The sequence below is a fragment of the Panthera pardus genome, unplaced genomic scaffold (assembly GCF_024362965.1).
Source record: "Panthera pardus isolate Hobbes unplaced genomic scaffold, ASM2436296v1 HiC_scaffold_24, whole genome shotgun sequence".
NCBI classification, from domain to species: Eukaryota; Metazoa; Chordata; class Mammalia; order Carnivora; family Felidae; genus Panthera; species Panthera pardus.
The window spans coordinates 56,685,327-56,973,684 of NW_026526810.1; the positions used below are offsets into that span (position 1 = coordinate 56,685,327).

At 41.6% G+C, this 288,358-nt stretch overlaps 2 protein-coding genes across 3 annotated transcripts; one reads left to right on the forward strand and one right to left on the reverse strand.

The window, feature by feature from the left end:
• Positions 1-103,877: 103,877 nt before the first annotated feature.
• RASGRP1 (RAS guanyl releasing protein 1) lies at positions 103,878-183,861 on the forward strand. 2 transcript variants are annotated; one of them, XM_053889205.1, is made up of 17 exons: positions 103,878-104,107; positions 108,802-108,986; positions 147,888-147,993; positions 153,641-153,703; positions 154,669-154,800; positions 156,908-157,061; positions 161,127-161,300; positions 162,277-162,393; positions 164,573-164,848; positions 166,172-166,252; positions 167,518-167,622; positions 168,339-168,448; positions 169,226-169,370; positions 170,329-170,365; positions 171,112-171,264; positions 172,425-172,810; positions 181,353-183,861. In XM_053889205.1, exons 1-17 carry the CDS (start codon positions 103,893-103,895, stop codon positions 181,485-181,487), a joined length of 2,574 nt encoding a protein of 857 aa, XP_053745180.1. In that variant the 5' UTR covers positions 103,878-103,892; the 3' UTR covers positions 181,488-183,861. The 2 variants fall into 2 exon arrangements, with proteins under 2 accessions (XP_053745180.1, XP_019298154.2); XM_019442609.2 differs by lacking the exon at positions 103,878-104,107 and adding an exon at positions 104,130-104,367.
• Positions 183,862-186,966: 3,105 nt separating this feature from the next.
• On the reverse strand, positions 186,967-223,471 carry FAM98B (family with sequence similarity 98 member B). Its single transcript, XM_019442611.2, has 8 exons — positions 223,341-223,471; positions 214,939-215,084; positions 213,698-213,832; positions 206,632-206,810; positions 203,734-203,814; positions 203,054-203,170; positions 190,081-190,248; positions 186,967-187,789 (listed from the first exon to the last, which is right to left on the reverse strand). Exons 1-8 carry the CDS (start codon positions 223,409-223,411, stop codon positions 187,382-187,384), a joined length of 1,305 nt encoding a protein of 434 aa, XP_019298156.2. The 5' UTR covers positions 223,412-223,471; the 3' UTR covers positions 186,967-187,381.
• Positions 223,472-288,358: the final 64,887 nt, after the last annotated feature.

Below are 288,358 nucleotides of genomic sequence, written 5' to 3' on the forward strand. Positions count from 1 at the left end.
TGTAGTTTCACAAAGCTCCCCAGTGGCTCTGATATGCATGTAGGGCTAGGACCCACCCACCTAAACCACGAATTCTAATTTCTATTCTCACCAGCATGGAGGGAAAAGTGTCTTGGGGCTTCTAAGGAAGCAGGATTCTCTTTGAAAAATGCATGTATTGTGTTGATAAACTGTACTGCCCATGGAGGTGTGCCTGGGAATGTGGACACCATCTTCAGCACAAAAGCCAGTATACTGAAGTTGGCAGAGAAAAGAAAAAAGGAGAAAGCCTGGATACTTGGGCTGTTGTTGAGCAAATGGACTACCCAACCCTGGAACTTTCCTCTCTCTAGACTTTCTGTTTAAGTGAGTTCTTAAAGTTGACTTGGCCAGATTCAGTCGGATTTTTTCATTGCTTGCAGCCAAGAGCATCCTAAACGATAAGGTCATACAGGAAGTGGCAGAGCTGAGACTCAAAGCAAGTCCAAGCCTAAGGCAGCCAATAGAAGCTGAGAGCAAGGCGAGGCCATGTGACCATGGGGAGGCAATTTGGATCAGGTCGTGGATTTCTAAACCATCTTTTTTCGCGTTTTCACTACCAAAAAGGTGGTTTGTTACAGTTAGGTTTTTTTTTTTTATTTCTTTCTTTTTTCTTTTTTTCATATTCATCAGAATCCCTATCTGAAAATGAAGTCAAATGTTATCTAGAGAGTTAATTGCCAGCTTCCGGTTAAAAACAAACAAATTAATTTGGAGACAAAGTCCAGGTTTAGGAGTTTAGAAAGTTACCGAAATTGTAGCTAAAATAAGGAATCTGGATTGTCTTGGATTTTAGTTAAATATCTAATAAATCTACCCACCTAGCCAATCAGCTCAGTGGCTAATTGGTCTAACCAGTTTCTCAGCTGAATTGAGTTTTCAGTCCAGAAATTTTCCATTTGGGGCCACCAAATGGCACTAGAAAGGCCCCTTTTACTATTTGGTCATAATAAAATAATCAAATCTCCAGGGCAAAGCATCACCAGAAACACAAGTGTTTCTCGGAAGGTTCTTGTACCATATCGCCAAGGCAGCTCAAGGAGAGGTGGTTGTACATTTCCACTCACATGCAAAGTCCAGATGGCCCCAAATTTCTGCAACCATACTGAGAAACTACCCGAAGGTGGCGCTTGTGGCTGGTATAGACACAGCATCTGATCAAGCAATTTCTGCAACTGGAAAGAAAAAAGTCAAGGCTAGTCTTTCTTTTCTTCCTGATGAAGTTAACTGCCTTAACACACAGCCTAAGACTTTGTGGCACAAAAAAGGCTAACAGAATTATGAAAGGTATAATTTGGAGGCTCTGTCACGAGCTGTGATGATCACACCCTAATAGATATAAACGCTCTGAAGCACTAATGCTCGGTGACAGGGGTGCCTGAAGGAAGAACAATGCCTGCATTAGTGTTCAGCCTCCAGAGAGGAAAAGCTTTGCGGTCTGCAATTACTAATCTGCTATTCTTTGCTTTAGAACACATCTACTTGATGCTTGCTATTTTTTCAGGCGTACTTTTCCCCCAGACAGATTCACATGTACGTTCACATGAGTAACATATGCTTTTCACACTTTGATGGGTGTTGAAGTCACTGCCTGATGGAAAGACTCAAATCCTCACCTTGCAGGGGCTCTTCCTGGCACTGGATTTGTGAGGCTTCAACGTTCAAAACACAGTCATCTAGACAATACCATAAGGCCACTAAGTTTGCATTTTCTGCCCTATTTCCCAAGCCTGAATCCTCACGTGTATCCCCCTCATGTTCTTCCTGCTGAAGCTCTATAAAAGTGTGTCCTTGCTTCCCTGGAGAGTAAGCTGCTTCTAGAATAGGAACTGCTAACCCTTTCTCTTGTATTACTTTGGTGGTAACAGACCTCCTGCCTCCCTTCTTGGTCCCGCATCACCACCACCCTACACCTGAGTACTTTTCCACCTTGGCTAAGGCTAGCCTGGAGTGGATCTTCCATGGCACATTCCCCTGATTTTAGAAGGTCCCAGACTCTGACCTGGGGCTGTTCTGGTTCTGGGCTTATTCCCTTGAAGACAAAGCCAAATCCTACCCAGGAGAGCTTTTGTGGAGAAGAAGTTGAGTGTATCTTCCTGCTTAGAAAATTCTTTCTGATTCCTTTTATCTTTAGGGACCCTGGACTGGGCTGAAGTATGAATGCAGAAAGGTGGCCAAGATGGAGACCAATAGAAAGGGACTGCAGTTGGTATTGCTCTAGCCTCATCCTTTCCATAACTCCTCAAGCCACAAGCTTCCTATGAAAAGGAAGATTTTCCCTTTGTCTTCTCTCCAACTCCACTGCCTGGTGGCCTGGCCTGACTATCTGCCACCTGCCCCCTTGGTTTCTTTCTTTCAAGGTTAGTCATCTTCCCAGGCTTGCCTCTAGAGGGAAGTACTTCAAAATGAGGGAAATAGAAAGGCAGACTTGTGGAATGGTGGTGAGCCACCAGGGGTGTGAGAAACCGTGTGGCCTCGGTTGAGGAATGCATTTTCCCCCTCAGGTCTCAGTGCCTTCCATTAATCCACAGGCATGCTTTGAGTAGAGAACTGTCAACATATCCCCCAGTATCTCTTCTTTGTGACCAATACTTGTCTCCCAGACTAACTACAGGTCTTTGAAGGGGCTCAATGAATACAACCATCCATACCTTTATTCTTACTTTGCATGCGCTTTGGAAAAGGCATCTTTCCAAAGTCTCCCATCTGTGAGCAGTTTGGGGGCAGGAGGCAAGCCTGGCCCAACCTCTCACCTGCACGACAGGATATGACATTTAACATATTTCATTATCTTCACATTTGACATCTCCCTGTTTCTCCACAAATCTAGTCAAACCCAGGAAGTAAGCCAATGCCCTAAATCAGCACCCCATGGATGCCCAGAAATCACTGCCTACGGTTCTCTAGATCCTCGCTAGAGGAAGTCGTAACCTGTTTGTTCTTCCCAAATGTACTTGCATTGACCGAATGTTCATCAGGCCCAGCCACTCCTACCATGTTGCTGGACTCCCTCACTGCAAGTGGCTGCAACAGCCCTGCATTCAGGGTGCTGAGTGCTCGGAGGCCTTTTACATGGTACCTCAGGTGGTCTTCACGACAGCACACACATCAGCACTGTTATGATCCTTCCTGTCCTACAGCTGAGGGCACTGAGGTGCAGAGAAAGCAAGCAACTTCCCAAAAGTAAGTGACGCAGCAAGCTGTGCATAACGTACCATGGGAACATCGATAGCATCCATGAAAGAACAGTTAACAACAAAATAAGTCACAGCTAATGTTTATGGAGCTCCGGGTATCAAGTCCTGTGCCACGTGCCACAGAAACATTCTCTCCTTTAACCTCCCATCAGCTAGTCTGGAAATGACATCAGAAGCACGGGCAGGTTCTCCCATCAAGGAGAGTGAACACATTTTTTAACAAGCCCTATCTTTTGGCCATCCTCCCTGTTGTCTCTTGTTCTGACCACTAAAGTTTCAGATGCGCTTGGAACAGACCCAGCTCCCCCCCCACGGCTTCCTCTCATGCCCCCCTGTCCGGGTCGCGATAGTAGTCCCGCCTGGGATAACAGCTGTGCTGTCACACTACCCCAGAACCTCTAGCTGTGTCCCTGGGAATTGTTGTTACTCCCAATTTAGAGATGAGAAACCCACAGCTCAGACTAGCTAAATAGCTTGTACAGATTCAGCTTATAAAGAAGGGATTTGGGGGCAGGGGAAGGAAGTAGATAAGCCCTCGTCCAGCTCCAGGGCAAACAAGGAAAGTGAGGGCATCACAGGTGTTGGAAACAGCTTGGACAGGAGCGTGAGGAAGTGTGTTTGGTAATGACCTGCAGGTAGATGGATGTGGTGGGCATATAGGACAGTGGAAAGGGTGAAGGAATATGACCTTGCAATTAGCTGGTAAAGAAACTTGTATGCTGCGCTGAACGATGGCTCTATTCTGTGAGCCAAAGATTTTAAGTTTATTTATTTATTTTGAGAGAGAGAGACAGAGACAGAGTGGGACAGGGTCAGAGAGAGAGAGGGAAAGAGAGAATCTCAAGCTGGCTCCACACTGTCAGCTCAGAGGCCAATGAGGGCCTCAAACCCATGCACTGCGAGATCATGACCAGATCTGAAGTTGGGCGCTCAACTGACTGAGCCACCCAGGAGCCCCTGTGAGCCAAGGATTTTTAAAGAGTTTTAATGTCATCAGATCTACTAATTAAAATCTTTGACCAGAATATTTCAAAATGATTTGCTACTCTTGATTGATTCCATGAATGAACCCATGAGACAGAATAACAGCACTATCACCCCCATTGTACAGATAGGGAAACTAAGGCAGAGAAGTCATGCTTAGGATCATGGACTGTGACTGACAAAGCAAAACTTTATGCCCTGATCTTCCAGTTGCTGGCCCTAGAAACCCTGTCCCTGACAGTGGCCTAATGTTGGACTCCAAGAAAACTGCCAGGCCCCAGGCACACTTACCCTGTGCTAAAAAAATACAAAAACCTCTGGGCCCCACCCACCACCCCCATTGCCTCATTCAGGACCTATTTATGCTGCATTGCTCCTGTGCACGCTCTCTCCCAGCTCTGCAGACAGGTTCCTGCCACCCTCAGTCTTTTTGTCTTTGGTGGTGCAAGCATTTACTCACATAGCAAGAAAGAAAATTCAGAGGCCAGGTGACCTTTATCAGCTGAATTGCCTTTTGCACTTTCCCTGTTCTGGTCAGAGCAAAAAATTATTAACCCTCAGAAAACTAAGCTTCAACAAGTTTAAAGCACTTCATTGAAGAAGATAGATACACTTGAATTTGGTGTTTGAACAATACCCTGCAACCCTATAACACTGGGTTTATCCTTTGAAGATTCTAAGAACCTTCTCACAGGAAAGGGTGGATCTGGGGCCTCTGGTGGTTCTCTCTGGGTTCCTTTGAGCTCGGAGTTTTGAAGTGTGAGTGAGGCCAAGAAAAGATGGTTGGGGGGAGGGGGCAGGGTGGGAAGACTGGCAATCAATGGACAGAAGAACCAGCCGTGCAAAACCTTGGTTGGTGAAATAGATCACTTCTGGGAACAGTGGGCCCCTCCTTCATAGATGGCTGTGTCCCCAGCCACCAGCACTGCAAAATAGATTTTGATGATACTGACTGTGGCTCTATATCATTAACTAGAGAAGGAAGAATGGAGGGGTGCAGGAAAGGTGGCATTTAGAGACAAAACGAGTCACTAGGAACTCTAATGATGCCAAAATCTAAGAGCTAGGATTCGGGCATAGGAAAGGACAGCCTGGAAACCATATGAACCCGTTGTGAAGGCCAGGGCTCTGGAGACAGCAGGCCTGGAGCAGAGTCCTGGTCCCACCCCACCTAGCTGCATGACTTTGGGCAAGTTATAGAACCCACTTCTCACCTCTGAAATGGGGGGTCAGAGCAAAATCTACTTCCCAGGGTACCTGGGAGATTTGCAATATAAACCATCTCTAAGCACTTAGTTTACTACCTGGCCCTACCAAGCACCCACTAAATGTGAATTTTTATTAATTAAAAATTCAAGATTGTCCTCCCCATTTCTGAAACGTTTGCCGCTTCAGTGCGTTCCTCTCATAGTTTTTTCTGTATTGTTTTCAGAAATGGTATTTGCAGAGTATATGCATTTGTAATTCTCTGTTTGCCAGCTTATCCACATTCAGTTAATCAGTTCCTCTTAAACAAAGCGAACTTCTCAGCCTCTGAACAAAGGGCTCAGCTGCCCTCTCTTGCTTTCCTCATTGTTTAACCAAGTTTTGTTTTGTTTCTTATTTTCTGGGAAATGGTGTTTGCCTAAGGTTCCTCCTCCCCAGGGCCAGTACCAGGGCACCACGGTTTCCATCTCACTGAGCACATAACAGGGCGTCCTGGGGAGATAATGGATTCAAGAGAGCAAGGGGCCACTTACACAGAAGAGCCCAGAGTCTCGGGCTAAAAGATGACAGCGCAGAAACCTCACTAATGCACTCCTTCCATTACTGTTCTCCAATTTTTCCTGTCTCCCACTATTACCTTCAATTAAGCTTTGCTCTTTAAAACCCTTTGTCTGCCCCCAGGGTCATTAGCTTTCATCCGGCACAGCGGTCTGCCGCCACAGCTAACCCTGGGACTTCTTCGAAATCTCAAAGTTTGGAGCCAGATAATTTTTCAGAAACCTCCTTAACACGGTTCTTTACCTTGACTGTTTTCGGCTTCGACAAAAGGGGTGGTGTATTAGAGGGAAAAGGTGGCTAGCTTTATCTGTTTTCTGTCACTGGTGCTGAGGGTGGGCAGGCCAGAGTTCAGGTAGACCAATAAGCGAGTTTATTTTGCAACTGACTTATCAGCTAGAGGTATATTTTTAAATTTTATTTGGCATAACATTTAATGTTGTTTTGTCTCCCAACAATTGAAGCTCTTACACCAAACTGGGGAAAGGGAGAGACTGGTCAGCAGGCGGGGGGGGGGGGGGGGGGGGGGGGGGGATGGGAAGGCGCCAGAATGATAGAGCAACTACCCTATGACATGCAGACATTGTCATTCTAGAGTATTGGTCTGCTGAAATCTTGGAACATCTCATTTTCTAACACTCTGTTCCACTTCTCCACATGCCCACTGGAACCCCCTGAAAAGGAATTGAAGTCCGAGGGCTCGGTCTCTATGTCATTTAAAAGAAACTTCCCTGTAATACATGGATATTACCACCAGATGGCATCAAAGGTCACAGTTCTGTTGGTGTGCTTCTTGCTGCATACCTTGCTAGGCTTTTTTAAAAAAAAAAAATTTTTAACGTTTATTTATTTTTGAGACAGAGAGAGACAAAGCATGAACGGGGGAGGGTCAGAGAGAGAGGGAGACACAGAATCTGAAACAGGCTCCAGGCTCTGAGCTGTCAGCACAGAGCCCGATGCGGGGCTCGAAATCACGGACCGTGAGATCATGACCTGAGCTGAAGTTGTCTGCTTAACCGACTGAGCCACCCAGGCACCCCGTAAGAATTAGGTGGTAAACAAAGAAGACAGAGTCCCAACCCTTCAAAAGATCCAAGTCTAGCAAGAAGACAGACATTAACCAAAATATTATAAATAATTAGATCACAATACCAGGAGGTGCGTCCAGACTTGGGCTGAGAGCCGGCAGAGACAGCAAAGCTCAGCACATGTTCTCTGGACTTCTCCACCTTCCCCAGCCACCTTACAGTTGGGTGGGACCTTGTGACTGGTGCAGGGCAATGGGATGTGAATGGGGATCACACGCAATACTCAAGAGCCAAAGTAGAGAAAAGTGAGTATAATTTCTCTATGCTTCTCTCTTTCTTTACTGTATTAGCTGGTGATGTGACAGAAGGCAGGGCTTCTGTGAGCCTGTATCCCTGAGTGACTACCTAGAGCAGAGCCATCACTAATCCCCATGCTTGGTGACCCCAAACCTCCACTGCTCATGTAGAGTAGGTAGCATAAATCTTTATTCAAGTAAGCCACAGAGATTTTGGCCTTAATTTGTTTCTGCAGCATAATCTAGGAGGTATGTTAGTCTGACGAAGGACTAACTTTCTAGTTGCAGAGTTAGGTCAAAGAATGAGTCTTTTAGGTCTAAATGAGTGGGCCTTTGTGCAAGAAGCACAGACTTGTGGGAATGGAGAAAATGAAAGTGAGCTACTTTGCCACCTCTAACCCTCCCAAGACCAAGGAGAGGAAGGGGGAGGCTCCATAACCAAAGAGGCTAGCCAAGGCCACCGTTTCGTACCATTTCAGGCAGGCTATTAAGCACCTGATAACAGACCAGAGTGGTATAGTTGTGCCAGCAGGCCCAGGTTCAGGCCAGGGATGTGCAGAGCTCTAAGCAGCTAGTCTGGGCAGGACTGGCTCATAGACGTGTCTCAGGCTGGCCACAGAGATGGCCATCAGGTCTCTACAGTAGCCACAAACGAAACAGAACAGAGTAGTCAGGTATTCAGTGGTTGGGCTGGGCAGGCACCAGTCACCCACAAGTTGGCTTTCTTTTCAGTGATGTATTTTTTTGGCACTTCTCATTTTGATATAATTTCACACTAACACACACACACACAAATGGAAGAGTAGAAAGAACACCAACTCACCCTTTACCTAGATTCACTCGTTCACTTAAAAAGTGTTTCTAAAACCAATTGTCTCTTTCACCGCAAACATTGTTTTACTGCCTCGCTCAAACTTCAGTGGGAAATGTAAGTTTCATAAGCTAGTTTTATATTTAAGACTTGTAAAATATAGAGTATCCTTGATAAATAAAGAGTTGTTTCAAATCCATAGAGAAAGAGTTTCCCCTCCTGGAAGAATGGGCAAAGGCCATAAGTAGCCAGTTGGTCAAAAGAAGTAGAAGCGACAAATGAAGCTATGAAAAATATTCAACACTCTCATTCTTAAATAAATATAAGTCAAAAACCTTATTTTCCACCTAGCAGACTGACAGAGATTTTCGTGAATGATAATACTTGTGTTAGAGGCACGGTACTTGGGTTGGAGGTTTAACACGGCAATTTTAATCCTAGGAATTTATCTGAGGGAAACAGGTAAATAAATATCCCTGATTGTCCCCCAAGCAGGAGGGTATTCATCACATTATTTATTAGAGGAAATGTCGAAACATAGGGACTTAGGCTAAGTACATAACAGTGCTCCTTACAAAGCACTGGCACCATCTGCATAGCACTTCCTGAACACCAGGCTCTTATCTTAACACTTTACGTGTGTTAGTTCATCCAACCCTCCCAAAAGATATGTCCTACAATTGCCATCAGCCTTTGACTGAAGTACAGCGAGCCTCCCTCACCCATCCTCTGTCTTCCAGCCGTACCTGTGGCGCTCACACACACCCAGGCAGTCTGGCTCCAGACTCTGACTCTTAGACCCACCCTACCCAGCCTCTCATATGATGTGTCAGCCTTTCTCTGCAGCCGCCTAAATGACAAAATAGCTTTATATTCACTGTCGTGGGAAAATGTGTCGTAAGATATGAAAGAGAAAAGTCAATTACGAAACACGATGTACAGTGTGAAACCATGTTTTAAAAAGGAATTACATATACACTTATATAAGAGTACATAACCTCCATCAAAAGATTAGCAGTGTTAGGACTGGGGAGGGTGTTGCTTCTTTTTGCTTCTCTTTATGTCCTAAGTTTACTACAGTGATGGTGTGTTTCTTGTAGGATAACATTTTACATGACTTCCCCCACTGCCCAATCCTGCTTTCTTCTCCCCCTTTCTCTGGATATTGGTCCCGTGGCCACTCCCTATTAAACATGCTAAAGTCCATCTCAGGCTCAGCTTCCCAGAGAACCCGGCCTTTGGGGGTTGGTTCCAGGAGTGGTCTGAGAAGGCAGAGGGAAAAATGATGTTTGGAAGCTGGGTCACTCCCCCCTCTGCTGACAGTGAGGACCCATCATGGAGGTCACAGGAGCACAGATGCTCCCTGATCAACTGTTACGACTTCCCCTGTGCTGAATTAGGATCATGCCTAGGCGGAAGGGGGTGCAATAGCTAGTGCTCTGTATCTGGTGTCAGCAAAGTAGCAAGAAAGAGAAAGCTTGAGGACAGGGAGAGGGAGTGCCCGACACTATACTCTGTTGGAGTTGTACAAAAAGAACACAGCTGAACAAAAAGCTGAGAGCCAGGACCAGCCCATTGAAAGTCAAGTGACAAAGCCAGAGGCTCTCCGTGAAGGCAAATGAAGAGGTTTTGCTCACCTGCAGAAGGAGGACAGGGAACGTGGAGACCCAGGCCCTCACAATAAGTGTAGCCCCAAACTCCAGTGGAAGTTAAAACCCCAATCAAGTCAGAGTTGTGAGGCCCAAGTCCAAAATCTCGTTGGGGAAAATGAACGATGACATGGAATGTCTGGGCTGATTTCTTCCAAGCTCTCAAATTAATTTCCAGATTCCTCTAAACCCTCTGAGCCTGAAGAAATGAACCACCTCTCTCATTAAGAGCTAGGACCACTCCCTTGTTTAGAGACATTTTGGCCAAGATGTGGAGCATTTGATTTGGGGATCAGAACTCAGTCTCATAATCTTTGGATGGTAGACCCAGCGTTAGTCAAAGCACATGATCATAGGCTAACCCTGCGCACCTCCCTCCCCAGACCCAAAGTGTACAAAGGGTTCAGGTTGTGGGTACTTTCTTCCATGCCTTTTTTCCCCCATTTATTTAAAAAGTCTTTAATCCCATCACTAAGATATATAACCTCTGAAAACATTTTTTCTCTTTCAGAAAACAATTTGGTATGTAACCTTCTGGACTTTTTTCCATGCTATGCAAGCCATTTAGTAACCTATATTTTTTTAGACCTAATTTTAGATTTACAGAAAACTTGAGAAAATAGCACAGAGGGTTCCCATATACTCTTACCTAGTTTTCCCTATTATTAACATCTTATAGTTGTATGGCACACTTATTATAATTAATGAACCAATATCTGTACATTATTATTAACTAAAGTTCATGTTTTATTCAGGTCTCCTTAGTTTTTCCCTAATGCCTTTTCTCAATTCCAGAGTCCCATCCAGCACACCACATTAAATTCAGGTGCCAGTCTCCTTAGACTTTGCTTGACGGTGTCTTAGACTTTCCTTGTTTTTGATGACCTTGACAGTATTGAGGAGTACTGAGCAGGTATATTATAGGACGCTTCTCTATCAAAATTTGTCTGATGTTTTTTTCAGAAGACTGGGGTTATGGGGCTTCCTTGGCTCTTTTTTTTTTTTTTTATCCTATTTTGGGTAACTTTGAAAATGGTCCCAATTACTGACTGAAGAGAGAGTTCTCTCTGATCTCTGGAAAATCTCAGTTTCTTGCTGCTTTGGTGAGTTTAGCTAATGTTCAACTTCTAAGAGTCAGAAATAATAGAAGGAAAAGTCTCAGAATATTTGCTTTAAAAAAAAAGACCTACTCTTAGGGCACCTGGGTGGCTCAGTCAGTTAAGCTTCTGACTTCAGCTCAGGTCATGATCTCATGGTTCGTGAGTTTGAGCCCACATCAGGGTCTGTGCTCAGAGCCTGGAGCCTACTTCTGATTCTGTGTCTCCCTCTCTCTCTCTGCCCCTCCCCAACTTGCTCTCGCTCACGCTCTCTCTCACACACAAACAAACATTAAAAAAAATTTTTTTTAAATAAAAAAAGACCTATTCTTGGCAGTGAGGAACCTATAAAGAAACTTTGCAGGGGAGCCTGGGTGGCTCAGTCAGTTGGGCGTCTGACTTCAGCTCAGGTCATGATCTCACACTTCGTGAGTTCGAGCCCCACGTTGGGCTCTGTGCTGACAGCTCAGAGCCTGGAGCCTGCTTTGGATTCTGTGTCTCCCTCTGTCTCTGCCCCTCCCCTGCTCACGCTCTGTCGTGCTCTCTCTCTCTCTCTCTCTCTCTCAAAAATACATAATCATTAAAAAAATATTTAAAAAAAAATAAACTTTGCAATGAGCATTACCTTTTTTTTTTTTTTTTTTTTTTTTTATTCAGTCAGCATTTGTTGGAGAGGTACCACTTGCCCCATTGCAAGGGCACATATATCTTATTTCAGCTCAGTCAAGATATTTTGCTAATCACTTTATAATCCTCACACTTTAATAAAGTACCAAGGAGCAATTAGTTTTTGTGAAGGTAATTGGCACTAAAATATTACTTGTGCTTGAGGTGTTTTTCTTTTTTCTTTCCATATACAAAAGCAGAATCATATGACGGAGAAGGCAAATTTGTGCATGCTTAATTGACTAACAATAGAAAAGCTGGCAGCTGCTCTTGATACACATTTGTGGCACTTTTGCTGTCTTATAAATACCTCAAGCTGAACAAGTGACAAGCAAATCTGAAGGGAAAGAATGGTGGTTCGCTATATGAAAAATAGGAGTTTTCTTTATACTGAGGTATAACTCACTGTAACATACACAGATCAGTGATCAATTTGAGCAGTTTTGACTATACACCCCCTAGCCACTACCCTAAACAAAACAAGGAACCTTTCCATCACCCCAGAAAGCTCCTTTGTGCTCCTTTCCAGTGAATTCCCCCTTCCCCCTCTGGTCAGAGGAACTGCCTTCTGATTTTCATCACAGATTTGTTTTGCTTATTCTTAGACTTCACGTAAATGGAATCCCACTGTCTGTAACCATGTGTGTCCAGCTTCTTTCATTTAACATCCTGTTTTGAGGTTGACTAAGCCATAATGGCAGTTCAGTGCCCAGCTCAAGGGAGAACACAGCCCCTAGGACTGGGTTAGGCAAGCCCATCAGTAATAGTTATTCCTCCAGGACAAGGGGCACTTCTCCAGGAGAAGGGTCTGGAGTCAGTGAGGAACAGCTGAGAGAATTCCTGAGAAAGAATAGAGAAGAAAATGAGGGTCAAGAAAATGGTCACACAACACTAGAGGGCTGTCACCTGAAAGAGGAAATAGATTTTATGCGTGTGGTTCCAGAATCAGAATCTGTGGGTGGAAATTACTGGGAGGCACTCTTGAGCTCTGTGTAAAAAGGAACATCTTTCAACAACAGGTCATTGGGGCACCTTGAATAGTCATTGAATGTCTCATCACAGCGGCTGCTCAAAAAGAAGCTAATAGCCAGTAGCCATATATCATGGATGCTATTAAAGGAAATCCCCCATGAGGTGGGAGAGGACATCTTCCTATGACTTGTGGTTTCCCATTTAGACAAAGCTGGGCTTTACCTCTACTTCATTCTAGTTGGTCCCTGTGGTTTGTTACAGTGTGTATTGCACACTGGCAACAAGGTCACGTGGTTTTCACTCCAAATATCTCAGAACTGGCTGTTACCATGAAGACTCAGCCAAAGTATTCAGGATCAAGGGTGTATTGTGCTCTTATTTTCAAAGCATTCTCCACAACAGAGTCCTTCCCTGCCTTGGTCCCCAAGGACCCTGCTGGATAGCCACAGGCAGTATGAGGTCTTTATCCTAACAAACATGCACACATCATCCACAAGGGCCAATGACACTAAAGAGTTTGCCTTGTTCTCCTTCAAGGTCCCACGTGCAACTAAAATTAAAAACCAGAGAGCTCTGCAAATCTTCCATGAGCTGCCCTCCGTGAGTTAGATAAATACAGAAGAGGAAGTAACGAGAAGAGAGACATCGTTTATAAGAGAAGGTGGCTGTCCTTCAGGTAGCTGGAAGGTCTCCTTAACCTGTCTACAATATCTGCACACACCATCCTCCCCCACCTCCCAGCCTGAAGTTACCCAAAGTCCAGCCACCTGCCTTAGATCCTCGGATGCAGGCTCAGTCCCAAACAACTGTCCTCAGAAGAAAAAAGCAAGCAGAGGAAATAAGGGGTCATCACCCATCCTGCATACCCTGAGCTGACCTCTTATCACTGTCTACAAATCTGCTCTTACAAGCACCTTCATTGTCCTCATAGCTTGTTCTTCACATTTTCCCTCTCCCACCTACTTTTAAGCTCCATTCCCTCAGTATCTATGCCATGCCTGGAACTGCCTTCCTTGTTTCCAAAACCACCGTATCAGAGAAGCCATCCAGGGAATCTCACCCCTTCCCTCCCTGACCCCACCTCCTGCAGTTTGTGAACAGCTCGGGTGTGCCCTTGTGACCTCATTTAACATATTGCCTCGCAAGCACAGCAAAGTCACATCTAGAGAGCCGTAATACTGATTCAGCAAAAAACTCATTTATTTTTCAAGCTAGACAGTTGACCATATGATCTTTGAGGTTACAGTGGGAAGGCCCCCCATGCTGAAGCCCCAACAGGCACTTCCAGTGCCTTGCTCCAAGGAGGCTTGGTCAAAGGTGGCTCTCTCTGCCAAGAAAGATTCGATTCTTATAATGGCTCCTTCCTCCCATGACATTTGCATGAGGCTCTGCCCCAGCCACACCCCTCAGGAGAGCTAATAGGCAGGAAAGGGCTAACTAAGCATTCAGATGGGCATGCAAAATAGCTAAAGCAACCTGGGCTTTCAGGAGCCCGATTCTGCTCTCAGAGACCATTAGAGCTGTCCGGGAAAGGGGCCTCTCCAGTGCCTCCCTGTTAACAAAGAGCAGAGCTAGAGCAGGAGCCCACATTTCCCCAATTTTTGCATAACTAACCTTAGGCAAGGGGTTAAAAGTGGATAAAGAAAGGGAATTGTATCAGCAGAAAGCTGGTGTAACTCACAAAGAGCTGGAATCGACCTGGTCTGTGGCTACATGTATGACCTTGACTCGCAGAAGCCATTTTCTCATCTGTGAAATGGGCTATGAGTCCCTCTTATAGCCCTTGTGAAGGACAGAAGGGACACATTGCATGCAGATGCCTTGCTGCTTACTGACATCCACTATGTGATTATTTCTGTCTTCTGTTACAATTTAGCCAGCCTCTGGCATTCACTTCAGGGTTAATGCCACCCCAAAACATAACAAAAGTTGTCCCAAACATTGGAAATCTGAAACGGCATGCAACACTAAAATCTACTCCTTAAAGTGAATGTTTATCTTATGTTATTTTGCTAGATTGTCTGAGCTAGAATCAAACAAAGTTAGAGGAGGTTTTTCAAAGCATTTTGTGGCTCTTAACTGCTGTTGGAAACATCTGGGGCTTGTTTTTCACCTTTGAAGATGATCTTGCCTCGTAATTTTACATCTTACAAGGCATCAGATACATTGACAGGTTGCCTAGAGATAACAAGCATGAAAAAAAAAATCCCGATTGAACAATACCTGGATGGAAACTTCTCCTCCCTGAGAATTTCTTACTTTAATTTTGAAATACATTTTAGAGCATAAAGGCCCTGTCAGCAATGCGAGGGGCTGGCCAAGAGAGAGGGAAACAACAACTGAACTTTGTTTGGTAGAAGGTGGGAACTAGTGAGAGTCAGAGGGGTCTATGGTCAGTCACCCTTCAGGTGGAGTGAGTTGGCCCAAAGCCTGGCCTGGGGCGTGGGGCGTCCCCACTATTTCCGTGGCTGAGCCATGAACCAGCAGGGAGGCATGAAGGAGGTGAGGCCATCGGCTAATGACCTAACATGCTGTCAGTGAAGGCCGAGTAGGTGGGCCTGCTCTCCCATAACCCCTTCCCCGATAAGCACACAGTATACCCTCATGTCCCCAAGCCGTAGCCTGTCCTTCTATGGCTTTCCCTTTAAAGCTGCCTTGGTGCTCTTTATAACCTGATTGCACTTCTAAAAAACATGCTGCGGGGGATGAAACACCCGGAGGAATCTGCCCCAGCTCTGTGCCACGCCACCATCCCTCCCCACTCCAGATAGTACTAGTTGCAAAAGTTTACATTCTGGGCTCTCAGATATGTTGATATTCTGCCTTGAAAAGCTGCTGTGCTCCATGTCCCCTCCACCCTTAGTCCTTCAGGAGTCCCCGCTCTCCCCCCAGAGGGACCCTCTGTGTGTGCGCTCTCTAGCAGAGGGCTATTTACTTTGTCTCTTGGCATCCTGCATACCTTCCCACTTTTTAATCCCAACCCTGAGAAGCATGTACTGTTTTCTTAATGTAATGTTTTCTTAATGTTAGACTTATTCTACAATAATTTCTTCCTAAACTGAAGCCACAATTTAAAAAAACTTATTTTCGGGGTGCCCGGGTGGCTCATTCGCTTAGGCATCCGACTTTGGCTCATGTCGTGATCTCGCGGTTTGTGAGTTCAAGCCCTGCGTCGGGCTCTGTGCTGACAGCTCAGAGCCTAGAGCCTGCTTTGGATTCTTTGTCTCCCTCTCTCTCTGCCCTCCCCCGTTCACACTCTGTTCTTTCTCTCTCTCTCTTTCAAAAATAAATAAAACATTAAAAGTTTTTAAAATTATTCTCTTTCGTAAGAAAATAAATAGAGGCCATGGATTTGTTTTTAAAGCAATGCAATGGCATTCTTAGCTGCCTATTCAAAAATCTACTGACATCTTCCTTCTTCCTAATAAAACCCCAGCTTCATTTTCTATTCCACATAGCTCATGTCTCTGGGGGAAGCTGCTCCCACCCTCTTGTCCACGATGGGACAGACTGGTAGGAATACTCCAGTTCCTCTTGTTAGTGACTGCTTCGGAAGTGGGCAGGTGATCCCACTCTGGCCAATAAGACTTGAGAAGAGATGTGACAGGGCTCTTCTGAAAACTTCCTTGCTCTTAAGAACCACAGGGACTCCTGGGTGGCTCAGTCAGTTAAACGTCCTACTTTGGCTCAGGTCATGATCTCACGGTTCATGGGTTCGAGCCCCACGTCGGGCTCTGTGCTGACAACTCAGAGCCTGGAGCCTGCTTCAGATTCTGTGTCTCCCTCTCTCTCTCTGCCCTTCCCCAGCTCATGCTCTGTCTCTGAAAAATAAATAAACTTTTAAAACAAAGAAAAGAAAGAACCACAAATAGTGACTCTCTCACCCAGTGAATGTGAATAAGGAAGCAAATAGCCACAATGACAGCCATGCTGCCATAAGAAGAGGAGTTAGAACAAAGCCAAGACTACAAATGTCACAGAAGAGAGATGAGAATAATGAACATCACTAAGGTATTGGATCAACCAACCCTGAAGGCATCCCCCCCACCCTTGGACTTCCTGCCTAATAAGCAAATAAATTTTCATATGACATTGACAGGCTTAAGTTTTCTGTTTTTCACAGCTAAAGGCATATTTTTTTTCTTCCAAGATTTCATTGAAATTCAAGTTAACATATAGTGTAGTATTGGTTTAAGAGTAGAATTCAGTGATTCATCACTTACATATAATACTCAGTGCTCATCACAAGTGCCCTCCTTAATGTCCTTCACCCATTTAGTCTACCCTCACCCACTCCCCTCCAGCAACCCTCAGTTTGTTCTCTGTAGTTAAGAGTCTCTTATGGTTTGCCTCCCTCTCTGTTTGTATCTTCTTTTATTTCTCCTTCCCTTCCCCTATGTTCCTCTGTTTTGTTTCTTAAATCCCACATATGAGTGAAATCATATATGCGTCTTTCTCTGACTTATCTCGCTTAGCATAACACAGTATAACTCTCTAGCTCCATCCACGTCATTGCAAATACAGCTGAAAGCATCTGTAACTGATACTGGTATCTGTCACATCTCCTGCCTCCATGTAACTAGGCACTCACCATTCACATCTTGAATGGTGGTCAGGAGACATCACATAATCTTCAATCAACAAACAAAAGTCAGGTTTTGAACGTGGCAAGTTTATGGGGCGCCTGGGAGGCTCAGTTGGTTAGCATCCAATTTTGGCTCAAGTTATGATCTCCTGGTTCATGAGTTCGAACCCCGTGTCAGGCTCTCTGCTGACAGCTCAGAGCCTAGAGCCTGCTTCTGTGTCTCCCTCTCTCTCTGCCCCTCCCCTGTTCATGCTCTCTCTCTCTCTCTTTCAAAAGTAAATAAACATTAAAAAATTTTTGAATGTGGCAAGTTTCATATGATGCATTTAGATGGCTACACATTCTTTGTCTTTGGGAGGCTGTTGAGAGACTGAATCAGTTTCCCCTTCTCTTGAGTCTCGGTTGGCCATGTGACCTATTTTGACCAACAAAATGCAGTAGAGTGTTACTGGGTAACTTTCAAGCCTGGGCCTTGAGAGATTGGCAGCTGCCATCATACCATTTGGAACACTCTCTCTCAGGGCCTTGCCATACTCTGATGCCCATGCCATCCAGAAGCCTAAGCCAACCTTAATGAGAGACAGAGAGTGAGACACACAGACAGACCCTGTGGAGCAGCACTGAGGTGCCAGACATGTGGTAAAGCCTTTTCAAATATAGCCAAGTGAACTCCATCAGACACCATATAGATCTAAAGAAACACCCAGCTGAGCCGTACCAAATTCATGACTCACAAATAAAACAGTTGTTGTTTGAAGCCACTGAGTTTTGTGGTGGTTTGTTATACAGGAATAGATCATTGAAACAAGAGGAAAATAGAGAAACTCGTGTTTCACAAGCTTCAGTAATGGAAACAAAACACTTTCTGCTGAACCCTCGTGTAACTAGAAACTTCATTAGTGGGGACACTATTCCCCAAGTACCTCAGCCAATGCTGGTTCTCAGAATGCTTGACTTTATAATAAGATACGTACACGCAGCATGTGAATGTCTGTGAGTAAGGACGGTGTGGCTCTACCCCGTGCCTCTTGTCAAAAGTTTTCAACACACTAAAGAAAACATATGGGAGAGTGTTATACAACCAAGGGGAGCCCACTTTCTTGGCCTCACAGAGCACTCTCCATCTATGTACATACACGCATATGTCCCCTCAGCGTGAGTCCTGACAGATTCGTAGTCACCGTGTGCGGCCTCGCAGGACAGCAATTGTTCAAGCATTTGTCCCATAAAAAGTCAGTAGAATTTGAATTAGCCACCAATTTCTTTTTAAGCTGAGCTGACATTTTGAGCTAAATTTATTTTAACTAGGGATTTATGACAGGAAAGGAATAGTTCTAATTAAATAAGTATTAGCCTCAAACAGTGTGAATAATGACCCATTGGAAGTTTCCCAGTCCCCTAATAGCTAATTAACAGCTCATAACTGGGTTCCCTTTGTGTCCCAAAGCAAGTGTGAAAAGGAGGCCTTGACTGATTAATGAGATCGGCTCAAACCGGATTAAAAATGAAAATTGGCTTTAAGGACTCCAGACCTGCAAATCCACTCCATGTGAAAAGAAGGCATCCTGTGGGAAAAGAGAGCGCTCAGCCAAAGGCATTGATCTGTTAACACTCTCCCTGTGACCCCTTTCACAGCAGCCTGGACAGAGGACAGACAGCCTGCTGTGAGGAAAATGGCCTCATCGCTGTCATAAGGTCTACCTACCGGGTTTGAGCTGGAAAGCCAAATAGCCCTTGTAAAGACTCCCTCTTCCTTTGCCGTGTTTGTGTTTCAGATAAATACAAGGCAGACAGACCACAAATGAGAAGCCAATAAGTACCAATTTCCATCTCTGTGATTCCATATTACAATGTGTTAGAAACTCTTCTCCCTCAGTCATAGCTGAAGACAGACTCTTCCTTATCAAGGGAGATCGTGCTTGGCTTTCCTGAGGCAATAGTAAGCCTGTACCACGTCTCCTCCCACATAACACTTTCTCTGGCACTTACCAGAAAATGTTTGTGAACAGGCGGGCGTGGACTCTGGAAAAATACTGCATGCATTTTCAGAAGCCCTTCTCTGCTGGAGGGAAACGCATCCCTGGCTAAGTCCTAGATCGGCACCTGCTTTTACCATCACCCTTTAGAAACTTGAAAATAGTACAGAGAGCCCATATGTATTTCCCAATAAAATTCCATTCATGCATGAGAACTGCTTTCAGTCAAGGTGGGGGAGGGGGAAAGAGCTCCTGTGTCAACATGAAATGTAAACTCTTCTCAGAGCAGCCTGCTGACCCCACAGCCCCCCATCCTGCCCCACATTTAAACTGAGAACATGATCTGAGGGTAAGCCGGAGAAAGCCCACAGTTGTAAGTGTGCTGATTTGGGGTCACCATAGAGCAGATGTAGCTCTTCATCACATGCCTAACCTGCATGAACAGATGACACATATAAGACGGAGGAGAAACACCTTTCAGAGTTGATAAGTAAAATGTACGATCTACCATAGTCAGGAAATGGGATGCTTTCTGTTAACCATGTAGATTGCCATTGTTCAAAAACTTGGGATTATATTGAATTGAATTGAATCTTGATTTGATAATTTTAAAAAGGCATTGGAGACTCCACAGAGCCCTCAATTCTTTATAACAAACCTTGTCAAAAGGTAAGATCTACTTAAGAGAGAGATTAAAAGCTTTTGGGGCACCTGGGTGGCTCAGTTGGTTGAGCGTCCAACTCTTGATTTCAGCTCAGGTCATGATCCCAGGGTTATGGGATCCAGCCCCATGTTGGGCTCCACATTGAGCATGCAGCCTGCTTGAGATTCATTCTTTCTCTCTCTCTCTCTCACTCTCCCTCTGCCTCTTCCCCCACTCTCTCTCACTCTCTCTCTCTCTCTCCTCTCTTTCTCAAATTAAAAAAAAAACAAAAAACAAAAAAACAAGCCTTAGTATGCCTACCTTCCATCCCAGAAGATTCCTAACCTTCCAGTATTTCAGTATCCTCCTCTCCATCTTACCATGACAAGGAGAGAACCACAGCAGGATTAGAATCGTTTTCCCTCGCCTCCAGGAATATCCCCTCCAATCTATGTGCCTCATTTTCTTCTACCCAGATCCAAAGATGGATCAGCAATCAAGGACCACCAGAACTTGTACTGGACAGACAGCACAAAAAACAAATCCATACCCCAAAAACAAGGTGTGGAAAATACCTGGCTTTTATCTAGCCCTTGCAAGGCTTGATGCCAACCTATTTGGTTGACTGCCAAGAAAGGTGTTAACTCTCAAGGGATGGTGGAGATGCTACAAATCAGTTAATTAGCACTCCCTCAAGGTGAACAGAAGTGCTCTCCTAGGCTGGAAAGAATCTCATTTTCTTCTAAAACTGTGACTTAGGACTGACACTTCGAATTGTCAACAGTAATTTGGGGGGTGGGAATGTGTCTCTTTAGTTATTTTAATCAGCAGCGTGTACTGAGCACACTTTGGTGCTCTGTCTGCGTGAGTTTCTGTGGGAAGATAAGAATGATGATCATGTCTGCCTTCAGTTAACTGATCAGGTTAGGCAGGAAGTTAGGACCCACAGAGACTACATCATAAAGGACACAGGCAAGTCCATATGTAGAAAATAATATTAGTGTGGTGCATGAATGGGATGACAACAATTAAAGAATGGCCATCTCTTACATTTTAGTTAAGGTCTTCAATGCTGAGGACATTTTACAATAGTGTATTGGAGGAAGTAGAGGGTGAGGATCAACAGCAGAAAGGAGCAAGCCAGTAAGTTCTACCCAAGGATTGGCCAGAAAATTTGATAGCGTGAGAACATTTAAGAAGCCCGTGGCTTTATAGAACAAGAAACAAAGAGAAAATCGTAGTATTTAAAGTTCCAAAAGTGATGAAGAACAAAAATCAATAGCATTAGTATCCAAAATTGGGAAAAGGCAGTGCTCGCTTCAGCAGCATGTATACAAAATTGGAAAAGGCAGAGGGTGTGGGGAAAGAGGGGGAATGATCTAATCCTTACCTTCCATAGAAAGAAGACAATAAATATTGTCCAAAGTGAATAAATCAAGAAACAAAACCATTAGGAATTAAATAAAAATTGGTGGTGGTCATTTTGAATTTCGCCATTCTGATCAATGTTTCACTGCATGTAGGTATTATTGCCTTGATGACTTAAAAGGGGCAGTGGGGGCCCTGATGTTCCAAGTACTCTTAACGCTTTTACCATCTCTATGATGACCTTCTCAGCATGCTAGGTATGGCTTGGGAGGGGAAAACAGTGACTGCTTCAAAATTCAGTACATAGTAAGAAAAAGAGAATCTACAGGTGTTCTTTTCATATCATTCATGCTAGACAAGTCCCGATATATGGTGCCTTATGACTGATAGTATATTTTGAAGCCTTTGCTCTTATTTCCCTGTTAAGAGCTAATGGTTGTGGCAATAGCAAAATCGGACGCTTGCATTTAGAAGAAAATCAGCAGCGTTTCTGGGGCCACTTAGATATATTACCATTCTAGAATCCTTTGTCCTGTTCACATAGGAAATCCAAAGTGAACCAGAATTTTCCATTTTCTCAAGGTACACAAAAAGTTGATCTGATATTTGGTTTCTGATCATTTTATTAGTTTCCTCCAATATTATGTTCCCAGAATACAGAATAGAATTAAATAAATAGAATTGCAGAATAAAATAGAATAAGTAGAATTCTGGTACTGAAGAGTTAATTTCAAGGGTTATCTAGTCTATTTCCCTCATTTAAAAAAGTTTTTTAAACATTTATTTACTTTTGAGAGACAGAGCATGAGCAGGGGATGGGCAGAGAGCGAGGGAGACACAGAATCCAAAGAAGGCTCCAGGCTCTGAGCTGTCAGCACAGAACTCGATGTGGGGCTCAAACTCACAAACTGCGAGATCATAACCGGAGCTGAAGTCTGATGCTTAACCGACTGAGCCACCCAGGTGCCCCTACTTCCCTCATTTTAAAGATGAGCAAACTGAGGCCTCTGTGACTCACTTGTGACCACAAACAAATTAGTAAACTGACCTCTTTCGGGGGCTTTTGATGCCTACAATTCTTTTCCACAGGTCCATTTCCCCCTACCCCAATGAAATCCTAGAAGAAAAAGTTTTTAAGATCAGTCAAAACTTACCTTCGCAAGAAAGAGGTGAGTCACATACCAAAATTTCTCTCCCACCCATCACTTCTTATGTGCTTCATCTTAAAGCGTCACTTTTATTCTGTGAAGGAAAAACAGCCTTTAAGGGTCGGATATTCTTAATTCAGTCAATGTGGAAGGGGGAGGTGAAAAAAGAGCTCTCTGAAGATAATCACAATGAGAACAAAAGCTTTTCCAAATTATGCAATACATTATAATTATGCCATAAAATTGCTCTTCAGCTGGAGGTGTCAATGGAGAGCATTACAGTTTTTAAATAGTTCTGTTCTTGATGGGAATTCACGAATATTTGAAATGTTCATGTGTGTGCACACAAATTTTGGCAAACCATGGGGCTATAAGTATTCATCCAGAGCTCTGGTATCCTTCCCATCCCCACTCCCCAATTAAAAACAAAGGAGAAAAAGCAAAAAAAGAAAAAAAAAGAAAGAAACTATCTAGATGTACAGGCAGGCATTGCCCTTATGGTGGGTTCCTTGAAGGAAAAGAATGTAACTCTCAATTCAACACATCTGAAGATCTCCAGGGCTTCCCAAAGCTATTTGGTTTGAATTTATTTGCCCTAAGCTGTCTGTCCACCTGCAGACAAAGCCAACTGAAGAACAGCAGTTGAGTATGTTCTGTAAGTGAATGGAAAAGAGTTCTAGCAGCAAAGGGATCGATGTATGAGAAAGTACAAAGTATTGATGTCCGTTCGTTCGCTAACTAGCTCTCTGAGCTCAGCTCCATGCTGGACACTTTGGTCAGTACAACAAAGTAAAGACTTCTTGCGTGCCTATAACAAGAGAGTCATGATTTACAAAGACACTATTTTGAAGGGCTTCTCTGAGTTTCAAATTCTTACTTTAAGATCTCCCACTTTTTCTCTTCCTTGCCTACGGCTTAACTGAATCAACTATTTTTTGTTGTTCATATTTTTGTTCTTATATATCAATGGTACCCAACCTGGCCTCACATTAGAGTCTCCTGGGGAATTTTAACTCCCTCCCCCAACTAATACCAATTGAATCAGGATCTCTAAGTCTGGACATCCATATTTAGAAAAGCTCCCTCCATGTGTGTAATGTGCAGCCATGAGTGAGAACCCCTCTTGTTATAAATAGTACATAACAAGATCATTCTGTAGAAACTTTAGTTAAAATCAGTTTTGCCTATTAATTTAGTCAAAAGTTCTGGATATGATGTGTGAACAGGACTTGTATGGGACATGAAACTAATGGTGCCTATTCCAAGACCTATAAATGTCAGTGGATGAATCTAGGGCCCATAGAGAATCCCAGAATTTAGTTACTTCAAGTCTGAGGCCATTTTCTGTTATGGACAGTGCAATTTGACTTGTCTGTAGCCAGTCCTACATTTCTACTTCATTATGTGGTTTTCTAATACAGTCTTTTGTCAAAGTCTTTTTCTAGACTGACTATAAGCTCTTTCCTTTCACAATGGTCCTGGAACTCTTTTTGCAAAATAGGCATGCTCTAGCCAGATATATCTGCTAATAGATAGAATGGATCTCTTCCTAGTATCTTGGTTTTAGAACTAGATTGGCAATGTTTTGCTTCCAGAAGAGGAGTATAGCTCATGTGCTATCATTCGCTGCTGTCAGTAGTATTTCTCTCTCCACCTTGACCCTGCAGATGAGTCTGCACTGAGTGTGGAGTGTAAGACTCTGAGATCAGGTGGGGACAGAGAACAAGGAAGCCAGTGATGAGGGACCAGGGGCAGCAGCATGGAATGATGACCCATGGATAGCATTTTGTGTGTGAGTGGCCACGGAAATCTGGATTTTAAATACTTAAACTAGAATCTTTCTTTGGAATATAATATTTTTACATATATATTTCTACATACACATACACACAAATATGTGTGTGTTATATATAATTAGATTATAAATTTCTTGGAAAAATACATCAGGGTTCTTGATCACACTCAACAAAAACTAATGCTAACTTAAAAAAATAACAAATTTTTGGAAAGATACTGGGCACATCAGAGAAATGACAGAAAGGATGGGAGCCAGGCTCAGAAAATACAAGCAAGGCATGCTATCTATGCTGCTTTGCTGATGCCATCACGTTTAGACCCTTGCTATCACCACTGCTGGCACCATTGCCATGGGACACTCACCATTATGTTTCCTGCTGAGCTTTGGGTAATCCAACACGTGACTATCCCCAGTTGTGCCATCAGGAGTAGGAGCCTTTGCGGATGTCACATCAGAATCGGGAGCATCAGGAGAAACAGACAACAGACTGCAAGTTCTTTGAACAGGAGGGACATGCCACGTCCACCTCTCCACTACAACACTGCCTGGCATAAGATGGTGCTCTGTAAATACTGGTGAATTTCAAAAATGAAACAAAATGAAGTAGCGTGACACGTCATGACAAGATGACATTGATGACAGAGCATACCATACAGGCAACAAATGATGAGCAGACTGTTATCACAGAATAATTTCTATGGAAGAATTTGAGTCCTAACTCTACAACTTAGGAGTTTCAGACAATGGGTAATCATTTACTTCATCTAGGCCTCCATTTCTCCTCAGTAAAAGAAGCATAATAACTACCTTGCCCCTGTCGTAGGGTTGTTTCAGTACTAGATAAGTGCTTTGAAAGTACACATGCCATACTTTATGACTCTGTGGAGTATAAATAATTTCCTACTAAAAGTACAAATTAAAGATACTCAACCCCCCCCCCCCCCCACACACACACACATACTTCATAGTCTCAACCTAGGAAGACATTGCCTGTCTTAGGTTAGTCTACATGCCGATTAAGTTCTAACTTAGTGATGCAATGGGGATTTCTTGGGGAAGGTGCTTAGGTTGAAGTGGGCACCATGAAAGGAGAAGAGTGAGTAAAAACTGGGGAGATTTACAAGAAGCTTTATTTCCCAGGGCATCTGGATAAATTTAATTCTTTCATACATGCTACAACCCAGGCCTCAACTAAGACATTCAACCTGATTGCTTGACTTCAGCAGAAATCTGGCACTTAGGGGAAAATAATTTTGTGCGTGTATTATATTTGAGAGGCGATAAAAGTCCTGTACTGGGACTCATTGAAGACACAGAATATTTCTTGTACATGGGTATTTTCCTATCCAGCACCTTAAATAATTTCTAGCACATAATAAGCATGTAGTAAATGCTGCTGAACTAACCAATTTAATGAGTGGGTTAATTCATTAATATGAATAAAGAATCGTGTACATATAATACATATAGTATAGTATAGTATCATTTCCTTAGCCGAAACTACCAGTGTGTTGTGTAAGTAAACACATGGAAACTGTAAAAGAATGAACTAATACATGAAGGATAAATAAGAAAACAAAGATCAAAGGAGCTCCTATCCCACCTCTACCCCTACCCTCTTCAATCCAGTCTAAAATGCCTCTCTGAGCTACCACTTACATTCCTGTGCATTAAATCATCTCTAAACACTGACTTAAAAAGAAAAAATATTCTCCTCATCTCACCTCTTCATGAGAAGAAACTTAAGCACTGCCCATTTTGCCTAGGGTTATAAGAGCAGAAGAATGAAGAATATTTGCAAAAGATAGGAAATTCGTTATGACATCCTGCATTTGTATTATACCTTATACCTTTTTTGAATAGACTTTCTTTTTTAGAACAGTTTTAGATTCACTGCAAGAGTCAGGGGAAAGTACAGAGATTTCCCATATATCCCTCCCCTGACACATGCATAGTCTCACCATGTTCAGCATCCCCCACCTGACTGGTGCATTTGTTACAATTGATGAACCTACACTGACACATGATTATCACCCAAAGGCCATGGTTTCCATTAGGATTCACTCTCGGTGTTATACATTTTTTGGTTTGGGACAAAAGTATATTTGTACAGAAATGGATACCTTATACTTTTTCAAAGTATGTTTACTACACCATCTCTCAACAATTCTCAAAACAAGCTTATAAAGTGAGTAGGAATTTTTGTCTTCATTGAAATATACAGACCAGTGAATTGACCTATCCATCATTATGCATGGAAAGAGCCAAGACAGGACTCTGTGTCACCATGGTGAGGGGTCTTTTAATCCCCGTCAGTCATTGTCTATAGTTTTGTTGTATACACAAAGTGTCCAGGTGAGTCTGCCTTCAATCACCACACCAGATATGAAAGTGCTCAGTTAGACACCAATGCTGAGACTCAGGCCAAGAAGAGCTACGTATAAATAGACCACATAGAAAGTGCTATTTCTGAATTGCTATTCTGGGGAGAGAAGTTAAACACAATGTAATTTCCCCGGTTGTTTTGCTTTTTTTTTTTTTTTTTTTGTAAACTTCATCAGGTAAGATATTCCATACCACAGAAAGAGCTGGGAGTACAGGGGAGAAAGAAAGAGGGGAGATTGACAGAGTATAAGAATAGAACATTCTAATTAAAAGCTATAAAGCGAGGATCTTGCAAGGCTTTTAAGGGGGAGTACGCTTCCTTGAAAAGAGATCTAAATTGAAAAATTCAGAGGGAAACAATAGATGTTGGCGTAGGGACTTGACTTGTTTCTTGTGCTTTGCTTACATACATCATACTAGAAATGCAGCCACTCAGATAATCTTAGGACCCTAGCTTCCCCTTGACTCAAGCCTCATGAAAAAGGTGACACAAATAAAGAAGGAAAGAGCTAATGCATGTCACCAATCCATCATCAGAGACTGACAGCATCTTGACCTCCAAGGGGTTACCAACAATTTGAGAAGTTAGAGAGAGCCACACATGAAACAGAACAATTAAAGCCAATCAGTAGTCAAGTGCCTTGAAATATAGAGAGGGCCAAAGTTCTCTGATAGGGGGTACATACACTTGAAGGCAGGGGTGACACCGGGGTCTTCACCCTGACCGTATGTCAGATAGTCATGGTCCTGAAGGAAGAATGGAATTCTCCCAGGGAGGGAGAGTTGACTGTGGCTGCCTCGCTTTCCAATAACTGTGACAAATGGACTTCTGTGTCCCTACTTGAACGGATGTATCAACTATTTAGTAAAGACTAGATAATATAGCTCCTACAAAGTGGGCAAATGCCATGAAATATTCTTTTTGTAAACTATCCATGGGTTGAAAATACTATCAGTAACGTTAGTACAAATTAAGTCCAGGAAGATGGCAGGGCTGCTATTTCCACCTCTCCTGGTACAAAGCTCTTCATCAGCTTCAATGTGAGATAAGCTTCACAATGATCTTTTCAGATCTGGCAACAAATTGTTGAAATTATCAACACATAAAAAGTATTTGAAATCTCAGTTTACATCCACTACTATTAACAATTAACCCTATCCCTACGTAAATATTTATCCCGGAGATATAAGCTGATGAGAACCTGAAGACATCACAATTAGCATGATATTTGTAAACATTGTTTACTTCATTTTTATCTCCTCTCTTGAAATTTCTCTCGTTTGTGGGGGTGTCTCGTTGGCTCAGTTGGTTAAGCATCTGACTCTTGATTTCGGTTCAGGTCATGGGATTGAGCCCTGCTTCAGGCTGCATGCTGACAGCACAGAGCCTGCTTAAGACTTTCTCTACCCCTCTCTCTCTGCCCCTGCCCTGCTCACACTTGCTCACTCTCACTCTCTCTCTCTCAAAAATAAAATAAAATGTCTCATTTCTATAAAATGTTTTAGAGCATTTACATGTATATAGTGTCAAGAATCAGTAAATGGATGTATCAGGAGCTACACTCAGAAACACTCTGTTAGTAGGGATATGCAGTCAGAAAAGCAGAGATCGCTGGTATAATAGTGAAGCTGCAGAAACTCAGAGAAGATAAATCAATAGAAGCCAAGGTCATAGAGAGTTTCACAGAATTGGTATTTGAAGGATGGGGACGCATAAAGAAGGTAAGTCCAGATAAGGAAAAAATGTCAACAGGGACATAAGAAAAGAATGTGAGCTAGAAGATGAGACTGATTTGAGGCTGACACTGAAGAGGAACCAAAGCACGATAGTTTGGTTTGGGATATACCTGCCTCCTAGTAACAGGAAGTCAGAAAATCTAGATCTTTTTTAAATTTTTTTATGTTTATTTATTTTTGACAGAGAGAGAGAGAGAGAGAAAGCATGAGCGGGGGAGGAGCAGAGAGAGAGGGAGACACAGAATCTGAAACAGGCTCCAGGCTCTGAGCTGTCAGCACAGAGCCCAACGTGGGGCTCGAACTCGCAAACCGCAAGATCATGAGCCGAAGTCGGACGCTCAACCGACTGAGCTACCCAGGTGCCCCGAAAATCTAGATTTTTAATTCCAGCTTCACCCCACATTCTCTCCCTCATCTCTGTCTGTCGTTCCACAACCTCAGCTGCCTCCTATAAAGATCACCCCCTCAGACATGTCTTGATCTCTAGGCTGGTTTTGCCAGGTGCCTTTTGGTTATCTCCTTGAATCACTGTCACTCCCCAAATTCCAGAAGTTCAAAAACTTTCATCAGCTTGAAAGTACCTCTTCACCAACCTCAATCTTCAAAGATCCTTCCTCTTTGCATTGCAGTCAAGTAAGGGATCAGGCGAACTAATAACTATTTATTGTTCCAAAAGCTACACTTTACATCTTTTTTAAGGAACTAAAAGCAATTATTATTCAACAAGTATTAAGTACCATGTGCCAGGCACTAATAAAGGTACTCAGGATACATCAGTGAAAAAAACACACAATGCTCTCTGACATACAGGAGCAAAACATCTGCTTTTAAGAAGGTAAATAAATACACCTATAGGTAAGGTAAAATTTCAAGTCCACCAATTAACCGATCTTTGAGACGTACTTAGGTGACATTTAGCAGGAACATCTTTTACCTTACAGCGGCAATATGCTGGGTTTTCTGGCATCAAACCGATCTGGGTTCAAATCTTAGCTCTATCAACTAACAAGCTTATCCTCTTTAGACAAGTCACCTCCAGTCTGTTTTCTCATCTGCAAAGTGGACATAAAAATACAAAATTGTGTTATTGGAGGTTTCTATGAAATAAAATCTGTAAGTCCTTTACACACAGTTGGTGCTCAATAAATGCTAGTTTCTTTTTCTTTAGTAAGTATGCTCCTATTGGTTTCATGCGGAAATGGTATGTATGTGTGGATGCCATACAAACAAATCAAATTTAAAGGACAACTTGGGATGCGGGCACTGAGGGAAGAAGCCCTACCCAACCACTGCTGCCTCTTCTAACGAAGCTTCTCAACTTCCCAATCAGAATTCATTTTCCTGGACCCACGGTATTGTTTCTAGACCACAGGAATTTTTACTGTGGTGATCTCTGTATCTCCCCCTCTACAATTCTTAAAGACGCTGTCTTGTGCTTCATGTCCCCTTCACCCAATACGGTGCCAAGCACAAACATAGGCCTGGTTGAATTCAGATAGCAACTCAACACATTAGTGAAATATCCTGTTCACTGTACCCCAGTAAGACATTGTATATGACTAGAGGAAAGAATCGTGGGATGGGTTCTGTATTAGTCAGCGTGGGTTGTCATAACAAAATACCTGAGACTTAAACATGGCTGTTCCTCTGCATGCAGAGTTCTTCCTTTTAAAAGGACACCGGTCCTACAGGATTAGGGTCTCACCCTTATGACCTCATTTGACCTTATTTACCTCCTTAAAGGCCCCATCTCCAGTTACAGCCACGTTGAGAGTCAATACTTTAACATATGAATGGGCAGGGGGTGTGTGGAAAGATACCATACAATTAGGTCCATAACAGGTCCCTAGCTTTATTTTTTGTCTACAAAGAGAAAGATTAATTAAAGAAAATAGGTGTTTTTAGTCCTTGATCTTATGAAGCTCACATCTGTCTCCATCTCTCAAGACTTGAAGGCAGAGCTAGAAATGAAGAGAAAGGAAATAGTGGGGACCCCCTGATTCCACCAACATGTAAATTATGTCACCAAGATGGAAAAACACATTAATCAGGGAATTAGAAATTCAGCATTAAACGCCAACCAGGCCAGTGACTTACAATGCACTAATCTCATGCAATGCATCTAACCTCTTTTACCTAATTTTCTAATCTATAAAATGAGGTTAAGACTTCCTGCTGCAAAAAATGATGATTCTGTGATTCAAAAATAAACAAGGCAATATTTTCCATTTTAAATAATCTCCTTTCCCCTAATTAATGTCAGCACCCTACCTTTGAAAACATATCTGATCTTGGTTATTTTTTTATTGTTTAATGCTTGGGATGCATTTGCTCCCCAAACACAGGCAATCCCTTTGTGTTTACTTTTGCCTCTTGGCCATATCTGGTATCTGGGTAGAGATTGCTGCTCTTGTCCCAGAGCAATTAAGAAGCTGCATCTCTGATTTCTTGTCAGAGGAAAAAAAAAATACAGCTCCCCTGTGTCTCCTATTTGAACCTCACCTACCTGAAAATGTGTCTTTCTGGGCCCTCCCTGCCTCAAAGCTCAATGTCAAGCTCCTTTCTGTCCCTGGATATAATTTGAATCTACTTTGCAACAACAAGCCAACGTCAAAAAGATAGTCACGAGTCCTGTTCACCAAGCTTTCCACCTCTCTACTTGACTTTCGGGTACGTTGCAGAATTGCACTTTCTGGTCACTTTGAGATTGGGTAGGGCCATGAAACTGGTTCTAGCCAATGAGGCAAAGTGACGCGTGTCACATCTAGGATCATCATTTAGTTGTAAGCCTGTTCACAGCACTCTTCCTCTACCTTGGTGGCTAGCAGTGTTTCAGACCGCAACTTCTCTGTCAGACTGGATCAGGAGCCAGGGTGCAGAGCAGTCTTCCCAGACCCTCAAAATCCCCCTTCACCAACCCAGGTTGGATGTGTAGTAAGAGTGAGAAATAAACTTCTGTTGGGTAAAGCCACCAACATTTAGTCTATCCTAACCGATAAAGACAGCTACATTTCTGCCCCTTCCCAACATTCTTAGAGTCTCCTGAAGGATAGTCTCTCCACCTTAGACACCACAGTCCCAAACGTGGTTGTTCAAGCATACACAACTACATTTTACCAGAGAAAATAGGCTCCGAAGTTCAAGAAAAACATAGATATTCATATACTTCAGTTTTCTGGATCCAAATTTAAAGTGGTAAATTGTTCCATAATTTGAGGGCCCTTGTTCTAAACCTGTGTTGTCCAACATGGTAGCTACTAGTCACGTGTGCTATTGAGTGTTTGAAACGTAAGCAGTTAATGCAACTGAGGAATTTTCTATTTAATCTAATTTTAATTAATTCAACATTAAAATTAGTAAAATATCTCAAATACTACTTACATTGATTATGTGTTAGTAATTATTTTGTATATTTTGAGCTAACTAAAATATGTTACTAAAATTAATTTTACCTACTTCAAACGTTTTTAAACATGGCCACTAGACAATTTAAACTTCTATACGTAGCTCACATTGTATTTCTTTTGAATGGAGCTGGTCTGGAACCTTATCCTCAGGGTTGCAATTCTTTATTCAAATCCTGCTTGGTCTTCCAGTGCCATGCAGAACTATGCTGTCAACTTCTTTTAGTTTCTAGAGGAGCAAGTTTTCCCCTTGTGGCCCCAGAAATCCCTATTTGGCTAGGGATTAAAAGGAGTGTTTCCCCTGCTTTACCAAGTCCTGAAGAACTCCTCTCTAAGAATTCTCTGTGGTTCTCCTCTCAGAGGCCCACCCTCCAGTCCTGCTAATGAGTCCTTCCCCAGCTCTTTTTTGGAGGGCTGCACTATGGTTTCCTGTTTTCCTGTGTGTCCTTTTCTCAGAACCACCACCCAGATTATCCTGCTCAGACATTATCTGACTCTATCGCTTTGAGACATTGCCATAATCTTCTCCTTAAACAAGGAAGTTACAGACCCCTGTATTTATGTATGTTTTAATACTGGGCTTCTTGTGTAGTGTGGGTAGGGGAGAGTGCCTGTCAGCTCACCATCAGGTTTTAGGAAGGAGGAGCATTTATTCTCAGCTTCTTATGAAGAGATTTGACTTAATCTACTGTTTTCCTTAGATGAGTCTCAGAAAATAGGTTTTTCTGTTGGATCACCTTGACATTCAATGACATCATTTCTGTATCTATCCACAGATTTCTCCTGAAGCTCTTACGGTCTCCTGCTCTTCATAGTGAGAATTTAAAGGATCTTGGATGGTTTGAAGTCAGGTCGTTACAGCAAGCTTACAGAATCTGTCAGAGCCTAGGGAGAAGCTAGCATGTAGAGACCTGGACCCGTTCTATTACGCTCCTTTGCATCAGATATTTATCTGGCCTTTTGTGCTTGGTTCCCTTTCAGAGCTGTCCCTCTGAATGTCAAATAACTGACCCAGTCTCACATTCTTCAACACTACGTAGAAAGGTACCCCCACCATGGCCTATCACCTACCAAAGGCCCACTGGAGGTGGTTATCATTTTTTGGAGCCTGCAAAGATCAAACAGTTCTTCTACAGTTGCTCAGACAGCCACAGAAAAACTCCACCCCCCTCCCCAACCTAACTTCCTGACCCCAAAACCCAGAGTCTAATCACTGAACCAATAGGTTTAAAGTTGGGGTTTTGACAGCTACAGAAAGCCAAGTTGCAAGAAAGTGGCTCCCAGATGGGGACAGAGGAGAATGCACAAGAGGGCCTGTAGATTTACTTACTTACTTTCAATCTGCCAGTTCTTCTCATCAGCATGTTGCTTTGCATACATTTTCAGTTTGAGTACCTTCTCATTCGAACCCTTGAAGCTAATTAGTTTCAGGGATTAAAGCCAATGAGTTGTGGATTTTGTGAATTAATCAGCAAGGCAAGTCCTGAGTGCACCTTGCGTGGTCTCTGTTTCAAACTGAGGGGCCCAGAATACAGAGGCTGATGGAGGGCAGAGATTCAGATCCAAATACATTGCACTGAGTTTAGGGCCAAATAAAATGTTGAATGTGAAAAGTAAGCAAATGAAATGGATGAATGTCTTTATGTGAAGAGGTATCGCCAGGCTTCTGACCTGAGCTCAGTGATGGAACTTCATACTATGTAAACCTCAAGGCTTAAAGGCTAAAGCTACCCAGCGTGCCATGGATAGAGGGGTTTGATGGCATAGGCCCTGGTCCTTGCCATCTAAGTGAAAGTTTTGCTGTTTTATGCATGTTTTAAATGTGTTTAGGGCTGTAGACTGCTGTGTTTTTGCATGCGTGTGTGGCCATTCATAGGATTTTAGAATCCACAGCACTCTCTACCCGTACTGTCTCCTATTCGTGAATTACTGATGCCTGAAATGCCCCCACTAAGTAATTTGTCTTAAGGTTAAGAGTATCCATAGAAGGAATGATACATTAGAGCTCATTCATCATCCCTAGAACAGATGACCCTATATCTTTCTATGCCATGATGCAAATGCATTTTATCAAGCCCTTTCTAGGAGCTACTTTGAGAGAAGAAAGAACAGAGGTTTGAGGTACCTGGGGAAGTATTTAGAGAGAGAAAATGGTGCTGCAAGTTCCCCTGCCATCTCTTCACAGAGACAGCTCCGGGTGGAGTTGAGAACTAGAGGGGCAGGAAGACAGGGTAGAAAGGGAATTGGGCATGTGGGGAGGACCCCCAGTTCTGCTTTCTCTTTCCTGGCCTTCACTTCAGCTTGCTTATTGCTGAAGCGTTGAGGCCAGGCTAGGGAAGGTTATCTTTGTCACCTGAAGGGGAAGGAGGTGTGGTTTTATTTTAACTTCAGCTTCCTTTGTTATCTGAGTGCAGCTCTCATGAGTGTGTTCACTTGCTTTGCCCATTGGAGCTGAGTAGTTACTACCTGAACCCATAGATTTCAGCAGAGAGAGGAAAAAACTATCCCTTTGAAGAGAACGTGGGTGAAAGAGAAAGCCACATTAAACAACCAGCAAGTGTTAAATTTGGGCTTGCTCCTATTTGTAAGAGGTTTAAAAATACCCTGGGCCATTTTCTGCTTTTGCACTTTTTTACCTAGCTACTTGCCCCATTTTCCAAGCAGCCCCATGTAAAGGCGCTTCCTTTGACTCTCTTACACCCGCCAAGAGCTTTGATATCATTCTCTGAAGGTTCAGGGGCTCTAGAAACTCCTGTTAGAAGCGTGAAGACTCTTCACAGCTAGTGAAGAAGATCTGAATTCAAACATGACAAACAACATTGAGAACTATTCATCCTGCCCCACCCACCTGGCACACACACCCCAATCAAGCCAAACTAAACCCACACTCGAGGGGTGTGTCCCCCGAGGTGCTTACTCAAAAATAAGATCATTTAATTGTTGTTGTGGGAGAGTCGTGGAGTCCACTCATTTGATGGTGTGGTGGGGGGTTACAACTCTCAGGAGAGCGTCTTGATTTGTCTCTGACAGCTGAGCAAGTTATGGAGCCATGGAGCTCTTTGGGGGAAATAAAACCCCTTCCTGTGTCCTATCAGAAGGAGTTCCTAAATACTACACTCAAAATGAAAAAAAAAAAGTGAGAACAGACATCAGTAAAGAGCGGGTTAAATATAATACAGTATAACCATAAGTGGAAAACAGAGCAGTTGCAAACACATACACACACACACACACACACACACACACACACACACACACCAGAATGAGGAAGCTCTCTGGGCACTGATACGGAACAATTACCAAAAGATATTATTAAGTGATAAAAAAGAAAAGTACAGAACAATGTGGATAGTCTGCGACTATGATAAAAAAAAAAGTTTCTTCCCATTTTTATACACAGATTACCTAGGATGCACAAGGAAGATATTCTATATATTGTCTCCCAGAGCTCCAGAATGTCCAAGCCCCAGATCTCCTCAGGGACCTATCCACTGAGTGCTTACTATTTGCCAGGCACTATCATGAACAAATAAAATCCAGAAATACTCAACATGACACACAACACAAACATTCAGCTACGACAGTATTACCTCACTATCCCTGTTATTTCATCTGTAACTTCCTCCACTGCCAAATTTCTCCCTACCCCTCCAACATACACAGATTTAGGATTATTCTAAAAGAATAATCACAGACATCTTGTCATTTCATCCATAAAGATTTCAATATAAACTTACAAAATACCAGCACTAAGGTTTTAAACCTATACCTCCAAGGGGTGCCTGGGTGGCTCAGTCGGTTAGGCGTCCGACTTCGACTCAGGTCATGATCTTGCAGTCTGTGAGTTTGAGCCTCACGTTGGGCTCTGTACTGACAGCTTGGAGCCTGAAGCCTGCCAGCTTCACATTCTGTCTCCCTATCTTTCTGACCCTCCCCTGCTTGTGCTCTGTCTCTCTTGCTCTTAAAAACAAATAAAACATAAAAAAGAGTTTAAAAAAAATAAACCTATACCTCCAAAAATGAACAATTCTTTCAAATCACCAAATACGTAGACCACGTTGACTTTTATAAAATGACTGGGAAAATTTGAACACTAACTAGATTTGCACATAATTTTTAATTTTAGAGTTATTTTGTTTGAATTAAGATTGAAACAGGGTACAGGGACATCTGTTTGATATTGAACTGAAAGCTATTCTAATCTAGATATGGGGTTTATTTTGGAAATTTATTTGTTGAATAAACTTGTTTGTTGGACCTTGGAGTCTCACCTTCTGGATTTGGCTGATTGCATTCTCACGGTTTTGTTTCAGTTTTGTCTATTCAACTTCCTATGTAAATGGATGTTCGATCTAGAAGCTGAGTTTGATTCATATTTCATCTTTTTACAAGAATACTTCATAGGTGGTGTTGTATGCATCCATCAGGAGGCATATGATGCCTGGTTGTCTCTCTTAGTGATATTAGCAGCTATCGACGGTTATTACCTAGATCCATTATTTCAATCAGGAGTTGTAAAATAGTGCTCTCCCAATTCTGTTGGTCTTCCTTATTAGCTGGAATACTCCTGTAAAGAGAAAATTCTTCTTACTGGCTGCTTGCTTACCCTGAGATAGAGTGTCACATGAAAGGAAAGATCAATGCTTAACTTCTTCCCTCTACTTGTGGATAATTCAGGACACTGACTTGGTCCTTCATAATCCTCCAAAGATGACCAGTTAGCTTTAGTTGGCTCTTAAGAAATGTTGACACTAGCCCACTGGTCTTTGATAATTCCCTGCCATCTAGTATGACAATATATCCAGGCTCTTCTTTTCCATTTTATGCCTTTAGACCTGGAACATCCACTTCTCCAAAAAACCCTAGTTCCTTTTACTGGAAAATATTGTTTAGATGCTGTAGGCTGGACACAAGGGGTACTTCCTGGTATTGAGTTGACCTTTTTATGGACAGAACCAGGCAAGAAATATTTTTTTAATACACTGTAAACTCATACTGTTATTTTTCATTCAACTTTAGGATTACAAAGCTTTGCTTCTGTGATTTTATATCCTTTTTCCTCTTACAAGGAAAATCTTAGTGTTCTAATCTCTTTAACACAATCATTTATTTGCTTTATACTATAGCATATATAACCATTTCAGGGACACTACAGAGAGTGCCATCATTAAGTTGTTTGTTTGTTTGTTTGTTGTTATTGGGTTTTTTTGCAACTCAATTTCTCTTCATTCTACTGCACTAGGGTTGTGTCGTCCTATGACCATTTTAAATAACTAGTTTTTTTATTTTAAGGAATTTCTCTTTTAATTTTGATTTGATTTTTTTAATTATATAAGACATTTACATCGTACCACTATTATATCTACAAAACAAAGTACATTCGGAAAAGTCTAACTTTCACCTCTATCCTCTTCACCCTCCTCCTTCTCATTCCTTTAAGTAATTATTTTATTTATGGTTCCTCAAATATCACCAAGTATACACACATGCACTTATGTCACCCTTCCTCAGATAAATGTCAGAATACTCTTACACTTTGCTATCTTAATTTTTTTAACTAAACATCTTATTAAGCTGATAACTCCATGGCATTATACTGAGATAACCTTCCTGTTTATAACTGCATAGTATTCCACTGAATAGTATTCCATACTATTCCATAGTATTCCTCCACTAATATGGAGGGTATTCTATAGTTTAGTCAATTACTTTTCAATCTTTTGCTGTTGTAAAAAATTCTACAATGCAGTGTCATGTATAAAAGTCTTTTTGTACTTTTCCAACATATTATTGGGATAAATTCCCACAGACTGGATTACCAGATCAAAGGACAAATGCATATGTACTTTCACTAAAGATGTCAAATTCCCATCCATGGGATTTGTATCATTTTGCATTCACCCTAGCAACGTATAAGATTGCCTATTTTGCCACAGCTCTACCAACAAAATATGTTGTCAATCTTTTAGATTTTTGTTAGTCTGATAAGTAAGAAAATCGTATGTTGGTGAAGTTTCTGTGTGTATCTCTATTATTAAAATTAAGGTCTTATGCACTTTCAGATGTTTAAGGGCCATTTTTGGGGCACCTGGGTGACTCAGTCGATTGAGCGTCTGCCTTCGGCCAAGGTCATCATCTCACATTCATGAGTTCGAGCCCCACGTCGGGCTCTCTGCTGTCAGCACAGAGCCTGCTTCAGATCCTCTGTCCGCATCTCTCTTTGACCCTGCCCCACTCACACACTCTCTCTCTACTCTCTCTTAAAAATAAATTAATTTTTTAAAAAGGTGGGGGGGGGGTGCATTTTCCTTTCCTTTCCTGTGAACTGTATGAGATTTGGAGCACCGTTCTGGTTCTCCTGGGACCACGCAGCCCCTCTTCCTGGAGGAGATAAGCAGTGTGAGTGTTACCAGTTAACATACACAAGCACTTTACTTTGCACAGAAGGAAAATACATGCTCACACCTGCTAACGCATGCACCTGGTCTTTGTCCGGCACAGATCAATAAGGATCCCTTATACATTTGCAAGTGGCTTCTTGTGCAAAGTTTACCTAGGAACTTTATAAATTTCTTGTGGGATTTTTATTTATCTTTTACACTCTGTAAATTCTTAGAACATTATCACATACTTTGTAAACATTGGTGGCTGCTTATTTATTGATTAACCTTACCTGTTCAGCTATTAGAAGTCTTATTTCAGCTGCCATGCTGCTGTTACAGGCATTAACAATGAAAGAAGCCAAGAAAACTATTCAAAATAAGCATTTCCCGTGCTTTACCACCCATCAGTCCCTTTTCCCTCTAGTCCCCCTGATAATAAATAAGTATTTTCCTTTCTGAAACAGGGCAGTGAAGAGCCAAATGAATAATTATAGAACAAATTATACAGCCTGCCAGGAGGACATGAGACCTAGGACAGGATTTCGAGGCTGACTTTTTTTTAATAGGATGCTTCTTTAATTTGGGATATAAAATATTTTACTTGAGAAATGTGTTCCCTAAGCACTTTTTATCTTTGGCTATAAATGATAGTCCTTTTCTTCCTGATGACTATTTCTAACTTAGTAACTAATTTTCATTCCACTAGACACTTATTCTCACACACAATTGAAGTAACTATTTAAAAAGAAACCTAAGATATAGATGTTTTCCTTAGGTCCTGTTAATATTTAGTAAGTGCCTACTAGATGCCTGGTACTTCCACAAGCACTATTTGATTTAATTTTCTCCTAGAGTAGTTGCGAGTTCTTTTCAGTAAACATTTATTAAGCACCTACAGGTGCCAGCACCATGCCAAATGCTGGGGATATTTATCAGTCAGGAGGGATTTGCTCATATTGTGGTATCACACAAGCCCACATCATAGTGATTTAAAACAGTGAAAGTTTATATTATACTCATGCTAAATGTGCACCATGGGTTGTCTGGAGCTCTGTTCACCATCTTCATCATCCTCACTCTGGGTCTAAGTTGACAGAGCAGTCCCTACTACTATATTGCCAGTCAGCTAAGAGAACAGCCAGAGTATTCTAGAAGGTCTCCCAGTGGTAATTCACTTTTCTGGCCCAGGATTTAAACAAATCACTTTCACACATAAGTCTTTGGCCAGAAATAGTCACATGGCTTCAGAGGGATAGGGAAGTACAATCCCACCATGAAGCAGAGAGCTAGAAATAGTGAGCGGCCAGCATTAAGGACACTACCGGATAGACAATTAAAATGACATGGTTCTTGTCTTTGCTGGAGCCATCAGTCCAGTCAGGGAGACAGACATAAACAGAAATGTTCAATCACTGTGTGCTCAGTGCCAAAACTGAAGTCTGCAAAGGTGGCTACAGGGTCACAGAGGGAGAAATCAAGGTTGGAGGGCTGAAGGGAACACCTGAGGGAATAGTGAAGGACAGGTGGCATCTAGCAAGTGAAGAGGGCAGGGAATGGGTCAGACCTCTAGGCAGCTGGAGCCATGGCAGAGGGGAGAGACAGCTCAGTGTGTGTGAAACAAGAAGCAGGGCATTTGTGCAACATTGCCGAGTGTCAAGGGCTAGACCAGAAAGGACAGAAGAGAAGACTGTAGCTATAGGTGGGAGCCAGGTCTTGTCATTGTAGGGAGCTTGAACCTTAATGCAGAAAAGAGGGAACTACCTAAGTGTTTTAAGCAGGAAAGTACTATGGTCAATGTGTCATCTCTTGGGGCATACAGTCCAGCATTATCCCTTAAGTTCTTTGGAAATAAAAGAACAGAATGATACTTAGAGCAAAATTATGAAACCAACCCAAATTTGATCAAAAGCTAAGAAGTGGAAAGTTACCCTAAGGCGACAGAATGTCTCAAAACTATGTAGATTAGAACCTCTATTAATCAACTGAAAGACACTTGGGAGTGGAAGGAATGGAGAGGTGTTGTTCAGCCTTGAAAACCTAAAAAATGACATTCATAAAGTCAAATGTAGACCATGCTCATTCCAGCTCTGTAATGGACTTGGAGAATTCCGACTCACATTGCCAAGGTCAATCCGATCATGAGACAGCTGCCTCAGGTGTTATCAGAACCTGATGCTGTTAAACAAAATCATTGTTTCAATAATTCCACTTAGTCTAATTTGGTATGCTATGCACTACACAAACTTCCCCTTAGGACTTTTCTCCAAACGTTACAGAGGCCTGAGAAGGTGTCCATCAAGCAGGAATATTTAGGTTTCTGAACGCTTTTCTCACTGTGAACTAATTTGTAACAAATCAAAATTTTGAGCCTTAAAGATCTATGTCCATGGTAACATCACCAAGATAATGTTATTCTATAAAATCCTATAATAAAAGCCTTCTATACCTTCTTCCCTGGTCAACACACAGACTCTGAATTACCCAGTGGACATGAAGCTAATGCATTTATAAATTTATTTTTCGTTCCATTTTTAAAATATGAAATATTTCAAATATACAAAAGTACATACAACAGCTATCCACACACCTATCACCAGATTTAAACATTTTTATACTTTGCTATGTTTGTTCTATGTATTTTTTAGAAATAACAGAATCATCGTTCTGTGTTTTCAAATGACATAAATAGAGTATATGCTCCTTTTGTAACTAGTTTTTTTTTTTACCTTAACATTAGCTTCGAGAGATGTATCCATATCAATATGAAGATACAGTGCATTCATTTTTTCAAAATTTTTATTTATTTTTTAAATTCTGGTATAATTAACATATAGTAGTATCCTAGTTTCAGATGTACAATATAGTGGACAGAAACACTAATTCAAAAAGATATATTCACCCCTAGGTTTATTGCAACATTATTTATAATAGCCGAAATATGAAAGGAACTCAAGTATCCATCCATAGATGAATGGATAAAAAAGATGTGGTATAGATATACAATGCAATACTTAATACAGAAGTACCTTAAAACTTTTTTTATTTTTAATGTTTATTCATTTTTGAAAGAGAGAGAGAACAGGGGAAGGAGAGGCAGAGAGAGAGGGAGACAGAGGATCCACAGTGGGCTGTGCACTGATAGCAGAGAGCCTGATGTGGGGCTCGAACTCACAAACTGCAAGATCATGACCTGAGCCAAAGTCAGACGCTTAAAGAGTGAGCCATCCCAATGCCACTAGAACTTTTAAATCAGTAAACTGTCCTACATGTCATAATTTTCTTCCACTTTAATTCCACCTTGAAATTACCTCTCCACAGTAGTCATCATTTTGTTGGTACTGTTATTGTTTATATCACTGCTTGTCAATTTATCACTATGTTTTACATCATTTATTATACATTTTGAATTCCTGGACCACGTAGGCAATATAAATTTGGATATTGAGTCCATGCAAGGCATAGGTCTGTAGTTTCATTTTCTCAGGTCAGACTTTTTTTTAACCAAGAGCCATATAGAAACAGAGAAGTTTCCTTTTTGAATCTTTGGCCACTTTGTAGATTTTTTTTCCCCTCTTTTGTCCTTTCACTGAGAGTACAGCCTCAGCCTCTGAATGTCTTGGCTTTTGCAGACATCTCAGGTTCACTCCCCACATCATGCAAACTCTAGCTCCTTATTTCACATATTCTAGTCCTAAAAGCCCAAGACTCTGCTTGTAGGAACCCATAAGTCCCCAGACCAAGGGAAGCCAATGTCAGTTTATAAGCTTACTGATCTGGTTTTCAGTTCCCTCTTCATTTATGGGATCTAGGGATTTCCCTTTTTTTTTTTTCTTGTAGGCTCAGCTATAAATTTCAAAGAATTTTTAAACATTTCATTTAGCTTTTCTCAGAATTTGTAGCGGGAGAGTTTCAAGTTCTCTTAGTCTACTCTTTTTCCAGAAGCCACAGATTTTCTACATATGTATGCTTACGTATACATCTATGTCTTTGCACATGTTTTCTATGCACTTATATCTTATATATTTTCTGTCTTATATACACTTATATATACACGTATGTATGTGTGTATGTAAAACACATATATAAAGTACATGTATACAACATACCTTCACAACTGTGACAATGACACATAAACTCCTACAATTGCATAAGGTCAAATTTCTGTAAGAAACTCCTTTTTATGATATAATGATATAGAACTGCTCGTAGTGGTTTCTGCTTCTCTGATTGAACCTTGACTGATAGAAAATTTGGTTCTGGACCCTCTTGCACTGTTGGTGGGAATGCAAACTGGTGCAGCCGCTCTGGAAAACAGTGTGGAGGTTCCTCAAAAAATTAAAAGTAGACCTATCCTATGACCCAGCAGTAGCACTGCTAGGAATTTACCCAAGGGATACAGGAGTATTGATGCATAGGGGCACTTGTACCCCAATGCTTATAGAAGCACTCTCAACAATAGCCAAATTGTGGAAAGAGCCTAAATGTCCATCTACTGATGAACGGATAATGAAATTGTGGTTTATATACACAATGGAGTACTACGTGGCAATGAGAAAGAATGAAATATGGCCTTTGTAGCAACGTGGATGGAAATGGAGAGTGTTATGCTAAGTGAAATAAGCCATACAGAGAAAGACAGATACCATATGTTTTCACTCTTATGTGGATCCTGAGAAACTTAACAGGAACCCATGGGGGAGAGGAAGGAAAAAAAAAAAAGAGAGAGAGAGAGGTTAAAGTGGGAGAGAGCCAAAGCATAAGAAACTCTTAAAAACTGAGAACAAACTGAGGGCTGATGGGGGGGAGGGAGGGGAGGGTGGGTGATGGGTATTGAAGAGGGCATCTCTTGGGATGAGCACTGGGTGTTGTATGGAAACCAATTTGACAATAAATTTCATATATTAAAAAAAAAATAAAATTTGGTTCTGGGAGTGGTTTGGTTGGTTGTTTCTAAGTGTACTGAAGGACTTGGGGAAAGAAAATGATGAAATCAGGGAAAGTTTCAGCTCAAGATCTGCATAAAGGGCCCAAAATATAGGAGTTCCCTAATAAAAACCCTTATCTCCTACAGCCTTATGGCCAGGATTTCCAAAAACACACCCAAAATCCTCTCTTGTAGGTGGCTGAACTACACTGCAAATTGACTTCCCTGTCACATAGCTTCCCACATTATAATATTATTTGGCAAAGAGTGGGACCTTGAATATCGGGAAAGGGATTTATGGGTAAAATCTAATGAAGCTGGGCAACTTGAATCCTTGAGCTCTACTAAGCCTCCTTTTCCAGGAGAGGCAGCCCATCTTCCCTGTCTAAGGAGGTTAGTTTGCTTTTGCCTGAAGAACCTGTAATCACCTCCCCTGAGATATTTTGCCTGGCAGGGAATTGCTGATCTTCCTTCAGACCTAATTCTACCACCTCTTACTGCTCCTAAAACTAGACTCAAGTCCCAGAAGATCCAAGAGAGCAATGTACAAAGCATGGATCATAAGGAGGTACAATAAACTCCAAAAGAATTGAATGATTTTGCTAGTTTACATCATTAGAAATGTCACAACAAATTCCCAGACTTGAGCCAGCTCACAGACCCAGAATCCCTTGAATAAAGAAGGGTCCCCCTGAATCAGAACTCTGCTCTGCAGACAACTTATATTGTAAATCTTCCTGACTTTCCCCAAAGGCACCTATGGCCATTTATCAAGGCGACTATGCACTAGAGAAGGAAAAATAATCACACTTTTCAGGGAATACTGGACATTCCCTAATTTCCTGGAGATCCAAAGCAACACTGTGTGTACTAGTCAGAGTAAAATTTTATAGGAGATTGAGTGAATACGATTCTGATGAATAGAGTTTTGGCTTAAGTCTGTCTCACAATAGTCACAGTGGGTATCCTAACCTTTGACAAAAGGCATCCTTGTATGCCACTGAAATTGTTGTGGTTTGTTGTTATACAACCTTAGTGTGGCAGTAGATAACTGATGTAATTGATTTAAGAAAATGTAGGGTAGTTAAGTTCAAAGGGCCTGATTTTTAGATGTGATAAGCAGTATTAACCCTATTTACAGATAATGAGACTGAGGGATAAGGGAAAGACAGTTTACTTGTGTAAGGTCACAAAGGATAGTATTAGAAAGTGTCCCATTGTTATTCTCTGGTGCGATGGCATGTAAAAGTAAGGTGCAATCATATTGCAGAGAGGTTATAATACCCCGTTTAACTAATAGACACTTGCAAAGTAGGTAGTAGGATTTAAAAATCGTGTTCTAACTTTCTTTACTTTTTGCAATAGGCTACCATTTGGTCATCATGTTAATGGTTACCCACCTCTATCACTACTTCTCTGCTTTGTATCCCACAGAAAGGGTTATAACTATAATAGCACTAATTTACTTGATATGAAAACATGCCCAAAACTATGAGTCACCATTTTTCTTTAAGGCAGAGTAGTGGGGTCCAAGTTCTGCTGTGTACTCAGGCAGTTTAAGGGGCCAGCTACAAGGTGCGATTTTCAGGAGCACAACAAAATCAACTTGTCCTAACTGAACTACCCAAATAGATTCCCTAAGTTCTTGCTTATTACGAAGAATCACCCCTTGGGTTCTTATATTAAAAAGAGCTACCAAATTCAAATATTCCTTGAGGATTGTAGCATAAAATGCGTGCATGAAAGATTTTCTACTACTTGGGTAGGTCGGGGGGAAGGGAGAGTATGTAGAGAAAAACGTCCAGGTCCGGTGAGTTCGATGAAGGAGAAGCCCAAGTAGATGGGCAACTCTTCTGCCTGGAGTCCGACAGACTTCCAAGAAGTTCCTCGGGATGGAGAAAGCATGTTGGAAGCAGGTTTATCTACTTACTCATTTGAAAGAGGCAGGTGTTTCCTTCTAGGAGTCAGAGTGGGATATGATCAATTTCAAGGAGTCAGGAACAAAAGTGGTAAAAGAGTAAAATTAATCAATAGATTGGAAATTAGGAGACCTAATTGGTGCTAGGCTCCAGCTTGATCCCAAACAGCTGTATGACTTTGGGTAGTAGTCACTTCACCTTTTTGCCCTTACTCCTCATTTCCAAGGTGAGGATCCTCTGAGGACATTTCCTGCTTTCACATGCTGTGAAAGTCCCCTGGTGGAGCCCCTGGAGCTAGATAAAAAACACAGAATTTTTTTTTTTTAAAGTAGGCTCCATGCCCAACGTGGGGATTGAATTAATGACCCAAAATCAAGAGTCACACGCTCCACCAAAGGAGCCAGCCAGGCGCCCCTGTTTTGTTTGTTTGTTTGTTTTAATTTTTTTAATGTTTATTTTTGAGAGAGAGAAAGAGAGAGAGAGAGCACAAGCAGGGGAGGGTCAGAGATAGAGAAGGGGACACAGAATCTGAAGCAGACTCCAGGCTCTGAGCTGTCAGTATAGAGCCTGACAATGGGGCTCAAACCCACCAACTGCGAGTTCACGACCTGAGCCAAAGTTGGATGCTTTAACTGACTGAGCCACCTGGGCGCCCCATCCTGTTGTGTTTCTTTTAATCCCAACAAGTCCCAATGTCTAACTACAGTTTGTGAGTAGAATTTTTGTGTTTACCTCTCAGAACAACCACATTCGGCACTAACAGACCCTGAGTCCTTATCATGAGGCTAATGTGCACGTGACCCATGGAGTCATTGCCATCACCGGTATTGGTGGCCCTTGTTGACTTAACGGCACTGTTTCCAAAAAACATTCTGATGAAGCTAGCTTTGCTGTGATATTCAAGGTAACAGGTGGTTGTGGTTTCAGAATGGGTCTTTGTACTTAACCCCTTGCTTAACTCAAACTTCTCTTCAAGTCGTTTCAGGCTCCTGGATGATAGAAGCCCTGAATCTTACTACCAGATGTAAAACCTGCCACTTCAGACCACCCCAAAAATACTGTTTTTCTCTTTGGTCCCAAGCTTCAGAGTTTATTTACCAAAGAGGCCCACAGCAAACCATGCTCCCCTAACTTGGAGGAAATGGCTATTACATTGCACACTAGTTGCTGTCCAGTTATCAAAGGTCATCATAAATTCTTTGCAAATGCTGATTAATTCTCTCAACAGACCAGTAGGGAAATTTCTATAATGAAATATGACGAAACTGAGACATAGAGCACATGAATTGCCCTTTATCACATCACAAGTTGGCCTGAGACTGTATCATAAGACGCCAGAGTAGTAGGACACCGTCTCTCATGACTCTAAGTCTCTTAACATCTGGAAATCCCTGATCCATTTACAGGTTTCCCAAATTGCATCTTTACTTTTAAGAATATAGACTTTGTAATTCTTCCAGACAAATGGGGACTAAACCAATCTCATTCTATGAATATTTCATGTTAACAAGTATCTATTAGGCTTTGCTTAGTGTACTCCCATGTGCAAAAAGCACACCTTTGTTCCAAAATGTAGGTTTGATAGTCTGTGGCACCTCCCACTCTTTGGCAATAACATGACTCCTTCTCCCAGCTAATATGTCAATGTATAGACAATACCAGATGGATCCAAGTTTTGCTAGCCCAGCTTGTGACTTCAGAGTGAGGAGAAAAGTATTCCAAACCTGTCCTACTTGTAATATTCATTTTAATCCCTATCTAGTGGTAGAAACTGAAAAGATTCCTCAGGAAGTCTTTGTCTTATTCCAACCAAATTTTCCATAGGCAACCTCTGAACTTCATCTGAGAATTCTTTTACCAAAGAAACCCACAGCTCATCTATAATTGTCTAACTTTGGAGGAAATGGCTGGAGTAGGGTCAAAGAGAGAAAGGGAAATTGTTTACATGTATGCAAAGGGAACGTTCTCTTGAAAGCAGGGTGGAACACATACTTTAGGCTCAGATGTACCCTGTCAGGCATTTGGACAGTGGATTTGCCCAACATCCGATGGAGTAACTTGAACTTTTTTCAAAGATCCAAAAGGAGTGAATAATGACATCTGCCTGGAAATGCAATCAATTCATCCAGCCCTTCCTATCAGTGGGCTTTCTGGCCTAAGGCAGGCATAAGTCTGCAGTGGGAGACTTTCTCTCCTCATACACTTCCTTGGTAAACAGAGAAGTTGTTTCAGAAGATAGTCTCAAGTTTAAATTAATCTTCTCCTTTCATTGTCACTGCCTGTCCCCTCATTCAGGCCCTTGTCACATCTCAACATCTCATTGTGGACTCTTGCAAAGTTGCCTGCCTGGACTTTGGCCTGTAGTCTTGCCTTCTTTAATCCATGCTCTGCACTGTCACCAAAGTGTTCTTCCTAAAATGAATTGTCCTGAGGGACACACAGAATAAAATCTGAGCTCCATAACTTGGTTCTCAGGGCCCTTCCAAATGTAGCCATTACCTGAATTTCCAATCTTGTCGGTAATTTCCAATCTTCATATCCCTCTTCTGCTCACATGTCTAAGGGGACAGCAGCAATCATTTATTGCCACATTAATTCTATGTAACAATCACCCTACACTTAGTGGCTTGAAACAACAATAATTTGTTCTCAGTGTCCCACGTTTGCAAATTGGCAGGAGTGGCTCTGTTAATGTGTTCCCTTTATGGGGCCCAGGCTCAAAGGGCATCAGCTACAGAGAGGTAGCTGGTAGCTCCTCTTCATGGAGGAAGATGGAAGCTTCCAGAAAAGTAGGTGGAAACACAGACATCCTAAGGCCTAGATAGCTAAGAATGGACATGCTGTCATATTTGCCCAAATATCCTTGGCTAGAGCAAGTTACATGACCAAGTTCAAGATGATTAGGGCACGAAAATATATTCTGCCTCTAGTAGGAGAGACTGCAATACTGTATAGCAAAGGGCTTTGATGCAGAAAAAGGTAAAGAATTGGGAATGAATACCTATTGCTGCATAATAAATTATTCTTAAAACAGCAAATATTTATTATCTTGCAGCTTCTCTGGGTCAGGAATCTGGAAGCAGCTTAGGTAGGTGATTCTGGCTCATTGTCTCTCATGAGATTCCAATTGAGCTGTCAGCCAGAGCTGCAGTTATCTGAGGCTTGATGGCTGAAGGATGCACTTCCAGGTTCGAGCCATGATTGTTGGCACACCTTATCTCCTCCACGTGGACCTCTCCAGAGTCTGCCTGAGTATCCCCACAACTTGGAAGCTGGCTTCACCCAGAGGCAGTGATCCAAGAAGGAGAGAGAGCCCAAGACAGAGCCACTGAATTTTGGCACTTCATCTCAGAAGTGACACACCCTCACATCTTTCATGTTCTGTTGGTCACACAGACCAACTCTGGTATATTAGGAGAGGGGATTACATAAGGGCTTGAAAATCAGCAGGCTGGGATCATTGGGAGCCATCTTGAAGCCTCGCTATCCACCCGATTTCTGATTTAAAAGATCTTATTAAGTTGTCCCTATAAACTGCCAAACTGATTCTATGCTTCAGTTGTACAGGGTCTAAACCATTGTTGCAAAGCCTGGGTAAAAAGCAGTTGCACAAAATTCTTTGTCAAATCCCGTTAGTTTTTAAACCAAAAATGGTAGCTATAAATATCAACGGTTTTTCATCTTTTGGCTTTTTTGTTTTAACATATCTGTCTTCCTGTCTGTAAGTTTATTTCACACTGGCACATCACACCCCTTACTACTTATTCTCCCTTTCCCAGTCAACCAGCAGAGCTCCCGAGTATCACTCTTTCTTTTAACCTTTCCTGGCCCCTGCACACATGTGACATTATCCTCCTATGCTCATAGCACCCTGTACGTACCTCGATTAAAAGCCCTTAGCCCCCTGTGGGGCATCTGTATTCCTCCCAGTGTCCTTCCTTAAACTCTGAGAGGTCCGAGGCCCAATATTTGGTATGATAGCAATTCAATCAGTGGTTGAAGAAAGCATGAGAGGTGGGTCAGGAGAAATGGAGACAACACAGGGCCAAATCCTGACAGGCTCTCCATACCCTGATTTCCTACCATCTGCTGGTTAAGCTCCTCTTGTGTGCAGACAGTGTTAGATGCTTTCGTAGTCACGCCTCGTTATAACCTTGCAATAATCTAGCAAATAAGAGTTATTTGGGGAGGATTTGGTTTTCAAGCTCAGTAAAGTTAAATCATTTTCCAAGGAAGTGGTAAAACCAAGTGTTTATTCTTGACTCTTGGGTTCCAAACCCAAGCTCTTCACACCAGCTCATGCAGCCTCCGTAGGGAGGAGCCCACTGCTTTTACTGTACTGAACAGTGCGTTCATTATCCACTGGAGCTAGCTCTCTCACTTAGTGACCCACCTATCACGGTCCCCCGAAGTCTTTCATCAGGCTTTCCCTTGACTGATTGCTCTCTTTACCCTTGTGCCTTGATTGGGTCCCAAACCTGGGGAAAGCCTGGAGGTTTGCTTTTCATCTAAGTGAGTTGTATCTAGAGGAGCAGGTGCATTACAAAGGAGCCGGGAGAAACTCTGAGCCCTGCAGGCTGGAGGAGCCCAGCCACAAAGCCCAGCTCTGGGCACCCTCTCCCGCAGAGAGGATGGGCAGTTGCTGCCACCATGACATGCAGACGTCCATCACTGGAGCCAGGGCAGAGAGCACTGGCGGCTTTGACATTTAAAGGTCACACCTCCCTGGAAGTCACAAGGATGGAATAATGCCGTACATAAAAGCATTAAGAAGTCTTTGAGAGAAAACCGCTATATAAATTCAAGGTAGTATTAGCATGTTTTTGAAAATCATGGTTGTGTTAATTTCTTCTTTGACCACGCAGTTACACTGGGTGCATATGTATGCACACATATAAATAAAAATAAATATGCACATAAATATAATATTAATATCTCTAAAGTGTAAATTAAATCATGTCATAGATATGGGAGTAGGGGTGTGTTGCAGTCTTTTTCTTTCTTTTCTTCTCTTTCTGGCCTTCTCTTCCATACTTCTTCCCGGCAGAGTGTTGAGCCTCATAGGTCTCCTTCTGTGTCTTTTTCTCCATGCTCACATGCACACTAGTACATATACTGAAGATGGGTCATTACTTATTTAACAACAATGGAAATTCTATTACACAAGCTTTCCAGCATCATGCATTTCTCAATCAACATAATGTCACAAAAATCCCCCCAAGTCAAATGGCGTAGTTCTAAATTCTTTTTAAAGTTGCACAATATAGGATGGTGTGACGGGCCCATAATTTTTGTATCCATTCCCTTCTTAACTTGCCCTTACTTGTCTCTGGATAATTTTAGCACTACACACAAGGCTGCAGTAAGATCTAGAGGTGGAGCTTCCCATTTTGGTGTTTTCTTTCTGTGGAATACATACCCAGGAAAGGGATTGCTGGCTCGGAGGGAATATGTGTTTTGTCTGGTAGACATTGTTTCCAGTCTGGTGGGACTAAGGAGATCGCTTTTTGTTACTTATGGTGCATTTCCCTGAGTGAGAGTGAGCATTTCTTCAGGTATTTGTTACCATGTTTATTTTTCCCTAGTGAATTGTCTTTTTCTATTTCCCTTGCCTTAGTTTTGCTGGATGGCTTGTGTTTTATGGATCTGTGAGAGCTCTTCAAATATTTCAGACAAAATCTTGCTCTGTCTTCTACATTGGAGCTATGTTTTTCCATATTTACCATTTGTTCCTCGACATGACTCGTGGTCTCCTCTGACTTCGCTGTTATTTTTGCATACATAGGTATATATTTACATATTCTTTTATAGTGTCTGGTTTAAGTTAAGAAAGTGTCCTATATCCTAGATTATTCACGAGGATTCTTAGATTTTATTGTATTTTGTTGTATTTTTTTGCATTTGCATCTTTAATCCATCTGAAATTTGATTTTTGAACATGATATTATAGAGTCTAATTTTATCTTTACCCAGATGAAGAAACATTTGTACCAAGAGCATTTATGTAAAAGTCCATCATTTTCCCCTTGAATCACCTTTAAAGTATATACAGTCCTCGCATATACTTCAGTCGTTTTCTAGCTTCCTTATTCTGTGATGCTTGTCTATTTCTCTCTTCCTAACACAACCTCATATTTACATGATTACAAAGTTTTCTGCTATCTGGAAATGCAAATCCAACTGTAGAAAAGCCTCCCTTCTTTGTATTCTCATTTTAAAGATATTCTTGGACATTTATTTTTCTATGTGATATTTAAGATTATTTTATCTGATTCCAAGAGAAAATCTATTGAGAGTCTCACTAAAGCTTGATTCAATTTTTACATTAGGCTTAGGAAATTTTATTTATAATTCTCCGCCTTCTTGTCCAAGAACAAAGTATACCTTTATAAATCTCTTATAATTGTCATTACTACTGAGAATGGAATGTTTTCTGCATATTTATTTTAGGTGCTTGTGGCAATATGGGGAAGAGCTAATGATTTCTATGCACTTATACATAGCCACCTACACAATCCTTTTATACATTCTGTTGTTGTTGTTGTTGTTTTTCTAGACCTGAATTTTCTAAGTACACAACTGCAGATCCAGCAGAAGTTATTTTGTTTAAGGGCACCTGGGTGGCTCAGTTGGTTGAGCATCCGACTTTGGCTCAGGTCATGGTCTCACAGTTCGTGAGTTCGAGCCCCATGTCAGGCTCTGTGCTAACAGCTCAGAGCCTGGAGCCTGTTTCAGATTCTGTGTCTCCCTCTCTCTCTGCACTTCCCCTACTTGCACTGTGTCTTTCTGTCTCGCTCAAAAATAAATAAACATTAAAAACAATTTTTTAAAGAAGCTATTTGATTTCTTCTTTTCCAAAGTTTATGCGAACTATTTATTTTTTAAATACCATTGCACTCACTAGAATCTTTAAGCCAATATTAAGTAGCAGTATTGATGACAAGCAATCTCATCTAGTTCCTGATTTTTACTGGAATTGTTTTAGCAAGGTTGTATAATTTGGGGAAATGATTGTGTTTAGGAGTTCACTCCCTAAATTCTCTTCACTTGCTGTGAGCTGCCCAGGGTCCTCCAGGAGACTGCATGTTCCTGCTTTCCTATAGGTCCATCTAGAAAGGGAACTTGAAAGAAGAGGATGGACCAGGAGCAATGGAAATCCTTCTCCCTCCCTGGAGGGGAGGTGCCTCATGGAGTATCATGCCGGGAGCAAACGTGGGCGCAGAGGCTAGAGCACATGATGCTCCCTGTGCACTGGTCAAAAATCTTCACCTGCCACCCAGGCACCAGATGCTCTGCTGCCCCAATTCTAGGCCCACTTATTTTCTAGCAAACTCTTTGGTTTCTCTCAGAGCCAACTTTTCATTCCACAAACTTGGGCATGGGAAGCCCAGCCCCACTCCAGCTTACTGCAGATTTTCCCTTCCATCGCACTACACACTCCTGGAGTCCTACCTCTTCTTCCACGTGAGACCCACGGAGAATGGGCTTCACCGTGTCTCATTGCAGACACTTTACTGCAAATGTGTGTGTAGTGTTGTCTGGCTGCTGGGGCGGATCACCAACCACTGTAAAAGAATTGAACTCCTAGGACAGGGTTTCTCAACCTTGGCACAATTGGCATTTGGGGCTGGATAATTCTTTGTGATGGGGTGCTGTCCTGTGCATTGTAGGATGTTTAGGCCTCTTTAAAAAAAAATTTTTTAACGTTTATTTATTTTTGAGACAGAGAGAGACAGAGCATGAACAGGGGAGGGGCAGGGAGAGAGGGAGACACAGAATCCGAAACAGGCTCCAGGCTCTGAGCGGTCAGCACAGAGCCTGACGCGGGGCTTGAACTCACGGAACGTGAGATCATGACCTGAGCCGAAGTTGGACGCTTAACCGACCAAGCCACCCAGGCGCCCCTGTTTAGGCCTCTTTAAATGCCAGTAGCATCCCATTTCCAATAGTGACAATCAAAAATCTCTCTAAACGTTGTCAGAGATTCCCTGGTAGCGCGTGGGGCAAGGCGGGGGGGGGGGGGGGGTGGGTACGAAACCATCCCAGTTGAGAATCACTGCCCTAAGCTACGCGTCTTGAAGCACACTACCTAGATTTGCCAGTGCATGAAATAGCTCGTTTGTTAATCATTGCCTACAAACTGAAGCATCTGCCCTTGTCACTTTCAATTTGAAACTTATTTGAAACTACTACTTCTTTCTTCTACTCAAAGAGCCTTAAGATGCATATGGCTTGCTTCTTTTGACTGGCAGTCATCCAGGCCTCTTGTTGAAGGATGATGGCTCAGAGACCCTGAAAGTTAATTTTGTGTGTGTCACAGTGGGGTCAGTTCCCATCAGTGTTATCTATTTTTGGTTGCAAGAGTAAGATCATTTTTATTTAGCTTGCTGGTGTATCACTCAGCGTGAAGATACATGTGCTTCAGTTCCTATTGATGATGGCAATAAAATATGTGCAGCTTTCAGAATTGCAATTTTCGAAAGGAAATTAGCTTTCCACTGAGCAGCCTGGCACTGTGTTTGGATGATGACATCCCAATAAACAACCTACAAACAAACTCTCGACTCTAGAAATAAGTAGGACCTATTTATACACCAAAAGATGATTTTTAAGTGGGTAGGTGAAAAGAAAAAACAAGCTGAGAAGTCAGCAAGGAAACTCCCCTTCACCCAGGATCTTGAAGTGAGGAACTGTAGAGCCATTCACCAAAATGGAAAGTCTGCGTCACTAAGAGAGGGATGATGTTTCGGCACGTTTTCAGCTTGTTGAAAATGTCAACTCATTTGATTTGACACGACCACAGACTCAACTTAAAACATAAAAACCTGAAGACTTAGCCTTAAGACCAAGGAAACAAAGGGATTTCAACCAAGATCTTGGAAATATCAATCAGATGACGTGTATCCTAGCAACAGGAATGCTGGTAAAGGCTGTCTGACAAAGGTGAGGTTTCTCACTCTGAGGTTCTTTGAGATTGGTCTCCATGTGCATGCAAGTATAAAGTCCCCCGGCATTCTGAAGCAGTGTTGTGTCACTGCTGCTCTCCTTTTTGCTAGGGAAAATCAGAAAACTTTGAACTGTTCTTGAAGGAAGTCCAATCTAAGATAGGAGACTGGGATACAAGCAGCTCTGAAGTCAAGGAGGCAGTGTCCTGAGAGGGGCAGTCGTGTGGGCTCTGCAAAGTCAAAGGATGGTTCTTGAGGAATTGAGCTGTGTGAGAGTTGGCCAGGGATGACAGTCTCCTTCCCGATCACCCTTTCCAAGCTGTGTATCGTGGCTTCTGCATTTTATGACTCCTCACTTCACTGGACTTTAGGACAAAGCTCAAGGAAAAAGCAGCCTCTGGCTAATGGGAAAACTGGCCCTTGGTTCCCAGAGGATAGGGACAAACCTTGCTGTCTTTTATAATGCCACCGATCTGAGCATCTAAGACCTATATCTAGAATATATAGATATTGTTAATCTTGATGAGGCACCAGCAAAATTTTTCTGTAAAGAATAAGGAAGAAAATATTTTTGGCTTTTCCGGCCATTCAGTCGCTGTCACAAATATTCAACTGTGCCACTGTAGCACCAGGGTAGCCATAGACAGTATGTAAAAGAATGGGTATGGCTGTCTCCAAATAAAACTACTTACAAAAATAGGTGGTGAGCCAGATTTGGTCCACAGGCCATAGTTTGCAGATTCCTGATCTTGATGAAAAACATCACACCCAACTAAGTTTTCCCATCAGAAAAGACCACTCCTTCAAATCTTTCTGGCCCCTGCCCTAGTTTGGCCCATCTTCTTCTCTTATTAGAAGACAGCATTCCTGCCTGTAGGCTTAAATGGCAGTAGTAGAGAACAGAAAGAAGGAGAGGAGAGGAGAGGAGAGGAGAGGAGAGGAGAGGAGAGGAGAGGAGAGGAGGAAGAGGGAGGAGGAGGGACGGAGAGAGAGAGAGGGAGGGAGAAAGAAAGAGAAAGGAATGAAATAAGACAGGAAGAAAGAAGAGAGGGAGAGAGAGAAAAAAGGAAGGACAGGGAACAGGGAGACCCCTCTGAGAAGATGATTATTTGGACTGATACCAAGTATTGACGATGAATTGACAATGAATGATAAGCAACCACTTAAGGCACTGCACAGAAGAAACTGCACAGAGAAAGTACCTTTAAGTGTCCCTCAAATAAAGGATAAATGAAAAATTTTTATATGTAAACAAGCTGTAATACACTTATTAAAAAAATTAGGTCAGTACATCTACATGTGCATATAGGAAAAGATATCTAAGATTACTCTTAAGTAAAAATAAAAGCAACTTGCAGAAGTATTTTTAAAGTTTTAAAAAATTGAAATAAAAAACATCCTACGTATACACATGTTAACCCACCCCCAAGAAATTTCCGGAAGGATACCCAAGTGAAAGTTCAGAGTAGCAACTTCTAGGGGTGATAAAGAAAGGCTCTGATACATTGGCTTTCTATTTTATACCTGACTGTGCAGCTGGAATTTTTATAAACATGTATCTCTTCTATAATTTTAAACACAAAAAAATCAATTTTTCAAGGAAGAAAATTTTCCTCCATGAAACATTCTTCAGTGTTTTTAGTCTATAACTTATGGGTGAATTTTCCCTAACATACTGGGGGGAGATTCTTCTCATTCTCTTTACCATTAATGAAGTTTTTATCCCTCTCTCCTCACTTCCCATGGTAAGGGTCCCCATCCCTTCAATACTCTTCACACACACCACATGGCTGCTCACCCTCACAGTTTACCAAGGGTATCTTGTTTTTTAAGTTTTTTTATTTATTTTGAGAGAGAGAGAGAGAGTACATGTGGGAAAGGTACAGAGAAAGGGAGAGAGAGAATCCCAAGCAGGCTCCACACCGTCAGCACGGAGCCCGACGCAAATGGTGAGATCATGACCTGAGCCAAAATCAAGAGTCAGGTGCTTAACTGACTAAGCCACCCAGGCACCCCACTAAGGGTATCTTTTTTGACTGTATCATTGTGTCCAGAAGCATTGATTGAGATTCACCATTTTAAACAGGCTGGGGTTGGCAGATAAAATACAGAACACCCAGTTAAGTTTGGGTTTCAGATACACAGTGAATAATTTTTTAAGGTCTGTCCCAAATATTGCATACTAGAAAATTATACTAAACAAGTATTCTTTGTTCATCTGAAATTCAAATTTAAGTAAGCGTCCTGTTTTTGATTAGCTAAATCTGGCTACTTTAAAGCATACACATGCCCTAAATAAAAGATGTTAAAATCTTGAATGAAGGACATTAGATCTTCTCCATAAGCATTCCCTCCACAGAGTTGGAAGAATAATGGCGCATTTTTCCAAATCTTGACTCTGAACATAATCCCCATGGCTCCCTTTTCATTGCTTTCTTTCTCAAAAGAAGAAGAAGAAGAAGAAGAAGAAGAAGAAGAAGAAGAAGAAGAAGAAGAAAAAGAAAAAGAGGAAAAAAAAGAAAATCTAGGGGCACCTAGGTGGCTCAGTCAGTTAAGCATCCAACTTCAGCTCAGGCCATGATCTCCCAGTTCGTGAGTTTGAGCCCCGCGTCAGGCTCTGTGCTGACAGCTCAGAGCCTGGAGCCTGTTTCAGATTCTGTGTCTCCCTTTCTCTGTCTGCCCTCCCTGATTCATTCTCTCTCTCTCTCTCTCTCTCTCTCTCTCTCTCTCTAACATTAAAAATAATTTTTTTAATCCACACATGATAGAGTTTCATTTTGTGCTTCAGTATTTATTCCACTGTCCTTCCTTAAACCTTGTCTATATCCATGCTGACTTAGAGAGTCCAGCAGAGAGAGCCCTTGTCCTCATATAGATCCACGTCCTCGCGATGGCACGTATAATGCTCCAGAGCCAGACTCTGCTTTCCTTTGGGCAGTGGGGCTGAGCCCTGATTGCACCCAATAAACTTTTTCAAACATTCCCATCCTAGATAAATGAATGCAGACTCCAAAGCAGGGCGGCCCAGTCTTTAATATGTTCTAAAGTTACCCAGGTGATTCTAAGGCGCAGCCGCCCTGGTGAACCATTGTCTTAGCACTAGGCCACCCTCGAGTTTTAAGGCGTGTAAAACCGTGCCTCTCAAACTTCCTCTGCATGGAGATAAGCTTGGGATGCTGTTAAGTTGCAGATCCTGGTTCCATGATTCTGGAGTGGGGCCTGAGAGTCTGCCTTTTTAGTAAGCTCTCAGGTGATGCCGCTGCTGCTGCTCGACCTTGACACACTTGGAGGAGCAAGGCCCTTAAGTACAATGCGGGGCCAAAACACCTGGCGACCAAAGTCATTGCCACTTTATACTTTATAATCCATTGAAGAAGCGAAATAATAAAACCTGGTAATAAAAACTTTCTCTGGATCCACACAGATCTAAGACTAGCACCATATGTGAACTGCACTTCCAAGTCGCAACTTTTCTGGATCCGTTTCCTATCTGTGGGAAGCTAACGAGAAAATAATAATGGTTCCAGTTCCAGCACACAGATTTTTCTCAGACACAAATAGTTGGAAACCTCAGGCTAAAACTTCCTGTCTCAGGGTCACGAAACCCCAAAAGATGTGTCAGACTTACCTGTGGAATGACTTCACTCCCAAGTATTTTCAAATAGGAGCGACAACATCCTGGTTTCCACCTGCCGCGGACAAGCGTGAGACTCAGGAGCCCCCCGCCCCGCCCCCCCCCCCCCCCCCCCCCCCCCGGGCTCTGGGGTGAATCTCAGCTCTCTCACTGACAGGCTGTGACCTGGGGCAAGTTATGTCACCTCTCTCACCCCTTAGAGCCCTCAGGTATCTCCTGGAAAAAGGAAATACAGGGGCAGCCTGGGTGGCTCAGTCGGCTAAGTGTCCAACTCTTGATCTTGGCTCAGGTCATGATCTCATCATTCGTGAGTTTGAGACCCACATCAGGCTCTGGACCGACAGCTCAGAACCTGCTTGAGATGATCCCTCCCTCTCTCTCTGCCCCTACCCCCTAGTGCGCGTGCTCTCTCTCTCTCTCAAAACTAGATAAATAAACACTTTTTAAAAAAAGGAATACAAACGGACATGTAGATGAAATTATAGGTAAGGTATCTGGTTAGCCCAGTGCCTGGTACATTGGTCACATTAAATCTTTGCTGCCATTGGTATGGGTCCTCCTCCATTTATAAGTTAGGTAGAAATATAAGCCTTGACGTGTTAGGTAGAAAGTTAGGTAGAAAGTTAGGTCGAAATATAAGCCTTGCAGAGAGAAGTTGGATTGCTGCATTCAGGTACAGCACACACACCAAAGTCCTGTTGCCCTCCACGCTCTGGCTTTTGGTTCGAGCCCGAGTGAAGGACAGCAATTGTGCCCACAAACAAATGTAACAATAAGCACATCAGATCTGCACACATTAAGAAACCATATAAGGCTTGAAGGCAAACAAAATCCATCAGGTTCTTCTCCCACTTCATAGAAAAGGAAGTTTGTCTTGTGACCAGGGCTGCTTCCTTTTAAGGCCACGGAAGAGAGAACTAAGGACAGCTTGCGTTACTCGGTGCACCCTTTATAGGAGCAGAGCCTTCCAGTGCGATGCTATTAGTGGGGTCTGCAAATGGCAGGAGAGAGGAGCCAGTGAAAAGAAAAGTGCCATAGCTTTTTAATATGGATGAGAAGCTGCCTGCTCTCTCCTAAGCTACTGGGTAGCTACAAGAGTAGCAAGGAATTCAACCATATTTACAGGTAGTCTCTGGAATGAAGGGTAGACGGCAGAGGTGACGTTGTTCAGAGCCATGCGGTGGTGGAAAACCTACCAGTATCGAGTCTGGCTTCTGGGAGACAATCCCTGGTTTGTTTCAGCAGAGAGACAACCAAAATGCAAAAATAGCAGATAACCCTTGAAATGCCAGTGTCAGCCCCCAAAGAACAGCTTCCAGGGATGAGGGGTGGGTGGACTTCCAGAGACACAGATTCAGATTCTAAGTTTAGCCTGGACTTTCTGAAGCTGCTTAGCAGTACCAGGGGAAAGATTTGGTGTGAAGGTGGCTAAGAATAGCAGCTCAAATCAGACTGTGGAATTAGATGAGTCTTGATCAGCCGCATGCCTCCCACCCCCCAGTCTCTCCCTTCCTCCCCAGTCCCAGTTGGACCTGAATATCCTTAACACTGGAGAGGCGGGGCTCTGAGACTGAGCTTAGACCCAGAACAATGACAACAAGAGCTGACATGTGAGTGATTAGGACGGCAGGCCTTATGCTAAGTGTTCCACACAGATGGATTCATTTAAAACTCACCCAATACTGGGGCGCCCGGGTAGCTCAGTTGGCTAAGCATCTAACTCTTGATTTAAGCATCTGACTCTTGATTTTGGCTCAGGTCATGAGCTCTCGATTCGTGGGATTGAGCCCCACATCGGGCTCTGTGCTGACAGCATGGAGCCTACTTGGGATTCTCTGTCCCTCCCCTGCTCGCTCTCTCTCTCTCTCTCTCTCTCTCTCTCAAAACAAATAAAAATAAACTTAAAAAAAGAAAAAAACCAACACCTCACCCAATACCACGAGTGTCGTTTACCTTGCAACTAGGGGTACTTATGCTTAGAGATATCCAGACAGTGATCAAAGGTCACTCAGCTGGTTGTGCTGGAAAAAGAACAATGGGGTTCTGGGAAATGGGAAGAAAAGTGAGAAGAACAGGAAGTTCTAGGACCTTGAGAAGGAGGACAGACCTTTAAGTACAGAAAGGACTGGACACTGGGGAGATGTGGTTGTCCTTCTCCATGGAAAATGACCAGGGACTTCTCACACTGCAGCAAGGGGGCAAGGAATTAGGTTAGATCCAAGGGGAGAAAAAGAAATCTGGGTTGTGAAAATGTGTGACATAGGATTCATTATTGAGGGACAATGAGAAATCTGCAAAGTTAATTAAAAACACACAGATGTCGGGTGGTTTTGTGTTTCTCCAGGTATATTCCACAGGATATTGGTTCTTGAAGACATTAGTAGGTGTAACCAAATACAGACAGGAAATACTGGGCTATTCAGAGTCAAACAGCTTTCCTGACTGGAGGAGCTCTAGGAGCTCTTAATGAGCTAATAGACGTTATGAATCTCTAGTAGTAGAATACAGTAGGGAGTGTTTCCCAAACTTATTTGACCAGAACCCTTTTTCAAACTAGCCTTTCCTCAAATACACATGAGTTTTCTAAGATGATCTAAGTCGGAATGTCCTGGAGGCCGGGGACTGGCTATGCTATTCAGAGCATGTTCCATGTATTTTGTCATCAGAATAAGGCATCACTTAGGAGCTGGTGAGAAATACAGAATCTTGACCCCACCCTTGACCTACAGAATCAGAAACTGCTTTTTAGCAGCATGCCCTGATGATGGGGCACCAGGGTGGCTCAGTCAGTTGAGCATCCCACTTTGGCTTGGGTCATGATCTCGCAGTTTGTGACTTTGAGCCCCACATCGGGCTCTGCCACAACAGCTTGGAGCTTGGAGCCTGCTTCAGATTCTGTGTTTCCCTCTCTGTATGCCCTTCCCTCACTTGTTCTCTCTCTCTCAAAAATAAGTAAACAAACTTAAAAAATAAAAAGAAAACAAACAAAAACGTATGCCCTGATGATGTATTTGCAGATTAAAGCTTGAGAAGCTCAAAACTTTTTCAAGCCTCAGGATTTGGTTACACCAAATTTCATAGCAACAATAGCCTGACATCAGCTGTCTGTTGCAAAACAAACACCCCAACATGTACCGTGTCTTGAAATACTAATGATTTCTTTCTCATGATTCCGCAGGTTGATTTGGCTCAGTTGGTGGGTTCTTCTACTTCAGGTGGCATGGGCTGAGGGCAATCACTAGGCTGCATTCGTGGGCTGGACTGTAAGATTCGAGGTTTCACTCATATCCAGGGCCTCCGTGCTCATCCCTGGGTTTCTCTACATGGATAGCTTGGGCTTCCTCAAAGCACAGTGTTCTTTGGGCTTTGGATTTCTTACGTGGCAGCTGGCTTGCAGAAAGTAGGACATAGGTCCTGTCAATTCTGGAGGCCTGGGCTTGGAGGACCCAGAACATCACGTCTGCTGCCTTCTATTTGTTAGTGGAAACAAATCACAAGTCCAATTAGATTCAAGGAGAGAGAAAATGGTTTACACCTCTTGATGGATGAAGTGGTGAGCATACGCAAAGAGGGAAGGAACTGGTGGTGGTCATCTTTGGAGAGTATCTATCGTACTGCCCCTCTTGGGTGATATCACATATTGTGCCTGAGCCCTCCCTAATCTCTAAGTGCTCAAAAAGTGCTCTGGTGTATGTCCTAGACTGGCTCTTTCTCTGAGGTAACCAGGCACCTCAACCCACTTTGCAAAAGGGAAGCTATGGCCCATCCATGGAGCATGTCAGTGCCATGGGGATGGGGGAATGGGTTAGGTCTCATCATTCATCAAATACTCAAACTATTTATTCTGGACCTACTGTGTGCCAGGAACTTATCACTGGGCATATAGCGGTATACGATAGTTTCATGCCTGCTCTCCGGAGCTTACATTCTAGTGGTAGGAAACAGCAAACTAGTAAACCATCAAATAAACACAATAATTTTAGAAAGTGATAAGGACTATGAAAAGAGTAAAATCACATACCGTAATTGTGAGTGACTTCCTCACTGAATTTAGGAGACCCAACAAGGTCTCACGGAGGAGGTGTCAGTGAACTAAGATCCAAAAAATGAGAAGAAGGCAGCCATTCAAAGAACCGAGGTCAGAGTGACCAAGTAAAATAAAAAGCCCCTGAGGCAGGGGCATGCTCTACATGCTGAAGGGATTGAAGGAAAGCCACTGTGCCTGGAGCACATTCTACAAGGGGAAGGTAGGCCGAGGTGAGGCTGGATTGCTGGGTGGGGGCCAGGGCTTCGTAGGGTTTTGTGGGGCTGAGTAGACCAAGGCAGGAACATAATGACTGGACCTGGGCAAGAATAACAGGGTAATGGAAAACCACTGGACAATTTAATACAGAAGGCGACACAGTTTGGCTTGCATTTTTTATGATTTCTCATTTTTTATGAGATGACTGGCTGCTATGTGAGAGAGAGATTATCGAAGGAGAGGCACAGAAACCAAGAGAGCACTTAGGGGCTGGTGTAACCATCCTGCACCACAGTGGAGCTCTGAGTACTAAAGGACCTGTGGAATGTCCCTTCCTCTCTATCCTGCTACTGGGGGGGAAATGCAGTCAACTGTCCTCAAAGCCCCTGTGTCCACTTGAAGAAATACACCTTAATTTAGGCCTTCACAGAGTAATATTGCCCAGCATATCTATCTTTTTTTCCTCTTATTGGGTTAAGGGGACGAAGATTAAAATAAAATTTTCCTACATGTCCTTTGGTACATAGAAATATGGTGACTTTGAGACTCTCATTTCCTTCCTTAATCATCCAGTGTCTTGACCTAAAGCAATTGGTCAGAATTAGCAAAAGTCCAGTGTGATACCACAGTGAGCTTTGGTAGCAGTTGGATGACACCAGCTGATTAACATCAGTTATCTTTGTTCATGTTTCAGATATTTTGGCAATCTCTAGCCTTCCGAGATTAAACACAAAGAAAATGCTATATGATTCCTGTCTTCCAGTTCGGACCCAGAATGTGCACAGATGCCTTAGCTAGTGCCCACCCCCACCCCCTAGCTACTCCTGACTTGTGACAATGCTAAGTGACAAAGTTTGCCTTTCTTGTTTCTAAGATAGTCCTTTTAAATCCTTTACATGTCAGTTTCTGGTCTTGCAAGCCCTGAGCATGACATCACGTTTAATTTTCTGAGACCACCAGTTTTTCCATACTTTTTCTTTTCAATAAAGGTGACTCACGCAATACATAACTAAACAAAGTTCATATTTATACTGTTGCTGTTTCATGTAAGTTTTAAAATCAGAAACAACTACTTCTCAAGCCCTCTCTCCAAATCTTGTTTCTAACACATAGTCATCATTGGGTGCCTGGGTGGCTCAGCTGGGTGTCCGACTTTGACTCAAGTCATGATCTCATGGTCCGTGAGTTCAAGCCCTGCATAGGGCTCTGTGTTGATAGCTCAGAGCCTAGAGCCTGCTTCAGATTCTGTGTCTCCCTCACTCTCTGCCCCTCCCCTGCTCACACACACACTCTCTCTCTCTCTCAAAAATAAACAAACACAAATTTAAAAAAATTTTAATAGTCATCATCAATAACCTCTTCCTCTGAGAAGGTTGTAAGAAGTATCACTTTGCACATTATTGGCTCCTTCAAAATAAAGCATTCATTGCACACCCACTACTTGCCAGGCTTGTGCCATGTGCCCTCAGGAAATTCACAATCTAATGCACTTTCAACCATGGTGCTCTAATCAATTAAGAACTTAGTAAATGACGTTTGGTCATGATAGTTATTTTCTTTCAACTCGGTTGGGTAGAAGTTATAACAAACAGCCTAGGTAAACTACGTGTAGTAAACAACAAGGAGAGAGGCCAGGAGTACAGAAGATCTAGCAACACACAACTTATTTCCACCTTCATTGATTTCCCCAAAACCTCTTTTAACGTTTGCAGCTAAGAGGAGAACAAGCATTTTGAGACCTCAACCCTAATAACCACTTTTCCATGAACTGATAAGACAAAGGACTCAGTTTCCCCAAGAGTTCGTCAATAAAGGCAAAGAGTGGCTTTCTCTCCCTTATTCCTCTGAGAGCTTGGAAGAATCGTCTTGTTTCTTGCGCATTATGTTCCAGAAGCTGTCACTTATAAACAGAGGTAATAGGATTGGTAGTAAGCTGGGCTGAGGAGGGGAGGGAAGAGAGAAGGCAGGGAGAGAGAAAAGATGGTTAAATAAAGAAGGGGGGGGAAAGAAACGGAGATGAGAGATTATTAGAAAAGAAGTAATGATGGGGTGCCTGGATGGCTCAGTCAGGTAAGCGTCCAACTTTGGCTCAGGTCATGATCTCACGGTTCGTGGGTTTTAGCCCCGTGTCAGGCTCTGTGCTGGCAGCGTGGAGCCTGGAGCCTGGAGCCTGCTTCAGATTCTGTCTCCCTCTCTCTCTCCGCCCCTCCCCTGCTGGCACTCTGTCTCTTCCTCTTAAAAATAAGTAAAGATTAAAAAAAAAAATTTTTTTTAAAAGAAAAGAAGTGATGAAAGGTGCCTGGGTGGCTCAGTAGGTTCAGCATCCAACTTCAGCCCAGGTCATGATCTGGGAGTTTGAGTCCCATGTTAGGCTCTGTACTGACAGCTCAGAGCCTGGAGCCTGCTTCAGATTCTGTGTCTCCCTCTCTCTCTGCCCCTCCCCTGCTCGTGCTCTCTCTGTTTCTCTCTCAAAAATAAATAACATTTAAAAAAAATTAAAAAGAGACAGAAGAAAAGAAGTGATGAGTTTAGGATCACCGTATCCCAAACCAGAAGTGCAAACTCATTTCTCCCACCGTCCCTTAAATCATCAAGAGACTGAGACAAAGTGGCAGAGGTGGGACCAGAACCAGGCTCTTCTGATTCTCAGAGCCTTTTTTCTTCCACATTTACTTTATTACATGGTGATTTTGAGGATCTTGAGAAACTCTGCCTCCGTGCGTGTCTGTGACATAGCACCTTACGTTGTGTATAGCCAGGGTAGAGAGCCTTGTAAAGCACTGTGGCTTGGTCTTAGTTTAGAATCCCGTTCAGTTTCAGTGCCCTCAACCCATGGGGTTTCTCCCTGCTAGCTGCTGGTGGGATGCAGGTGGTCATTGGAAGGAGAGACATCTAAAAGCAAATGAAAGAATGATTTTCAGTCGCTCGGGGTCAATGGCACAGGAACCAATCTGATAGTGGCAGCTCCTTGCTGAGGACCTGGAATCCAAAAGGTGAAGATCTCCGGAAAATGCCTGGCAGAGAGCATTCTATAAATTTTCGATAAATGAGTAAATAATCCTGCCCTCTGCTCCGTGTCTTACAACACAGTCCTGAGCACAGGGGAGAGGCTTGAACACACAAAAGGAGAAGGAAAACATTTTAAAGGTAGAAAATAAAATCATAATGCATCGGTTCCTCTGTTGCCTAGGCGTTCAGTTCAAAGGAGATCTATTTAACAGCCAGGAATGCCCCTCCTGAAACTGTTATTTAAATACCAAGAACTGATACTTCAGCACTGAGTGGGTGAGTGAGGTGAGGCGTGGGGCACCTGTGAAGTAACGAACAGTAAACACATTAAGTCAGAGACAAACAGAAGTAGGGGCCTGTTCCACCAGCCCTGGAGGCAGGGAGAGCTGAAGACCATGGGGAGCTAATGACACCAGGATAATTTGGTCCTGGACTTGGTGGAGAAGAGGAGGAGCCAGTAAGAGGATCCTTGATTCCAGGTGGGGATGCGGCAAAGGAAGGTCTGCCAGCCCCACCTCTGGACTGCAGTCTTGACACTGACCTGAGCACACACGAGCCCTGCTGAGGTCTCTAACACCCTGATTCACGTGTGGGGAGGAGAGTGGAGGCTTAACCGAGGAGAAAAGGCAAGGAGTCCCAATTTGTTTTTATACTAAGAGGCAAATATTCAGACATTCAAGCAAATAGTAAGAAAAGAAACCAAATTTTCAGTACATGAGATATCCAAAACCTCATTTCTGACCCCTTTAAAACCAGCAGTGTTTAGGGGCACCTGGGTAGTTCAGTAGGTTGAGTATCGGACTTCAGCTCAGGTCGTGACCTCGTGGTTGGTGAGTTCCAGCACCACATCGGGCTCGTTGCTGTCAGCACAAAGTCCGCTTTAGATCCTCTGTCCCCCTCTCTCTCTGCCCTTCCCCTGCTTGCACTCTCCCTCTCTCTCTCTCTCAAAATAAATAATAAACTGGGGCACCTGGGTGGCTCAGTCGGTTAAGCGTCCGACTTCAGCTCAGGTCATGATCTCGCGGTCCGTGAGTTCGAGCCCCGCGTCGGGCTCTGGGCTGATGGCTCAGAGCCTGGAGCCTGTTTCAGATTCTGTGTCTCCCTCTCTCTGACCCTCCCCCATTCATGCTCTGTCTCTCTCTGTCTCAAAAATAAATAAACGTTTAAAAAAATTTTTTTTAATAAATAAATAAATAATAAACTTAAAGAAACAGTGGGTTGTATCCAATGGAGACAGGGATTAGCTGTACATCCTTAGCACTTACACCTATAAGACTACCTGCTCTAAGAGTCCTCTTGTCATCTCTTCTAAGATAATAAGTTCCTTGAGGGCAGGACCCAGATCTATTTCATCTCTGTATCTTTCAGCACGGAGCACAGTGGTTTGCACTGTTGAAAGGCTTATCATGGAGGAAGGCTATCCCCACAGGCTTTCCCAGAGGTCTTTCCTCTCTCCCCACACACTCCATATTTTATTCCAAAGCCATATTAACCTTTGTAATATACAATTCTGAGTATGTCCTATTTGTACTCAAAACTGTCCATGGTTCCCTAGTGCATACAGTTTATCAAGTCCACTGTCACTGGCTGATGGGCATGGCCAATCTACCATGCCAGCCTTGTCTCACCCCTTCCCCTTTAAACCCCGTCTGCTTTACAGCCCTCTGCCAGCAACTATTCCCTAATTCCCAAACACTCTCCATGCTCTCCAGTTCTGTACCTCTACTCACGCCTTCCTTCCGCCTGGGAAACGGCAGCAGAAAGACCAGACGAGGAGTCTGGACACTTGTTAAATCCCACCATTAGCTGTGTGACCTATGGCAATTTGGGGTTTTTGTTTTTCCCGCCGAGTCTCATTTCTTCATCTTCAGAATTAGAGATCATACTAATAACCTTGCAGAGTTGTTGTGGAGAGGCATAAAATTAGATGCCCTCTGCGAAAGCGCCAGGTACTGTAGCTGCTCCATCAGTGTTTGTCCCTCCTCTTTACGATCCTTCTGGCCTGAGCACACACTGGCGAGAGAAGAGCCTCTCCCTGCACCGAACCTGAGCAAGTAGGTAGGGGAGGGTCCAGCCCCAGGTTAGCCACGTGGAGGCAGACAGCCCGTGGATGACACAGCCACCTGTCCTCAGACTCAGACCTGGAGTCAGAGAGGTAGAAAATCCTGGCAGATTATCCAGCCAATCTTCTGTTTCAGAGATAAGGAAACTGAAACCCAGCGAGGAACCAAGGCTGGGCTCCTGCCTTCTGTGCATTACTCTGCCCCATGCCGGGAATAAGAGCTAATGCTCACAGGAATGCCTCAGGCTGAGGCTGGAACCGGAATCACAGACTAAAGAGCTTCCTTCAGAAGCGTCCACTCCACCGCCTTGCTTCAGACAGGCCTGATGCATCTACTACTCACTCAGTGCCTATGGGGCTCCTACAAAATGTTAGCTCCACACCGACAAGAAGGATAGTAAAATGTCTGAGATGGACACCATCCCACCCTTAAGATTCACAACCCAGCCAGGGAGGTGTCATGTGTTTAAACAGCTGCCATGCAGCATGGGAACTGCGTCCACCCCACCGCAGGAACACCGAAGGACTGGGCCAAGCTCCCTGGTAGAGCAGAAAACACTTTCCAAAGCAGACAGATGAGTTAGGCCTTGAAGGATATGCAGGCCAAGTACCCGGGTGTTGGGAAGGACATTCTCCTTTGGTCATTGATTTTTGCTGTGCAAACAATTACAATAGCAGATGCTGGGGGGTGGGGCCACACACCGGAGTCTGCCGGTGACGATCTGCTCCATGAAAGGCAGCCAGGAACTCTCTCAGGATGCGCCAGGCCCCGGAACATTTTTGAGCCAAATACCTGCTGTCGTTCCTAATGTATTTGTTTTACAAAGGTTACTTCCAAGGGTCCCTCATCACCTCCTTTATTAGCGAGACTGAAGAGGGCCTAGATGAAATAAATCAGAACCTCAGATATGGGAGTTTTCATCCAGAAAAAAAAAAAAAGGCAAACACAAATGGGAAACCTCTTAAGTGAGAAATAAGTGAGTAACCTCTCAAAAGAAAAGGTATTGGTGCACAGTGGGCTGGTTGGCTCCCTCCAGGAAGAAGACAAGACCGAGTTAGAGGGACACCTGGGCAGCTCGGTTGAGCATCGGACTTCAGCTCAGGCCATGATCTCATGGTTCATGAGTTCAAGCCCCACATCAGGTTCACTGCTTGTTGGTGTGGAGCCCACTTCACATGTGCAGGTGGGAAGGGATTTATTTCAGGGTATGAAGTGGCTTACAGAATCGTTGGAAGGGCTGAAGAAATGGGCTGTAAGTAGAGCTGTCGGTGGAGCCTCGGGAAGCACCCTGTCCCCACCTCTCTCTCTCTGCCCTTTCCCCACTTGCGCTCTCACACTGAAAAATAAATAAATCTTAAAAAAAAAAAAAAAAAAAGACTGAGCTAGGAATCCAAGAGATTTGTTGGAGATGAGGCCTGCGAAGAGAAAGAAGACAGGAGGCAGGAGGGAAAGACCTCAGACCATGATAGAGGCCTGACACCTATGAAAGGTAAAGGGCAGAAAGGAGGATTGGCAGGAAGTTCAGGTGCAAAGATTGCCTCTAGAGGTGAAACCATTGGCCCCTGGGCCTCCCTGAGCTCAGTGTTGGCGAGGGCTACCTGGGTAGTGCTAGATCAGTCCCAAAACCAAAGCAGATCCCCAGGGAACTGCTGCTGACAGCAGGCCTTGCTGTGGGTTCTCGCTTAAAGAAAGATCTCAGCCACACGTCTCCATGGCTGCTGTATACATACATGCATCCTCCTGGAGTACGAGAATTTGGAGGAGAATTTACTGTGCTGGTACTTAGAGACTTGTTCTAGGAATGTGGGAAGTAGATCCTGATCTTAAGATAACAGAGTAATTGTAGGCTCTGTTTGTTGGTTAATTATTGGTGTCTGGCAGGGAAAACTCAATCACTAGTGTTTAGGACTGGCCTGGGTTGGGAGTACAGCTTTGGTCCTGGAACTCTTGGCTCCCTAGGAACCAAATTCTTTGCTTGAGCAAGCTGCTCAACTGTCTGATCACCAAATGAAAAGAAGTAAAATGGAAAGAGTCAATGCTCTCAGCCAGGTAGACACAATGGAGGAGGCCAAGAGGAATAATCTACTAGATTTTACAACCATAAATACAGGATTCCATTGGTCTTTTCTCCCGGTGAATAGCCAGCTGTCCTAGTAGCTGGCACATGGAGGCCCTTAATATATATATGGGATGAATGAATGAATGAATGAATGAACAGATGAATGTCACCTCCCTGTGTTTAGCTTCACAGACATACTCCTTTGATTTTGTTTTCTGTATTTGTACATACCATGCTGTAGCGGCTGGGGTTAAACTTTCTAACAAGTGTAGGTGGGAAGGGATTTATTTCAGGGTATGAAATAGCTTACAGAATCGTTGGAAGGGCTGAAGAAATGGACTCTTCGGTTGAGCTGTCAGTGGGGGACTCAGGAAGCACACTGAAGAACCAGCCCATCCAGGGGGCTGCTTCCTCTTCAACCACCTTGCCGCCTCCACTGGCACCACACTGCCACGGCGGCCCTCTGGAAGCTGCCAACATCTGGAATCTTCCACCGCTGCCAGCTCTGGATCACACCACAACTGCTGCGATACCAGTGAATGCCCCATACTGCCCCCTCGCCACCCAAGAAAGTGATAAATGGACTCTGGAAAGGCTAAATGCCTCCACGTGCTTTTTGGACCTCACAAGCAGCAAAAGGATGGACCCTGCCCCATGTCTCTCTTCCAAATCGACAAGAGTGCCACATGTTGGTCAAGTTTGAATCGGAAGCCTAGCTTCCGAGGAGTTGACAAAATGTTTAATTCCAGCCTCTGCAGGATAGAGGCAAGTACTCTCAAAGCGAGGGAGGAAACCACAGAGAAGGTCCCGTTCTCTATTCTGTGTCAGTCACAACCTAGGCACCCTCAGGCCAATCTTTGGGTTGCATCCTCACTTGTGAAAAGGTTTAAAACAACTTGAGTGCATTTTCTATAGAGATAAAAGAGCAGGAATCATCGATCATTAGTTGTCCTCCACAAAGGGACATCGTCTATAGGCTTTGGCTGCCTGTACACTCCACCCCATTCGGAATGTCACGTGGCCGCTGAGGTCACTTTGTAATTGTGACTTTTGTGAGGTCAAACACTTAACAAGCCTAAGTACTCCGTAGCAACACCAAACCGCAACTTCTAGGTTTGGCCTTTGGTGTTCTTATAACTTCTGTATCTCCATGTAGAAGGTTCTGGTATTATCATTATAACCTTGTTGCCATTACTCAGGAAAAACACCTGCTGCATGTCAAGCACTGTTTATATATGTAAGAGGCATGTTGAATAAGTACGACTCGTGATGTACTCAGAATGTACTCAGTACTGTTTTTGTCCCCTAAAAAACCTTAATGTTTTTTTCAGTGTGTTAACCTCCCTTGCCCTTGGATAAAAAAAAAAAAACCTGGCAGGTGTTTTGGCTTTTTTGCTCACTTCTAGGTAATAGCACAGTATTGGAGTCACTTTAGGCACAAAGACATTCTCATTTTCATCAAAATAAGGTCTAGTCTCATGTAATGGTCAAGAGGCTGAACCCCACTTAGTATTGAATCCTCTCTCCATGGGCCAGCCACAGTCTGGAAGCCCACAGTGGAGCAAGAGGCTTGATATCAGCTTTCCTCTTCCTACCACAATCTTCCCCACTGTCAGATCTAAAGGAGAAAAGGAGGAAAGGAGTGAGGAGAGGTTAGGGCACAGGACCATACTTGATGGATGGCTCTGTGCTTCCTGGGCCTGGCATATGGTTCATGTTGGTATCCTTGGGTAGGAGAACTCTTTCTCTCTTTTGTAGTGTTGCATGGGTCCTCTCCTAGACTCACCTCTCCTGCAGACCCTTTTGACCTGGAAAACATACTTCTATTCTTGGTGGCCTCTTCCAACTCCTTCCTCATCCCCTGGGCATTAAGCGGTGTACCTCTGGCTCTTTTCTATGGGGTTTCTCCTCTCTTCTCTGAGACAGGACCACTCTTATTGGATGGTACCCAGCCTCACATCTCTCCCAGGTAGCCTTTGTCTAGCCCACAGGAAATGCATCCCTGCCCTGAAAAGACCTTGATCTGCCTGAGGGGCTGAGGGACATGAAACACGTCCTCAGAGTCGCTTCTTCTGTAAATCTGCAGAGGGTATGGAAGTGGTAGGCTTTGTTTCACACTTTCATTGGTAGGTCCCTGACCCTTTATACAGTGAGTTCCTCAACAATAGAAATCCTGCTTGCATTGTTCTCCCCCGTCACTAGCCATTCCCTCCACATCCTTCAAAATCCAGCTCATTCTTTATTCCTTTCGTAAAGTATGAAGTCTTTTTAGATCTTTCTGACTGGCTAATGTTTCTCAATCTTTCACGTTTATCAACCTTTCACAGGCCCTCCATGTTTGCCTTATCCATGAAGCCCTGATCTACCTGAATGCCCCCATCAACACAATTAGCTCCCTCCTTGGAGCTCCCTTAGGACATTTACATAAATCCATTGCTACATTTTGTGTTGCTTTCTCCCCTAGCTCTTTGCCTTACATAGTAGCCTAAGAACTCTTCAAGAACAGCACCTATGTCTTAGCCAATCGATGCCTCTAAGTCAACTCATACCATACCACACTTAGTCAGCTCCTACCTCTAGCATCATACTCAGCCCATCAAAGGCAATCAATTCATTTATCCAACATGTGCTTATTTTTTTTAATATAAGTTATTGTCAAGTTGGCTAACATACAGTGCACACAGTGTGCTCTTGGTTTCAGGGGTAGATTCCCATGATTCATCTCTTACATACAACACCCAGTGCTCATCCCAACAAGTGCCCTCCTCAATGCCCATCACTCATTTTCTCCCCCTCTCCTGCACTCCCCTTCTACCAACCCTGTTTGTTCTCTGTATTTAAGAGACTCTTATGGTTTGCCTCCTTCCCTCTCTGTTTGTAACTATTTTTTCCTCTTCCCCTCCCCCATGGTCTTCTGTTAAGCTTCTCAAGTTCCACGTATGAGTGAAAACATATGATATCTGTCTTTCTCTGACTGACTTATTTCACTTAGCATAATACCCTCCAGTTCCATCCACGTTGCTGCAAACGGCAGGATTTCATTCTTTGTCATTGCCAAGTAGTATTCCATTGTATATATAAACCACATCTTCTTTATCCACTCATCAGTTGATGGACATCTGGGCTATTTCCATAATTTGGCTATTGTTGATAGTCCTGCTATAAACATTGGGTACGTGTGCCCCTATGAATCAACACTCCTGTATCCTTTGGATAAATTCCTGGTAGTGCTATTGCTGGGTCGTAGGGTAGTTCTATTTTTAATTTTTTGAGGAACCTCCACACTGTTTTCCAGAGTGGCTGCACCAGTTTGCATTCCCACCAGCAGTGCAAGAGGCTTCCCGTTTCTCCACATCCTCACCAGTATCTGTTGTTTCCTAAGTTGTTAATTTTAGCCACTCTGACTGGTGTGAGGTGGTATCTCAATGTGGTTTTGATTTGTATTTATCCACCATGGGCTTACTGAGCAACTACTATGAACACTGAGGTCACCATGGTGAACCATGGTGAAGGCATTTGCCTTCATGGTACTTGAAGGAAACCAAGAGCATTGGTGGCATGTCACAGAATTTCCCTTGCTGAGGTCCTGGTCTGTGCTGGGCCCCTTGCAGGTGCATCCCCATAAATAGGTTCAGTGGGATTCTCCACTACTTCACATGGAGGTCCAGCACACTTCGAAACACTTGCCACAAATATCTCTGGAGAAGTCTGACCTATTCCAGAAATGTGGATTCACCCATTCAGTGGCACAGTTTATTCAAAAGAAAGCCTGTGAGTGACCTGAAAGTCTAATATTGGGGAATGTTTTATACTTCATGAGAAAAGTTATGCTCCACAGAGGGGTGTGCCCCTCCCCTTGAGTCACCCAACCACGCACCCAACCCAGGCTTCCCCAGCAATGACACTGGTCTGTGAATGCAGAAAGGGGAAAAAAAAAGGCTCACATAGCAAATGTTCTTGCCTTCGCTTCTAATAAACGAGTATGGCTTCTTGAGTTTCTAGATCATGGGACTATTTGTTTTGTTGTACTTCTTTATGTGAGGTGGAGAAGGAGTGTAACCATAAGGCAGATCATACCTGAACATTGGAAGTGAAAAATACCTGAGTCTGAATCTATAGTGATAACAAATTCTGTGCAGCAAGCACACTGGCAGCAACAGCCTTCTCATAGAGGGTGACCTAAGGGCAATGGGGCCTAGGAAGGACCTTCTATCCAAAACACATTTCTTCCCTCACTCTACAACACGAAGCAAGAAATTCTCACCATGGCACTCTGGCTAAAATAAGATGTTTCTAGACACTCCATGTTTAGATAGCCATGAAGGGCAGTGGACGTCAGAAACTCCAATGATAGTTATTGACAATAGATTCCTGGACCCTAAATATTTTCATTCAGAGAGCTTTCAGAATGCAAAACACTGTAGAATTTTCTATAGCTTTTTCTATACTTGTTATAGAATTTACTCTGTATAGATTCAATCCGTCAAATGTCTGTGCCTGATCTCAAAGGACACAGGATCGCGGAGACCTGACAAAGGAAAAGTTGACAGACCATGTCCAGACTTTGGGATCGACACAGAGGAGAGCAGTCCCGGGGAGGCAAAGCTGTGGGAGCCCAGGAGCTGAAGGAACCCCTCACAGAAGACAAGCTCCACATCATATCAATGCCTAGGCTGCTGGTCACTGGAAGGGAAGGGAGGCAGCAGGCTGGTGTTCAACATAGAGTTATAGATAGCAAAGGCACATGGGAAATTTTTCTTTTAAAATCTTCCTACTTTCTCAGAAGCCTTCCTCGCTAGGACTCCTCTGTCCTGCACAGCCCTTTCTTATAAAAGAGGGTGTCAGTACCACAAAACCAAATTGTGAGTCAGCTAAGCTGCCAGCTTCCTGGAGGCAATCACCGAGCACGAGACTGGCTCAGATTGGACAGAACTGGCTTTTCCAGGTGTCTTGACTCAACCAGCTGATCCAGAATGTCCTTGCAGAGATGAAGTGTCCCTTCAGCAAACACCATTGGTCTCCTCCTGGCATTTGGAGCTGGGATTTGCTTTACAACCCTGACAGTAGAGACCAGGAATAGAAATGAGACATTCTCAGAGCCACCAGGCCCAGCAGGAGCACTGCTCCACCTACAAGAGACTGCTGCAAAAGAAAAAAAAAAATAGGCTAAGATGATGCTGAATCTGCAAATGTATAGGCAAATTTTAAGCCTGAAACTCTGCCCTAGTGGCTCTCCCTTGTGGACCCACTACTCCTGTTTCATAGGCCTCATTATTCCACACTCCATCCTCTGCCCCCAGTAGATGCCATGGAGAGTCCAAATTCCCTGCATTTGCTCCCCCTGTTCCCCTTGTCTGGAATGATTCGCCTTTTTGTCTCTCCATCTCGCAGCTTCTAGGATGCAGGTCTAATTTTCAACCTTCTAACAAGGTATTGTTGAGAACTCCAAACTCCAAAAATCCTAACTAAACTGTAGTTCCAAAGTCTGGGACAAAACAAAAGTTTCTAAGGAGATTTTTCATATTTACCATTGCCCTCCTCAGACTGTCTGAATCTGAAATTTGGGGAGTGAGGCTAGAAAATATGTCTTTGGTTTGGGTTTGGGTTTTATTTGTTTTTTAAATGTTCTCATACATCCTCATGTAAGGGTCATTCGACTATAAAGAAACATGTCGTGGGGTGCCTGGGTGGCTCTGTCAGTTAAGCGTCCAACTTCAGCTCAGGTCATGATCTCACAGTTTGTGAGTTCAAGCCCCACATCGGGCTCTGTGCTGACAGGTCAGAGCCTGGAACCTGCTTCAGATTCTGTGTCTTCCTCTCTCTCTCTGCCTCTCTCCCACCTGGTCTCTCTTGCTCTCTCTCTCTCTCTCTCTCTCTCTCAAAAATAAACATAAAACTTTTTTTGAAGAAACATGCATACTTGATACATACTATCACATTATTTTTCAATTGTTTTGAGTTTGTTATTTTGTTTTTTTCCACCAACCCATCAGCTCCTCTGACCAGGGGCAGGGCTACACACACACACACACACAGACACACACACACACACATACACACCAGTGCAGTATTAAGTACATGGTGAAGATAAAATAAATAATTCTTGCTGGATTGCCATACCTGATGAAAAAAGAAGGAAATGGAATGTTGAGAGATTAAATTATTTATATTGCCTTCCTTTTGTTGTGACTCTATAAAGAACAATTTCCGCACATGACCTGGACCATTCTCTCAAGAACCAGTCTTAGAAGGGGAGGTTTGTGGCCAAGAGCACTGACAACACCAAATGCTGGTGGGGATGTAAATTAACAGGAATTCTCATCCATTGCTGTTGAGAATACAAAATGGTGCAGCCACTTTGGAAGACAGTTTAACAATTTCTTAAAAAACCCAACGTTCTCTTACCACATGATCCAACAATGCCACTTCTTGGTATTTACTCAAATGCATTGAAAATTTATGTCCACACAAAAGCCTGAATGGATATTATGCCAGCTTTATTCACAATTACCAAACTTGGAAGCAACCAATGTGTCCTTCAGTAGGTGAATGGATAAATAAACTGTGGTACATCCAGACAATGGAGTATTATTTAGTGCTAAAAATGAGCTGTTAGGATATGGAGGACGTTTAAATGCATATTACTAAGTGAAATAAGCCAGTCCAAAAAGGCTACGTACCATATGAGTACAACCCCATGACATTCTGGAAAAGGTGAAACCATGGAGACAGTAAGAAGATCAGTGTGGTTGCCAGGGGTGGTGGAGAGGGAGAGATGAATATATGGAGAAGAGGACATTTAGGGCAGTGAAACCACTCTGTATGATATGATAATGGGGATACATGTCATTATTAATTTTTCCAAGCCCCGAGAATGTAAAACACCAAGGCTTCACTCTAATGTAAACTATGGACTTTGGGTGATAGGTCGATGCAGCTGCATCAAGTTGAACAAATGTGGTAACAAATGTACCACTTTGGAGGATGTTGATAATAGAGAAGGCTCTGCAAGTGTGCGGGGAGGGAGTGTATGAGAAATCCCTGTGCCTTCTGCTCAGTTTTGCTGTGAACCTAAAACTGCTCTAAAAAATAAAGTCTATTTTTAAAAAGCGGGGGAGAGGGTAAGTTATCTCGGTACCATATGACAACCCATGCATTCCCGGCAAGTCTCACTCTAGTAAAAGGAGGGTTATGGTGAGGATACAGTGCTGGAATCTTTTGGAGAGGAAATTAGGTAAAGAAATGAGGAGAACTGACAAGCCATCAGAAATATTAATAATAATGATACTGGCTGTCATGCAGTGAGTGCTTCTCCTGTGCCAGGCACTGTGCTAAGCAAGTCACCTGACACCAACAGTCCTACTTTAAAGGTGAGGAAATAGAGTCCTAGAGAAGCTAGATAATCTGCCCACTCATAATTAACAGAGTCTAGATTCCAGCCCCAGCCTATCAGACCCCAGAGTTGAAGTGTTTGGGTTTTGTTTGTTTTTTTTTTTCCCATTTCTTAGTGTCCTATGGGCTCTTTCTTTCGTCTGCCTTACTCAGTGCAAGAGTTTTCTCTACCTCCTCATCTATTTGCATGGGATCCAAAATGGCTGCCTTATCTCCAGAGCTTTTATAGAGACTCTTATCTCCAGGACTCCTAATTCACTTGAGAAAATAGGACTAGCCAATGAATTGGCCGGCTTTGAGGCCAGTATCCATCCAGGATCCAATCAGCTATGGCTAGTCCACTCAGCTATGGCTGATTGGATCTTGGATGGATACCTGTCTGGTCACCCCAGAGCTACAGGTACCATAGGCAATTTGCCTGACAAGTCCACCATATTGGGACATCACTTACTATCCTTGAAACCAGAACCCTAGGGTAGGCATTGTAAACCTGCTGCTTTCCTCACATGTAGAATCAGGCTAATAATGATAGGCCCCCATGGTGTTATGAAATTTAAAGGAGATAATCTATGTGAAGTGTAGAGAATGACACAGTAGTTGCTATGAATGGTATTAATTTTTTAATGTTTATTTATCTTAGAGAGAGAGAGAGAGAGAGCAGGAAAGTGGCAGAGAGAGAGGGAGACACAGAATCTGAAGCAGGCTCCAGGCCCTGAGCTGTCAGCACAGAGGCCAAAGCGGGGCTTGAACCCAGAAGCTGAAGTCCAATGCTCAACCGACTGAGCCACCCAGGTGCCCCCTATGAATGGTATTATTATTCAAGCTGTCCCACAGGTATTCGTGCTGGTCTTCTAGTACCCTTATGTCCTTAACTTGCAACTTTGTTTGCCTGACCCACCCCTTCAGGAATATTTGTCTTAACAATTGCCAAACATAAACGTCCCTGGAAACAAATCCTTTTTTCGTGCAGGTTTGCGAACACCCCTTAGACAACGGTTAAAAAAAAAAAAATCTACTGACTAAATTTGAAGATCTAATTACCTATATCAGTCATTTGATACAGCCATCCCCTCTAGTAATTCGAAAGACCCTCTGCAAAATGGAAGGATTTTACAAGCAGAAGGAGGGTGCAGCAAGGAAGTTATTCGCAAAAGAGAAGAAAAGATGGTTTCAGGCCAGGTCATCTTTTGCGGGGAAGTGAACTGCAGGGGCCTTAAACAGATCACCTCACTCGTGCTGATCAGGAAATTTCAGATTGATTGTTTAAGGGTCCCATGTCTGGGAGAAGTCTTGGTTTGCTGTGATGGGGCAAGTAACTCCATTTTGAGCTCATTTTGAGCTCATTGTTTCTTTTCCCACACAACAGAGGTGGATGATTCCCAGTCTGAAAGCATCAGGTTTATTATTCTAAAATGACCCAAATCAATGCTAGCCGCCTTCTTTGGGAAGGTAGTTACAAAAGCAGGTCTTCAAGGAAGAAAGCTGAGTTCACAGACGTGGTAGGCAGAAATGCCCGGCAGCAAACTCTGCCCCTGAAATCACAGGTTTCGCTCCACTGACCCATTTAACAAGGAAACGATTCATTAATGACTGTGAATAACAGGGGAAAAGGATGATCAGACTGAACTTGTCCAGACAACCAAAATGACTTACCGCATTTGCACGATCTCCCTAATAATGCCACCACAGTGATCTGGGGGATTTAAATATTTCCAGATGATTGCTATGAATCTTAGCAAAATTCTTCTAGAATCAACTCAAACAGGGCTTTACATAAAATAGGCATTCAGGCTTTCGTTGACTTGTTAGAGTAAATAAAGAACAAAGAGGCAGTGCTGCATGAAGTTTCATCCAAACAAACAAGATAAGGGATTTCTCAGCCCACATTATCATCGCAATCTCCACGTTCCATGTAGGTTATTTCAAATTTCTTATTTGATATTCCCAACGATTGCCCTGCAAGCGAAGGCCACTATTACTCAGTTTTACAGGTGATAGAAATGAGGCCCAGCAACTTGCCACTACTTGCCATTGCTAGGCAGAAGAAGATAGGACAGAGCCCCGGTCCCCTGACTCATGTTGGTTCCCTGCCTCATGATATCTCTGTGGTATGTCCTGCTGAAAATTCTGGAAGGAAACTTCCAAGTGGGGAAATCAACGAACCAGTTGAGAAATAGTCAGCGTCCCTTAAAGTGTGCTCCTTCAATCTCTAATGTGCCATGACATTTCGAGACTAAGCTTAGGAATTACTGCTCACCAGATAATCTACCTTGATGTGCACCACATCTGAGATCTGAGCAATCCTACCACACAGAAACATGTACAATATATTAACCCTGTGTTCCTCAAACTTATTTGAGGAAATAAAGAAAATTCCTTTCACGTGCATTATCTATTCAGATCTCACAGAGGAATATTGTTTAGAAAATATTTTAGATTATCTTAAAAACAGCTATTCAATGACATAAGTAAATTAACTAAAAAATTGTGCCTCATTCTACCTTGCCTAATCCCTAGTTTCTTAGGCCCAAACTAATTTCTAGAAGTAACCCTAATTGTAAGGAACATTTCTGGACATGCAGCCTGCTATTAGGAAGTCTATAAGTAGAGATGAAACTTTCAAAAATTGAAATAGGCTTTAGGAGGGCAGATTAATATAAAAACAGAGTTTCTATCTCCAACCTCCTGGTTCCTTTTTTTTTCCCCTCCACCTATAGCTTTTCGTGTATCTACAGCTATGTCAGTGTTATGAGGAATAAGATATTTCTCCTTCTCTTCCTTATCTGTGGCCCTCCCCAAAGAGAACTTTCTCTAATTTGGAAGGAGAAAACTTTGGCTCCTTAGAGACCAGCATCTTATATGCAGTGTAGAAAGGTCACCCTGTGGTGGCCAGGAACACTGACCTGCAGTGGTAAGGAAAAAGGGACTGTAACTTACATGCCCTTCGAAAAACCTTATCAAGCATCAATTAACCAACCAACTGAAATTTACACATGAACAGAATAAGCCCTTTCATTATCAGACTTCTCTCGACCACCTTCTCATTAGTGGCTGCATGTTTTGCTTGGGGGAGGCAAATTATCTCAGAGACCGAATTTGCCTTTGCAGCCATTTATATAACACGGGTTCACTGTGGAAATTTTGTAAGCTAATAGCATACACGATAATGACTTTTTTTTAAAGATTTTTTTAATGTTTATTTTTGAGAGAGAAAGAGTGTGAGTGAGGGAGGGGCAGAGAGAGAGGGAGACAGAGGATCTGAAGGAGGCACAGAGCCTGATGTGGGGCTCGAACTCATGAACCATGAGATCATGACCTGAGCCAAAGTCGGACACTTAACCGACTGAGCCCCCAGGCACCCCAGGATAATGACTTTTAATAAGTCAAAAAATAATAATAGTAACACTCTAAGCCAATCACACTATTGTTCCAGGCAATGAGAGATAAAAGGAATAAAGTCCAGGGGCACCTGGGTGGCTCAGTGGGTTAAGCACCTGACTTCGGCTCAGGTCATGATCTCATGGTTTGTGAGATCCACCCCCCTGGGGCTCCTCTGCTGTCAGCATAGAGCCTGCTTCAGATCCTTTGCACCCTTCTCACTTTTCCTGTCCCCTGCTCGTGTGCTCACTCTCTCGCTCTCTCTCTCAAAAATAAAATAAACATCAAAATTAAAAAAAAAAAAAAAAAAAAAGGAATGAAGTCTAGTCTAAGTTTTGTGTGTCTTTACACAAGTTGGTACTTGGGGGAGATGCCATAGCCAACCCAAAGCTGAAGTCCAGCTGCCAGCGCAGAAGGAAATGTCTCCTGTTGCCAGAGCACCTCTTTAGGGAACGACGGAACCAGTGTCGATGGCAACATGATCTTTGTGGGGTCACTTCATGGCTTTTGCCGCTGTTGGTAAAAGACTCACTTTTACTCCTGCAGGAGTCAATTGCCCCAAGGTTTTCAGAGAGCTGTTTAGATCAGCGAAACACAGCCTTGCCCAGACAAACATTCTCGGATAATCCTCACACACTCAGTATTTATAGTCTAAATGTCCCCTTGCTTTTTCATGTGTTTTTACTGATAAGTCCCCAGCAAGACCTTCGGCAGCTGAGCTACTGAGCTCTTATGTGAGGACAGATGAAATGGTGCCCACTTCCGCAGCACATACGCTAAAAACTGGACCAATGCAGAGACCAGCATGGCCCCAGCACAAATTCACAAAGTGTTCCATAGAATAGATGAAATGACGACATCCTGACAAAACTTACTTCATTCTTACCTCAAAACAACTTTACTTCTAAAAACAACTCCACTTTTCTGGTCAGAAACAAATAAATTAAAACAACTTTGCTTAAGTCTTAACAAGGGGATATGAAATCACATCACACCAGGACACAGCCCTGCAGCTCCCCAGTTAACTACGAAAGCCACTGCCCTTGAGAGAATTTTGACTCTTCTTGACCCCCCGCCCACCTTTGATATCCAGATTGAATCGTTGAGCCACATTGCCAATTTATGGCACATATTTCCCACTTGGGGAAACACACGAGCTTCCTTGCCTATGGCCATTCCCTGAAGCAGCAGTGTTTAGGGCTCGTCTTTGGCATCACCCAGGGGAAACTGGCTGCTTTCTGCGACTTTGAGTTTTCCTTCTTACACGATCCAAAATGGCCTCCCAGAGATCTCCCTCCTTCTCAGGTTCTCAGTTCTGAGGTTTCTTCTTCACCATCAGGACAGTTCTCTCAGGAAACAGTCTCAAGGCTTAGGACAACATGCCCCGAGGCCAGCCCCTCCCGCAGCCCACAGCCTGTGGCATTACTTCCTCGGTGGCCCAGGCTTCTCTCCACAAACAGGGTTTCTCAAGAGTGGCGATGGGTTGGGGACTTCCTGAGCGCCAGCTGGGAGACACATGGGGGTCCACAGCCACCATGTCCACCTTCCCCACCTCCGTGCTCTCCCAGCACTCCTGAAGCAGGGGTTTACCAGCGAGATGGTGCGCTTCCTCACAGCTCCCCTTCTCTGGGAACTGAGCCCTGGAAAGAGCCCCATCATTTGTCAAAACTCTATGGCCAACACTGAGCACTTTTGGGTCACCTTTCTGGGAAGGCCAGTGTGCTACCATCTCTTTAGTCCCTCTCCTGCTCAGAGCAAGAGCAAACTTAATTCCCTAGCCATTACAGAGTGCAGCATTCTTTCTCGAAGATTGTAACCACCCAGGGCAGAAAAAAGCTCAAAAGATTGCCCTTCTTAGCTGCTTGTAATGTCCTCTGTACCTTTACACCTACCCAAGTTAGAAGTGGTACGTTTCTTTCTTTCTTTTAATGTTTATATTTGAGAGAGAGAGCACAAGCAGGGGAGGGCACAGAGAGAGACACAGAATCCAAAGCAGGCTCCAGGCCCTGAGGTGTCAGCATAGAGCCCAATGCAGGGCTCTAACTCATAAACCCGAGATCATGATCCGAGCCAAAGTTGGACGCTTAACTGACTGAGCCCCCCAGGTGTCCCCGAGTGGTACTTTTCCTAAAGTAAAAGTATGGAAAGGAAAAGTGGTCCTTTTCCTAAAGTATTGAATAATATCTTCCAATAACAAATAGTTATTTAAATAATAAAATCAAACACATGTAAAATGCACATAAGTGCTTTATCAGTGTTAATGTTTACATTGTATAAATATAGTCAATATGAATAAACTCACATAAAATGCTATGATAGTGACTATTATTATTCCCATTTTACAGATTAGAAAACTGAGGAAGAGAACAATAAATTCCCTATACAGCCAGTATAGTGAGGGGGAGAGCTGGTGTTGCTTTTTCCCCTCCCACACTCTACCTGGTATCCTTACTAAAAGGTATTACTCTCCCTGGGAAAGTTTCTCTCTCTCTCTCTCTCTCTCTCTCTCTCTCTACCTCTCTGTCTCTGTCTCTGTCTCTGTCTCTGTCTCTCTCTCTCTCACACACACACACACACTATTAAGTTACTCTGGCTTATTGAAGACCATTGCAATAGGGGTATTGCAGTAGGAGAGAGAGGGGCGCTCAAATCCAAATACAACAAGGACACATGGGGATTTATAGCCAAGGTGCCAAGAGAGGTGTCAGTGGAGGGAACGTTGCTGAGAGGAGACATCAGGGCTAGGGGGATTCTTGCTAAACTGGCTAACAGGCCCAAGACAGGATGAGGGCCAAGGTAGAGACCTAGCTGAGAGGAGGCCTCAGAAGGACCTCACTAAAGTTTGGTCAAGGAGAGAGTCTGTGCCAACACATGTGCATGCGCACACACGCGCACACACACACACACACGTGGCCACACACTCACTACGTGAGACTTGCCCTCCGGCAGTCTCACTAGTGTTCTTCCTTTTCTAAAACAACCTGGGGGCAAGTCAGTGATCAGAAAACTTGAATTCTAAACATGACCTCCCCCTTGCTCTCCCCCTCTTTATCCTTGAGCCCTGGGGTAAAAAAGGATACACTGAGCAGGCATTCTCCCTTGCACAAGACTCCCCGAGAAAGTGTTGGGTGGTGGAGAAAGGCAAGAGAACCATCATCAGGGGTCCCCATCGACACTAGGTGGAGGCAGGCCCGGTGGGGCGGAGTGCTCCAGGAGCGGCCGGAGGCCACCAGGCAAAGCAGGCTTGGGGCCCTGTGCAGGTTCCAGGAGGAGAACGAAATGCTCACTTAAACTGCTTTGGGGCTGGGCTATGTAACAATGTTGCCAGAGGGGAAATTAGTGCTTGGAAGGGTTTCCTGGAGTGACTTCAGACAAAGGCTCTCTAGCCCCCCAGCTGACTGGACTGAAGCACACAATAGGGTCAATGAACCCTGTGAAGAAAAAAAAAAAAAACAACCTTTGAAATTGGCAAGGTGATTGTGCCTTTCAGTGGAATGCAGGATATTGTCTGGAGGACCCTTCCAGGGTTGTTGGATTCATTAGACTCATTAGAGTCTGTGCCTTTCTTGGCCTTCAACTGTTTTGCAACTCTAGGTTTTGACTTGTGGAGACCTGAGAGCCATGCAAATGATGCCTGTCCATTAAAAGCAAATGAATTTGGTCCGGTGAAATCACAACTGATTTCCACCCCTGTGGTACAGGCTGTTTTTGCATCAACTAGCAAGTTAAAATCAGCATTTCTGGTTGCCCATGTAAGTGACCATCTTTGGCTTTTCCTTTGAAGTAGTTGTAATATCGTACTAGTTCTCTCAATATTAGCGAGTTAAATAAAGTATTTGACATGGGTCCATTCTGTATCTGTATGCGAGTCATGGTTTTACTTTGAAAACAATTATTCTCTAACAGTTGAGAGTCCACAATTCAATAGCTAACAATGAAATCCTTTCTCACTCCTCTGTTCTCAGCCGTGACCCTAAAATTAGACCAGATGCCGGTTCGTGCTGGCTCTCAGAAAGACGTAGCTTTATGGTTTTTTTACAGCTTTTTATTACTTTTTTATTTTTATTTTTTTAGTATGAAATTTATTGTCAAATTGGTTTCCATACAACACCCAGTGCTCATCCCAACTGGTGCCCTCCTCAATGCCCATCACCCAACCTCCCCTCCCTCCCACCCCCCATCAACCCTCAGTTTGTTCTCAGTTTTTAAGAGTCTCTTGTGTTTTGGCTCCCTCCCTCTCTAACCTTTTTTTTTTTCTTCCCCTCCCCCATGGTCTTCTGTTAAGTTTCTCAGGCTCCACATAAGAGTGAAAACATATGGTATTTGTCTTTCTCTGTATGACTTATTTCACTTAGCATAACACTCTCCAGTTCCATCCACGTTGCTACAAAAGGCCAGATTCCGTTCTTTCTCAAAAAGGCGCAGCTTTAAAAGTAAGTAAATGAAGTTTTAAAAGGTTCCTTGCAAGGGGACTAAGGACCTCATTGGCCATGTGTCATTCATTGGTAAAGACCACCTGGTTCATGGAGGTTGCACCTGGGCAAGCAGGAAACTATCAACCAGCAGCATCTGGCCAAAGAAAGGTCCTGAGGGGGGATGTCTGCAAGTATAGCTCGTGTGTGCTAGCCTCACACTAGGAGAGCTGGGACAAACTTTCTTAAACAGAGGGGTGGAGAAAGCAAAAGTGCAGAGAGCAAGAAAGAGTTCTAACTCACATCACTTAAGTTACTTGAGAATTGGGGATGTTTTAGTTGATATAGTCTCACTTGTCTATTTTTGCTTCCGTGGCTTGTGTTTTTGGCATTGTATCTAAGAAATCATTGCCAAAAGCAAAGGAATATTATCCAGCCTGAGAAGGAAATCCGGCCATATGCGACAACATGGATGAACCTAGAGGACTCTAAGCAAAGCAAAATGAGCCAGTTGTGGAAGGACAAACACTGCATGATTCCACTTGAATAAGTATTTAAAATAGTCAAACTCGTAGAAACTGAGAGTAAAAAGGTGGTTGCCCAGGGCTGGGGGGAGGGGGAGTAAGGAGTTGTCATTCAATGGGTATAAAGTTTCAGTTACATAAGATGAATAAGTTCTAGAGATGTGCTGTACAACATTGTGTCTATAAATAACAATACCATATTGTATATTTAAAACAATTTCGTGAAGAGGGTAGATCGTGTTGTGGGGCAAGAATATTCCGTCTCCTTTACAGGCAGCAAGAACTCCTGTGCCCTTTAAAGTCTTTCTAGTTGGACAAAGAATCAAATTGACATGAGACAGATTAACAGGAGAAAATAAAATTTAATAGTATTATGCATGGAGAAGCCACATAGACATGGAAATTCCAGAGTCAGGCAGGCAAAATGGGATGTATATGTCATCCTGAACTAAGGAGGATGGGTAGGGGTCTGGGACTTTGAAGGGAAGGAATGAAATTCACAGAGCAATGAGGAGAAGAGCAGATATTTGGTAGTTAGGTGTTTTTCTGGCCAGACAGATGAGTCCCTCAGATAAGAATTATCTCTGGTAGTAAATCATTATTCTGGGAAAGACCCCCAATTTAGATTCTTCTGTTTAGTTAAGGGAGGGCCAAAATTTCTCTGGAGCCTGCAGGGTTTTGATTGTCATCAGCTCAGAATAATCATCATGCCAAAGTGACCATCTTTGGGAGGCCTGCCCTTGACCCTTACAATCTCGTTACCACAATAAAGGAAGGAGGAAGAGAGGAAGGGAGGAAGGGAGGACGGTCAGGGGAGGGAGGGAGGGAGGAAGGAACGAAGGAACAAAGGAAGGTGAAAACAGAGTAAGAAACTTAAAAAAAAAAAGAATTGGGGGCTCTTTCAGATTCCAGCTTTTCATTGCAATGTTATTAACCCAAACCCAACAACACAGACCAGAACATGGCTATCATGATTGGGGGGGGGGGGGGGGGCGGGGGACAGGCACCAAAGTTACATGGGCAGCTACTCCATTCCATGCCCCTGAGTTTTGAGCTCCTTTGATCCTTCTTAACCCGAGAAAAAAGGGTCAGAGGCAGTGAGCAGTACTTGCCCCATCACCACACCACTGCCCAACTCCCAACACCACCACGACAGCAAGTAGCCTGGTGTCATTAAATAACACACGGGCCCCACGGATCAGCTGGTTTCCATTCATGGTCCCAAGACCACCTGCATCATAAAGCTTGTCAGAAATTCAGGTTCCCATTCTCCACCCTGAACATTCTGAATCAGTTGGTGATATGAATGTCCCTAAAAGTTGGTAAGTCATTAAATTTTAGTTCAAACATCCAAAAGAGGGAAGCATGTTGCTTATCCTCTGTGGGCCTTAAAAACCAGACAGAGCTGAGTCAGAACTGGGTGCCAGCTATCCAGCCATGCAGGCTTCTCCCACCAGGCCCTGCTGCCTCTGAGGCACAGTTGAGGTTGAGAAATGAAACCAGCTTGATAAAAGTGTTTTGCTCTTTACCATCTGTTTACCATTTTCAAACCATCTGTTCCTTCTCATGAACTATTTTGGCTACTAAGGCAGTAGGGACTGGTGATTAGGGCTGGAATCTTGACCTAGAATACCAAGATTGAAATTCTGCCTTTGCCACTTTCGAGCTTTGAAACCCTGGCTAAGCTACTTAACCTCTCTGTGCCTCAGTTTTCTCATGTATAATAACACTATTTATTATTGTTGTTGTGAAAGGTATACTCATGTAATTAATACTCTTTAATGCAAGTTGTGATAGTTTAACACAGGCTGTGTGAACTCAAATAACAATGTATGCAGAGAGTTTAAAGAGAGCCTCATATGTAATAAATGCTCAGGAAGTAATAACTGTCACTCTTCTTATTATTGCCTTCTCCCCTCTGATTATTTCTTAAGATAGGGTGAGGGTTTAACAAATAATTTGCATGTTGTGGGTTAATACTGAGAGGCAATGGCCCAGATGTCTTCTTAGTCCCCTGGCTTAAACTCCTTCATTTGGCCTTATCAGTCAAGGTCACGACCTTGAAGTCCTGCCCAGGTGCAGTTTCAGTGAGAACTGAGCTTGGCTGGCACAGACTGTATGAGATAAGAACATGAAGGGGAACCCAATTATGTTGTGACTGTGAGATATGTCACTGCTGGCTACTTTTCCCTTGGCTAGCTTTCAGTAGAATCAAAGGTCTCCTTTAATATTCCATCCCCCTGGCAAAAATCAGAAAGGCGTCAATGAAGACTGAGCACAGGCTCCTCGGTTAAGAAAAGTTTGAGACGTCTCCCTCCCACCCTGATTGGACCTTGTTCTTATATACCTCCCCCAGCTTTCCTACCAGATCCCAGTCAGAGGACTCTCTCCGCGCGGAGACTAGTGTTGTGATCAATTCTGTACACCTGGCCTCTTCTGAAGCACTTATAGCATGAATCTTGTCCTTTAAAACATGACATCAGGGGCTCCTGGGTGGCTCAGTCGGTTAAGCGGTCGACTTCGGCTCAGGTCATGATCTCGCGGTCCGTGAGTTCAAGCCCCGCGTCGGGCTCTGTGCTGACAGCTCAGAGCCTGGAGCCTGTTTCAGATTCTGTGTCTCCCTCTCTCTGACCCTCCCCCATTCATGCTTTGTCTCTCTCTGTCTCAAAAATAAATAAACGTTAAAAAAAAAAAACAAAAAAAACATGACATTAAGAGGTGGCTATTACCAAACCAAGTCTGTCGCTTAAATAAAGTTCGAGCCCTGGAAGCGAGAATCACTTGAGGTAATAACTCTTCTTGCTGTTAGGAGAACTCATGACACTCACCATGCACATTGGGTTGGAAAGTCATTAAAACCGCAGAAGCATGTTGTGTTACAGTGCACTCTGTCATGGGACCCCTAGACTCCTCCGCCCCCCAACGCAACATAGGCTGGTAAGCGTCACAAGTCTCGGAAGTGCCGCCGGCTTATTAAACAGCAAATATTTGTCCTATGATGCTGTGGGCACCGGAGGCCACAGGGGATGTATGAGAACCGTTCTGCGTGGCCACGTGCTGTGCTCCTGATTTGGAATGAATACTGCAGGTCTCTCTGAAGTTTGATTTCCTCATCTGGGACACGGGGGGCAAATACTTAAGTATATTAGTTAGGATGCTTTCTTTGGGCGGAAGTTACTGAGTGCTTTAATAATCATGGGAAAGCCCATCTCATGGAATAGCAAATGCCCAGGTATGCTGGGAGCCAGGGCCTGCCTCTGCTTTGCTTGGCTCTGGCCTCTTCCCTCTGTGCTGGCTTCTGTTTCAGCTATAGACATTCCAGGCAAACATCTAGATACCAGAAGGTCCAGAGTAAGGAAGAAGGATGTCTCTTTCTATGTACCTGTCTTTCCTCAATGAGGAAAACTTCCCCTACCCCCAACCCTACCCAGCCAAGCTTTACTCAGGCCTCCCTGGCTTGAGCAGGGTCACATGACTACCTCTGAACCAATCACTGATGATGGATGCCATGACTGGTTTAGAGTATTCAGCACTTACTCCTGGGCTGAGGGCAGCATCACCTTTCCCTAGGACAACATGATAGGAAAACAAACCTACACAATAGCAGGACTTTGCAGGCACGGAGGAAGCAGTAACTGGCTGGGGTATAGACAACCCACAGTGTTTGCTCAATACCCTATCAAATTCTACCATGAATATAGGAGATGGTGGATGAAAATGGCCCACCCAGTGCCTGGAAAGTGGGAATAATAATAGCAGTTGACATTTTTGAGGACTTATAATGTGCCTGTCACTTTACATAAATTCTCTGCCCTATAAAGTAGGCACCACTGGTATGCCCATTTTACAAATGGGGAGGCTGAAGCACAGGTGAGTTAAGTAACTTGACCAAGGCAGAGTCTGCATTGAAACTCAGGCAGTTTGACTTCCAATTCCTACCCTCATGCATTCATTGTCTAAGACTTACTGGAATGGTAAGTCAAGTTCATCACCACATCTCTAGCCTAATCTCAAGAACTGTGTCAATGTTAAGGTCAGTGGGATTCACACACATGAAAAATTTGAACACACTACAATACAGCAGCTAATGACAATCTCGGTGGTATAATAGACGATAGAAGTAACCCACCCACATGCTGAGCATAGGGAAGACAGTAGGGGATGATGCCATGTTAAGAACACAACAGGGCCTGAGCCTTGGTGGAGGTAGAGGGAGGCAATGGAGAGCATGCCAGACTGGGGTAGCAGCTTATAGTTCTCAGGAATAAAAAGCTACTCTTATGTGACTTGGCCAAAGGGAAGTGGCTTTGGAATCTACTCGAAGGAGTGGAGAAGCAGAGTAGGGCTCCAGCCACATTAGACTCTGGGAGAAACCTTGAAGGCTATTTTGCTCACAAAACCTTGGACTTCTGAGGTGCATTCCAGTGGACTTCCTGAGTCATACCACTTTTGTGCAAGGCAAACCAAATCCCATCAGTAAACTCTAGAGGTTTCCTAGTGTTCTCATAACTCATGCCTGTGGGCTCCAATCTGTAGTATTTTTTTAAGTTTATTTATTTATTTTGAGAGAGAGAAAGAGCACACATGAGCAGGGGAGGGGCAGAGAGAGAGGGAGAGAGAGAAAATCCCAAGCAGTTTCCACACCCTCAGCACAGAGCCCGACTTGGGTGCTAGAACTCACGAACTGTGAGATCATGACCTGAGCTGAAACCAAGGGTAGGGTGCTTAACCAGCTGGGCCACCCAGGTGCCCCTCTATAGCACTGTAAACTTCTAAGAGAAGTTTGATATAGGTGGACAAGGCCTGGAATGCCCTGCTGCCCCCATCATGGCAAGATCTCTTATAGATTTGAGTTGGATGAAAACAGGTGCTCAAGTTCAAACTCAAGGTAAATGCACATATGCTCATCTCCCCAAGGATTACATCCCATGCCTGCAGCTTGGGGGCCCAAGTCTTCTGAATGACTGGAGATTTGGACCTAAGCCTCACATTCTTATGAAGAGTACCTTGGGCTTCCCACTCAGAGAGAACACGACAGTGTTAAACACTAGATGGTATTTCCCAGAGGAATCTGACTTGAGGCAGGGAATTTCTCCTTATGTGTTACACCTTTCTCTGTAGCACCAACTTTCATTCCAGGGAAGTATCTCCAAGAATATGTTCTGGGCAGCATTTCAAGTCATATTCTGTTCCTAGGTTGATGTGTTTCAATCATATTGCTAGGTCTAGATCCTATTGAGTGAGAGTTTTGTCTCTTATCAGGTCTTGTTTATGATCTTTTACTTTATGTGGTCTTAAAAGTACTTCCCAAATTCCTTTGAAATCTGATATTTAGACAACAGGTACTTTTCTAGGTTAGCAAATTAGATCCAAGTTGGAGAAGGATGGTCTTTGTCATCAGAGCTGGAGTTTAAATTTAGAGCCTTGTCACTCACCACTGGATGCTTCTGGGCCCAGGACTGAACTTAGGAGGCAAAGACCCCACAGGCAAGACAGCAAAATGCTCCATCCAGGCAGGGTGAGCAAAGCATAAGGAAGTCATCTAGATCATTCTTTGGCACCTAACTGGTGTTTTAAATGTTAATTTCCTCCCCTCTGTCCTTTTCCCTTTATGGGGAGCAAGGGAGGTTCAAATGTAGTAAAAGCGGAAGAGTCCTTGTGTAGTTTACAAAATGCTCGATTGTGCTACTAAATTGCTGTGTTCCTTGGGGCAAAACCTTTACCTTCTCTAATTCCATTTTTCTCATCTGCCAAAAGAGGAGGTTGGATTTGATATTCTCAAAGTCACCTGTATATTTAGAATTATACTTTTATTATACACTGTGTACATTCCCCAAGTTCTGAGTCACAGGAATTTCCCCAATTCATCTGTCACATCCAGGCTCCCCTGTTGTCTCCCTCAAGCAAGCAGGTGTGGCCTGGTTTCTTCTCTTTCAATTTGGCCAGGAGGACCCCTCCTGCTTCTGACCTGTTGTGAAATGGCTGCCGGCTAAGATTAACAAGTACCTACCGACCCCTTAGGGGGGATCTGGCGGGGACCCAGTGATAGTGATCTCAGAATGGTCTAGACTGCTGGCGGTTCAGTCAAAGTACCTGACAGCAAAGATGTCAGCAGAAAGGAATGTGAGGTCACCTTGCTCTGTGGTTTACAAACTGTGGTGTCTCAAAGACCTAGTTTCCTCAGAGCCCCTGGAGGCTAAGGGGACAGGGAGGCAGAAACAGATGGGCCCAGCTCCCCTCCACCATAGTGGGTTTACCTCTGGTTCACTTACTTCCCAGGTTTCTTCAAAAGTTTCTGCTGGAACAGTATATTGGCTGAAAACAAAAGAAAGCTGGAAAGTCACCAATTTCATCTTAACCCTTTCATTTTACAGATAAGGAAACTGTACTTCATACTTCAAAAGCCTAAGAATGATTCCTATACCCTTTCCAATCCCACTTTCAGGTAAGTTATCCTAAGAAAGGATTGATTTGTGTAAGTGTCAAGAATGTTAACCATGCTGTGGTTTAAAATGGAAAATCGGTAATGCCCGCAAGAAAGGAGTAGTTGGACAAACACTGGTACATCTCTAAACATGGCATATGGGGAAGTCCCATATATCATAGAAGGAAATTTTTTATATGGAGGATCATCTACAGTTGACCTGTGGCACTCACCTGTCCCTTCTCTCACCTACCAGCTCTCTCTCTTATGCATGACCTCTACCTCTGCCACCAAAAGAATAAGTATGTCCATACCATTGTCCTATCCAACTGTCCCCATGCTTCCATTACCAGTGCATGGGAAGTCTGCTGGGTTCTTGGCAAAACAGGTAACTCCAAGCCATAGTTTTTCCTGATCCTGAATCAGCCCTGCATGTGCCCAGAAGCACACAGTCTTTTTAAATGGTTCCATCCATTTCTGGCCACCACTGCCTACCCCACAGGTTTCAAGTCCAATACTTCAGCCAGAACTAGAATAGACCTCACAGAACCTTCCGTTCTCTCTTTCTGGTTTTACTTTTCTCTCTTCCCACAAAATAAACCAAAAATCTCCTCACTGTTCCTCATATTATAACAAAAAACATTTTCCCTGGATCTTGTCAATCTACAACCTTACATGGCAAAAGGGACTTTGCAGGTAGACATGAAAGGTCTTGAGATGGGGAGGTTAGCCTTGTAGGCTCAGTGTAATCACAAAGGTCCTCATAAAATGAGCCAAGAGGGACAAAGCCAGAAAAAGGTGATGTGACCATGGAATTAGAGATCAGAGTGCTGAGCTGGGAAGATGGAGAAAGTGACAACAGGCCAAGGAGTGCCTGCAGCTTCTAGAAGGTGGAAAAGTCAAGGACACGGATTCTCCCCTTGAGCCTCCAGAACGCATGCAACTCTCAACATGTGAGTACAGCCCATAAGACCCTTTTTTGACTTGTCACCTGCTAAATGGTGAGGTTATAAATTAGTGTCATTTCCGAGTCACTAAATTTGGAGTAACTGATAGCAGTAATAGGAAACGAATACTGGAGGTTCAGGAATATGGTTGTCATGCCAGGAATAGCCAAACTATCCTATTGTATCATGGTCAGGGCAGAGTAAATATTCTTTTGCTTATGTGTGTTTCTTATCTTTACTAAAATGAACATTTTAGTAACAAAAAATGACAAGTTACTATCTTCGAAAAGAAAAGTCTGATGGACCATTGCCTTACAGTCCTAGAAGGGAGCTGGCCCCATGGCAACAGTGGGGAGGGGAAAGAGTCAATGGGAGATCCAGCATGCGGTCTGGAACATTTCTAACAACCATTATTCCCAGGGCAACAATGTACAGGAACTCTTGAGAGATGGCTAAAACAACCCTCCAGAGCACCTGGCTTTCCCCACACTGAATGGAGAGGATAAGCAGGCACAGAAGAACAAGAAAAAACTGAGAAAAAAATGCATTAGGCAAAAACAGAAAAATTAAAATATTACGTGAAAGTGAATCCTCAGACATTTTATGAATCTGTATGAAGGAGGCAGAAAGAGCAAAGGTCAATCTGCTGGCTACGCTGAGCAGATGCATGGCATGGAGGGATGTTTGCAGCACCTTTTTCTAGCAGATTCTGTGGGGTTCCTCCCATCAGAACATCCCATCCACACCCTTCCAAGAAACAGTCCTTTCTGCAGGTTTTTCCTAGCCCTTTCTTTCCCACCAAAATCTGTCATATTCCAAGGACTGTCCAACTGTCAGACATTTCATTAAATCAATGTCATCAGGCAGAAAGGAAAGAGGTACGTGAATGATTCTAGATCCTAGTTCTAGAGATTCTAGGATTCTAGATCCTAGTTCTAGAGAAAAGAGCTATAAAAGGCATTCTTCGGGGAATTGAGAACATTTGAACAGGAAATGGACAACTGGGGGGGGAAAGGACTATAGACAAGTTATTGGATACTATTATAGAATTATTGTTGTTGTAAGTGAAAATTATGGATATGTGGGAGAGTGTCCTTATACTTAGGGGACTTAGGCTGATTGATGTACTTAGGGATAAAGCATCATGATGTCCATAAATTATTTTTTAAAAGAAAGCAAGCAAGGGCACCTGGGTGGCTTAGTCGGTTGAGCGCCAGACTTCAGCCCAGGTCTTGATCTCACGGTTCATGGGTTCAAGCCCTGCATTGGGCTCTGTGCTGACAGCTTGGAGCCTGGAGCCTGCTTCGGATTCTGTGTCTCCCTCTCCCTCCCTCTCTGCCCCTTCTCAGCTCTCTCTCGCTCTCTCTCTCTCTCAAAAATAAATAAATCTTAAAAGTATTTTTTAAAAGAAAGCAAACAAACGGGGCAAACTGTTAAGAGTTATTGGGACCAGGTGGAATGTAGGTAGGTGTTCTGTGTACTGGTCTTTCAACTTCTCTCCATGTTTGAAATTTGTAACAAAAACTTAGGGAAAACACATACACACACATCTGCCCTAGACTGCATTCCAAATAGGGACAATTTATCTATTGAAAAGTGTTAATCTGCTGAATGAATTGTGCTCAAACATTTTTTAGGGTGAAATATTTTATGGAGGAAGCAGCATGGTTAGTAGTAAAAACTAAATTCAAAGACAAAAGATCAAGATTCCCATTCTAGGTTTATCATTTACTAGTTCTCTAACTCGAGTAGCCCTATTTTGGGAGGTTGCAGTTCATAAATATAACCATACATATGGCTCTTTCTATAGGAATTCCATTGGCTCTTTCTATGGGAGCCAATGAGTGAGGAAGCTACTTTTGTGCAGAGGTACCCCGATGATACCGTTATGTGTCCACCTGGTTCATAATGCTGGTATCCTGGCAGAGGAGGGGTTCTCTGAAGCCTCTGTCCCCAGCCACATGCTCCTGAGCTATGGTGACAAAGTATTTGCCCTGCCCGAGGTACCATTGCCCCACTAGCAGGAGATGGATGGGCGGCCTGGGTCACCTGATAGCTGGAAATGGCTTTGAAATTATGAAATGTCAAATAATATATAGAAGTAGAAATATCCAAATCATGTGGGAAGGGGCCATCCCCATGGACAAAGAACACCAGACATCCACTAAAACAGATTGTTTTGGAATAGTGTCCATTCATCCTCAAAGCACCACAGTCCATGTAAGATAAAGAGAAAGCAGATACATGGGTGTCCACATCTGTCATTTTAAGTCAGCCTCAGAGGAGTCAGGCAATGTCAGCATCAAAGAAGGAAAGAAAAATAAAGATTTTACTAACCAAAATTAAAGCTCCTGAAGGAGTTTTGCATGTCCGTGTTCTCCCTAGAAATTGGTTGAATTGGATTGAGTTTTTTTTTACTCTTTGCCAGAGTCAGGAATAGGATACAGGCCTCTTCTAAGTCACAAACCTCAAGACTCATTTGTTATCCCCAAACATAAACACTTAGCAAATACAGAAATAACTATCTATCTCAGAAATTCTATTCTGGTGGGTTCCATTTTTTCTTCTGCCAAAGATCTTAAGATTTCTGATGAAGTTACACAGGCCTCTAACTCCCCCTCTTTGTTTTTTATGTTGCAAAGTCTCTCTTTTACTTAATTTTAAAATTCCGAGATGATTGCTTTCCTCTTTTCTGTACAGGTAACTTCAATTGCCCTTGCTCCCTTCCTTGGGTCTGCTCCCCTGAAATCTGTCAGCACTAAATATCTATCACCACAGCACACACACCTGCAGGGGTACACACCCTCAGACACACACACACACACACACACACACACACACACACACACACAAACACATGCACCTAAACAGACTCATACATTTGAAGACCACACTCAAATCCCAGAGGTTGAGATTGTCCTCAAATATGGTGGGTCAGGCAGCCCTGGTGACTCTTTAGGTTAAGTATCCAACTCTTGATTTCAGCTCAGGACATGATCTCACAGTTTTGAGTTTGAACCCCCTTTGGGCTCTGCACTGACAGTGTGGAGACTGCTTGGGATTCTCTCTCTCCCTCTCTCTCTGACCCTCCTCCCCACCACCACCACCCCCCCTTGATCTCAAAATAAATAAATAAACATTTGAAAAGAAAACTCATGTTCAATCAGTCCCTCCAAACCTTATAAAATTATAACATCTAGATAAACTTCTCAAGTTTGGACCAACTGATGTGAAGAAGGTCAATGTCATATTTGTATTTATTTTTTTTAACCTAACTTACTGTCAAGTTAGCTAACATACAGTATGCATACAGTTATGCTCTTGGTTTCAGGATTCCCATGATTCATCACTTACATACAACACCCACTGCTCATCCCAACAAGTGCCCTCCTCAATGCCCATCATCCATTCCCCTATCCTCCCCATCAACCCTCAGTTTGTTCTCTGTATTTAAGAGTCTCTTATGGTCAATGTCATTATTTTTAAGTCTCATCTATAGAATATCTTTCACGATATGGATTTTTGGTTTTTTTTTTTAACTTCACAGGACATGTATTAATTGAAGCTTCTTTTAGAATGTTGGCTCTGTCTACTTTGCTCAACTTCTCTGTATTAGTAGCAGCAGCATTTAAAAAACATTTGTATCTCCAAAGTAGTGTTCTTCTTAGCAGTTGAACTCCTTGCTCATCCAATCATATACTTAGGCTTAATAAATAATTTCTCCATATATATGTTTTTAAAACAGTAAGCTTCATCTCATACCTCTGGAATTACTAACCTCTAAAAGGATTGAGTCTGGAATAATGATGTTTTACTGTATTGCTTATGTAACTGAAGATCAGGGTGTTCAGTCAAGATTAAGTGAGATGGGGACACCTGGGTGGCTCAGTCGGTTAAGCATCTGACTTTGGTTCAGGTCATGATCTCACAGTTCGTGAGTTTGAGCCCAGCATCAGGCTTCGGATCTTCTGGCTCTGCCCCTCTCCCACTCTCTCTCTCTCTCTTAAAAATAAACATTTAAAAGAAAATATTAAGTGAGATTGGAAATTATCACAGATGCTATAAGTAGAGCACTGCCAGGAAGACTAAGATTTCAGGAGTGACCTGTCTAGTGTGCAAAGCAAAGAAACAAAGAACTGAACTAACAACCCACCACTGTTTACTTAAATGCTAAGGAAAACACTACAAATCTCAAAGTCTGATGGTCCCTGACCTGCCTTTTGAAACTAGTTTAAGGGTATCCTGGCCTTTGCAGCTCCAGAGAAGGAGAAAGGAGGGAAGTATACCTCCGGGACCATCTAGCCCCTCCAGAAGTTCATTGTATTTCTGATCAGTGCTCTTTGGGAATTTTTTCTCAAGAAAACAAGGTATGAAATTCAGGAGATTTTTGACATTTATGTTCATAGTAAAAATGAATGGATTCTTCCAGTTTATATACACAAGTCCCTATTAAAAGACAAAAATGACATATTCAAGGTCAATACTAAAACTGCTCTTAGGCATCGAGTTGAGTACTTGCTTCCCTAAACTATAAGACCAGACATGGCACACAGCAAGGGCTGCTAAGTAGGGATGATTTCCAGGATACACACAGTCTTTGATAAGTCATTTTATTTTATTTTTTGTTACATGGATTTATGCCTTTTTAAATGAAACAAAATGACTTAGCAGAGAAGGAGTGCATAAAAATAAAATTGTATAATGCTGATCAATTACGAAGGCTAACCAGACTTTGCAAATACCTGCTAGAAACCAGGAAACAGAAATGAGATGAACAAAGGCAAAGACAAAAGTTTTACTACCTGTGACATAATCTTTTCCAGAAAGACTCGATGCTGTTTCAGTCAAGAGGCCAAATTTGAAGACATGAAGCAATTCTCAATTTGTTACTGACTCACCTTGCAGCCTAAGACAAGTCTGTTATCTCTGTGCCTTGGGAAGGACTCTGGTGAGTAATAAACAAATAAAAACGGAAAGTCCTCTATGAACTAAGAGGCACCTCCTATCTACAGAAGTCCCAGGAAAAATTCGGGAAGATTTGGGATTCCCCACCCCTCAGCCCTTGAAAGTCTAGAACTTCCCTGTGCTAGACAGTCCCCAGTCATGAAGACTCAGTCTAGCATGTTTCCAGAGGACTCCCACAACCCTAAATTTCCCCCAGCAAACCAGTGCATATTTAAACATTTTTTTTTTTTTATTTTAGAGAGAGGGAGCATTTGGGGGAGGAGCAGAGGGAGAGAGAGAGAGAGAGAGAGAGAGAGAGAGAGAGAGAGAGAGAGAGAGAATCTTAAGCAGGCTCCATGCTTAGTGCAGAGTCCAATGCCAGGCTTGATCCCACAACCCTGGGATCATAACCTGAGCCATAATCAAGAGTCAGATCCTTAACCGACTGAGCCACCCAGGCGCCCCACAATGACTTAGATTTTTAAGAGGACTTTCTAAACAACTGTCAACATCAATTATATATAATTGTCCAGGTCCATCCTGAGTCCAACCCAGATTCCTCACCCCCTCCCCACACAAATACAAACTTCTGACATCAAAGCAATAACACTACAGCGGGATCACACCTGCCTGGGCCAAATTAAGATCCAGCATGTGCTAACCTTCCTCAGTGAGCAAAGCCTCACTTCTGGGGCACTTGAAAAATCACAAATAATGGGCACTGACTGGATTTATCACAACATATGGCAATGCTTTTAACCAATTAATTTAAAATCAATTAAGCAGAACACTCAGTTGACTATTGACAGTGAGGTCTCTATCCATACTTATGAAGCCACAATGCAGACTTCTCCATCCAGCTGCACACTTTGCTCAGAGTTCAAAGTATCCTCAGTTTGATACAAAGCAAAAAAAAAGGGGTGGGGGTGGGGGTGGGGGGAGGAGTAATATGAAACAAAAAGACAGCTTTCTTTCACAGTAAATTTTGGCTATCATTTGGCTGGACACTGAGATCAGTTGCTAATTAGACATGGAGGCAGATCAGTCTTGGTCAATATTTGCAGCAAATTTAAGCTTTGAGCTTTGTTTTTTAATCAATGCATTTCTAATTGTCATGTTGGTTGCTCTCTTGGGTGTGACTTTGTTATTCGTGAAAGGCAAACTCTGTACTCAGGGAACACAGTTACCCACAAGGTTGAAGATACACCCTTCTTAGTGGGGCCGACAGAGCCTCATGTCCTACTTCCAAAACCAGAGGAACACAGAAGACGGATGATTCCAGCTCACTCTATACTTTCCTAAGCCTGCTCTCTGCCCAGAAGAGTTTCACTCCTGTTCCTATGACAAAGAATCAGACTGAATAAAAAGACACTTACACCCCACGTGGGGTGGGGGAGACTGGGTTTTGGCACAGAGCAGTGGGATGGGGGTGAGAACCCCACCTACTGCTTGTAAGTTGTGTGTGAAATAAGTTACTTCAGTACTTCTTAAATATGAATAACGTATGACCCATTTTAAAGGGAAAATTGTTTTTTCTAGATTCTTAACTATATGTCTACAGATGACCCCCATTTGAGAAACACTCACCCCTTAGGGGGCGCCTGGGTGGCTCAGTCAGTTGAGAAACACTCACCCCTATTAATGTACAGTGATTTTCCCCACTGCACACATGCAAGTGCATCTATTAATATTCAGGAGTTTTCATTTCAATCCTATACTTATCACAGTGCTTTTTTGAGTGTGTATTAAACAGTTTTTGTACCCAGAAAACCACATCCTTTGACTGGTCCAGGCCATTTGAATCTTTCTATGAACTGTTTTTTTCCAGCTTTTACCCATGTGTCTTTGTACAGGTTAAATTATTAAGCAGTAACGATGCTGACATGGTGCCAGGTACACAATAGGAGTTTTAAAAATAGTGGTTGCATTCCAAAACTAGCTGTAGCATTTAGATTATTGCCATTCTGTTTGCAATGCCAGCCATTTGAGAGGGAGCCCGGTGTTGGAGTTTAATTAACTCCGGTCCTTTTTCAACAGTTCCTTTCAAGCACCCAAAGGCAGACTTGAGGAGCGGTGTTAATTGAATCACGTCTAAAGTGGAGGGGATTTAAAGAGCTCATGGGGGGACTCATCAAGGTGTGAAGCCTCTCAGATTCTGTCAAGGCAACAAGATTAAGTCAGACTTGAGAACCTTATTTATCCATTGGCAGGGGGTGGGGAGAATCAGAGTAATTTCCTGAGTGTCCTACTTAGTTCAGCAAAGCACTTGTTCTTCCTCCTCCTTACTTCCACATCCTCCTTTTCTCTGAAGGACTCTCCCCTCCCCTCCCCTTCCCTGGCCCTTCACCTTCTCTCTCTGTTTGGCTCACTATTCACCTTAACCTTTGCATAGTAGCCTAGACCTCACTTCCTCTAAGAAGCTGGTTCCCCATGAATAAACAGCTAGGGTACTATCCCTTTGGGTGTCATCGCATAGCACTTACTAGGTTCTGGAAGCATTCACTTTGTATGCCCACAACTTGTCACCGACTCATCCCTCAGCGGTTGCTACGTGCTAGGTCTCGGCCATGTCATATCATCACCAGCAAAGTTCCATGAGGTAGGCCTTGTTTGTATCCATTTTCACAGACATGAAAATGGAGGTCTAGAAAAGTTAACTTGCTCAGGGTCACATTACCGGGAGGCATGAGGGCTGAAATGCGTGAAAAATATACTCTTTGACTTTATATATATATATATATATATATATATATATATATATATATATATATATATATATAAACTTTATATATAAAAAGTATATTTATAAAAGTTTATATATATATATATATAAACTTTATATATAAAAAGTATATTTATAAAAGTTTATATATATATATATATATATAAACTTGAACAAAGCAGATTCACTGGCAACTCACCTTTGCTGGTCCCAGCCTCTGGTTTTTTAAAGCCACTCAGGCCGGAATCAGAAGGTAAGCTCTATGTCAGAATGATTCAAAATAGGATTTATTTATTGAATAGATGCTTGTGCATAATACAAAAATAAAAGCTACAAAAGAGGAAACAATGAAAATTAAGATTCTGCCCCCCCCAACTCAGAGCCAGCTAGATGCCTTTTCCAGAAGTAACTATGAAGATCTATTGTTATCACGAGAGGTAGATCTAGAACTATATTTTATAAACGATGAATCCAGCCTAGTAATGGATCGATGCAGTGGGTCCAGAGCAGCATTCATTTTTTAAGGTCATTAAAAAGATATATTTGAAGGAGCACTGGGTGTTGTATGGAAACCAATTTGACAATAAATTTCATATATTAAAAAAAAAGATATATTTGAAAGGATTATGTTTCACACAGCTTGTGTGTTGGTTTTACACATAGTGTAAATGTACATCGGAGCCACAGAGTGTAAAATGTAACTTTACAGTTCTCATCACAAGGTAATGTTCCAAGCAGTCTGCAAGTCACTCACCTGGTAGACCGAGAAGTTGGAAATTATGAAAGCCACTCCCACACAGAACCTCCATCCTTACCTCCCATGAGTCACTTTGGAACCCAGAAACCTGAATGACCCTAATGAAACAAGTCAGATCCATTTCTTCTCTGTTCAAAGCCCTTCAGGGGCGCCCGTCTGAGGAGGGCAACAGCTATAAGGCAGCATGTATTTCTCTTTGTTTGTTGTGTTAGCATCCTAATAAAAAATATATCCCAAATCAAAAATATGGGCTGCGTAATATAAATAAATATGGCTTTGTGGGGAAGGGGCTCTGGGAAGAGACTTCACAGAGATCGGCAGCATCCTTCAAAGCGGCTGAAATTAAGAATGGATATTCACAACTAGGGTCTGTATATGAGATGAGCCATTTTAAAAACAGGACATTCATACAATTCCCCTGGAAGAATTCTGGGCGTACCTGAAGGAGAACACTGCCCAGAACAGCTGGCCCATAGACAGAGAGGCTCCCAGGGAGGCAGGACTCTGCATCCATGAGAGGATGCCGAGGACCAAGAAATGAGCAGGGGTCCCACACAAGCCCCCAGTCTATAGGCACGAAGCAAGAGGGGCTGCTTCTCGTGTGGGCAATTCCTGCAGCCTTGGTCCAAGGTGAGCGGCAGCAGGAACGCAGTGTCCGGTGTGCTGCTGCACGGGACAGCAGCACCATAACAAAATAATGAGGCCAATTCTCCGTGCCTCAGAAACAGGAGCAGCACTCAGCAGGAGAGTAAAGCGTGATGCCGCATCGGCTCCTTCCCTTCCCTCTCCATCCCTCTTCGCTCTTCTCTGGAGCTGTGGCAGCTTTGTCCTCTCAGTTGCATGTGGGGCCTCCACTGGGACACCTCATGGTGTCCCCAGCAGCACAGGGGTAACCAGACTCTGAAGGGGCAGCTCCTGGAAGTCAGAGTGTAAAATCGTGGTGCATTTGTTCATTTGTTGACTTGGTTACTGTCTGTCTGTTGGATTAGTGAGCTTGCATGAACAGGGATCTCATCTGTCTCGTTCTCTACCAAATTCTCAAGGCCACGGACAGCATCTGACACAAAGTTGACAAGCAGTGAATATATCTTAAACGGATGAATGTTCAGCAACAGAGAAAGTGGGAGCTGTGGTGGCCATAGGTTCTCCAAGGACAACTAGGCAGATTGCGAATGGTTTGTACCCCTCTGTACCTGGGAGGTAGCTGTGTATATCCTCTCTAGGGTGACTTGACAGTTTGCCATGCATATGGTGTAGCTGTGCCTTTGTGTGTTTACCAGGTGAAAAGAGACAGCAGGCGGAAGGAAGTTCACAAGCAAAAGCACCAAGGCTTGTAAGAACACAGGGCACAGCATTACCAGGAGTGACGGAGGTGCCGCCTAAGAGGTCAGGTGCCCGGGAAGGCATGGCTAGAGGCTAGGCTGGACAGGTAAGGTCCGGTTGTGGAGACACATACCATTAACAAGTTTGCACTTTATTCTGTAGCCAACTCGGGATCCCTTAGTGGTTTGGAAGCAGACTAATGATGTGATCAGGTAACTCTGAAAGCAATATGAAAGAAGGATCAGAGAAAAGGAGGTTCTGTAAGTAGGGAAGCCAATTATGAGTCTATGACGCATGTCCAGATTCAGAGATAATGGGGGCTGAGATCAACGTGTCGCCATGGAGATGGCCTCTGGGACAATGAAAAGAGGTGACCAGTTGGAAATGTGAGTGTGTATGTTAGATATCAATGTCGAATATTCAGACCGAAAGTCACATGGGTCCTGTTGAAGTCATGGAAGAAAATAAAAACACCTAATTTGAGTAATGTATCATTTAGAAAATCTGATGAAAACTGGTGTTTTTAGTTTCAGAGGCTTTGCACATACCCACCAAAAAAGCCAAGTAAAGGTCCATGGACATCAGTTAAGAACACCTGATTGAACAGCGGAAGAATGACGGAGCCCCAACCTCTCTCAACGACTACAGTTGGTATTGGCTACAGCCCATCCGAGAGGTAGGAGAAGACAGGACCAGAGAAATGGAGAACTTTTTCTTGAGGTCAGAGGTGCCTCACACAACACCAGGGAGACTAACCACATAGCAGAAGATGAATAAAGAGATAGAGCTCACTTCTAATTTTTTACATGTTTAGAAAAGATAAATTGTTTAAGTAGAAATGACCAGAAAGCCTCATCAAAGAACTCAGGTGGGTTCAGACACAGTCGGGTGCAGGTGGAGTGCAGCACTCTCAGGAAGCCAGAGATAAAGACGCTTCCCAGGCAGAAGCAGGCCTCTTTCTTCAGTAAACTCAGCAAGACTTGCTTACCGACTGAATCACTAATAATTTCTATACTTCTATATGTAACGGACTCTGGTGTTCAGGTGTGTGCAACTGCCTACATGTGTGTATACACCAAATATATACACGATACACAGTATTGTGTGTATACACCAAATAGCATATTTATCTATATATGTGGATATGAACACATATTTACATATAATTTTTCATTTACATAAAGGTATGTTTATCCATTTAGCATATATACATATGCATATGCCATATAGTCTAGAAAACTGCCATAATTTAATATTTAATAAATATCCACATGCTCCTTTTATATACATGGCTTGGACTGAGGACACCTTGGCTGTGACCCAATGTTTATGATGATTCTCTGGAGAAATTTCTTTGTGGTCTTACTATTAAGAAGAGTTGATACTCTCTTGAGTAATTTTTTTTGTCTTGCACGTGACAGAAATTTTATTCTACACCAAGCTCCCTTTTGAACATGGCTACTAGAAATCTGGGAGATAAATTTTGGTCCCAGTTTTGACCAAGTGCATGGGGATCTACGTGGTGAGTTAAAAAAACAAAAAAACAAAAACATGACTTTCACTTCTGGCTCCATTTTATATGCCTTATTTTTCACTTTTCGTTTCACTCACTTCTTTCTGTAGGTTATGTGCCTTTGTAAGCTTTTCTTTTGGCATATAAACATGAAGAAATATAGAAATGACATCACAGAGGGAGACTTTAAGGTCCAGAACATTATGGCTGGGAAGAAACCTATTATTGTGGCTGGAGTTAAGGCATGTAACGATGATAATGGGTGTGTTATTAGGACAGCCCAGCAGCGATTACAGGGAGTGAGACAGATCTCAGCCCAGGTCCCAGTTCTCTCTGCCGTTTACCAGTCCTGTGGTGGGAGGCATCTTATTCACCATGTCCTCTCATCTCGAAAACAGTGACTTCTTGGGATTTGGGGGGATGGCTTAAACGAGGCAACGTATAGAAAGCACTTTAGCACAACGCATTCCATCAGTTAGCTACTGTTACCACCACTATCTTTTGGACAAGCAGAGCTAGGCCGCCATTCCTGGCTCGGTCCGCTGTAAGAAAGTTCTCTCCACCGCCCCCCCTCCCCGCATCTCCCACACCCACAGTCGCCAGGCGGCCACCGTCTCCCGCCAAATACGGATCACACTTCTGGAGCGCACCTCCGCTCCCGCCGCCTCCCGCGGGAGTGCAGGGCGTCAATCTCCGGCCAAAGTCCCGCAAATTGCTACCAAGAAGGCCCAGGAGGAGCGGGCTAAGGCAGATCCACACCTGAGCGTTAGTTCCTTACCCCGCCCCGGCTGCCCTCTGACACGTACAAGGGGGCCTGCGAGGGGCCCCGGGGTCCTCCGCGAGGCCGGACTGGAATGCGGGGGCGGGGACCCCAGCGCGCCGCCGGGCTCGCACCTCCCCCGCGGTGCCCCCGGAGCTTCCCCAGCCCTCGGCTCCCCTTCAGACTTGACCCGGGGGCGGGGAGCGGCGGGCTGCGCCGCGGGGCGCTCGCGCTGGATGGGGGCGGGCTTCGGAGAGCAGCCCGAGAGCGCCACACATTTCCTACACCGATAGCATCAGCGCGTGTCAGGTGGTTGGTGCGGGCGAGAGAGTGCGCGCGCGCGTGAGGGCGAGAGGGCGCGCTCACAGAAACTTTGTGCCTGCGGGTGCGCCTCGGGCGGGCTCGCCGGCTGCGAGAGCGGCGTGTGGGCGGCCGGGGGCGGAGGGGCCCGGCAGGCGGCGGCGATGCGCCGCGCCCCGCGGAGCCCGTCCCGCCGCGCTAGGTGAGGCGGCCGCGGGAGCGCCGGCCGCGGCCATGGGCACCCTGGGCAAGGCGAGAGAGGCTCCGAGGTGAGTAGGGGCCCGGGGCCTCGGCGGCGCCGTCTTCCTTCCTTGGGGCGGGTGACCCCGCGAGCCCTCTCAGGGGACGGGGGGAGGGGGTGAGTGGGGCGGGCGACATGGGTGCCTCCTTCTACGGGAAGTTGCTGACCCGGTGTCCGGGCGGCGGCAGGCCAGGGTCTCGGCTCAAGTCCGGGGAAGCGGGCGACCGGGCAAGAGGGGCGGGGAGCTGGGTCGTGCGCGCCACGAGCTCCGGAGTTGCACCGACGGCCCTCCCCACCCCGTCCCGGCTCCCCGGCGTCCGGCACCTGGGTCTCTCCCACTCGCGGACTTTCCGTACCACCCGCACCTGCTGCGGTCCCGGGGCTCCGGCAGCGCCACCTGCCGGCCTCTCCCTGCCCTGCGGATCCGGGGCAGGGCCCGGAAAGGCCAGCGGCCGTTTGCAGGGATCGAGTGGCGGTCCCTGAAACATACAGCCTTCTGGGTGGAAACTATGCGCCCCTCCACCCCCACTGCGATTCTAGAGAGATGTGTTAGGAGCGTCTCGAAGATGAAGTTAGTGTGGTAGTGCAAAGTCTTTTGGCAGGGGAAAGAGGCCTGGGGGGGGGGGGGTGGGTTGCAGGCAACTTTGAGTGTGCCCCCTTAGAGCAGGGAGGGCCTGGGCACAGCACGTCAGTGCGCTCTTCCCAACTTCCTCCACGTGGACTCTAGTGTGACCGGCTCGCAAAGACATGCCCGCGAGAGGCAGGAAGCTTTGCTCTGCTGGACTTTTTTGGAGCCGAAGGTTCTTGGCCCTTTCTGCACTCGGGCACCCTGACGGTGTTTGCCCCAGGGTGCAGCCCTGCACCTTCCCTAGATTGAGGGGAGGGGTGTCTGTAAGTTAAATTGAGTATACATTAGAGGGCTGAGGGAGAGGACAGGACTGGAAAGAATCCTAACCAGAAGCCAAGCAAAGCCATCTTCTGCTGCAGAGAAAGTTGTGGAAGTCTGTGTTCTCATTCCTCCGTTTCATCGCTTAACTCACTCTTCTTGGCTAGTTTTCCTAAAAAGTTCAACCTGAAAGTGTGTGCCCTCTGCTGAGGCACCTGTGCTGGAGAGGATTTCACCTGAGCCAGGTCAGAGTTTCCACCGCCTCCTTGCTTCCTGAGGCAAATTCCATGCAGCCTTGGCCACTCATAGTCTCAGAAAACCCCTTCAAGTTAATGTGTTTCTCTTTGGCCTTATTTTTTTATTTTATGTTTTAATTTACATGGGAACATTTGGCTCCAGTCCTTTAAAAATATGCCTTTGGAGACTTAGAGTATTCTTTCTATGATTTTTTAAATACTCTTAGATCTACCTATAATGAAACATTTTCTACATCCTTATCTGTAGGCCTTTCACCAGAAGACCGAGTGGTTTGAAGGTTTGTCAGGAAGCAGCAGTCAAGAGACTGAGCAGCCAAAGAGCCAAGTTTCCTACTTTATGGCGCAGATAACCCTATCTTCCCAGACCTCTCGGGATGCAGTGTGGTTTTTAGTAGCATCTCTTCTCCCTGGTGTTTTGGGCCCAAACTGTGCGTCTCTTTGGCCTCCATTCTCCCAGATTACATTTCTCACCTTCCCTTCCCCCTACCCTAAATACTCCCTTCACACTCTTTTTCTTTCTGTGTGGATCTACCCTTAGTTCCCTCTTAGTTCTGATAAAAGCATCTGCCTCTAAGAATCACCTTGTGAGCCATAGTGGTTTCCCCTACGGCTGACATTAGGAAGCATTACCAGAATTAGAGCCAGCGCACTTTTCAGAGTCCTCAGTGGTCGATGCCACCAACCGAGAGAGAAAATGGAATGTTTCCTGGATCCCACAGTTGAGAGACAGAGATTAACACCTCGCAGCCCCAGGGGAAAGAGCCGTATATGGAGATAGGGCCTGTGGCCTGCGGTTGAGTCCAGTGGCCGCCTCTCTTTGGAAGGCCTAAGAGAAAAAGACTTCTCTTGAGAAGGACTTCATTTTCATCTTTCCTGCCTTTGCCTTGGTGGGGGGTCTTCATGGTGGAAAGGCAGCAACGGAGGCAGAAGTGTTTCCAACACTGGACAACGAGCACCAGGTTTAGAGAGTTGTCTGTACTTCTAGGAGGGGAAGGGAGCCTGGCCGGGGAACCAAGCGTGGGGCGGAGGAGGCCCAGCTTCTACCAGCCTCTGCTCCAGTGGCATTGCCTTTCTGAGCCTGGACCTCCACATATGTATATGAAAGTTTGGAACGTGACCATCAAGAGCCTGCCCAGCTCTGAAGACTGTTCAAGGGGCCCACAGGAGGGTATGAGGTGGAGACTTTATGTTATCAGCTATGCTTTTGGATGATTTTTGAGTCTTAAACTTTTCAGCCTCTCTGTGGCAGTCTCCTTCTAATTCTAATGTAGTGAAAGTTGTATGGTCCCAAGCACAGTAAATATTTATCAAATAAAGCCAGAGAGGCATCAGGTACAAATCCCAGATCTAGCACATATGAGCTGTACAGCCGTAGCTATGTCATTTGGCAGCTTTTAGATTCAGTTTCAACTTCATGTAATGGAGGTGATCTCTTTCTGGGGTGTAGGCTTTAAAAATCATTTAAACCTCCTAGTATGGTGCATGTGATATCATAGGTGCTAAGTTCATTATGGTCATTATTACTTTCTCTTGATTTCAGATACTGATCTGATCCTGGGGTTATCACAGGGCCTGGATAAAAATCAGTAATGGTCAGAAACTTAAGTCCTGTAACACCAACTTGATCTTTCAGAAATCACTTCCTTGGGTTAGTAGATTCTGAGTAGCCAGTTGTTGATGCAATTTCACTGGGCCCACCCCAGGCCAAAAGCAGAGTCCAGTGGTCACTGCCGGACCAGCACCATGGAGCTAGTTTGAAACAGATCAGAGGGCATGGTCTTCCCTCCACTAGTCTGGCTGTGTACTGGGTGGCCCGTAGTTCAGTACACTCTCTTTTAGCAGAGAATCCATGTGTTCCCCCAGCATTTCATTTTGATCAAAGCATTTCAGCCCCTTCTGGGGGATGAGATTATATCTTACTGGAGCAGCTTCCCCCAACACTCCACCTGGAACTGGTTCTCTCTCTTCTGAGAACATCATGCTTCTTAGGCTTGACACCCACAGGACACTTAAGATTTATAGAGCTGTCTTTTCATGGTGTAGGTCTGATTCTCCAACTAGACTTTTGAATTAAGGAACTTCTAGTTTACCTTTCTACAACAGCAGCAATAACTAATGTAAGGAGTATGTCTTACAGTTTACAGAGTACCTCACATAGACTGTCTCACTCCAGTCCCCTTCCCCTCTGGCCTATCACAGTGTCTTACTAATAGAATAAGTACTTATTAACTAATGCACTTATGTGTTTATCAAAATATATAGTGAGTGGCTAAAGTTATGGATTTGAGGTACAAATTTTTTTGTCTCCTCTTCGGTCGTAAACTCTGAAATAACCAAAGCCACAGAATTAATTATATGTTCAAAGAAGTTAACCAGCAACGACACCCATCACTATTAAACCTGAAAAGATTATAGATATGCATCTGTGTGTTTAAATAGGAAAGAAAGTAAAATACTTCATCATTTTGCAAACAACTTGACCTGTACTGATGAGGTCATGACCAAAGACAAAAGCTAATTGAGAGAACATAGGTGACCTATTGGATTCCTAAGCCATTTCCAGATCCAGACTTCTCCTTTTACATTCAGTTCTGAAATAAAGCTCACATAAGCTCTGCTTTTTTTTTTTTTTAAATCAGTATTCCTCAGTTAAGGACTTGTTGGAATGATAATATTTAGTGGTAAAAACTGACATATAATGATTGCCAGTATTATCAACAATGGAAAACGGAATCTTCAAGATTTGTGAGAAAGGCAAGATTAGCTGAAAATCTGAACACCTCCACTGTAAATCCTCTCCCTTGCACATGGGTCCTTAGTCTTTGACTTCTCCCCTAAAGTTCAGAGGTGTTTTTGAGGCCACCTCACCTTCTGCAGCATCTCTGGTATTACTCAAGATGAATGAATTTAGTTGAAGATGAGACCAAATAAAACAATGCTTCAGACCCAAGTCAGTGGACTTCCAACTAAAATATTGGTAGGAGCTAAGGACTACCTACGTGGCCTGGCCTGTGCCTCTCTGGTTCAGGAGCCAGAGCCAGCAAGCCAAAGCAATTCTAATCCCAGACTGAAGAGCCCTCGTTGCAGCCCTGAAATCTTACCTTATTATTTGCTTGGGAGATGTCTCTTTAACAGCCAACCAGTCCGTTTGGTGCGTTTGCCAAGTGGGAGGGGTATGTCTTCTATCAGCCCAACTCTCAGGATTAATTGTCTTATCTCTACTCCTTTCCTGCCCAATCTGCCTTCAGAGCTTGGAGCTGCCAGTCTGTCTGTCCCCTGGCTGCTTGGCTTGCACTCACTGCCTCCCCTTTTTCCCCAGGAAACCTTCTCATGGCTGCAGAGCTGCCACTAAAGCAAAACTAGAGGCAAAGTCAGCCAGCAGCCCCTTCCCTTCTCATCCCAGCCTGGCCCAGATCACCCAGTTCCGCATGATGGTGTCTCTGGGACATTTAGCCAAAGGAGCCAGCCTGGACGATCTCATCGACAGCTGCATTCAGTCTTTTGGTGAGTTCGCTAACTACCCACATGCATAAAAATCTATTACTTTGTTCTTCCTTAAAAAGTTGCTTTGTGGAATAGCAACCTAGATTGTATTTTGGCTTTAAAAATATCTTTTGAGCCTTTGAAATGTTGGAGACCGTGTGCAGTGCCTATGGCACATGACTGTGTGGGTGTAATAGGTCGTGATGAGAGGCGTGATTTCAAGTGAGAAAAGTTACGGAGGAGAGTTTGCATTTCCATTTCTCTTAGGATGGAGGTTGTTCCTGTGATGAGAAATCTCATAAAATGCTACTGTGCCTCTGGTGCTTTGACATTCTTCTGCCCTTGTGTTCGTAGGGCACACAAATACAAGGTTACATGAGCAAACACTGTTATCAAACAGAAATTTGAAAGCCTTTGGATCATGTGGATGATAGAGTGTAATAATCCCCCTTACAATTGGAGGGTAGTTGTGAGGGACTAGGAAAGGACAGGATTTAAAGCCAGAATGTCTGTGACTGGAAGATACTGGTTAGGAAGTATTTGTGATTGGGGGTCAGGGATCTGGGCGGGGGGTAAGCAGACACACACATGGACCGTGACTTCTCTAGAATGCTGCCCTCTGTCATCACCATTCTCAGCCTGAAGGGTACACGGTTTCATGCAGCTCACGAGCGGTTATCTGCAAAGATGCCCATTTTTTAAAAAAAATCTTATAAGCACTGTCTTTTTTTGGATTGTGATTTGTGAAATAGTGATTGAAAAATACTATATATTGGTTCCCCTCAAAAAAGGAATTATTAAGATCGATGGAAAATTCATAGATTTCCAGCATCACTGCTCCCCCCTCTGTGCCCCCTTTGAGCCCCTGCGTCTCCCACCAGGAAGCAGATGAGCACAGGTGGCTCAGCTCAGAAGTGCCTGCCCATCTTAGACCCTCGTGGAGCCTCCTGGGGGATGTAGGGGAGGCTCGACCCGATCCCAGGCAGCACAACACGCAAATCAGTTAGAATTCAGAACTAGGGATTCTTGGCTGGACATGTTTACCATTGGGCCAGACCTTATTTATGGAATCGGGAAAGATTTGACATCTTAGGGATACTTGTTTAGTACACTACAAGTACAAAATTGAGTAGTTCTTATGATTTCCACATTGGTTTAAAGCAGCAGTTCTCACATGTTGGTGCAGAATCACACGGAGGTTATCTTTTTTATGAACACAGATTGCTGGGCCCTGCCCCCAGAGTTTCTCCTCTGGTGGATCTGGGGTGGGGCGCAAGGATTTACATTTCTAACAAGTTCCCAGGTGATGCTGATGTAGCTGACCCACATACTCACTTTGAGAACACTGCAATATTGTTGTAGGCTTTTTAACTTGGAAAAGAGGGAGCACTTTTATTATTACTAGGTGAGCCTCAAATTTTAATTAAATTTGTATGTATTTACACTCTAATTTTTCAGTTAAGAAAAATTAACTGAATGAATGGAATGAATGATTGTCTGTTTTAAAATAATCTTAGAAAATACACGAGCAAGGAGGTGAACCTAGAAGTCAGGAGACTAGCGGGCAGGTGGCTATGAGGAGCCATTGTTCTTCCTGGGTCTTACTTTCAACTGGCTCCCAACTGGAATGAGCTACAAAGATCCTCACGCAGTCTTGGTAGTCCTACATACCAGTCTTTTTGCAGGGTACTGTTGCTGTTTCAGGAATAAGGATGTTTATTCTTTTTCCATTTCACTTTTGAGAAAATGGGGACCGGGAATGTATTTATCACTAACTTTCTTCCTCTTGTGCGAATCAGGCAACTGCTGGCTGAGGTCAAAGCTGTTTTCCTAACCTTCCAATAATCATGACATCTACCTGAGAAATAGATGACCAGTTCTGAAGTCCTTCCCCAAAAGAACCAAGCCTAATCCACTCCCCTCAACAAATCCTACAGAGGCAAAAGATGTATTGTTTTCTGGAATATGTTGAACTGAAAAAAGTGCCCTAAAACCCAAAAGCTTTAAAAATCCCATAGAGTCCAAGAGTCTTATCCACCCTGAGGAAGCACTGATTAAGCCCCTAATGGCCACAGACACAGGCTAGGCAGTGCACAAGGAGAATTATTGTGACCAGACCCCTGTTTCAGTATCAGAGCTTAGAATACCTGAGAAATGCACCTTTCAAGGGAAAAAAGGTAGATACACAAGGCAGGGAAATAATCCAAGGCATGTAGGAAGAATAAATTCTTTATACACGTGGAGTTTTGAGAAAGTTCATTTCAAGGGTAAGGATGGATTAGGGAGAACAGCCACTGTTCAAACTCCTCTTTGGCCATGGGATTGCAGGGGAAAGGTGGGTAAGTAAGATCTCAAAGTTTTGCATAGTATGCATGCACGGTTTCCTGCCACAGAATTTATATGAGAGAGGTGGAAAAGAAAAGACATGCTATGTCTGGAGGGAGTGAGAGACAGCACGTGATTTTCACTCATGGGGTATCGTGGCCATGTGTCGCCGGGGAAGGGAGGGGAGCGGAGTTCGAACAACAGAGGTTAGCAGAGCTGGGGATCATGAGCAGCTTTTGACAAAGAATAATCCGTGGCAGAGTGCCTGCCGGTGCTTCTGGAGGTCTCCTCAGAGGTGATCCGAAAATAGTAGAGTGAGCCTTCTGTTTCTCTTGAACCTCTTCTTACTAGTTATTTTCCCATGTTTGTATCGGAAAGTTTTGCTTTAGAAGAAAGCAGTCTAGCTTAGTTTTTTGTTAATGAGTTGAGATGTCTTATTTTAATGCCTGTGAAAAGAGAGGGAAATGGTACAGACATGTGGGGAGACTTTTATTATTGGTTTGGTTTTGGTAATCTTGCACTTCAGACTCTGGTTGCAGCCATTCTCCCACCAACTTGGGGGGAGAAAAAAAAAGGAAAAAACACCTGTTTTGAGCATAAAGACTAATTAGTTAATTTCTACTACCTTTTCAGCTGCACCTTCATGCAGATGCTTTGAGGAGGTTTGAATTAGCTAAAGCAGTATGGTGCAGTATGGTTTCTATTAGCCAGATCTGGCTATTTACATATACATTTCAACTAATTAAAATTAAAGTAAATGTAAAATGTAGTTCCTAAGCCTCACCCGGCATATTTCAAGTGCTCAGTATCTGCAAGTGGTAGCTGCTGCTGAACAGAGTAAACAAAATATTTCCGTCATGTATGGCAGAAAGTCTGTTGCGCAGTGCTGGATGGGGTAGATGGTTGACTTGAAGGGGGAAAGCAACAGAGAGACCTTCTGGAAACTGTGGAACTTGCATATTTCTAGCATCTCTAGGTAATAGCCTGAATACTCGCTGAGGTATCATAGACATTTGGATTTAGCATCTTTACTGATGCCTCTCTCTTTAGTGTTATTAACCATTAATTACCACCCACACTGTTCTCAGAGAGAGGACTTATGACAGTGCTTTTAAGGATGGGTGACCAGCACATACATATTAAGGGTAGTCTTGAAGGACTCACAGCAAGCCTCCTATTGTCACATACAGGGTTACAGATCTGTGATTAGAAACTCAGAGCCTTGAGTCATAGTTCATTGCTTTAACCATGAGACAACCCACTCCCACCTTCTGTTTTAATTGGAGGTCATGCTTTACATTCTCAGCAAATTATTGCCCGTTAATCCACTCTTCAGCTGAGCATAATGAGGCAAATCATCACAACCTGGTACATTTATGTCAAATGTATGTGAATCACACCATCTGTTTCAGGGGTAGAAAAGACCTATGAGATCATCTGGTTTTTAATGTTTTCACTTTTTAAGAGGGCTGCCAGCATTTGGGGCCAAACGGAAGGCTTCTCATGTCCAAATTCACAAAACTTCCCTTGTTCCCTTCTGAATGCCAGACAACTTTCAGCAGCATCAGAAAGAAAGCTGTGAACGTGTCCCAGAAAGGGACCCTCAGCAAGGAACCCTCCTGCTCCCAGGTGGGGTGTAGGCGGACATTCAGCGTCTCTGTCGTACCTGTCAGTGTGAAGGGAAACGCAGCTTAGCTGATACCTTTATATTTATAGAGCGTTGTTTATTTTTTATTGGAGCTCCATATGTATTGGTTTTCTTTTAAACTCAAAACAGCTCTGAAATTGGAGGGTCAGGTGGTATTGTCTCCCCTGGACAAATGAGAAAATAAATTGGGCCTCTGAGAATTGACGCAATTTGCCTCGTGCCCTCAGTCTAGAGAGAAAACATGCTCGAGTGCTTTTTCCTCTGTCCCCAGCAGCCCCTTGCAACCTGAGCTGGGGCTCACTCAGACCCCTCTCCCAGGAAGGCCCCTCTTCGTGCATGGGATACCTGCATGCCACACGGGACATACCTGAACCCTGTGCCCACCTTCTGCAGGCCTGGTCTCCCCCAGATTAGAAGTTAAACTCATTCAATATGAGGACTGTTCATTGGACCCCACATATATATGTCTGCCTGAAATACTATCTTGAGCAAAGTGTTAATTAAAATTTCCCATAGGTATTGTGCTAATGCTATACAAAGGCCTCCCAAACTAATAGGTATATTTTCTGCAGCACGGAACACTTAGATGTTAGACGTATTTTATAGACCTCAGCTTGTTAAGGGCAAAACATTACACCCACTTTTAAAAATTGGAGCCAAAGAAGGCAAACACACACTTTTTGGGACCACACACAGTTCCCTCTGTGGCAAAGGGAAGGCTAGGGATTTCATACCACTCTGCAGGTTACAGTCTGTGCACCACAGTGAGGTGTCCAGAGGCAACAGGAACACAAGACCAGAAGCCAAGGGCCATGATATCGAAGGGCACTCAGACCCAAGGATGGGCAACTCCAAGGAACAAAGCCAAGTGTAGTGTCAAGAAGGGACTGAAAGCCATGTCCATTGTCGAACACAGGTCCTTTGTGAAGAAGACCCAAGGTGACCCAGTAGCCTCCTCAGTGGAACCCCCAGGTGCTTGGGTGTCACATACAAAGGATGGTCCTTGGGACACGCATGTTCTAAGGCTTCTAGGCATCAGAACAGCTCCAGGGCGTGCCTGTCATTAGCCCTCTGGAGCAAATTCACATCCTGTGATCCAGATGCTATTTATTCCAAGCAGTACCTTTGCTGCATCTTCGACAGGCTGGCATCACCCAGTGCCCAGCCTGGCGTGTCTGCCTCTCATGGGTGTGAGGTACAGTGACTGCCAGGCTCAAGAAAGAAGGAGATAGGAAACCCCTGTCACTCGAATCTGTCTCTCCTGCCTGGTGGTGTTGACGGCAAGCTTTCCTCTGTCCAGAGAGATGAGGGTTACCGCTGGGAGACAAAGACAGACAGTGGACTGACGTTGGTTGAACACTTACTTCTTATGGGCTGTAGGGTACTGTGCGTTTACCTGAACTGGGCCCATCAATCTTTACAACAATCCTAATTAATAGGGAGTGGGAGCTCGGGGTGTCACATAACCTGGGGAACTTGGCCCAGTTCATTAGTTGGAGAGCCACTGGGATCTGAACTGTGGTCATCTTGTCCCCGACGCTCTTGTTCTTTCTACTCTACCAGAGGTTCTCCAACTTGAACATGAACAGTAATCATCAGGGGTGGGGTGTGTGCATTTAGATTCCTGAGGGTCAACTCCAGAGATTTTCATTCAGCCAGCAGTCGCTGTGGTTTTGATGGAGGTGACCCACGAACTGATTGTGAGAAATACTGTCCTACAGCACACTTGCTATCCCTTCTCAACTGTGCCAACTTCCTTCCAAACTTCCTGCCTGTCAGCGGTTTGGCGGTGGAAATAGACAGCGTGGGTGTTCCTTACAACTACAGTTTGGTTCTTTGCACTCAAAGGCAGCATTCCTCGCCTGCATTTCTGCCTTTAAGCCATGCTCAGACCAGTTTACTGGAGTGCTTAGGGCACTGGACCCCGTTGTATGCTTGTCCCCCATAGGACAGAGCGTGGCTATGCTGGGAAACGGGAGAGGTGCTTCATCTAAGTACTTCTCCAAAAGTGCTGCTTTGCCAACAGATGTTTTAAGGCCACTTGTTGACATGAAGGTTGTTGAGTCTGTGATGGAAACACATCAGGAAAGGATGTGAAAGCAAAAGCACTGTAATCAGTAGTTGACCGAAACAGCAGTGATTGGGCGGAGGCCACTGGAGGTGGTCTGAAGTGCGGGTCCTGCCCCAGGCCCTCCTCCTGGTGGTGGGACCGACCCTCTTCTGCTGGCGCAGTTACAGCTGCTGAATTTGGTGGCTTGTTCTGCAGGTAGTTTGGGCTACCACCTAGCTGGGGTTGTCCTAGAGAGGGAGACAACAGGGGAAGACGAAGAGCCCAAGCAAGGCTGGCTTCACCAGCACCATACTCGGTTTAGTGCCGTTACAGTGCTGAAGCTCTTAATCTGCAAAAGCAGTATTAGATTTTCAGGAGTTTTCAAGCCAGTTGTTAGACACCACCACCATTAAAAACCTGAAATTATATATTAAAAATGAAGGTAAGAGGGGCACCTGGGTGGCCTCAGTTGAGCGTCTGACTCAGTTTCAGCTCGGGTCATGATCTCACGGTTTGTGAGCTCGAGCCCCAAGTCAGGCTCTGTGCTAACAGCACAGAGCCTGATTCTCTGTCCCTCAATCCCAGAGAATTGGGATTCTCTGTCTCCCTTTCTCTCTGCCTCTCCCCTGCTCGCTCGCTCTCTCTCTCTCCCTCTCTCCCTCTCTCCCTCTCTCCCTCTCTCCCTCTCTCCCTCTCTCCCTCTCTCCCTCTCTCCCTCTCTCCTCTCTCCTCTCTCCTCTCTCCTCTCTCCTCTCTCCTCTCTCTTTCTCTCTCAAAAATAAATAAACATTTTAAAAAATGAAGGGACTCCTGGGTGGCCTCAGTTGAGCATCTGCCTCTCAGTTTCAGCTCAGGTCATCATCTCACCGTTTGTGAACTCAAGCCCCAAGTCCGGCTCTGTGCTAACAGCACAGAGCCTGCTTGGGATTCTCTGTCTCCCTCTCTCTCTTCCTCTCCCCTGCACTCACTCACTCTCTCTCTTTCTCTCTCTCTCTCTCTCTCTCTCTCTCTCTCTCTCTCTCTCTCTCAAAAATAAATAAACATTTTAAAAAATGAAGGGGCTCCTGGGTGGCTCAGTTGGTTAAGCCTCTGGCTTCCGCTCGGGTCATGATCTTACGGTTTGTGAGTTCAAGCCCCATGTCAGGCTCTGTGCTGTCTGCTCAGAGCCTGGAGCCTGCTTCAGTTTCTGTGTGTGTGTGTGTGTGGAGGGGGGGGGGTCTGTCTGTCTGTGTCTCTGTCTGCCCCTTCCCTGCTCATTCTCCGTCTCCCTCTCGTTCTCTCTCTCAAAAATAAATATTTTTTTTAAATGAAGGTAAGAACCCTCAAAACTCATCATTTCCTAATGCATGACCACATTTTACTATTAATCACTATTCTCCCGAGGTTATGCCTGTGGTCCCCACACGGTATGAATGCTACACGGTGGTATGCTGTAGTATATGCCTCTCCTCCCCACCCCCTGATCCGTGAAGTCATGCTGATTGCTTGAAATTGGCCTGGGTTTGGGGTGTTTATACCATGGAATAAATGTTTGTCTATTAATCAGGGCTTCACATACACTAGTTACTAATCAGGGCTTTCTGTTGAACCCTGTCCCTGGAAAGGCCACTGTTAAAGGTTTCTGAGCGTAGCACTTACTCCCAGCTGCAGGGTTTACTTACATAGCGAGGTGTCTGTGGTAAAACCAGAAATGTTATTTTGTATCCCCTAATTAGGAGAAATATTTTGTCATCCTTTGGCTTCCTTCATGTAACAGTCATATACAACAACTCCATGTGCTCTTCAAAGAAAAGGAACAGTTCACCTCAGCTTAGAGATAAGAAAATCAAATGTGGCTGAAGTTGAAAACTTTTCTTAAAGTGACAGTGGAACTTAAAACTAAAACTGTCTCACTCAGAAGTTGAAACTGTTTGTTTTCATTTTTGCCTTTTTGGTTTACCTCCTCTAAACATTCCCCATGATTCAGCTGTCTCTCATTTCTGACCAGCCAGACCTCAGTTTTGTGACCTCCGTTCTCCACGTGTTATATGCTCTGTTTCTGAGTCCATCTATGTACTCGTTTGCCTCCATTTCCCGCTACGTGGTAACAGGTGCTATTGGTAGTTGGATAGATAGGTAGATCGGTATTTATTATATATATATAAATAATTCCAAGCTTTTGTTGAATATGTTTTCATAAGTTTCTTTTCCAACTATATTTCCAGTTTTGTGAACTATTCATACCCTTTATCACTCTCTGTTTAATGTTCTTATTATTAGAGGTTTGCAAAAGCTTTTTATTTATTTTTTTAAACATTTTTTTTAACGTTTATTTATTTTTGAGACAGAGAGAGACAGAGCTTGAATGGGGGAGGGTCAGAGAGAGAGGGAGACACAGAATCCGAAACAGGCTCCGGGCTCTGAGCTGTCAGCACAGAGCCTGACGCGGGGCTCGAACTCACGGACCGTGAGATCATGACCTGAGCCGAAGTCGGACGCCCAACCGACTGAGCCACCCAGGCACCCCTGCAAAAGCTTTTTAAATGAAAAGCTCTTTGAATACCATTTTCTATAGGCATCCCTCCCACCCCAATCCTATTTTCATATTTTATGTTGGTTTTGGGATATTAATGTCTAAAAATTTTACATTTTTATATAGTTAAATTGCACCACATGTTTAAAATCTTTTGCTTTATTAACTCAGAATTTTCTTTAAAAATATCCTTTTTACACAGATACAGCGAATGCTCCATTGTCATTTTAATCAAAGTTTGAATAAATCTATTGTATGATACAGTTCTGTAACCCACTCTTGTGAATGATCAGTGAAAGCTTGTCAGTAGGTTTTTGCTGAAGAAAAGCCTCCAGTTTTGTTTCTGAGACTCATTGACTTAAAACCAGAGAGTCTGGACACTTTGTCACTCAGGGCCTCAGTTTCCCCTCGCCATGATGGCATTGAAGTGACTTCTGAAAGTGACAGTGTCTGGGAGAAGGTATCATAAGGTCTTCTTGATCATGATATTGAATGTGAATTTGAAGAAAGTTCTTTACAAGTTATTTCTATGTTTAAAGAAAATACTTTGTTCTATTTGAAGCCAGTACCCTTAGGGTGGAGACTTAGATAACCAACCAAATTTAAATCCATTTTTTCCTAAATTATTAATATAGAGTGAGTCTATATTCTTACATGTTTTTACTATCATAAAATGTACATAGCATAAAATTTACCACTTATATAGACTTTTAAACTATTTTAGTAGTAGTTAACTTGAGTATTTACTGTGAACAATATGGTGTTCGTATTAATATGTTATAGATACATATTATCACTTAATCCCCACCCTTTTATAAGTTCTTGTATTTACAAAGATCTGACACTTAGCTCTCATATTTACTTTTCACATTTTAATAACTTTAAAAATTGTGTTCACTACAGAAAATTTAGAAAATACAGATGAGCAAAAAGAACAAAATTGCAGTCCTCCTTTCTACCACCAAGAGCAAGATAAGCACTATGAACGTTGTTTGGTATATCTCCCTCGATTCTCTTCCGTTCATGTTTACATGTACTGTAGTCTTATTGACTTTTCTCTGGTAGACTTACTGTTATTAACTCTATGTTTTCCATAATTCACATTTTAAACAATTGTTATCTTAAAACCAATATTAGTATTGGTAAAGAGGTATGCTAGCATACAAAGTTGCTACTCAATCATCAAATTGATTTTTTTTTAAAGTTTTGCCATAATCTCTTCAAATGTGGGACATAAAGTTGAAGGTTGTTTGGCAAGTAAAATGAGCCTAACAAGGATCAAGAAAAGTAGCTACTCATTTCTTTCTAATGCTAAGTGCTATAAGCATGACTGATTAGAGTTATGATAAATCAAGGAAACAAAAAAATGCTTCCATTAGCTTAAAATTCTAGATGTGAAGGTTTGTTTTGTTTTTAATGCACAGAGAAAGTCAGATGGCTTTTGTTGAAGAGAAGCTTTGCTTTCAGAAACAATGAAAAAAATCTCCTGTCTTTATTAACTTTCTGAGAGAATCTTAAGAAGTAGCCACTGGGAAAGATACATAGCAGAAACACAAAGATGCCACAGTTTGGTACATCTGTGATTCTTCTGCAGAGTAAGAGAGGTGCTGGGCAGTGGTGTGGCATAGGCCACGTTGAGTACTTTGGTTTTTTCCAGAGAGTGGTCAAGGGCCTTGCTGAGGTTCTTTCCAAAATCTTGAAGCAGAAGATACTGCCAGGATGGAGTTTGGATTGGAGGGATACCAATGATTAATTGAAGTGGACAAAAAAAGTGAGGACTTGAGGCACTATCCTTTTTTTTTTTCTTTAATGAAATTTATTGTCAAATTGGTTTCCATACAACACCCAGTGCTCATCCCAACAGGTACCCTCTTCAATGTCCATCACCCACCCTTCCCTCCCTCCCTCCCAACCCCATCAACCCTCAGTTTATTCTCAGTTTTTAAGAGTCTCTTATGGTTTGGCTCTCCCTGTCTAACTTTTTTTTTTTTCCTTCCCCTTCCCCATAGTCTTCTGTTAAGTTTCTCAGGATCCACATAAGAGTGAAAACATATGGTATCTGTCTTTCTCTGTATGACTTATTTCACTTAGCATAACACTCTCCAGTTCCATCCACGTTGCTACAAAAGGCTATATTTCATTCTTTCTCATTGCCAAGTAGTATTCCATTGTGTATATAAACCACAATCACTGAATTTACCCAAGGGATACAGAAGTGCTGATGCATAGGGGCACTTGTACCCCAATGTTTATAGCATCACTTTCAACAATAACCAAATTATGGAAAGAGCCTAAATGTCCATCAACTGATGATTGAGGCACTGTTCTTGATGGGGGGAGGGAGAAGCAGAGATTGCCAGTTTCATAGTGAAGGAGAGAATGGGCTAACCAGAGTAGTCAAGCGCTCAGAGATGAAGTCATCTGGGAATTTCCGGGGTGGAGGAGAAAAGGTAGCCATGTCTGGCTTCCCTTCACTGATCACTCTGAACCACCATCCAGGACTCATTTTTCTAAGTTTTAAGAGGGCACCCACAGCATTTAGGAGGCCAAGAAATATTCCAGAATTAGCATTTATGAGTCTGTTGTGTTAGACTTCAGTACAGTCTACAGAAAGTTCTTAAATCTGATGAGCAGTTAATCATTTTGGTCAGTTTTACCTCCAGTTATTTAATGCCAGGTATATAGGGGGGTTTTCGTGCTCCCTTGCCCTCTTACTCCCCAGTTCATTAGCATCATGGGTTCCAGATTTACTCCATCCAAACCTGCCTTGGTGGGTTTACCATTTACCTCTACTCCCAGGTAGTTCAGGTCACACAGTGAGTCCCTCCAGCTTCTATGTGCTATCTCCCAGAACTTAGTTGTGGTACTCATGCTGCTGGCTGCCGGGCCCTTCAGTTAATGCCAAGGGTAAGCTGAGTACTTGGTCTCAGCGCCTGACTCTGGGCTTCACCTGTTTGGTCCTGCTTCAAGCCCCAAAGGAAAACTCCCTACACTTACTATACCCATGGTTCCCCAACCCTCTCTGTCCCCAGTGGCTTTGAGTCCCCTTACCTGGTCTGAAACCACCAATATCTACCTGAGATGGACTTAGCTTTAGTTAACTAAGAAACTGTGCCCTCAAAATTGCAAGAAAGCTAGAGAAGAACTCTCTGGATTGAGAGAGACTTAAGGGACATTTCACCCAGTCATAGTGTATGAATATTTTTTCTAAAAATTGTGTGCATGTGTGTATGTGCATATACATACACACATACACTGGTAATTATGTTAGTATATGATTATTTGTATTTGGAAATTTGCTGACTGGATAATTCTCATGTTAGGGAATTACTATTCATTTTGTTTTAGGCATGTTAATGCATTTTTTCTTAAGAGTCCTTATTCTTAAAAGTCTATACTGAAATAGTTACTGTTGAAATATCGCATTTGGGATTTGTTTTAAACTAATGTGAGACAGAGAAGTGAGTGGGGTACACATGGACCAAAATTGGCCATGTGTTGATAGTTGTTGAAGCTGGCCAAACCCATAGAGGTTCTCCACATTGTTTTGTCCATTGTGGTAAACGCTTATAATTTTCCATAAGATCTTGGAGTGCCAGTCGGTAGATCATGCAACTCTTGAGGTTGTGAGTTCAAGCTTAGCATTGGGTGTAGAGATTACTTAAAAAAAATAAAATCTTAGAAATAAATATAACTTTCCATAAGATCTTGAAAAGTGTTCTCAAACCTAAGAAAAGTAGATGATTAAGAACTAAAGAAAATTCAAAGGAATGTATTGTTCTAACTTTCTTGGATGATGAGCTAGAGTACCAGGTTTGTGTTAAGGAGGGAAGCAGAGAGTAAAGAATAAAAATGGGGTACTTTGTTTCCATATCACTGAAATTATTTATTCATGTCCCGTACTCGATTTTCCCCATCACATGCAGCCTGTTCTCTATTCAGCATAGAGATGTTGAATTTCTTGTATCCAGAAAGACAAAAAATAAAACCGAACACTTTCATCTTCAACCCCATCATCACAGGTGGGAGTTGGAGTGAAGTGAGAGAATGTTGTAGTCTCTCCCCACCGCACCTCACCCCTCACACAGCCAGTTTTGATCTGGAAAATGCCATGGCTTTGGCACAGCCTGATTTCAGCAAGGTAGTGAGCAGACTGCAGAGGGACCCATGGGAGACCACATAGCACCATGGTCTTTGGGATCTGTCCTGACTCTACCACTCACCAGAGGCTGGCCTGTGACAGGCTGTTTTACTGTCATTTTCTCATCTGCAAGATAGATGGTAAGGGTGAAAAATATGAAAGGTTTTAGTTTGGGTGAAAATTAAATATGGTCTCTTATTATAAATAAAGCATTTATGGAAAATATTATCAAAATGCCATTACACAGTAGATACTCAAAAATAGTAGTAATCATTATTGCCATGGACTCGAATGTTAGTGAATCAGTCTCTCAGATTAATACAAACTGCCAAAGGATCCAAAACCACATTTTGGAGATTTAAGATGGAGATATGTGGCTGGAATGGCTTTGTCAAAGAAATAACCAGGATGTTATAATGATAGACAAGCATGAGCCTAGGAAATAGTGCTATACATATTTTAAAATTTTACATGAACTTGAGCTACATTAATAGTTCAGCAAATAAGTTCAGTAAATAAAGCAATTCTCTCATTTCTCAAACTATTAGAACAATGACAGAAATCTAACATGAACTATCCTATGGAATTTATTAAAAGGAATGTAAGTATTTCATATAACTAAGGCACGAGAAGATGCCTTAGGATGCCTATAGGATGCCTGTGGAGGCCTTGGGAACATCTGAAATTAGGGACTAGAACATTATCAGGAGACACTAACATGTCTCTGTCTCTTTCTCTGCCCTTACTGTTCCCCTTCTTCTATCTGTTCTCTTTCTCTTCTCTCACTGGCTTGCTTCTGTTTGGCAGTTAATCATTCTCTTTCAGTGAAGATTTGTTTCCTTCATGGACAGGAAGTATGGCACTAACATCTGCAAATCTTGCATCTCTTACCATTAGAGATTTAATTTTTCCCCCCTCAACTTCAACGAAAAAATTGCCAGGGAAGAACTTGATTGGTTCCAATTGAGGCTACTGCTTGAACCAGTGATCTGTGGTCACAAGGGTGGAGTCATTTAAGAATGGAGCCTTTCTCTCTAGAACCACATGAGTGAAGTTGGGGAAGTAATGTTTCCCAAAGGAAGGCTGATGTTCTGGGCATACAAAACAATATCTGTCTATTGCACCAAGACCTGACCAAACACTAGAGTACAAAGTGTTATTAAATTCAGGTTTAGTCTCTGGGTCTTAAGATAGGAATGGAATGTTAGAGACAGGATAGAGGAGATAAACAGTTAAGAAATGATATAGAAATAGAATCTATGAGAATATAAGATGGCAGCACCTGAAAAGAAGACAAATAAGTGGCTTTTTCTTTCTTCTTTGACTTAACAGTGTTGGGCATACGTATGCCCTGATACTGTTAAGCAAAGAAGAGTTGGTATGAATTCTTTACCTCCAAGAGGATGAAGAATAAATGGATTTAAATTTCAGCAAACAACTGAAGCTTCCCGTTCGTAAAGGTATTAAACATCAAAATAAGAACTTCCAGGTTTGGCTGTAATTAAATATTGGGTACTAGAATTATTTTCCTTCTGTAAACAACTATGTAACTGGACAAAATATGTGAAGCAGGTATTTTCAGGTATTGAATGACAGGACAGAGTTGTAATTGTGGATGAAATCAAAAGACACAAGGTAAACCCAAAATTCATCTTGGCTCTCTGCTTTGGGGCACTTTACAAATTGTGGTATAGGGAACTAGGGCCCAGATAGCAGTGTCTTACCTGACAGAAGAAACAGAGTTTATATTCAGGGCTTCTGGGATGGCTGGCATTGTTGGAGTTGGGTACTAGGGAGAAGGGATCTCCTTTAGTCTTAGGCCAAATACTAAACATGGTGGGAATCCATGACACCAAATAGTTAAGGAGGTCTGTGAGACAGAAGAAGTTTCATCGCCTGAGAAATACTGCAGTTACAACTGGCCAGAATGGAGAGAGAGAACACTTTGGGCATTCAGTTGAAACATAAAAAAGATTGCAACATAGGCGTTGAGGTACTCTAGCCCTAGAATAAGAGCTAGTCTTGACCCATCCTAATAAAGCCTAAATCTAAGCCTTGACGGGATCAGTTTGAGGTTCCCATAAATTAACTGCCTCTGCAAAGAAATGTGATCCAAATTCTCAGAATTGTGTCCACTGTGTCCAGCATGTAACATCAAACTGCAGGAAAATATGACCCATGACCAGAAGAAAGAAGGTTAATAGAAATGAACTGAGTTGATGCAGATGTTGGAATTAGTATATAAGGAATTTAAGACAACTATTATAAAGATGTTGAAGGATTTAAAATAAGATGAATGGGGAGTGGGGTGCCTGGCTGGCTCAGTTGGTGGAGTGTATACTCTTGATCTTGAGGTTGTGGGTTTGAGCCCCACTTTGGGTAGAGATTACTTAAAAATAAAATCTTTAAAAATAAGGTGAACAGATGGGCAACCTCAATAGAGAAATGGAAACAATAAAAGGAATCAAGTGGAAATTCTAGAAGTGAAAAATACACCAAAAGGAAAAATTCACCAGATGGGCTTAATATACTCCATTGGATACTGAGAAATGGAAGATCTGTGAATTTGAAGGCAAGTCAGTATCTCAGAAAAGACTGGGGAAAAAAATGGAACAAAAACTAGAGTTTCAGGTGACACAACTAGAGCTGATATGGAGATGAAGGGACCTGGGACAGCCAAAACAACCTGAAAAAGAAAAGTAAAGTTGGAAATTTTACAGTGCCTGATTTAAAGATTAACTGTAAAGCTACAACAATCAAGACTGTGAAGAAAAATATATCAGTGGAACAGAATAATGAATCCAGAAATAAATCCACATATATGGGCAATGTACCAAAGCAAGTCAACGGAAAAAGGAATGTCAACAAATGGTGACAGAACAAGTGATATCCATGAAAACAAACAAACCATTACCTATATTTCATACCATATACAAAAAATAATTTGAGATGAGTCTGGGACTTGAATATAAAGTTAAAACAATAAAGTTTCTAGAAAGAAATTTAGAGGAATATTTTTGCAAACTTGGGGCAGGTATTTTTAGACATAATGCAAAGGACTTGCCATTAATGATATATTTTGTAAGTTGGACTTCATAAAAATAAAAAAATTCTGCTCATCAAAGGATACCATTAAATAAGTAAATGGCCAAGCCACAGAATGGGGGAAAATGCTTGGCAATACATACCTTTCAAGAACCTTTATTCAAAATCTATATATAAAGAACTGCAGCAACCGAATAGTAAAGACCAATGTAATTGCATGGAAAAATAGTTGAACTCCAGCTTCACAAAGGAAGATACATAAATGCAAATAAACACATGAAAAATCCTCAACATTACTGGAAAATGTGAATTATAATCTGAGATACCACCAGGCGCCCACTAGAAAGGCTAACACTGAAGACTGACAACAGCAATAGGTGAGGAGGCGGAGCATCTGGAACTCTTAAACATTACAGATGGTGTTGTGAAATGATCTGATCACTTTAAAAACTGTTCAGTTTTTTATAAAGTTAAGTATACATCTACCCGATGGCCCATCACTTCCACTCCTAGGTGTTTACGCAAGAGGAATGAGAACATGTATCCACAATATGACTTGTGTAAGAGGGACCATAGCAGCTGTAGACCCAAAAATCCCATGCTGAAAGCAACCCAAATGCCACTGAACATCAAAAAGAATAAGAAGAATGTTATTTATAGAATAACATACCCACCCAGCAATAAAAAGGAATGGACCACTGATACAGTTAACATGGGTTAACCTCTAAAACATTTTGCTTTGTTACACACAAAAATACATACTGTATGATTCCAATCATGTGAAGTTCTAAAATAGGCAAAACTAAATCTGTGATATGAAAAAATTACAATAGTGGCTTCATGGTGGGTCGAGTTGGAGGAGCTGACTGGGAAGATTAGGGAATTTACTGAGTCATAGAAATATGCTAAGTGTTGAGAGGAGTCTGGGTTACATGGATGTATGTATTTGTCAGAAGATGTCAAACTGTACATTAAGATATGTGCCTTTCACTGTACCTCAATTAAGATAGAAAAAGTTATTTTAAAGAAAGACAACGGCAGCACCCAAACAGGTGATGAGAAAACTGTAGAAGTTCATTCTGTAGGAACTTTAAGAGAGGGGAGGTCTCCTTTTAACAATCCGTGGCCCCATGGCAGGGTTTGCTAGAAGGCAGAGCAAGACTTTTGAAGGCAGCAGCAGATGACTAACTTCTGGTTCACCTCTGGTCTAATCCTTTGGGTTCCTCTGTGGTTGTGTGTGCTCTAAAATGTGAGGAACAAGATCTGAGGGACAAAATGTCTAGTAACTCAGAGGCCAGGGCTCCCCTGTGATGACTCCTAGGGCAAGGGTAGGGAGATAAATAAGACCACCCACATATTTTGTTTTTTAATCATTCTTTTGAGTTTGTTCCGATTGTTTTACCAGAGTTGCTGAAATGCTATAAAATAACTAGGGTTCAATCAATCCCCCTGTGAGTTCTCTCCCTGGCAGAAGTGTTGTTAGTGGTAAAAAGCCAAGAATTGGGTGGTGAGAAAGGGAATGAGAAGTGTTTTAATATCATGGATAAAATGCCCCAGTTTAAACAAAGTAGACCAGGGTCATCCGTGGGATTGAACTTTTGGTGTCCCTTCATCACGCCTGGGAAGTGATAGACCCCAGTGAACACTTCCTACCATACCAGGGGCAGAGGGGAAGAAGACTGCCTGCACATCACCATAGACAAACACCATTAATGAGGAGAGCCTGTGAAGACCCCAGGAGAGCTGACATCCTTATTTTGGAGAGTTTGAAAGGCCCTCATCTCTGCTTCAGGGGTAAAATACCACCTCAGCATACGGCTATGCAAGCCCGATCGAGAAGAAAGCTTTGCTAGTTAACAGTAGGAAGCTCCCTGTGGCCCAGATCAATTACCTTTGATCATGGTCCTCTGGCACACCCCACATTGATTTCTGATGTGCTTCTGATTGTGCTTTATAAGTTAGAACTAACCAAGGCCCACTGGGCATCGGTAATGTTGATACCAGGTCGCCTGTTTACTTCCCTTGCGTCTAGCCCTGAAAACAGCCAAAAGACCTCACCACTGATCTCTGGAATTGGATGTGTCCTCACGGGGTCATATCATAGCTTGCAGACCTACCCCAGGGTGTGAAATGAACTAAACAGTCTCAATCAGCCTAATCAAACTTGACCGATCATCAGATCCCTAAAGAGATTTAAAAAAAAATTCTGTGCCCCATCCCCAGCTATCTTGATGCTAGCAGGTATGAGATGGGGGCTTGGAACCTGTTTTTGGGGAGGTTGTCTGGTTTATTCTTGCTTGTTTTTAAGCTACCCAGGAGGTCTTGAAAAATCAGGTTTGATACGTTCATTTGCTTCTGGATAAGCCTGAACATATTCTTTCTAATATAGAAAACCACTGATTTCCAACCCCCCTCCCTCCCTGAAACTCTTCATTAAGGCCTCCTCACGGTGGGGGGATCCACTTCACCTACCAAAGCCCAAAATTTTACACTATTGGGAACATTTTCTATTATGTTATCTCTTTTCAGAATGACTGTTATTATGTAAATAGTGGTTGACGATTATTGAAGTCTCCAACACCTTAATAGGGACACCTTTCCTATGGTTTCTGTAAGTAACCACATGTGCGGAGAGGCAGAAGGGAAAGGGAAAAAACACACCAGGTAGGGAAAGCATTGAAGTGCTCACCTGCTTCATATTCAGCTCTAGACCTCTCTGGACTGGCCGAAAATTATAATTTTACTTAAGTCACTAGTATGGATTGGGCAGATATGCCAGGTGGTGCTTCTAAGGGACCAAAGATGAAATGAGGATATTTACCCCCACTGTGATAAAACTCAGCCCAGCAGGTGAAGCGAAAGCCTTGCCAACTTTCAGCCCCCCTCCCTGCTGACTTCTTACACATTTGGGGGGTCTGAATTTGTTTGAAAGTGAGTGGTCCAGCATCTCTGTGACAGATCCAGGGAGCCCTAAAGTCTTTGCTCCTTTGTAATCATGGATGGCTTCCGTATGGTTCCTCAGCTTCTAGAGCAGATGGGGAAGGGTGTGGATGGGGAAGGAAGTTCAGAATTAAGATGCTAAGGCTGGCAAAGTGAGGTGGGAGTGATAATAATTGCAAATAACTGTCTTCTTTAATTGAAAATTAGTTGAGTTTAATGAAGAACAGCATTTCATACTCTGATATGACCTCACTGTGACAGCAAGTGCACATACATATACATACACACTTTCTAGCCTTCCCTTGGTGGCTGGGTCTCTTTGGGTCTTTGTGGTTAGGGGGAAATATGCACATAGAAATTAAAATAAGTTCAAGGTTCTTTAGAGATGATCCACCTTGAAAAAAGAAGGGCCAAGGTTGTAAGGTGCAAAATGTGGTAATTGGAACAGAATGCTAGGTGAGAGGACACTGCTTTGCTTCTTCTGTAGACCATCTGTTCTGGCAGAAGGTGAAGGTGAAGGTCACAGTAAGGGCAGCTCCCAAGTTTAGTGTGTGAAGTCCCCACAGTGCAACCCTAATCTCCATTTCCACATTTCTCTCCCTGCCTGACCAGTGCTTTCTGATTCAGCCAAACTAGGCTTTACATCTTTTCCCAGATATACTTGTAACTGTCTCGTTTCCCACAAAGCCATTTCTCCCCCAGCCCAGAATATGCTCACTTCCATTTTCATCTGTCAAAATTTGAGCCCTCCTCCACACTGCCTTAGTGTTCTGTTGGTACCTCTCTCCAGGCCCTTGCTGTATTTGTACCGTATTTTTTTAGACCTGGTAGCTCCTGAATACTTAGTGGGACAGGATCCTGGTTCTCTCTGCACACCCCCCACCCCATACCTGTCACAGCACTCTTTAAACAAAATCCCTCGACTGATGATAAGAACATCCAAACCTGAAACTCCCAACTCTGCTCTTTGGTGATGGTGTTATCCATGAGCCAGTTGTTTATCCAGGAGTGATATGCAAAATACTTAATAACCCGTATGGCACAGGCCCTCATCAACCTGAACAGATGCCAGTTGGGCAGATTGAACATCTGCCCTGTTGTGCCTTTCTCATCTGTAAAAGAGATAGAGTCCCTAGCCACCTCCCAAGTTTATTGTGATAGTCCAATGAGATATGCAGGTGAAAGTATTTTGTAAAGTGAAAAGTGTTACGCAAACCAAGTCAGGGTTGTTGAGTGGGATTTCTGGGGTATGTGTGTGAGGTTGGTTGTCCTGCCCGTTTGCATTGCCTTGTCCTGTGCTCTGAGCAGGATCCCAGGAGCTGACTGAGGAGGTGTTGGTCAGTTGAACAGGCTAAAAAATTAGAGAAATCTTGCCATCAACCTATTACATCCCACAGAAACTCAGGATCTCAACTTGTTCAAGCATCTCCCCTTACTTTTCAGTTCTGAAAATGTAAATTTTTCAGTAAATAAGTTTTGGAAGATCTGATCAAAATGAAAAGACTAGAAAATGCTTTTTGAACATTAGTCTAAAAATTTTCTCACTGAGGGCTTTGTCTTATTTTTTATTGGAGTATAGTTGACATACAATATTATATTAGTTTTAGGTGTACTATATAGTGATTTGCTATTTATCTATATTACAGAATGATCACTGGAAATCCGGTTACCATCTGTCACCATAAAAGTGATTACAATATTACTATATTTTCTGTACTGTAGTTTATATCCCTGTGATTTGTTTATTTTATAACTGGAAGACTGTACCTCTTAACCCCTTTTGCCTATTTCACCCATCCCCCTAGTCCCCTCTCCTCTGGCAACCCTCAGGTTATTCTCTATATTTATGAGTCTTTTTCTGTTTTCTTTTGTTTGTTCCTTTCTTTTGTTTCTCAGATTCCACATATAAGTAATCATAAGGTATTTGTTTATCTCTGGCTTATTTCACCTAACACCTTCTAGGCCCATCCATGCTGTTGCAAATGGCAAGATTTCATTCTTTTTTGTGGTTGAGAAATAGTCTATTGTATATGCATACCACATTTTCTTTATCCATTCCTCTATCACTGTACAAATAGGTTGCTTCCTAGTTTGGCTATCATAAATAATGCTGTAATGAACATAGGATTGTATATATCTTTTTGATTTACTGTTTTTGTTTTCTTCAGATATATACCAAGAAGTAGAATTGCTAGATATGATATTTCTATTTTTAATTTTTTGAGGAAACTCCATACTGTTTTCTATAGTGGCTGGACAAGTTTACCTTTCCACTAGCAGCACAGGAGGGTTTCCTTTACATTCTCACCAACACTGGTTATTTCTTTCTTTCTTTTTTTTTTTTAACATTTTTATTTTATTTTTGAGAGACAGAGAAAGAGAGAGCTAGCAAGCATGAGCGGGGGAGGGGCAGAGAGGGAGATCCAGAATCTGAAGCAGGCTCTAGGCTCTGAGCTGTCAACACAGGGCCCAATGAGGTGCTTGAATCCACAAACCTTAAGATCATGACTTGAGCCGAAATCATATGCTTAACCAACTGAGCCATCCAGGCACCCCAACACTGGTTATTTATCTTTTTGATAATAGCCATTCTGACAGGGATGAGGTGATAATTTATTATGGTTTTGATTGGCATTTCCCTGATGATGAGTGATGATGAGCATCTTCTTATTTATCTGTAGGCCATCTGGATGTCTTCTTTGGAAGAATGTCTATTTGTGCCCTCTGCCTATTCTTTAGTCACATTTTTGGGGAGGTGTTAAGCTATATCAGTATTTTACATATTTTGGATATTAACACCTTGTCAGGTATATCATTTGCAAATATTTTCTCCTATGCAATAGGTTGCCTTTTTGTTTTGTTAATGGTTTCCTTTGCTGTGCAGAATTTTTTAGTCTGATCTAGTCCTAATTATTTATTTTTGCTTTTGTTAACTGCCTGAGGGGACAGAGCCAAAAAAAAAAAAAATATTGCTAAAACCAAGATGTCCAAGAATTTACTGCCTATGTTTTCTTTTAGGAGTTGTAAGGTTTCAGACTTTCTATTTAGGTCTTCAGTCCACTTTGAGTTTATTTTTTGTATGGTGTCAGAAAGTGGTCCAGTTTCATTCTTGTGCATGTAGCTGTCGAGTTGTCCCTGCACCATTTATTGAAGAGGCTGTCTTTTCCCTATTGTGTCGTCTTGTCTCCTTTGTCATAGATTAATTTACTGTATATACATGGGTTTATTTCTGGGCTCTCTGTTCCATTTTTCTAGGTGTCTGTTTTTGTGTCACTCTCGTACTGTTTTAGTTGCTATAGCTTTATAGTATATCTTGAAATCTGGGATTGTGATACCTCCAGCTTTGTTCCTCTTTCTCAAGATTACTTTTGGCTCTTGGGATGTTTTGTGGTTCCATACAAATTTTAGGATGATTCATTCTAGTTCTGGGAAACTACTGGTTTAATTTCATTAACGGTAATAATTCTATACAGATTTCCAATTTCTTCTTGATTCAATCTTGGAAGATTATGTGCTTCTGGGAATGTATACCTTCTAGGTCGTCCAATTATTGATATATATGTACTTATTGTTATTTTGTAAATTGTTTTGTATGGTTGTTTTCCTAGTTCATCTCTGTTTCTTTCTGTCTCTTCCCATATAATTTGATGACTTTCTTTAATGTTATTTTTGGGTTCCTTTTGTGTGTGTGTATCTATTTTAGGTTTTGGGTTTGTGGTTACCATGAGGTTCATATATAACACCCTATGTGCACAGCACACAGTTCAAACACATTCTAAAAGCACTACGTTTTTACCTCCTGTCCCCTAAATGTTTTATGTATTTGACATATTTTACATTTTTATTTTGTGTATCACTTAACTAATTATTGTAGATCCTGTTGTTTTTACTACTCTTTTCTTTTAGCCTTCATACTGGCTTTTATAGATGGCTGATCCATTACCCTTAGTATATGTTTGCTTTTACCAGTGACATTTTTTCTTTCCTAATTTTCTTCTACTTATAGCATTTACTTTTCTTCTTAGAGAAGTCTCTTTGACATTTCTTTCAAGGCCAGTTTAGTGGTGATGAACTACTTTAGCTTTTGTTTGTCTGGGAAACTCTATCTCCTTCAATTCTTAATAGGTAACCTTGCCAGGTAGAATATTCTTAGTTGTAGATTCCTCCCCCCTGTTACACTTTGAATATATCATGACACTCTCTTCTGCACTGCAAAGTTTCTGCTGAAAAATCATCTGATAGTCTTGTAGATACTCCCTTGTATGTAACTAGTTGCTTTTCTTTTGCTGCTTTTAATATTCTCTCTTTAACTTTTGACATTTTATTTTATTCTTGTTTTTTATTTATTTTGAAAGGCAGAGCACAAGCCAGGGAGGAGCAGAGATAGAGGGAGAAAGGATCCCGAGCAAGCTCCATACTGTCAGTGCCGAGCCCGGTGGGGGTGGGGGTGGGGGGCGGGTGGCCCTCCAACTCACGAATTGTGATATCATGACCTGAACTGAAACCAAGAGTTGGCCGTTTAACCAGCTGAGCCACCCAGGTGCCTGTAACTTTTAGACATTTCAATTATCATGTGTGTTGGTGTGGACCTCCTTGGGTTCATCTTGTTTGGAGCTTCCTGCAGTTCCTGGATCTAAACGTCTGTTTCCTTCCCCAGGTTAGAGAAGATTTCAATTATTTTTTCAAATAAGTTTTCTGCCTCTTTCTCTCTTCTCATTCTGGGATTCCTGTAATGCAAATGTTAGTACACTTGATGTCCCAAGGGTCCCATAACCTGTCCTCAGTTTTAAATTCTTTTTTCTTTCTGCTATTCACTATGGATGATTTCCACTGTGCTGTCTTCCAGATTACTGATCTGTTCTTCTGCATCTTGTAATCTGTTGTTGGTTTCCTCTAGTATAATACTGGTATTATATTTTCTCTTTGTTGAAATTGTGACCATATTCATCCATTCTTCTCCCAAGTGCAGTGAGCATCTTTATGACCATTACTTTGAACTCTTGATCAGAGGTATTGCTTATTTCCATTCTTTTAGTTCTTTTTCTGAGGTTTTTGTCTTGTTCTCTCTTTTTAACCATATCTCTGTCTCCTCGTTTTATTGAACTCTCTGTGTTTTTTTCTATGTATTCAGTAGATTAACTCCATTTCTGGGTCCTGAAGGACTGGCCTTATGTAGAAGGTGTCTGTGGGGCCCAGAAGCACAATACCTCTGGTCACCAGAACAAGGTGCTCCACAGGCATCTCCTGTGTGGGATATATGCACCCTCCTGTTGTGGATAGGCTGCAACTGCTGTGTGTGTGGTGGAGGGAAGGGCTGACTGTAAAGCCTAGCCATGACTGTTATGGGTACACTGGTGGGCCAGGATGCTACCCCCACCCCCCCCCCCCAATGGTAGGAGGTGTTTTGGAGGGGCGTTGGTCCCACCTGAGGCCACCTGCTGGGTGTGGCATAGTGGGAGACACTCAGGCCTGGTGCCAGTCCTGGCTGAGGCCAACTTCTGGGTGTGATGTGACAGGAGCCGCTTGGAGAGGGCATTGTCTCAGCCAAGGATGCCTGCCAGGTGTGGCAGGGCAAGAGCCCCCTTGGAGGGGTGCCTGCCAACATAGGCGAGTTGGGTGGGACAGGTCTGCAGGGAAACAGTGGTGTTGGATGACGATTGCTAGCAAGGTAGATAGAGAGTGTCAGAACTGGCACCCACCACTGTTGGACCAGCTAGACAAAAGCAGAGGGGGGACAAAAAAAAAGTCGTGCCTACAAGCACTTCATTCCCAGAGAAAGTTCCTACAAATCCCTACCCCTCTAGCACATGCTCAAAAATCAGTAAATCTCCTTTACATGTGGCCCAGACATTTTTTCATCTGCCATCTCTGTGCTGGGTCTTGGAGCGAGTGAGATTATGTGTGGACCCTTTAAGAGTGGAGTCTTGATTTCCTTTAGCCCTCTAGTTCTGTCTGCATTAAGCCTTGCTGATTTTGAAAGCCAGACTTTATGGGGGCTCATCTGTGGGGGTGCAGGTCCCCAGTGGTGGGGTGTGCCCGAGGTGGAACTCAAGCCCCTCACTCCTCGGAGAGGACCTCAGTACCCTCTCACTTGTGCACTGCCATGCTGGGGGTGTAGGTGCTGCCCAGACAGCATCTCTGCCACACCTACCCCTCTCGATATGACTTTTTCTTTATATCTTTAGCTGTGCACGAGCTGTTCTGCTCCAGGTCACTCTCAGAGTTACTGTGTATGTAGTTGCAGGCTTCTTGTGTCTGTGGAAGGCGCTGAGTTCAGGACCCTCCTACTCTGCCATCTTGATCCGGCTCCTCACTTGAGGACATATTGTTCTATGGCACAGTGACCTTAAGACGAAGGATTCTTAAAGGTATCTGAGAAGCTCTTATTGTTACTGTGTCAAGGGACTGTTCTGTCTAGATCTGTGAATGGAAGGAATTAAATGCCAGTGACATTAACACAGATTGAAATAACAGTCTAAATCTTAGTTCCTGCTTTGTCCTTATAGTTTCTCAACTCTTGTTTTCACCCTTTCTTTTTAAAAACTGTGTTAAAATTTCCTCGTCATCACCCCCCACCCCCCCGCATCCTCTCACATTCTCCAGGTCCTGGGAATGTAAATCCTTAGCTGTTTCTTCCTTCTAAAGGCATTTAACTCTTCACAGTAAGTGTGTACTTACTGTTGTGTGTTAACAGTGGTTGCTAGCCAATGGCTATTCTTATACACTATGATTTAAGTGAAGGTAATGAACCCAGTGTTAATGGGTACAGTAGGGGACTAGAGACTGTAGGAAACTGATGGTTTCCATCATAGACTAAAAACCCTGGAGTCAGAATTATAACCAGGACAGGGGTGCCTGGGTGGCTCAGTCGTTTGAGCATCTGACTTTTGATTTTGGCTCAGATCATGATCTCACAGCTCATGAGTTGGAGTCCCACATCAGGCTTGCTTGATAGCACAGATCCCGCTTGGGATTCTCTCTCCCTCTCTCTCTCTCTGCCCCTGCCCCACTTGCATGCTCGCCCACCCGCCTTCCCTCCCTTTCTCTCTCTCAAAATAATTAAATATTTTTAAAAGACAAACAACGATAACCAGGACAGTAGTTCCCTTTCCTCCCAGCCTCTTCTCTTTGGGACCAGTCCTGAGTTATTTTACTTCTCTTGAGTGTTTCTTCATGTGTGAAATGGAGAATCATCTAGCGTACATAGGTGGTAATAATTAGAATACCTGGCACATGGGATGCTCAATCCATGGTGGCAGTTGTTGATGTTAGTATTCTCATTTACAGTCTAAGCTGGATCCAGCAACCGTCAGGTGCTGAGGTGAAGGATGTGCCTTTAATCGTCACGCCTCTCAGAATGAGAAGCAGTGGCATTCGGTGGAAAGGGCAGGGCTTGTGTCAAAAGACCAGAATGTAAGCCCCAGCAGTCACTCATCAGATGTGTCACTTGAGGCAGATCACACTGCTTTACTCTCCCATTTCCACCCCCCACCTCCCAAAAAATAATAAAAATAATACCTGTCCAACCGATTTGCCATGAGGCTCAAAAGAGCTAGCATCTGAGGAGACTGTGGTCAGCAAGAAAGCACCAATAAATGCACTTCAGCAACAGACTGAGGGTTTCATGTGCCTACGTGACAACTGTCAGGCAGCCTAGATATTCAGGACCCACAAGTCAACCAGATGTTACATAGTTTGGACTCAGTTCAGGACCTTGTTCTCCCCAGAAGATATCACAGCTCCTTCCTTATCTCGACTGATCTCCTGATTATCTCTCTACTGGGCGGCATGGGGGCAGGACATTGCCAAGTTCTCACTATGCAAATGAGCAGGCTGTGGCTCAGAAATGATCAGAGCTATCTGAGGTCTTGGCAGCCTGGGTTCAAATCCCTGGTCTGCCACTTCATAACTGAACTCGGGGAAGTTAGCTCAGCCCCTTTCTGCTTCAGTGTCTTTCTTAATCTGTCAGATAATAATATCACCTATGTCATAGAGTTAATACACGTAAAGACTCTCTTACACACAAGAAGCATTTCATGTGTGTTAACAAAAAGATGCAGAGAAGGAGACAGGGTCAGGCTAACATGTGAACGTGGTTCATTTCTTCTAGTCCAATGCCGCATTTACTCCAGCAATGCCAAATATCCTCCTGGCTCTTCCATCTTCTAGTTGGTATCAGCATTGTGTTTCACTGCTGCATTTGGGCTATTTCTGTAAGATGGTGACAACACCAGTTTCTGTAAGGTGGTGACAGCACCCAACACCAGTTGGGGTGTTTTGGAACATTCTTATTTGGCTCTTGGCTCCTGAGTAGAGGGAAGTTTCTTTTGTCCCTCAGACTGTAAGAGATTCTTTGCCCATCCCTGCAGTTCTCTCTGGATAGTAAGGCTGTCTTACTATCTGTTCTCTCTGGATAGTAAGGTGTGTAGGTCTATTAGGACCAGACTCGTTTCTCAGGTCCTCATGCAGATTTCTCTGGCACCTCACTAAACTCTGAGCTGTCCTTCTGTCTTGAGAGTCTGAAGGGTAGGTGCACTTCAACCCTAGGATTGCAAGGAAGTTAGGAAGGCCCCCAACTAACTCTACCATGGAGCGGGACCGTGCCTGAGAGGAAACCAAATCCAGTCTCATTGGCACAGGCAGCATTTCATACCACAGTGGATAGCCACTCTTTGAGTTATGGTTATAGTGTTTCATGAAGAGTCAAGAGTTCCATCCGGAGTAGCTGGAGACTAACAGGAGCAACAAGAAAAACAAAACGGTATTCCAAACCCAGCAAGAGAAATAAGAACAATTCACCAACTGTCGGGGTGCCTCACAGTTTACTGAGCACCTTTCTGTATTTAGTCAAACGTAATCTAATCCTATACAACCAAAGAAGGCGGGATGAGACTTTCACAGTAACTTCTGTCTGATTGCAAAAGACTTCGCTGAGTGGCTTTCGCCTACATGGTGATCTGATGATGGTCTCGTATAGGACTGCTCGCTGCAGGGGATTATACACTGAGAGCCGAGTCTTTGGTGAAAGCACAGTTTGTGATGAGACTATACTCAGCGTAGTGCTTTCTGATGTCAGTACATAGCGATTGCCTCAGTTCTGTCATGCCCTGGAACGAGGTTTGTTAGGATCAAGTCACACACACTGAGAAAAACTTGTTGAAGAAGGTGGACTGTGAGGCTAACCAATCCATCTCAGCCAGGCCTTGTACTAATTCTTTCCCTGGAGAGCATTTGGGAAGTTCCCCAGGCTGCTTCTTAGTACCTATTCGGCCTGACAACAAATATGCAAAAAAGGCTCAAAATGTAACAGTCAAGAATGAAGCCATAGGAATGTGCTCCAGCGAGCAAGGGAAGAGTGCTGTCCCAGATTTTCCTCCCTGTTTTGTTTACGTTTGTCTCTTTTTCTTTGTGTCCACTCCCCCTTTGCTGGCCTCTCTCCCGGCCACCTGCTGGCAGCTGTCTGTGTCCTCTGGGGAGCCAAGACAGGTCTCTGCCTGACACATCCCTGTGCTGCTGTGGTGGGGGAAGATGACTGCGTGAGCCAAGTAGGCTCTACTGACGGTAGCTCACCAAAGACTCAAACCGCAGCATAGCTACCCAGGCAGATAATTTGCTCCCAGGGATTTGGGCCCAGAGAAGCAGCTGCATGCTGGGTTTGGTTGGTGCTATCTTCCAACAGTGGCTCACAGAGTTTGAGATCATGGTGTTGTCCCAGGGTCAGATCACGGGGGCCCACCCAGCACCTGTCACACCTCTCCCTCCCTGTTCTCTAGGTGCCAGCCCAGTTCCCCAGCTCCCATCTCAAGAACTGTGTGCAATCTGCAGAACTGACGAGGACAGCTTCCCTCAGCCCCCTTATTCCTCAGACGTGACAGGTCCAGATTGAGGCAGCAATCTCCAGGGAAGGCCAGCTGTCTTGCTCAGCAGAGGCGACACAGCTAAGAGCTCTTTTTCACATTAGGCGATTCATGCACTTGGTTAGACATTTATAGATTGCAGTCGCTCATCCGAAAAATCTGGGTCATCTTTTACATAGAGCTTCACGCTTTGGAAGAAAAGCCGTGCCCAGGGAGGAACGTTCCTGCTGATGGCTTGGCCAAGGGAGTGGAGAGAGCACCTGCTGCACCAGAGAGGGGGAGGCAGGCCGACACGGGAGGGCTGGGAGCTCCCAGGGGCCTTGGCATTTCCACCCACATGGCCGTTGGCTCACCAGGCATTCTGGGTTCTGGTTGTCCTAGCTAAATTGTGCCAGCAATAGCTGCCTTGTGTTGATCCCATGAAAAGTGGTAGGTTTGTTAGGCTCTCCAGGGTGATTGTTAGGGAATGTGTCGTGATTGTAGTGAGAAGGTTGGTCTGTATGGGTGCAGGGCTTCTTGGACAGAGAAGCAGAAGTGGGGCTGCCGGTAAAGGAGTTAGCCTGGTAGCATGGATGGCCAAAAAGGTAGAGCTCTTCCCAATATAACCAGTCTTCACCCCATTCACCTAATCCCTGAAGAGACACTGGTGCCAAGGTAAGAGCCCTGGGCTGGGGGCCAGAGGATCATTTCTGTCCAGGAGCCTCCACTCACCAGCACTGTGACCATGGCCAAGGCATGATTACCTTATTTCTTCATCTTTAAACTTGAGCCAACGGTTCCTGAGACAGCACAGAGTTGTGAAACTCCCACGTTCCACACAGGTGATTCTGTATGTGAAAACTAAGTGTTATAAAAACAAAGTATTGCTATTAGGTGTTGTCATCTGGGGAGACGAGCGCGGTTCTCCACTGGCTTCAGGGACAGCGTGTGTGTGTGTGTGTGTGTGTGTGTGTGTGTGTGTGTGTGTATGCATGCGTGTAAGTAGATGCTGTTCCACTTGAAATGCCTGCCACCCCCACCCCCCAAATCCACAGCTCTGCCCCAACAGGATGGAAAGTAGGTAGAATGAAGGGATGGTGCACAGGTTCTTTTCCTTCACCAGGCATCTCCCTGGTTGGCCTCTCTGGGTCAGGAGTCGAGAGAGGCCTAATTAGACCAGATCCCCTTTATTGTAGAGGCTGCTGAGCCAGGTTTTCCCCTTCTCTGAGTCCCTCGCCTTGGCTGTCATCACCCCCCAGGGGTTGGGTGGGAGCAGAGAAAAGAGGTGAGCCTAACCAGCCTCTTCCCCACTTGGGTAATACTCTGCTTTTTAAAGGCCAGTTGCAGAAGTTTGAAATTGCAGGTCATGGTTCACTTGAGGCTTGTGTATTGTCTATGTCATGGCATTCCCCGGCCATTGCAAATAAATAATTAAAAGCCAAATTCAACCAAGATACTCAGAGCTCCTGGACACTGTACTGGGCCACAGAATAGGAAATATTCTAACTAGTCCTACATCCTCGCACTCACAAGGCAGGCTCCATGCCTTTGTCCTGGGTGTGATATGCCAGGTTATCCCAGAGGGAGTAAGAGCAGGGCTGGATTTACAAGGCACTGGGAGCCTCCCTTCTGCCACATCCTCACCTTACATTAAAATGTTTGTCCTGGGTTAGAGCACTAACCACTTCAAGAAATCGCTGCTGTGATGTAGATCTCTCTGAGAGGGTTCACCCTCCTCCACCCGAGGAGCTTCTTGATCTGGATTAACTGTTCATTCTGACACTAGGCGAGGCCCAGAAGGCATGAGGTGAGGAGTCAGGAGCACCTGATAGGAAGAAGTACAGCAGGACGCTGGGCAAGACCGATGGTGTCGACTTTGGGTCTGCTGCTAGAGTTTGCATCTGGCCAGAGCTGACTGCGAGCATCTCACCCCAGCTCCGCGCTCAGTGGCTTTGTGCTAGTAGCTTGGAATTGGCCGTAATGGGAGTATTTAGGTCATGGAAGTCTGAAAACACTACAAATCAGGGTCCCCCTCACCCCCGGGAGAGCTGGTCTCTAAACTCCCACCAGCGTACCGCTGGCAGTGGCCGTACTGATTGTCTCCCTTGCCCTGTGAAGTATGACTCCATCCTGGTAGATCACTCGCTTCCTCCTGCTTGTTCTCCTGCCCCCAGGCTTGAGGGGCTGGGGCACCAAAGCAAGAGCAAGGTGGTATCCGACACGTGTTGGAAGCTGTGCAGGTGGTAGAAGTTGTGAGAGTTGAAGGCACGCATCACCCTGTTCCTCCTTCATGTGCACTTGCTGCCCCAGTGGCAGCTGTTGGCACCAGAAAGCAAAACAAAACCAAGGACAATGACAAACTGTTAAGTTGTTTTTTCAGCTTGCTGATTTTTTACCTTCTCCAAACAGGATTTAATGAATGTAATAGTCTTGCTGTCAAGTAGATTTTATTTCTTTAAAACATTTATGAAGTGTTACACTTCATAATTCTGTGTGTGTCTGTCAGCTTCTCCCTGGATCCATTCTTCTCATTTCTGGAGACACTGACCTCCATTAGCAGTTTCTGCCCTGCTCTGGGTTCTGGATTCACCTCTGCTGTCATGGTTTTCCGTCCATAGTGTTCCCATTACCATTTTCTGGTCACTGGTTTTGACATACCTGTTACTTTGTGTTATGCCCCCAATGGTGACAGCTGGCCTACCTGTGATAAGCCAATTTCTGACCTTTTGTCTTTGGTCATGAGACTTCTGTGTCAAGAGATTTCTGTGGAAACCAAAACAAAGAGGAAGCAAAGACTCTGTTCTGCAGTTTCTCTGGGGTGGGCCATATTTTATGTCCATCTTGGAGCAAGTGATTTGTGCCTCATCCCCAGGTGAGCCTGTGCTGTAGGCAGGTCACCCCACTTGTCAGCAAGAAGCAGGGCCTGGAATGTGGCTGAGTACAGATTTACTCTCACGGGATTCTAATCATTAGGGAGTAGTTTGTTGCTATGAGAGGCATATATTTAAGATTAAACCAAGGAAAGGAAGAAAAGAGTGTACAGAGTGATTGAGGGGCAAAGGACTGAACCATATGATCTCTTGAATAATCTCAAAGTTCTGGGTCACTTCACCACGGGTATCAAGATGCTTCCTGAACCATCATGAGTGGATGGGTCTCTGCTTCCTCTGAACTTTGCATCCTTCCGTGTGCTCTCTGTAAGAGCTTCGCCCTTAATATCTACTGCCTGATATTATCATGTGTCTTGGGTATGTCTTATTCCCCAACCAGATTGTTGACTCCTTAATGACAAGGGGCTTCCTTAGAGCTCCTCAGCTTTCCTTTGGGATCTAAGATAGCACCTTGCACAGAGTAGATTACGGACCACTATTGGTTAATTGCATCAAAAATGTTTCCGGTTGAAGTAGAATGAAAAGTCACTATATGGAATAGTTAGGGAGCCATATGCTTCCATTGGAAATGTGCAAGTAGATACTAGGTAACAAGTTACCTGTGGTGCTTTTAGGAAGAAACAATGCATGAGATAGAAGGTTGAGGTAGAAGATGTCAGAGGTCTTCTCCACCCTGAGATTCTGTGATTCCCTATAGTGTAGTCATGGCCGCCACTGAGTCTAATGATGGAAAATGGGTTTTTTGGTTCATAGACACACGACTTTCTGGAAGCCACATGGCTTTTCTTTTTTCACAGGTTGGGTGGGTCTTTAATATACCTCCCTAACAGCATACGTTACTCCCCAAGTCTAGTGATAGATTATATAAGATTGACATTTTGTACCCACTGAGGTTTCAGCCCTTTAAAGAAGTCTCCCCTAAAGTGTTAGGAGGAGCAGATGGTACTGAGAAAATATGCACATTTTATTATGCATTGCACATTTTACTTATTAGAATTTTTAGTATGACACCCTGCATTTTTAAAAGCCTAAAGATGCAAACAAAATGAAATTATTCATTGAAATATTTAAATCAGCTTACAGCAATTATATCAAAATATCAAAATTAAATCTTGCAGTCTGGAAGGTAAATCCCCCTTGACCACCCACTTAGAAATCTGACTTTGAAAGGGAGGCACTTCCTCTCAAAAAGGAAGAGGTGCTTGTTCTGTGAGATGAAGTCAGGAAGGGAACACATCCTTAATGAGGTCACACGGAGGCCGAAGATAGCGTTGGGGAGATGTGGTGGTAACGAGGGCAAGTGAACATGCAGAAATTCTCCTGGTGAAACAGAACCAAGAAGGGGGTTCTGGATGTAGATGTAGAGTTCTTCCTCCCTCACCCCATTCCTGCCTCTCTTTGCCAAGTGAGTCATCCCCTCCTGGCCTTACCATTTGCCAGCCTTCACTCCCACAGAGCCACAGTGGGGGAACGTCATGGAACTCTGGAAGAGGGGCTACAAGGCAAAAGTGGAGAGTGAATATGGTTTTGAATCTTGGGTACAGCCCTCTTCTTACTGAAGGACAACTTTAATGATCAATATCAATCAGCCAAGGCATGCAAGAGTTTTTCAGAAATCACCAGGAGTACAAAAGCTATTCTTCCAAATGTGCATTAATTCCGACCCTGTATCCCAGCAGCATCTCTTAGATTCAGCCCTGAGCACTGGAAGAGATCTTAAAGCTCATCTCCTTCAGCCCCCTCATTTAACCCTTGAATTCCCTGTCCTGACAAATGGCCGGGCAGCAGGCAGCTGAATGTAGTGGAAAGAGCTGGAGTTCTAGAATCAAACAGACCTGGAGCCAGATCCTAACTCTTTTTCTCTTTGACCCAGAACAGATTACCTCATCTTTCTATACTACGATTTCCTCGGCTATAAGTTTTGAGCAATATTGCCAAATTATTTTCAGAATTAGAAATAACATCATGAAGGTGCTTAGCACAGCTCCTGGAATTGGTAGGACTTCAATAGATAATAGCTGCTATGCCAGTCAAAATGATGTAATCAAGTGTCCCTCTCCAGCCTCCTCGTGAATATCTCTGTGATGGGAGTGCTTCCGTTGTCGCAGTCCTGTTGGTTCGAACCTTCTGCTCCATGTGGTGCACAACCCTCTTTCTTTCTCATCCTCTTCTGGTTCATTCTCTCTGATTCTGCCATTTGTGGCCACACAGAACAAATCTAAACCTTCTCCCACAAATAGTACCCCAGATATGTGAAGACAATCCTGGTATCCCTCCTTGATTTTCTCGGTGGCAGACCTAGTTAGCTCCTCGAATCCTTCCATAGGTCACTTGGTTTTGATCTCACCCAGGACACTTCTAAGCCCCTTCCCCCAATACGTGAGCATGCACGGAAAGATGCCGGCCAGCCACAAAGAACATAGCAAGCGTGTCCATACTGAAAAAGCCTGTGACTGTGTCTGTAGCTCCTGTGATATTCCAGTGCATACCCTACAAATATGTTTCAGTTCCCCTGCTTTTTACCCTAGTATTTGGAACATGATGCTACTACCCTGGTGAGGAACGGAGCATTATAAAAACTATATTGTCAGATGCTGAACTGAAAAGTTATCCCCTCATAACTGTGGTAAGATGTGATTGCATTAGCCCCTTACCCCCATTTTCCACTTTCTCAGTGTCAGTGATATTTTTCACGAAACTTTAAGGTCCCTGCTCCTTCACTGGAGACCCCGCAGTGTGACTTGCTGTGGCCAGCAGAATAAGGCAGAAGCGACAGCATGCCAGTTCCAAACCTAAGCTGAAGAGGCCTTCAGTATTTCCAGATGCCCTTTGGTGCCCTGCCGTCACCATGAAAGAACATACCGCAACTAGCCCACTGGTCCAGGGCAGCTGGGAGGTCTGCAGAACAGAGGCCCCCAGCAAAGCCCAGCCTCTATGTGCCGATCCCCTGTCCGCAGCCAATTCATAGCACTTGAGAAAAAATAATTGATTACTTTCTGAAGTCACTGAGTGTTGGGTGGTTTGTTATCTGGAATTTTTGTGGCAAGAGATAACCATTACAGAAGTTAAGCCAGAAAACAGAGAGAGGAAAACTAACCAGTTCCGTGTAGTTGCTGTACAAACACATTTGCCGTGAGCATTTTTACCACAAGCATTTTCACTGCATAACTAATCAGCTGAAACACAATTTTCCAAAAAAGATAAAATCACAAAAAAAAAAAAAAACAGAAGAGGGACATTCATTAAAAACATGAAAAATGAATAACAAAATTAAAAACAGTATTACAAAATACAAAATGTTTGAGTACGTTTAAAATATGTGTTGGCCATACTGTGCAAATAACTGAGTTTATTTTGTGTATTACATCTAAGCATAGTCTTCAAAGTCTTTCATTCATAGTATTATCCTTTTTTTTCTTTCTTTTGTTTGATTTGTCTTGTGGCTAAAATTTCTTCCTTCATTAAGAGAGGTATCCATTTCGAAATACTAGGATGCATACTTGTAGCTGAGATTTGTATTGCGTTTTGAAAGCCTTCTCCACTGTCGCTTGTCCTTGGCATATTGTCACATGTCCACTAGCAGACATTCCAAGTTTGGCTGGAAATGTAGGTTCAAAACTCTGCCACTGTATAGACCATTATGAGGGCTGAGCTTTATAGCCTGTAAAATGGAAGTGCTGCATGAAGGAGAGATGAGGCCAAACTGTCCACCAGTTATTTTTTCAATGTTTGTTTATTTATTTTTTGAGAGACAGAGTGCGAGCAGGGGAGGGACAGAGAGAGAGGGAGACACACAATCTGAAGGAGGCTCCAGGCTCCGAGCTGTCAGCACAGAGCCCAACGCAGGGCTCAAACTCGAAAACTGCGAGATCATGACCTGAGCCGAAGTCAGATGCTTAACCTACTGAGCCACCCAGGTGCCCTCTGGTTAGTTTTTTAAATCTTGTACGACAAAATGGCCTTAAAGACTATTAGTTTTGTGGCAAAAACACTTGTGGGCCAAGATGCTCGTGGTGAAAATGCCCAACATGATATTAACCCTTCCTCACTAAGTTGAGAAGAATTGATGAAAGAGTAACAGAACTATAACCAGCCTAACTGAATACTTCATAAAGATGATTTGCCAAGTTTTGTTTTTTTCTTTTTAAAGTTCATTTATTTTGGAGAGAGGGGGAGAGAGTATGAGCAGGGCAATGACAGAGAGAGGGAGAGAGAGAATCCCAAACAGGCTCCGTGCCATCATCAGTCCAATGCAGGGCTCGATCCCGCAAACCATGATCATTACCTGAGCTGAAATCAAGATTTGGATGCTCTGACTGAGCCACCCAGGTGCCCCAGTTTCTCAAGTTGTAACCTTGAGAAAACAAGTGTGTAGATTATGCATCTCATCAGCAAAATAGCTCATGACAAAGCAAACTGAATATCCAAAAACATGAAAAGTTAAGGGTTCTCCTGTTTGATACAGTTCACTCATTGACTCAACAACTATTTAATGAATACCTGCCATGTATCCTCCTTGTTCTAGGCCCTGGAAATATGGTCATGGGAAAAACAGACAGGGCTCAGGTCTCATGAAGCTTATATTTCTAGTGGAGACTCAGAAAATAACAAACAAAAAGATAACTTCTAATAATGGATGATAAGTGCTGTGCAGAATCTCAGGCAGGGGAATGGCCACCTCAGGTGGTTCAAGGAAGACCTCTCCAAGGATGTGATGTTGAAACTGAGACCCGAATGACATGAATAGGCCAAGAGAAAAAAAGACCACATTGCAGGAAATATCAAATGCAAAGGCCATAAGGTGCATGAATAACCTTGGAAGGTCTGCGGTGTAAATAGAGGGATGGAGAGGAGTGATGTGGTGTGAAATGAAGTGGGGGATAGTAGAACGGGGCAGAACATATGGAACTTCACTGGCTACAGCAAGGATTTTGTGTTTTGTTACAAGTGTAATGGAATCCATGAAAGTGTATGAAGGACATGACCTGGTATATGGGTTTTAGGGGCTCACTCCTGGCGTGTGTGTGGAGAATGGATTATAGGGGGACAAGACGGGAAGCAGGGGGTCTTTTAGGTCACTCTTGGGTGATACTGGTGACATTTTGCAAGTAGAATTCAAGACTTGCTGATGGATTGTGTGTGAGGGAAAGTGACAAATTAAGGATGACTCCTAGGTTTTCTGTTGGGGTAACTGAGTGTAGTTGGTGCTGTCATTTCCTGAGAGGAGGAGGAGGAGGAATGGGCTGGGGGGGAGAGAGAGAGAGAGAGAGGTCAAGAGTTTTGTTGGGATGAGTTAGTTAAGTTTGAAATTGGACGTCTGAGGATGTTGGACATGTTAGTTTGGTACTCAGGCTACAGATAAGAGTTGGGCAGTCATCAGCAAATAGATGTGGGATTTTAGCCATAGGAGTAGATGAGTTCACCTAGAAGAAAGTTAAAAAGTTAAAATTTTCAATTTAAAATTTAACAAGTTTCAAAATTTTTAAATTATTTTGAAAAGAAGTGGGAGGATTAAGCCACAGAGCATGGTGACATTTAAATGCTCAGCAGAGGAAGAGGAGACAGAAGACGAGCGTGAGAGAGAAACTGAGACAGTGTGATGTCGTGGAAGCCAAGAGAAGCAAGTGTTCCGGGAAAGATGGTTGTCAACTTAGGTTGGGTTGGGCTGAATGCAACTTGACTCATAAAGTTAACATGAAGCCAGAGAAAGAAACTATTGGATTTGGTGACCCTGAGAATAAAATATTTAGTGGGAGGACGGAGATAAAAGTCAAAATGGGACGGTTGAAAATAAATGGCAGGTGAGAAATTGATGACAGGTTCTGCTACAAAGGGGAACAGAGAAACGGAGAAGTCTTAGAGGTGGTGAGAGCTTAAGGTTTTGTTTCATTTTGTTTTAAATAGGAGATTGGGGCAAGGCGGGGGTAATGTTTAAATGCCATGGGTAAGTAAGGCAGGAGAGAGAGAAGAGTTGAGAATGCAGGAGAGAAAGTGGGCGAAGGCAGGATCATCACCCTAGAGAACGGAGGAGACCCCAGGCATGGTGGAAACCATGGCCTCTGCGAGGCCTCTCATGGAAATGGGAGGGCAGGCAGTGAGAGTAAGAGCATGCGCACGAATTGGCGGGGTTGGTGAGGGGAAGGTAAGTGATCATGTCCATTCACTCATATTTTCTCAGTGAACTGTGACTTCAGGTCATCATTTGAGGATGAGCCAGGACTTTCTGAATCCTGAGCCCCATGTCCTTCATTTATCATTTGGTGCCCTCAGAGAGATGAAATGGCAGGGCAAGTCGTGTCTGTTCTTCCATCTGATACTGTGCCCGGAATCATTCAAGTTCCCGTCAGAGAAGCGAATTCATGTGGTTTGTTTAAATGAAAGCACTCAAACGAAGGAACTCCTCACAGAGATGAGGATGCTGTTAAGGGACGCTGCACCCAGGCTGTCAACAACCACAAGTTACCCCCCACCCCCATCGCCACCACCTAGGGCCACAGGGTCAAGGAAGATTAAAAGTGTTAGATCCAATGAGAGCTGGAGTCATGGGGAAGTGGCCAGCCAGTGTGGTCATTCATTGAAGAGGCCTATAGCTGCTATCAGGGAAGTAGCGCCAAAGCAGAGAGGGGATGAGAGAGAAATATCTTGAGTCCTCCCCCCTCGCATCTGTTGCTGATGCTTCCCCATGGCTGAACCCAACTGGAAGCTGGCTGGCAAGGGTTATGCAATCCATGGTGAAGGACAGAGAATAGATCTGGCCGCAAATAACCAACACTTCAGGCCACAGCTGTTGAAAAGATTTTGAAAACCACTCCAAGGGGAGTATTTACACCCAATGCCATGTATAGAATGCATCTCGTTATTTGGTTCCTGCTGAGACTTGGAAAACCTAGCTAGCCATGATCTTTGAAGTGAACCATCATGGATACTTGTAACCCACCCATAAATCTCCAAATGTAATGTTTGTCCATAGTCTTCCTCCTTTATTTTCATCCAGAGGCATATTGCTCTGAAACTAGGAAAGCTTGTTCAGGGCCCCTCACTGGCGTGAATACCTTCCAAGGCCATGGGAGAGCCACAGTCGTATATTCTTGCCATCGTGTGTTCTTGTCAATTTTACAAAAGTAGTATGTTTAACTGTAATCTGTTAAGACTGTGTTTTTTCACTCTGACCCTAGAAAGCCCCCCCCCCCATTATATGCACTTTAGGCCCCACAAAACTTGTATCTGCTTCTGCTTCCAACAGAGGCTCAAGGATACAGTGCAAATTTTATCCCTTTCCCAAAATTCTCCCATCTTTCGGGTGGGGTGGTTAAAGAACATCAAAATGGACAATTTGGGAAGCGGGGAATGCAGCAGAAGGGTAAGAAGCAGAGAAGGGAGGGGTGTGCAGTGCTCAAGACAGGGGAGAAGAGCACTGTGTGGAGCACCCCCTCTCTGGCCGTCCACCTTCAAGTGACGGAGGGTTGTCACGTGTCCCGCAGGGGACTCATTTCTCATGGGGGCCTCGCTCAGATGCTGCTCTTTATGCTTTCAGATGCAGATGGAAACCTGTGTCGAAGTAACCAACTGTTGCAAGTCATGCTGGCCATGCACCGAATTATCATTTCCTCTGCTGAACTGCTCCAGAAAGTTGTCACCCTATATCCTTTAGCACAGTAGCTGATGGTCCCCAAGCGGGATTCATTCAAAAGTATTTCAAATCTTGAGATTTGAAATTTGCTTTCATGTTGATTGGTTTGGAATAACCCTGAGTGGTAAATGGGTCCAAATGTCCTTTGAGAGGTATGGGGTTTGTCTGTGTGTCTTGGGTGTCCGCGTGCACATGCACACGTATGTGTCACTTCTGTTGGGTGGGGCCGTGTTAGCAATGCTGATTTCTCTGGCAAGTAGTCAAAGCAATGGGCAAACACAGTGGTCTTCAGCGTGTCTGGCTAGTAAAAATACGTGTCCTATAGGTTAGTAAGAATCCCTGTTCATCCTGTGCAAACTGACGGGGGGGTGCAGTCATAACTCAGATGAGAAACTGGCTTTCCTGTCCAATTCCTCAATTTTCCCCAGGTTCTGGAAAGAGCTGCACGACACCCCAGTAGCTGGAGTCTGCTGGTGCTTCTGCTTCAGGCAGAGATGGCTCTCAGCCCAGCAAACCTGGCTGGATTTTAACTGTCTTACGGGGTGCAAAGCGAGTAGGGTGGAGAAGGAGCCTGCCCTCTCCTGCTCGCGGAGCACAGTGTAAGCTGTGGCTGTAGTTGGGGTGAGACCGTTGAGCACCTGAAGCCCGGGTCCCTGGCACTGAGTCACGAGTGGTGGCTCTTCTGATCCTTTACCCCTCCCCTGACCCCCCTCCCATTGCATCTCATGGCACACCAGAAGGTAAAAGCCACCAGAAGAGACTGAATCTCTTCTATAACCCTACTTATAAATCTTTACGTTTCAGATCAAAGGAGATGTTTCCAGCAGCATTCCAAGGGAAGAGCATTGGGAGGGGTCTCTGTAATAAGAGGTGCAGGTCGTAAGTGGGTGTCTGGTCTGCAGAGAATTTTTAAACCGTCATAAAGCTGACTCACAGTCTTCTGACTTTTTGTTAACTCCACGTACCAACAGTTCTAAACAGTATCAGTGATTAAAAACTCCACAGTGAAACACTTGTTGGTCTAGGGACTCAATTGTGCCCCTGGCTGTCCCCATGGTGGGCAGACCCTCTCCCCTCCCCCTGGTCTCTCCCACCCCCCAAAGGTTTGACCCTTCACCCCTGTCCCTTTCCTCCACTTTCACCTCTGCCTCCTCAATGGCACCTGCCCCTCAGCCTAAAACGCATTCAAGTCTCCCCAACCTAAAAATAAACTTCTCAGCCCTGCCTTCCCTCTGTTCCATTGTTAGGGTTAGAAATTTGATGCACAAATGTCTTAAAATAGTCTGCACTCACTATCTCCAATCTCTCAACTCCCACTCACTCCTTAACTGAGCCTGGGCCCCCGCCCGTGCTCAGACTTTCCTCTGATGTCACCAGTGGCCTCCTGGTGGCACCAGTGGCCTCCTGGTGGCTAAGGCCAGGGGCTCTTTTCTGTCCTTGCTTACTCCGGGCTTTGTGGACAATCTCCTGCTTCTCCAAACCCTTTCCCGCAGGGCTCCCAGGCGGTGCCCCCTGGCTCTCCTCCTTCCTGAGCCGCCCCTCCTCTGACTTCCCATCTGGCACCTTCTCTGAGCACATCTTAAATAAGGGGACAGTGTCCTGGTTTACTTCTCACTCTACCTCCTTCCTGGGTGATTCCCCACCAGGCTCTCCACCTCCATCCTTTGGTGCCATGGACTTTCAAATCTATATTTCTTTAACCCAAGCCATTTTGTAAAAAATATCTGGACTAATTTGTCCTGCCAACACTTGGATCTTAATATGCTCAAGCCTTAATTCGTTTTCTCACCAGCTTCATCTCCAACTACTGCCCATTAATTCTGCTCTGACACCTGCATTTTCAGTTTCAGTTTCAGTGCATGGTGTCATCGCCCATCCAATCGCCCCAACCAGAAACCTCAGAAGCACACTTGACTCCTCCCTGCCTTTCACCTCCTACAGAGTCCACTACTCAGTCCCAGGGCTTCTCCTTCAGAAATGACTCTTAGCTGTTTTCTTCTCTCCCCCTGCCCCCACCCCCCCCTCAGGGCTTCATGTGGGCCTCCATCTTCTCTCCTAGGCCCCTCTCTGGGACTGCTGTTCTCCCCCACGTGCCAGTTCACAAGCCACCTTGGACGTTACTTTCCGGAGAAGCACGTCACATAAGCCCGTTGCTCCAGAGCCCCTGTAGGCTGCACGGGTAACGCCCCACTCCTCAGCTGCCAGGACAAGGCCTCCACAGTCTGAGTCGGGGTGTCCGTTCAGCTCCACCCTGCAGCTCCCCCAGAAGCCCTTTCTTCCCGACCTGGAACTGCTCAGTACACCTGTGCCTGGGATGCCTTTGCCTCCCTCATTGCCTAGCAAGCAGACTCTTTCAGGATCCTTCTGTGAAGTCTTTCCTGACCTTTTCAGGCCTCCACACACCCCTCCCTTTTAAAGATACATCTAGTGTTTTTAAATAATGCTTTGAAAATCTAATTCCTGTGACTTTAGTTTTGTATTGCTAAAGTCATTGTGTCTCACCTCTCTGGTCCGGATGTAACCTGCCTTGAAAAGCTTTCCATCCGTGACTGCAAAAAGTGTGAGGTATTTCTATTCTGTTAGCTAAATAAATTGACCTACCAAGACTTCTGTCTGAGTTTTGCCAGTGTGATACATATGTGCTCTGATCTTTATAGATGACTGTTTCAAGTCGATTGCTGAAACTTTGCGTCTAGCTGCTGTTTGATTTGTGTTAGTAATATAGGAAGTTGCAAAGGTACTAAAAATTAATTTGATTACAAGTCAACTTAAGAAAAATATATAAATTTTTAACATATATTAAAAATATATATGCTGTAACTTATCCACTTACATGTCTCCTCTACTAATCTGTGTGTCCATCGACATCAGGAACCAAAGCTTATTTATCTTTGTTTCTCTAGAACTTAGCTCAGGGACCATCTCATGATTGGATACAACAAATGTTGCCTTACCATTCATGGAAAAACATTGGATACTCTTTCTATATTGGGACTTTTAGGTGAAAAACTCAAGCTTTGCTCAGGTCTGGGGTGGTGGAAGAGATTCTAAGAAGGGAATATGAAATAAGACTGCCTACCATTGAAACCCAGGTTAAACACTGGAGGCAGAATGATTTTCTCTTCATGTGTCTGTCTCTGTTTTCTGACCTGGGAGTAATAGAATTATTAGTTAAATAAGCTAAGGGTTTCCTGTTGTTTCCTGATTTTTCACTGTTAAAAAAAAAAAAAAAAGATTGGGATTTTGAAACATGCTTTGAATGGCTCAAATGCCTGAAAAGTACAGTCAGAACTGTACTGTACTTCATAGTCCTGGTACCAGCTGTGAAGAGAAGGAAAATGCGTGGATCCTGAAGCTTCCAGCAAACAATGACCTTAAGCCTTGCAAGGCAGACAGACCCCTGAGCCTCTTTTACTGGCCTGCATATACTGGGTGTTCCCCTTCTCTCCCAAAGGGAGAAAGCGGGTGCTCTGCCTCACTTCAGGGCTGCCTTCGCTATGGTTTAGGGGCTCTGATGAGCGGGGAGGTTCTGCCCTTAAGATGGGGGCCCTGCCTGCCTGCCCTCTGCATGCGGAGCACCCGCATGCACACTGACCGGTTCACACAGGTTCTGCCCCGCCCTCGGCCCTCGTCCACAGGGATGGATGGTCAAAGGGAGGGAAGGACAGGGAGTGACTGGGAGGAAGAAAAGTCCATAGTAAAGGGCACCATGTTGATTTATAGATCTACTTGGTTGTTTTAAAGGAGAAGTATGTTTTCTCTGCCTTCCCCATTAGAAAGGAAGACAAAAATTTCGAGAAGTACATCAAGTAATAGAAGTATAGAACCTGAGACCTATTGATCTGGAATGTGCCTTGTGCTTGAATCTCTTGGCACTGAAGGCAGACATTTCCTCAGCAGTGCAGCATAAGAAATGTAAAGTCATTCTGGTTCACTCTTTTATGCCCAAAGAAAGGCAGTCATCAAAGCCTTTTATTGCATGCAGTTTGCTGGTTTCCTGGGGTTTTTATTTTTATTGTCCATGTTGTTATGCATGTGGGTTTTTGTGTTTTGTTTTTGTTTTGGTGCTTCTGGAGACAGATTTTATAGGCAGTGAATCTATTAAAATTTAGTTTTTAAATTCAAGTCATTTTGTTAAAAGTACAAATTTTACAACCATAGCTCTTCTTTAGGGATTCAGGTTTAGCTTGCAAATATTATTCTTTCTATAAGCCTAACATGTTTCACCAAGCATTTTTAAGGGACCTTGAAAAATGTTTGGTTAATTTGAATAATGGTAATTAAGTACTTCCAATGGTTTTAAACTACAATTATGAATTTTAAATTTTGGATTATTTTTAAATACTTAAGATGCCTTCCTGAATTCTAAATGGTTTTTATAATAGTACATTGAAGTTATAAACAGTTACCATTATTTTAGAAGTTCCAAAACTATGATTAAACTTAGTAAGATTTCAGTTTAAAAGCACAAGTCTAAAGCACTTAATTATACATTCCAAATCAAAGTTTCAAGACTATCGTTCTAATATGCTCTAAAATATTATAGGGAGACAAAATCCCCAAATGCTCAGATTCCTTCCTAATCAAAAAATACTAATCCTAAGATGTGGACTTTCCCTTTTCTGTATTTACGTGTGAGTTTTTCAGAGGTTTAGGATACACATTCCCACTGAAGGAAGACCACTCCGTCCCATTGAGATCTCTGCCATCTTACTCACTGGCCTCCTCACTGGACTACTCCTACTGCATTCCCAGTAGGGCCTGGGAATCACCGAACCCTGTATTGCAGTTATGGTGGCACAGTTTTTAACAGGGAAAGAAGGCATCGCCTTGCGGGGGCGCACAGTGCACATACCAGCCTGATTCCTCAGTCTGTCGACCAAACATGGTAGATCCACCTAGGTTCACCATTGGATTGGATTTTGCATTTCTTTGGCTCATAAAAGAAATATTCTTCCCATGTATTTCTAAAGACCTGCAAACTTAATGGGATCTTACTATTCTTTGATATTCTTAGGATGGCACCCTTCTCATGGAATATTCCGAATGCCATGGATCCTTAAACATGATCAATGATTGTATTTTGGATTGTTCACATGGCTTTGTCTGACTTGCCATCACAACTTACGAGGTCCATCTACTGAGCCCCTTAGGCGCATATGTTACCATTTTTCACATTACTGCTTTTAATTATCATGACAATATATCTGAATATTCATTCCCCTTCTAACTTAGAGCACAAATTGTTTATCCATTACTGGAATCACTTTAAAAGAGAGGGGCTCCTCTTTTTAAGTTGTTTCAGTGGGAGTCCTCATCTCTTGGGCATGGGCAGGAGGCCTTTTGCCCCTTCACTTCATAGAGGCCACTTGTGCTGGGACCTTTCCATGCTGTTGGCTTCCCACTTTTCCTTCTGCAAAGGACTTCTCCTTCTTTCCACAAGCCATTTCAGTGTGGGCTACATGGAAGGTCACCACTGTCACCCTTCCAAGGTGATAATATGCAGACAGCTGCACACATCAAGTTGGTTTTTATCCTATGGCCAGAAAGAGAAGAAAACATCTGGGAGGGGGGTAGTTTTAGCAAATACTTCCACAGATAAGAAGTTGTTTGGTTTCTGTAACAGAGGCTTTTATTTCCCTTAACCACAGCCCTACCTATAAGGATGCCTTGGCAAAGAATTCGCCAGGGCTTTGCCTGAAGATCTGCTATTTTGTAAGGTAATGTTTGTGGGTGCAGTTCGGACTTGTGGAGCGGGCGGAAATGAAAGACTGAAGCAAGGGGTGTTAGTTTTTTCCTTGTGCTCCCCACCTATCCTGTCCTGTCCATACATCACCTCTGGGAGACTGGAAAGGGCAGTGCTGCGTGCTGGAGATCCCTTATTGGAGCAGTGTTTTTCTAGCATGGCTGAGCTTTACTATTTCATACCAGCCTTTTCTTCAGTCTGATAGCATTTTGATATCAAATGGCAGTAGGGAGAGATACAGAGATAAGGAAGGATCTCTTCTCTTTTTCATTTTTATTCCTAATTATAAAAGTAACACAGGTCATATTAGAGCATTTTGAAAATACAGAAGAGAGGGTAACTTTAGTAATAGTTATTCATATCCCACCCCACATTTTGGGATATTTCCTCTGTCCTTTTTCTAAGCAGATTTTTTTTAACATAGCTGAGATCAAAATACATATAGAATTTTGTGTCCTATATTTTTCACTTGACTTCATATCATAGGAATCTTCTTCTGTCATTAAAAACTTTTTGTAGACAGTATTTTTAATGGCCATATAATATTGTGAGATCTGATAGAGTGTAACTTACATGTGCACTACCCTGTCTTTGGACATTTGGTCTGTCTGTAGCTGTGCTCCTTCTAATTATCTGTGATACACATGCTTGTGCCTAAATCTTTGTCATGGCTTTTTCTGTTATGATTCGCCCCTCCTATCACAGCATGCCGGTGTGCAGGGGCAGAGGACTGCCAGCAGGTGGTTTTCTTCCCATCCCCCACCCCCTCATATTCTGTATATAGAATATATATTCTGTGTTCCCAGGCATGTAGAAGGACAGGCCAGCCTCTGTGTCTTCCTCATTCCTCTTCATGGGGAAGAACCCACCAAAGCACGAGTCCTCGGCTGCAGTTTTGGATTGTTGTTTTTTGTTTTTTTTTTAACTCCCACCTTTTAGGTACTGGATAACAGAATTCTGGATCATGTTTAAAATGGATGCCAGCTTGACACACACCATGGAGGAGTTCCAGGAACTGGTGAAGGCCAATGGGGAGGAGCTACACCGCCGTCTGATTGACACGACCCAGATGTGAGTGTCCGGGTTCGGGCTCGCCTTTCCAAACCACCTCCCCTTCTGTGCTGCCTCTGACAGCTGTTCTTGGCCCACTCGGAGAAGCCCCTCACACAGGCTCAGATTGCATCTGATCGGCTGAAAAGTGAAAAGACTGACATTTAATAGGAAAGCAGATAAAGCTATATAAGTGACTAATATCCAAGAGCAGAAGAAAAAAAAAGTCCCAGTGGAAAAGAAATCAGGTAGCAAGGTACTGACTAAAATGCACCCAGGTCCTGAGAAACTGAAAGCACCTGCCTAAGCTTCCTCAGCAGCACATGCCTCAGGTGTGGGCCCTTGTCAGTGAGGAAGGGGCGGTGCAAAAATGCATTGAGGGTTTCTAACCTGTATGGGTGTCCACGACAGACGCTTAGACTTGCAGAGATGGGAAGGCTCACAGGAATATTTCATATCATACCTTGGATTTCCTATCTATGAGACTGGCCCACTCTGGAAGCAGGAGAGCCTTTCCTAAGTCAGGGAGAGGACCATGCACACACACACTGCGTGCTAAGGTTTTCTCAGTATGGCCACTTTGTTTTGGAATAATACACATCCCTGGAATATAGACTTCTAGGATTGAAGCATATTCTGGAGATCATTTCATCCAACACCCCAGGAAATGGAGGCTTGGCAAGGTCATTTGGGGTCACACAGTTAGTGGCAGAGCCGAAGCAGGACTGTGACAGCCCTGGCAATGTGCTGTCCCATAGCCACACAGAAATGACTTCAGAATCACATTTCACAGCCCCAAATATTTTTCTGTATGCCAGTTTGGATTCTCTGTACTTCTCTGCTTAGAATTTACAACTTGAAAGATAAAATTTCAAAGAGTGGTGCCTTGGTGGCTCAGTCGGTTAAGTGTCAGACTTCGGCTCAGGTCATGATCTCACAGTTCCTGGGTTCGAGCCCCACGCTGGGCTCTGTGCTGTCAGTGCAGAGACTGCTTCAGACCCTCTGTCTCCCTCTCTGCCCCTGCCCCACTCACACACTCTCTCTCTCAAAAATAAATAAATTTTTAAAAAACTTAAAAACAAAATTTTTTAATATAAAATAAAATTTCAAAGTAACAGTGTTCTCTTTTTAAAGTTATAGAACCTGGGGCACAGGGCAGTTCTCACACCCCAGTGTCTTCGTCCCAGTATGTACCTAGCTGGCTTTTTTCTACCAGGATTTCCCACAGTAAGTTCTTTGGGAAGTAGTCAGTAGGATAGTGCCTGACTAGATCTGCTTGAGAGGTAGTGAGTGAAGCTTCCCTTTTGCAGCACATCTCACCCTGTAAAGTGTTCATTAGCCAACGGGGCTACAGAATCTGTAGCATTTCCCAGACTCATTTGAGCACAGAACCCTTTGTCAAGAGACAGAGTGCTCCTAAATACCAGTTTGGGAAACACAGATGTTCACCCTGCTGCCTCTCAAAATATGGCTGCTTCCTTCTGCTAACTTAGGGAAATTGAAACACACCGATCGATTATAAGAAATTATAAGAATTACAAGAAAATGTAGGGATTGGGGGGGCACTCTAGGGTTAGGTAGGCTTCCTTGGTCATTGCAGTGGCTGGGAATATCTGAGGGAAATGCCACAAGTCTGCTCAGAGTGACCACACATTTGTGCACGATTCCCTGAAGCACAGCTTCTCATCTCTGTGGTTCTCTGCGCTCTCCTGGCACCAAAGCTGAGATCTCCAACCCAAAGAGAGAGTCCCCATCACCATCAGGAGAACGAAGGGATACATGGAGGGCATGGAGACAGCAGACATGCCAGGGCACAAAGGAAAGCAAGGATGAAAGGCCAGGAAACTGTGACCAATGCCCGAGACTGTCTTTCCCACGGCCTTAAAGTAGACACATTCTACCCAGTTCCCCTTGACATGTTCAGAAGGTTTGTTGAAAACAAGCAAGGCTTTCCTTGTTGATGCCCTAGAAAAAAAAGTTGATTTGAGAAAAGTATTAATGCTTTGTTTTGGTCGAAGACAGTTCGCTAACGGTGCTTTGTATATTCTTGTAGATTTACTTGAATTAAAAAATAATTCTGACTTACTCTTTTTCCCCATCTTCTCCCTTTCATGTTTGCCCCCAAAAGCAATGCCCGTGACTGGTCCAGGAAACTGACTCAAAGGATAAAATCGAACACCAGCAAGAAGCGTAAAGTCTCCCTGCTCTTTGACCACCTGGAACCAGAAGAGTTATCCGAGCACCTCACGTACCTTGAGTTCAAGTCCTTCCGGAGGATATCCGTATGTACCCAAGGGGCGGGAGGAAAACTTCCCTGTGCTGTTTCAGAAAATAAGCAGAGCAATTCAGCAGCTCATCTGCCATCTAACCCTGGAGTCCCTCCACCCCTCCAAAGCTCAGGCTTTCCCATCAGACTTTGTAGAGTCTGGAAAACGAGTACACTAGAAATTTCTTTGTTTCTCCGCTGTGTTCCTCAACTCCTGTCCTCCATGCCATCCCACCACTCACTCAGGTGACAGTTCTGTGGGCACAGGTGACACCCTGCACGCATACATAGACAAGTATACACACGCACACGCACACACACACCTTACCCTTGATAACCATTAGGCTTCCAGATTTTTATTTTTTTTATTTTTTTATTTTTATTTTTTTTTTGCATGGAAATATGTTTATCTGAACTATACTTACAGCAGTGGGACATTATATAGGATAATTGTGTATGCTGTAAAGCTTGTATATCCATACAAAAAAAAACCCGTGCAACTATTTGTGGGATAATAAGTGGATACCACTTTAAATTTTCCTTCAAAAAAAAAAATGAGGATATGTCCTTACAGAGTTTGATTCTAGGATAGGCTTTGAATAGCTCTGGGAAATCCTGAAATAAAGTATATACTAATTTTCTAGCCCAGAATATAGCCGAGTTCTTGACAGAGTGCTGACAGGGCCCAGCAGTCACCCATGATTCTAGAGATAAACCATGCTGACCCAAACCTTGCTCCTTAAAACTCCCTATGTGATACCAAAGAATGCTGGTTCTGTACAAGAGAACTTGTCGGCATGTCAGATGCCAACAGACCCTCGCTGGCCAGTATGCTTTCCTGAGAAATGACACCTGTCGTCCACTCTGTGTCCACCCCTGCCAAAAGACAGTCTTCAACTTTGCTCTAAAAATACAGACTACCTAGTTGCCGGATGCGTTTCTTAGAATGACCTGTGTTCCCCAGATGAGGGGACGGGCTGCTCAGAAAGTGGCCTAAACAAGGTCACTCGGCCTGTTAGTCAGACCAGGGCTGCGGCCGCATGACTCTTTGTCACTCAGCGCCAACTTATTGAGCCTGCTTGTGTCTGGAAGGAGAACTACAAACCAGGTTACAGAGTTATTTCATCTTTTCTCCCATGCTGTTGACATCGTCCCGTTTACACACAGCCGAGCGGCCATTCAGCCAGCCCCCCAACTCCCATGTGGAGACAAGCCTCCAAGCACTGATTCACTGGCAAACCAACCCCCACCCCCCACCCCGACAGAACCACAGGCCCTGACTGGGAAGCTCCTCCCGGGGAGTTTCTATTTGGCAGTGCCTCCCGTGTCACAGGGAGGGACACTGAAAAGAGCCATTTATCACACGGGGAATCTGAGCTGTGCCAGGCCCCAGCTGGCGCGGTGGCTCCAGCAGGCCTCTGGGATGTCTGCACGACGTCAGTGCTCAGACGGGCAGAGGCGGAAGAAACTGCTGTTGAACTAGGACTCTGAGCTAGTGCTCTGCCCGAGTTGGGACCACATTCTATTTGCAAATGAAAACATCAGTTTAAATTTTTATTTCTTCGGGGTGGCATGATGCCTTCACAGAAGAGGACTTGGGGTATTTTGTTTTACCTACACAGTTCTAAGCAGTTTTCCCAAACAGTAGTGTCCCTCCAACATAGAGGTGGAGGGAAATTTCTCTCTGCTATGAACTGAGTGTCATTTGCTACTTCTTGCTTATTATAGTACTTATGACAGTACTACTTATATTTAAAAACAAGTGGATTCAGTGTTATAGAGAGAAGGGTATATGAATGTATTCACTGGAATGAGTCATGGGAACTTTGTCTCAGAACCAGTAAGATTGCTTATGTGTCCCTCTTTTGTTCTTTCATGGATTGATTGATTGATTTAGAAAGGGGGAGGGGGAGCCCATGGGGGAAGGGCAGAGAGAGAGAGAGAATCCTACGCAGGCCCCACAGCTCTCAGCGCAGAGCACTGTGCGGGACTCAAACTCACAAACCCTGATATCATGACCTGAGCCAAAACCGAGAGTCAGACGCTTAACTGACTGAGCCACCTGGGTGCCCCAACTTATGTGTCCATCTTGAGTACTTTTGGTCTGCTCTTATTTTTCCACCCATCAGCAATCACAGCACAGCAAAATGGGGCTCAGCTAATTTGCATGTATTTGGTTTAGGTTATGAGTTTTTCTCATCAGTGTATTGCTTACAAGTCAGGCAGGACTACGGTTCGTCTACTGAAGTAACAACCCCCCCACCCGCACCCCGCCCAATCTCAGTGGTTTAACAAGGCAAGTTTATTTTTTACTGACAGTAGAAGGCTAACGTGGGTCAGCAGGGCCTCTGCGGATCCCAGTCACTCAGGGACCCAGAAGTAGGAGGCTTCATCTTGACACGAATTTCTGCCATCTCTGTGCCATTGGAAAGGCAACGCGGCACATCATTCACTGGCTTATATCTTTCCCTCAAAAGCCCCATCACTTGCACCCAATGTTCTCCTGGCTAAACCGTGTCACATCTGATTTCAAAGGGGAGTTCAGAAGCAGAGAGCTCAACATCCCTGGGAAACCGCACCAAAAGCTTCCACAGGCCTGCTAGAGCAGAGTAGACGACTCGTCCCTCGTGGTCATACTATCTGAACAGAGGATGGTTTGCGATAGGGACAAGATAGCTGCAATCATTGCTTAGACAGCGATCTCCTGACACATTTCCAGTTTCACATAAGCTGTTCACCGTCAGCCATAGTACCTTTGTCCACTTGGAAAACTGTGGTCACTATGTTGTAATAGCTAAGCAGGTTTCATGTACCCCACTCATGTGGCCTCTGCCTGAGCTGGTGAGTTGAAGGAAATCCAAACAGGTTTGTTTCAGCATGAGGTTAATAATTACCCTGTCAGTAGCACCTCACGTGTGCAGCGCTCTGAAAAGGTAAAGAGCTTTCACACATTGTTGTGTTCATTAACAATTCCATGACCTGGATAGGCCAGATTTTATTCTCCCATCTTTTTAAGATGGTTGTTTATTTTTGAGAGGGAATGAGAGCATGAGCAGGGAAGGGGCAGAGAGAGAGGGAGAGGATCCGAAGCAGGCTCTGTGCTGACAGCAGAGAGTGTAATGCAGGGCTCACACTCACAAACTGTGAGATCATGACCTGAGCCGAAGTCAGACGCTCAACCAACTGAGCCACCAGGCACCGCTATTATCCCATTTTTAAGTTAAGAAACAGTTGGGGGTGCAGGGGAGAGAGAAAAAGATTTTTGTGAGAGGATTATCTGCTCGTCCCCTTAATTTCAGCAACAGAGTTGGAACTAGTACAGATCTTACTCAAGTTGAAAATATCGTTACCTCGAAATGCATGTAATACATCTAAGCTGTCAGCATCATAGCTCGGCCTAGCCTACCTTAAATGTACTTGGAACACTTACATTAGCCTACACTTGGGCAAAATCTGATGCAAAGCCTATTTGTAATAAAATGTTGAATATCTGCTGTAGTTTATTGAATACTGAAAGTAGAAAACACTGGTTATGAGTACAGATGGTTGTAAGCAGATCAGTTGTTTACCCTCCTGATCACACGGCTGCCTGGGAGCTGCAGCTCGCTGCCCAGCATCACAAGTTTTGTACTGCATATGGCTAGTCTGGGAAAAGGTCCAGATTCAAAATTCAAAGTATGGTTTCTTGCGAATGCATATGGCTTTTGCAACATTGTACAATAAAAAAAAAAAAAAATCCTAAATCAAACCATTCTAGGCAGGGACTGTCTATACTGAGATTTCTGTTCTATATTCTTTAGAATTTAGAAGGGACACAATCAGTAGCTACTCAAATACAGTATTTGGGTTAACTAGTGTGTGTACACATCCACTTATGCCTGATGACTTTTGATGGAGAGAGGCCATGCTGTGGGTAGAATAAGAAACATTTCCTTCCCACCATTCTCATCAGCCAAGTGGAAGACATGCAAGGAGAAGACGAGAGCTCCCCTGTCCCATAGAATCAACTGAGCAGAGGTGATGTGCCCCTCGGATCTCCCAGAATACCAGAGGCAGTCCTGATGGATTTCTTTTTCCCCAGTTCTCCGATTATCAGAATTACCTTGTGAACAGTTGCGTGAAGGAGAACCCCACCATGGAGCGGTCCATTGCCCTGTGTAACGGCATCTCCCAGTGGGTACAGCTGATGGTTCTCAGCCGCCCCACCCCGCAGCTCCGGGCAGAAGTCTTCATCAAGTTCATCCAGGTGGCTCAGGTGAGTGATTAGAGTTAAGAATTTTGGCTTGGGCAATGAGCTAAAGTATCCCCTCTTTCCTCCAACCTAGTCTATCAATTAGGGCTGCTTTCCTCTCCTAAAGCATGGTGGAGTTTATGTGCCTTGAACTGTTCCCAGATTTAGATATGATAATTGTCTCTTTCCCACATAAGGGCAGTATGGTGAGGACCATACATACTATCTCAGGGATCAGGATACAGTTTTAGATCTGTTTAGATCTTTTAACATCTGATTTCAGAAGATGCTTACCAGCCTGTATCGTTGCCCCCAGTCTGGCCCACACAGCAAAGGGAAATTTTCCAGGATTTCCTGGAGCTGGACCACCTCAGTTCTTAGGTCTTTGAGCCCATATCGTGTCGAATGGCTGCGTTTAATGTCTGAAGGCAGAGTTTAAGCATTTGATAAGAGGAAAACAAGGTAGTACGAACACATAATTGAAATTCCCGAGATTCTACCTCCTTTCCCAGTTACTGTCTTGCATAGACACTGACATTGCACAGAAAATACAGTCTTTGTCCTTAAAAATACAAGTCTGGTTATTTAGGATCAAGGATATAAAATATTAGCTCTAGGTGGTCAAGACCAGTGCTTCTCAAAGTCAGTACATGGCCCACCTACTCTGATATTACCTAAATGTTTATCCCTAAGGTCAGCCGTAGATCCCAGGAATCCAAATAGCTGTGCTTGGATCCAGAAATCTTTGGGTTAAACAAGTACTTTGGGCGGTTCTTAGAAACCACTGATGTAGAGGATGGTCCGCAGATCCAGTGCAACAAAGGAAGATGTGACACTGCGCTAAATTTGGGACCTTTGGTCTGAAATTAAGCCTAAGGGGGAAAGTGGTCCGACAACTGCAACACCTCATTGCTAGGCTTTGGTATTAGGAAGACTTGCAGAATTGAGAGGCATGTAACTGATATGTATATTGACTACTCTCATCTCTTTTGTGTCACAGAAGCTCCACCAGCTACAGAACTTCAATACATTGATGGCTGTGATAGGTGGGCTGTGTCACAGCTCAATCTCCAGGCTCAAGGAGACAAGTTCGCACGTCCCACATGAAATCAATAAGGTCAGTGCTACTGGCTTCTCTGGGGCTCCTTAGTACCATTCCCGGGACGAGCATCAACATTTCCCCCTTAAGAGGCAACCCAGAGAGCCTTTCCGGAGCACATCACCCTTTGTCAATTAGGCAAACTGCCAAGGAGGCAAACCCCAAGAAAACCCATAGGATGGGAACGACCCAGGTCTGAGAGTCACTCTGATTCAGTCTGGGCTCAGCGTTACTACACGTTCCAACTGATCAGTTGAAAGAATGTGTGTCTCTCTCCACGCCTGTGAATATTCGGAGTCACCGTCTTTAATACTGACTCTCTTCCTCCAGCAACTTGTTCCAAAATGTTTTCCTAAATAGTGCTTCAGTTGACTGTAGTTCAGTTTGCATGTGAGACGTGTACAGCGAGCAACACATTTGAAACCTACCTATTCAAATCCCATGGAGAATGACATTCTGGATAGTTGAAAATGACCTTTTCAGGTGCCACTTTGTAATAGATAGTGTTTTGTTGAGGAGTATTTTTCTTAAATGTCCTATGCACTTTTCTACATTCTTTAGATGTTACAGAATAGACGTTAGCTCTTTATAGCATAGGGCTGTTGTGATGAATACAAGCCACTAAGACGCACTGGAGACAAGAACGCAGCTCTGGTGTGGACCAGATTAACTGCTCTTTTGAGCATTTCCATCTTGTGGGAGAGGACCCCCTTACTAACCTCAACCCCAGGCCTCCCAAACTGCATGGACAGAGACTCTTCTTAGGGAGACATGCCTGTGTCTCATTGCCCCGTTTTTCCCGGGTCTTCAGCCTCCTTCTGGGGAGTCTCAGATTCATCATCCCTGCTCTCACCCCACCCCCACCTCCCAATTCCCTACTAGTTCTGCCAGAACTCGGTGGAACCACTGAAAAGGTTCTTCATGTCTCAGAAGTCACAGAGGGAGACAGTCATGGAGATTAATCTGCTCTTGTGCTGTTTCACTTACAAGATACACCTTGCTCCTCTTAGCCTTGGGTCCCTCCACAGCAGTGCTTTCTTGTCTGTAGCTGCTTGACCCTCAGGGTGGTCTGCAGCCAGACTTAAATCAAGTATCCCCTCATCCCCTAGTAGTTTATTTCACCTTCTAAGGAGAACAAAACTATCTCATTTTTGCTGCTAGTCTCTCATCATGTGAGCACTGTTGGCTCAGAGGTCAGGAAGAGGCTGTCGTGCCAGCTCATTGTGAATGGGGGAGGCTAACTTCAAACCTCAAATTCTTCACTGAGGAGAAATGGTACTTCTTAGGCCACAATTTTATTAAAGGAATTACCAGCAGTGTTTAAAATATTTTGTGCTGTAACATAATTAGTGGTCTTTACTTCCCATCTTTGCCTGTGAGGAAGCCAGCCATCGTGCATGGGGATTGGGGTTCTGCAGACTGCCACCTTGAACCAGGCGTATTTGACAAGAACACCAGAGGTGGCTGCTCCCTTTTTATGCTGTACAGACCTGCCCTTTCCTGGGCCGGAAGCCCTAATGAAGAGCTCCCCAGGGCCTCAGCCTCACCTTGTCACATGCCTTCTGCTGGAAATTGGTCTATTGGTTCAGTCTCTGGTTCAGGATTTCAGTCTGTGAGTGGAACGTCACCTGCTTCCTTGACGTAGGCCTGTTCTGAGAACCGCTGAGAGAAGGCCCACAGAGGGCAGCGTAAGTCAGACAAACGCGCAATAGACCACTGAAGCTCCCAGCTGTTCCCCATGCCTGCGACGGTCAGCACTTCCAACATCACATTCCACACGTCTCTGGAAGCATTCAGAGGATACTAGGGAGGGGAACTGCATGGCGTGGGGACAGAGGTCAGGGGGACACTTACTCTCTGCTGTATATTCTTGGACCGTTTTCATTTTTATCTCAGGTTTTTATTTTTATGTTTAAATTTCAGTATAAAAATAAGACCTCACTTAAAATTTCCCAGTTATATAGTACAATCAAGTAAAGCATACTTTGTGTGTGTAAATACACTCTGACATTTGAAATCAGCTAGACGTTTTTTAATCTGGGAGTCACAGTCTGTAGCTTTTAGCGCATCACCTCCTGCCTGACAAATTAGGGATGGGGTGAAATAGTGGGAGAGGTTGAGAGGAAACAAGGTGGCCTCTGCGGACAGTACACCCTGCCTGGTGGGCACCTGTGAATGGGTCTCTTCTGTTTTGTAGGTTCTGGGGGAGATGACCGAGCTCCTGTCCTCCTGTAGAAACTATGACAACTACCGGCGAGCCTATGGGGAGTGCACCCAGTTCAAGATCCCCATCCTGGGGGTGCACCTCAAGGACCTCATCTCCCTGTACGAGGCCATGCCCGATTACCTGGAGGATGGGAAGGTGAACGTCCACAAGCTGCTGGCTCTTTATAATCATATCAACGAACTGGTCCAGCTGCAAGAGGTGGCCCCACCCTTGGAAGCCAACAAGGACTTGGTGCACCTGCTGACGGTGAGGCTCACACGGGACGCAATTACTGAGGGCTGTCTGTATGCCACACACCACTCTCTGCGCCTTACCAAGTATTAGCTCAGTTCATTCTCATGAAACACAATGGAGTAGGTACTACCATCATCTCTGTTGTTTGGACATGGATACTGAGGCATAAGGATATGACGTGTCAGAGGACCACACGTGAGTAAGCAGCAGAACCTGGGTTCACACCCAGGTGGTAGGACTCCAGAGGTTATGCTCCTGAGCAGTATGCCCTCCAGAATCCTAGAATTGTTTCTTGCCCCCAGCTACAAAAGCATTCCTCAACTTTCTGGGAGGAAGGAAGCTGATAACAAATTAGGATACAAAGCTTCGTAAGAGAGATAGTGTATTCTCAGTTACAAAAGGGTAAGGCAGTGAGTAAAAAAAGCAAACAAAATGGAGGCATTCGAGTCAAGAATAGGTGAACACATGTGGTGGTGCAGGAGCCTACTTGTGTGGTCAGATAAACTCCCTTCCAGAACCATGATTCTGTAGCTCACCACTGTGTGACTGTGGGCATGTAACTCTAAATCTGTTTTCTCCTCTGTAAATCAGAGATTACTCTCTGGGATAACTTATAACTTCTCAGTTCCAAAATTATACAACTTTTTATCTGTATTTTTGTAGAATGGAGTAACTGTTACAGCCTCTTCCTCCCTCACATCATGATTCTGATAGAGCCCCAGGATTCACAGCCAGCTGGGGTCTAATGTTAGCCCTTTTGCTAAGTGGCCAGATGACTCTGGCAGGCCTTGGCCTTAGACATTGTCTGTTAAAAAGATGTACCAAATCTTAACTTTCTTGGATCACAAATCATGTGATGAAAACCATGAACTTCCCAGAAAAATAGACACGAGTTCTGGACCTCTTGAAGCCATCCGTAGACTCTAGGTTACAAACAAGATTAGTTATATGAAATTGATTAAGTCTTAATATCATTTTATAATACCTGTTGTCATTTAAACTGGATTGTTGTAGAGAACAAGTGAGGTGTGGACCATCTGACCACATAGGGCCTTTTGCCTAAGCTCTAGATACAGGCTTAATATTAAATCAGATCTTAAAAGAGGACATCTTGAAACTTCTCCAAAATTTAAAACATTTTAATAAGAAGGAGCTAATGTTTGCCTTGTTGCAGTACCAAGTGTTACGCCCTCTAAGCTTTGCGAATTTTAAAAACAAAGAGCCTAGAAGAGTAAATAAACAACAGGAGGAGGAGGTACCAAGAAAGAAACCCATCAACCCTGGGAAAGGCAAACAACATCCTAGCAGTTAACCCTGTTCTGCTTTCATCTGCAGTTGTCCTTAGATCTCTACTACACTGAAGATGAAATCTATGAGCTGTCCTATGCCCGGGAACCAAGGAACCACAAAGCCCCAGTGAGTTGTTCATATTTTTATGCTAAGATTGCTGCATGTAACAGGTGCTTTACAAGTTGCTCATCGAGGTCATCATCTTAAGGAACAAATCTTTATGTGATAAGTACTGTGTTTCCACTTTGCCCAACCTTGTGCTAGGCACAGAGAAAACTTCACCATATGTACAAGTAATTCTTGGCCAGAAAGAGCCTGCAGTCTACTTGAAGGGATGAGACTAATACAGGAACTGTAAATATATGCCCTAAGCACATCCAAATGACAGGTGCAGTCAGTCAGTGGTTTACTGAGGAGGGAGATGGTGTCACGGGCCATAGTGACATCTCCTTCCTATTATAAAGTATCCTCACATCATTCGTTTCTCTTCTCTGATTTTTTGATGATAAGTATATACTAGTTAGTAAAGCCTTAGAGATCATCCTGTATTCATCTGGGTCAGAAAGGACAGTCTCCTGGGTCTTTTGACCTCTTGTGCTGACAAGTCCTCACAACAGTGCAGTCCTGGTGCTGCACGGAAGGATCTACACAGGTTGTCTCGCCCCACCTCCCGTACAGGCAGGTGAAAATTTCAGTTTTCCTTGTGAAGGACCAGAATTCCCCTGCAGTCTCCAGGGAAGCTGCCCAGTCCCCAGATAGTACTCAGGGGAGAGAGTTATCCACACATAAGAAATGCAATTTGTCTGTTCAGGTGGCTACATGATACTGTCTGTACAACCGAAAAGATCAAGTTCTAGCTCCTACTCTAATGAAAGCTGTTCACTGAAAATACTTGGCAGGTTCCACTTTCAGGGTGTTAGAGGCATTTCCATGGAAAGGGTACCTTCCCCCATTTGGGTCAAGTCTCAAATATTTAGGAATGGATTCCATCTCCGCTTGTCCAGGCCTCAGGCTTTTTTCCTTGTGTTATCCTGCCTTTTAGCTGTTTTTCTCCTCATCCACATCTTTATTAACCAGTAAGTAGAGAACAGAGAGAAAATTTAAATGATCCAGCCTTGCTGACAGTTTGACAGAAAGTCTAATGGGTAAGTTTAAATTATCTGTAGATGGAGATAATATACGTGAGGAGCATTTTGTCAGCTATGAAGCACAACAGTTGTTATTAGCCAGGATTACAGCTCAAGATTTCAGTTCTACCGGCTCTCAGCTCCTGGCCCTGGCACATAGTTGAGGGCTGTCCATAGATGCAGCCATCAGGTAGTGGGAAAGGAAGTTGCTGCTGGTTGTAGTGCTTTATAGTCACAGGGATTTCTCTGAATATTTCATTTCAGCCACTAACACCTTCAAAGCCCCCAGTAGTAGTGGACTGGGCTTCTGGAGTATCTCCCAAACCTGACCCAAAGACCATAAGCAAACACGTCCAGAGGATGGTGGATGTAAGTACAGCTGTGCTCCGGCAGACGGAAGCAAGGCACATACAAACTGGCATAGTTCTGTATGCGGCCTGGGGGGACACGGTGGCAGACACGCAAAGGTGGGAAACCTGACACTTGTTCCTCGCGCACACCTCATATTGTGCCTGCAGGACAGTTCATAGGTTACGTTTTGCCACCACGCTTTGACCTCCTGTTGCCGGGGGGTGTGTCTCCTCTTAGAGACCAAGCAGGAGAGCATAGCCGTGGATTTGGGGGCAGAGAGGTGGTAGAAGGGTTTGAGTAGAAATGAGGATAATAAGGAGAATCTAATACTGCAAATTTGGCCCTCCTGATTCTCTTCACAGTTAACTGCTGAGGAGAGGGTGTGTCTACATTCATCCTTATGGACCAATCCAGCATAACAGAAAAGTGGGAGCCAGTACATGCCAGAATAATTAGTAGAGGACTACAGGGCAGGGAGCACTTACAGCTGGGCTGTTCACAGAAGCAATGGAAGGGGGGCAGAGCAGAGGGGACACCCCTGTGCAGTGAGCTAGGAGCACGTAGGCACCGGGCAGACGGCACGATTGGTACACTAATGGACCTGAGGGAACCGTGTCCTCTCATTCAGGCTGAGGAGAGGCTTTTATCAGATGCTCAACCTTTTGTTATTTGGCTAAAGGGAGAAACGATCGGTTTCGCTTTGGTAATCACCAGAGAAACTCCTTTTTTCACAGTCGGTCTTCAAGAACTATGATCATGACCAGGATGGATACATTTCTCAGGAAGAGTTTGAGAAGATTGCCGCCAGTTTCCCCTTTTCCTTCTGTGTGATGGACAAAGACAGGTGAGGGTCTGTGTATGGAATATGAGGCTCCTGGTGCTAAGGGAGCAAGCATCACATGAATGCCTGTCTGGTTTTGGTTCAGATCACAACGGACAATAAAAAACACATCTGTGTTAAATGCCTCAGAACTGAAAATTTCATAAACCTGCCAGTTTAGTCAACAAGAAACAAGAAAAACTTTAGTCTTCCTTCTGGCTACAGATTATGAGAAACAACTATTTATTAATACCTTGCCTATTTTTCTGAAGTTGACAGAAGCTCTCTTGGTTTTCTGTGTGAAATCAAAGGTATGGCTGGTGGGTTCCAGTTATATGTCATGTACTGTCTAAAGGCAAACCGCAGCATAAGGTATTTCTCTCCCTATACGCAGTTTCCATTTCTTTTTTCAAGTCTTTCAATTTGCTAGGAAAACCTACTTTGGCCAGATAACACCGCTGTAGAAGTGAATACTACCACGTCACCTCTTTATTACATGCTGTCCATGTATCGCTATTTAAGAGGGCTCATGGAAGTAATCCTCAGTCCTATGTGCTGTACTGCCACGCAAGGATAGAAACAAAAGTGAGGGGTGCCTGGCTGGCTCAGTCGGTGGAGCATGTGCAGCTCCTGACCTTGAGGTAGTGAGTTCGCGCCCCCACGTGTGGTATAGAGATTGTTCAAATAAATCAACTTAAAAAAAAAATTAAAAAGTAAAACAAAAAAGGTGAGTTTCTAAGGCTAGAAGCCAGTCTCGCTACCTCAGACCCTACTCACACCTGGTCTGTCGCTCGCTGGCAGGGAAGGCCTCATCAGCAGAGAGGAGATAACGGCCTACTTCATGAGAGCCAGCTCCATCTACTCCAAGCTGGGCCTGGGCTTTCCTCACAACTTCCAAGAGACCACCTACCTGAAACCTACTTTCTGTGACAACTGTGCTGGATTTGTAAGTTGTTCCTAGAGTGCTTCAGGTCGAACTTGAAGAGGGGTATGAGACGGTATGAATGAATTTTAGGCCAGGCGCAGACCTCATAACCCTTATCAACTATGCCTGCTTAGAGCCTAAGCTCTAATAACCTTGTTCTCAAATGGTTTGATGCATGGTTAACTTGAATTTAATGTTACCATTTCTTCCGGATATTGTTTTTACCTCTGGTGCATGAGGCTTGGGACAAATGGTAAGGAAATGTTGAATATGGGACATACTTTTTAAGTAATTATATTCAGATGCTGTTTCCAGTGTTAGAAAAAAAAAAAAAATAGGAGACATCCCTGCTCTTCTGCCTTCAAAAGGAACTGCTGTTAGGAAGCCATGTAGCTCTGGCCCTCCTCTGTCCCAGCCCTGTCCAACCTAATCCCTGACCCCAGAATTCTGTATACTTTTTCTTTAGTTTGGCGTTCTGAGAAACCTGTTTGTTCTTTGATTCATCTACTTCAAGCCTCAAGAAGGCCTAGACCATAGAGGTGCCTGTGTAGCTCAGGCTGTTAAGCGTTTGACATCGGCTCAGGTCATGATCTCACAGTTTGTGAGTTTGAGCCCCTCATAGGGCTCGGTGCTGACAGCTCAGAGCCTGCTTCGGATTCTGTGTTTCCCTCTCTCTGCTCTTCCCCCACTCATGCTCTGTCTCTCTTTCCTTCAGAAATAAACATTAAAATTTAAAAAAAAGGCAGCCTAGGCCATAAGTCCACACTACTGAGCTTCTTGAGAGCATGAGACTGTGATCACAAAATCTTCGTGTTTGCAGTTTAAACTCAGGAGGGTTAAGACAGGAGATAAGGCTTTCCTTTCTTGAGGAAGAGAGCACAATGAGGGAAAATAAAGAATGGGTATCAATGTCTCGCCTAATACCAGATCGACGAAGGATGTATAGTGTGCTCTAACTGTCTCCTATCTTGTCTCATAGCTCTGGGGAGTGATCAAACAAGGATACCGATGTAAAGGTAAGGCTCAGTTTTGTGGATTGTCTTGCTTTTTCTGGTCTTTGAGGCTCTCCTAATAAAGCATTTTTTACCCATAGTAGTTGTCCTTTGAATCCACTTCTCAGTGCAGCTTACAGCCTCATCCCCAAACTGGCTTCCCTAGAGCACCCACTGAGAGTGACTGCCACCAAAGAGAACAGGAATGCCTGGGTGACCAGTTACAAAGCTTCCCCTTGCAAGGTCCTTTCTCTGTGTGGGTTGTTCTGGAAACAGAGATCGCTGGTAGGAGAGGCTTTCATATGGTCATGAAAAGGTGGGTCCCTAAAGAAAGGCACTTTGGGAATGGAAGTGATTACCAAAGGGCCTTGCCAGTTTTCCTTTTATCAGTAGATACCTCAGGGCCTAATTGTCCTTCCTTATGACTAGAAAAATTCAGGAGTGGACAGGAGACGTTTACTGCAAGGAAGAAAGAGTAAGAGCTGGGAGCCTTTAGGGGGTCTCCTTAAGGTAGGCAGTATATGCAGGATGACTAGGACATGACTTGTCTCCAAGACAGTGGATGCTGCTTGAGACTCATGATAAGGGCTACAGCAAGATGGTAAGATCCAGAGTTGACCAAATACGACTACTAGGTTCATTAGGAATAGCAGGTGTCCTAGCTCCAGACTAGGACAGGCATGTGTGACAAGACAGCCCTGCGTGAGTGTGGTTTTGAGACTCTGGAAAAGAAAGCCAAAGCCTTCCTGACTAGGCTGTCTTGTCCACAGACTGCGGGATGAACTGCCACAAACAATGCAAAGATCTGGTTGTGTTTGAGTGCAAGAAGCGAGCCAAGAACCCAGCAGCAATAACCGAGAACAGTACCCCTGGAGGGCCAACATCCAGCCTTTGCTCACTGGGAGCCAAAGACCTGCTCCATGGTAAGCAGACACTGAGAACATTCCTCTTGGAAACTGAAGTGGGAAGAGTAAAGTTTTCGGGGAGGAAAGATGACCTTTGCCCTTCCCATTCTTAATAGAAACCACCACAGACACCATTGTGGAAGACACATTTTCAGAGTTAAACATCTTTAGGGACCGCAATTCTGTCACATAAAATACAAATTTTGGTGGGAGAAAGGTGGCAGAGAGCAGCATGAAGGTCTGGGGCCTATTAAAGAAAAGATTAAAAGATGGAGACACAAAATATCATCCAAAACGCTCCTCCAAAAAATATAGGGTTGTTACTTTAGGATAAATACAGTAATTTAAATATTCTGATACTTCTGTTAATTACAGTTTTGAACTTTATTTGGGTAAAAATTTAGTGTTAAATTATGTCCTCTGGGGGAAAGTTAAACTAGGATCCTTATAAGGTTTCTAGTATTAGAAATTTTTTTGTTGTCCAGAAGCCACGTTGGATTTGTACACTATCCAGGCTGGGTCCTGGGCAAGGGTGTTGGGTGGAAGAAGAAAACCAGAATGATTCCTCTCTCCTTTCCAACCAGTATCTCCCTATGCTATTCCCACTATACAAATGGGTCCCAAAGAAAACTCCTACCTGCTCCTATAATAGGACCAAACCTTGAATGCTGTGAGAGCTCCCAAATCCCAGGGTCCACAGAAAATATTTATGGACTGGGACCCCTGGGTGGCTGTTGGTTAAGCATCGGACTCTTTATTTCAGCTCAGGTCATGATCTCACGGTTGGTGAGTTCGAGCCCCATATCACCTGGGCTATAAGAGTGGATCCTCCTCAGGATTGTCTCTCTTCTCTGCCCCTTCCCCCTCATTCACATATGCTCTCAAATAAAAAAATTTTTTTTTTGAAATGTTTACTTAATATTCATAGACCGTTTCTCTTGCACTGAGGCAGGGACTTGAGCTTACCTGCAGAAACAAATCTTCTAGGCAGCCTTTGTGCAAATAGAAAAATGCCTGTTTCTCTGGGTAGATGCAGCCTGGCACCAGTGGCTCTGGTAGCCTTTATCCCCTAAAGAGGGTGCCTGCAAATGAGTCCACTTTGGGCCTAGAATAAGAAAGTTGTCAGTTGAGTCTGTTTTTCTGACTAGAGTACCAACATGCCACATATCTTCCTACAGCACCTGAGGAGGGACCTTTCACATTCCCTAATGGGGAGGCTGTGGAACACAGTGAGGAAAGTAAAGATCGGACCATCATGCTCATGGGAGTGTCCTCACAGAAGATTTCTGTTCGGCTGAAGAGGACTGTGGCCCACAAGGCCACCCAGACAGAATCCCCGCCTTGGCTTGGCAGTGAGCGTCCCTGTGGTCCCTTTGTGCTCTCTTCCCCAAGGAAGACAGCCCAGGATACTCTGTATGTGCTTCCTAGTCCCACATCTCCTTGCCCCAGCCCAGTCTTGGTCAGAAAGCGGGCTTTTGTCAAGTGGGAGAATAAAGAATCCCTCATAAAATCAAAGGAGGATCTCCGTCATCTCAGACTGCCAACCTACCAAGAGCTGGAACAGGTACCTTCCTTTTCTTTTCTTTCAGATGCCGAGAGAAGTGGGGCTAACCCAGGGAAGAGCGCTGAAGACGCTGACCAGGTTGATTACTCGTAGGATAGAGCCACAAAAGAACAGAAAGGATTCTGCCTGTCTTTCAAACCAGTGGAGGCCCTGGCTCACATTACATGAGTAGAATAAGACCTACAGGGCTCCCTATATGCCAGAAAGGTACCATTTTAAAGTGTTGGTGCCAGGCCCAAAGTGTGTTCACAACAGCCTCCTTGAGAAAAACCAGTTTCTACTGGTCAGCTCTGCTGTGCTGACACCACACCCTTTTTCTAGATGAAATTAAATCCTCCTCCCCTAGAGGTCTTTGTTAACCTACTCATCAGGATGTTTTGGGACTTTTACGGTTGCCTAAGTGTCTCCCCAAAAAAGCATGTAAGCCTTCCTCTTAATATAAATGAGCAAGTAAATACATCTTGTAATACCTTGATCTTGTAAATACATTAGACAGTATCTGGCAGATACACAGCTGTATATAATATAATGTATAAACTGGTAACCATTATAGTACCAGGAGCTTCCTTTTTTTGGTTAGGCTTAGGAGGTCCTAGTTATAAGATGCCCTACAGAGAAAAGGGCACAGTGCAAGAAGAGGATAAGTAAAAGGACAACAGGCAGTTCAAACAGAAAGAAGATGTTAGTAATTGGCTGACAGGATTGAGTATTTGGAGTCATGGTGAGGGGTGGCTCAGGTTCCTACCAGTGATGGGTAACTAGGGATGCTTAGATCTAACATTATCACTCACTTTTGGAGGCCTATCAGTACAAACTCAAAATCAACATCCAGTAGCTAGAATTCCTTAAATAATTCTATGTAGTGAAATTGCCCAAAAGGGCCTCAGAATTCCCTACCTTGTCCTCAGTGTTGTTCCTTCCCTGTCAAAGACTCCTAGAAACTGAAATACAGAAACATTTGAAGAAACAAGTTAGATAATGTATGTGAAACTCTGGGTGCTTTGAACAAAACATAATGTTAAGAGGAACAGATGAAAAAATACCAGGTTTTCTAGATGAAAAGTATTCTCTTGCTCAGAATGTTTTAAGACACAAGAACTCTGGTCTTGGGGACAAAGACTTGTGATTCTAGTCCCAGACATTTCTTAAACTAGCTGTTAAACTGCGCCTTACTTGCTCTTGTGTTAAAATACAAGGCCAAGAATCCATATTCTCTACGACTTGCTGCAGATTGTGAATAATTACTGTTATCGTCTGACACATTACCTAGCACATCGCTAGCTAATTTTTGTTGAGAAACAACTCATTGTATGCAAATCACCCAGAAATTGCCCACATTTGTGGGGAGGGAGTCATCAATCTGATATAACAACACTGGATTCCAAGTCCGAAGACAAGAGACGTCATCATGGCAGCGGGAGTTGTACCTTTTCACTCGCCCCTTTATTTACAACAAACTGGTTATTCATAACCAAACAAAAAGTGACTGCGTTACGTGGCCAGGACCTCAGAGCGGGCTCTGGATCCAAGGGAACTGGTGACCCTGCGTGCCCGTCTTGCCGTGATCAGGTGAGAGCACTACTGGAGAGTGCAAACCAGGGTGGACATGCAAGCAAGATGGAGGTCCTGCCAGCCAGGGGGGCGTTTGGAGGCATCCTCCCTCACAGAGGACAGGGAAAGCACAAGTGGTGACTGACCAACCACCTGGCTGCACAGGCTGCATTTGGAGGGACCCCTTTGTCTCCAACAGCGCTCAGATTTCTAAACAGGGACCTCCGGGACTAGGGGGAAAGAGAGGAAACGAAAAGAGGCAGACGAGAATAACAACTGGCACTGAAGGAACGCATTCCCCGCTGCCTCCCTTGGGGTTTCAGCAAGTTTGCCCACGGACCTCCAGGAGCACCCCCAATGGAGGATCCCCTCTCATGCCACGGGCACCCCCTCCAGCACTGTGTACACCAACTTTAGCACACACTCCCAAGTACACCACCAAAGTCAGCTCAGGTAAAAAACCCAAAACTTGAGCTACAGCATGTGGCCACCTTAGGAAAAACAGAAAGGATTTAACTGCCTGTCTGTTGAACTGTAACAAAATCAGCAAGAAAAGTGTGTGCTACTTCACATGTGATGGCAGAGGCACGTTTCATCGAATACTCTGAGAAATCACAGTATATTCCAGCAACCAAACTCAAAGGCATGGAATATTGGGATCTTAACTGATCAAGAATTCAGAATAGTTGTTATGAAGAGATTCAACTCAGAAAGCTAATTCAATATACCAAAGAATAAAACTAATGAACAGAAGGAGTTAATTACCACAAAGATTGAAATTTAAAAAAAAAACAGATTCCAGAGCTAAAGAATTCAATGAGATAAAGAATGCAGTAGACTAGAAAGCTTAGGAAATCAGATCAAAAACTAACAACTTAGAGGATAGGAATTTAGAAATGATTCAGAAGAGGCAAGAGAACTAAAAAGTGAAGAAACCCTGCAAAAGCTATCAGATACAATGAGAAAACTGTAACAGGGCTACCAGAAGGAAAAGGGAGCAGAGAGCATATTTAGAGAAATAATAGCTGAGAATTTCTTCAACATGGAGAAGAAATTGGAGAACACAAGTCCAAGAAGCTAATGGACCACTCAATTACCTTAATGTACAAAGACCTTATTCAAGACATTATAAGCAATTGTCAGAAGTCAGTGATAAAGAATCTTAGAGACTGGAGAAAAAGGAGAAACCTACAAAGGGATCCCCATTAGCTATCAGGTTTCTCAGCAGACACTCTAAGGTCATGAGAGAGTGGAATGCCAAAGTAGTAAAAGATAAAAATTGCCCATCAAGAATACCTTTCAGTCAACTCACCTTTCAGATACAAAGGTAAAATGCTTTCTCAGACAAAATGTGAAGGAACTCACCACCATGAGACCTGCCTTGCAAGAAATGCTGAAAGTAGTTCTCCAAACTGAAATGAAAAGATGCTAATTAGTGACATAAAAGCAAATGAAAGTACATAAAACTCCACCAGTGATGAGAAATAAACAGAAAACTGTGACTATATTAGAATGGTGTATTCAACCTCTTAGAGTATAAAGGCCTCAGGAAAGGAGCATTAAAGAGAACTATAGCTACTATAATTTCTCAATGAATTCACAGTAAAAAAAGATAAGTTGTGACATAAAAAATATAAAAAGGAAGGAATAAAAGAGTAGAACCTTTATAGGTAAAAAAAGACAATAAAAAGGACCAAGGGGCACCTGGGTGGCTCAGTTGGTTAAGTGTGTGACTTCAGCTCAGGTCACAATCTCGTGGTTCGTGAGTTCAAGTCCTGAGTCAGGCTCTGTGCTAACAGCTCAGAGCCTGAAGCCTGCTTTCAATTCTGTGTCTCCCTCTCTGCTCGCATGCTGTCTCTCTCTCAAAAATAAACACATATTGGGGTGCCTGGGTGGCTCAGTCGGTTAAGTGTCCGACCTCACCTCAGGTCACGATCTCACGCCTTGTGGGTTCAAGCCCTGCATTGGGCTCAGAGCTCAGAGCCTGGAGCCTGCTTCCAGTTCTGTGTCTCCCTCTCTCTGCCCTTCCCGCACTCACGCTCTGTCTCTCAAAAATAAAGTTAAAAAAATTTTTAAAAAAACATTAAAAATTTTTTAAGATAAAAAGGACCATTTTATTTATGATTTATACATAAGACACATGGTAACCACAAAGCAAAAAAAGACCACCACAAAACATTAAAAAAAAAGACTGCAAATCACCACGGAAAAATCACTTTACAAAGGTAAATAGAGAGGAAGAGAAAATGGAGATATAAAACAACCAGAAGGCAAATAAGATGGCAGTGGTAAGTCTTTACCTAAGAATAATCACTCTACAATATAAATGGATTAGTTTCACCAATCAGAAGTCACAGAGTGGCTCAATGGTTAAAAAATAAGACCCAATTCTATGCTGCCTAAGGAAACTCATTTCAGCTCCAAACAGCTGGAAGTAAAGGAATGGAAGAGGATATTCCACGCAAACAGAAATCAAAACAGAGCGGGAATAGCCACACTTTTATCAAAGAAAATAGACTTCAAGTCAAAAATCATAACAAAGGTCGTCATATAATGATAAAAGGATATGATACATCAACAAGATAACACAACAGTAATATGTATACACCCAATATGGCAACGCTAAAACACGACCATATCTAAAGGGAGAAGTAGACAAAAATAGTGATAACATGGAGTTTCAATACCCCAATGTCAATGATAAACAGGTCACCAAGACAGAAAATTAACAAGGAAACGTTGGAATTGAACCAAATTCTTGAACAAACGGACTTAACATATAGAACATCTAACAGCAGAATACAGATTCTTCTCAAGTGCACATAGAACATTTTCTAGGACAGAGTATTATGATAGGCACAAAACAAATCTCAGCAAATTTAAGGAGACTGAAATCAGACCATTTTTTTCTGACCACATGGTCTGAAACTAGAAATCAACCAGAGGAAAGCTGGAAAATCTATAAATATTTAGAAACTAGACAACACATTTCTGAACAAATGAGTCAAGAAACCAAAAGGAAATTTAAAAATTATGGACTGCAGCAAAAGCAGCTCTGAGAGAGCTTTTACAGTTAAATGCATATATGAAGAAATTATTTCTCAAATACACAACCTAAAAGAATTAGAAAAAGAACAAACTAAGCCCAAAATTAGCAGGAAGAAGAGTCCAGAAAAATAGAAAGGATCAACTAAACTAAAACCTGGTTCTTGGAAAAGATAAAATTGACAAACCCTTAGCCAAACTAAGGAGAAAAAAGTCTCAAAATTAGAAATGCAAAAAGAGGAGCACCTGGGTGGCTCAGTCGGTTAAGCATCCGACTCTTGATATCAGCTCAGGTTTTGAGATCGAGCCCAGTGTTGGGGCTCTCTTAAGATTCTCTCTCTCTCTCTCCCTCCCTGTGTGCTCTCTCTCTCAAAACAAACATACATACATACATTTAAAAAAATGTGAAAGGAGACACTGCAACTGTTACTACACAAATCGGACCATAAGAGACCACTATGAAAATTATAAGCCAACAAATTAGATAACCTAGAAATAAATTTCTAGAAACACACAACCTACCAAGACTGAATCAGAAAGAAATAAAAATCTAAACAGACCAATAAAGGGCAAAGAAATTACATCAGTAATCAAAACCTAGCCAACAGAGAAAGCCCCAAGATCAGACAGCTTCACTGGCAAATTCTACCAAATGTTCATCTCACAATCTTCCCCAAAAATGAGGAAGAAATGCTTCCAAACATATTCTAAGAGAACAGCATTACCCTGATACCAGAGCCAGATTAGGACACCACAAGAAAACTACAGACCAGTATTGCTGATAAATACAGATGTAAACATCCTCAACAAAATATCAAACTAAATCCAAGAACATATAAAAAGGATTATACACCATGACCAAACTAAGATTTATCCACTGAATACAAATAGATAACATAGGCAAATCAATAAATGTATCACATTAGCAAAATGAAAGATAAAAATCACATGATCATCTCAGTAGAGGCAGAAAAGGCATTTGACAAAATACAGCAAACATCCTTTCATCATAAAACAAAACAAAACACCAAACTGGGTATAGAAGGAACAAACCTCAACATAAGGGCCCAAAACGATAAACCCACAGCTAACATTACACTGAATGGGGAAAAAAGTTAAAGCTTTTTCACTAAGATCATAAACAAGACACAAGGATGCCTACTCTCACCACTCTTATTCAACATATCACTGGAAATCTTAGAGCAGCTAGGCAAGACAAAAAAAATAGCATCCAAATCAGGGAAGAAGTAAAATTGTCAATATTTGCACATGAGTCTGTATATATAAAATTGCCAAAATAACCAAAATACTGTTTGAACTAATCAACAATTTTGGTATAGCTGCAGGCTACAAAGTCAACACAAAGAAATCAGCTGCATTTCTACACACTAAGGATGAAACATCTGAAAAAGAAAACTGTCCTATTCACAGTAACACCAGAAGCAATGAAATATTTAGGAATAAATTTAACCAAGGAAGTGAAAATTCTGTACAATGAAAACAAGACTCTGCTGAAAGAAACTGAAGACACAAATGGAAAGATATCCCACGTTCATGATCCGAAGAATTGTTAAAATGTCTACACTACACAAAGCCATCTACAGATTCAATGAAATCCCTATTAAAATACTAATGGCATTCTTCACAGAAATGGAAAAAAAATCCTAAAATTTGTATGGAACCGCAAAAGAATAAAGGCAGAGGTATCATACTTCCTGATTTCAAACTATACTCAATGCTACAGCAATAAAATCAGTATGGTACTGACACAAAAACAGACACATAGACCAGTGGAACAGAGAGCCCAGAATTAAACGTTGCTTATACGGTGAGCTAATATTTGATAAGGGCGCCAAGAGCACCCAAGGGGGAAAAGGATAATCTCTTCAACAAATAGCATTGGGAAAACTGGACAAGTACATGCAAGAGCAATGAAATTAGACCCCTATCTTAACACCACTCACAAAAATTAACTCAAAATGGATAAAAGACTTAAACATAAGACCTGATAACTATAAAACTCCTAAAAGAAAACATATGGAAGAAGCTCCTCAACACTGGTCTTGGCAATGACTTTTTTTTTTTTTTTTTTTGATGTAACACCAAAAGCAAATCAACAAATGAGACTACATCAAACTTAAAAGGTTTTGCAAAAGCAAATGAATTAATCCAATAAAAAGGCAACATACAGAATAGGAGAAAATTTTCGCAAACCATAAACTGGATAAAGGGCTGCTATCCAAATTATATAAAGGATGCCTACAACTCAGTAACAACAACACAGTCTGATTAAAAAATGAGAAGAACTAGGGACACCTGGGTGGCTCAGTTGGTTAAGCGTCTGACTTCAGCTCAGGTCATGATCTCACGGTTTGTGGGTGCAAGCCCCGTGTCAGGCTCTGTGCTGACAGCTAGAGCCTGCTTTGGATTCTGTCTCTCTCTCTGCTCCTCTCTTGTTCACTCTCTCTCTCTCAAAAATAAACATTAAAAAAAATTTTTTTTAAATGAGAAGAACTAAAGACACACTTTTCTACAGAATACATACAAATGGCCAACAGGTGCATAAAAAGATGCTCACTATCACTCATCATCAAGGAAATGCAAAATCAAAACACATTGAGATACCAACTAACACCTGTTAGAATGTCTAGCATCAGGAAAACTAGAGAGCAAGTGCTTGCAAGGATGTGCTGAAAAGGGAGGAACCCTCATGCACTGCTGGTGAGAATGTAAATTACTGCAGTCGCTATGGAACACAGTGTGAAGGTTCCTCAAATATTAAAAACAGAACTATCATATGATCCAGCAACTCTACTTCTGGGTATTTATCTGAAGAACACAGAAACACTAACTCAAAAAGATATCTGCACCCCACGTTTACTGCAGCATTATTTACAATAACCAAGATATGGAAACAACCTAAGTGTCCATACCTCATCAATGAAGGGACAACACACACACACACACACACACACACACACACACACACACACAGTATTAGCCATAAGAAAGGAATTTGCAACAACATGGACACTGAGCACATTATACTAAGTGAGGTAAGTCAGAGCGAGACAAGTTCTGTATGACATCACTTGTACATAGAATTCTAAAAAGCCGAACTTATAAAAACAGAAAAAAATGGTGGTTATCAGGGGAAAAAGGGTGGAGAGTACAGATGTTGTTTAAGGGTACAAACTTACGAGTGGTAAATAAGCCCAAAAGATGTAATGCGTAGTATAATGAATGTAGACAATACTGTACTATAATGAAGCCTGCTGACACCAGATCTTAAATTATTCCAATTATTAAAAAAGGAAAATTACTAACATGAAAGGTGCTGATTATTGCTACAATGGCAGTGTTAAAATTTAACTATCAAATTTACATGTTGTACATCTTAAATTTATACAATGTCATATGTCAAATATATTTCAATTTAAAAAAAAAAGTGGAAATTAACTACCACAGAGAATTAGATACCTAAAGTCCCATTTAGGGGGTAGGATAAATTCTTTATCAAGAGAGTCCATTAGTTTTCTATGATTTGGGGGGGAAATTAGAAAACCATCATATGACATAGTTCATTTCATTTAAATCACTGTTTTCATACCTCAGACTTGACCACAGACTGTTTCTGCCAAGTTTAGGTCTCCCACTATACAACATCCAAAGGTTTTATTATCCACCTATCGTCTGGGAATGATGTATTCTGCTTGCTACCCATTCATATCTTTGATATGATAACAAAAACTAATTGCTGTTTGCACATGCTCATTTGGTATTTAACTTGTTATGTTCTATTCAGAGCAAAATAACTGCCTCGAAAATAGTTTTTAATTCTCAGCCACAGTGAATAGAAAATGCCAATCAAGTGTAGTACTCCCAATATTGGAACTGATTTGCTATTCATTGCTGCTTTATTAACATACATCTCCTTTCCCTTTAGGAAATAAATACCCTGAAAGCAGATAATGACGCTCTAAAGATCCAACTGAAATATGCACAGAAGAAAATAGAAACTCTCCAACTTGCAAGAAGCAATCATGTCTTAGCTCAGATGGAGCAGGGTGACTGTTCTTAGCCAAGAATCTCAAGGAGCACAATGTGTAGATGAGTAAATCAGAGATCTCACTTAACTAAAATAAATAACAAACACCTGGTGTACCTTAGATCAACCAGCTCTTTTAAAAGGTCACTTTAAAAGAGAAAAGTTACTTTTTTTTTTTTTCTTTAACCTAGTAAGTGGAACTGTCTTCTCTTCCAGTCACTTGAATCAAAGGGGAGGAAAGCTGAAGAATGCAAAATTTTTGCCATTCACACCACAAACATCTGCCACCCCCCACCCTGGGACTAATACCTACAGCTTGATAAAAACATGGCTGTAGTTTTCTGACAAGGTAGCTTCTCCTATGTGGCCTGCCTAGCTACTTCCTCCTTAGAACTAAAATCCCTGGTAAATGAATTTGCTTCCTTCTGTGGGTTTTCTGGGAGCTGAGGGATTTACCCTGTTCCATCCAAAGCTTGCTTACAGTGGAAAAATACATTCCACAAACAGCTTCACTTCCTCTATATTCCAGCATTCTTTTTGAATCTGGTTCCCACTTCACTACCTCAGATTTGATCAACTAGCCTTCTCCCACTCCTTCCTCACTAGGCTCATACTCACATGAGAATATCTACCTACGAATAAACATCTAGAGATGAAGCCACAGATCAGGGGGGAACATTACCCAATCACAGGTCAACTCATAGTTTTAGTCACATAGTCATAAGTAGCCAAACTAAACACCTAGAAACATGGCAAATACCACTTCAGACATGACTGGCCAGGTAGCTAAAATAAACATACTACAAATATGATGTCTGTCCTCACAGATAGATGTACATTGGTTAGAATTAGGAACTTCAGGCAAACTTTTCATGTGCCATCTTTTTTTTTTTTTTTTTTTTGGAAGTTAACTATTTTGAACTGAATTTGTGCTTATACGGTCTTAATACTATTTAGAAATAAGCTAATTGGATCAGAGGCTTCAATAACAGCCCAGAGTGTATATGTGTATATTATGTATATACAATATCAAGCATGCATGTGGCTTGGAATTTTGTCTCCTCCTTCATAAAATGTGGAATTAAACAACTTTTAGTCATTTACACAAATCCACAAATTTAAACTTGTTTGTTACAAGATAAAGAAATAGCTCACCACATAAATTGTATTGTTGAGCAAAATCACAAGAATCCGATGAGCTTTCTAGTAATGAAGGTTAATGATAAATGGGCTTGTTTAGTTGGGCAACTGTTTATAAACTCCTTTATCAGATTCTTGATTTCTCTAAAAAGTTCAAATTATCATTCTTTTTGAGGAGAACTTACCTTCCATGTTGGAAAGCTTGGTACCAAGCAGACTTGAAATTCATACAAGTTGACCAACAGCCAAGAACTTAATCTCAACAATTTAAAGTTCCAAACCTAAAGCCAACAACACCAAATCTTAATCAGAATACAAAGAACATATACAGTATAGTTTCCTTGGGGGATTCAGACTATTTAAGAAGTTTCTTTGATGAAAGACCAGTTCCCATTTGCATACCTCCTTGCTCTGAGCTTTAGTGACAAAGTTAGTGAGTAGCTTTCAGTTAGTGTTTCAAAGAATTACTTTACACACAAATTTACCCTTTCCTAAATCTAAACTCAGAAATCCCCCCAGAAGGCTGCTTAAGTCCATCACCTGGTATCTAACTTAAGAAGCACTTTGCTACTTACCTTATCTGGAACAAATTTATGATAATCTTTAAATACTCTTCACTGTTCTTTTCCTCTGATAAAGACCAAAGGCGGTACAGCTCAATTTCTTTATATAGTTATCTAATACAAATTTTTTTTTCATTCTCCTTACCCTCCAAAATACAGACCCTAGGTTAGTTTCTGTGTAATCTGTAATCCTAGAACTCCAAAGGTCAGAATTCCGTTAATCAAATGTGTATGGCTAGAGGTCTCAAACATTCTAGAATTTATCACTGAAATGGATAAGAAGCAGTTTTATCACAAGTTTTTGCAGTCCAGGAAGGGCCAAAGAAGAACAGTATGTAAATTAGTATTATTTGCACTGAGTTACATGGGATTAGTGGAATATAGAAATAATCTGGAAAAAATTTTGGTCAAGCCTAGGATACAATTTTTGTCTTGTACGGACTTGAAATAAGTTTGAGCACATATTTATCTGTCAAAATAAGGATAAATCTTGTTCTGTCAACAACATTACTTCTCATTTTCTTCGGTAATTGACTTGCCTTTTTACTGACCACTTGTGAATTTCTGTCTAAGGATGTACAATGTAAAAGAACTGCAAGGAAAAAAACAAGTGTACAGATTGTAAAGGTTTTTTTTTTTTAATATCTAATGTAAGTTTTCTTTGTGTAATATTTATATGATAAAAGATATTAGGATCTCTACCACATAGCTGTCTTGTGTTTCTTCTAGTTCATGAATATATAGAAGCTTCTCTTGAATTTTTACTATAATCCACAGCTGACACCACTCGCTTATTAACCAAACTGAGTTTTCCTGGAAGGAAAAGCAAAGCAACTAATTATTCAGTAGAAGTCTTATCTAAATCGTTTCAGAACATGCAGAAATAACAGTTCAAAAATATTCGACCTTTTCCCATCTTACTGCATCAGGACTCACAGTGGTCCCAAAATATTGCCTATGAATATTTCACAATGAAGGAGACAAATTTGAGCTTGCCATTTCTCTGTGGCTTTTGTCTTTAATCCCACAGTTCTAAGAAAACTAGCAAGTAAAGAACTTTGAAGTTGTGCGTGAAACTGGTAGAGAGGGTGGTTCAGTCCAGGGTAGACCACCCACAGCAATTCGTTTGTGTTCATGATTACTTAGAGTGATTAAGAGATAGCCGTAGCTTTCCCTTAATCCTCAGCCAACTTTTGTTTAACCAGACCAATAAAGAGTGGGGTAAATTCCAATCACTCAAATTCTGAGGAATGCATTCTGGTACATTTGGATGTGGGTGTATCTATCATTTTGGCAATTCGTAACACTTCAAGTCACATTGACAACCTGACTCTGAAGAAGAGATTAAACTGCCTCCTCTCTTTCCTCTCTTCCATCCCCAGTTCCCATCCCAAATTTCTCCACCCTGTGCTCCTTATAAGGAGTTCTCATTGCTCAGAACATTCTCTGGTCACAAATCTTTTTTGGGTTACCGACCTTCTTTTGACACATAGGTAATTAAGTGTTCTTGGTTTAAAATGTGTTTTTCTGCTTAGAGAGGCAAGGTTTCCCTGATCTACAGAACATAAGGGAATAGGTTCAAAAAAAATACCCGATCCCTTCTTTCGCTGAGAGCTCACGTCTACAATGGATGGGAACACAAATTCTTTATATAGTCCAGATAAGAGATTATTTTTTTTTAATGTTTATTTTTTAGAGAGAGAAAGAGACAGTGTGAGCAGGGGAGGGGCAGAGAGGGAGGGAAACACAGAATCCGAATCAGGCTCCAGCCTTTGAGTGGTCAGCACAGAGCCTGACACAGGGCTCAAACCCACAAACCATGAGATCATGATCTGAGCAGAAGTTGGATGCTTAACTGACTGAGCTACCCAGGTGTTTCCCCACCCCACCCCCACCCCCCTTTTCTTTAATGTTTAAGAGATTAGTTACTTCTTTAATGCAGAGTCTCTCAGTAAGGTCATATGTACATGGGCTATTTGATACCAAAGGCTAGACTAAGGTAGTGGGTGGGAGAGGAGGATAAATGAGAGAATAGGAAAAATGAAATTAGAAGAGTAGGCACATCAAAAGGTATTAGATTGCAGAAAGCAGTCATGTACCATTCATCATACTCTATATATGCATTGCCCTCAATTTATAAAACATTTTTACATTATGGCTCTTCACATCAAAGCCCCAAATTGCCTATTGCTGGCCTAGATATTGCACAGGACACTCTTCTACAAATGAAATTTTTACTGAAAAAAGGTATCATGAAAATCCTACCTTCCAGGAGAGAGTAAGATATTAGGGTCTAGATCACCCTGGTTTTCACTCAAGTGACATTTATAGGAATGTATAAGCAGCAGTGGTCCCAGCTCCAATACAATTCCAGGAGCAAGTGATAAACTTGCATAACACAGTGAGTACAGTGGATAACCCAACAGCACTCCTATGAAAGTACACAGAGGTGTTACAGAAATGGATAAATTAATGTTTCTGCAATTATTTGCCATAAACCTCTAGTGATAAAAGAAGTTAGAGTAGTTGGAAACCCGTTCTGTATCAGCAACTATAGTCCAGTAGTCTTTGATTATGTATTTTTAAAAATTATTTATTTTTCAGAGTTCATAGCTATTGAAAAAAGTTTTTTCTTAATTATGGAAAGCCTTTTTTTCCAACTATCACAAATGAAATTAAGTATATTCATTAAATATAAACACATTTTAAAAATCTATTTTACAAATAACCTAAAGTTTATGTTTTCCTATCCTGAACAAATTTCTTTGAAGAGTTAGCTTGAAAAATACATGGCAAAGACTGCAGTATATTTACCCTTAAAGTTTTAACATTATTTTAGATTTCACTATAGGGTTTACTGGAAGCAAAACAACAACGAAACTGCCAAATGCCAAATACCATGTGTCCACTGGTACTCCACTTTCTATCTGTTGAGTTTGTTAGATCAGAGGAAGTTGTTATGCACAGGTGTTAACCAGGCACCCACACCAGGACATTTTATAGTGGACATGAAAAAACGTGTGTGACTATCTTATCTAGCTCTTTACTAAAAGAAGAATGCAGTACTGAGCCCACTTCTTAAACCATTTACAACAGCCCTCAACAAATCGCACTGTACTTAGGTCTTTATGAAACAGTTTGAGAAGAGATCAAGTGTCACAATCCCCATCTGACAGATGAGGACAAATCGGTCCTTGAGAGCTGTGGTCGGTTCACCTCACAGCGCCCCTGGGCTAGTGCCATGATTCAAATTCACAACTCCTCATCTCCAAACCTTTACCTGTTCCAACCACCAGACCACATGTAACCATTCACTAAGCCAGTTTCCCAAATCTAGCTGTGAATCAGAATTTCTAAGGGATGCCTTGAATCCTGCCTCTGATGGACTGAAACAGGAAATAACTGCCCTAATCCTGAGCAGTGCAGCTCAGCCTGCCTTTTAATATTCAAACACCTAAAGTGATGGCATAAGTGATGAAGAGACCAATTTATATGAGTATTTTCTACATCGTAATGTAAAATTACTTGTCTTAATCCCTTCAGAATAAATTCTGACTTCAGTCTTTAACTTTGCTTTGTCAAACAAAATCACAGGTTTCAAATCCACTTGGAAAATAAATCAAATATGCATTGCAAAAAGTAGATGTGAGCTTCAATTAATGGAACTTTAACAGAAGCCTGGCGAGAAATTGTTTCCTAAAGAAGAGCAAACAGGTCATGACAACTACCTATTGAACACAACTATCAGATAAGTCCCTTTCCCTATTTCATAAAGAATAATTAACAAATACAAAACACAGCCACAGGAATACAGATGAGGCAATAGTCTATATTCCTTTCCATTACAAGTGGGGTAATTTATGTTTCAAACCTGAATAAAATACGGGTAACAATCTAAATTCAATCATGACAATAAAATACTTTCCATTTTCCAAGTTTGATGGTAATAAATATTTACATTTTTAAAAATAATTTTTGTTCATTTTTTGTTTTTTAAAAAGACATGCTCAAGGGTACACAGAATATGGAAAAATCATCACTTTGTCTAAGAGATCAAATGGTAGTATAAAAACAATGCTCTTACATATTAACCCAATTTAAGAATGATAACAAGGAAGCTAACATGGTGTTTACTTGAAAGCTGACATTCAAGTATGTTACTTAGAACACTACACCTAATGTCCCTACCAAGAAGTAAGCACTGCTATCTAATTTTGGTGGTTTTTAATACCTTCTATATCCACCACCACCTCCCCCATATGGATCTCCATAACCTCGTCCCCCATAGCCCCCTCCTCTTCCACCATAGCCTCCTCCTCTTCCACCATAATCTCCCCTCCCACCATAATCTCCCCTGCCTTGGAAACCTCCTCCTCTACCGCCCCCTCCCCCACTTCCACCCCACCCTCCTCCACCACCTCCTCCTCCTCCCCCACCACCTCCCCAACCTCCTCCACCTCCCCAGCCACCTCTTCCACCCCCACCACCTCCTCGACCACCCCCACCACCCCCACCACCCCAACCACCCCTTCCGCCGCCTTCTTGTCTCTTTTGCCAAGGGGGCATTTCCGGGGGCGGCGGTTCAATTTCATTTGGCCTTCCTCCTCTGTCAGGCACCCTTCCCATCAGCACCTGTGTGAAGAAACATGGTCTTTCAGTTTCTAATATTTTAGAAGTTACAATTTAGATAAAGGATTTAAGTGGTACTGAACTTACTCTTCTCATAAGGAAACAGAAGCCAAACATTTAAGGACGTGGAAGTATCAGACATGCAGTACAGATTAATATTGAAAATATGTGATATGTGAAAAATTCCTCACAACATGGTATTATTTTTAAATAATCTGGGGAATATTTCAGAAACTTAAAGGCTTTGTTAATTTCTCCTTATTTAAATTTGCTTACCAAAAAAAAAAATTTTTTTTTTTTTTTTTGAGAGAGAGTGAGCCCATGCATGTGCATGCATGAGCAGGGGAGGGGCAGAGGGAGAGGGAGAGAGAATCTTAAGCAGACTCCCTGCCCAGTGTGGAGCCTGATGTGGGGCTCAATCTCACAAGCATGAGATCAGAACCTAAGCTGAAATCAGGAGTCAGACACTTAACTGACTGAGCTGCCCACCTCTGTTTACCAAATTCTGTAACAAATGTAGTACCCACCACACTAAAATATTTTAAGCAGAACACTTTCAATATACGTAAACTATTCACCCTATATTAATTAACTTCCTATCTATACAACAACTCTGGACTTTCCACTGCCATTCATTTGGTCATGGGTTATCCAATAAAAGACTATATTCTAAGCACATTTTATTTTAACAAAGTATGAAGTATATATAATGACATGTGGATTTAATGAGATGTCAGAGAGGAATATAATGACTATTATCCAAGGTATTATTCCAGAGATAAAAGGATTCTCAATGAACTATTCCCTTCTTTGAAACTTAACCTCACAAACTTTCAATGATACCAGTTACTATATTATTATACAGAAAAAAAAGACTTAACTAGGCTTTCTTAACCATGCTTGACAATACTTTGAAGGATAAGTCAGGGAAGAGTTTGGTTTAAGTCCCCAGCCTTCTGTATAAAGGAGCTACTTGATATGCCCATAAAGAAAAACAGACAGTGGTGAGCAAGGAAGCTAGGAAACTAGCTTCATGCTAGTTTCTTTCAGGAAAGAAGGTACAACAGTAAATGCCTCAACCAAAATGACCTATAAATCAACTGGGTTCTACTTCCATTGATCCTCTAATCAAAACCATGTTTTAGTAATTTATGTCATAAACAAAAAACAAGTACAACACCCTTACTATGGGCCAAAGTTTGAAGAATGCAAACACTCTTTTAAAGTCACCAATAATGTCCCAATCACCAATGAAAAAGAGCTTTTCTTGGTTGTTATTTTCATTGGTCTCACCATCAAACATGCTACGTGGATGGCTATATGGGGACAGTGTTGCAAGAACTGGTAAGACTGCCTTCAAATAATTAGACTACAAACTTGGAAAAGAGATGGACAATGTCACTTAAGAAGTAGAACTCTTAATCTGGCAAGACTAGATCATCGTCTGATAGAAGATACTAAGTAACACATTTAAAGACAATACTTTCAGAAGCTAGAGGAGAATGATCTAAAATGGAAGAGAGAGGAACAAACACTGGTGACTAACTTAGCAATAACTAACTTTACATACAAACCACCCCTCTAGCAAGACATCCTGTATAGAGAATACTTTTTTCACTATACCGAGTGAGGAGCAATGTTTTAAAATTGCCCAAATCCCTTCTGGTTTTTTGCTCTTTTGTAATAAACTCTGCCATACATGCCACTCAAACTGACAAATCTAGATTAGTTTATCACTATTGCTGCTATTGTAAAGTAAAAGATTCGGTCTCTTTGAGCTTGTTTAAAAGCAGTGTTGGAGAAATGGATCTATACTCTGAATCAGAAAATGGAACCTCCAAAACACTCAGTAACTTGCCCAAGGTGATTTCTCTCTGCAAATGATACAGCTAGGATGTGAATCCTGATCTGTATGACTCTCAAGCAAGTACTCTTCCTTCGTTCCCAAGTATATAAGGAATCTGTTAGTACTTAAATACTATACATTTTTACTGACAAAAAAAAAAAAAAATGACATTCTTAGAAGGCAAATTAATTCTTGCTAAAGCTATTGACAAAAACAATTCTTCATTCTTCCAATGCAAATTAAACTGTGGCTTAATTTATCAATACAGAAATTCAAATGAACATGCACACACAAAACATAACTAAGCCTAGATGAACTGAAATGCTTTCACCACTCTCTTTCCTAGGAGTTTACCAAGCTACACAACAAAAATGGATTAAAATCTGTAAAAACATCAAATGAGGATATTATAAATTCATTCTCCATTGCACTGAAAAGAAAAACCAACCTTATTAATGGCACATGCCGTCTTCTCTCGGCTGGAGCCGCTACTTGTTCTAATGATCTTGGATAGATCTTCACGAGCAGCAAGTAGATGTGCCAATGTAATCGTTGTCTTCGGTGATAAAGCATAACGCTTCGGCTGGTAAATTCTTGCTATGTCATCTGTTTTTACCTAAATAACCAAAGTTAGGGGGGAAAAGGAACCAAAGAACATTTCAGTGAAAGAACAATAAATCATAATCTTCAGAAAGAAAAAAAAAAGAGATCATGCACAAGGAAAGAAATGGAAAAGAGCAAAATATTAAATAGCTCATCATTTGTATGCAGAATGAAAAAAACAGACCAACAGATCCCTAAAGAACACATAACTACCAATAACAAGTCATTAAAAAAGTAACACACACAAAAGATTCCATCCATAGCTAATAACAAAATAGCTGAAAATAACTTTAACCAAAAATCACTTATAGGACCTTTAAGAAGGAGACATTAAGTAAAGCTTATAAAAACAAAAGGAAAACTTGAGTGAATAGAGAGAAATGCCAAGTTTCTGGATAGGGACAGCAAGTAATGTCATTTTCCCACCATATTAGCTTATAAATGTATCATAATCCTACTGGAATGGTTTGTGATAGGATGGGGAGAAAAAAGGAATCTAAAGTTAATCCAGAAGCTATATATGTAAATACAACTGAAAGAATTTTGAAAGAGGGCTAAATATTAATATGTGATATATCATCATCAGTCTTAACAGCTCACATTCCTTGAGTAGTTATTAAATATGCCAGGATACTGTCCACTTAATAATCATTTCTAATTCTTAAAATACCTTTTAAAAAATGGTTGCTTTTATTATCCCCTTTTGCAGATGGAAAAAGAAATGAGACCGGGAAAGCTTAAACAGTTCCCCCAAAATACACAGAGTCCCAGCTGTGCCTGGCTCCAGCTGACCCTGCCTTACCCCAGGCACAGGTAGAGATAACAATACACTATCCTACCTCAGCCTATATAGGACTTGGGGTAAAAATAGACTGATGAAACAAAATAGGCAAATGAGATTCAGAACCTCATAAATATATGAATGCAAGAAATGACAGAGGAGGCATCAAAGATCAGTGAGAAATGGGGGAAGGGAGTAAAAAAAAAATCAGTGAGAAAGGAATGGATTAATTTTTAAATGGTGTTGGAATGAACTGTTGAACAATGGAACAGTAATAAGGCATACCATATAACAGAGAATTCCAAATACACTAAAGAGTTCAGTGTTTCAAGTTTTAATTTAAATTGAAAAACTTACCTATATCATAAAGATTAAAATTTCTATACATCAAAAACATAAAACAAGTGGTGTAAATATATTCCACAAATAAATCAACTAGCTAACTTCCTTACTATATAAAAAGCTCAATCAAAAGGAAAACAGGAAGACCCAAAGGGGAAAAAAGGCAAGACAAAAAGAAATTTCGAAACAAGAGGAAATTCAAATGACTAATAAGCTTATGGAAAAAAGTTAAACTTCACTAATAATGAAAATATACAACTTAAAACAATTTAGTCTTTTTAACCATCAAGTTAGCAATCAAACTGTTAATATTCTAAATATTAAACAAACTGAAGTGAGGACAAAATTTCATTTACTCTATTGGCCGGAGTTTAAATTCATAAAAACCTTCCAGAAAACAATTTGGCCATGTGAATCAAGAGCATCAAGAGTCATAAGCTTTGGGACACCTGGGTAGCACACTTGGTTAAGCATCCAACTCTTGATCTCAGCTCAGGTCATGACCTCACAGTTTGTGGGTTGGATCCTTGTGTCAGGCTCTGCACTCTCGCTCTCTCAAAAAAATAAATTTAAAAAAAAATTTTTTTTTTTTTTTTTTAAGAGTCATAACCTTTGACACAGTAAATTTCCACTTAGGAATCCACCATAGGAATATACTTTGAAATTTACAAATAAAAATTACATATATTAATATTCCTAGCAATTAACACAGGAAAAAAATGTATAAAATAAAAAAGTAAACTATGGCATCTATATATGATAAAATATAATGCAGCCATAAAAAGGATACTGAAAGGAAGTACTGTTATATTAAAAAACAACGGATGAATCTTGAAAGCATTATGCTAAGGAGCCAGACATAAAATGCCACATAGTGTATGATTCCACTTATAAGAACTGTCAGAATAGGTAAATCCAAAGAGACAGAAAGCAGATCATAGTGGCAGCTGCCAGAGAATGGGTACATGTTTCTTTTTAGGGTGATGGAAATGTTCTGGAACTAGACAGTAGTAATGGTAACAAAAATATAGTAAATAAACTAAAAGCCACTGAACCGTACGTACACTTTAAGATGGTGAATCATATCTCAAAAAAAATAAATTAAAAATTAACTTAAAAAGAGTATTAAAACTTTTAGAGATACAGGACAATGATCACAATATGTTCAGTGAAAAAAGTAAACTATAAAATTATACTCACAGTCCTATCTCAATACTAACAAAATAACAGAGAAAAGAAATCAGATTATCCATACTAATATATATAATCTTTCTGAAGGGCAACTCTGCAGTATGCATCAAAAATATTAAAATCTACTTATACATATTATTTCATCAAAAAATCCCATTTTAGAAATGTATCATGGACATGAACAAATATTCAGCTGCCAAGGATTTCATTAAGGGTCAAACAGATAAAATTAAAGAAAACCTCAATACCAACAGAGTATACCTAGATGGTAAAATATCCTGCAGAGTTTAAATGCTATAGAACAATATTTTATGAGTCATTCGACAATCTCAGACACATGAAATAGGGGGAAAATAATAATGATGTGTTAAATTTAACAAGAAAACCTGGGGTCCAATGCATGTATTCATATAATCAATTGAAAAGGATCAAATGAAAAGACAAACTGACCCTAAGAAAAAGATTTTTAAAAATCATCCAAACTAAGGAATAAAGAACAAAAACACAACCTCCTTTACCTAAAACATGAAGAAAAAAAAACCAAGATGAGAAGATAAATATCAAGTTACTTCCTACAGGCATATTTTCTCAAAGTCCCCAAGATGAAGGCTAGTAAACAGTCAACGTGCCCATGAGTCCATGCCACTCCAAATGTTCAAAGAAAACAACCTGTCAAAACTTGTTTTTGAGCCTGCCAGCTCAGGTCATAATCTGTGCTAACAGCTCAGAGCCAGGAGCCTGCTTCAAATTCTGTGTCTCAGTCTCCCTCTGCCCCTCCCCTGCTCATGCTCTCTCTCTCTCTCTCTCTCTCTCTCTCTCTCAAAAATAAACATGAAAAAAAATTAAAAAAAAACAAACTTGTTTTGGATTTCTGTGTAAACTTAAGGTCCATACTGAAAGTATCCTAAATTAGTATATTAAGATCCTTTTAGTGCACTACATTTCATAGTTTTCCTTATATTCTTAAATTCCTTTTCATCATTAAAATTCTATCAGGTTAAGCTGGAGACCCAATATATAAACAAACTATTAAATTTATAAAACTGGTACCTCCCATACAGTGATTGACACATATGAGGTGCTGAATAAATGTTTTTTGAAAGAAAATACATGAATGACAGCTCTACAACTCTGCCTTATAGCTATTCTATGATTCCTATGCTCAAATGTTTCTCAGAGGACAGTTCAGATGGTGGCACAGGAGGATCCTGAACTCACTACCTCCCCTGGTCAAAACAAATATGAAACTACATATAGAATAATTCCCTCAAAAAAAAAGCCCTGAAAACTGAATGAACAGAGCCTCCACAAGGAGGGACTAAGAGGAATCAAAGTGGCAGAGACCTCCTCCCCCCCCCCCCCCAGAGGGGGGGAAAAAACCCACACCACAACACAGCAATCCACAGACAGGAAAGAATTTCAAAAACATGGAACTTCTTCCTGAGGAGTGAAGGGTTGGAGGTCCACACAGGTACTCCAACCTCTAGATCCTGCACAAGAGAGAAGAGAGCCCCAAAGCCAGACTTGGAAAACAGAGATTACATCCAGGAAAACCATAGAGCTACAGGGAACAGAGAACCTGCTCTTAGAGGGCTCATGCTGCTCAGACAGGCAGGCAATTGCTAAGACACACTCTAGAGACAGAAAACACCGTCAGGGGCCCTTTTGAAGATCACATTCTACTTTGCTAGTGCTGATGCTAGCAGGTGCCATCTTGGAACTCTCAATCTAACATGCTAATGCTGCTGGCACCCCACTGAAAGCCTCACCCACTGGCCGAGTCCTAGAACAGGGAGGTATACGTAGCTCACACAGAAAATGCCTCTTGAGCATGTGGCTCTGGTGATGAGGAGGGAGTGCACTTCTGGGCCCCACAGGACATCTCCTATATAAAACCACTCCTTTAAGACCCGGAGAGAGGTAGCCAATTTGCTCAACACATAGAAACAGAGTCAGACAAAATGAGGAAACACAGAAATATATTCCAAATAAAAGAACAAAACAGGCGCCTGGGTGGCTCAGTCAGTTGAGTGCCCAACTTCAGCTCAGGTCATGATCTCACAGTTCATGGGTTCAAGTCCCGTGTCAGGCTCTGTGCTGACAGCTTGCTTAGAGCCTGGAGGCTGCTTCAGATACTGTGTCTCCTCTCTCTGCCCCTTCCCGACTCATGCACTGTCTCACTCTGTCTCTCAAAAATAAAGAAATGTAAAAAAAAAAAAAAACAAAAAACTTAAAAAAAAGAACAAAACAAAACCTCAACAAAAGCTCTGAATGAAACAGAAGTTATCTTAAACAGAGTTCAAAGTCAATGGGCATAAAGATGCTCATCAAACTCAGAAGAATGGATAAAGTGTAAGACAGTACTACTGTTCAAAAGTGTAAGACAGTACTAATCAAAGCTGAAACATGCAACAAATGAAACAAAAAAGACAGAGGGAATCAAAAAGCATATTAGATGATAAAGAAGAACAGAAAGTGACCTGGAAGATAAGGTACTGTAAATCACCACCATCAGAACAACAAAAAGAAAAAAGAACTTTTAAAAATGAGGATAGTTTAAGGGACCTCCAAGACATCAAATGTACTAATATTCACATTCTAGGGGTTCCAGAATGAGAAAAGTAGAAAAAACAGGCAAGAAAACTTATTTGAAAGAATAATGGCTGAATATTTCCCTAAGGAAGGAAACAGACATTCAGGTCCAGGAAGCAAAGAAAAACCCAAATAAAGAGATCCATACCATTGCACATTGATAATTAAAATATCAAAAGTTAAAGATAAAGAGAGAAACTTACAGAAAGTGAAAAACAACTAGTTATATACAAGGAAACTCTCATAACGCTATCAGCTGATTTTTCAGCAAAAAGCCTGCAGACCAGAAGGGAGTGACATGATATATTCAATGTGCTGAAAGGAAAACTTACAACCAAGAATATGCTATCCAGCACAGTTATCATTCAGGATTGACAGGGAGGTAAGAGTTTCCCAGACAAGATAAAGTTAACAGAGTTCATCAACACTTGCCAGATCCCAAAAGAAACATTAAAAGGATTCTTTAAGTAGAAATAAAAGGCCATGACTAGAAATAAGGAAATATATGAAAGAAAAAAATCTCACTGGTAAAAGCAATTACATAATAAAGGTAGGGAGTGGATCAACCACTTATAATGCTAGTATGAAAGCTAGTAGGAAAGCTAAAAGACAACAGTAGTAAAAACAACTATAACTACAATAATTAGTTAAGGGATATATAAAATAAAATGACACAATATATGATGCCAGAAACATAAAACACTGGTGGCAAGGCAGAGTATGCATTCATTAACATATTCTAAGTGACCATCAACTTAAAATAGACCACTATATATATAGGTTATATGTGAAACTCATAGTAACCATAACCAAAAACCTTATTAATAGATACACAAAAAATAAAGCAAAGAGAAGCTAAACCTAACACTGAAGAAAGGCATCAAACTACAGGGAAAGAGAGCAAGGGAAGAAGACAGGGAAGAACTATAAAAATAACCAGAAAACAATTAACAAAATGGCAATTAAGTACATACCTATCAATAGTTACTTTAAATGTTAATGGAACAAATTCTCCAATCAAAAGGTACCTGTACGTTTTGAACAGATAAAAGAACAAGGACCATTTATATGCTGCCTACTTGACACTCACTGTAGATCTAAAGATAAAAAAGGATGAAAGTGATGGAATAAAAAAAGGTATTCCATTCAAATGGAAATGAAAACTGGATACCAATACTTTTATCAGACAAAACAGACTTTAAAACAAACACCATAACAGAAGATAAACAGGGGTATTGCACAATGAAAAGGAGGTCAATCCAACAGAAGGATATAACATTTGTAAATATTTATGTACCCAACAAGAAAGGACCTAGATATATAAAGCAAATATTAACAGACATAAAAGGAAAAGTTGAGAGCAACACAATAATAGTGGGGGACTTTAACTCCCCACTTACACCTATGGATAGATCATCCAGATAGAAAAATCAACAAGGAAACACTGGCCTTAATACATTAGACCAAATGGACTTAATAAATATATACAAAACATTACATAAAAAAGCAGAACATACATTCTTTTCAAATGCACACAAAAAATTCCCCAGGACAGATGGCATGTTAGGCCACAGAAATCTCAATAAATTTAAGAAGACTGAAGTCCTAGAAGGCACCTTTTCCAACGACAACAGCACGAAACTAGAAATCAATTACAAGAAGAAAATCGGAGGTGTGCCTGGGTGGCTAAGTTGGTTAAGATCCAACTTGGGTTCAGGTCATGATCTCGTGGTCTGTGGGTTCAAGCCCTGCATTGGGCTCTGTGCTGACAGCTCAGAGCCTGGAGCCTGCTTCTGATCTTGTGTCTCCCTCTCTCTCTGCCCCTCCCCTGCTCGTTCTCTCGTTCTCTCTCTCAAAAATAAGTATTAAAAAAAAAAAAAAGAAAACCTGAAAAAATAAACGTGTGGAATTAAACGTGTTAAAAAAAAAAAACAAAAAACAATGAGTCAACAAAGAAATCAAAGAAAAAAATAAAAAAATACTGGGACAATGAAAATGGAAACACAATATTCCAAAACCTTTGGGATAAAACAAAAGCAGTTCTAAGACAGAAGTTCACAGCAATAAAGGCTTACCTCAAAAAACAAGAGAAACCTCAAATATTCTACACCTAACGGAACTAGAAAAAGGAGAACAAAGCCCAAAGTTAACAGAAGGAAGGAAATAATAAAGATCAAAACAGAAATAAATGCACTAGAGATTAAAAAAAAAAAAAACAAAAAACAGAAAAGATCAATGGAACAAAGAGCTGGTTATTTGAAAATATAAACAAAATTGATAAGCCTTTTGCCAGACTCATCCAAAAAAAAAAAAAAAAAAAACCTTTTGCCAGACCCATCCAGAAAATATCCCAAACAGAACTAAGAAATGAAAGAGAAATTACAATTGGTAGCATTGAAATACAAAGGACCCTAAGAGATGATTATTGAACAATTATATGCCAACAAATTGGACAACTCAGAAGAAATTCATAAATTCCTAGAAACATAAAATCTTCCAAGACTGAATCATGAAGAAAGAGAAAATCTGAATAGACTGATTATTAGCAATGAAGTTTAATCAGGAATCAAACAACTCCCAACAAAAAAAGTTCAGGAGCAGACAGCTTCAAAGCTAAATTCTACCAAACATTCAAAGAGTTAATTGCCATTCCCTTCTCAAATTATTCCATAAAACTGAAGAGGATGGAATGTTTCCATACTCATTTTACAAAGCCACCATTACCCTGAAACCAGACAAAGTCACTAACAAAAAAATTACAGGCCAATATCCCTGATAAACACAGATACAAAACTCCTCAACAAATGATTAGCAAAACGAATTCAACATTACATTAAAATGAATATACACCATAATCAACTGGGATTTATTCTACAGACACAAGATGGTTTAACATCTGTAAATCAAACAAGATACATCACATTAACAAAATGAAGGATGAAAATCTTATGATTGGGCAGGAAGCCTGGGTGGCTCAGTTTGTTAAACATCTGACTTTTGATTTCAGCTCAGGTTATAACCTCACAGTTCTGAGATTGAGCCCGCATCAGGGTCCATGCCCAGCCTGGAGCCTGCTTAAGATGCTCTCTCCCTCTCCCTCTGTCCTTCCCCTCTCACACATACTCTCTCTCACACTCTTTCTTAAAAAAAAAAAAAAAAGAAAAAAAAAGAAAGAAAACATCATATGATCGATCATCTCAATAGATGCAGAAAAAAACATCTGACAAAATTCAACATCCATTAATGGTAAAAACTCTCAACACAGTGGGTAACATACCTCAACAAAATAAAAGCCATATAAGACAAAACCTTTGCAAACATCACACTCAAAAGTGAAAAGCTGAAAGACTGCCCTCTAAGATGGAGGAAGTCCTAGCCAGGGCAATTAGGCAAGGAGGGGAAAAAAATGTGGCATTCAAACTGGAAAGCAGCAGCAAAACTGTCATTAAGTGTAGATGACCTGATATTGTATCCAGAAAATCCTAAAGACTCCACCAAAAAACTATTAAAACCAATAAATGAACTCAGTAAAGTTGTATGATAATATAAAGAAATCTGTTGTTTGTATATATTAGTAACAACTATCTGAAAGTTATTAAGAAAACAAATCTATTTACAACTGCATAAAAAAACAAATCAAAACCCTAGGAATAAAGGCTTAGGAATAAAATTTACCAATGAGGGGAAAAACTTGTACAGTGAAAATTACAAGACACTGATGAAAGCAACTGAATACAAATAAATGGAAAGATGTACCATGCTCATGAATCAGAAGAATTAGTATTATTAAAATGTCCATACTACCCAAAGCAATCTACAGATTCAATGCAATCTCTATCAAAACCCCAACAGTATTTTTCACAGAACCAGAATACCACTACTATAAAATAGTACTAAAATTCCTACGTAACCAGAAAAGGCCCCAATTCGCAAAAGGAATTGTGAAAAAGAACAAAACTGTACATATCATGTTCCCTGATTTTAAACTGTACACAAACTATAATAATCAAAACAGTTTGGTAGTACAAAAACCAGACACATAGATCATCTTAACACAACAGGGAGTCCAGAAATAAATGCATGCTTTACGGTCAATTAATCTACAACAAAGAAGGCAAGAATATACAATGTGGAAAGGACAGTCTCTTCAGTAAATGGAAAACTGGACAGCTACATGTACAAAAACGAATCTGGACTATCTTCTTCCACCATACACAAAAATAAACTCAAAATGGATTAAACGCTTAAATTAAGACCTGAACCCATAAAATTCCTGAAAGAAAACAATTAGTAAACTATTTGGTATCAGTCTCAGCAGTATTTTTTCGATCTGTCTTCCCAGGCAAGGACTGCAAAAGCAAAAATAAACAAATGAGATGACACCAAAGAGGACACCTTCTTCATAGCAAAGGAAATCAACAGAACTAAACAGCAACCTACTGAAGGTATGGTTGAAAGGATATTACCAATAAGGGTTTAACATCCAAAATACATAAAGGACTCATTCAACTCAGTATCCAAAAAAATCGTATTAAAAAGGCAGAGGACCTACATAGACATTTCTTCAAAGAAGACCTATAGATGGCCAACAGGCACATGAAAAGATGTTCAGTATCACTCATCATGAGTGAAATACAAATCAAAACCACAATGAGATAACATCTCATACCTGTCAGAATGGCTACTATCAAAAAGACAAGAAATAAAAAATGTTGGCAACAATGTGGAGAAAAGGGAACCCTCATGCACTGTTGGTGGAAACATAAATTGGTGCAGAAACTGTGGAAAACATTATGAAGGGTCCTCAAAAAATTAAAAATAGGAACTACCATATGATCCAGTAATACCACTTCTGGCTATTTACCCAAAGGAAAAAACCCACTAATTTGAAAAAATACACGCACCCCTATGTTCACTGCAGCATTACTTATAATAACCAAGATAAGGAAGCAACCTATCGGGGGACACTGATAGATGAATGGATAAAAAAAGATGTGGAGAGATTGTCTGTGTGTATACACATATATATATAAACAAATAATGGAATATTATTCAGACATAATAAAGAATGAAGTCTGGCCATTTGCAACAACATGAGTGGATCTAGAGGGTTTAATGCTAAGTGAAATAAGCCAGACAGAGAAAGGTAAATACCCTACGATTTTACTTATATGTGAAATCTAAAAAGCAAAGCACACAGCTTTTCAATATCTTGCTCTTAATATGAGCAACCAAGAACCATCCTGCATTTGAGGAAAACCACCATAAGCAAGAGACTAAGAAAAACCAATAAAAAATTACGCTGGAGGAAACAGAGATAATTTAAGACCCTTTTTTTTTTAATTTTTCATTTTTATTTAAGATGATAATACATCCATAAAACAAGAAAAAAAATATGAAAAAAAGGAAAACTACAGGATCAAAAAGATTCCCTGGAAATTAAAAAATGATGGCAGAAACAAAAATTCGATACCAAATACAAAATAAAATTGAGGGGGCGCCTGGGTGGCTCAGTCGGTTAAACGTCCGACTTCAGCTCAGGTCACGATCTCGCGGTCTGTGAGTTCGAGCCCCATGTCGGGCTCTGGGCTGACGGCTCAGAGCCTGGAGCCTGCTTCGGATTCTGTGTCTCCCTCTCTCTCTGCCCCTCCCCCATTCATGCTCTGTCTCTCTCTGTCTCAAAAATAAATAAACGTTAAAAAAAATTAAAAAAAAAAAAATTGAGGGCATTTTTTTTTTTAATTTTTTTTTTTTTAACGTCTATTTATTTTTGAGACAGAGAGAGCACGAGCATGAATGGGGGAGGGTCAGAGAGAGGGAGACACAGAATCCGAAACAGGCTCCAGGCTCTGAGCCGTCAGCACAGAGCCCGACGCGGGGCCCGAACTCACGGACCGCGAGATCGTGACCTGAGCCGAAGTTGGATGCTTAACCGACCGAGCCACCCAGGCGCCCCGAATTGAGGGCATTTCTAAGAAAACGTATCAAAAAAGGAAAACAGATAGAAAATGGGAGAAAAAATAAAGCAACTTAAGTGGATGTATACAGGATGTCCAAAATCTGACTAATAAGAATTTCAAAAAGAGAAAATAAAACAAAATGAAAGAGATTAATGAAGAAAAATGTAAAAGATAAGAGTCTATACATTCAAAGGTCCATTTACTGTTTTAGCACAATGAATGGAAAAGATCCATACAAATACTTACTATGAAATTTCAGAACTCCAAAGCTAAAGAAAAAGCCCAAAAGTTTCCCAAGAAAAAATTTTAAAAGTTATCCAAAAGGACACAGAACTACATCAGGTTTCTCACCAGTAGCACGAAACACTAGAAAACAATGAATCAATGCCTTCAGTATTTTTAGGGAAAAATAGGTTCAACCTAGATTTTTATATTTACCCACACTATCAATCAAATGTGACAAGAGAATAAATACATTTTCAGAATGCAAGGATTCAGAAAAATCACCTCCTATAGTGGTGAGGAAGATGAGGTGTCTGGTAAATTAAAAAACAGCTCCCCTAAAGATGTCTACATCCTAATTCCTGGAATATGTTACCTGACAGCTGTAGATGTGATTAATTCAAAGATTTTCAGATACAAACATTATCCTGTACTATGTGAGTGGGCCCGGTATAATCATAAGAATACTTGTAAGAGAGACACAAAAAGTGATGTGACAATGGAAACAGAAAGACTGGAAGATCTTACACTACTAGTTTTGAAGATAAAAGGATGACGTCACGAGTCGAGTCAAGCTATGCAGGTAGCATTAAGAAGCTAGAAAATATAAAGGAAAGAGATTCTCCCCTATAGTATCTGGAGGAATGCAACCTTGCTAATACCTTCATTTTAGGACTTCTGATCTCTAGAACTGTAAGAATAAATGTTCATTATTTAAGCCACTAAGTGTATGCTAATTTGTTACAGCAGCCATAGTAAACCAATACAAAACACCACGTAGAAACAGAGACCACTTAAGAACCAAGACAGGCAAAGCACACCAACAATCAGCAGAACCCACACGTATGAGACAACCATCTTGAATATTCCAGCCCAGTCCCAGCATCAGCTGAATGAAGCTGCACAAGTGCCCCAGCTGATACAACATGGGGTAGAACTGCCTAGTCAATACAAAAAAACGTAACGATAACGATGACGACGATGATGATGGTATGATATGTGAGAGTAAGAGGCACCAGATTTACCATCCCACCTGAAACAAAAGTGGACAACCCATGTGAACTAGTGATTTCCACACACTGGACATCAAGGAGCACAGAACAGTAATCCCTGAAACAGGGGACGCAAAGGATGCGAGCCCTATTAACTGTCCCAGCTTACTGTCTGGAGAGTTTCTAGACTATGATGCAGAGTGGGGCAGGGTACCCAGACGAAGCCTGAATACAGTTTAAAGGCATAAAATGGGAGTGATGGGAGACAGCTCCCTAGAAAGCTATGTGATAAATCCATTATTTGGGAATGCCCCCACCATCCAACCTCCTCTTAAACCAGAACACAGTCCAGAGCCTTACAACACCTTTCAGAAGACTTGTTCTGGCATCAGCACTACCTACACCTATTCCAATGGTCTCCTTTCTTGACCGGTTGTTTACTGTATCTATCTCACTGCCTCATATGATACCCCTTCTTTTATGCCTATCATTGCATAAATCACAACATGTAGTAGTTTAAAATCAATGTGAAAATATTTGGAAAGAAATCAAGATATCTGCAAACAGGGATTTACAAAAGACTAGGATCATTATGTAAGAGCAGTAGTTGGCCTGGGCATGTGCTTCAGAGTAAGTGGTAAGTGCAAATGTGGCACAATTACATAATGACAAACAGTGCAGCCTGAAGAGCTGTCACAGAGTACCACCTACAGGACACAAATGGGAAAACAGCCCTACCTTTGCTCTATCAGACCAACCAAAGGACTGCACTGTCACATCTAATCGTTTCATCAACATCCGCCGGCGGCATTCATATTCACAGGAAAGAGCTTCATTGATTCTTTCTAGTTGTTCCTAAAGAATTCAGAAACAAAAATCATAAACTTTACACTCTGTATACACAGAAATTTGAAAACTGTGGTCAAAACCTCCTGATTCGAAAGATACTGTGCCTGGTAACCATTTTCTGATCCCATGAAACTTTATGGTAATTTTTTTTAATAATAAAGAGTATCTGAGAGAACATTTATGATATTCAGCAATACTAAACATTTGAATTAAACTCTACAACTGAGAGACTTTACCTCATCTTCAATCAAGCGTTTTAAGTAAAACATCTACTTGCTAAGTGGTCTGGACCAATAAGGAAAGAAAATGCCAAAAATTTCCACCTTGTTGGCTTTTGAGCTACTATCTTTTTCTAATCACAACTATGCTAACATACTGGGTGCTATCTATACTCTTGGACAATTTATAATCTGAAATGCCAGGACCTATTACTCTAGGATGTCAATCCATTTTAATTCTCTAAAGTAATAAAGGTATGCTACCCATTGTAAAATCTAGGTGTCCACTAATAAAATTAAGTCATATTCACTAATTTAATTACATAAAGCGAATAAAGCAAGGTATTTTACCGCCTGTTCCAGATTTAAATCAATTTTCAGCAGTGGTTTTCCCACATGATTTTTCTGGACTTTTGAGAGAATATCCTTCACCTAAAAGTAAACATAAAAGATTGTGAAAAAGTATATCCCTAATTTAAAACATTATCCTTAAAATGCTGTTTTGAATGCTGAATAAGTGAAATGTTAAAGTAAAATAAATGAAATATACCTTCACATACTAGGAAAGAATATCAGCACAGTGCAGAGTATCTTCTTTTCCAGAATAAGAAATAATGTATATAGACGACTAAAGAAGTAGCTACTGAAAGGTTTTACTATGAGAATCTGTGTGGCCTTATGTGAAATAATTTGGGGAGCTTCTCCTTGAAATGGCACACTCTTATGCATACTTCTGTATACATGCCAAGTGCAAGCATTCTGGTTTCATTGTTCAGCCAAACGCAAGAGAGCAAGTCCTCTAAATTATAGTCACCACATACACATTTCATAACTTTTGCAAAGCCACTAATTTGAATTACTTGAAACACTTTTGTTTTAGTAAAGAAGTTATTAGACATTTGTTTTTGCTCTAGCAATATCAGCCATTCCAATAACAGTAATTTATCCCGAACAAAACAAATGAGAAATGATAGCCTAAGTTGGGCTCACCCTAACTGAAGAAATTTTCATTATCTAAAAACAATTTCAAAACAGAATGATATATCTACAGTTTCTTAGTTATAAGGTACAATCAAGACAGTTCAGATTTTGAGGAATATCAAGCTTATTTAATGTTAAGGGCATTCTTTAAGAAAAAGTTAAAAACCGTGAACACAAAATTAACTTGGAAACTGCTGGTAGTGATGGGGAGTGACTGTAAATGGACAGAAGGTTTCTTTGGAGGCTGATGGAAATGTTCTAAAATTAGATTTTGATGATGGTTGTACTCTCTAAATAACATTCATTTAATTACCTATTTTAAGTGAGTGAAGTTTATGACATGTAAACTCTACCTTGAGAAAGCTATTTTTTAAAAAATTAGCTTAGAAAGCCTTGTACAAATGAGAGGCCCCAAAGCTTAAGCTCTATTAGCTTCATGGCAAATCTACTCTACAACAATACAATTCTTACTTATTATAAACAATTAACTTATTTTCTTAAGATACTCAACTTCTGCAGATTTACCAACTATTGCAAACACCTCCAATTTTGATTATTTCATATGTTACTAAAAGTCTGAGTTGTAACTCCTCACTCGAGAGGGATTCTGAATGTTTACTTATAACTTCTTACATCTAATCATGCTCAGTTCCATTCCCAGGATTTCAACATTGGACAACAGTTTCAGTAAGTCTGAGAGTTCAACTCAAATAGAGAGGAAGTTAAGAGCACAGACTCTGGAGGTTGCCTGTATTTAAACTTCAGGTCTGCCACTACTACTTAGAAACTTGCTTGTCCAATTTATTCCATCTTTCAGCACCTCAGTTTCCTCATATGGCTGTTGTAGATAATAGCAACTACCTCATGATATGTGACGTGAGAATTAAATGAATTATTATATGTAAACATTTACAACAGTAAATGTATATGTTTGCCATTAATATTACTATAATTACTTTAGAGTCACACTTGAACAGCTTCAAGTTAGAAAACACTAATTTTCTTTCCCAATGGTGACAAAGCATATTCAATAAGGAATGGAGAACAAAGTCCTTTTAGGAAAATATTTGGCCACCGTGGCCACAGTAGCAAGTACCTTCAGATTAGCCTGCCAGCACTTGAACGTAGGCATAATGCATAGCCTACTGCAAGTAGAGAAACAACAGGTTCAGGGATATTTTTAATTGTAACTGAGACCCATAAAAAAGAAAAGCCTTTTGGGGATCAATATGTAGAAGCACAGGAAGATTAGAAAAAGCCTAGATACCTGTCTCAAGGTGAAATTATCCCAGACATTTTAGCCAACCCTAGATCATTCTTAATCCAGAGGAAAAGAGAAAAGCATTGAAGAGTAACTTGTTAACTCCATAACGCTTTTGAGTGATTCAAAAAGAGTTATTCTTTGGTCTGCAGGTTCCACAAAAAGAAAAAATGTTTTTAAAATTGTGTTTTCATCTTAATGACAGCAAAATTCTGTTATGTTCAATTAAGACAAATCTTTTTATCTTTTCAGTTCCTAAATTATCAATGCAGGAATATTTTATCCAAGAATTTAGTATAACACAGCATGTATAAAAATGGAGCTTTAACCTGTTCTTGAGAGTAAGAACGTTCTTTTCCTTTAAAATGAATCCTGTGTTATTCCCCTAGAGGAATCCTAGGAAACAGGCTGGAATTTGGACTGCAAGGGTAGCATTCTCTCTAATATGTGGCTCAACAGGGAAGAAGAGTAGTTTAATAATTGAAGAGAAAATTTCACAAAGTTTGAGGTACACAGCTTGTGGTTGTTTTTAACTACATCAGGATACTTATTCATTCATTTATTTTCTATACAACAAACATTTCCTAAATACCTATCCACCAGAAACTGTGATTGCTCACTGCCAAAGACAACCACATTACAATTCTATTAACAATATCCATTTTTTTAAAAATGTAGTTTGCCTTCAACTTTGGATTACTCTACTTCATTATACTACATTCTAACTTTACTTAGGAAAGGGATCCTTTAACTTGCAAAGTGATTTCTATCACAGAATACTCTTGCAAAGCCTAAAGGCCCTCACTCATTAAGATCTGATTCCTGAATATTAGCTATTGGCAAATCAAGTCACATACGCATATGAACTCAGAATCCAAAATTTACTTTACAGGAAGATAAACTTCTCTTGAAATGGAATGCATCTTAAAGGAAATATTTTCATTTTCAGTACATTTACATGTTAGCATTTAGTTCCATTTTTGGGAAATGAAAAATAAATACGATACCTTTGATTCCACTTGGTTTAGCATAAGCGGAATGTCAGAAGTTGCTGACTTGGGTACACCAAGAGTATCACAGATAGCTTCAACTTCTTGATAAATTTCACTGTTTTTATCTAATTGAGAATTTTTACGTTTCTTATTCTGTAGTATCTGTAAAGCTTGAAGCTCTGTACTTAAAAACACTATAATGAAAAAAGGAAAAATGAATAATGTTAAAACATGCAAGAACTTCTTAAAAATCCCACTTTTAGGTATATATCCAAAGGAACTGAAATCAGGATCTCAAAGAGATTTGCACTGCCCTGTTCTCTGCAGTACTGTTCACAATAGCCAAGATATGGTAACAATTTAAGTGCCCTTCAACAGATGAATAAAGAAAATGTGGTATATACATACAATGGAGTATTACTCAGCCTTAAAAAAAAAAAAAAAAAAAAAAAAGGAAATCCAGCCATTTGCGACCACACAGATGAAACTGAAGGACACTAGGCAAAGGGAAATAAGCCAAACACAGAAGGACAAATACTATGCAATATCACTTTTCTAAGCAATCTAACACAGTCAAATTCATAAAGCAGAGAGTAGAATGGTGGTGGCCAGGGGCTGGGGGAGGGGGAAAACTGGAAGTTATCAAATATAAATTTCTGAAAAACAGGTTATCTGTTTTAATGAAGCTTTCAAATCAGAAGGACTTGGCAGAGTCATCACAAGCAAAGTCTGATAAATTTTCGTCAATTATACAAGATGATTTAGTCCCAGAGACCAACTTTATAGGAAAGTGACTAGTTAACAATAATACTGTATCATATACTTAAAAATTTGCTGGGTGGCTTAGTCGGTTAAGCTTCTGACTTCAGCTCAAGTCATGATCTCACAGTTCTGGAGTTCAAGCCCTGCATCGGATCCTGCACTGACAGCTCAGAGCCTGAAGCCTGCTTCAGATTCTGTGTGTCTCTCTCTCTGCCCTTCCCCTGCTCATGCTCTGTCTCTCAAAAATAAACATTAAAAAAAATATTTTTTTTTTTAATTTGCTAAGAGGGTAGACCATTATGTTAAGTATTCTTATCACAAAGACAAATTAAAGAGGGCAGGAGGAAACTTTTAAAAAATGGGATAGTACCTACTGCAGAGTTTAAAGTCTAGTAGGAGAGACCTACCAGTAGTAAATCAACAATTTAAGAACGTATAAGTGTAAAAGTGAAAATATTTTCTCATATGAACAGAGTGCTCAACCCAGGGGAGAATGTTAGCTCTAACCAACCTATAAGCTGACAGAGTGGTTTGAATAACCACTGGCCTTTAGAAAAGACCACCCCCGGCTGTTCACAAGTCCCTTCACTGCCATGTCATTTAATCCTTTCAATAGCCATATTTAAGCAAATTACTTAAAACTCTTACATGATTACAGTTTTGTTTTAAATTCTATAGTGTTTAAAATACTGAATTTTGTTTTTGTTTAAAGTCATGCACACACAGGGGTACATAGGTGGCTCAGTCAGTGAAGCATCTGACTTCAGCTCAGGTCATGATCTCACGTCTGTGGGTTTGAGCCCCGCATCAGGCTCTGAGCTGTCAGCACAGCTGACATCCAAGCCTGCTTCGGATTCTGTCTCCCTCTTTCTCTGCCCCTCCCCCACTCACGTTCTGGCTCTGTCTCTGTCTCTCAAAAATAAATGCTAAAAATTTTTTTAAATAAATAAAGTTATGCACACATACTACCTACACACCCCACAATACAGTAATTTCAACTTCACCTGAGAAATATCTGAGAAACTGTTTGAAAGTAGTTTTACTGCACTTTACTACACTTCACAAATGATTGCGTTTTTACAAATGGTGGGTTTGTGGCAACCCTGTGCTGAAGAAGTCTATCAGTGCCATTGCCATTTTTCCAACATTGCTCACTTTGTATCCCTGCGTCACATTTTGGTACTTTTTTTTTTTAAGCTTATTATTTATTTGGGTGGGGGGTGAAGGGAAAGACAGAGGGAGGGAGGGAGAGAAGGAGGGGGCATGGGCACAGGAGGGGCCAGAGAGGGAAGGAGAAAAAGAATCCCAAGCGGGCTTGGCACTGACAGCGCGGAGCTTACTCTCATGAACTGAACTGTGAGATCATGACCTGAGCCAAAATTAAGAGTTGGACGTTTAACTGAGCTACCAAGGCGTCCGTCCCCCCTCATTTTGGTAATTTTTGAAGGAGATTAAAAAAGTGCTACTCCAGTGAACACACGAATAAGAAGGTGCAACAGCCTGACTGCTGATATAGAGAAAATTTTAGTGGTGTGAATACAAGATCAAACCCAGCTACAACATTCCTTAAGCCAATCTAATCCAGAGCAAGGCCCTAATGCCCTTCAATTCTATGAAGGCTAACAAAGGTGAAGAATCTGCAGAAAAGAAGTTTGAATTTGAAGCTAGCAGAGGTTGATTCATGAAGTTTAAGGAAAAAAGGTGTCTCCACAGCATGAAGTACAAGGTGAAGCAACAAGTGTGATATAGAAGTTGCAGGAAGCTACCCTGGATATCTATCCAGAAGACGTAGCTAAGACAATTAATGAAGGTGGCTACACTAAACAACAGATTTTCAGTGCAGATGAAACAGCCTTCTATTGAAAGATGCTATGTAGGATTTTTCGTAGTTAGAGAGAAATCAATACCTGGCTTCAAAGGACAGGCTGATCCTCTTGTTAGGGGCTAATGCAGTTGGGGACTTGAAGCCAATGCTCATTTACCACTGTAAAAATCGTAGGACCCTTACGAACTATGCTACACCTACTGTGCCCGTGCTGTATGAATAGAACAACAAAACCTGGGTGAAAGCACATCCATTTACAGCATGGTTTATTGACTATTTTAAGCCCACTGTTGAGACCTACTATTCAAAAGAAAAGATTTCCTTCAAAATACGACTGCTCATGGACAATGCACCCAAGGGCTCTCGTAGAAATGTACAATGAGATTAATGCTGTTTTCATGTCTGCTGACACAATATCCATTCTGCAGCCCACAGATCAAGGAGTAATTGTGACTTTTAAGTCTTACTATTTATGAAATATAATCCTTAAGGCTACAGCTGCCATAGTGATTCCTCTGATGATCCAGGCAAAGTAAATTGAAAACCTTCTGGAAAGGATTCGTTACTCTAGATGTCATTAAGAACATTTATGATTCAAGGAAAGAGATCAAAATACCAACATTAACGGGAGTCTGGAAAAAGGTGACTCTGAACCTCATGGATGGCTTTGAAGGCTGAAGACTGCAGATGTCGTGGGAACAGCAAGGGAACTAGAAGCAGAACTGAAGATGTGACTGAACTGCTACAATCTCATGACAAACCATAACAGATGACGAGATGGATAAGAAAATGGTAACTTGAGATGGAATCTTCCCATGGTGAAATACTGTGAAGATTGTTGAAATGACAACATGAGATTTAGAATATTCCATAAATTTAATTGATAAAGCAGCAGGGTTTGAGAAGATGGACTCCAATTTTGAAAGAAGTTCTACTGTGGGTAAAATGCTGTCAAACAGCATCGCATTTTATAGAGAAAATGTTTGTAAAAGAGTCCACTCATGCAGCACACTTCGCTGTCGCCTTGTTTTAAGCAAGTGCCACAGCCACCCCAACCCTGAGCAACCACCAACATGATCGATCAGAGGCCATTCGCATATAGAGTCAAGACCCTCTGGCAGCAAAAGATTACAACTTACTGAAAGTTGAATGATAGCTGGCATTTTTTTGGAATAAAGCATTTTTTAATTAATGTACATTGGGTTTTTTTCAGACATAATGCTACTGCACACTTAAAAAACTGCAGTATACTGTAAATGTAACTTTTATATTTACTGGGGTAACCCAATATATATTACTGGGAAACCAAAAAATTAATTTGATTCGCTTTACTGTGATATTCACTTTACTGCAGTGATCTGGAAATGAATACACAACATCTCCGACCCTCAAAGATTCTGAACCAGCAGATTCTGAACCAGTAGGAGTTAAGTATGTGTATGATGTTAGACCCAAGGTGATTCTCATGGGCAGGCAGGATTGAGAGCCACTGATTTAAAGACTTTTCCCTGCGATCTACACATGATAGTCTAAGGAGCTCACAAAAAGTGAAGACAGTATGTATCAAACTGTACTTATGAAGACTATGCCAAGGTCCCTCTGATTTCAAAACTTCATTCAAACAGATCACCAGTTCTTCAAAAATGTGTACTCTGGACAGAATCTAAGCTGGTCTGCCTTTGTTCTGTGGGAACGTGCTCTATGTAATACTACAAACAAGAGTTCAGTCTAGTATTTAAAAGGCTAATCCATGCAGATGGTAAACAATACAGTGAAAAGTCTTCTTCCCACCACAGATCTTCAGATTCCCCTTCTCCAAAGGCAATCAACATTAATGTCTGGGATATCATTTTAGGCATATGTGTATGTATATTGAGAATGCCTATCTACCATCTACATGCTTTTGTTTCTTTTATATCAACGAGTGTACTGCACATATCTGTATATATTTTTAAAACTTACCAATACATCTCAGAAATCATTCCATACCATCACATTTGATCTATTTTCAATCTAATGGCTATATAGTGGCATCACTGCAAAGATATACCATTTCTATTTAACTACTATGAATAATGCCATAATGAACACCCTTTTCATATATCTGTGTACACTTAGGGAAATAAATATGTATTCCTAGTTACAGGATTTCCGAGTTAAAAGGTAGGTGAATTTTAATTGTGATATTGAGAATTTGCCCTCAAATAATTAAGTGAAATAAAATATATAAAATAAATAAAATAAAAAACTGTTCTAACAGTGATTCTCTCACATTTTAATGCCTATCAGTATATGAGGATGCATATTCCCCCAAACTTGTATCATCACATTTTTTTTAATTTTTGTTATTTACTTGTCTGTTAAGTGAAAAATGGTATCCTGTCATTTTATTTTTGTAACTCTTTAACTTTGAGTGATACATCTTTTCACGATTAGAAGCAATTTTTTAAAAACTTTTTTCTGTGGAGTGCCAGTTCATTTCTTTCGCACTTTACGCATTTTTCCACTGAGTTTTTATCTTTTTCTTCTGGATTTATGAAAGCTCTTCACATACTAAGGACTTTGGCCCTTTTTGTTTTATACGTGTTGCAAACACTGCAAGAAAAGTATGAAGAGACTTACTGCATCATTACGTTTTAAACACAGAGTCAAGACAAAGACAGAAGAGATGGCAGTAAGATTGGGAACTGGTGTAACAACTCTGGAACAAAATATGGTAATATATACCTAGAGTTTATTTTTAAATGTTTATAATCTTTAAGTAAAAGTAGCCAAAAACATGAACAATTAAAAACAGAAAAGAATCTAAACACCCATTGTACAAAAATGTTATGTCCATAGCATAGAATCCTCTGTAGCCATTTAAATTATTCTTTCCAAAAAAATATTAAGTGATGGGGAAATGCTCACAATACATTAAATGAGAAGGAGGAAGACAAGGAGCTGCATCTACGATAGGCTCTTAATCTTACTTACATGTGTGTGTACAAAGGAAAAAGAGAAGGAAAAGAAAATAACACCAAAAACAATTGATGATTCTGAGGAGTGAGATTATCAATGATTTTCTTCTTAACAATTCTCTGTACTTTATAAGAATTCTATGAACATATAATTTTAAACACATAACATAAAATTTACCATTCCATTTATAAACATACAACAGCATTAAGTATATTTGCACTGGTAGGCAACCATCACCCAACTCAAAAACATTTTTATCTTCCCTAACTGATACTGTACCTGTTTAACACTACTTCTGTTTTGCCCCATCTTCCAGGCATACGTTTTCATCATCAGAAAAAATTATACCAATTTCTCTTTTACCTCCTTATTTTTACTTGTACCAGAAACCTGTATTGCTATTATCGTTCAGATTTTCAGCAGATAAGGCAAAAAGGGAAACACAATGGAGCACACAGTTCTCACTAACAGAGCGCCCATGTTCCTCTGGGCCAAGGCTTCTCAGCTTCCTTTCTGTCCCCAAGGGTTACTGTGCTCTCCCATCACTAACAATGGTTCCTTAAATCAGTGACTCCTACTGAATGGGAGGAAGATGGGGAAACAGTGTAAGAAAAGGGTGTTGGGAGGCGGGGGGGGGGGGGGGGGGGGGGGGGGAGCATAATTTTTATCCCCTGCAACCCACACAAGACAATTCAAATGTCAACACTTCTATCACCACCACTTAACACTTATGATTTCTGCGCCAATTAAACAAACACTACAGCCTATGAGGAATATATCAAATGGAGTTTTTTATAAACGGTTACAACCTAAAATAACAGAAATCTTCAATAACAGATGCTAGAAAAATTCTTTCAAATGACCATTGTCTGTAGAACTTTGAAAACAGCATGAAATTAACTGAATTTTAAAAATGTTTAAAGGACCCCAATACAAATAAATGGATTAGTTGTGGTAATTGTTTGAATATAGGGTAATCTATATTCCAAACTCACCCCTGACAAAAACAGGTCACACTCACTAGAATTCAAATGGCCAGAGGGCACAATCGTTTTAAAAACTGATATAACCCTAGTGCCTGGAGCAGTTTTCAGTTTAATAATAGATCAGTAAATATTTTTGAACCAACTCTCATTCAATGCCTAGCACTAAAAACAAGATCTAATAATGCACTTAACTGCCTAGTTTCAGAGTTTTAAGAATAAACAGGGCTCTAAATCACCAACCTATTCATTTAGGTATAAATGCTGAGTGATGAATTACATGAAGAAAAAACTACTAAAACAGTATATAAATCACAAACACAGCATTCTACAATGGCCAAATAAATCTTAAGTGTTAGAAATCTCAGCACATTAGAATTTATACATTTATATAAGTATTGCTAAGTCAGCTTCATATTTTAAGTCAAATATTAAAATCTGTTTAACATACAAAATGTCCAAAACTTCATTAATCAAATTTCTAAATCTTGAACATAACAAAAACCACATCCAACACATGAGTTTAAATGTTCAAAGAAAGATAACTTACATAGAAGCTTCAAACAGTCATCCTTCTTTTTTAAACGGTCCTTAATATCTCCTGATATGAGTACAGAATACGGACATGCCATTTCTTTTAAAAACCCACTTATCTCAAGCTGGAAGCTTTCTAGATCATCTCTCCCTTTAAAAAAGAAAAACCATAAAACACTTACCGAACACTTTACCATATAATCTGAAACTATAAAATCTACCGCTAGTTGATTTCAATTTTATACTTAATTAAAAATTTTCAATTTGATGTAAAATCCTTACATGTGTGACACCCCCATGCTAAGGTATAGATAATCAATTTCTACATAAAAAAAGGAACACTTAAATTTAAGAACTTAAGTATCTAATCATGACATAAGTATTTTTATATTTCAATCCCTGTTTTCCAATGGACTTTCCACAAAAGCAGATAAACTGCAACTATTTTATGTCAGTAAATGAAATACCGAAAGTGTTACTGTGACTATAATAAGTGGCTTCACAGCAAATGATGTATTTCTATTGTATTTCTATGGATTCAGATAAAAAATGCAATCATTTGAGCTTCACTGCTTATCTTTCATAATCTAATGATGTATGAATTTGTGCCACATGTTTTCAATTCAGCTAATTTTACTTTGCTTCAAGGGAATTCTACTGGATTTGTCAAGAAAGGAAAACAATTTAAAAGGACAGCTCCAGAAGAGAAGGTTACTTTGTACCCTATCAAGTGCTCAATTTTTTATTTTTCATTTTAATTTGCTATCTGAAATTCCACCAAAGAGCCACAAGGACTCCAGTTACCAAGACAGTAACAAATTAAACAAACATTTCTGATCTAGCACAGGAGTTTTTTAGAGAAGTATTTCTACGTGAATCCATGTCCTGAATTACAGGCATGGTAATTCAATTTAAATTAGGAATTACATGTACCTTAACAACAAAAACAAAACCTAAATTCAAAGTAAGCAATATTCAAAAATTTAACCTTTTAAATAATCAAATTCAGACTCTACTTTCTCTGAAGAATGATACTAAGGTTAAGATCGTAAACAGTTGTTGTTTATAATCTTATATAAATTTAAGAACCAATTTTGAATTACTGTAAAATTTAACCCAAAGGTATTCAGTTTCACATACTGCAGTTCTTCATAATGTTACTGATTTTTCTTTGCAGGCACATTGCAGGTAAAACTATAAATCATAAGCCATCATTTCATTTTACTACTACAGAAAAACAAAATACAATGGCAATACCAGCTGAAGTGATACTTTCTTCCAAGTTGCACAATGATTTTATCTGAGAGCCTAACCAAACACAGAGCTCTGAAAATTCAGGCGAAGACAGTCCACCCTCTGCTGCCTTGGTAAGGGCTTGCTCTTCTAACAGTGGTCCCTTGTACCTAGAAAGAAAGATGTAAAAGGTGTGTAAAAAAAAAAAAAAAACCAAACTGGTAGTACTCTATATATCAAGGCCTGGGGCCTATTTTTATAAATAAAGTTTTACTGGAACATAGCCAATAAATGTATCCATTTACAAACTATCTCTGGCTGCTTTCATGTTGCAACTGCAGAGTTGATAGTATGGTCAGCAAAGCCTAAAATTACTATTAGGTCTGTTATAGACATGGTTTGCCAATTTCTGCCCTATTTAATTGGCATTTGGCTTTTTGTCAACATTTTATCATGTTTTAGTAACATTATTAACCAATTTTAAGATAAATATTACAACTAACACAAAGTCAAATAGAGCAGTCTAATAACCATATACTAGTTACAAAATAAGCAAAAAAAAATTTAGCAAAAAAAGAACAGACACAAATTTTATTTTATTTTTTGAGAGAGCCCAAGTGAGCGAGGGGCAGAAACACAGAATCCCACAAAGCGCAGAGAGATGGAGACAGGGAGGGGGAGGGGGAGAGAGAGAAGCGGGGCTCATCCAAGGCAGGACTCGAACTCACTAACCTTGACACCATGACCTGAGCAGAAGTCAGAAATTTAACTGACTGAATCACCCAGACACCCAGATGCAAATTTTAAATTAAAAAATTAAAACTGAAAAGGACCTACGTATGAGATCATTTTAACCTAAACCATTTATTTTATAATTTTGTACTTTTAAACACTGCTACAAAATGTATTTGAATAAACCTAAAATTTTCTAATTTTATATATTAACTTCATTGAATTATATACCAGTTTTCTACTTTTATTGTTCTTCCTGCAACTATTTTTTTTTACATTATAAACTTTTAGATTTTAACATATTTAAATTTAATCCAGTGCCACTTATGTATGTATGTATGTATGCATGTATGGATACTTAAATTGTCCTACCTCTGCTTAGTGGGAGCCCATTCATATTGGCCACGGAATCCTTTTATTCCCTGTATTCTCTGAATTCTTTCCTTGCTTTCTATGACAAGATGTTCCTGCCCTATACCTGTAATTGGCCATTTCTCCAAAAAGCCCTGATTCTTTTTAATCATACTTAAGAGTACACAATCTGATACTAAAGGTAAGTCATTGTACATGTATCTTTTTAAGAGAAATTACATCAGGAGTTCACATTGCTATTTCTAATTCAAACTTAGAATTGTAGGATATTTACTTATTCTGTTTTACATTTCTATTATCTATCAGAATGAAATTCTGGTTTGTAATGACGTTTACAGAATCCTACTACACATAAAAATAGATTTACAGATAGCTTCAGAATGGGAAAATCAAATAACTAACAATAAAATTACTGAAAACAATTTTTTTTATCTTTAGAATATATTCTATTAAGGGGCACCTGAGTGGCTCAGTCAGTTAAGCGTCCAACTCTTGGTTCTGGCTCAGGTCGTGATCTCAGTGAGTTCAAGCCCCACATCAGGCTCAGTGCTGCTGGTACAGAGTCTGCTTGGGATTCTCTCTCTCGCCCTCTCACACTCACGCATGCTCTCTCTCTGTCCACCTCAAAATAAATAAATAAATAAACTAAGGGCACTTGGGTGGCTCAGTAAGTTAAGCGGCTGGCTTTGGCTCAGGTCATGATCTCATGGTTCATGAGTTGCAGCCCCCATCAGACTCTCTGCTGTCAGCACAGAGCCAGCTTCGGATTCTCTCTCTCTCTTTCTCTCTCTCTCTCTCTGCTCCTTCCCTGCTCACTCTCTCAAAAATAATAAATAAAAAAAATTAAAAATAAATAAATAAGCTTAAAAAAAAAGAATATATTCCAGTAAGGATGTAGGAAAAAACAATCCCTTTCCATGGGATGAAACCACCTACTCCATATACTGGTAAACATTTGTTTCATTTTGCTTTCAATTTTCAGCAATTTTTCTTGCTTTGATTTCATTTTATTTAATTTTGCTTTATAATTATGTAAAACATATACATTATTTCAAAGTCTAATTTAGAAAACCAGGAATATTCAACAAACTTAGCTTTCAATCTTAATCTCGTTCCCTCTACTCTGTTCCTTCCTTCCCATGCATGTTTATTAGGGGTGGTCATTCCATAATGTTTTAAAATATAAACGCATGTATACTTTTTTAGGTAAAGGCAGTCTACTACACACTGTCCTATTCCTTGCTTTAAACATATACACACTCATACACATACATTTACATATATAGCAGACCCAAAAACAAGGGGTAAGGGGTGCCAATCCTAACCCTGCATATAACTTTGGACTCCTGAAAAACATAACTACTAATAGCCTACTGCTAACTGGAAGCTTTACTAATAATATAAAAAACCAACTAACACGTACTTGGTATGTTATTATGTATCACATACATATTCTTACAATAAAGCAAGCTAAAAAAAAAAATCATAGGAGTTTTACAGTATTATACATATATTTTTTTGAAAAAAGTCCATGTACACGTGGACCCATACAGTTCAAATCCATGTTGCTAAAGGGTCAACTGTACTGGAGATCAGCAGAGACACTGCCCAATTATTTTACAGTTATATAGTACTCCACTGTTGGGAGTACTAGGCCCCCAGTTAAGGACATTTGGGTTATTTGTAGTATTGTGTGCTATCAGAAAAAATTTGGGGTGCATCTGGGTGGCTCAGTCGGTTGAGCATCTGACTTCAGCTCAGGTCATAATTTCACAGTTCATGAGTTCAAGCCTCACACAGGGCTCGCTGCTGTTAATGCGCAGAGCCCACTTGGAATCCTGTGTCCTGCTCTGTCTGCCTCTCCCCCACTTGCACTGGCTCTCTAGCTCTCTCTCTCAAAAATAAACATTAAAAAAAAAAAAAGAGAGAGAGAAGAAAAATTTAGCAAATTTTTGTCAGTTTTTACCTGCGATAGATTTCTAGAGGTCAGACTGTTGGGTCAAAGGGTAAATGGATATCTAACTTTGCTAGATATTATTAAATATTCCTCTACAGGGGCTGTACCATCAAGGTGTAAGAGTACCCATTCCCACACAACTCACCAAAGTTGTCAAACATTCAGATTTTTGACCATCTGGTATCTCAATATAGTTTTAATTTACATTTCTCTTAAAAGCAAGGCTGTACGTCTTTTCATATGTTTAAAGGCCATTTGCGCATCTTTTTCTCTGAATTCTCTGGTCAGAGCTCATGAAGGTATTTTCAAATCCCCATTTTGCAGGTAAGAAATTAAGGCTTTGGACACCTGGGTGGCTCAGTCCGTTGGGCATCTCACTCTTGATTTCGGCTCAGGTCAAGATCTCAGGGTCATGGGATCAAGCCCTGCATCAGGTTCCACAATGTGCACAGACTCTCTCTCTCTTCTCTCTGCCCCTCCCCACCCAAAATAAAAATTAAAAAATTAAGGCCTAATGAGGTTAAGGTACCTGCCTTAAGTAGCAGGCTAGGCACAGTAATGGGCAAACATAGATAGATATACAGTACAGATATTGATGATTATATTTATTTATAAATCATTTAGCCTTTACAGCAATGCTTTGGAGTCAGCATTATCTCAATTCTATAGGATCAGAAGTAACTAGGTGATGACTCTAGGATTTAAATCCAGATTTGAACCCACACACTCCACATGAAGTCACACTTCTGTCTATACTAATAAGGAAACTAAGCAAATAACCTGGCCAGGTGATGCAGCCAAGTAAAGGCAGAGCTAGGACTAGACCACTGCCCCTGTTCCTATAGGCAAGACTGGTTCCTCCATATGTTACCTTTCCTCCAGATCTTACAGTGCCTCTTAGTGAGATTGAATAGTAAACATCTTCTTTCCCCCTACTTGCTTTCACTTCTGCAGTAAAGAAATAATCATAAACTCCTAAATAAATTTAATTAATTCATATCATTGGTGATAAATTATTTTTAACTGATATGCCACTTATAAAATTCAATTAAACTTTTTAAATCATCAAAAATAATTTAGAAGAGAAAAAAAACCACAAATCTCAATGCCTCAGCTCATCACATGAGGTAAAAAATAAAAACAAGAGGGGCGCCTGGGTGGCTCAGTCGGTTAACTGTCTGACTTCGGCTCAGGTCATGATCTCGCGGTCTGTGAGTTTGAGCCCCGTGTCGGGCTGTGTGCTGATAGCTCAGAGCCTGGAGCCTGTTTCAGATTCTGTGTCTCCCTCTCTCTCTGACCCTCCCCCTGCTCATGCTCTGTCTCTCTCTGTCTCAAAAATAAATAAAATGTTAAAAAAGAACTCCTGTCTGGTACTTAAAAAAATAAATAAATAAATAAAAATAAAAACAAGAAAAAGTGCATTTAACCAAACTGACTAATAATAATCATAGTTTTAGTAGTAATACCACAAACTGCTCTTATGGTAGGCCAGTGCTGTGTGCTTTATGTATTTAATTTAATTACCTCATTTAATTGCCACAATATCCTATAACATAGGGATTATTATATGCTCTTAGTTTGTTCTATGTATTTTTATGTAATTAAGAAAGTGCTATTATTCCAAATACTGGGGACACCTCCCCTAAGCCTAGACTTCCCCACAGTTGCTGGTCTGGCCCTGCTTCAATCTGGGTGATCCAAATCTTCAAGTCCATTAAGGCCATTGGCAAACCTCCACAAATACACAGCCACTGCCTAATTTACTTTCTCTTTTCCATCAGCCAACATACACAGTATGAGACCCTTTCCTTCCCACTATCATTTACATACCCTACTGGCTTGCCTCTAATCCAGCTCTCCACTTCCTGCATCCCAGACTCTTACATGTAGGTTTCATCCATGAACAACTCTCCTAGATTGTCCCTCTCTTCTCAGAAAGATTATCCCTGCCACCTCTAGCTTTGGTGATTTTACTCTCTGAAGTTCTTCAGGAGCAGATGGTAAGGTTTCTGCCCTTTTTGCTTCCCCAAACAGCATCCATATCACTGCTCCCCCATCATCTTATAAATATTCCTGGTCTCTCTAGGTTCAGGCCAGTCAGATTTGCCACCTTCTTTCTCTTGTGGTTTTCACCTATTGTTTGGACCCTCTCCAAAATTCCCTGCTCTCAGTTTTCCTCTCCATCCCTATTTCTGCCATTGACAATACAATAACAATAACCTATACAATAACCTCAGCTCTAATTCCTGAACTTTCTCTTTTCCGACCTTTGCCACTTCATGTCAGTGAGCCACCCCTTAGACCTTACCATTACTGGGAACTACTCCACCTGCAAAATCATTAATTCAACCACAACCTACTACCTATCCTTGGGCTTGCCCTTTTGACCACTCACTGACAACTATTCTTGGATCTCATCTCTACCTCCATTCTATTGGTCCCTCCATAATCTCTGTATTGACTAGCTCTCTCTGCTGTCTTCATTTTCTTCCCTATCCAATTTAGATTCCAAGGTGCATCCTTTCATTTTGGTTCAATAAATACTTACTGAAGAAATGAGTCATTGATCCCATCATGTTCTTCAGCTCCAATATCCAAGCAACCACTAAGTTCTGCAGTGCACTTCTTTCCATATCCACTTCCACAAAGCACCCATCACTTCTTGTCTTGACTATTAACTAAATTCTCCCATCCATTCTCCACCTTACTGAGGTAACTCTTGAAACTGGACATCTGTTCTCTCCCCTTTTTATTTAAAATCCTTCAGTCATGCCCCACTGCTGTTATGACAAAGAACAAAATCCAGAACACAGCCTAAAAAGTGTTGCATGCCTTGGTCCTCACCTAACTCTTCAATCCAATTTTCCACTATCTTGGCCCTTGCTCTCTGCCCTCCAAACAATACAGCAAGCTTCTTTCCACTTCAGGATCTTCCATTATTTTGTTCTCACTTTAAGGACACCCTTGTCCTCCTTTCCCATCCAACTTCACCTAGCTTACTCCTGTCCCGCTCCTGTCCTGCCCTTACATAGGTCCTCCTGTCATGTTATGCCACCCTTTTTTTCCTTTAAAGCATTTAATACAGTTTATCATGTTTGTGTGATCACGTCTGTGTCTCCACTAGACTGTCCATCCAGACAGGGCTCAATTCTATTTTGCTCACCACCGACTTCTCAGAACAAGGTGCAACACAGAGTTGTGATCAGTAAATATTCGAAATAAACCCCCTTCCATAATGGTGATTCTCAAATAAGCTGTGAAGCTTTTTCAAAATATGCATGCCTGTATGCACCCTGGAAGATCATGATCCAGTCAGTCTGGTACATAACAGCCTGGAACATTTTATTTCACAAGCTCCGTACATGATTCTGATGTACAACCAGGGCTGAGATCTACTCTACAAAATCAGACTGTCAAAACTAAAAAAGAACTCTGAAATCATGAGCTTGAACTCAAGAGGAAACAGTTATTCCTACCCAGTTTTCAGTATATCACCGAACTGTTCTTTCACATATTTTCCCTTTTAATTCCTCCCTTTAATTTCTAATTTTACTTGATAAAGTACTTTCACTGATACCCTCAGTGTTTTAATCACAACAGAAAATGCATTATTCACAAACTACATGGATATTTTAAAACCTAGTGCTCAATTACAACACATATTTTAAGTAAAAACTGCTTTCTGTATTTCATTATCATTGTAAGAAAACTCAAACTTCAAAATCATTTCCTCACATATTCCAGGAAAAATCAGTTCTAACATACGTAAACTGTTTTATTTTCCATACTGAATAATCTGAAACTAGTTTTCCTTGATAAAAGTCAAGGTTATAGCAAACTTCATTTTTCAAAACACCTATAATAGGCACAATTAAAGGAATGAAGGAAGAGAAAAAAAGCACTGACTTTCTCTTTTTCATAAACTATTTACATAATCATACTATTTTTATCTGGAGTACTCAGGATCTCAAACTATTTGGGGCCTACACACTTCTAGTAAGTATTTTAACTTCTTGTTTTGGCTACTTCTGTAACAAATTAAGTGAAAATTTCCAAGAGATTTCACAGAGTAAAAATACCCCTTAAATAATCTGACTCAGTTCTTTCATTTGACAAACATTTATTCCGATCTACGAAGTGCAAGGCTCTGTAACATTGTCAAGTAGGTATTATTGGGGTCCAAATGAAGCAACTGACAGAAGAGCAAGTGCAGTTTTAGGAAAAAAAAATAATAATAAAGTGGGTGGGGGTTTCAAGCTTCACAATAGAACTGCAAAGACACAGCCTATCCCATTCAAGAAACTCCAGCACGTGGCAGGGCAAACAACGCGCAGATGGTTCCAATCTCTAAATTTAAGTAAGGAGTATTTTTTGACTCCCAACTATCTGGCCCTATCTCTATCTGTGTGCATTCTCTTCCTTGAACTTCTTTTCATTTACCCATTCATCGAACCATAATTTATTGTACAGGCCGTCACTGTAGGACGTTGCTGGGAACAAGACAGGTAAGGCGCCTGACTTCCTGGAGCGGGAGGAGGTGGGGGCACTGCGAGAGAGGATAAATACACGGGACAAGGTAGTTTGAGATACGGACAACAGCTGGGAGTAAAAACAGGATGAGGCTGAGGGAGACTTTGCACCTCATGATCCCCGTGCTTCAAAGCATTAACATCATTCTAGGAGTTCTCATGGCACTTAGCATCCTGAATTGTAAATTCCAGTAGACTCTTTGTAGCCCCAACTATGTGAGCTACTAGTAATCTGAAAACGGTCTTTTTCCTCTGCCTTAGCACATAAACATGCGTTAATTAATACGTATTAACACCACGGCCGCATGTTAAACGAACGGATGAAACGGTAGAATGAATGGACCCACACCAACTTAAAGACACTTTCTCCGGTCAAGGAAGCAGGAGATTCGCTCCCGAACCCTAATTAAGCCACAGGTTGTACATCGCAGGGACAACAGTCCCCAGCCGCAGTTGGGGTTCCAGCACCCATCGCCCCAGTGCGCGACCACTACGTCAACAAAAATACCAGCCGCGGCGCAGGGACACGCTCCTCGGCGAGGCTGGCGCTAACCTGGCTGCTCCGCGCCAACGCCGCGGGGCCCGGCTGCCGAGTTTCGGGGCCAAGAGTTTGGAAGAGGGGGCCACGCGCCCCAGCTCGCCGGCCCCGCTCCACCCCTCAAACGGATTTCTCTCCCGCCTCCCTCTTAACTCCGTCGGCGCCGGCGGGAGCGCGGCTGGGAAGGCCTCCACCCAGCTGCCCGCGCCCAGCAGAGGCCCACGGGGAGGAGACCCCAGCGGCCAAACGGAGGGAGAGCTTTACGTTTTCAGGGGAGGGCGTCCCTGGGAATACTCACCCCAGCGCCTCCAGGGTGTCCAACACGTCCCCTTCCATCGTAGGTTCGGGACCCGACTCCGGCCCTCTCATGGTCCTTGGGCCCAACGCTGTTCGGCGCTCTAAGAAGCCCGCCGGAAACCTGCGTCACGGCGCCAAAGTTCCGGGTGGAGTCTCCGCCAGGACTGCTTAGGAGCGCCGCTGAGTTGGGGCGTAACCGTTCCGGCCGGAGGCAATCGGAGCTCTGTGCCTGAAACCGCTTTACGTAACAGTGCGAAGTTTTTTTAATTACGATAAATTATAATAATAAAAAGATTTCTTTGTGCTGGCTCTTTTCTGTGTTGACATCAATCTTAGGAAATATCGTGATTCTACCCAAGTTGTTCTCCACCTATCAGACTCCGGACCTTTTAGTAACAAAAGTCCTGAAATGAAATCATTATCTGGAGTAAAACTGGTATATAATATTACGTATCTACACCTATATTTAAATCAGTATGCACTGCAATGGTCCAACTTTAAAGAAGAAATAAAGGGAAAGTAATGTATGACAATACATACACTGTGAAAGGTAGGTCAACCAAGTAATCAGGTGCTTGTTTCTATCTGTAGAAACCTCTTAAACACACATACGGAGCATGTGTTGTGTAAGAAACAAAAATACCAAAGGCAAAGTAGGGTAGATGATGCGATCTTCTAAAATTGTGACTAACTCTCCATAAAGTCCCAAAAAAACAAAACACTATTCCTTCTATGTACTATTCATGGAGAATTCAGTCTCTATGTAAACCACGCAAAAAAACATTTTAGGGTTCATATGTAAAACAGAGTCGGATATAGGGTAAAATCATTATTAACAGTTATATCACCTACATGAATATCCAGCGGGACTATGGAAAGTTGTGCAAGACACATTAACTATTGGCCCTTGTGAGGTAATATCGCTGCCTTGCATAGCGTCGCTTGCCCCAGTCCACTAAGAGTAATGCTCTTACCTGTCTGTTATTGCTACAGATAAAAAGCTTACCAATAAAACTGTAAAACTCTCTGACGGTCACTTAACTATAAATTTGAATCAATTTCAATAATGACTGATCTACCATATAACCCAGGCTTAAATATAAAATTACTTGCAGTTGAATGTATTGGAATTCATCTCTAAATCAGAGAGAGAGAATGTATATTCTGAGGAGTTATTGCCTCCCTCAAAAAGTTGCAGAGTCATACAAAGTACTGTTTTTAGTAATCTTGGCCAAAAAAAGTGGCTATTAATGTCATATAGAAATGAGGTAACTGTTCTTTATTAATGTTGATCTTGAATGTTCTGCTATTTTTTCTTTAAAGTGAGGCACTGAAAAAAAGATTAAAAATACAAGAAAAAAGATGTGACAGATATATGGAAAAAGTAAAAGGGATGCAAGAAGAGAGTCTAGACTCATTCTTAGATCACATTACCTGTAAATATTATTAATGAAAAAAGATTAAAAATTAATTATCTAAGTGTGAATCTCAAGAAGCTGAAAAACAAAGGAAATTAAATCCTCAAAAACAAAAAGAAATAATAAAGATAAGAGACATCAATGACAGACATCATCAAAATGGGAGAAAATAGGGAAAATTAAGCCAAATTTGCATCTTTTTTTGCAAAAACCAATAATACTGACAAATCTTTAGCCAAGTTGATCAAGAAAATAAAAGATGATGACACAAATAACCAATATCCAAAATGAAAAAGGGAACATCCTTACTATTCATCAGACAATAGACAGTTAATAAGATTTCAGGAACAACTTTATGCAGACAAATTTGAAAATTTAGATGAAATTGATACATTCTTTGAGAAACAATTTAAAAGAAATAATATAAGGAAGAACTTAAATATGAATAGTTCCATGTCTATTAAAGAATCAAGCTACTTATTAAAATCACTGAGGAAGAACACTTCAGACAAATTCCTACACTGGCTTCTGATCAGTTTCTCTGTTGAACAGTGTCCTCCTTTCTAGAGAGTGTTCAGTAACTATTTGTGGAATGAATGGAATGGACCATAATAGAACAGAACCACAGTATTCAGAGACACATTGTTATTTGATGCTGTGAATATTCTATAATTTCTGGCCCAAATATCACCTATCAGAAACTATTAACTTCTGGGAAATTCCTAAATTTCATTCAGTTTAGTTTTATGCTAATGACATCAGTAGTAGTTTAGGGACATGATTAGACAACTACTGATTGGTTTGATTAGAGAGAGGAAATGCTAGTCCTTGAACTCAGGACTGATTATATAATGTTGTGCACCCAGATAGCAGGGTACCTGGTGGCTCAGTCGGTGGCTCAGTCGGCTCAGGTCATGGTCACAGTTTCTAAGTTCGACCCCACATCAGGCTCTGTGTTGACAGCTCGGAGCCTGGAGCCTGCTTCAGAAGCTGTGTCTCCCTCCCTCTCTGCCCCTCCTCTGCTCGCTCTCTCTCTCTCTCTCTGTCTCTGTCTCTCAAAAATAAATATTAAAATTTTTTTAAAAATTAAAAAAAAAAAAAAAGAATCTCAAGATAGCAAAAGCAGAGCATTAAACCCAGAGTAGAACTCTGGTAAGGGCAGGTTTGGTGCAACTGCACAGGTCACATGCCCATTAAGTTGGTCCTTCTTGTACCATCCAAAGGCAAAGAGGAGTTTATGAATTCCAACACTGAACCACTGGAGGCTCTACAGCAAAAACTACTTTTTTACAACAACCCAGGAACCTATCTCACTGATCTCAATACAGACTGATATATTCAGAAAAAAATATTCTGTATTCAAACTTATCTTCTGGACCAAGGAAACTACCTCTACCTTACTAGTTGCCAAGAATGCGTGGGCCCTCCTAGACTGTATGTGCAGAAAATCAGAGCTTCTATTGAGCATCATACAAACTAGAGAAAACAACAGTAGCCATACACTCTTCTTGGTACCAGCTCTGTGGATTCCTCAACAACAGAAAAAGGACTCTAAGGGGGTAGAAATGTGAGACTGTACCCTTGACCAATATATAGTTACCATGCAAAGGATTTGAAGCGGTATACACAAAGAAATATACAGCAAGGGCTCCCATTCACCTTTCCTAACAATTTCAAGTTAGACATGCATGCCTTCTCCATGCTTTAAAGTAACTGGTCTCACTGTCAGTCCAGGAGCAGGGTCATTTGGTCTAATATTATCCCATCTTCCTTGTGAGAATGAGCGTGACATAATCTTTATCAGTATGAAATAAGGGGGAAGTGTCAAGCCAATAAAAGGATATTATATTTGTAAACATATATGAATCCATCATAGGATCACCTAAATGTATTAAAAAATATTAACAGAACTAATATACATACTTTGTGGTATATACAAAGAAATATACAGCAAGGGCTCTAAGAATCTCTTGAGGGATGTTTATAAGTAATGCAATGTATAAAATTTATTTGAACGTTTACTATCCTTGAAATTAGGAGGGGAGCACATTTGGAAAACACACTGGCGTTTGAAATAAGATCCTTCAATTTGCATAATAGAACCCAGGATTTGAGATGGATGTCGGACTTGAACTGACCAAAGGTCTGGAGGTGGGAAGTTATACTAGTTCCATGCATGGCACCACCTGTAATATGACTATTTTCCAGTGCAACTCAAGCCAGACCTTCAAGTTGGCAGCTGGAACTTAGTGCACCAAATGGCTTTTTAAGTGGATACAGCAGGTACCTCCTTGCACCTAGGACTAAATATTCTGTTTGAATTATACTATCTTCATGTGTAGGAGAAGGCTCAAGCTGGGAAGAGGCATTATTGTGAACCCCAGAGAAAAAAGGTGTAGTCCCCATTTAATGCAATATTATGTATGGTACAGGCTTCCAGTTACAGAGTGAATAAGTGATATGAATAAGAGATACAGCAATAGGGAATATAGTTAATGATAATGTAGTAGTGTTGCATGGTGACAGATGGTAGCAACATTTGTGGTGAGCACCGCATAAAGTATAGAGATGATGAATCACTATGTTGTATACCTGAAACTAATGTAACATTATGTGTCAACTATACTCAAAAACATTTTTAATATTATGTACAATAGAATAAACTGATTGCTGTAACCATCTCAAAATCTCAGTGAATTAAGTTTATGTCTACCTGTGTCATAGTTCAATGAAGTGTTTGCTGGGAGGGTATGACATATCATATTCCAGAGATGGTCGTGACAATGTCACCAGTGCCATATTATCTTTGGCAAAGTGGCTTTGCCATTGCCACAACAAGAAGTAGTTTATTTCCCCATTGAATTGAGGCAGGGCTAGCGGCTCCTTTAATCAATAAAATATGCTGAAAATGATGCTGTGCCCCTCCAGGTAAAGTCCTTAACTTGTCGGCTGCTTCCATTTCCTGCCTCTTAGAATGTACACTTCCAGTATGGTTCCTTTTGGAACTCAGGCACAAGGCCAAGAGGTTCTTGAGCCACAGAGTGGCCACATATAGGCACTTCAGTTGTCAGCCCCAGGGGGATAACCAGCAGATAGCCAGCCTCAGCTGTCAGTGTGAGTGTACCTTCTGGTCATCCGTGTCAGTTGACCATCAGATGACCATGGTCTCAGCCAACAATTGCCTATAATTGCATGAGAGATCTCAAGTGGGAACCACCAGGTAAGCCCATTTGTTATGGCAGAATCATAACAAATAATCATACACTGTTGTTTAAGCCAATATCCTTTGAGGCAGTTTACTATGCAGCAGTAGCTAACCAAAAAAATGATTTTCTATGTAGTAATTCAGGAACCTGAGATTCTTCTCAAACTCTGCTATTTTGATAAACGGCAACCAAAGTCTACATAGAAATGAAAATGAGAATGACAGATTATACACAGACTTTCATGGTAAGGACTAGAAGAAAATATATCACATCTGCCTATACTTCACAGATTAAAACTCAGTCACAGACATATTATCCCAACCTGTCTTCAGAGACAGGTCTTCCTATGTGCCTAGAAGACAAAAATAAATTGTTGGTAAAGTCATAACATTTTTTTCTACCTTAATACTCTTTCAAAAGACTTATCTCCCCAGTTAGAAACATCTGGCAAAAAGTACCTAACTGAATCCCCTTTATCCCACTTGCTGGCTAGATATAACTCTCTTATTACTGGCTCTTTCCTGAAAGTTCAATGTTTTCTAGTGCTGGAGACTGTAATATTGGCCTGTGACGTTGTATCAGCCTTTATATCTCAGAATTCTGTTGTTTAGAAATGTACTAAGTCACAACAAAATAAAAATAAATCAGCAACAAAAACTCAACTCAGATTAGCTTAAGTAATAATGGGAATTTATTGGCTTGGGTACCTGAAAAGTCCAAGATAAAGCCTCACACATAGATTAGTCAGGGTTCCAGCTCTAATTATCCATTTCTCTATGAATCCCTGTGCTTTGGTCCCATCGCTGCTTTCATTTTCAGGATGACTCGTGGCCAGTAGAACCAAAGCTACATGCTTCTTCATTTATATTCAAAGGCAAAAAATAATAATAATTGCTTCCCACAACCATTGGGGAAAAAAATCCCTCACACTAGAACTTCATCTAGTTGGGCTTCCTCCGATCAATCAGATTTATTAGAAATGCTCGGGTGCCACCCTGACATCCATTCCCCATTCACCTTTCCTAACACAACTTCAAGTTAGACATGCATGCCTTCTCCATGCTTTAAAGTAACTGGTCTCACAGTCAGTCCAGGAGCAGGGTCATTTGGTCTAATATTACCCCATCTTCCTTGAGAGAATGAGCGTGACATAATCTTTATCAGTATGAAATAAGGGGAAGTGTCAAGCCAATAAAAGGATATTATATTTGTAAACATTTGTTAACCTATCATAGGATCACCTAAATGTATCGAAAAATATTAACAGAACTAAAGGGAGAAATAGGCAGCAATATGATAATAGTAGGAAACTTTAATACCCTACTTTTGTCAATGGATAGTTCATCCACACAAAAATCAATAAGGAAACATTGGCCTGAACTGCACATTAGACCAGATGAACTTACAGATGTGTACAGAATATTTCATCCCAAAACAACAGAATGCACATACTTTTCGAGCACACATGGAACATTCTTTAGGAAAGATTATATGTTAGACCACAAAGCAAGTCTTAATAAACTTAAGAAGACTGAAATCATATCAAGCATCTTTTCCAACCACAATGGTATGAAACTAGAAACCAATTAGATGAAGAAAACTGGAAAACTCACAAATATGTGGGCATTGAACAGTATGCTAGTGAACAACCAAGGGGTTAAAGAAGATATCAAATTAGAAATTGAAAACTACCTTGAGATAAATAAAAATGGAAATGAAACATACCAAAACTTATGGGATGCTGCAAAAGTAGTCCAAAGAGGGAAGTTCATTGCAATAAATGCCTATATTAAGAAACAAGAAAGTTCTCGGGGCTCCTGGGTGGCTCAGTGGGTTAGGCATCCAACTTCGGCTCAGGTCATGATCTCGCATCATGAGTTCGAGCCCCGCGTCAGACTCTGTGCTGACAGCTCAGAGCCTGGAGCCTGCTTCAGATTCTGTGTCTCCCTCTCTCTCTCTGCCCCTCCCCCACTAGCACTCTGTCTCTGTCTCTCAAAAATGAATAAACGTTAAAAAAAATTAAAAAAAAAAACAAGAAAATTCTCAAATAACCTAACTTTACACTTCAAGGAACTAAAATAGGAAAAACAAAGCCTGAAGTTAGTAGAAAGAAGGAATTAACAAAGATTAGGTCAAAAATAAATGAAACAGTAGGAATGCAGGCTGGTGCAGCCACTCTGGAAAACAGTAAGGAGGTTCCTCAAAAAACTAAAAATAGAACTACCCTACGACCCAGCAATTGCACTACTAGGCATTTATCCACGGGATACAGGTGTGCTGTTTCAAAGGGGCACATGCACCCCCGTATTTATAGCAGCACTATCAACAATAGCCAAAATATGGAAAGAGCCCAAATGTCCATCGATGGATGAATGGATAAAGAAGATGTGGTATATATATACAGTGGAGTATTACCTGGCAATCAAAAAGAATGAAATCTTGCTATTTACAACTACGTGGATGGAACTAGAGGGTATTATGCTAAGTGAAATTAGTCAGAGAAAGACAAAAATCATATGACTTCATGCACATGAGGACTTTAAGAGACAAAAAAGATGAACCTAAGGGAAGAGAAACAAAAATAATATAAAAACAGGGAGGGGGACAAAACAGAAGAGACTCATAAATATGGAGAACAAAATGAGGATTACTGGAGGGGTTGTGGGAGGGGGTATGGGCTACCTGGGTAAGGGGCACTAAGGAATCTACTCCTGAAATCACTGTTCCACTATATGTTAACTAATTTGAATGTAAATTTTAAAAAAATAAAAAATAAAATAAAATGATTAAGCAAAAAATAAAAATAAATGAAACAGGGACTAAATGACAAAAAACCAAATAAAATAATAACAATGAAACTAAGAGCTGGTTTTTGAAACAAAAAACAAAACTGACCAACCTTTAGCTAGACTCACCAAGAAAAAAAAGACAGGACTCAAATAAATAATAAGACGGAAAAAAAGATGGTATAAATGATTCCACAATAATACAAAGGATAAAAGAAACTATGAACAAATACACACCAACAAATTGGACAATGTAGAAGAAATGGATACAGTCCCAGAAACATACAATCTACCAAAAATGAATCATGAAGAAATAAAAAATATGAACAGAATAATTACTACTAAGGAGATTGGAGGTTTTTAATTACTGATTCAAAAAAACAAAAGTCAAGAATCAGATGGCTTCACTAGTGAATTCTACCAAACATTTAAAGTTAACCATAGCAGAAAGCATTTGACAAAATACAGCATCCTTTCTTGATAAAAACCCTCAAGAGGGTAAGGATAGAAGGAACAGACCTCAACATCATAAAGCCATATATCAAAGACCCAGAGCTAATATCATCCTCAATGGGGAAAAACTGAGAGCTTTCCCTCTGAGATCAGGAACACGACAGAAATGTCCACTCTCACCACTGTTGTTCAACATCATACTGGAAGTCCTATCCTCAGCAGTTAGACAACAAAAATAAATAAAAGGCATACAAATTGGCAAGGAAGAAGGTAAACTTCCATTCTTCACAGACAACATGATACTCTATGTGGAAAACCTGAAAGACTTCACCAAGAAACTGCTATTACAGATACATAAATGTAGCAAAGTTTCAGGATATAAAATCAACATACAGAAATTGGTTGCATTTCTATACACCAACAATGAAGCAGCAGAAAGAGAAATCAAGGAATTGATCCCACTTACAATTACACCAAAAAGCATAAGATACTAGGAATAAACCTAACCAAAGAGGAAAAGATCTGTGTGCTGAAAACTATAGAAAGCTTATGAAAGAAATTGAAGAAGATACAAAGAAGTGGAAAACCATTCTATGCTCATGGGCTAGAATAACAAATATTGTTAAAATGTCTATACTACCCAATGCGATTTGCACATCCAATACAATCCCTATCAAAATAACATCAGCATTCTTCACAGAGCAGAACAAATAATTCTAAAATGTGTATGGAACCAGAAAAGACACCAAATTACCAAAGTAATGTTGAAAAAGAAAACCAAAGCTGGAGGCATCACAATTCTGGACTTCAAGCTGTATTACAAAACTGTTATCATCAAGACAGTATGGTACTAGCACAAAAACAGACACATATAAATCAGTGGAACAGAATAGAGAACCCAGAAATAGACCAACAAATGTATGGCCAACTAATCTTTGACAAAGCAGGAAAGAATATCCAGTGGAAAAAAGACAGTGTCTTCAGCAAATTATGCAGGGAAAATTGGACAGCAACATGCAGAAGAATGAAACTAGAGCACTTTCTTACACTGTACACAAAAATAAATTCAAAATGTATGAAAGACCGAAATGTAAAACAGGAAACCATCAAAATCCTACAGGAGGAAACAGGCAGCAACTTCTCTGACCTTGGTGCAACAACTTCATACTAGACATGTTTCCAGAGGCAAGGGAGACAAAAGAAAAAATGAGCTATTGGGACCTCATCAAGATGAAAAGCTTCTACACAGTGAGGAAAACAATCAATAAAACTAAAAGACAACTGATGGAATGGGACAAGAGATTTGCAAATGACATATAGGATAAAGGGTTAGTAGACAAAATCTGTAAAGAACTTAACCAAACTCAACACCCAAAAAAACAAACAATCCAGTGAAGAAGTGGGTAGATGACATAAATAGATACTTTTCCAAAGAAGACATCCAGATGGAAAACAGACACATGTAAAGATGCTCATCACTAACCTTCAGGGAAATACAAATAAAAACCACAATGAGATACCACCTCACACCTATCAAAATGGCTAAAATTAACAACTCAGGAAACAACAGATGTTGGCGAGCATGTGGAGAAATGGGAACACTTTTGCACTGTTGATGGGAATGCAAATTGGTGCTGCCACTCTGGAAAGCAGTATGGAGGTTCCTCAAAAAATTAAAAGTAAAACTACCGTAAAATTCAGCACTACTAGGAATTTATCCAAAGGATACAAAAATGCTGATTTGAAAAGGCACATGCACCCCAATGTTTATTGTAGTGCTATCAACAATAGCCAAGCTATGGAAAGAGGCTAAATGTCCATCAACTGATGAATGGCTAAAGATGTGGTGTGTATATATATATATATATATATATATATATATATATATATACATACATATACACACATACATACAATGGAATATTATTACTCAGCAATAAAAAAAATGAAATCTTGCCATTTGCAACAACATGGATGACTCTAGAGTTTATTATGCAAAGCGAGGTAAGTCAGTCAGAGAAAGAAAAATACCATATGATTTCACTCATATGTAGAATTTAAGAAATACAACAGATAAACATAGGGGAAGGGAAAGAAAAACAAAATAAGATAGAAACAGAGAAGAAAGCAAACCATAAAAGACTCTTAGATACAGAGAACAAACCGAGGGTTGCTGGAGGGGTGGGCTAAATGGGTGATGCACATTAAGGAGGGCGCTTATTGGGATGAGCAACGGGTGTTATAAGTAAGTGATGAATCACTAAATTCTACTCCTGAAACCAATACTGCACCATATGTTAACTAGCTTGAATTTAAATAAAAACAACAATGAAGGAAGGAAAGAAGGAAGGAAGGAAGGAAGGAAGGAAGGAAGGAAGGAAGGAAGAAGGAAGGAAAGTTAATACCAATGCTTCTCAAAATATTTCAAAAAATAGAAGAGGAGGGAACACTTCCAAACTCCTTTTATGAGACCAACATTGGCCTGATGCTGAAACTGGACAAATACACCACAAGAAAACAAAATTGTAGGCCAATATTCCTGATGAACATAGATGCAAAAATACTCATTAAAATATTAGCAAACCAAATGAAATATTCTCCAGGATAGATCATGTTAGGCCACAAAATATGTCTCAGTAAATTTAAGACGATAGAAATCATATCAAGCATTTTATCTTATTACAACAGTATGAAACTAGAAATCAGTCACAAAAAAAAAAAAAACTGGAAAAAAACACAATCACATGGAGGATAAACATCATGCTAATAAACAACCAATGAGTTGAATGTAAAAATCAGAGGACATCAAAAAATACCTTGAGACAAATGAAAATGGAAATACAATGTTCCAAAATTTATGGCATGCAGCAAAATCAGTTCTAAGAGGGAAGTTTATAGCAATACAGGTCTATCTCAAGAAATAAGGAAAGTCTCAAGTAAACTATCTAACCTTACATGAAAGGCAATAGAAAAAGAAGAACAAAACAAAACAAAACAAAACAAAAAATTAGTAGCAGGAAGGACTAAATAAAGATCAGAGCAGAAATAAATGAAATACAGAGGGAAAAAAAAGTACAAAAGATTAATGAAACTAAGAGTTGGTTCTTTGGAAAGTTAAACAAAATCGATAAATCTTTGCCAGACTCATCAAAAAAAGCAAGAGGTCCCAAGTAAATAAAATCAGAACTGAAAGAGAAGTAGAACCAGCACCACAGAAATGAAAAGGATTATAAGAGACTATTAACAATTATACACCAACAAATTGGACAATGAACATTGGACAATGGATAAATTCCTAGAAACATGCAGTCTTCCAAAATTGAATCAGGAAGCAGTAGAAAATCTGAACAGACCAATTAATAGTAATGAAATTGAGTCTGTAATCAAAATACTCAAAACCAACAAAAGTCCAAGACCAGACAGCTTCACAGGTGAATTCCACCAAACATTTAAAGAATTAATACCTATCCCTCTTAAACAGTTCCAAAAAACTGAAGGGGAAGAAATGCTTCCAAACTCATTCCACAAGGCCAGCATTACCCTGAAACCAAAACCAGACAAAGGCGCTACAAAAAGAGAGTATTACAGGCTAATATTCCTGAAGAACATAGATGGAAAAATCCCCAACAAAATATTAGCAAAACTAATTCAACAATACATTAAAAGAATCATACACCATGATCAAGTGGGATTTATTCCAAGGATGAAAGAATGGTTCAGTAACCAATCAATCAACCACTAATCAGTCAACCTGATACTCCATGTTAAGAAAATGAAGGCTCATCATATGATCACCTCAACAGATGCAGAAAAAGTATCTGACAAAATTCCACATCTATTCATGATAAAAATTCTTACATAGTGGATATAATGGGAACAACCCCACATAATAAAGGCCATAGATAACAAGCCCACAATTAACATCATATTCAATAATAAAAAGCTGAAAGCTTTTCTTCCAAAATCAGATATAAGACAAGGATGCCACTCTTGCCACCTTTATTCAATAGACTATTCAAAATCCTAGCTATAGGGATCAGACAAGAAAAAGAAATAAAAACCATCCAAATTGGCAAGGAAGAAATAAAACTGTCACTATGTGCAGATGACATGATACCATATATAAAGCCCCAAAGACTTGGGGCGCCTGGGTGGCTCAGTCGGTTGAGCGTCCGACTTCGGCTCAGGTCACGATCTCGCGGTCCGTGAGTTCGAGCCCACGTCAGGCTCTGGGCTGATGGCTCAGAGCCTGGAGCCTGCTTCCAATTCTGTGTGTGTGTCTCTCTCTGCCCCTCCCCCGTTCATGCTCTGTCTCTCTCTGTCTTAAAAATAAATAAATGTTAAAAAAATTTTTAAAAAATAAAAAATAAAGCCCCAAGGACTCTACCAAAAAGCTATTAGAATGAATACATGAATTCAGTAAAGTTGCAGAATACAAATTAATATACAGAAATTGGTTGTGTTTCTGTACACTAAAAAAATGAACTATCAGAAAGAGATATTAACAAAACAATTCTATTTATAATTTCTCAAAAAGAATAAGATACCTAGAAATAAATTTACCCAAGGAAGTGAAAAATAAAAATACAACTATTCCCTGAAAAATATAAGGCAATGATGAAAGATATTGAAGAAGACACAAATAAATTGAAAGATACACCATGCTCGTGAACTGGAAGAATTAATGTTAAATGTCCACACTACTCAAAGCAATCTACAGATTCAATGCAATCCCTACCAAAATTCCAATGACCTTTTTCACAGAAATAGAGCAATAATCCTAACATTTGTAAGGAACCAAGAAAGATCCCAAATAGCAAAATAAATCTTGACAAAGAAGAATAAAGCTGGACATATCATGCTCCATGATTTTAAACTGTACACAATGCTATAGTGATCAAAATAGTATGGCACTGGCACAAAAACAGGCACACAGATCGATAGAACATAATAGCCCAAAAATAAACCCACACATACACGGTCAATTATCCTATGACTAAGAAGACAAGAAAATGGAGAGAAGCAGTCTCTTTAATAAATGGTTCTGGAAAAACTGGACACCTACATGCACAAGAATGAATTTGGACCACTTTCTTACACTGTATACAAAAATAAACCCAAAATGGATTGAAGACCTAAATGTAAGACCTGAGATTATAAAACTCCTAAAAGAAACATAGGCAGTAAAGTCTTTGACATTGGTCTTAGCTATATTTTTTCTGGATCTGTCTCCCCAGAAAAGGGCAACAAAAACAAAAATAAACAAGTGGGCCTACATCAAACTAAAAAGCTTTGCACAGTGAAGGAAATCATCAACAAAATGAAAGGCAATGTACTGAACAGGAGAAGATATCGGCAAATGATATTTGTGATAAGGGGTTCATACCCAAAATATATAAAGAACTCATTCAACTCAATGCCAATAAACAATTTAAAAATGAAAAAAAAAAAACCAATTTAAAAATGGACACAGACTGAATAGACTTTTTTTTTTCCAAAGAAGACATACAGATGGCAAACAGGCATATTAAAAGATATTCAACATTACTCATCATCAGGGAAATTCAAATGCAAAACACAATGAGATAACACCTCAGACCTATTAGAACGGCTTTATTAAAAGACAAGAGGGGCACACAGGTGGCTCAATTGATTAAGTGTCTGACTCTTGGTTTTGGCTTAGGTCATGATTTCATGGCTTTGTGGTTTCGAGCCCTACCTCGGGCTCTGCACTGGCAGTGTGGAGCCTGCTTGGGATTCTCTCTCTTTCCCTCTCTCTTCCCATTCCCTACATGTGCTGTTTCTCTCTCAAAATAAACAAACAAACAAACTTAAAAGAAAAAGGACAAGAGATAACAAATGTTGACAAAGATGTGGAGAAAAGAGAATTCTTGTGCACTGCTAATGGGAATGTAAATTGATGCAGCCCCTATAGAAAATAGTATGGATATTCCTTAAAAAATTAAAAATAGAACTATTATATGACCCAGCAAGTCCAATTCTAAGAATTTATTCAAAGGAAGCAAAAATACTAACTCAAAAGATAGCTACACTCCCCTTTTTGTTGAGCATTACTTAGCAATAGTCAAAACATGAAAACAGCTTAAGTGTCCATTGTTGGATGAGTGAATAAAGAATATGGGGGAGGAGCCAAGATGGTGGGACAGCATGGAAGTTTTTTGTTGTGTCTCACGTCTATGAAATACAGCCAGACCAACACTAAACCATCCTACACACCTAGAAAGCTGATTGGAGGATTAGCACAACAATCCGCACAACCTAAACCACAGAATTCAGCAGGTATGTGGCGTGGAGAGGTGAACTTGGGGAGAGAGAAGCTGGCAGTGGGCAGGGAACAACCTTTGCAGGCAGTGAGAGGACGGAGATGGGGGCAGGAGAGATTATGGGAAAAGCACCCCTCCCCAAAAGAAGCTGGAGAGAAAGTGGAAAACTGGAAACAGCCACAGGGACTAACTAAAAATGGAGAAAAGAGAAAGGAGAGGGTTTAAATTCCATTAATACTGTAAACAAGGGGAGCGCAAAGTCTGCAACTCCGCAGCTCAATACCTGGTGACACTCTGGTGGGAAGGGCGATTCCCCAGGGACAGAGTGGGGTCCAGGAGGTTCTCCCGGGCCACACGGGGAAAAGCGGTTCCACTGCTGGAAGGACATTTGGTAGAAACTGTTGAGGCCACCTGGTCCCAACAGACCCCAGAGAACAGCCACATTCGCTGGTGCTGGAACAAGTACATTAAGGGTGAAGCCTGGTGCCAGATGTGTGTTGTGATTTTCCACAATCCCCGAAATGCTTTTTCTGAGGCAGGCTGGCACCTGGCCGCAGTCTCGGGGCATCGGCAGCAGCACGGTCTCATGAACTTTCCTGGGTGCAGCTGGCATTCAGCCATTGCTCCATTGCTCAGTGAGACCCTCTGTAGAGGAGCGGAACAGGTCAAAGCCACAGTCCCTCAGAAGTTAGGGACCAGGGAAAACAGCCGCATCTGAGACAAAACGCGGGAGAGAGGTACTGCCTGGAGCTTAGTCCCGGACAGTGAAAAAGCAGGGAGTGGACAAAGCTGAAGACAGAGGATGGGTGTTTGATTGCTGATCAGAGAGAACAAAGTTCCCATACTAGAGACTGTGTAGCTGGGTGACGCCATTTTCACCGCTCCCCCGCATGCGCATACGCACCTATGAGCCCCGCAACAATCCACTCCGGTAGGCTAGTAGCACCATCTAGTGGAGAATGGAGCCATTACACTGAGCCCTGCCCAAATGGCCCAACCTCGCTCTTCAAGAACACAAGTCTCACCGCCTAGTTTATGAACTATGAAGCGCTATATAGTCTGACTTCTAAGGAAAAATGAAGTAATTTCAGTCCTATTTCAATCTGTTAGCAGGTCCATCTATTCCATTTTATTTCTTTCAATCTGTTAGCAGGTCCATCTATTCCATTTTATTTCTTTTTTTTTCTCTTTTACACTATTCTTTTTCTTGACTACAGAAAGAGAAAAAATTCATTTTTATTTTCAATTTTTATTAAAAATATTTTTCTTTAATTTTTTTACTCTATTTTTACTTTTGTGCAAATTTTTTCAAACTCTATCTTCTATCATTCTATCTTAGTCTACTTCAATGTATTCACCTTTTCAAATTTTCAAACAATTTGCTTGTTTTCTTTTTTCTTTTTTTTCTCATTTTCGTTTCTTTTCTTTTTATAGAATGCAGAAAGTGAAAAACTTCACTTTTACTTTCAATTTCTATTAAAAATATTCTTCTTTAATTTTTTTTACTATACATTTTCTTTGCTTTTATGTAAATTTTTTCAAATTCTATTTTACTTCCATCATTTTATTTAGTCTACTACAGTGTATTCACTTTCTCAAATTTTCAAACAATTTTGGATTTTTTCTCTTTTTTTCATTTCTTTTTCTTGAATACAGAAAGAGAAAAAAATTCATTTTTATTTTTAATTTTTATTAAAAATATTTTTCATTAATTTTTTTGCTACTATATTCTTTACTTTTGTGTAAATTTTTTCAGATTCTATTTTACTCCCATCATCTCATTTTAGTCTACTTCAGTGTATTCATTTTTCCAAATTCTCAAACAATTTCCTCCCCCCTCCCTTTTTTCTCTAATCTGTCAAACCACTTTCAACACCCAGACCAAAAAACACCTAGGATCTAGCATCATTTATTAGATTTTGTGTGTGTGTGTGCGTGTGTGTGTTTAAGTTTTTAATTTTAATATTTTTTTAATTTTAATTTTTCTACCTCATTAATTCCCTTTCTCCCTTCAAAATGACAAAATGAAGGAATTCACCCCAAAAGAAAGAGCATGAAGAAATGAAAGCCAGGGATTTAACCAACACAGACACAAGCAAGATGTCTGAATGAGAATTTAGAATCATGATAAGAATACTAGCTGGAGTTGAAAATAAATTAGAATCCCTTTATGCAGAGATAAAAGAAGTAAAAAATAGAATGAAATTAAAAATGCTATAACTAAGCTGCAATCTCTAATGGATGCCACGGCGGCAAGGATGGATGAGGCAGAACAGAGAATTAGCAATATAGAGGACAAACTTATAGAGAATAATGAGGCAGAAAAAAAGAGGGAGATTAAGGCAGAAGAGCACGATTTAAGAATTAGAGAGATCAGTGACTCATTAAAAAGGAACAAGATCAGAATCATAGGGGTCCCAGAAGAGGAAGAGAGAGAAATAGGGATAAAAGGGTTAGGTGAGCAAATCATAGTGGAAAATGTTCCTAACCTGGGGAAAGATGCAGACATCAAAATCCAGGAAGCACAGGGGACCTCCATTAGATTCAACAAAAACTGACCATCAACAAGGAATATCATAGTAAAATTCACAAAATACCCAGGCAAGGAGAGAATCATGAAAGCAGCAAGGGAAAAAAAAGTCCTGAACCTACAAGGGAAGACAGATCAGATTTGCAGCAGACCTATCCACAGAAACTTGGCAGGCCAGAAAGGAATGGCAGGATATATTCAGTGTGCTGAATCAGAAAAATATGCAGCTAAGAATTCTTTATCCAGCAAGGCTGTCATTCAAAATATAAGGAGAGATAAAAATTTTCCCAGACAAACAAAAATTAAAGGAGTTTGTGACCACTAAACCAGCCCTGCAAGAAATTTTAAGGGGGACTCTCTGAGGGGAGAAAAGATAAAAAAAATACACACACACACACACACACACACACACACACACACATACATATATAAATACCAAAGGCAACAAAGATTAGAAAGGACCAGAGAACACCACCAGAAACTCCAACTCTACAAGCATCATAATGGCAATAAATTAATATCTTTCAGTACTCACTCTAAATGCCAATAGACTCAATGCTCCAATCAAAAGGTATAGGGTAACAGAATGGATAAGAAAACAAGATCCATCTATTTGCTGTTTACAAGAGACCCACTGTAGACCTAAAGACACCTTCATATTGAAAATAAGGGGATGGAGAACCATCTATCATGCTAATGGTCAACAAAAGAAAGAGTAGTCATACTTACATCAGACAATCTAGACTTTATTTTTTTTTTTATTTTTTAATGTTTATTTAGTTTTGAGACAGAGAGAGACAGAGCATGAACAGGGGAGGGTCAGAGAGAGAGGGAGACAGAGAATTCGAAGCAGGCTCCAGGTTCTGAGCTGTGAGCACATAGCCCGACGTGGGGCTTGAACTCACGGACTTTGAGATCATGACCTGAGCTGAAGTCAGACGCTTAACTGACTGAGCCACCCAGGCACCCCTAAACTTTAAAATAAAGACTATATCAAGAGATGCAGAAGGGCATTATATCATAATCAAGGGGTCTATCCACCAAAAAGACCTAACAATTGTAAACATTCATGCGCCAAATGTAACAGCGCCCAAATATATAAATCAATTCATCACAAACATAAAGAAACTCATCGATAGTAATACCATAATAGTAGGAGACTTAAACACCCCACTCACAGCAATGGACAGGTCATCTAATCAAAAAATCAATAAGGAAACAATGGCTTTGAATGACACACTGGACCTGATGGACTTAACAGATATATTCAGAACATTTCATCCTAAAGCAGCAGAATATACATTCTTCTCCAGTGCACATGGAACGTTCTCCAAAATAGATCATATACTGGGACACAAATCAGCCCTAAGTAAGTACAAAAAGATCAAGATCATACCGTGCATATTTTCAGACCACAACACTATGAAACTCAAAATCAACCACAAGAAAAAATTTGGAAAGGTAACAAATACTTGGATACTGAAGAACATCCTACTAAAGAATGAATGGGCTAACCAAGAAGTTAAAGAGCAAATTAAACAGCATATAGAGGTCAATGAAAGTGGTAACACCACAACCCAAAACCTCTGGGACACAGCAAAGGCAGTCATAAGAGGAAAGTATATAGCAATCCAGGCCTTCCTAAAGAAGGAAGAAAGATCTCAGATACACAACCTAACCTTACGCCTTAAGGAGCTGGAAAAAGAAGAGCAAATAAAACTCATAACCAGCAGAAGACAAGAAATAATAAAGATTAGAGCCAAAATTAATGCTATCAAAACAAACAAACAAACAAAAAAAAAAACAGAACAGATCAATGAAACCAGAAGCTGGTTCTTTTAAAGAATTAACAAAATTGATAAACCATTAGCCAGTTGGATCAAAAAGAAAAAGGAAAGGACCCAAATAAATAAAATCAAGAATGAAAGGGGAGAGATCACAACCAACCCAGCTGAAATAAAAACAATAATAAGAGAATATTGTGAGCAATTATATGCCAATAAAATGGGCAATCTGGAATAAAAGGACAAATTCTTAGAAACATATACACTACCAAAACTGAAATAGGAAGAAATAGAAAATTTGAATAGACCCATAACCAGTAAGAAATTGAATTAGTAATAAAAAATCTTCCAAAAAACAAGAGTCCAAGGCCAGATGGCTTTCCAGGGGATTCTACCAAACATTTGAGGAAGAGTTAACACCTATTCTCTTGAAGCTCTTCCAAAAAATAGAAACGGAAGGAAAACTTCCAAACTCTTTCTATGAAGCCAGCATTACCTTGATTCCAAAACCAGGCAGAGACCCCACTAAAAAGGAGAACTATAGACCAATTTCCCTGATGAACATGGAGGCAAAAATCCTCAACAAGATATTAGCCAACCGGATCGAACAATACATTTAAAAAATTATTCATCACGACCAAGCGGGATTTATACCTGGGATGCAGGGCTGGTTCAATATCCACAAAACAATTAATGTGATTCATCACATCAATAAAATAAAGGACAAGAACCATATGATCCTCTCAATAGATGCAGAGAAAGCATTTGACAAAATACAGCATCCTTTCTTGATAAAAATCCTCAAGAAAGTAGGGATAGAAGGAGCATACCTCGAGATCATAAAAGCCATATAGAAATGACCCAGTGCTAATATCATCCTCAATGGGGAAAAACTGAGAGCTTTCCCCATAAGTTAGGGAACAAGACAGGCATGTCCACTCTTGCCACTATTATTCAACATAGTATTGGAAGTCTTAGCCTCTGCAATCAGACAACACACAAAAAAATAAAAGGCATCCAAATCAGCCAGGAGGAGGTCAAACTTTCACTCTTCACAGATGACATGATACTCTATATGGAAAACCCAAAAGATTCCACCAAAAAACTGTGAGAATTCATGAATTCAACAAAGTTGCAGGATATAAAATCAATGCACAGAAATCACTTGCATTCCTATACACCAACCATGAAGTGACAGAAAGACAAATCAAGGAATCGATCCCATTTACAGTTGCACAAAACCCATAAAATACCTAGGAATAAATCTAACCAAAGAACTAAAAAATCTATACACTGAAAACTATAAAATCTTATGAAAGAAACTGAGGAAGACACAAAAAAATGGAAAGATGTTCTATGCTCCTGGATATGAAGAACAAATATTGTTAAAGTGTCAACAGTACCCAAGCAATCTACATATCCAATGCAATCCCTATCAAAATAACAGCAGCATTCTTTACAGAGCTAGAACAAACTATCCTAAAATTTGTATGGAACCAGAAAAGACCCCAAATAACCAAAGTAATCTTGAAAAAGAAAACCAAAGCTGCAGGCATCCCAACCCCAGACTTCAAGCTGTATTACAAAGCTGTAATCAGCAAGACAGTATGGAACTGGCACAAGAACAGACCCTCAGATCAATGGAACAGAATCCAGAAATGGACCTGCAAACGTATGGCCAACTCATCTTTGACAAAGCAGGAAAGAATATCCAATGGAATAGAGACAGTCTCTTCAGCAAGTGGTGCTGGGAACACTGGACAGCAACATGCAGAAGAATGAACCTGGACCACTTTCTTACACCACACACTAAAATAAACTCAAAATGGATGAAAGACCTCAATGTAAGACAGGAAGCCATCAAAATCCTCAAGGAGAAAGCAGGCAAAAACCTCTTTGATCTTGCCTGCAGCAACTTCTTACTCAACACATCTCTGGAGACAAGGGCAAAAATGAACTACTGGGACCTCATCAAAATAAAAAGCTGCTGCGCAGCAAAGGAAACAATCAGCAAAACTAAAAGGCAACTGACAGAATGGGAGATGATATTTGCAAAGGACATATCAGATAAAGGGTTAGTATCCAAAATCTATCAAGAACTTATCAAACTCAACACCCAAAAAACAATCCAGTGAAGAAATGGACACTTCTCCAAAGAAGACATCCAGATGGCCAACCGACACATGAAAAAATGCTTAACATCCCTCCTCATCAGGGAAATACAAATCAAAACCACAAGGAGATACCACCTGACACCTGTCAGAATGGCTAACATTAACAACTCAGGCAACAGCAGATGTTGGCGAGGATGTGGAGAAAGAGGATCTCTTTTGCGTTGTTGGTGGGAAGGCAAGCTGGTGGAGCCACTCTGGAAAACAGTATGAGGTTCCTCAAAAAACTAAAAATAGAAATACCCTACGTCCCAGCAATTACACTACTAGGCATTTATCCACGGGATACAGGGGTGCTGTTTCGAAGGGATGCATGCACCCCCATGTGTATAGCAGCACTATCTACAATAGCCAAAGTGCCCAAATGTCCATCGATGGATGAATGGATAAAGAAGATGTGGTGTATATATATATATATATATATACACACACACACACAATGGAGTATTACTCGGAAATCAAAAAGAATGAAATCTTGCCATTTGCAACTATGTAGATGGAACTGGAGGGTATTATGCTAAGTGAAATTAGTCAGTTAGAGAAAGACAAAAATCATATGACTTCACTCATAAGAGGACTTTAAGAGACAAAACAGATGAACATAAGGGAAGGGAAACAAAAATAATATAAAAACAGGGAGGAGGACAAAACAGAAGAGACTCATAAATATGGAGAACAAACTGAGGGTTACGGGAGAGGTTTGGGAGGGGGGATGGGCTAAATGGGTAAGGGGCACTAAGGAATCTACTCCTGAAATCATTGTTTGACTATATTCTAACTAATTTGGATGTAAATTTAAAAAAATAAAAAATAAAACAAGTTTAAAAAACTGCTGTAAAAAATAAAATCTATTTAAAAAGAAGAATATGGGATATATATACAATGAAATACTATTCAGCCATAAAAAAGAAGGAAATCCTGACATTTGCAACAATAAGGATAGACTTTTAGGGCATTATGCTAAGTGAAATAACTCAGAGAAAGACAAATAGCTGTATGAGATCACCTGTGTGTGAAATTAAAAGGAATTCGGGGGGCGCCTGGGTGGCTCAGTCGGTTAAGCGTCCGACTTCGGCTCAGGTCATGATCTCACGGTTCGTGGGTTCGAGCCCCGCGTCGGGCTCTGTGCTGACAGCTCAGAGCCTGGAGCCTGTTTCAGATTCTGTGTCTCCTTCTCTCTGTGACCCTCCCCTGTTCATGCTCTGTCTCTCTCTGTCTCAAAAATAAATAAACATTAAAAAAAATAAAAAAATAAAAAAATAAATAAAAGGAATTCGGTGTTGTTTTTTTTTTTTTAACAAACTCATGTATACAGAGAACAGATTGATGGTTGCCATAGGTGGGGGCTGGGAGGATGGACAAAATGGGTGAAGGTGGCCAAAAGGTACAAACTTTTGATTATAAAATAAATAAGCCTAGAGATATAATGTATGGCGTAATGATTATAGCTAATAATATTATGTATTTGAAAGTTGCTAAGAGAGTACATCTTAAAAGTTCTCATCATAAGAAAAAAAATGTAGCTATGTTTGGTGATAGAAGTTAACCAGACTTATTGTGGTAACTACTTCATGATATACATGTATTGAATCATTATGTTGTATACCTGAAACTAATATAATGTCATATGTCAATAAAAATGATTTTAGAATCAGTTGTATTTCTATAACAAGGAACAAACAGCAATTGAAACTTAAAACCACTAATTCTATAGCATCAAAATATATGAAGTATATTTAGACATAAATACAACAAAAGGTATGTAGATCTATACATTAAAACTACAAAATATTTCCAACAGAAAATAAAGAAGACCTAAATAAGTAGAAACAAATACAGTAAAACCTTGGTTTGTGAGCATAATTTGTTCCATAAATAGGCTTGTAATCCAATGTACTTGTATATCAAAGTGAATTTCCCCATAAGAAATAATGGAAACTCAGATGATTCATTCGACAACCCAAAAATATTCACATAAAAATCATTATAGTACTGTAATATAATACCAAATAATACAGAAAATACAAAATATAAAGAAAAATAAATTAACCTGCACTTACTTTTGAAAACCTTTGTGACTGGTGTGAGGGAGATGAGCAAGAAGAGGGTCATTGTGCAGGACGACTTTCACTCTCACAGAATCACTGCTACCTATTGGATCAATGGAATCGTTTTCTTTTCGTGCAACTTTAACAAGGAACCTATCCAATGCCACTTGCTTTTGCCTCCTTTGGAGGATTTCATGGAAATGTGACATTACATTGTTGTTAAACAGAGTCATCGCTCTCACTGCTACAACCTTATTCAGCTGGGGCTTTTCTATAAAATTCTTCACTGTTTCCCACGTTTTACACATCTTCCTAATCTCATATGAAGTGAGAGATTACTCTGCCTTTTTCTCCTCCCCTTCTGCAGATGAGATCTCCTCCATAACCTCTTGCTGTTGCTGGTGATGCAGATCCATCAGTACATCGGTAGACAGCTCCTGGCCATGTTCCTCCACCAGCTCCTGAATGTCCTCCTTATTCACCTCTAGTCCCCTGGTCTTCCCCAAGGACACAATTTCATTGACAACTGATGGCTCCTGTTGGTGGGCAAGCCCCTCTAAGTCATGTCCAAGAACACAATCAGAGCACAGTTTTCTCCAAGCAGATTTGGGGGTTCTCTTGGTGACCCCATCCCAGGCTTTATCAATGATCTTGAGGCAGTTCACGATTCAGAAATGAATTTTCCAAAACTCTTGGAGGGTAAGCTTTGTTACTTCGGTCATCTCAAGGTTCACTGAAATAGTGCTTTGGTATAAAGTTTTTTAAAGTTTGAAATCATGGGCTGGAGGATTGGAGTGGTGTTGGGAGAAACAAACTTGACCTTAATGAACTCGAATTCCTTCAGTAAGTTGTCTTCAAAGCCTGGAGGATGAGCAGTGGCATTATCCATAACCAGCAAGGCTTTGAGTGGCAGATTCTTTCCTAAAAGGTATTTCTTCACTGAAGGACCAAAGACCTTGTTGATCCACTCAGTGAACAAGATATGAGTGACTCCAGCCTTGCTGTTGGACCTCCACATAACATTGGCTCCTCTGCACCCTGCCTTTCTTGAAGGCTCGTGGATTCTCGGAATGATACTCATGAGCAGGGGCTTGACTTTGAAGTCCCCGCTTGCATTAGCACAAAACAAGAAGGTGAGACGGTCTTTCATGGGCTTGTGACCAGACATTAGATTTTCTTCTTCTGTAAGGTAAGTCCTCTTTGGCATCTTTTTCCAAAAAAGCCCCATCTCATTGCAGTTAAAAAAAAAAAATCGGTCCAGCAGGTAACATTTGGAAAACATGAGCTTCTGGAACTCAGTAGCAAATGCCTCAGCTGCCTTAGTGGTTGAACTCACAGTGTCTCCATGCCTCACAACACTATGAATGCCACTTCTCCTCTTAAAGTTATCAAACCATCCCCTGCTGGCCTTGAAGCCTTCTTATTTTCTGTTGACGTACCTGGCAGTTCACTGACACGGTTGGTGTACAAGGCCTTTGCCTTCTCACAGACAAAGTTCTCAGTCACAGTATCACCTTCTGGTTGCTTCTCGTTTACCCAAACTGGAAGCAATTTTTCTACATCTTCCAGAACATGTAGCCATTACTTTGATATTCTTTTGACTCCTTTTGCTTCATCTAGCCCCTTATTTCTTCTTTTTTTCTTTAATATTGTGCAAATGGTCAATGTAGACTTCTTATAAAATCTTGCTATTTTGGCCACTCGGATAACCTCATTTGTACTTCTTGATGATTTCCTTCTTAATTTCCACCATAACCATCTCCTTCTTCTTACTGCCTCTCAACTTTTTTCTGCATGGGGACCATTGTATACATTTGCATGGATGTTGATTACAGTACAGTATTAATAAACTCTTGTCATATACTGTATTTAATGTAACTGCCAATAAGGCAGCAGAGGAAAGGGTCTATATCTGCAGGCAGCCTGACCTAGAATGAAGCAAAGCATTCCTAAGCTTACTCTTGTATGGAAAGACAAAGGAATGTCCATAGGTGCTTTGAAGTGACAAAACATACACTAGTGCCAGTTGTGGGCACCTTCCAAAGTTCTGAAAAAACACTGATTTCTGCCAAACACCATGGCCTGAGACTGAGCATCTGAGCATGGGAGACAATCACCCACAATCTGGCAGAGAGAGAGAGAGAGAGAGAGAGAGAGAGAAAGAGAGAGAAGAACCAATGGCTCAGTGGTGATCATGTGACATTCGGCCTCACATACTACTCGTATTGCAAGACACTGCTCATTTATCAAGTTAAAATTTATTAGAAATGTCTTCTCATCTTGCAGAACACTCACAGAACAAGTTACCCACAATCCAAGGTTTTACTGTACTCTGTTAAAGAGTTATAATACTCAGCCCTTGGCTGGCTCAGTTGGTAGAGGATGAGACTCTCAATCTCAAGGTTGTGAGTTGGGCATAGAGCTCATTTTAAAAAAAGAAAGAAAAAAAATAGTTAAAATACTCGATATTGTTCAGATGTCAATTGTCTCCAAACTGGTCTGTACATTTAATACAATTTGCAGCAAAATTCCAGAAGGTGTTTTTGTTTAAACTAACAAGATGATTCTAAAATCCCTATAGAAGTACAAGGATCTAGAAGAGCCAAAACAACTTCAAAAAAGAATACATCTATATGAGCAACCAGACAAGTGTGTCCAGTCTCACCACTGTTATTCATTTACCTGTGCTCCAGGCTGAGCCTGATGTAGGGCTCAATCTCATCATGACCGTGAAATCAGGACCTGAGCTGAAATCTAGAGTCGGACACTTAACCGATTGAGCCACCCGGGTGCCCCAAGTTCTTTGCACATTTTAATGGATTTTTTCCTATTGAGTTGTATGACTTCTTTTTTTTTTTTTTGCATTTTTTAAATAATTTATTTTATTTACATCCAAGTTCATTAGCATGTAGTGCAATAATGATTTCAGGAGTAGATTCCTTGATGCCCCTTACCCATTTAGCCCATTCTCCCTCCCACAACTCCTCCAGCAGCCCTCTGTTTGTTCTCTATATTTAAGAGTCTCTATGTTTTTCCCCCTCCATGTTTTTATATGATTTGTGCTTCCTGCCCCTTATGTTCATCTGTTTTGTATCTTAAATTCTTCATATGAGTGAAGTCATATATTTGTCTTTCTCTGACTAATTTCACTTAGTATAATACCCTCCAGTTCCATCCACATAGTTGCAAATGGCAAGATTTCATTCTTTTTGATTGCTGAGTAGTAATATTCCATTATATATAGATACTGCTTCCTCTTTATCCATTCATCTGTCAACAGACATTTGGGCTTTTTCTACACTTTGGCTATTGTTGGTATCACTAATCTAAACATTGGGGTACATGTACCCCTTCAAAACAGCACACCTGTATCCCTTGGATAAATACCTAGTAGTGCAATTGCTGGGTCATAGGGTATTTCTATTTTTAATTTTTTCAGGAACCTCCATACTGTTTTCCAGAGGGGCTGCACCAGTTTGCATTCTCACCAGCAGTGCAAAAGAGATCCTCTTTCTCTGTATCCTCACCAACATCTGTTGTTGCCTGAGTTGTTAATGTTAGCCATTCTGACAGATGTCAGGTGGTATCTCCTTGTGGTTTTGGTTTCCCTGATGATGAGTGATGCTGAGCATCTTTTCATGTGTCAGTTGGCCATCTGGATGTCTTCTTTGGAGAAGTGTCTATTCATGTCTTTTGCCCATTTCTTCACTGGATTATTTGTTTTTTGGGTGTTGAGTTTGATAAGTTCTTGATAGATTTTGGATACTAACCCTTATCCTATATGTCATTTGTAAATATATTCTCCCATTATGTGGGTTGCCTTTTAGTTTTGTTGATTGTTTCCTTCGCTGTGCAGAAGCTTTTTATTTTGATGAGATCCCAGTAGTTCATTTTTGCTTTTGTTTCCCTTGCCTCCAGAGACGTGTTGAGTGAGAAGTTGCCGTGGCTGAGAATAAAGAGATTTTTCCTTGCTTTCTCCTCCAGAATTTTGATGGCTTCCTGTCTTACATTGAGGTCTTTCATCCATTTTGAGTTTATTTTTGTGTGTGGTGTAAGAAAGTGGTCCAGGTTCATTCTTCTGCATGTTGCTGTCCAGTGTTCCCAGCACCACTTGCTGAAAAGACTGTCTCTATTCCATTGGATATTCTTTCCTGCTTTGTCAAAGATTAGTTAGCCATATGTTTCTGGGTCAATATCTGGGTTCTCTATTCTGTTTCATTGATCTGAGTGTCTGTTCTTGTGCCAGTTCCATACTGTCTTGCTGATTACAGTTTTGTAATACAGCTTGAAGTCTGGGATTGGGATGCTTGCAGCTTTGGTTTTCTTTTTCAAAATTACTTTGGTTATTTGCAGTCTTTTCTGGTTCCATACAAATTTTTGGATAGTTTGTTTTAGCTCTGTAAAGAATGCTGCTGTTATTTTGATAGGGATTGCATTGAATATGTAGATTGCTTGGGTAGTATTGACACTTTAACAATATTTGTTCTTCATATCCAGGAGCATAGAACATCTTTCCATTTTTTTGTGCCTTCTTTAACTTCTTTCATAAGCTTTTATAGTTTTCAGTGAATAGATTTTTCACCTCTTTGGTTAGATTATTCATAGGTATTTTACAGTTTTGGGTTCTTTATATATTTTGGATATTAACCCCTTATCATATATATCGTTCGCAAATAATTTTTCCTATTCCATACATTGTCTTTTCACTTTGTAGATGGTTTCTTTCTCTGTGTAGAAGCTTTGCAGTTTAATGTAGTCCCATTTGTTTACTTTTTATTTTGTTGCTTGTGTCTTTGACATGATTTCCAAAAAATCATTGTAAATCAGAGTCTTTTTTGGTTCCACATATTTTAGGAGTGTTTTTTTCTATTATTGTAAAAAAAAAAACTATTGGAATCTTGATAGAGTTGGAATTGAATCTATAGATGGCTTTTGATAGTAATTAACGTTTTTTTTCATTTTCATGAAGTATTCTTTTATTTTTATTTTTTTTTTACTTTTTTTTATTTTTTAAAATTTACATCCAAATTAGTTAGCATATAGTGCAACAATGATTTCAGGAGCAGATTCCTTAGTGCCCCTCACCCATTTAGCCCATCCTCCCTCCCATAACCCCTCCTGTAACCCTCAGTTTGTTCTCCATATTTATGAGTCTCTTCTGTTTTGTCCTCCTCCCTGTTTTTATATTATTTTTGTTTCCCTTCCCTTATGTTCATCTGTTTTGTCTCTCAAAGTCCTCATATGAATGAAGTCAGATGATTTTTGTCTTTCTCTGACTAATTTCACTTAGCATAATACCCTCCAGTTCCATCCACATAGCTGCAAATGGCAAGATTTCATTCTTTTTGATTGCCAAGTAATACTCCATTGTATATATATATATATACCACATCTTCTTTATCCATTCATCCATCGATGGACATTTGGGCACTTTGGCTATTGTTGATAGTGCTGCTATACACATGGGGGTGCATGCATCCCTTTGAAACAGCACCCCTGTATCCCGTGGATAAATGCCTAGTAGTGCAACTGCTGGGTTGTAGGGTATTTCTATTTTTAGCTTTTTGAGGAACCTCCATACTGTTTTCCAGAGTGGCTCCACCAGCTTGCCTTCCCACCAACAACGCAAAAGAGATCCTCTTTCTCCACATCCTCGCCAACATCTGCTGTTGCCTGAGTTGTTAATGTTAGCCATTCTGACAGGTGTCAGGTGGTATCTCCTTGTGGTTTTGATTTGTATTTCCCTGATGAGGAGGGATGTTGAGCATTTTTTTCATGTGTCGGTTGGCCATCTGGATGTCTTCTTTGGAAATGTGTCTATTCATGTCTTTTACCCATTTCTTCACTGGATTATTTGGTTTTTGGGTGTTGAGTTTGATAAGCTCTTGATAGATTTTGGATACTAACCCTTTATCTGATATGTCCTTTGCAAATATCATCTCCCATTCTGTCAGTTGCCTTTTAGTTTTGCTGATTGTTTCCTTCTCTGTGCAGAAGCTTTTTATTTTGATGAGGTCCCAGTAGTTCATTTTTGCTTTTGTTTCCCTTGCCTCCGGAGATGTGTTGAGTAAGAAGTTGCTGCAGGCAAGATCAAAGAGGTTTTTGCCTGCCTTCTTCTCGAGGATTTTGATGGCTTCCTGTCTTACATTGAGGTCTTTCATCCATTTTGAGTTTATTTTTGTGTGTGGTGTAAGAAAGTGGTCCAGGTTCATTCTTCTGCATGTTGCTGTCCAGTGTTCCCAGCACCACTTGCTGAAGAGACTGTCTCTATTCCATTGGATATTCTTTCCTGCTTTGTCAAAGATGAGTTGGCCATACGTTTCTGGGTAAATATCTGGGTTCTCTATTCTGTTTCATTGATCTGAGTGTCTGTTCTTGTGCCAAGAACGTTTTAACAATATTAATTCTTCCAATCTATGAATACAGAATACCTTTTTATTTATTTAGGTCTTCCTTGACTTCTTTCATCAGTGTTTTGCAGTTTTCAGAGTAGAAACTTCTTTGGTTAAATTTGTCCCTTGTTATTTTATTCTTTTTGAAGCAATTGTAAATAATACTGTTTTAATTTTCTGATATATTATTAGTGTATAGAAATGCAACAGATTTTGTATATATAGATTTTGTATCTTGAAACTTTATTGAATTTGTTGATTAGTATTAACAGTATTTTGGTTGAGTCTTTAGGATTTTCTACCTATAAAATCATGACATCTGCAAATAGAAACAACTTTCCCTCCCTCTTTCCAATTCTGATGGCTTTTCTTTTTCTTTCCTAATTGCTCTACTAAGACCTCTACATCAGGTTCAGCCTAGAGCATGAAGCCTGCTTGGGATTCTCCCTCTCTCTCTCTCTCCCTCTCTCTCCCCCGCTCATCCTCACTTTCTCTCTCTCTCTCTCTCTCAAAATAAATAAACTTTAAAAAGGAGGGGGGGAAGAACTTGAATAGACATTTTTCCAAAGTAGATGTATGAATGACCAACAGTTACATGAAAAGATGCTCAGCATCACTAGTCATTAGGAAAATGCAAATTTAAACACAATGAGATATTGCCTCATGCCTGTTAGAATGGCCATCATCAAAAGCATAAAAGATAACAAATGCTGTCATGGATCTGAAGAAAAGTGAACCCTTGTGTACTATTTGTGGGATTACAAACTTGTACAGCCACTATGGAAAAAATATGAAGGTCCCTCAAGACTTCAAATAGAACTACTATATGACCCAGCAATTCCACTTCTAGGAATATATCCAAAGAAAGTGAAAATACTAACTCAAGAAAGTATCTGTACCCCCATGCTCATTGCAGCATTATTTGCAATAGCCAAGATGTGGAAACAACCTAAGTGTCCATCAATGGATGAATGGATAAAGAAGTTGGTGTGTGTGTGTGTGTGTGTCTGTGTCTGTGTCTGTGTGTGTGTATGTGTGTGTGTGCATGTGGGTGGGTGTGTAATACAATGGAATATTATTCAGCCACAAAAAAATAGGAAATACTACCCTTTGGAACAACATGGATAGACCCTGAAGGCACTATGCTAAGAAAAATAAGTCAGATAGAGGAAGACAAATACTCTATGATTTCACTTATATGTGGAATCAAGACGAAACAAATTAAAAAGAAAGAAAGAAAGAAAGAGAAAGAAAGAAAGAACAAAGAAAGAACAAAGAAAGAGAAAGAACCACAAAACTCATAGAAAAAAGATCAAATTTATGGTTGCTGGAGAAGAGGGCTGGGGAGGGGATATTAAAGGAAGGTGGTCAAAAGGTATAAACTTCCAGTTGTAAGATAAATAAGTACCAGAGATATATAATGTACAATATGATGAACATCATTTTCACTGTTGCAGGATATATAGGAAAGTTGTTTAGAGTAGATCCTAAGAGTTCTCATCATAAGGAGAATCTATTTTTCTTTTCTTTTATTGTATCTATACAAGATGATGCATGTGCACTAGACCTATTCCAATGATTTAACAATATATGTAAATAAAACCATCATGCTGTAGATCTTAAACTTACATGGTGATGTATGTCAATTATTTTTCAATATAACTGGGGGGAAAACACAGCTGAAGATTTAACAGTACCTTATTTCAAGATTTTTCATAAATATACAATAATTAAGATAGTGCAGGATTGTAAAAATAGACATATATATTAATAGAACAGAGCAGATGGCGGTGCCTGGGTGGCTCAGTCGGTTGTGCGACCGACTTCGGCTCAGGTCATGATCTCACAGTTTGTGGGTTCGAGCCCTGCGTCGGGCTCTGTGCTGACAGCTAGGAGCCCGGAGCCTGCTTCGGATTCTGTGTCTCCCTCTCTCTCGGCCCTTTCCCCACTCATGCTCTGTCTCTCTCTGTCTCAGAAATAAATAAACATTAAAAAAAATTAAAAAAAGAAAAGAAAAGAAAGAACAGAGCAGATGGTACATGAATAAACCTACACATGTATAGATCTTTGTCTTTTGACCTAGGTGCAAAGCCAATTCAGTGGAGGAAGGAGAAATTGTTTTTACAAATGGTGCTGAGAAAATTTAAATATTCATAGGCAAAAGAAAAAATAACTTTGATCTATACATTTTACTGTATAGAAAATTTAACTTAAAATGGATCAGAGACCTCAATGTAAATTCTAATGACAGAAAACTTCTAGAAGAAAACATGAGAAAAATTTCAGGACCTTGATTTAGGCAAAGATTTCTGAGATATGACACCAAATGGACAATCCAGAAAAGAAAAAAATGATAAATTGCACTTCATGAAAATGAAAAACTTTTGCTCTCCAAAAGACACCATTAAGAGAATGAAAAGCAAGCCACAGATCTGGAGAAAATATTTGCAATCACACATCTAATACAGGTCTTCTATCCAGGACATATAAATAATTAACTCAAAAAAGAAGAAATGGGCAAAAGATGGGGTACCTGGGTGACTCAGTCGGTTAAGCATCCAACTTCAGCTCAGGTCATGATCTCATAGATTGTGAGTTCAAGCCACACATCAGGCTCTGTGCTGACAGCTCAAAGTCCAGAGCCTGCCTCAGATTCCATGTCTCCCTCTCTCTCTGCCCCTCCCCCGCTTGTTTTCTCTCTCTCTCTCTCTCTCTCTCTCTCTCTCTCCCTCTCTTTCTCTCTGTCTCAAAAATAAATAAACATTTAAAAAATTTTTAAATTGTTTTAATGGGCAAAAGTTAAAAAGGCAGTAATTCTTTGACATCGGTCACAGCAACTTTTTTTCTAGATATGTCCCCTAAACAAGAGAAACAAAAGCAAAAATGAACTATTGGGACTACATCAAAATAAAAAGCTTCTGTATAGGAAAGGAAACAATCAACAAAACTAAAAAGTCAACAGATAAAGAAAGATAAATAGCATATGATTTCACTCATATGTGAATTTTAAGAAACAAAGCAAATGAGCAAAGGAAAAAAAGAGAGAGAGAGAGAGACAAACCAAGAAACAGATTCTTACCTATAGAGAATAAACTAATGGTTACCAGAGGGGAGGGGATTAAGGAGGGCACTTGTGATGAGCACTGGGTGATGTAGGGAAGTGCTGAATCACTGTATTATGCACCTGAAACTAATATAACACCGTCTATTAACTAACTGGAATTAAAATAAAAACTTTATAAAAATGGGCAAAAGTTTTGCATGGATACCTCACCAAAGAAGATTTATGGCATGCAACTAAGTACATAAAATTATGTTCAGTATCATTTGTCATAAATACAAATCAAAATAACAGTAAGATACTACTCTATACTTATGAGGATAGCTAATATTAAAAAGACTGATCATACCAAATGTGGGCAAGATGTGAAGCAACTAGAACTCTCATATACCAACAGTAGGAATGTAAAATTGTACAGTCACTTTGGACTACAGTATGGTGGCTTCTTAAAATGTTAAACATCCACCTACCATCTGAGCCTTCATTCCACAGCTAGACATTTACCTGCTAGAAAGGCAAACATATGTACATCACACATTTGTATGGTAATGTTTATAGCATTGTTTATAATAGCTCCAAAATGGAAATAACTCAGATGTCAATCCACAGTTGCACAGATAAATGAATTTTGGTGTTTCCATAAACTAGAATACTACTTAGCATAAATAAATGAGCCACTGATACACACAATATGGATGAAACTCAAAATAATTATGATGAAAGAAGCCAAAGAAGGAACAGTGTGTGATTCCATTTATGTAAAATCCTAGAAATGCAAAGTAATCTATAGTGACAGAAAGCATATCAGCCATTGTCTGGAGATTAGTAGGGGTGTCAGGGTGGGGTGAGAGGGAGGGTTACAGAGGAATACAAAGAGACGTTTGAAGGTTATAGAGATATTCACTATCTTGGTCGTAGTGATGGTTTCATACAAGTATAAATACATCAACATTGATTAAATCGTATAATTTAAGTATGTACCATTTACTATATGTCAATGGCACTTTAATAAAACCGTATTTAAAAAATTAATCCATGTGACACAGGTATAGCATGACAGCTAGCACCACCCTCTTTGTGCACCTATGACTTTTGTAGGAGTGGACCATTACCCAGTGTGCTAAGCCTAGGGTGGATTTCATCATTCTTTTTTTTTTTTTTAAGTTTATTTATTTTGAGAGAGAAAGAGAGGGAAGAAGCAGGGGAGGGGCAGAGAGAGAGAGAGAGAGACAGAGAGAGAGAATGCCAAGCAGGCTTCGCACTAATCAGTGCAGAGCCCAATGCAGGGCTCAATATCACAAACTGTGAGATCATGACCTGAACTTAAATCGAGTCTGATGATTAACTGACTGTGTCACCCAAGTGCCCCGGACTTCATTATTCTTAACACAGCTCCATTTCTGAGCTCTGTCAGTCTGTGAGAGCAAACAAAGGCAGGGGATGGAGGAATAAAAGCTACCTGTATAACATGATATTGAAATATTATGAATTCTATCTTATGAATTTTGTGTGTAAATAAGATGATCAATTCAGGTAAATATTTTGCTCTTCCTTTTACTGAACATTTTAGCCTATGACACACTTAGGACCTTGTGCTGCAGAAAACAGGAATCTCAATCCAAACGGGCTTAAGCTACAATAGGAATGTGTTGGCTCAAGTAACTTTATAGTCCAAGGTTTTGGGAATGGATTGAACCAGAGACTTCATACTGTTATCAAGGTCTTGGCTCTATTTCTTGGCTTTGCCCTCTGTGATGCAGGCTTTGTCGTCAGCTTGGTTTTTTGCCTCTTTGCATTGCAAAGGAGGGTTTCTTCTGGAGATGCCCTCAGAAAGGGAAAGTGCCTGTGAAAGAGAACTTCTCAGCCATATTTCCTTGCTTCTCATTGGCCCAATCTGGGTTCTGTGCCCATTCTTGTACTAATCGCTGAGGCCAGACAGAAAGACTGTGCTAATTGATTTAAGCTGACTAAGTTCAATCCCTGAAGCCAACACTAGAGTTAGCTTGTTCTGAGCACATGAGTGGTGTGGAGGTAGAAAGGGGATACCCAAACAACTAGGGAATTGTTACTGAGAGGAAGGAGAAGAAATGTTGGGCAACCCACACAGCAAAGATTCACCTTGATGGTATCATATTTGTTCTTTTATGTCAAATTATAGTGCAAATATAGGATATATAGTCATACACAAAGGTAAGCATTACATGAGTAAATATCATGTAGATAATTATAGGTTTTTCCCAGAGTTATTGAGATATAACTGACTTTTAACAATATACATGTTTGGGGCACCTGGGCGGCTCAGTCGGTTAAGCATCTGACTACAGCTCAGGTCATGATCTCGCAGTTCATGAGTCCCAGCCCAGTATCAGGCTCAGTGCTGACAGCTCGGAGCCTGGAGCTAGCTTTAGATTCTGTGTCTCCCTCTCTTTCTCTGCCTCTCACCCACTTTCACTCTGTCTCTGTCTCTCAGAAATGAGTAAACATTAAAAAAAATGCGCAAGTTTAAGGCGTGCAATGTGTTGATTTAATACACTTAAATATTGCAAAGTAATTATGACCATAGTGTTAGCAAACACCTGAATCATATCATCTAAATACTATTTCTTCTTTGTGATAAGAACATTTAGGGGCACCTGGGTGGCTCACTTGGTTAAGCGTCCGACTTCGGCTCAGGTCACGATCTCACAGTTCGTGAGTTCAAGCCCCCCATCAGGTTCTGTGCTGACAGCTCAGAGCTTGGAGCCTGCTTCAGATTCTTGTGTATCCCTCTCTCTCTGCCCCTCCCCTGATCACGCTCTCTCTCTCCTTCAAAAATAAATAAACATTAAAAAAAAAGAATAGTATTTATTCTCTTAGCAACTTTCAAGTACATAACAGTATACTTAACTATAATGACTCTCATCCCACAGCTTCTAAAAACCACCCTTCTAGTCTGTGTTTCTATGTGTTAGGCTTTTTTAGATTCCACATGATAAAGGTGATATCATACAGTATTTGTCTTTCTCTGACTTCACTTAGCATAATGCTTTCAAGGTCTATTTATTTTGTGGCAAATGATGGGATGTCCTTCTTTCACATGGCTGAATTATATATATATATATATATATATATATATATATATATACACATATGCCTTTCACACCTTCTTCATCCATTCAGCTGTTGATGTACACTTAGGTCATTTCCATATTTTGGCTATTATGAATAATGCTGCAATGAACATGGGAGTGTAGACACCTCTTCAAGATCATGTGTTCATTTTTTTTTGCATAAGTATCCAGAAGTGGGATTGCTAGATCACAGAAATAGCACTATTTTTTAATTTTTTTAAAAATTGTACTGTATTCTTTTTTATTGAGATTTGATATAAAACATCCTATTAGTTTTAGGTGTACAGCATAATCATTCATGTCTATATTATAAAATGATTATGAAAATAAGCTTAATTACGATCCTTCACCACCCAGTTACAAACTTTTTTTGTGATGAGAACTTTTAGAGAGATCTACTCTAGCAGCGGGGCACCTAGGTGGCTCAGTCAGTTGAGCATCTGACTTTGGTTCAGGTCATGATCTTGCGGTCTGAGTTCGAGCCCCACGTTGGGCTCTGTCCTGACAGCTCAGAGCCTGGAGCCTGCTTCAGATTCTGTGTCTCCCTCTCTCTCTGCCCCTCCCCTGCTCATGCTCTGTCTGTCTGTCTGTCTGTCTGTCTCTCTCTCTGTCAAAAATAAATATTTTTAAAAATTAAAAAAAAAGTCTACTCTAGCAGCAAATTTCAAATATACAATACAGTATTGTTAACTGCAGTCACCATGCTGTAGATTAGATTCCCAAGACTTACTTACCTTATAACTAGAAGCTGTACTTTTTGACCACTTTTGTCCATTTCACCAACCCCCCAACTCCCTGTATTTTTAATCTTTTGAGGACCCTCCATGCTGTTTTTCATAGTGGCTGCACCAATTTACATTACCGGTTCCTTTTTCTCAACATCCTTGCCAAGACTTGTTATCTCTTGCTTTTTTAATGGTAGTTATTCTAACACATGTGAGATGACATATCATCGTGTCCCTGATAATCAGTGATGTTGGGCATCTTTTCATGTACCTGTTGGTCATCTGTATGTCTTCTTTGGAAATACGTCTCCTCATTTCCTGTGCCCATTTTTTAGTCAGAGAGTTTGTTTATTTTGCTGTTGAGTCATAGGAGTTCTTTATATATGTTAGATTATCAACCCCTTATCAGATATAGGATTTGCAAATATTTTCTCCCATTGGATAGTTTGGTTTTTCATTTTGTGGATGGTTTCCTTGACTGTGCCGAAACTTTTTACTTTGATGTCATCCCACTTGCTAACTTTTGCTTTTGCTGCCTTTGCTTTTGGTGTCAAATTCAAAAAATCATTGCCAAAACTGATACCATGAAGCTCATTCCTGTACTTTCTTCTATGAGTTTTAAGGTTTCAGATCTTAAGTTCAAGTCTTTAATCCATTATGTGTATGGTGTAAAATAAAAGCCCAGTATTATTATTTTTTTTTTTTGCAGGTGGCTATCCAGTTTTTCCAACAGTACTTATTGAAGAAACTATTCTTTTCTCATTTTAGATTTTTATTTCCTTTGTCATAAATTAATTGGCCAGATATGCATGGCTTTATTTCTGGGCTCCCTATTCTGTTCCATTGGTCTATGTGTTTTTATGCCAGTACCATACTGTTTTGATTACTACAGTTTTGTAATAATAGTTTGAAATCAGGAAATGTGATGCTTCTAGCCTTATTCTTCTTTCTTATTATTGCTTTGGCTAATTTTCCACAAATTATAGAATTTGTGGAAAATGCCATTGGAATTTTGATAGGGATTATGTTGAATCTTCAGATCACTTTGGGTAGTATGGACATTTTAGCAATATTAATTCTTTTGATCCATGAGCACAAAATATATTTCCATTTATATGTGTCTTCATTGTCTTTCATCAGTGTCTTACAGTTCTTAGTGTACAGGTAGACAATTGATTTTTTGTAATTTTTTTTTAACGTTTATTCATTTTTTGAGAGACAGAGCACTAGTGGGGGGGGGGGGGAGCAGAGAGAGAGGGAGACACAGAATCTGAAGCAGGCTTCAGGCTCTGAGCTGTCAGCACACAGCCTGACATGGGGCTCGAACTCACGGACCATGAGATCATGACCTGAGCTGAAGTTGGATACTTAACCGGCTGAGCCACCCAGGCACCCCACAGGTAGACAATTGTTAGTGACATTATCTTGTATCTCTTTGAAATATAAAAAAAAAAGGTATTACAAAAAAATCATGTATCTGTTTTCATAAACAGATTTCCCTGTTTTATCTTGCATAGGAATAAGTTATTAACTAGCAGTCATTTTTATTAAGTTCAAACTACAAATATTACCTTTTCTTGACCTATACATAATGCTAGGAATATGGGCTTATTTTAAACAGTATTCCACAGTTACAAAATGCTAAATAAGATATCTAATTTATTAACATTGGCTTGGTTCTTAGTTTCAATCACTTATGATGGAGAGGAAGAAGATCATGTTCATGATCATGAAATTGATAAAATATTTGCAGAAGACTTGGTATCCTGACCCACATAATTTGTTCTGGCTCCAAATCTTGACAGTGCCTTTTATAGGCGATGATATTCTTCCCTGTGTTGGTTCAACTTCAGAAAATCTTCATAAACAATGTTGTGTAACTGCCATACCACTAGGACCTTTGGTGAATTGTGACCCCTATCTTGTGAGCAACACTAACAAGTAATTTAAAAAGGAGAACAAATTCAGAAATATTATATCAGATAAAGTCTGTTTTCCCAGAAGGAAATAATTTTGTTACCTTTGTGAAAACAAAAGTCTGTCATTTTTTTTTCCCTTCCACCAGACTGCTGAGCCTTAAGCTTAGAATTCAAAAGTCTTGCTTGCTTCCAAAAGTTTTGGATGAAAACCAATAAAAATTGCTTTAACACTAAAGTGGATTCTCCCAGTAAAACACTCACCTGGAAAGTTCACCAAATATTCTTTTCTTTTTAATTTTTACTGATACTATAAATATACTTAGACTACTAGAACCAATCTGGTTTGTCAGTGCTGGAACCTAGTTACTATTCTTTTATTTCTTACCTGATCAGAGCCCAAACCCACTCATTCACTGGCTCCATTTTTGAAGAATCTTTTCCCACTGCCCAGACATTCAAATTGTCAGGGTTACTACTAGAAAAGTACAACTAAAGAGAAAACCACTTACCTAGCAACAAAGGTGACTTTCCTTTTCCCTAAACTCTACCCCAATGTTCAACTAAAAAGACATTGCAGCAGCTCACAATGCAAACCAATGTCATAACTCAAATTACTCTATGGGATACAACTCTGTTTTTCAGTCCTCACTTAAAATTAGTATGAATTCAACTCTACTCTTTGAAAGAATACTTTTCTCAGTAAATCCCATTTTAGTTGAATCTAAATGTAAAAATAGCCAAACAAGCTCTGTTTAAGAGAGTCAGGGGTGCCAGAAAGAATCCTTGGATTCACACCACTATACCATTATAATTTATGTGTTGTATTTAATGATGTATTTAACATGGTAGAAATCACCAGGATACATATAAAGACAGAGGATGGGGGTGCAAGGTGAAGGAATGGGAGATAATTATCTTAGTCTTTAATTGTGGCAAATTGAAAACATGCCTACAAATTCTTTGACATCTGTACTAACAAGGGGTAGAAGTTCTATCTCCCCCTTGAATGTGGGAGGACATGTGGCTGACAGACCAACAGAGTGCACTGGAAGTGATGCTATACTCTTGGCTAGACCATCAAAGACAACAGTTCCTGGCTTGTCTTCTTGAGACACTGACCTTTAGTGCTCTGATCTGCCATGTAAACTTTAGTCTGAGGCCCTCATGGTAAGAGGAAGCACAGTCCACCTGAAGAGGCATTCTGGCCTAGAACCTCAGCACATGTCCCAGCAAACAGCCAACATCAACTGCCAGACATGTGAACGATAAAACCTCCAGCTGATATTTGCTCCCCAGCTTTAGAGTCATCTCAGCTGAGGCCCCAAATATTGCGAACAGAGATAAACCATCCCCACTGTATTCTTTCTGCATTCTTGACCCATAGAATCCATAAAGATGATGAAATAGTTACTTTAAGCTCCTAAGTCAGTTTGATAAACAGAATAGATAACTTGAAATTAGTAGTAAAGGAAAAACTCCTAGAAGAAAGATAATCAGATGGAGAAGATCTATATTGGGCTGCCAGCAGTCACTCTGTCTTGGTCTGCCATACTCACTTTTCATTTTGCCTTTAATACCTTATTTCCACATTCCTGTATACATTAGGTTTTTGCATTGAGAATTCATTACACAGAACTGGGACTTGTAGGACAATGTAACCTTGGTTTTTGTGTGATGCTAGATATCAAGGGGAGATGTCCTTGGTGACACAATGTTAAAAGCATTCAGATCCTTGTGGAGTGTTTCCAGTGAAAATGGACAGGTGCTGCATAACACAAGAAGCCAAAATCCCACAAGAAAATATCCTCAGAAAATACCCTCTAAGGGCTAATTTAGGGTAAAGGTCATACATATAGGCTCATTCCTCCCATGTCTCCATTAAAATTTAATTAGCTAGAGACCACGAAGCACAAACTTCTAGTCTGATGAAACCAGATGTATTGATTTGCAGTGAGGGAGTGCACTGCAGAGGAACTGCGTTGGTCAAGATTCTCCAGAAAAACAGAATCAATAGGATTTCTACGTAGATATATGGAAGAGGAGATTTATTATAGGAATTGGCTTACACAGTTATAGAGGCTGAGAAGTCCTGCAGTCTGCTGTGTGTAAACTGGAGAACCAAGAAAGCTAGTGCTTTAATTCAGTTTCAGCCTGAACATCCAAGAACCTGGACCTCTGATGTCCGATGGCAGGAGAAGATGATGTCCCAGCTCAATAAATGAGAGAGGAGACCTGGCCTGTCTTCTGCCTTTTTGTTGTATTCAGACTTCCAATGGATTGGATGAGGCCTGCCCACATTGATGAAGGTGGATCTTCTATCCTCAGTCTACTGAATCAAATGCTAATGTCTTCTGGGAATACCGTCACACACACACCCACAGATAATGATTTATCAGCTATCCAGACATCCCTTAGCCCAGTCAAGTCGACTAATAAAATTAGCCATCACAGGAACATGCTATTCAACAAGAAGAAAATATCTTATGTAAGGTTTGGGTTTCATTAAAGGATTTTTAGGCTGATCTAGGAAGTGGCCATCAGTTCTGGACTGTTGCTGTTTCTGAGATGGGATTATAAGACATGGGGATTGACTAGGGTTTAGTTGCGGTCATGAGGTGTCCCTGCAATACATGAATACAGTAAAGCGGCTCCAGGGGCATCAGTGGTAAGAAACCAGTGGTCAAAGAACAGGTCACTGTGCTGTGGAAAAGAAGCTGTTCTCTTAGATTGCTCATGAAGACTGCTTCAGCGTGGAATTGCCAAGGGCTATTTTACCATCCTGTGGAAAGAACTTGTCTGCAGAGGAAATCAAGATGGACTAAATCACAGCTGGGACACATTGGAATCCTTAAATTCAGCTGTGCCTGAAAATCTATCTCTTGCATTCCCCATCACAGAGGCCAACATATACTTGTTTTTGTTTAAGCTACTCCTGAAGAGCTACTCCTAATACAACCCTGATAACATTTCCTATGATTCTTCAAATCAGACTTCAAAAGCACTAGAAACTCTTTCATCTGACCCCAGAGAGAAGCTTGCAGTGTGTGTGTGTGTGTGTGTGTGTGTGCATATGCGTATGTGCAGGAGCGTGTGTGCCTGCATACGTGCATAGGGTGAGGGGGGTGCATTTCACAGTACCTGCAATGCTTTGCTTTGGTGTAGGAAAATTATCATTACAATCCACATACTCTTGACATTTATAGGAGGCTGTATTTCTAAGTAACTAATAAGCATCTGATTTTTGGTAGATTCTGCTAACCGAGTACACATTTTGTACAAGGTACTGAACTATATATACCCTGAGGAAGAATAAATAATCATCCGATATCATCCAGGTATTCAAAGATATGGTGACCTAGTAAGTGAAAATCAAAGCCAAAAGTAATGTGAGCAGGGAGCCTTAAGAGTACTTCAGTGAGAGGAAAGACAATTAAGGAATGGCAGAGGTTTAAGGAACTCCCGCATCAAGCACAGGTTGGTAGCAGGGCTTTATTGAAGGTACAATTTAAACATGGGTGAGAAAGAAGACATTTTGGAAGAAATTCCAATGAGGAGGTATAAGACAATTATGCATAGAATGACCAGAACAGTTTGAGACAGGAGAAGAGCTCTTAATGGGAGAGGCATGGAACATAAGTTTGGAAATGTAAGTTCAGATCAGTCTGCTGAGACTCTGAAATACCAGACAAAGGATTAATATCTCATTTGGTAGGAACTGGAAAGCCACTGTAGATTTCTGATCAGGGTAATATCAAAACAAAAAGAGGTGTTTAGAAAAATGTATTTGGTAGGGTGCCTGGGTAGCTCAGTCAGTTAAGCATCTGACTTCTGCTCAGGTTATGATGGTTTGTGGGTTTGAGCCCCACGTTGGGCTCTCTGCTGTCCGTGCAGAGCCCACTTTGAATCCCCTGCTCCCCATTCTCTCTGCCCCTCCCCTGCTCGCATGTGCACTCTCTCTCGCAAAAATAAACATTAAAAAAATGTATTTGGAAACTTGATGTTTTGACTAGAGAAGAAAATGGAGAACACTGGGTCCTGTTGTTATTATCTGGATGTAAGGTGATGAAGTTGTGAATGAGCCTTGGGGCACAAGGAATGAAAGGGCAGGGACAGCTGGTATACTTACTGAAATGGGGGAAGAAATGACCTTACTGCTGATAAAATACAAGGGAAAGGAAGAAGGAAGAATCATAAATGAAGTAGGACTATTTTTTTTAGACGATAGAGCAGTTACGGGCTCCTGGGTGGCTCAGTTGGTTGAGCTTCTGACTTCAGCCTAGGTCATGAACTAATGGTTCGTGGGTTTGAGGCCCACATCAGGCTCTATGCTGTCAGCACGGAGCCTGGAGCCTGCTTCGGATCCTCTGTCCCCACCCCATCTCGGCCCCTCCCCTGCTCACACTCTCTCTCTCAACAACAAATAACAAAACATTAAAAGAGAAAGAGAGAGCCCTTGGGTATTATCTAACCGAGACCCATTTTGCAGGTGAGTCGCCAGATCCAGAGCATCTGAGTGACTTTTCCAAAGTCACACATGTGACACTGGTCACTAGCAGAGCTGAAGAGCTGCCATAAAGCCCGAGCCCATCCTCCTTGCTTCCACCTCCTTTGGGTGAAGACGCCATAATCAGGACATCACAGGACAGAGTGATGGAGGCTGCTGAAAAGACCCCAGGGCAGAGCAGTGTGGACAATAATTACTGATAAACTAAAAGTGGGTAAGAGCCCAGGGAGAAGAGGCTGCAGGAGATCATATCGATCTAAACCTCCACCCACCCCTAACAGGAGCCATCCAGATAGTAAGGAGTGGAGCCTCTAACAGGAGAAGTAAAGGGATTATAAATATCTGAGAGCTGGTAGGATTGGGTCTTCTGACAGATTCACGTGAAGAGAAGGCCTGTGGAAGCTCACGTGGAGGGGGGAGCCTGGGGAGAGGCATTTCAGCGATGCTGCCGAGCTTAAACTATTAACTGTCCTTCTAGCTTGTCTAGCATTGTTCACCAGGAAAGATCAACAGTTAAAAATCCATGCTGGTGCCTATGGTCTGAGAATAAGGACCATGTCTAGAGCATCACGGGCTTTATGTCCCAAGAAAGAACAAAAGAAAAAGGTGGTGACAGTAGGAGCCACCTAATAGGCAGCCTCCTGACTCCTGGGCTCTGATTCCTAACAGCAAGAAGAAGGGAGATGTTAACAGAAACTAGGGAATCCCCAGGAAGAAAGGAGGAGGGAGAGAATAAGATGAAACACAGATGTGCAAATGCCCCCCTCAGACCCCCCGGGGGTTCCTTCCTGGTCTTCTTTTCGTCAAGGGGAGGATGAGGTCAACGTCTAGTACTTCTCTCTCCCACACTGTCCCCGAATGAAGTAATTCCAGTTCTCTTCTTGTTGTTCTCCACTTTACAAACCAAGCTAATATTTCCTGGAAGACTTCTAACACTTTTGAGGACCACCACGGTGAGGCACTGTTCCAGCTGCAGTTTGGATCCTAGCTGCTGAGCGTTATTTGATGAGAATTATGAAAACATGGGGACTTGACTTATCTCACCTGTGCTGGCCCAGAAGCAAGGATGTCTGCTGCTCAGAATCCCCTGGAGAGCTTTCTACACAAACACATGTCCAGGTTCCATCCTCAGAGATCCGGACCAAGTAAAAGGGATGGGGGCCTATGAATCTGTATATTTTAAAGTTCTTCAGATGATTCTAATGAAGACTAAGGCTTGGGAACCACTCTTGCACTATATATTTGCATATATTTTGAATTTACATAATAGCGTACATCAGCTAGCTTCCCCTTTGAGTTGTACATTTTAGGATATTAATAAATACATTTTAAAAATATGTTCCAAACGCGTGGAGGGAGCAGGGAAAGGTAAAGAGACTCAGTGAGGTACCTTGCATTATGCTCCAGTCTTTCCGGTTCTGGAAATACACACGCATACATCCTTCTCTCAAGTGGTTGGTCATCACACACAACTTTTCAGGCTTCTAATCTCCACTGTTCCAGTAAGCCACTATTTAGAGTGCAGGTATTCATTCCGCCTTTAACACTCTACCTCCTCTGGCTTTTTCCAGTCTGAACCGCTGCTGTACCAGCCGAGCTGTGGAGTCTCGTCAGGAAGCTAGTGACTCGGTTGCCCAGCCAGACTCTCAGAGGTTACTCAGGTGATTCAGATGATCAGCCGGCTCTGGGAACCACAGCTCAAGAGCTGTTTTCAGCACCTACCTTAGCCCCTCTGAGCTGTGTTGCGTCCTTTGCAGGTGAAAGATACTAAAGGAGATAAATCCTATTCCTTTGGAAGATTTTGAAACAAATCAACAAAACATTGGTTTCCCAATCTGAAACACATTTCTTCAATACAGATGTGCAAACATCTAAGCCCTGAGTAAGTGCATCAATTAAAACCTAGGTCCCCATGCGTAAAAGGAGGGTTTAAGACCTTCTTCTGGGTGGGTTTGGAAGGAAAGAGGGATTTCGGTTATAAGGTTCCCTACGCTTGAGTCAGGAATAATGTGGACAAAGAGAGTAAAAGCACTTTGTTTAAATTTCACTGGATAGTTCTAATCTGATTGGATTTTATAACTGGAAATTCTATAAAGGCAGCAGTTTCTGAATTCAATGTATTGCTTAAAAACAAAACAAGCAAATGCTATTATGTATCAACTTAAATTCTTCCCAGCCAGCAGTAACTTCTGAAAATATGGTTTGGGGACAGTTTTCTAAAGCAAAATGAAACTTCTGATCAGAAAGACTTCATTTAGGAGATTTCTTTGTATGTGTTCTTGGAGGCTTAACATATCTAAATAACATTTGTCTCTCAGCTTTTAGGATGTGGAAGAAAAGATGGACTTGAGCAACAAATACACAATTTGAGTCCCTCAACTGAAATAGCCATCGAATTAAAGAAGAGAAGAAAAGTGCAAGAAATTTTTTTTTAATTTCATGCTAGGTGAAAACTATTTTAAGCCTGTGCTAGTTCTGGGAAAGGTCTGATAGAATTTGATGTAAGTTATAAAGATGTATACTAATCAAACTTGGGGCGCCTGGGTGGCTTTGTCGGTTAAGTGTCCAACTTCGGCTCAGGCCATGATCTCAAGGTTCAGGAGTTCGAGCCCCATGCCAAGCTCTGTGCTGACAGCACGGAGCCCAGAGCCTGCTTCAGATTCTGTGTCTCCCATTCTCTCTGCCCCTTCCCTGCTCATGCTCTGTCTCTCTTTCTCTCTCAAAAATAAAAATTAAAAAAATTAAAATATATATATATACATATACATATATATGTATATGTATATGTATATGTATATATACTAATCTAATTCTAGAATTAAGGTATGGGTCAGATTAAAGAATAACTGATAGTAGATCGTGATTATTAAGAAAAAATACTACACTACTATTTCTTCATAATGTAGTACTACACAAAGAGGCCTTACAGACCTAACAGCAGTTTTTATCAAAGTATGGGATGTATATGTAGTTTGTAAGATTTTCAGTAATGGCAAGATATCCACAAAAGTAAACATAATAGAAAGCAAAAAGTGAGATAATTTGTTTATAATGATGGGTCCTTTTTTCCCCCATAAATAATGAGTCCTTAAAAATCAACATGTTAACAAAAGACAAAATTGAAAAATTGGACTTCATGAAAATGAAAAACTTTGTGCTTCAAAGGACACTGACTGTCGAGAAAAGTGAAAATACAACCCATAGACTGGCAGAAAATATTTGCAAGTCATAAATCTGATAAGAGACTTGTACCTAGAACATGTAAAGAACTCTCACAACTCAACAATAAAAAGACAAATAACTCAGTTAAAAAATGAACGAAGGAATCTGAGTACACATTTCTCCAAAGAAGATGTACAAATGGCCAATAAGCATCGGAAAGATGCTAGACATCATTAGTCATCAGGGAAATGCAAATCAAGGCCACACCCACTAGTATGGCTACAAGCAAAAAGTCAAATAATAACAAGTGTTATCATGGATATGGGAAATTAAACCCTCGCACACATTGCTGCTGAGAATGTAAAATGGTGCAGCCACTATGGGCAACAGTCTAGCTGTTCCTCAAAAAGTTAAACGTAGACCTGGCAATTCCACTCCTAGGTCTATACCCAAGAGATATGAAGAGATATGTCTACACAAATACTTGCATTGTCAATGTTCATAGCAGCATTGTTCATATAGCCAAAAAGAGGAAACAAATCTACCAACTGATGAATGGATCCAGAAAGTGCAGTAACTTGGGGCGCCTGGGGTGCTCAGTTGGTTAAACATCCGACTTCGGGTCAGGTCGTGACCTCACAATTTGTGAGTGTGAGCCCCGCATTGGGCTCTGTGCTGACAGCTCAGAGCCTGGAGCCTGCTTCACATTCCGTGTCTCCCTCTCTCTGTCCTTCCACTGCTCGTGCTCTGTCTCTCTCTGTCTCTCTCTGTCTCTCTCACACAAATAAATAAAACATTAAAAATGTTTTTAAAAAGAAAAGAAAATGCAGTACCTCCATATAGTGGAATATTATTTGGTTGTAAAGAAGAATTCTGAAATACTGACACATGCAACATGGATGAACCCTGAAAATACGCTAACTGAAAAAAATTTTAATCATAAAAGACAGTTTATGATATGATTCTGCTTATATGAAATGCCCAGAATAGGTCAATCTATAAAGACAAAAATAGTGGATATTAGTGGTTGCTTAACTAAAGCTGGCAAGAGTAGAGGAGGGATTTGGGGAGTGACAGCTAAGGGGCCCAGGGTTTCTTTCTGAGGTGATGAAAATAGTCTGAAAGTGACTGTGGTGATGTTTGCACAACTCTGTGAACACACTGAAATACACTGAATTATACACTTAAGTAGGTGTGTTGCATAGTGTGTGTGTTGTGTGTATCAATACTGTTGTTAACTCCCCCTCCCCAAATTAAAAATACATGCTGAATTTGGATTGGCCAAAGCAAAAACCAGAGCTGAAAATTTAGTACGCTCTATCCCCTAAGCGCTCCTTCTGCTGATTTTTTATCCTAATTAAAGACACGACAATTCAATCAGGAGCTGTGTTGGAAACCCTGTCTCCTTCCGGTAGCTACCTTTCGTATTCAACCTAATGCAAGAGTTTCTGTGCATACTGTAGTCAAAGGAACTCAATCCAGCAACCAACACAGTTTCAAAGTAGCAGAAGTTCTTTACTGAACTTTTCAAACATCATGGAGGGGATGCATGATTCTCAGGAAAATTCTTAGAAACCCTCCATACCCTCCTGCCATTTGCTTCCTTCATGTCTCATAGCTTCTCCAGCAACCACTTTCCCCAAATCTCCCCCATTTTCTCTTCATGCTCTTGGCTTTGTACAACTTTGTTCTCTATGTCTAAGTCTGCTTTTTAAAAACTTTGAGGAGCCCATCTAATGATGACAGAACCTTTTCCAAAGGGCAGATGTGGGAGAGAAACTGAGTAGTCAGAGCCAGCATTCTCGTAAAAAGGTGGAGATGAGGAAAAGCTTCTCAGGATGAAGATCTTATGTTAGCTTAGTTTTTTAAGGAAGACCTATTTCACAGGGCTGCATCTTACAGTCATCCAGGGTGTGCACTACACAACCCACACGATTCAATAGACAATGCTCTGATTCCCTGGCTTCGTGCTTCCATTTGGAGGAACTTCCATTGGTTTCTGGACTCTCTCCACTCCTTTACAGACTTCTCTGCAGAAATGAGTTATTTAATCAAAGAGATTGTGGAAGGAAACCTGGTGTGCCCAAGTCTGCCACTTTCTTTTTGTCTTTTCAGCTTTGCTTGATTCCAAGTGTCATGGAACGAGGCTGGAACGCTGGTGGAAAAACCAAGTGGCGCTCAGAGATCTTGGGGGACTGGAGATTGATTTAACATCAGCTGGCTCAGAGGAGACCATTTCTCCAAAGATCCGAGCACTGAACGCAAGTGGGAAGGGTAATTTATAGTTGTCAGCGTCCATATTTGGCGGGGGGGGCGGTGGGGTTCGCATGGTGGCAAACAGGGCGAGAAGAAGCCGGAAGAGGGGTCTCTAAGCTAGAGACCAGAGCTTGTTTTAGTCCCATCAGCCATCTTATGGTGTAAAAATTTATTCATTTTCCCAACATTCCCCCCCTTTGATGCCTTTTTAAAAATCTTTTATTAGGCATCACTTTTTAGCTCTAGGGGTTGGTACCCTTGGAGGGCTAAGATACATGCTCCAGTTTGGCGAGCAACAGTGTCTTCAATAAAATGTACCAGGGTATTTAGTATACAGGGGCCTCTGGTCACAAGTAAAATTATGGAAAGGAGGGAGCCAGGATGCCCAGTCTGTGAGATCCCATCCTTTCTATTGGCTGATACTTTCCTGTTGTCTATGTTGAATTCTTTCCTTGAGTTCCTTAACCTTATTCCTGGCTATTCCTGATTGGTTTACAAAATAGCAACATCCCTCCCCCAGAGAGATACAAGTCCCTCCTTCTTCTGAAGTGAGGAGGTCAAGGGCTCGCCTATTTTGCAGGGACACTGCTGCTAGGGAGTTTATTTGGTTTGTAAGGTTACCAGAGATTCTGCCATCTGTCCCATGTCCAGCTTGTTGCTGCAGTCTCTATTAGCCCAATAGCAAGAAGCAAGATCAGGGCTATGACACCAGTAAGGGGCAAGGGCTGGCAGAATTGCATCCAAACCATTGGGCTCGGTGCATACGTTGATTCCTCAAACTTCTGCCGTGCACAGGCCAGCCAGCTTCTGGGGTGTGGCTGGGGCAGGGCTGGAGATCTCAGGGGCCAGTGTCTTTTGGGGGGTCAGTTTAAGCGGGTTGACTGGATCCGGATCACTTCGCCAGGTTGAGGGTTCCGCTGAGTTGGCCTTCTTAGCTCTGGAGTGATGGACCCATGGGGTGATACCTGAAACTGAATCCTCTGTTTGGTTGTACGTCTGTAAAGTCCACCTCCAAGTCTTTGAAAGGGGCAGGTTTCTGGTAACTGTCAGATCAGATTTAGGGAAGATATGGTTTGCATATTTAGAGATCCATCCTGTTTTCCAGTTGTTTAAATAATCATATGCCCACGGGATCTTATTATTATCCCCACAGAATAACAAGCACAGAAGATTGTCTTTACATGAATCACTGTGACAATTTTTCTCAAGTTTACCTCAAGTTGTCTAGTTTAGGTAAACAACAAACATTTAAAGACAATTGTAACTAGACTTTAACATCCATAACGGTGCATTGTTGAAACATAGTTTTTTCTCCCTAAAAAACCCCCCTTTCCAGAGATAGCCAAATTGAGACCAAAGCATTTGTAGAACAAATCCAGTCTTAACAAACCCGGCCTAATTATTTACATAAGCCCAGAAAGAATAGCGATTGATCATGAGGATCTTTTAAAGTTTGCTTTGCTGAACCTTTTATAAAGAATCTCTTGGTTGAACTTTTAGTAGCCTCTCCAGGCCAAAAGCCAAGCCAAATACTTGCCATCAGACAGGCCTGCAATACCTGTAGAATTGGGCGAATTCCTCTTCATGAGGAAGATATCCTGAGGTTCCTGCACCTGCCAGGAAGTGACCTTCTTTACTCACCTGGTGAGGCTGCTGGGAACTCTGTAAGCAAGGCACCAGGCCAACCTTTCCAAGGGGCTTTAAGGCTCCATGTTTCATAAAGCCAACCTTAGTTCCTTAAAGCTGTCTGGTCACATCTGAGTCTATGGATGTCACTCTCACATATGACATTCCAGTCAAAGCCTTGGTAAAATAACCAGTATTTCCAATGGTGACCTGTTACAGGATGAACAGGTTCTTATTGAACTTATGCAAACAATTGTAATTGCCATGAAAGAAAGAATACTCATTGAGAGTTTTTGAATTTCAGGGGAGTTATGTAGAGAGAAAAGATAAATGCTTCAGTTTACAAATGAATACTTATGACACTTCTGTATATCATAGATATCTTAAGAGAAAGTTTCCTTAATCTGGAAGAGCAAACATTAGAGAACCAGCAATATTTTCAACAAAAATCACAAAACTATAATCTTCCTCAGTTCATTTAATCCCATGTTCCTAATTCTTGTTCAATTTGAATGCAGGTTTTTAGTTCTGGAAATTCTTACCCATTTTAGTATTAATCTTAAAGATGTCGAATACCTGTATGTGTCCCCAAAGTCCTTTTTATAAATCTCCTTGAAGAAGAAACACATTTTGTGAGAGAATAAGAATAATTATAAATGACAAAATCTCAGAAATAGACATTGTTAAAGATCTGATGAGAGTTCATTATTATGCAATTGACAAAGAAATTTGGTTATTTCTGTGACACCTAACACTTTAAGTAATCAGATTAAGTGATTACCTTATACCAAAACATTAAAACTTTAGGAATTGCATATATATTTGGGCAGTTACAACATTTACCTGTGCAATACAACCTAAGGTTTACATTGTATGACAGTGCTTTTCCAAGTAACTCAGCATCCCAAATAAAAGGGCCTAATTGGTCAAAAAGACTTCATTTACCATTTAAATCCTGGGAAGTTTGTTAAAACCTTAGAGAGTTATAAGTACATCCTCAATAGGATTACAGATCATTGCAAATCTTAAAACTTTATTTATTCAACCAAGATGGCAATAAAAGATCCTAAAGGTAAATGTATAGCATTATATAGTTGTTACCAAAACCTTGCTCCTTTAAATTTTTTTTTTTTAACGTTTATTTATTTTTGAGACAGAGAGAGACAGAGCATGAACAGTGGAGGGGCAGAGAGAGAGGGAGACACAGAATCCGAAACAGGCTCCAGGTTCCGAGCTGCCAGCACAGAGCCCGACGCGAGGCTCGAACTCACGGACCATGAGATCATGACCTGAGCCGAAGTTGGACGCTTAACCGACCAAGCCACCCAGGCGCCCCAAACTTGCTCCTTTAATATTGAGAAGTTTTAACTAAGTAATCAAAGACCTGATAAAGATGAAACCTAAAACTGGTTTTCCCGGAAGACAAACCATTGTTTGCATTGTCTTATCAAGAGCAGATTAACAGTCCAAGAAAACTTTGTCATTTGAGCAGAGAGAAAAGCAGAATTTCAACCTTATACCAGTGTACTTTTAAAATTCCATTCATCTCAACCTTAGTCCATCCTGAGCACACATAACATTCCTTTCCAAAGATTTTCCTTCATGAACCTTCTACAACTTTCCTTTGCCTTCAAATTTTATCCCAAAGCCATTTCTCTCCAAATAACCAATCTCATTTAGGGCAAAACTACTTTCTTCTACCCTCAACAAAAATGTATTTCCATTCCTTATATCTTTCTTACATACCTCCTACTTTCCTACACACAGGGTTGCTTTCCTTATTTCCATCAGTCTAAAGTACACTTAGCAGAATTTTAACTTTTAGGAAACCTTAGTCTCCAATTGAGGACTTAGTAACCAACTGAGAGGTGTTTACACCAGAATTTTTTTAGATGGTAAATTCATGAACCAATTAAGTACAAAGCATGTTTTCCAATAGGTCCAAATAGCCTTAATTTCTCTGCAATAAGAAGTTAAAAGCACAAACCTTTGTTCACTAATCAAAGCTTTAGCAATTCATTCTACTTGGAAAAGACCTAGATGTCCAAGGGGGTGCATTTTATTCCTTGACCTTGAGGATGGATGGAGGAGCCAATGGTGCCTGAGGCACTGAGGAGGGTATAGGAACCAGTTATGTAGACCACACCCAAGTTGGTGCAGAAACAGGGGGAGGGGAAGGCAGAAGAGGCAAAGTGCCAGTAGAAGGCAGAGAAGGAAAACCTAATTCAAAACCTTAACTCAGAGTAGCAGACGCCATGTTTTTTCCACCAAAGTGGAAATATGGAGTCCACATCAGGTCAGAGAAGATTGGGAATTTCCCTGAAACAAATGGAGTTTCAGCAACTGCTTGGGAACATTCCTTAAAATCTCCATCCTGAGGTACACTAACCACAGTTGGCTCCAATTATAGCTGTTAACCTGGGAAATGAGAATCCCTCACATCTATTAGGCAGGGGAACAGGGAGAGAGAGCCAGTGTCCCCTTCAATCTGATTCTCTTAGCCAGACCAATAAGGTCCCCTTCTCGGGGTTCCTCCTGATATTGGCTGGGTTTCTGGGACTTTCGCTGATTGGGATATTTATTCTTTTAATGTCCTTTCTCCTTGCAGTAGGCTCATGACCCCTTTCTAAGGAGGTTCTGGGCCTCCCCGCTTTTGGTGGCCAGAACTTCCCCATCCTTTTGTCGTGGCTGTCTTGTGCCTCCGGAGCGAACAGGGTGTATGCCCCTTGCTGCTGGGCACATTCATGGGTTTTTCAGCCTCTGCTCTGATCCCCCAGAGGAGAGCCTCTTGGTACCAGCGGATGTGGACCTGTGGACTGGAGTCTGGAGAGCGCCTGTGCCTGACTGAGGGCACAATCTGGCTGCTGGTCCTTGTGGGGAGGGTTCTCCGGGTCCAGGAGGGGAGGGGAGATGGGAAGCATGTCTGGGCCAGAGGAGAGACAGATGGGGGAGGAGTTTCAAGCTCAGGGGCAGGGGGGAGGGAGCCCGGTGAGTCATAAGGTGGCAGAAAGATGGGATCTTCCTCCAGGTCTCTTGCAAACACTAGGGGAGTGGTGGGTTTCTTCTTTGGCTCCCTGGGTGAGTCTCCAGATAAAGCAGCTAAAACCTGTACCTGACTCTGCTTGCTACAGATGAATCACACCCAAGGTGGAGGATTTTGGGCAATTTCAAGCCATGAGTCAATGTATGAAAATTGATCAGGGTGACTAGGGTCTCTGGAGACAATATGCCAGATGCAGCAGACCATTGGGACATCCAAGGTTCCCTCAGAGGGTCCTCCTACACCAAAAGTGGGCCATTCTAACTCACATAGGGTCCTTAACATGCCGGGGGTTATCTTAATTCCGTAGTCTCCCAAAAACCCCTTCTTTGTTCTGTCCCAACCCCATAATGTTCCCGTGAGACAGAGTTGCAAAGACAGACAGAGGGATAGGGGTGACCCCTCTAATGAGGAGACCAGTCAGATGCCCAACTGGCCATGTCCCAAAGGAACTTAGGTGACACTTAGCCGTAGTGGTCTCAGCTTTGTGACTTACGATCGGAAACTATCCCGATGCTGCCATAGACTGTGTGCCATTCCCCACGGCATCGCAGACAGGCCCACTCAGATTCCGTGGGCTTTTGGGGACCTTAAGGGTGCCTGCCCGTGGAGCCACAGAATCGAACTCGGCAGGCAAGCTAGACCGTCACACAGTCACACTCACATACACACCAGAGGTTATTACATTCCCTCCCACAGAATTCCTACCTGTGAGACCTCTGAGGTCTCCTGGGAGTGATCAGGTCCCCCTTCCACTCTTGCGAGTGGGCCTGACTAGATTGGGCCCCAGCCTTACTGGTTCCGACGTCGGGTCCAGGTCCCCACCTGCCACATCTCCTTGAGTCCGGCAGGAACAGTGGAGCGGGGGCCAGCCCCAGGCAACCGAGTAGGAGACTGCCGAAATTCAGGCAGGGCGTGCCTTCTCCCTTGCAATCCCTGGCCCCGTCACCGCCTCGCCCTTCTCCGAAACCTGTGGCAACAATGGGCCAACATGGTTGGGTTTTCCAGTCAGGGAACCAAATATGTTACGGAACGAGGCTGGAACGCTGGCAGAAAAACCAAGTGGCACTCAGAGATCTTGGTGGATCAGAGATTTATTTAACATCGGTGGGCTCACAGGAGTCCATTTCTCCAAAGATCTGAGCGCCGAATGCAGGTGGGAAGGGTCATTTATAGTTGTCAGCTTCCATATCTGTGGGGGTTTTTGCATACGTGGCAAACAGGGCAAGAAGAACCCGGACGAGGGGTCTCTAAGCTAGAGACCAGAACTTGTTTTAGTCCCGTCAGCCACCTTATGGTGTAAAACTTTATTCATTTTCCCAACACAAGGAGAGTTTGTTTGCTCTGTTTGCTCTTTGCCATGGGGCAAGGAGCCTGCCTTTGTAAGAGAGGCCTGCAGTTGCCCAGCTGTGTGTGCCAAGGTCCTCATGTGTAAGTCTAATTCGGCGATGGTATATTAGTAAGCCCACCCGGCCGCAGATTGAAAGCCATGCTGTCCAATCAGCTTTATCAGGTAATAAAGGTGATTGTTAAAATCTACATCTTTATAAATCCTACATATACCTTTCATCTGCTCCCAAACTCTGGGGAGGAAGAGAGCAGTGTTCTAGACTGACCCTTAAAATCCAGCATAGTATTTCAGTTTTATTCAATCCCCTGAAGCCATCCCCAATTGTCCCAAAATGTTTTAAGTTGGTGTCTATTGCTTGCAACCAACCAGAACAAATGGAAACATCACTCCAAAAATATTTAATTGAAGCTAAAATTTAAAAAAAAGTTAATGTTTATTTGTTTTTGAAAGAGAGAGACCAAGTGTGAGTGGGGAGGGGAAGAGAGAGAAAGAGAGAGAGAGAAAGAGTGAGATACAGAATCCGAAGCAGGCTCCAGGTTCTGAGCTGTCCGCACAGAGCCCGAGGCAGGACTTGAACTCACAAACCGTGAGATCATGACCTGAGCTGAAATTGGACACTCAACCGACTGAGCCACCCACGTGCCCCAAAGCTAAAATTTCTAATAAAATCAACATTAAATTTAGGAGTAAAAGTTATACGTTAATATTTAAATGCATTTTTAAAAGGAAAGAACACTCTTATCCAGAGTCCTTCCTCTGCTTCCTGTGACTCCAAAATGCCCTGCAGCCCAAGTCCTGTGTAATTTGTACCGATGACAGCAGGACCCATTTTTCATTCTGTTTTCATCAATCCTATTTTCTTAACTTGAGATGCCAGGTTTTTCCTAAATTATAGCCAATTCTATTCACTACTATTTGGTGGTTTATTTCAAACTGATTACAAGACAAATTTAATGATCATTAAACTAGAAGGGAGCATGATTAAGGTATCTGAAAGTAGGTTAATTTTACCTGGAGCCTGGATGTGCTATCTTTTAAAATACACTTTTTCTTCCCCCAAAGAAATAGTATCAAATTAGTTCTCACTCTAATAAATTATTATGTAAAGCTATTTTTTAAGAACCAAGTAATTTTCATGTCATTCTAAAGTGCATGTGGAAATGAAGTCATCTCTCAAAACAGAATTAGCATCTTTATACTCAAAATGAACCAAAGTGTAGGTATGTTGCAGGTCCCTTCTTCTGTATAATTTGTGACAAATTTCCAATGGTTGTGTTTTCTCAACATGCTTGTTTTCTCAACAGGTTGGCCCTATTATCTAGAGTGATGAGGTCATACGGCATTGTTTGCTACAAACCAGGAGTCAGAAATAAAATGGAAAGGCATTGAAAGGCACCCTGGATGGGAGAGATCACAGGAGAATTTGGGAGACATTTCTGAGACTCGTTTTATGTACACAGGCTCTATCAAGTTCCATTTTTCATAGCCGAGAATGTTAAAGGGCTGATTACCCATGTAGATTTTGGAAACTCTAGGCAGACCCCATCATTCCATCACCCCAAATCATCCTCACCCACTTGGTGATTTCTGGAATTCAACCAGACGTCCCGTGTCAGCGTTTCGGCGTGATGTCATGTCAGTTATCAGAACACAAATGCCGCTCAGCTCTGGGATTCATAATGGTTTAGGAACCCGTGTTTCGATCCCCGCGTAGTCCCATGCTAGGCTGTAGAAACATGCACTGCAGAGACCTGGCCTGCAGTGGCACATACCACAGTGCAGATTCTTTTATAAGTGCTCTTTGACAGAGGACGATCGCTCCAGTATTTTGCTCCACCAACAAAGCTTCAGACTCTCACAGGCCTCCCTGAGACCAATCCTTTTAGAGCACAACCTGGCCACCCCAGGTGTAAGTGGACTTACACCACGTCCTCCCTGAGCCAGTGCCAGACTTGGCCACTAACTTCATCCCCTCCTGCTTTACGGCAATTTTATCCCAAAGGACTCTTAGCCAGTGTCCATCTCAGGGGTCCATCCCAACAGGACTCCCTAACTTTGACTCTTTTTCAAGGTATAAAGTTTGGGATATTAGCTCTTTCTACCCCAGGAGACCCTGATCTCCTTATAACAATTGTTCCACCTTCTCCCCTGGGACTTTGCTTTCTGCTTCAGACTGCTTCCCAGTTTCCAAAGAGCAACCACAGACCATGTTATCTGGACAAATGAAAGAACTTAAAAAAAAAAGAAAAATTAAAAAAAAAGGGGGGCCGGCGCCTGGGTGGCTCGGTCGGTTGGTTAACCGTCCGACTTCAGCTCAGGTCATGATCTCGTGGTTTGTGGGTTTGAGCCCCGCATCTGGCTCTGTGCTGACACCTCAGAGCCTGGAACCTGCTTCAGATTCTGTGTCTTCCTCTGTCTCTCTCTCTGTTTCCCACCCCCCCCCCAACTCAGTTTCTCTCTCTCTCTCTCTCTCAAAAATCAATAAACATTAAAAAAAATTTTTTTAATTAAAAAAAAAAAAGAAAGAACTTTATCAGAAGACATGAGGCACAGTGTGTAGTCACCTGGTGATGGAGTTTCCTAGGTGGCAGAGGGTATTCTTCCTTTCTCACCACTCTTGTCCCACTTTAGCAAGGTAGGAATCAGAGTGGAGCAGATCAAGACAATGCCAGAGCAAAAGTGGGGGGCGGGCAAAAGGGGACTCTCAGGAGATTCATGCCAAGCCAGGGGTGGGGCATCTTATCTAGGAAAAGCAATGCCTGCCTAGCAATGATCTGAAAGACATAGGATGAAATAGAAGGGGAAAGAGATGCCAAGGTGGGTAGAAGGAGGCTGCTGCAGTTGTAGAAGCAGGCATAAGGTGTTCTAGCACAAGAAGGGAACAATTTCCTCAGTGGAGACTAGGTCAGAGGATACCATTTTGCTGCACTGATTCATAGTCCTTTATTTACATTTTTTTTATTTCTATTTTTTAACATTTATTTTTGAAAGAGAGAGAGAGAGAGAGACAACGAGAGGGAGAGGGGCAGAGAGAGAAAGAGAGAGAATCCCAAGCAAGCTCCGCACTGTCAGTGCAGAGCCTGACGTGGGGCTCAAACTCATGAACCGTGAGATCATGACCTGAGCCGAAATCAAGATTCGGATGTTCAATGACCAAGCCACCCAGGCGCCCCTACATTTTTTATTTTTAAAACAAAAGCTAAGATGATTGGCTCAGAAGACCAGAATATTTGAACATCTAGAGTAAGAATCACAGATTCCTTTAACAGAGTTAACAGGGACCTTAGAGTTTGTCCAGTTCTCTAGTAACTCCTTGCATTGGAATTTTCTTTACATCATCCCTGACACAGGTTCCCAGAGCCCCTCCTTGGACATCACTCTCTCAAATAGCACATTTTGATTGTTGGACCAAATTGTCAGATTAGTAGGCTCTCTATAAGATTCCAAAATGGATGGACTCATGGCCTCAGATCACTACTATTCACAGATCTGCATCCTAGATTAAAACAAACAATGTTGGGGGCACCTGGGTGGCTCAGTCGGTTGAGTGTCTGACTTTGGCTCAAGTCATGATCTCAAGCTTCAAGGGTTTAAGCCCTGTAACAAGCTCTGTGCTGACAGCTCAGAGCCTGGAGCCTGCTTTGGGTTCTGTGTCTCCTTCTCTCTCTGCCCCTCCCTTGCTCTCTTGCTCTCTCTCTCTCTCTCTCTCTAACATAAATCAACATCAAAAAACAAAAACAAAAAGCGTTGGGGCACCTGGGTGGCTCAGTTGGTTAAGCGTCCAACTTCAGCTCAGGTCATGATCTTACGATTCATGGGTTCGAGCCCCGTGTTGGGCTCTGGGCTGACAGCTCAGAGCCTGCTTCGGATTCTGTCTCCCTGTCTCTCTGCCCCTTCCGCACTCACTCTCTGCCCTTCCCTCAAAAAAATTAATTAAAACAATGAAAAAAATTTAAAACAATGTTACAGTCTATGAGATTTTCCATTTGTCTCCCATGAAGGGGTAAAAAACAAGAATATTTTGTCATTAAGCAAAGTATCTCTCTCTTCAGGCATTGTTTTCAAGTATTCACTGATTCTGAAGGGAGAGTAGCCAAGGGAAATAATGCATTTTCCCTATGTCACCAGAGTTGAGATGGGATATCATATATATTCAAGCACCTAATCATTGTTTTGTCCAATCAACACATGTTAAGCACATACTATGTGCAAGACTTTATGCTCAGAAACAAAGGACTCCAGCACTCAATGGGTTAGACTACAATTCAACAGAAGAAATTTCTAGGGCCCAGGGGTCTCTAAGGATGCCCAAATTGCTTCAAGAGGTTAAAAGAACTGCTTAGTTCTCTTGCAGGGCTTTGGAACACAGATCAACAGAGGTGTGCTCAGAGAGAGCTGGGTTTCCCGGGAGTGGACCTTTGGAGCTGCTGTGCCCTGAGCCTTCGTCATCAATGTCCCTGTACACCTCACTTATGTTCTCTGGAAAAACATGGGCAGGATTCATCTGAAGAGGGCAGGCAACAACAAAAGAGGAAATGAAGAATTTCAATTACCTCCTGTTTCCCTGCTTCAGGGACCTTTTCTCATCTAAAGTCATGCAACATAAAACAAAAGGCCCTGAGTGTAACTGATTTCAAAGAGACAGAGAACTTGCTGTGATTCCGTAATTCAAACACACTGGAGCCACCTAGCAGGCGGGCGGAGCAGCAGGACAGAATAAGAGGCTCTAGGAGGAAAAATGGCCACTAGGGGGGACCGCAGCTCCAGCGAGCAGAGGAAGTCTCCCGCTCACGCGCCGAAGGCACAGGGAGGCTGCTGTGGATTCATTTCAAAATTCTTAACCATGGATTTGTGCCTCTCCTCTGGAATATCCACTAACAGGAGAGCACCCAGTGCTGCCATGATACGTTAAGAACAATCATGAGAAATAAAAGAATATTAAATACAAGTTAACTGTGGTCTCCATGAAGGGTCAGGAAGTTTAGGGTCTCATCTCAATCTGTCCTCTTAATTCCATCATAATTTTTTTTTTTTTTACTTTTTTGTTTTAAATTGAAGTATAATTCCTATACAATGTTACATTGGTGTCAGGTGTACAATTTACTGATTAAACAATTCTGTACGTTGCTCAGGGCTCAGGGCTCATCAGGCTGAGTATAGTCACCATACAGTGTTATTACAATGTTATTGACCATACTCCCTGTGCTGTACTTTTCGTCTCTGTGACTCATTTATTTTATAACTGTAATCCTTTTAATCTATTCCACCCATCCCCCTCCCACAGCCTCCACCTTGGGAACCACCAATTTGATCTCTGTATTTAAGAATCTATATTGGTTTTGTTTTTTAGATTCACAATTTTAGCATGAACACAAAACAAGAGACAGATGGGGGAGTAAACAATTTTGCACCTCATTAAGGGGCAAAGAAGCCCGGACTCAGTCATGGGATCACAATGGAAGGCAGAGTCATCACCCAACCCTACCTCACCAATATCAAAAACCTTCAGTGCAGCAAACTGTTTGCTATTGCCTGGCAAAAGGAATGTTGCAGAGGTAAGAGGCATATCAGTTACTTGCATCTCTTATCAGTCTAGAAATGACACCTGCCCCTCCCTGTGTAAGACAAACGCTTAGCCGGGAGTGCCCATTACAAAATGGGTTCAACTTGTAGAAAATTCAAAATAAACACGAGATCAGATGGAGCCCCTAAAATGTAGGCCTTTATTCATGTTACGAACACGCCAACATTACAAAAGCACAATCACTTTTTAAAAGGATGTGCTTGTTGTGGGTTTTCCTTTGGAAGAAATCTTCCTAGTGATGAGGGAGCATAAGGCAAGCTGACAGACCACAGACATCCTCCCCCCGCCCCACCCCATGGGACATGTGTGATATTCCTCAGGCACTCCTGGCCTCCCAAGAACAATGAAAAGGGGGGAAAAATGATTAACTGATAGAGATCACAGTCCTGCAGGACCTAAGTCTCCAACACCCCTCCATAGTGATGTGGGGAACAGAGGCAGAAAGAAATGGCAGTAGACAAAATTTCCTTATAACCTGCAGCCCACTGACAAATACTTGAGGCTGGCAGAGTAAAATGTTTCTCCAGGAACTCCCTACAGTCTTAATGCTAATGCTTTGCTAGAGGGAAAACCACCTTAGCTTGACAATAGCTAGGACTTCAGTATCCTGGGAGTCTTCTACAGCATATGAAAATCTCCCTGGAAAATTCCCCTGGACTTTATCTCCCCCAACTCCATAGTATATAACCAGTGTCTCCTTATGGTCCCTGGAGGCTCTTCCTGCCCACGGGTCCTGTCTCGTGCTTCAGTAAAATCACCTTTTTGCACCAAAGACGTCTTCAAGAATTTTTTCTTGTTCATCGGCTCCGGACCCCACGAGCCCTACTATTACCCCAAAAACCTCATCACTAGTACATTTAAGAAAGGTAAAATTGCCAAAATTTAGAATATGTGAAATTACCAAAACTTTAGAAACATACCTTTTCAGCATTTATAGCATACTGAATTACACAAATAACAAGGGAAAGCATAACCTTTATATGAAATCAGTGCCATTACAATACTTTTTTATTCTAAGGTTAGTTGTATGTATAACATAATTATCTCATAATGTTGGTATTAAAATATCAGATGCAAGACATTAAATTTGGGGAGGAAGGGGGCACCTGAATGGCTCAGTCGGTTAGGCATCCGACTCTTGATCTCAGCCCAGGTCTTGATCTTAAAGTCTTGATCTCAGGATCGTGAGTTCAAGCCTTGTGTTGGGCTCTGCACTGGGCAATGAAGCTGAAAGAAAAGAAAAGAAAAGAAAAGAAAAGAAAAGAAAAGAAAAGAAAAGAAAGGAAAAGAAAAAGGAAAAAAAAGAAAGAGAGAGAGGGAGGGAGGAAGAAAGAAAAGAAAGAGGGAGAGGGAGAAAGAAAGGGAGAGGGAGAGGGAGAGAGAAAAGGAGAAAAGAAGGAAAGGGAGAGGGAGGAAACAAGAGAGGAAGGAAGGAAGAAAAATAAATTTGGGGAGGAAAAATCGGTGGTTCAAAAAACTTGACAGCCACATTAAGGGCAAGCAATGAGAATGAAATCTGTACTCACACTGTTTTCTCCTTCCTAAATATTTAACACACTTCAACCATTTACTATTTAAATGCAAAGATTTCCACTGTACCACCGAATGGGGAAATTGCTGAGATCTTCAAAAATATCATTTACAAAGGGAAAAAAAGAATTGCATGAGCCCTGCGTTAATTAAAACTATGGATATACATTTTTCAGGAAAGATTTGAGCCCCGGGGTCATAATTTCTGCTTGCGACTGGAGGGAACATGGGCTCTAAGAAACGATGGAATATGGGGAAGTTGAAAGGCCCATCCACCCCCAAATAGCGTCTGTTCCTCCCGCCCCCAGGCAAGCAGAGCGTCAGGCCGAGAATGCCTCAGGCAGCCAGCAAATCTGTGGGGTCTGAGTTTTGCAAGGGAATCACCTCCAGTAGCAGCCATCTTGCAGGCCTGTGGAAAGCAGAGTCCAGTTGATGGGTCTGAGGGTCTGTTGCCGGCAGCTCGGCTCTCTGGAAACAGCTGCACCCAGGTCTCCTGCCTCCAATCCAACCCAAGCAGCTGTATCTGTTTGCAAATTAGGCTTCCAAGTGCGGTTTTACCGGAAGAAAAGTTTTTTGCTGCTAAAAAATACTAACTGGAGGATTTAAAAGTGCCAAAAAGGTTATCTCTGGGTGGTTTTTATTTGGGGGATGATCAATGGTTATTTTCCTAGTTTTGCATTCCACATCTGTGGAGTGTCCAGATCAGGTGGAGGCCAGCAGCCCCCGTGGTGAAAGAACTCACCTGAGGCAGAATGGAGGTAGAAGTTTATTGAATACATTGCAAAGGTAGCAGCCAGGCAGAGGAGAAACTATCTGCTGGGGGGCGGGGGGGGGGGGGGGGTGGGGGTGGGCTGTAGTTAAGGGGGAAGGTGCGGAGGTATGGGAACATGTGGAATTTTCCGTTTTTGGTACCTGTGTCTGGGTGTAAGTAACCCATTGGTCAGCTAGAGCTTATGGCTATTTTGAGGCGGGTCACCCAATGGGCCTGTTTGTATTCAGCCATGGGGTTGGGGGTCCCACTGGGCCCTTCTGCCTCACTCAGCTTCCCATTGTTCAAGTTGGTTGCCTAAAAGCGGCCTCTCCAGCATCTTACAAATTTTCAACAATGAAGAAGTCTTACTTTTGTAATTAACACACACGCACAAAGTTATATTAAAATAAAAGAGTAAGTTTTGCCTACTTCTCCAAAAAAAAAGTGCTGAAAACAGGCTTTCTGCTGGGATCGGGGCATTTTTGAATGTGAGTTGCAGTTTTCAAACATAAAGCACAGCTGTTTTGTCTCTTCCCCTGAAGCTGTGAAAAAGGGGAAAGAGTCTGAAAGCGGGAACAGGAAAAGACTATTGAGAAAAGTGGCTGCTATTTCTAGGCTAACGTCTCCCTGGCAACACTGTTCTCAGAGGCGATGCCTTCCTGCCTGGTCTTATTGGGATGCATGAGTGATGAATCCAGAGGATTCATGGGACCCAAAGTCAGCAGAGACCAGGAGAGATTTGAGACAAAGCAGAGAGTCAAAGCAGGCCAGAGACATGTGACAGACCGTTTGCTGCAGTCAGCGCTGTCTAGAGGCCAAGGGTAGCCACGTGGTCCCCAGAGACCTGCAGGAAGGTAGGAACAGAAAGATCTCACTGGGTTGACAGCCATGTAGATGAAGACGAGAGTCCTGGGATACAAGAGGGTGAAGACCTCAGGGACTGTGACCAAAGAAAAAGTGCAGCTGCAAGGAACAGTTACAGAGAGCAGAAGGTGGGCTTAACCAGCAGTTGGCCAGTACAGGAAAACTGCAGCATTATCAAAAAAAAAAAAAAACGGGTACTGGAGATTGGGAGTGAGGGATGATTTAGAAGTGAGAAATCCTAAAGCCAACAGCATCCAAAAAAAAAAAAAAAAAAGCCCAGGGTAATTTTAGAACAAAGTGCAACAGATACGAAGAAGAGTCATAGTTTTCCTGAGTAGATCACAGAGATCCCCCACTCAATTGGCTAAAGCAATACGTGAGTGTGTGAATGCAACAAAATGTGTTAGAGATTTGAAAAACAAACACAGGAAACTTGCATCAGAAAAGGCCTAAAAACAGACATTGTGGAAAGTGGACCACAGCTGGGACAGGGAGAGTCTTGAGTGCCTTTCACAGCATACATCTGAGGCCATGGTTCTCAAAGCATGGTCCCCAGGCCAGCAGCACCAGCACCACCAGGAGCACCTGCGAGCTTGCTGGAAATGCAAATTCCCAGGCTCTGCCTTAGACCTACTGAATCACAAACCCTGGCAGGGAGGGCTAGAAGTCTGTGCATTAGCAAGCCCACCAGGTGATACTCATGCTCACTAAATATTCAGAACCACTGATCCAGAGGCATTCAAATCACCCGGAAAAGCTACCTATCGAACACAGTAAAGCAAAGCAAGGAACATCAGAAGAGGATAATGCCAAAGCAGCCAAGCAAGACTGAGATCCTTAAGCCCCCAGGATTAGAACATTCCCATATCTCTCCACCCTAGTTGAAGTCACCACTGCTGTGTGGACTGCTATCATAGCTCGGTGACCATCTGTCCTGGTTTGGCCAGACAAGTCCTGGCTTGAACCTGTAGTCCTGGTATAATAAGTCTCATTTTCACTCTCAAAACTGTCTAGATTTTAAATATCGTTATATGGATCCCTTCGTGACAACCTCTCCTGACCCTTTCGCTGCTTCCATGCTTGTTCATCTTCAACGTGTTCTCTTCCCAGAAGCAAAAATGGTAAATTATCCATGTTATTCTTCGTCTGCAAAACCCATCAATGACTTCATTGCTCTGAAATAAAACTCAAATGTCTCACAGTGGCCCACAGCACCTACCTTCCATTTTCACCTAATTCCATATTTCCCCATGTTTTCTCTGTTTCAAGTACATTAGCCTCCTGTCATCACCTTCACAAGCCAAGTTCATGGACCTCAAGGTCTTTGCATGTGCTGGTCCTTCTTCCTGGAGGGCACCCAATCTCCATCCCTCTTCTAATGCCAGGTAGTCGTCTCTTGTTTTCATTTAAGAATATTCCAAATGATTTCTCAGATATTCTTTGAAGGTATTATTTTAATGACTGTATAATTTGCCATTATATGGATGTGACATAATTTAAGTATTCCCTAATATTGTTGATTGAGACTGTTTTCTAATTTTTTTGCTATTGCTAGAAAAATTGTGGGGCACCTGGGTGGCTCAGTCAGTTAAGCATCCAACTTCCGCTCAGGTCATGATCTCATGATTCGTGAGTTTGGGCCCCACATCAGGCAGCCTGGATCCTGCTTCAGATTCTGTGTCTCCCTCTCTGCTGCTCCCCAGCTGGCATTCTGTTTCTCTCTCTCTCAAAAATAAATAAACAGTAAAAAATATATAAAGAAAAGCTGTTATATGAATTAGTTATGGTTCTTGGTTGCAACCAACTCAAACTACCTTAGACAAAAAGGGAAATTTGTTGGAATATTAGAGTTTCTCCCTGGGAGAAGGGACCAAGGAAGTTCTGGGACCAAGGACATAATGTTACCAGGACACAATGAATAGATGATAGATAAAGAGAGAGAGAGAGATAAATAGATAGAATGTACATGTGCGTATATATATATATATATATAGACACACACACACATATATATACATGTACCTATATGTACACACACACACACACACATATATGATATATGTGTATCATACTCTCTAGTCCCAAATTCAAAATTCCCCAGGGAAGGATTCTAATTGGCTCGGCTTGGGTCAAGTGCCCTCTCTTGGATCAATCAGTTTTAACAGCATTTGGACAAACCCCACGGTGACCGAGGAGGATGAAGCCCAGTAAAAGGGGACTGTTCTTCCCAGAACAAAGGTAGAGAAATGCTGAGCAAGCACAATTACAGACATCTACTACAGAGCAAGATATTTGTTCGTAAGGATATGGGGGAGGAATAAAGACATAAAAGGAAATCATTTTTAAAACCCATAATTTCAAAAAAAAATAAAAAAATAAAACCCATAATTTCAATCTCTTAAAAGTCTTTTATTTTTTGCTATTTCTGTCAAATATTTTCCCACATGTATATGGTTTTATTCCG

Bases quoted from the DNA above. Each gene is read 5' to 3' on its own strand.
- RASGRP1 (XM_053889205.1), top strand. From the start codon at position 103,893: ATGCGGGGGCGGGGACCCCAGCGCGCCGCCGGGCTCGCACCTCCCCCG. The intron at 104,108-108,801 runs GTGGTTGGTGCG...CTTTTTCCCCAG, and splicing joins ATAGCATCAGCGCGTGTCAG to GAAACCTTCTCATGGCTGCA. The intron at 169,371-170,328 runs GTAAGTTGTTCC...CTTGTCTCATAG, and splicing joins GTGACAACTGTGCTGGATTT to CTCTGGGGAGTGATCAAACA.
- FAM98B (XM_019442611.2), bottom strand. From the start codon at position 223,411: ATGAGAGGGCCGGAGTCGGGTCCCGAACCTACGATGGAAGGGGACGTG. The intron at 213,833-214,938 runs GTATTGCCATTG...TCTTTTTTAAAG, and splicing joins AGAAAGTATCACTTCAGCTG to GGAGAGATGATCTAGAAAGC. The intron at 206,811-213,697 runs GTAAGTTATCTT...TTTTCATTATAG, and splicing joins TGACTGTTTGAAGCTTCTAT to TGTTTTTAAGTACAGAGCTT.